This window comes from Bubalus bubalis, chromosome 14, assembly GCF_019923935.1.
Source record: "Bubalus bubalis isolate 160015118507 breed Murrah chromosome 14, NDDB_SH_1, whole genome shotgun sequence".
In the NCBI taxonomy this organism is placed as follows: domain Eukaryota; kingdom Metazoa; phylum Chordata; class Mammalia; order Artiodactyla; family Bovidae; genus Bubalus; species Bubalus bubalis.
Genome location: NC_059170.1, coordinates 57997294 through 58255653, shown reverse-complemented (window position 1 = coordinate 58255653; position 258360 = coordinate 57997294). Strand labels below are relative to the sequence as shown.

The 258360-nt window shown below is 41.1% G+C and overlaps 3 protein-coding genes, 2 long non-coding RNA genes and 1 other non-coding gene across 13 annotated transcripts; 2 read left to right on the top strand and 4 right to left on the bottom strand.

Annotated features, from left to right (window-relative positions):
• Window positions 1-38452: 38452 nt before the first annotated feature.
• LOC123329254 lies at window positions 38453-41416 on the bottom strand. The gene is made up of 3 exons (XR_006544630.2): window positions 39567-41416; window positions 39222-39309; window positions 38453-38901 (listed from the first exon to the last, which is right to left on the bottom strand). It is a non-coding gene; the product is annotated as an uncharacterized LOC123329254 (long non-coding RNA).
• Window positions 41417-61363: 19947 nt separating this feature from the next.
• Window positions 61364-63924, bottom strand: LOC102400955. The gene is made up of 3 exons (XR_329083.4): window positions 63864-63924; window positions 62242-62611; window positions 61364-61427 (listed from the first exon to the last, which is right to left on the bottom strand). It is a non-coding gene; the product is annotated as an uncharacterized LOC102400955 (long non-coding RNA).
• A 12817-nt stretch (window positions 63925-76741) lies between these two features.
• On the bottom strand, window positions 76742-179020 carry PRTFDC1 (phosphoribosyl transferase domain containing 1). The gene is given in 9 exon segments (XM_006075962.3): window positions 76742-78019; window positions 80491-80567; window positions 84665-84711; window positions 85196-85278; window positions 86640-86657; window positions 98202-98267; window positions 160158-160341; window positions 165674-165780; window positions 178852-179020. Coding segments are annotated over 9 exon segments (678 nt in total). The 5' UTR covers window positions 178900-179020; the 3' UTR covers window positions 76742-77971.
• Window positions 179021-180857: 1837 nt separating this feature from the next.
• On the bottom strand, window positions 180858-244810 carry ENKUR (enkurin, TRPC channel interacting protein). 6 transcript variants are annotated; one of them, XM_025264395.2, is made up of 6 exons: window positions 243405-244008; window positions 242356-242416; window positions 236916-237061; window positions 227470-227693; window positions 221589-221735; window positions 210910-211957 (listed from the first exon to the last, which is right to left on the bottom strand). In XM_025264395.2, exons 3-6 carry the CDS (start codon window positions 237022-237024, stop codon window positions 211781-211783), a joined length of 657 nt encoding a protein of 218 aa, XP_025120180.1. In that variant the 5' UTR covers window positions 237025-237061; window positions 242356-242416; window positions 243405-244008; the 3' UTR covers window positions 210910-211780. The 6 variants fall into 6 exon arrangements, with proteins under 6 accessions (XP_044784077.1, XP_025120180.1, XP_006076020.1 ...); XM_006075958.3 differs by having other exon boundaries at window positions 243413-244008; XM_044928142.2 differs by lacking the exons at window positions 210910-211957; window positions 242356-242416; window positions 243405-244008 and adding exons at window positions 180858-182437; window positions 244117-244810.
• Window positions 220185-220291, top strand: LOC112578980. The gene has a single exon (XR_003103416.2). It is a non-coding gene; the product is annotated as a U6 spliceosomal RNA (small nuclear RNA).
• Window positions 244038-257799, top strand: THNSL1 (threonine synthase like 1). 3 transcript variants are annotated; one of them, XM_006075961.4, is made up of 3 exons: window positions 244038-244119; window positions 250049-250215; window positions 251455-255654. In XM_006075961.4, exon 3 carries the CDS (start codon window positions 251503-251505, stop codon window positions 253732-253734), a length of 2232 nt encoding a protein of 743 aa, XP_006076023.3. In that variant the 5' UTR covers window positions 244038-244119; window positions 250049-250215; window positions 251455-251502; the 3' UTR covers window positions 253735-255654. The 3 variants fall into 3 exon arrangements, 2 of the variants coding, with proteins under 2 accessions (XP_006076023.3, XP_006076022.3); XM_006075960.4 differs by lacking the exon at window positions 244038-244119 and adding an exon at window positions 244223-244361; XR_003103266.2 differs by lacking the exons at window positions 244038-244119; window positions 251455-255654 and adding exons at window positions 244223-244361; window positions 257737-257799.
• The last annotated feature ends 561 nt before the right edge of the window (window positions 257800-258360 follow it).

Below are 258360 nucleotides of genomic sequence, written 5' to 3'. Positions count from 1 at the left end.
GGGCTTAGCCCCAGACCCCTGGCGGCTCGCTCCGCCCCGCCGCGCTTCACAACATCTCCCGCTGCAAATGGCCCAATCGGAGGACGCGATGATAGAACACCAGCCAATCAGGGGCTGCTGACTCAGGCTTCCCTCCACCCTTTGCCCCGCCCCCGCTAGGAAAGCCACTGCCCCTCGGTCTCCCCTTCCCACCCCGCCCCGCTCCGGGGTGGTGGCTCGCAGCTCCAGTCCTCGCCCGGCTGCAGTGGAGGAGCGGGCCGCGGCGGCGGGGTTTGTCACCTTGTCGCCCTCATCTTCGCCTCCTCCCAGACACGCCTCTCCTCCCTTTCCCAGTCCTCCTGCTGATGCTGTTGAGGGGCATTTTATCTTCACGCGGGCGGGGAACTACCAGCTTTTGTGTCTGATCAGCCGCCACCACCCTCCTGAGGGAGGAAAAAAAAGAACAAAACCAAGAAGCTTTGGGGTCTGCGTACCTTTTCCTTTTTTTTTTTTTTAACCACAGTCTCCCCATAAGATTTAGAGACAGTTCCCCGCTCCACCCACCCCGGCGTCCACACCCAGCTCGCAGTCCCGAGCCTCCGGTCCTGTTTTTTATGTTGAGAAAAAAATCCAAAACCACTCTCAGGAGCCTGAAAACCTGTGCTGTAGTTTCTTAGACCTTCCTAAGACTGGAAGGTGCCAAACATTAGAATATACAGCTAAGTCCTTCGCCTTAATTAGAGGAAGGATTCATTTTTATATGGCCATGAAATTTGCATGGTCTGGACAGCCCCTGACAAAACTAGTCAGCTAATAACAAAGGAAAAAAAGAAAAAGAATAAAACAGAAGGAATGCCTGCCAGTCAGTGAGTAATTTACTGAACAGCCCACTGGGCTATAGCAGTATCCAGTTCTGGATACTGTAGAGTAAATGAACTAGAAGTAACTAGAAAGACAGGGTTCAAGTAGTGTACCTCTAGTGGGCTTAGAGAATATGTCCAGAAAGAAAAAAACAATTTTAAGCACAAAACAGCTTCTTTACAAATGCAAATAGGCATGCATGGCATAACCTGAGTCTCTAACAGCTGAGGACATCTAGGGTTAAGGTTTTTGTCATGGAAATTTTTATAAACGTTGATTTTGGAAATAAAGGCTTTCAGTTTGCTAAAGGAGACTAAATGTTGGCCATGCAAGGAGATGTGAAAAGAACGTAAAACACATTTTTGGGGATTGAGGGAAAATACATAATCTAGGGGCTTTCCTAGGTGGCTGAGTGGTAAAGAATCCTCCTGCCAATTCAGGAGACGCAGGTTCAATCCCCAGGTTTAGAAGACCCCCTGGAGGAGGTAATGGCAACCCACCCCAGTATTCTTGCGTGGAAAATTCCATGGACAGAGAATCCAGGTGGGCTACAGTACATGGGTGGCAAAGAGCTGGACATGACTGAGCATGCATGCCCACAATGTAATCTAGAAAGCCATTTCTATAGGAGATAAGTGGAAGGATGGGGATTACAGTCTAGCTTCATCATTTACCATGTGACCTAGGGCACAGTTTTACTTCTGTAAAGTACTAGAGCTAACAAGTAACAGTGACTACTGTCTATGTAGCACTGCCAGCTGAGTATTCCTCCCAGAGCTTTCAGTTCAGTTCAGTCGCTCAGTTGTGTCCTCCCAGAGCTTTACACAAAACTTAACGAGACAGGTACACTGCGGAGCAAGAATTCAAGCCCAGGACATAGGGTCCAGAGTCCATGTTTTCCTCTACAACACTATCCTTACTTCTAACACAAGTTTTATTAATAACAACAACAGTAGCCAGCATTTACTTAGCTTATCCTGTACTGATCATTGTGTTTTGTGCATAACTGACTTAACCCTATATCTAGAATCAGTAGGATTCTGTGTTCTTGCTACCATATGTATCTTTTTTTAATTAATTCATTTATTTCGCTGCACTAGGTCTTGGTTGTGGCATGCAAGGTCTTCCATCTTTGTTGCAGCATATGGAATCCAGTTCCCTGAAAAGGGATTGAACCCAGACCCCGTGCATTGGGAGCTCGAAGTTCTAACCACTGGACCACTGGGGAAGTCCCTACCATATGTATCTTATGTGCATTAGGCTATCTGGATGCAAAAGAAAAAAAGCCCAGAGCTAAGATTTGGGAAACCTGAGTCCTAGTCCTCTCCTGGGATCTCCAGTATGACAGGACCTTCCCACTCTGGTTGGGCTGTTGAGAGCATCAAATGAGACAATAGACATAAAGGAGTTTTTAAAAGGTAAAAACATTATTCCAATTAAAATATTACTATTTTATTACTATTATAGTAATAAATATTACTATATTACTCTAATAAATACATATAAATATGTATTTATATTACATAGTAATATAAAATATTACTATCAAGGAGGGGTTTGTCCTGTTTTCCCAATAGGAACTCTGTACTTTTATCTCATTGGCATTTATTAGGAACATATTAAGCCAGCTTAAAAAATTAGGTCTATTCCTTTCTAAGGCATGAACAGTAACAATACTTTAATTACTGCTTGAGCTCTCATTTAGATGCATTCTGAGTAGACCTTGTGGATGCCCTCTAGGCATCTGGGAAGCAGCAGCCTTCTCCTTTCCAAAGGCTGACAGTATAATTGGTGGAGGATGCAAAAAAGGCTTGGCGTCGTTTTCAGCTGCCCATCCTGGGTGTTTCACTCATTAACACCTCCACCAGAGGGAGGGCAGGAGAAAGGAAAACCAGCCAAACCTAAATCCTGTGGCTACTTGTTAACTGTTCCAGTGAGAGATTTGGTGAAACAATAGGTTTGGGGATCTTTGGAACTGAGGAGACTTGGAATTAACCGTGGGTTTCGCACTTGGTACCTTGGTATTCTTTATCCCAAATATCATGGCTAAGCAAGAACTCACAGTAATTCTAGCTTTGTGTACTTTGAAAGACTGATATTTTCTTCTTTCAAGCATAACTAATAAATGTGTAAATTTCCTAGAATCTAACTTCTGAGAGTCTCCCTTGAAACAGTCCCAGAAATTCCTCACCCCTGCCCCTGCCCCTCTCATGTTCAACTCTATGTGACCCCATGGAGCCCTGCCAGGCTCCTCTGTCCATGGAATTTTCTAGGGAAGAATGCTGGAGTGGGTTGCCATTTCCTACTCCAGGGGATCTTCCCAACCCAGGGATCGAACCCGTGTCTATTCTGTCTGTATTGGGCAGATGGATTTTTTCTTTTCTTTTCTTTCTTTTCTTTTTTTTTTTACCACTGGTGCCACCTAGTTATATTAATAGCAACTCTAAGACAACCTTGTACACTGTAATTCTTGCAACGTAGGCAAGACATTCTTAAAGATGGGAACTATAACCTCAAAATGTTCAGCTTTGAATTTGTTAATGACACAATAATATTGTTTTGGTAAATCATTATCTGTCAAAGCCAAAAACAGAACTATTAATAAATTGTCCTAGCCCCTGATCTAATGTCATTCGGTGATAATCTATGGATTATTTCTACTCTCAATATGGAAGTTGGCAATTCTAAGAAGCACAAGTGTTTGCCAGCAAATTCCACAGATGAAATGTGTAATTGGGATGAAGCATTTGCAGAACTATGTGTCTGAGGCAGTTAAGACCAATGGCCCCCAGAGGATTAAGCCTTTTTTTGGTTTTAGGACTATACTGTATATATATTTATTACTCATACAATAGAAAAAGACACATTATCTACTAATATTTCTTTGAAAAAAGACTTTCTTGTTGAATTGAATAACTACAGAAAACTCACCTTTCTGGCAAGGCATTTAACTATTGTAATCAAGGAGAGGCAGTGATTTTCCACAATAAGTAATTTCTAGGGAATTCCCTGGTGGTCCAGTGTATAGGAATCAATACTTCCACTGCCAGGGGCCCAGGTTCAATCCCTGGTTGGGGGAACTAAGATCTCAAAAGCCATGCCACAGTCAATAATAAAATAGAAATAATAAATAATAATAAAATAAAATAGTGAAATAGATCGCCAATCCAGGTTTGATGAATAAGACAGGGTGCTCAGGGCTGGTGCACTGGGATGACCCTGAGGGATGGGATGGGGAGGGAGGTGGGAGTGAGGGTCAGGATGGGGAACACATGTACACCCATGGCTGATTCATGTGAATGTATGGCAAAGACCACCACAATATTGTAAAGTAATTAGCCTCCAATTAAAATTTTAAAAAATGAAAAATAATAATCATTTCTAAGACTCTCCTTCCTTCATCACCTCTTTTAAATAGCATAAATATTTACTAATTTAATGCTCTGCATCTGCTAAATATGTGATTTATTATTTCTGTCTGCAAGATCACTATCTATCTTCAATTATTAATTTCTAATCTATAAGGCGGAGAAGGCAATGGCACCCCACTCCAGTACTCTTGCCTGGAAAATCCATGAATGGAGGAGCCTGGTAGGCTGCAGTCCATGGGGTCGCTAAGAGTCGGACACTACTGAGTGACTTCACTTTCACTTTTCACTTCATGCATTGGAGAAGGAAATGGCAACCGACTCCAGTGTTCTTGCCTGGAGAATCCCAGGGATGGCGGAGCCTGGTGGGCTGCCGTCTATGGGGTCGCACAGAGTCGGACACGACTGAGCGACTTAGCAGCAGCAATCTATAAGGTATTGATGCTGTTTTATTCAAAGTATATAGTGTGTAGCAAGTGCCACACACAATAGACACACTTGAATAATTTCTCTGCCTTCAACTTAACCTGATCGTTCCTTTCTTTGGACCAGTACTCTGCCTGAATGTTTCTTTGTGGTTTATATGTTTATTTGTTGCTATTAATAAGTTACTTGATCATAAACAATCTTATATTATTATTTGGTGGTGGTTTGGTCAATAAGTCATATCCGAGTCTTTGCAACCCCATGGACTATAGCTGGTGACGCTTCTCTGTCCATGGGATTTTCCAGGCAAGAATACTGATCTGGGTTGCCATTTCCTTCTCCAAGGAACCTGATTATTATCTCCTTTTCTACCTAGACTATAAGCTTCTCTAGGGCCAATTCCTAGGGCATTTGGTTTCTTCAGACCTCCATAATACCTACCACAGCTTTTGCACATTTCACTACAAAATTATTCAAGAAAGGAATGATGATTGTGTGACTATTATTGATAAATATTTATACCTCAAGAAATTCCTGGCCATCCAACAATGCTCTGGGTTGCTGGAAGATATATATATGTGTGTCTGTGTGCACGTGCCTAAAAGGGAAAGTATAAATTATGAGAGGTGCCCACAAGAGGAACACTTGAGGTGGGCCTCGATTTCCAGAAGTACCACATTTTATCTCTTTACCTGACTCCACCTCTGGTGACCGAACTGATTTTTGACCACATTACCATGCCAAGAACTCACAAGGACTTGCACTTGGGCACTAATTATAAAGCCCATAGTTTAACTGTAATCATGTAGCAGACATTCTCTTCTGAATTCAAATATTTATTTCAGTACCTCCATAATTATAATTGAGTGGTATGGTATTTATATTCATCAGCATTATGAAGAGTTTATGTCTATATTTTGAGGAAAAAAGAATTAAAATGTCTACGTTTTTCTTTTACCCTGAGAATCGTGACTTCCATTTATAAGCATTCCAGTTTTCCTTAAAAATATGAGACCAGTTTTTTAAAGGTTTCCACCCACCCAACTAAATATGAGCTGGAACATCCTGTGAAAATACTGTGCAATCTGGGTAGCAATCCAGAGTCAAACTGGAGAACTGAAATATGTCTTCATCATCTTGGGGAAAAAAAACTAAATACCAACCATTCCAACTAAGAAACCGTGTTAGCAATTGATTTTGATATTGTAGGCCTGATCCAGAGCAATCACATCTTTTTCTTCAGAATGAAAACAATATCCTAGCCTTCCCGTTCACCTTCTCAGGGCAGAAGGAGGAGAGACATCTAAAGACCCCACCAATCCTTGACTCAGTGAAACTCACTATCTTTCAAAACTCCCTTGCACTGTAGATCCCACTCCTCTATTCCTATCACTGCCTGCATTCTCTTCTAATCCCAAGGTCAATTAACCAAGGATTCTACTTTCAGATAGGAAAGGTTTGCACGATGAGATAGGGCAATTCACATTTGGGCTTCAGTAGCGTAGCTGCATACTTGCATCACTTGTCTCCCCAAGGATTTTTCAATTATATTTTCATTTTCTAAAATTGCAACACAGAAAGAAAAAAAATAGATATTGCAACTAAGAGAGAGCCCAGTCTTGTGCCACTTTCTATGAACCGACTCTCTTGCCTTCTTCTAACCTCCTACTGTGGCTCTTTATTGGCTGAATCCATTCAAAAATAATTCAGCCACTGTCTCTCTCTTTTTCTCTCTCTCTCTCTATGTGTGTGTATAATAACTGAATTATAAGGAATAAGAAGAAACATTTGGGGAATTCCCTGATGTTCTAGTGGTTAGGACTCCATACTTCAGGGGAAGCAGGGGGCATAGGTTGAATCCCTGGTTGGGAGAACAGGGATTCTCCCAAGTTCATACCCATGTAAGATCTCACATGGGTACAGCAGGGACAAAAAAAGAGAAGAAACATCTGGCAGAAAATAACGGGAAGGATGACAGGCTTTTAAAAAACACTTTAAATATATAAGAAAAAAACAAAAAGGTTAAAATGATTAGATAGGAGATGAAAAATAAGGAGGACAAGTAACCAAAATCCAATTTGGAGAAACCAGTGCATCTAACAAAGAGTTTAAAAGTAATGGAACTAAGAAAATTATTAAAAGATGTAATATACCCTCCTGTATCTGTTCTCTCCTTTCATAAAAATAGCATTTTGGCTGGCCACATGGTCAGTAAGCTAGACCTGGCTTCTCAACCTTCCTTCTAACTAGGTGTGGCCCTAAGACTAAATTCAAGCCAATGAATGGTGGGCAGGAATGAGGGTCTGCCACTCTCAAGGTTTCCCTTAAAAGACTGAACCTGTGCCTTTCTAGCCCCTTGTCCTCTTCATGATGGCAGAAAAAAAGGGATTCCCAGATTTATCAAATAAAGATAAAGAATGCCCAGTTCAATTTGAATTTCAGGTAAAGGAACACATTTTCAGTATATCTCAATTACTGCATGAGACATACTTGTACTAAAGAATTATTTGTTGTTTATCTACAATTCAAAGTAAACAGGGTGACCTATGTTTTATCTGGGAATCTTACAGTAGGTACTGAGAATGTCAGCATCTCCTTTGACCCACAAATGGAAGTCACCTGTGGAAGATGCCAGAGACATGGCAGGCCTGAAGTGACTACTTCGGGATTGCTATTAATACCAGAAACAGACACAGCCTTCCATCTCGCCACTTCTATATATAAGGACCATTGTATTTCTAAGATCTTTTTGGTATAGGAGCTTAGCTTTTGTCTAAACTATATGCGAACTTTTTTTGTAATGCCAAAGATTAGAAGGACTCACCATGTTTCAGGAATTATTAAAAGAGAATATCTACTTGTGGGGAGGGGGAAGTTGTTAAACTTAGATTACTTTAAAAAATAAAAGAATCTTAAAAGTGAATTGGCTAAAGCAGGGGGTGATAAATTATAGCCCACAGATTTAATCCAGTCTGCTGCCTGTTTTGGGGGGAAAACAAAGAAAGAAAATAAAGCTTTATGGGAATACAACCGTGGTTATTTGTTTACTTGTCTGTGGCTGCTTCAGAACTTTAATTGCAAGAGACCATATTGCCTGCAAAGCCTAAAATATTTTCTATCTGGGTCTTTCCAGAAAAAGTTTGCTGACCTCTGATCCAAAGGAAAAACATTACTGACTGCAGAACTTTTCTCAGTATAAATTGATAGAAACAGAGTTTTGAAGAAAAAAAGAATGTGACAAAGATGACAATCATGTAGCCATCCACATTTAAAAGAAGCAGATGACTTCCCTGGTGGTCCAGTGAAGTGGACCCACTCCACTGAAAACTCCCCATTCCCAAGGCAGGGGGAATGGGTTTGATCCGAAATATCCCACATGCCACGTGGCTAGCACCACAGCCAAAAAAAAAAAAAGCTGCAGAAAGACACTCTCAACTATATAAAGATTTGGGAAATACATCACCTTTCCTCAAAACAATTCTCTGATATGATCGTGTCATTCACTAAGAGAGGACTTGGAGAAAATATAAAAGGAATGAAACAACTGATTATTCTCGTGATTATATAGCAGGTACACATTGTAAATCTTGAAAGAAAAGTACTAAAACGAAAAGTAACAATGCTGTCAGTATAATATACTAGAATAAAAATGAGGGTACAAAAAATTGAGAGGTGAAAGGACAAAGAAAGGTGAAAAAAGTGTTAATGGTAGTAATTTCCTCAATGGTTATAGGGAGTTATGGATAGTATTCTTATGGTATTTAATGTAGAAGTGTTGAGTGACTCAATAACATAAATAATGTGAAAAGACAAGCCATGAACTAGCAGACGATGTATGTTGCTGATATATAACTCACCAAGGATTTATATCGACAGTTTATAAAGAGCCCCTATAAACCAATAAATAAAATACAAAGAGATAAATAGGCAGTTCACAAAAGAGGAAACACATGTGGGCACTAACCATAAAAGATGCTCAGTATCACTGGAATCAGGATAATGCAAATTAAAATGATAATGAGACCATTTCAAATCCATCAGACTGGCAAAAATAAGTCTGATAACACCCAGTGTTGAAGTGTTGATGAAAACAGAAGCTCTTACACACTGCAGGTGGGAGACATAAATTCATCAAACCAGCAAGTAGCAACTCTGGTTGCTCAGGCCCTGCCCCCTGGATGGTCTGCAAAAGTTGTCATGACTGTTATCTCCACCTTGAGATTCAAAAGAGGTCTCAAGTGTAAGGTGCCTTCATCTCTTTTTCCCGTATTAACATCATCCTGTTGCTTGAGACCAAAAGCTTTGAGGCAGCCTTGATTGACTTTCTCTCACACCCCACATCTGACCATCAGTAAACTCTCAGCTCTAACGTCAAATCGTATCCAGCTTCTACTCACCTCCATAGTTCTTACTCAAATCCAAGCCAATCATCTGTCACCTGAATGAAGATGACAGTTTTACAGTGTTGGAGCTTCTGCCCACAACTTAGGTCTGCTCTCAACATGGGAGCCAGGGTCATCCCTTTTAGGACCTAAGTCAGATCACGTCACTTCTTTGCCTAAAACCATCTACTGGCTTCCCATTTCACTTGGAAAAAGAGTCCTAACTTAAAAAAAAAATTATTTTATCTATTTGGCTGTCCTGGATCTTCGCTGTGGAAAGTGAGATCTAGTTCCCTGACCAGGGATAGAACCCAGGCCCTCTGCATTGAGAGCACAGGGTCTTAGCCACTGGACCACCAGGGAAGTCCTCCAAATTCTTACAATGGTTTACCTTGGTTCTGTTTGATCCACCTCCTGGCTACCGGTTCTAGTGCAGCCACACCCATACCCTTGCTGTTCATCACACACACACACACACACACACACACACACACACACACACACGCACATGCTCCTGCAGCTCACCTACTGTTCCCACTTTACTAGACAGGTCTTCCCTGATCCCCTGCCCCCACTTAAAATAGTATAGTATCCACCCACCCTACCCCAAGCCAACTGCTTTCTCACCACCCTTTAGACTTTAATTTTTCAAAGCACTAATTGCCACCTGGTGTTTTATATTTTTATTTATTGCCTCTCTTCCCAGCTTCGAATGTAAACCTCAGAAGAACGGGAAATGTGTCTCTTGTTTATGGCTAAATCCTTGTGCCTTGAACAGACCTGGCTTATACTAGACACCCAATAAAATATGTGTTGAGTAAATGAAAACTATTTTGCCAAGCACATTTAAAAATATAATAGCTAGGAAAATTGAATAGCTACATATTCTATTCTAGAAAAAAATTTACTTCTATATGTCTCCCCCAGAGAAACTGCCCCTTTTGTATCCAAGTAGAAAGTATAAAGTACTCCTTTCTAAAAAATCAGATATAATATGTTCTTCAGTAGGTGAAAGATAAAATCAGTTTTATGTAAGCAACACAAGTCTATTTAGCGTGTAAAATGAATACATCAACAAATATCAATTTATATCAAGAGAATTATGTTGAGTGAAGAGGTAAGTTGTGAAGAGATGAGCAGTTTGAATAAATATTATATACCTATGTATCCATATTGGAGAAGGCAATGGCAACCCACTCCAGCACTGTTGCCTGGAAAATCCCATGGACAGAGGAGCCTGGTAGACTGCAGTCCATGGGGTCTCGAAGAGTCGGACATGACAGAGCGACTTCACTTTCATTTTTCACTTTCATGCATTGGAGAAGGAAATGGCAACCCACTCCAGTGTTCTTGCCTGAAGAACCCCAGGGACGGGGGAGCCTGGTGGGCTGCCATCTAAGGGGTCGCACAGAGTCAGACAGGACTGAAGCGATTTAGCAGCAGCAGCAGCAACAGCAGCAGCAGCATGTATCCATATGTGCAACATATATTGTTTATGATAAACACATCTGAATGAAAAGTATAAAAATCATAGAATAATACACATCAACTTCAGAAGGGAAGAAGGAAGGACAGAAAAGAGGGGTGGGGCAAGGGTTTAGCTGCAGTATTTTAGTTCTTTAAAAATAAGCTCTGGGTTTCCCTGTAGCTCAGCTGATAAAGAATCTGCCTGCAATGCAGGAGATTCCGGTTCAATTCCTGGGTCAGGAAGATCTCTTGGAGAAGGGATAGGCGACCCACTCCAGTATCCTTGGGCTTCCCTGGTGCCTCAGTTGATAAAGAATCTGCCTGCAATGCGGGAGACCTGGGTTCAATCCCTGGGTTGGAAAGATCCCCTGGAAGAGGGCATGGCAACCCACTCTAGTCCTTTCCTGGAGAATCCCCATGGACAGAGAAGCCTAGTGGGCTGTAGTTCACTGGATTGCAAAGAGTCGGACACGATACAACCGAGTGACTAAACACCCAAAATAAGCTCTGAAGACATATCAGAAACAGATTCTATAACATATACAATATATTTAGACATAATATATTATACAATACAACCTATTTGATCTATTTCCACAACACAATGAAAATCAGAAACTCTTAACAGCATTTGTCTTTGAGGTGTGGAATTGAGAATGGGGAATGAGAAGCAGCAGCACCTTGATCACCATTTGATCACCATCTTCCCCTAAAATTATTTATGAGAAAGCATTACTTCCATTTTGTAAATGACAAATTTAACATGCCTTTCTTCAGTCTTTGTCAGGGCAAACTGATAGGTGAATAAAAACACTGAGGACCTGAAAAACATAATTAACAAGCTCAAAATATGTATCTATCAAACTCCTCTGCCATCAGGGCTCCCAGGAAACAGTGATGAGAACTGACCATATACCAAGCCATAAAAAAGGCTTCAGTACATTCACAAGGTACTAACAGAAACAGCATATGATAGTTTTTCTATTTTCAGTTGGGAGGGTGTACACTCTGGGGCAAAGAAAGGATGAGAGTGAAGTCATAGGAAAAACAGAATGGTGATAAGGAGGTAGAGTTGGGAAAGAAGAGATACTTGCTACTTCTTTTGCTAAAATACACTATAGAAATATTAGGGTCTTGAGGGGACTTCCTTGGTAGTTCAGTGGCTAAGACTCTGTGTTCCCAATGCAGGAGGCCCAGGGTTAAACCTCTGATCAGGGAATTAGATCCCATATGCCATTACTAAGACCCAGAGCAGCCAAATATATAAATAGTGTTCAAAAGTGGCTCTTGAAAATGGTGGAGAATATGATTGCATATGTTGAGGGGGTGGAGCATGGGGGCAGGAAGGTAAATACATGAATTACAGAAACATGGAAATGGTTAACAGTGGAATGTTTTTGATGGATATCTTCACTTCAAAAGTGAACTGATCTTTTCACTTTCACCAACATTTTCTCCAGCCATTTCTAAAGGTGCGCATAAAGATGCCATACAGTGAGCCTAGCCATAACAATAGGAAAATTGCAAAATTGAATGGAAAATACCTGCCCCAGCTCTCCAGCCTGTGAAGCGTCTCATTCAAATTTGTGCTACAGCCAAATTACAACCTGCTACATGTCAGGGACCTCCAGTTTGTTCAAGGACACCCAAACTGCAAAATCTGATTCACTAAAGTTTTTTACTAGTAAAATTTAGGAGCATTTTATTTTACTGAGGAATAATTGATGAATAGAGCTGTATTTAAAGGGTACAACCTGATGATGTTATATACATAGATATAGAATGATTACCAAGATCAAGGTCACTAATTTACTAATTTAATTAATTGTTAAAAATTATTTCTTTTGTTTTTATTTATTTGTTTTTGGCTGCACTGGGTCTTATTGTCAGGCGGGCTTTTCTCCAGTTGCAGAGAGTGGGGGCTACTCTCCAGTTGTCTGCGTGGGCTTCTCACTGTGGCGGCTTCTCTTGCTATAGAACATGGGCTCCAGGGCTCGTGAGCCTCAGCAGTTGAGGCTGAGGGCTCAGTAGTCGCAGCTCCTGGGCTCTAGAGCACAGGCTCAATAGTTGTGGCTCACAGGCTTAGTAGCTTTGCGACATATGGGATCTCCCTGCACCAGGGATTGAACCCATGTTTCCTGCAATGACAGGCAGATTCTTTACGACTGAGCCACCAGGGAAGCCCTAATTTACTAATTTTAAAAATTGAGCTAATTACTGAAGAGGGAACTTAGAACCTTGATGTAAAATCTAATTTAGAATTCCAATTCCAATTTTGAAAATTGCAGCTTCATCAGGCTAGGAACTGAGTTGATAAAAACAGCAAATTAAATAGCACGTGGATTTGATCAAATGCATAAAGATTTGTGCTTCATAATCCAGACTAATTTCCAGGAGCTCTAAAAGACTTCCTGAACCCTCCTACACTGTTGGTGGGAATGTGAATTGGTACAACCACTATGGATAAAGTATGGAGGTTCCTTTAAAAACTAAAAATAGAACTATAATATGATCCAGCAATCCCACTCCTGGGCATATACCCTGAGAAAGTGAAAGTGAAGTGAAGTCGCTCAGTCGTGTCCGACTCTTTGCGACTCCATGGACTGTAGCCTACCAGGCTCCTCTGTCCATGGGATTTTCCAGGCAAGAGTGCTGGAGTGGATTGCCATTGCCTTCTCCAGGGGATCCTCCTGACCCAGGGATCGAACCAGGGTCTCCCGCATTGCAGGCAGACGCTTTACCGTCTGAGCCACCAGGGAAGCCATAATTCAAAAAGATACATGCACCCCTATGTTCATAGCAGCAGTAGTTACAATAGCCAAGGCATGGAAGCAAACTAAATGTCCATCAACAGAGGGATGGATAAAGAAGATGTGGTACATATATACAATGGGATATTACTCCGCCATTAAAAAGAATGAAATAGGGCTATTTGCAGCAAGATGGATGGACTTAGAGATTATCCTACTAAGTAAAGTCAGACAAATATATGATATCACTTATATGTGGAATTGAAAAAGGTGACACAAATGAACTTAATTACAAAATAGAAAGACTCACAGACTTCAAAAACAGACTTCTGGTTATCGAAGGGAAAATGTGGGGGGGGGGAGGAATAAGTTAGGAGCTTGGTATTAACATATACACACTACTATACATAAAAGAGATAATCAACAAGGACGTACTGTATAGCATAGGGAATTCTACTCAATATTGTGTGGGAAAAGAATCTGAAAGAGAATGTATATATGTATATGTATAACTGAACCACTTTACTGTACAGCCGAAACTAATATGACATGGAAAATCAACTGTACTCCAATATAAAATAAAAATTAAATTTAAAAAACTCCTGAGACTCAGGTCACAGTGGAAACCTATTAATACAGCCCTCTGGGGATGGGGCACAGGCATCAGTGTTTTTGAAAGCTGCTTAGGTGATTGCATCCTACAGCCAAGACTGGTACCCACTGCTCTGGTTGCAAGTAGAAGAAAAGAGAATGGTTACATCACAGAAGTCTGCAGAAGCTTGACTCTTCAAAAAGTGTATAAAGCTTCCCATCTCTGCGCTCTTTTATTCCAGAGCAGAAGGCATTTCAGAAGTTCTGATTTAGCCCAGAAATGTGAGACTTCATGAAAGCACTTGTGGGCGATGTCACCATGAAATCACTGGCCATCTGGCAATGCAACAGAAAGTTATTCTGGTTTCAAATTGAAGTGAAACAAGTAGGGTGAGGCGGCAATTAAAACTTATCAAAATAGCTTTGATTTTCTGAGTGGTATAGAAGAGTATTCATCCCTTCCAAAAGGATTTTTTTCCCTTCTTCCTTATTTCCATAGAAAAGATTTTTTAAGCTAAGATTTGATTCTATGATTTTAAGAAACAAAATAACCCCCAATACTTCAAAGACTTTAATAAAAACATAAAGCTTTACTTCTTAGTCTCCTGGAGAACAGTATATAAATCCAATTAATGGGAATTTGAAGTAAACATTGAAGCTTTAAAACTGAAACCGCTTTAAAATGTATGAAAGACTTGACAGGTACACGATCAAGGTGGGAACAGGAAGCATTAACGTAGGTAGGTGGGTGAGGGGAAAACGGTCTCTATGTTTTTACCATCACTTGGTGAGGAGAAAATGGTCTCCATAATATGTTTTTACCATCACTTAAGGGGATGTGGTGTCTTGAGGTAACCACCGTAACATCATCTGTTCTGCAACCAAGAATTGGCTGTCTTGTTCTGCAATCCACGTATCTCTCCCACTCCACACCTCTTCTTAACTCTTGGCAATTACAGTGTCCTCCATTTCTATAATTTTGTCATCTCAAGAATGTTGTATAAATGGAATCACACAGTCTGTAACCTATTGGGGTCACCTTTTTTCACTCAACATAATTCTCTGGTGATTCATCCATGTTGTCGTGTGTATCAGCAGTTCGTTCCTTGAGATTACTGAGTAGTTCTCCATGATGTGGCCATCTCTCAGTCTGTCTTACTATGCATGTGAGGAAGGACATCTGGGTTCTTTCCAGTTTGGGGCTGTTACACGGATCAAGCAGCAGTAAAAATATTTGTGTACAGGTTTTTGCATGAACGTAAGTTTTCATTTCTCTGGGATAAATACCCATGGGTGCAATTGCTGAGTCAAATGCTAATTACAGGGTTTTGGTTTTTCTTTAAGAAACTGCCAAAGTGTTTTCCAGGGTGACTCTACCACTTGGCATTCCCTCCAGCAATGTGTGAGTGATCAAGTTTCTCCACATCCTTGCCAGCATTTGGTGTTATCATTATTTTTTATTGTAGCCATTCTGATAAGCGTGTAGTAAGAGCTCATTGTGGTTTTAATTTGCATTTCCCTAATGTCTACTGACACAGAATATCTTGTCATGTAGTCTTCTTATGTTTGTTTTCTATATACTGTCCAGGTTTTCAGTTGTATTTAGCAGCAACAAGAAGGAAAGTACTCCATTATCTTTTATGGTGAGTCAAAATAGAACAGCAGTTAAGGCATCAACTTCTGCTCTCACATGGCCAAGGTCCAAATCCTAGCTAAACTGAATCCTGGCTTTGCAAACTTGGTCAACCACTCTTTCCTCAGTTTTCCAATCTGCAAAATGGGAATAACGCTCATCTTATTTTGAGGATTTAATTAAGGCAAAGCACTTCAAGTAATATGGTCAATTATTTCTATTAAATAGAACTCATAAGCCTTTTATGAGCCAACTCATTAGAAAAGACCCTGATGCTGGGAAAGATTGAAGGCAGGAGGAGAAGGTGACGACAGAGGACAGGATGGTTGGATGGCATCATTGACTCAAAGGACAGGAATTAGAGCAGGCTCCAGGAGATGATGAAGGACAAGGAAACCTGGCGTGCTGCAGTCCATGGGGTCACAAAGAGTTGGACACAACTGAGCGACTGAACAACAGCAAAATGCCTTTTATAAAACTGATTATATGATTTCACAAAATTTTAATATTTGCATCATGCTCATCTGGTTTTTTAATATTACAGAAAACTATTTTGATGACAAACTATTTTTCCTTTTTAAAATGACCTTTCCTGGGTGTATCAAGATTGCCTGACATGAAGACTAAGGGACATAAAATCTTAGTTGAATCACCTTCATAAATATCTGTTTAATTTATCTCCTTGTCTATGCCAATGGAATGAAATGGCTGAATAAGAAAAACTAGGTTTCTTTCTGTTCATTCTGAAAAGTCAAGAAATGAAAAAATTAGAGAAGGTTGAAAATATAAAGAAAGACTGATATTGTAAAAAACAAAAACATTCCTGGAAAACCACACAATGATCAAAAGCTATTAGTGTTTTAATGTTCTATTTCTAGAGTTTCTTGAATGGACAGCTCAGTATATGTCACTCATTTTCCTTTAACTAAATTCTTGTTGTGTTAGTCACTCAGAGAACCCATGGACTGTAGCTCACCAGGCTCCTCGGTCCATGGAATTCTCTAGGCACTAGAGTGGGTTGTGGTTCCCTTCTCCAGAGGATTGCCCCAACCCAGGGATCAAATTTGGGTCTCTCACATTGCAGACAAATTCTTTATCGTCTGAGTCACCAGGGAAAATACTTGTTAAGCTTTCAATTATTTGGGTCAATTGTAGGCATGTCCATGAATTAATGACTTCAACATTTAAAATGATCATTTACTCTTTGTCAGGAATTGTGATGGAGGCTATGAACACACACAGATGAATAAGCAATGTCCTGTAGGGAATTTATATTCTGGTAGAATAGATTAAAACTTTTCTAGAAATAATCATGCTTTGAGGTAGAACACGAGGTACCAAAGGACATACAGGAAAACCCCAAGGTCTAGGGAATCAATTAGAAGTGAAATGAGATTAAAAGGGGTAAAACTGGGACATGCAGAATTGGAAGAAAGGGCATTTTAGAATTAGTACAATCACAAAAATAGCAAAGTAGGGTGCATCCTCAGGGCCCAGTGAGCAGTTCAGATTGACTGGACCATAGTTGGCAGGAAGAAGGTTCATGAGAGAGAAAGCTGAGAAGACAGGTAAGGACTGAAAAGTCCAGAACCTTTAACGAAATTAATCTAAAGAGCAGAGAGTCTATATAGTAGATAAATGGTGGGGGCTGGGGCGGGGCAAGTTCACTAAAAGTTCTGAGGCATGGAACTGAGTGATATCACAGGAGCTAATCAAGTAGCACCAAGGTTGGCAGAGGAAATACTGGATGGAGCCCACATACAGAGAAGAGAATAGAGTCAGAAATCTGAGCAAGGACTGCGGCAGTAAGCCTAGGTATAGGGAGGTAAGAGCCTGATCAGGATAGTCATAGTGGAAACAGAAGTATTGGACAGTCTGAATCCACACGACTCAGATTCAATTGATAATTTGAGAGCTATTTTGGGAGGGGGGCTTTGGACGTGTTGACTTCCAAGTTCCCGCTAGATTTCAGGTGCACCAGCAGGCGGAAAGCTGAGCCAGGATGGCAGAACAAGATCAGAGCTGAAAACCCATTGTGTGCCTTGTTTACCATCATTTACCATTAGTGATAATCTGGTAAAGTAAGCCTCTTTCTTTAGTAATATTCTTCTAATTTGTTTCTTGGCTATTCTTGTTTGATGAGTCATCTCAAGAAATCCCATTAAGATTTTAATCAAATCTTATTAAATGGATACATTAATTTGGAAAGAATTCACTTTTAGTACATAAGAATAGAATACTGCATTTTCCTATTAATGAATATGGGTATTCTCTTCAGTTGTCTTCCTGTATTACTCTCAGTGAAGTTGTAGCTTTTTTTCATGTCATTCCTATTTCTTAATATGCTTGTGTGCATGTATGCACAGTCATATCTGACTCTTTGCGACCCCATGGACTGTAGCCCACCAGGCTCCTCCGTCCATGGGATTTTCCAGGCAAGTACACTGGAGTGGGTTGCCATTTCCTACTCCAGGGGATCTTCCCAACCCAGGGATGGAACTTGAGTCTCCTGTATTGACAGGCAGACTGTTTTCCACTGCGCCACCTGGGAAGCCCTTATTATGCTTATTCTTGGGTATTTTATACTTTATAGTGATTTATGCTTACAGATTTTCAAACCATTTATTGGTATACAGAAAAATAACCAATTTGCATATTTATTTTATAACCAACCAACTTACTGAACTTTCTCCATAGCTCTAAGAGCTTCTCTTTCCTCTTCTCCTGATATTTATATTGATTTAATTTTCTTATTTTACATGATGACTAGAACAACCAGAGCAATTCTGGATAGTAGCAACTACTAAGGGAAGAAACACTAGGTATTTCCTTAGCCCTTGCATATTCAGAAAAGTCAGTATGTTTTCCTCATAAATGAAAGCAATTTTATCTTACCTGTGCTGTCTTTTTTTTTTTTTTGAATTCTTATTTTACTCACTTTGCTTTTTAAACCTTACTTTGCCTTTTTATTTCATCCTGTCATCTTTCAGACTTTTTCTTCCCTCTTTGTCATTCTGCTTTCATTCACTGAGATAGCATTTTCCTGCACTTTGTGGAGGAAGGCAAAGAGATTCCTGAAATTCTTCAAAACTTTGTGGAGATTATTCTCTTCCTCTAGCTTTATACCATATTTTATAGACCCTTATTTTTCTTCTGCTCCTCATTCTTCAATAAGATCTGCTCGCACTTTTTGTCAACAGACAGAAATGTGGACTGTCCTGGTCCCTCTCTGTATATTTGTGGGAAGCTGAAATTCCCTTCTCAAATCTACCATTTGAGAGCAGGTTAAAATTCTACTTGTCCACTTTCCAGTTTTTAGGGTCTTTTCAGTGGTTGTGATTCTACTTGTGCCGTCTCACCCCTTGCACTTCAAAATGATGGAGTCACTGAAAAATTAATATCCTTACTAGGTACCTGGAATGGTTGATTTTTGTGTCAACTTGACTGGGCCAAAGGGTGCCCAGATATTTGATCAAACATAATTCTGGGTGTGTCTGTGAGGGTTTCTGGATAGGATTAATATGTAAATGAGTAGACTGAGTAACAGAAGGGGAGGACAAGATGCTTGGATGGCATCACTGACTCAATGGACGTGAGTTTGAGCAAGTTCTGGGAGATGGTGAAGGACAGGGAAGCCCAGCATGCTGCAGTCTATGGGGTGGCAAAGAACTGGACCTGACTTAGCGACTGAACAACAGCAGACTGAATAAAGCGGATTACCTGCCGCAATGTGGATGGGCCTTATCCAACCAGTTGAAGGCATAAAAGAGCAAAAAGGCTGAGGGAGAAGGAACTCCTTTTGCCTGACTGCCTTCCAGCTGGGGCATTGCTTTTTTTCTCTGCCTCTGAACTCAAGGTGAAATACTGGCTCTTCAAACCTGCCAGCTTTAGACTTGAACAACGTGATCAGTTCTCCTGAGTCTTCAGCTTGCCCACTGCAGCTCCTGGGGCTTCTCACTCTTCAAAATTGGGTGAGTCAATTCCTTATGAAAAAATCTCTTTCCATATAAATTTCATTGGTACTGTTTCTCTGGAGAACCCTAATATGGCACTCCTACTGGCATTCTCTGATCTTGCCCCTCTGCCTTTGGAACATGACACGTGGAGTCTACACCTGCAATTTACTACCATCAGTTCTCCTGAGCCCTGCATTCTGTGCCATCACTCTCTGGAACGGTACTCACCGCTGAGTCATAAAAATAAAAATGACAGTGACAATGGCTAATATTCATGGGAACTTATGAGGACTCAAGAGCTATGCTAAGGGCTCTATACACCTGTGTGCTTTGTGCTCAGTCGTGTCCGACTCTTTGTGACCCCATGACCTGTAGCCCTCCAGGCTCCTCTGTCCATGGGATTTTCCAGGCAAGAATACCAGAGTGGGTTGCCATTTTCTATTCCAGGGGATCTTCCCGACCCAGAGATTGAACCTGGCTCTTTTGCATCTCCTGAATTGGCAGGTGTAGTCTTTTACCACTGCACCACCTGGCAAGTGGTACTCTTTATATACCTACTTCTCAGTGAATGCAAAAATATAGAAAGACAGGGGGTAGGGAGGAATGGAGAGTGTCATGAAGAGCAAGAAGAATGAATCAGTGCTCTGGTATTGAGATAGATCAGGAACTGTAGACTAAGTACCATCTACCCAACATTCCAGTTGCTACAGATACAGGGTGTCTGAGTGCAAGAATCACTGGGATTGTAAAAAGCATATTCCTACCTCTTTTCAGGCAGTTGAGATACACTATGAATCTATGTCTGAGAGATTAGAGTCAGCAGAGCTAGACTGTGAACTCTGTAAGGGTGACTGCAATTGTATTTACTGAAAAATACATTCCCAGAACCTTGCACCATGCCTGGCACAAGACAAGTGTTTATTATATTTTCCAATAACATTTGTCAAATCTACTTTTCTGTTGGTCAAGATTTACCCCAGATTCTAATAAGTTGTATAACTATATTAATTTTCCTTTAGGATAACTTCTCTAATTCTGTAGTTTCATAGTTATTTTAATGGGCCATTGGGAGAAATTTTATATTTTTTTAAATCAGAAGTCACCTGAATGAATTTTATTTTAATTTTTTGAGACTTTTTTTTTATGTGAACCATTTTTAAAATATTCATTGAGTTTGTTACAATATTGCTTCTATTTCATGTTTTGAAAAACATTTATTTCATGTTTTCAAGGCAGAGGGGATCATAGCTCCCCAACCCTCTGCTTTGGAAGGCCAAGTCTTAATCACTGGACCACCGCCTTGATGAATTATATGATATTGTATCAAAGCTAAGAAATGGCTTTACTACAGGTCAATAAGACCACACACTTCATAAATGGAATCAGATGGTTAATGTATAGGAGTCAGAAATATGAAGGAGGAACGTGATTTTGTGACTAATACGTCCATTGCTCAGAGTCCATTTCTTATCTGTACAACGAACAAAATTACATCCACCCCCTTGGTTCAGGGTGTGTGTGTGTGTATGTGTTGGGGGAGGAGGGGCTATAATCTGTGTAAAACTGCTTTGCAGACTTACATCCTGTATATATTTTAGATATTTTGGCTGCTATCACTAGAATCATTTTCTGTCTCATATGCTAATCTATGTACAACAACTTTCTGTGACCAAGATTGCAATCACAAATTTTGTCCAGCGTCCCCAGACACCACAGTACAGTCTTATAGTCAATTTTTCCACCAGATTCAAGGGTCCTGCTCTCTTTGGCAGGGAGAGAGTTACTGTCAGGAAAATCTTACTGCTGGATTGAGGACAAGCCATTAAAAAGTTGCATGAGTCTTTGTCAGCTTCGAGTTGTCCCGCAGGTGTTTTGCTCTGTTGACACAGCTCATGTTTGCCTTGCTTTATTTATTGCTCTTTCTTTTGGAGGAAATCATAGAGAAAACAGGACTCATCCCACGGACGGAAACAGTTTCTCTATTTAGCTGCTGAGCTCCTTGGGAAAGAGGGAAGAAATCAATGAGATGCACGAATGAATAAAAAGTATTCAGCATCAAAACACACTAAAGAGAGCAATGAAGATGCAGACTAGAAGAACTTGTGCCTGAGGAACTCTGGAGTGCCTGGAAATGGAGAGGAAACGTGAAAGCCAATTTGCTTAATTTTAATTGAGAAAGCGTTGCTTAACCTCCAGTCATGTTCAAGGCTCTGAGAAAGATACAGAGAGAAGTAAAACAGTTCCTGACCTCCTGTTGTTTACAGCTGAACAGAGACAATGGAGTGAGCAAATCACAAGAAAGTGGCTGCCAGGACCTTCCTGGCAGGTCCAGTGGTTAGGACTCTGTGCTTCCAATGCAGGGGCACAGATTCGATCTCTGGTCGGGGAACTAAGATCCCACATGCTGCTCAGCCAAAAATAATAAAAAATAAACTTATGTGTCCTTGGCCTCATAACCCCAAAATTCTGTTTTAAAAAAAAAAGTGGCTGTCACCAGCATGCCACCCCCATTCTAGATCTTTACAATTATTAATTATATGAACATAATTTCTCAAACTATGTATTTTCTTGAAAACACATGTTAAAATCTCATTCTCAAATAAAGCACTTAATGAGTTCAGTGAATAAACTTTCAGAGAATAAGACTGAGTTGTCTGGGAAGAAATAAAGGTTTTAGGAAACCCAAGTAAGCTTCGGTACAAACATCTGTCCCTGGGCTTACTGACGGCCCTTGGAAAGGCTGAGCATATAGGAAAGAGTCTTCTTTCTAATATGAAAGGCATATTTGTGTCCCGTGGAATGAGAGGTATGTGTGGTATGAGAGCAGGACCAAGGTCACGGCAGGGCTCCCAGCTCCAATGCATGTTTACTGACTTAGGTTCCTCTACATGGATCCTGGTTTGTTGGTTACTCACACTCACGACTTCTACTACATTTGTCCTGTGGCACTTAATTATTCTTGTAATTTTTAATTGTTCTTCCCTTTCTTCATCATTCTCTATCTTTGTTATAGTGGAGTTTCATTTCTTGAAGTCCAATCTATCTCATCTCCGTTTCAGTAACACGTTTTACAGACATGGTTCAGGAGTTTTCTGTTTTTTTTTTTTTTTTTTTACTTCTTAAACATTTTAACTCTTTGAAAAAGTAAAGACTTGAAATTTTTATACAATTTGTAAAAACAGATGCATTTTCAGTCTGAATAGATGTCATATATTTGGTGACTTGACAGAGTAGAAATTTAAATCCTCCTTAAAAAAATTAAATATTCAGAAACACCAGCTTTATAAGCAATCACTCATCATCTACCTGCTAATTACCTGACAAGGTTAATATTTGTCTAATTTTTAAAGCAAGATGCATGTGAAGTACAGAAATCTGAAGCACACATTTTGATAAATTTTGACAAACATATAAGCCCATGAAACCACCACCCCAATCAAGACAACGAACATTTCCATCAGTCCAGAAAGTTCTCTCATCTCTTCCAGTTAAGCCTCAACACCCAGGGGCAATTACTGTTCTGACTCCAATCACCATGGATCCATTTTGCCTGTTCTTTAACTTCCTGTTTACATTTTTTGTGACTTTCTTTTTTTTTTTGTGGTTCTTACATTTTTGTGACTGTCTTCTTTCACTCCACATCCTGCTTTAGAGATTGGTCGGGATGGTTGAGTACGAATATACTGCATTCTATGAATATGCCACAATCTGTCCTTTCAACTGTTGACGGATCTTTGGGTTATTTCCAGTTTTCGACTGTTCTTAATTAACATTTACAACTAACCCAAGTTCACTTTCAAGTAGTTCCCTCACAGACACCCACTGATCAATTCTTGGCTGCATATGTGCTAGGGACCTTCTGCGGGCATCTGGATTTCTCTTTTTCCGCAAAATTTTCTTCTCTATTCCTCTGTCCTGAATATTCTAGTTCCCATGGGGTCTCTGGACCCTTAGTGCCATCTTCTCAGTTCAGGAAGTCAGCTGGGTTTTGCCTGGTTTTCTCTCTGTGTTGTGCTGAAGTCGAAAAGCTCTCAAACTCTCAAGCTCATACACCTTGGTCAGCAGCCATGGCACACCCCTCATTTACTTTTTGCTTCTGAGCAATCCCTGTCCTTTGCCTGTTGCTCAATGTCTTCACTCATTGCTTCCTCTGTTTTGTCTGGGCTGCTTTACTGATTTACTTATCAATTTTCTGGTTGTTGTTTGGTTGTTTCAGCTGGGAGTGTAAAACTGGGCTGGAAGCAGAAGTTTGTGTTTTATCATTTTTGATGCTATTTCAAATGGATTCTTACACATTAGTCTTCCATTTGCTTGTTTCTAATACCTGGACATGCAACTGATTTTTTCTGTCTTGATTTCCAAACAAGTACGGTTTTAACAAGATCATTGGATCATTGGATTAAGGGAACAAGAAATCACAGATGAATGGACAAATTACTAACAAAGCTACATGGAGGAGGTGGGACTTGAAAGACACATAGAATATACTGTAGATAAAAGCTTCAGCATGAACAAAGCACAGAAGAAGGCATAAGCAAGGATTCCAAGTTGTGCAATTTGAATGAAAGCTGGATTATGAGTAGAGGATTTGAAAAAACAAGTCTCTACATATATGATGGGCTTTCCAGGTGGTGCTAGTGGTAAAGAACTTGCCTGCCAACGCAGGAAATGCAGGAGACAAAGGTTTGATCCTTGGGTCTGGAAGATCCCTTGGAGGAGGAAATGGTAGCCCACTCCAGTATTCTTGCCTGAAAAATCCCACTGACAGAGGAGCTTGGTGGGTTATAGTCCACAAGGTCGAAAAGAGTCAGACATGAGTGAGGGACTGAACACACAACAACAACATATATGATGCGTGTGTGTATGCTCAGTTGCTTCTCTCCTTAGCTCTAAGAGCTTCTGTTTCCTCTTCTTCCTGATATTTGTATTGATTTCATTTTCTTATTTCACATGACAAGAATAACCAGAGCAATTCTGGATAGTAGCAATCACTAAGGGAAGAAACACTAGATATTTCCTTGCCTGCATGCTAAATCACTTCAGTCGTGTCTGACTCTTTTTGACCCTACAGACTGTAGACTCCCAGGCTCCTCTGTCCATGGGATTCCCCAGGCAAGAATACTGGAGTGGGTTGCCATGCCCTCCTCCAGGGGATCTTCCTGATCCAGGATTGAACCCATATTTCCTGTGTCTCCTGGATTGCAGGAGGATTGTTTATGCTGAGCCACTGGGAAAGCCCTACATATATGATATATAAACATAAAACTTCTGTGCGAGAGCCTTCATGGATCCTCCCAACCAGGTGAAGTCATTTGAAATAAGCTTAATTTCTCCTGCATCAAGTGCTAACAATTCTAATCAACTTTTTGTTTGCCTTTTCATGCAATGTTTGTCTTCCCTACGAGGCTGAAAATTCAGCAAGAACAGGAATCATGCTTGTTTTTCTCACTGTTGTATTTCCAGCATTTAACAATGAATATTCACTGAATGAATAAATGCAACCAGGATAAGAAGTCTGAATTTGACTTCATATCCAATCAGAGTCTTTAAAAGTATGTGGTTTAGAAGAATGATTTAGGGAGATTTTTCTGGCAGCATGTAGTGAACGAATTAGAAAGAGGCAAGGATGAAGAGAAGCTACTGGAATAGTTTAAACAGGAGTCAAGGTAAGCCTGAACCACAGTGATGTCACAGAATTTGGAAGGAAATACACACAAAGGATTTTGTAGAGGACAAACCAACAAAACATGAAAAGCAAGGAGGAGAAGGAAAAGGGGAGTTATTTATATACCTGATATTTTGAGAGTGGGGAATTAGGCACCATTTATAGAAATGGCAATCTAATAGGAAGAGCTGGTTTGAGGGGGTAGCTGTCAATCTTGAGTGTTAATTATCTATGAGCTGTTTAAGTGGATCTATTGATCATGCAATTGGAAACACTGTGGATCCCAGAAGAGAGCTGTGGATTAGGGACATAGACATAAGAATCATCTTCTAAAGGGGAAACTTAGCCCTAGGGAACAATGAAATTCTAAAAAAGAGAGAGGAGAAGGAGGAAGAGGAGAAGCCCAAAGAGATAATTTCTGGAGTATTAACTTTCACAGGCAGGAGAAAGTCAACAAAAGATATGGATATATAAAGTTTTCTAAACTTTAGAAACTAATGTAACATACTGTGTTACATTATGAAAGGAGTGAGTTTGAGGCCACCTAACTGAACATGTGGGGAGCTTGAGTAATGTAAAGACAGAAGGGGCCATTGGCTTTGATCATTAGATCATGAATAAACTTCAAGATAACAATACATGTATTCTAATGAACAATCCATCAAGGCAAGAATGGGGGCATTATTACCCCCACTGTGTAGATGAAGCAGCAGAATCTCAGAGGGTTCAAGTGGTTTTCTCAAGGCCACACAGACAGGAGGCCTCACAACTGGATTTTACCCCAATGTCATCCCTGACACCTCCTCTAACACCACACTGCAACCTATCCCTTCTAAGATTCTTCAGAAAAATGTATTTGTTCTCAGACCTATAGTCATTTTTATTCATCTCATTATTGCCTATTTCCCTAGGAAACCTGTAAAAACATTTGGATCCTGCTAATATAAAGATTGATTTTAGGATTTTGCTGATGATTCAGTGGTTAAAAATCTGCCTGTCAATGCAGGAGACATGGGTTCAGTCCCTGGTCCGGGAAGATCCCACATGCCTTGGGGGCAACTAAACCCATCCACCACCACTACTGAGCCTGTGCTCTTGAGCCTGTGCTCTAGAGCCTGTGTCCCTCAACAAAGAAGCCACTCCAATGAGGAGCCTGTGCACTGCAGCCAGAGAAAGCCCTTGCACAGCAATGAAGCCCCAGAGCAGCCAAAAATAAATTAAAAACATTTTTTAAAGATTGATATTAGCTTTTGTCAATAAGTTAGAAGGAGTGAAGGCTCAGAATCCTTATTTACCATCATAGGGTGTTGTCTCTTGAAATAACACAGGTGTATAAATATTAGGGGATTTCTTTTTCTGTTGGAGCAGAGAATACCAACTAAAGGGAAAGGTCAAATTTTTCTCATCAATTCTGTAAGTTTCCTTAGGTTTAAACCTGATGAAAGACTCAGGTAGGTATTTACTTACTTCATCTAATTAGTGACTTATAGTTATTATCTGAAAAATCATATAAGAACATAAAAACCCACTTTATTATAGTACCATAAGGCCCAGAGCAGCACTGAGCTTATTGTCTCAATGTTATTAAACATACATCCTGCAAGAGACAGGTGTGTGGCATGGGGTGGAGATAAGTCTCAAAGAATTCTGGTTTACTAAGTTACCTTTCATTTTTTTAACCTTAAGAAAGAAACTCATAGGAGATAGGTAAGGTGATAGGCTTGGTTTCTGTCTTAAGATGTTAACTTGGGGACTTCCCGGTGATACAGTGGCTAAGACTCAGCACTCCCAATGCAGGGGGCCTGGGTTCAATTCCTGGGTGGGGAACTAGATCCCGTATGTTGGAACTAAGAGTCTGCATACTGCAAGTAAAGATCCCTCGTGCCACAGTGAAGATCAAAGAGCCCATGTGTTGCAACTAAAGACCCTGCACAGCCAAATGAATAAAAAAATTTTTTTTTCAAAAAGAAGCTAATATGAGATGATAATATGTGCTGTTGTCTTCTTCCAAAATTTCTGAAACAGAAAAGCAGATAAACAAATAAGAAAATAACTATCCAACCTGCAGAATCTGTTGTTGGAATCTGTGAGTATAAGTTTGGATCTGCTGATTTCTATGATGGGCACTTACAGACAGGAAGAACTGACCCCATCACAATCAATAGTCATTAAGAGGCCGAAGGGGCTGGTTCATTTAGTTCATGCTTTAGAAAAGAGTTGCAGGTATTGTCCCAAAGGCTTGATATCATGGAAGGCAGCCAGTCTAAGCGAGACAGAGTTCTTTATCATGAGCTAATAAAGGTGTGGGCATGTTCTGAAAGATAGGTGTAAGCTGTCTAACTAGTGCCCCAGGGTGTAAAGCTCACACCAGAGTTTTGGGTAGTTTCATCCTTCTTTGAGAGGCTCCATTTGGTGGGTATGCTGACCCCTCTGACTAGCACTACAATTTCGTTATGAATTGGTATGATTTGTCAGAAGAAAATAAAGATAATTTTAAGAGCATCTCCGTGGACATTCACTTTTCCCTCTTTCAAAAAGTAATGAGACAAGCCTACAGGCTGGGTTCCATTTTGGTCAAACTGCAAATATGTGACATTTTAGGAATCTTGAGTTATTTTATTCTTCACACCCATTTAATCACGGTTTGGTGACTGGGGTTTGATGGAATAAAGCAGTGCTGTAGATTCAGGGCAGTTCTGTTTCTGGGATTTTGTAACAACTATGGTTTTAGGAGAGAATGGAAAAAATAAACACACTTAGTAACTCAAAGGCCAGCTGCTTGAAAACTGGCTTGGACATTCTGGACTCATCACCATGACTTTTTCTATTTTCTTCTTGTTGTTGTCCTAAATTGTAAACAGATTTGTGTGGATTCTTCTCTTGTATATTTATATTTGGGGAAGAAGCAGGCTGGGGCATTCCTCTTTTCTACATTTATATAAACTTCAGAAACCTAAAAATATAAGGTCCAGATTTTCTACTGACTAAAAACTAAGAGCAAAGAATTGAAAGAAATGTAATTGATTATGGGTAACTTTTCTTTCCCTTGTAAATGAACCTAGTATCCTTCACCCTAAATAACACCCTCTAGGGTGTCAAAGAGCTTTAGAAAATATTTAGATGCAGAAACCTCAACTGTGTGGACTTGTATTATAAGGAATACAAGAGAAATGTTTTTTAAAAATATATTTGTTTGACTGTGCCAGGTATCAGCTGGGGCATACAGGATCTTTTTAAGTTGTGGGATCTAGTTCTCTAACCAGGGATCAAACCAAGGCCCTCTGCATTGCGAACATGGAGTCTTAGCCACTGAACCAACGCATACATAATTTTGGAGAAGCAGTAAAAATGAAGGTACTGTGGATATTTGGGAAGCAACTCACCAAAATTTATTCTTTTCTTCTACTTAAAGTACTCTGAGATTTTTTTTTTTGGGGGGGGGGGGCAGGTAGTCTCTTTGTGAATCTGTTATAAATTAGTCATGAAATTATAGCAATTACAGTGGAATTAATCCAGGCATGGGCCTGATTGGCTTAAACCCAGAACATTCTATCCTTCTGGCCATAAGGATTACTTAGGGACAAAGATCATCAATTCTGGACCAGTGAGACATGTCTATACAGAGTGTAAATCTTTGGAGAAGTTATTTCCCTCACTCTTCTCACTACTCCCTCTCCTCTCACCAGATTCTTCCTCTGATGGAAGGTCTGGAATAACTAGAGCTATTGTTACAGTGAATGGATCTGGCCTTAAGACAAACTGAGTCACTGGGTGGAGGGGAGGGTAGACATAAGAAAGAAACAGATAACAGGAGTAGGTGTCTACCTGGTCTTAAGAACCCTGAGTCGAGTCGTGGATTATCCAGTTACATGAACCAATCAACTCCCCACTCACGCTCTTTGGTTAAGTCATTTTGGGCCGAGGTTTCTTCTACTTGCAACCAAAAGCATCCTGATAGCTACAAAGGGGTTGAATTACAATGTAGTCACTGGAAATTTCCAATAGAGATTTCTGTGACAATGAACATATTCCATAAACGTGCTGATCAATATGGTCGCTACATGTGTCTACTGAGTTGCAGGTGGTGACTGAGGAACTAAGCTTTCAATCTCATTAGTTAAAATTAAAATTTCAATACAGCTATCCCCCAGAGTAGGAAATGGCAACCCACTCCAGTATTCTTGCCTGGAGAATCCCACAGTCAGGAGCCTGGCAGGCTACAGTCCACAGGGTTGCAAGAGTCGGACACAACTTGGCGACTAAACCACCACAGTGGCTACTATTTTGGACACCACGTCACTAGATGTCTTTAAGACCTCTGATAGTTCTAACATTGTGTGATTTTATAAGTATACTCAGTGCACATAAATAACACCCACAAATAGATCCAAATGTTAACTAAACTAAAATCTGTTGCCAGTACACACAAGACATCTGATTTCCAGTAAAATTGGATATATTAGATTCATGTGTCCATTTAAAGCTGCTGCTACAGCAGCTAATTTATGAGCAGATGATAAAAAGATCAACGTGCATTACTTCTTTCCATATTAGACATTTTATAGCTGGGAAGACTTGGACAAAATACACAAACTCTCTAACAATATTTTGAGGATTGCGTGAGATAATACCTGTAAAGGATTTGGCATAGAACCTTGCCCAGAGTGCATGTCAGTGAATGGCCGCTGTATCTGCTATCACCACTACTGCTCAGGAGGGACACTGATGACCAAACGTCACTCCCACGCCCTCAGTATCTAGAAACACCTCTATCTGAGTACACTCGTGACAGGATACTGAGATACTGAAGTTGGAAAAGGCTTAGAGAACAAGTCATCCAACGCGATATATTAATAGTTGCAGAGGGTTAAATTAAGTATCAGTCATCAAAGTGACCAGGAAGTTAGTATAGGAGAGAAATTAAAACCAAGATGTCCTGGCTTGAAATTCAGGGCCATATGTATTTCCTTATTGTTGTTTAGTCACTAAATCATGTCCGACTCTTTTGCGACCCCATGGACTGTAGCCCATCTAGCTCCTCTGTCCATAGGATTTCTCAGGCAAGAATACTGGACTGAGTTGTCATTTCCCCCTCCAGGGGATCTTCCAGACCCAGAGATCGAACCTGCATCTCCTGCATTGGCAGGCGGATTCTTTACCGCTGAGCCACCAGGAAAGCCCTACAGTATACTTTGATTTCACAATTTTCTAGATTTTTCAAACTTCCTAGAATTCTCTATTCACCTTAGCAAACAAGTTAATACTGGTGATTTATGGAAAACTCCATCTTTAACAATAAGATAAGCTTCTCAAGACCTTTTAATCTCAAGGCTGTCTCTAGATTCACTCTTTAAGAAGTGATCAAAGACTTTGGCTGTCAAGGTTATTGAATGTTTGAAGCATAGTTGTTTGAAAGTGAAGTGAAAGTGAAAGTTGCTCAGTCATGTCCAACTCTTTGAGACCCCATGGACTGACTACACAGTCCGTGGAATTCTCTAGGCCAGAATACTGGATTGGGTAGCCTTTCCCTTCTCCTGGGGATCTTCCCAACCCAGGGATAGAACCCAGGTCTCCCACATTGAAGGTGGATTCTTTACCAGCTGAAGCCCAAGGATACTGGAGTGGGTAGCCTATCCCTTGGGGATCTTCCTGATCCAGGAATCAAACCAGGGTCTCCTGCATTGCAGGTGGATTCTTTGCCAACTGAGCTATCAAGGGAAATATTTCAAAATTCAACACTGTTCAGATCTCTTTCTCTATATCTTAAAAAAAAAAAAACTTTTTTGGAGTTTTTAGTACTGTATTATTGTGGTCAAAGGCAGAATTAGAACATAAATCCCTTACCGGATCTCAGATTTTCCTCTTCCCTCTCTTGTTGAAGGGCTACCCTTTTTTTGCTTTCAAAATAGAGCAAACAAAGTCTAAAACCAAAATCCCTGCTGATTTAATATTCAGCAATATTTAATAATAGCTCATCTATGGGTCAAGATGACAGAACAGAGCCTACCCACAATTTATTACTAAATAAGCCCCACATCTCCAAGCTTAGAAGGTTCAAAGTCATTCCAATTCTTCTCTCTGATTTTGCAGCTGAATTACCCCATTAAAAATTATTATTAGATTCCTATTCCTATCAGACTGTGATCAATATTTTATGGCAGGAAGATCTGAATGAGAAGGTGAGCGTTCCACATGAGTTAATTTTGCATTATATTGCTTCTATAGCTTTAAGATCAACATTCAGAAAACAAAGATCATGGCATCCGGTCCCACCACTTCATGGGAAATAAATAAGGAAACAGTGGAAACAGTGTCAGACTTTATTTTTCTGGGCTCCAAAATCACTACAGATGGTGACTGCAGCCATGAAATTAAAAGACGCTTACTCCTTGGAAGGAAGGTTATGACCAACCTAGATAGCATATTCAAAAGCAGAGACAGTACTTTGCCAACAAAGGTTCGTCTAGTCAAGGCTATGGTTTTTCCTGTGGTCATGTATGGACGTGAGAGTTGGACTGTGAAAAAGGCTGAGCACTGAAGAATTGATGCTTTTGAACTGTGGTGTTGGAGAAGACTCTTGAGAGTCCCTTGGACTGCAAGGAGATCCAACCAGTCCATTCTGAAAGAGATCAGCCCTGGGATTTCTTTGGAAGGAATGATGCTAAAGCTGAAACTCCAGCACTTTGGCCACCTCATGCGAAGAGTGGACTCATTGGAAAAGACTCTGATGCTGGGAGGGATTGGGGGCAGTAGGAGAAGGGGACGACAGAGGATGAGATGGCTGGATGGCATCACTGACTCGCTGGACGTGAGTCTGAGTGAACTCCGGGAGTTGGTGATGAACAGGGAGGCCTGGTGTGCTGCGATTTATGGGGTCGCAAAGAGTCGGACACGACTGAGCAAATGATCTGATCTGAGCTTTAAGATCTGTATCTTTTAAGCTACTGTATGAAATTAAGTACAAGTGTTTTGAAGGAAATACCTGATTTGCAAAGACTTTCTTATCCATGGCTGTAAAAAAAGGAAAAACGTGTTTCTAGGGCTGCCACATTTCTTCCCTTCTCATAAGAAAATTTAGGGGAGGGGCTTCCCTGGTGGTCCAGGGGCTAAGACACTGTGCTTCCAAAGTAGGAAGTCTGGGTTCGATCCCTGGTCAGGAAGTTAGATCCCACACGCCACAACTAAGAGTTCATGTTCTGCAACTAAAGATTCAGCATGCTGCAATTAAGACACGGTACAGCCAGATACATAAATAAATATTTTTAAAACAGAAAGTTTAGAGGAACAAACTTTTTCTCCAAATAAATGTGTACCTTTGTCAATTAGGGGCTAAATTGACTTTGAGTGACTAGAGTGGAAACTAGTGATGAATGTCAGAATAATCTCTGGGAAGTGTCATCCGAGCTCCAAAAAGGAGATTGTAAGTTTCTAGAATATAATCCAATGGGAAGTTGGGGACATTCGATATTTCAAACATATTTAAAATATTTATTTCTTGGCCGTGCCATGAAGCATGCAGGATCTTTGCTCTCCCGCCAGGGATCGAACCCATGCCTCTGGCAGTGGAAGCACAAAGTCTTGACCACTGGACTTTCAGGGAGGTCCCCTCGATCAAGCTTAAAGTGTGAATGATACTGGCTCAAACATTTTTTTTAAACACTATATGGGCAACAACATATGTTGCCCATAATTCAATTCATGGGCAACAGCACAAAATAAAATAACAGATTCTAGAAATATAATAATGAAGGTTATATGAAAAACTTTAAAATGTAAAGGACTAATGCACACGAAAGGCTACCAGGTATATTCAGGAGGATATCTGAATAGTGATAGCCAAAAAAATGTCCTATTGGAAAAATAAATGTGATGGTTGATATACACATATGAAGGATGCAATAGGTCAATGTTAATCACATCCTCCATTGCATTTTTTCACTTTGAAAGCACTGAGAGATCCAGTAGTGAGTCATAATGGTTACTTCCAAGCGAGATCAATTTTGAAGGAGTCCTATTCCTGAGACTAACTGATAAATGTCATTTGTAATGGGAAACATTTGCTTTCTGGCTAGTTAAGAGCATTTAGGTAGACAGTAATGCGTTGCAGCTGAAGGGTGGAGCTCCTCTAAAAAGAAGTATATTTTTTCTTTGCCAAATATAATGAAAAAAGTACAACTTCCAACTGCCCCACTATTGATACTCATTCAAGAAAGATTCTTGCAATATGACTCTTTCACAGGAAAGAAGAAACACTGGAAAATCAGAAGAGCAAATTATTACAGTTCAATAAACAGTGAGGAGTTCTAAGAAGAATAATCAAGATTTATCACTATAGAAACGAAGACACAAGTGAAAACAAAGAATAGATACAGTTTACAGGAAAGTAAGTGTATTTTTACACACATTAGAATGGGCTAGTTTTTGTTCCAGTTACTAATAAATCCTAAATCTCAGGTGCCCAAGACAATAACGGCTTATTTTTCACTCTGCTCCATGTCTGACGTGGGTTTGCAAGGCAGATGTGCTCATCCGTGTCACCAGACTTGCCTAATCAATGTGGGAAGGGGGTTAAAACTTGACACTACCTGCCCCAGCAATGAAATGCCTCCACCTACAAGTGACACATGTCCCTTTCATTTCATTGGCCAAAGCCAGTCACATGGTCATGACTAATTTCAATATAGTGAAGTGCAATTCTATCATATGCTTGCCTGGAGCAAGGAGATCATAATATTTGTGAACAGTTTTAGTGGCTATCACATCACTTTTTTGTGTAGTTTTTTTTTTTTTTTTACTCCTTTACTTTGTATTGGGGTATAGCTGATTAACAATGCTGTCAGGTCAACAGTGAAGATGCTCAGCCATACATATACGTGTATCCAGTCTCCTCCAAATTCCCCTTCCATCCAGGCTGCCACATAACATTGAGCAGAGTTCTCTGTGCTATAAGTAGGATACTGTGCTTATCCATTATAAATACAGCAGTGTGTACATGTCCATCCCAAACTCCCTAACTGTCCCCTCCCCCCAACCGTATCCCCTGGCAACCACAAATTCATTCTCTAAGTTTGTATCACATCATATTTGATGAAAGAAAAACTGGTTGTAGACAAGGACTGTTACATGCAAGGTGAGTCCGACAACCCGAATAACAACAGTCCAACATGTAAGGAGAATACCAAGAATAGGAAGGTATTTGCTGTCTTCGAAAGAGTAACTTTCACATTTACTGCTAATCAATATATTAACATTGGAATCTAGAAAACGTATCATGTAGGTAGACCAGAAGGATACAAGTAGTTGTGACAAATGGTCCCAACATGCATTTCAGGCAAAACTAGACTGGTCTGCTAGTACCATATATTCTCCATATGCTTAGTTAGCAAGTCAAAGACATCTTCTAATGAATTTATTAGGAAGCATGGTCTTTGTTTGACTTTTTAAATTTTTTAACCTAGAGGAAACCTTCACCCTCACTGGGAGCCCAGATAAAATCTCAGGCAGCACCATGGCATACAAAACAAACTGGATCTAAGCCTCTCGGACTGGGATTGGAGGCCCAGTATTCCCACAGTGGGCCTGAAATATTGCAGAAACCCTGGAAAATGCTAGACTGCTGCTTCAAGAACACTTTTCAAAGGAAAGTAGTTGTCTCTTTGTCAAACAATGCAAGTTTTCATTTCAAAAAGCCAAGAATTATGGATAGACATAGAGATTGTCATCAGTTCAGTTCAGTTGTTCAGTCGTGTCCAACTCTTTGCGACCCCATGGACTGCAGCACACCAGGCTTCCTGTCCATCACCAACTCCTGGAGCTTGCTCAAACTCATGTCTATCGAGTCAGTGATGCTATCCAACCATCTCATCCTCTGAAGTCCCCTTCTCCTCCCACCTTCAATCTTTCCCAGCATCAGAGTCTTTTCCAATGAGTCAGTTCTTTGCATCAGGTGGCCAAAGTATTGGAATTTGAGCTTCAGCATCAGTCCTTCCAATGAATATGCAGGACTCATTTCCTTTAGGATTGAGTGGTTGGATCTCCTTGCAGTCCAAGGGACTCTCAAGAGTCTTCTTCAACCTCACATTTCAAAAGCATCAATTCTTCGGTGCTTAGCTTTCCCCTTAGTCCAACTCTCACATCTATACATGACCACTGAAAAACCCATAGCTTTGACTAGATGGATCTTTGTCAGCAAAATAATGTCTCTGCTTTTTAATATGCTGTCTAGGAGACTGTCATACAGAGTGGAGTAAGTCAGAAAGAGGAAAACAAATATCATATATTATCACTTATATGTGGAATTTAGAAAAATGGTACAGATGAACCTATTTGCAAAGTAGCAATAGAGACACAGATGCTGAGAACAAATTTATGGATCCCAAGGTGGGGAGGGAGAGAGGAATGAACTGAAAGATTGGGATTGACATATATACACTACATATAAAATAGACAACTAATGAGAACCTGTTGTACAGGGAATTCTGCTCAGTTCTCTGCAGTGACCTAAATGGGAAAGAAATCTAAAAAAGAGGGAATATATGTATATGTATAACTGATTCACATTGCTACACAGCAGAAACTAACAACATTGCAAAGCAACTCTAATAAAAATTAAAATTTTTTTAAAAAGTCAAGAATTACAAGAGTGACAATGGGACTTTCAGTTCATTTCTATGTTAATCTATTTACTATGTTTTTGCAGCCATGAAATTAAAACACACTTACTCCTTGGAAAGAAAGTTATGACCAACCTAGATAGCATATTCAAAAGCAGTGACATTACTTTGCCAACAAAGGTCCGTCTAGTCAAGGCTATGGTTTTTCCAGTGGTCATGTATGGATGTGAGTGTTGGATTGTGAAGAAAGCTGTGTGCCGAAGAATTGATGCTTTTGAACTGTGGTGTTGGAGAAGACTCTTGAGAGTCCCTTGGACTGCAAGGAGATCCAACCAGTTCATTCTGAAGGAGATCAGCCCTGGGATTTCTTTGGAAGGACTGATGCTAAAGCTGAAACTCCAATACTTTGGCCACCTCATGCGAAGAGTTGACTCATTGGAAAAGACTCTGGTGCTGGGAGGGATTGGGGCAAAGAGGAGAAGGGGACGACAGAGGATGAGATGGCTGGATGGCATCACCGACTTGATGGACGTGAGTTTGGGTGATCTCTGGGAGTTGGTGATGGACAGGGAGGCCTGCTACTGCTAAGTCGCTTCAGTCGTGTCCGACTCTGTGCGACCCCATAGACGGCAGCCCACTAGGCTCCTCCTTTCCTGGGATCCTCCAGGCAAGAATACTGGAGTGGGTTGCCATTGCCTTCTCCAATGCATGAAAGTGAAAGTGAAGTCGCTCAGTCGTGTCCGACTCTTAGCGACCCCATGGACTGCAGCCTACCAGGCTCCTCCATCCATGGGATTTTCCAGGCAAGAGTACTGGAGTGGGGTGCCATTGCCTTCTCCGCAGGGAGGCCTGGCGTGCTGCAATCCATGGGGTCGAAAAGAGTTGGACACAACTGAGCGACTGAACTGAATTGAACTAAGAGATAGCACAGTATTTATCCTCCAATTTAATTATGTGATTCATGGGACAGTATTATTTGCATCTGTGACTGTGCTATAGAGACCTTAATATACTATATGTGTATATATGTATGACTGAGACACAGTTTCACAAAATCTAACTTGTCTTTACTCCATACATGGAAATTAAAATTACACAAAATTAAAAGATGCTTGCTCCTTGGAAGAAAAGCTATGACAAACCTAGATAGCATATTAAAAAGCAGAGACTTTACTTTGCCGATAAAGGTCCGTATAGTTAAAGCTATGGTTTTTCCAATAGTCATGTATGGGTTTGAGAGCTGGACCATAAAGAAGGCTGAGTACCGAAGAATAGGTGCTTTTGAATTGTGATGCTGGGGAAGACTCTTGAAAGTCCCTTGGACTGCAAGGAGATCCAACCATTAAATCCTAAAGGAAATCAATCCTGAATATTCACTGGACTGGTGCTGAAGCTGAAGCTCCAGTACTTTGGCCAACTGATGAGAATAACTGACTCATTAGAAAAGACCCTGATGCTGGGAAAGATTGAGGGCAGAAGGAGAAGGGGGCGACAGAGGATGAGATGGTTGGATGGCATCACCAACTGAATATACATGAGTCTGAGTAAACTCTGGGAGATAGTGAAGGACAGGGTAGCCTGTCTACCCTGACTACCCTGGGGTAGTCCATGGGGTCACATAGAATCGGACACGACTGAGAGACTGAACAACAACACGCAATAACTCTGACAGGTTCTTTTCTATACTTTTTTTAAAATGCTGATTTCAACCCACTACATTGTTTCATTAAAGGATCACGACCTCAGTCTGAAAATCCTGACTTGAGGGAAGTTTCTAGTTGGTATGCCCCAGGCATCTAGCCTGTGAAACATTTCTCCTGGTGGTTTGATTTAGGACATTGAACACCGATTGTCACCGATTGTGTTTGCAGACAGATGATATCAGACTGGAAGATGTAGCTAACATAGCCTTAGTAGGCTGCAACAGTGGATCCAAGAAAACAGGCTGTGTTTTCAAAAAGTTAAAGGTATAACCCTACACTACATTAAGCGATGTAAGTCATATATCCCAAATAGGGGCCATATTTTAAAATTTGTTTCATCTTTGTAGAAGGAGTTATGATTTGAAAATAGAACATATGGGAAAGATTTCAGGATTTTAATTTAGTACAAGCAGGATCCGAGTAATCAGGGTTAAGTGATTGCCAAAATAACCAGGTGAAAAGCAATCAGACGAAGAGTCCCTGAGAACCTTTCCTGAGGCCAGAGTTTACCTGGGCGTTTGCATTTACTTCTCAGAAGCACATTTTAACCAGAGGGACAATGACAAATGAGAACAAGGACACAGGAGGTAGGGGAAGAACCACATCACATGAAGGACAGTTGGAGGAGTGCAGGGTGTGGAACCTGAAAATGCAAGACTTAAAGGAATTTCCAGTGGTCGTGTATGGATGTGAGAGTTGGACCATAAAGAAAGCTGAGCACTGAAGAATTGATGCTTTTGAACTGTGGTGCTGGAGAAGACTCTTGAGAGTCCCTTGGACTGCAAGGAAATCCAACCAGTCAATTCTAAAGGAAATCAGTCCTGAATATTCATTGGAAGGACTGATGCTGAAACTAAAGCTCTAATACTTTGGCCACCTGATGCGAAGAACTGACTCATTGGAAAAGACCCTGATGCTGAGAAAGACTGAAGGCAGAAGGAGAAGGGGACGACAGAGGATGAGATGGTTGGATCACCGACTCGATGGACATGAGTTTGAGCAATTTCTGGGAGCTGGTGATAGACAGGGAATCCTGGTGTGCTCCATTCCATGGGGTCGCCAAGAGTCAGACACAACTGAGCAACTGAACTGACTGAAAGGAATAGTGGTCTTCAAGTATCAGAAAATCTGATATGAATCACATGAAAGAAAGATGACACTTGGTCCCTTGTCTCCCAGAAGGCAGAATCATTCATTCATTCATTCATTGAACAAACTTGTTGAGCACGTATTACTTTTTATTAAGCCAAGTTTTAGAAGTCCAGGAATAAAAGGAACTCAAAAACCACACAGTCTAGTGGGCACGAAGGACACATCCCAGCTTTCTGAAACTTGCATTTATGTCTCTTGTGGCAGCAGTGTTCCTTGGACAGGCATAGCCCCCTCGCAATGAGCCGCCTTCTGCGTGGGATCATTTATTGTCCGGACTCAAGGTCTGTACCGTGTCCCTGACCAGGATCATCCACAAAAATCTTTCAAAAGCTCCCAGTTACCTCTAGAATAAGATCTAAAATCCAAAGGGCACCCAAGGCTTGTTTTCAAAATCTCTTTTTTCATCAATGTCTCCTGCCACCGCCCACCCCAGCCATTTTAAATTAAGTTCAGTTCCCTAAATGCGCTGTGCGCTCCCTCTGTCTTCCCAATGCTGTATGCCTGTCATCATCGCCAGCCCCTGGCTGACTTCTGTGTTTCCACTATGACAATGCGGTTACCCGCCTACTTCAGGAGGCCCCTGTGACTCCTGCTGGCCGTGTTCCATGAACCCTCCTCTGTGCTCTGGGGTACACAGTCCCCCTTTGTTACTTATCCTAGTGAACTGTCACTTACCTAGAAGCTCTGTGAAGACTGGAATGTTTTCTCTTGGTATCTCAGCACCCGGTGCAGTGGGTGACACAGAGCTGGTCTTCAAAAATGCCTGTTAAATATATCAACGAATGAAGAGTTCCGATTGCACCAAGAGATTAAGTACTCCCTAAAACAACTTTTAATAGAGTATCATCTATAAAAATGTTGAGTCACTCTGTTGTACACCTGAAACTGATATTATAAATCAACGATACTTCAATTTAAAATAAAATGGTAAGCATTTCCAAAGATAGAACTGTTCACTGACTTTCAACTTTTGACAATGAATCTAAACAGAGGAAACATGAGAGCTCTTTAGAAACTCACTTCTAAGGTCAAGACCACCATTGACCTCTAGGCGACAGGAGCCTGAAGTGAGTCAGGTAATAGGAAGCACACCCTGAAACTTGCTCCCCAGGGACACGAAGAGAGGATGAGGAGGGATTGTTGACAGTCATCATCAGAAGGTGATCTCCATTTGCTGCTCTGTGAGTTGTCCTGGCATCGCAGGGGGCATCCAGCCTTTCTCTCCTACATGAAGGCTGGCACCGGGCAGTCCATGCGTCAGGGCAGTAAAACAATCCCGCATGAAGGGCAGCACGTTGTCCGTGGGCTGTGCCAGCCCGAAGAAACAGTGCTGCCTTTGAGAGACACAAAGAGCCACTGTCCTTGCCTCTTTTTTTCTTCTTCAAAAACTGTCAGAGTCCAAAACTCGCTGCGGAGATAACAAAGGCTCCTCGCAGACTGAGCAGAAGGCTGTAGCCGTTCCACCTGTAGAACCCCAGCCAAAACCAGCCCACAGGCCATAGCCCACAAGATTAAGGTAATCAAGCATCCTTCTCACCTAGTCCATAATCTGAAAGAAAAATAAGCTTTGCTGAAAAAAAAATAGAATGCCCCCCCCTTTTTTTCTCTGCCCCTATTGGTTCAGGACTGCTCTGTTCTCACCCATAGAGTGAATCAGCTTCTGCATGCCAGGATGTCTCCTTGGTAATATACACCCTACTTGCTGGTGTTTTTCATGATGCTGCCATTATATCTGTGTACTATAAAAGCCTGAGGAGTTATTTTATCAAAGACTGAAGAACCATCCATAGAGTAGCTCCTGTGCTAAATGGGAGGTTGGACTGATTGACCACCGAGATCCCTTCCTGGTTCTGTAATTAGAAGGCAGGGAGAGGGAACATGTAATTCATTCAAGTCTGTGGTCACCCGGTAGTCACATTAATAACGCAAATGGCTCAAATGTGGACAGTGCTGCCAAGGAGTCAAGTGCAGAGGGCAAGGGCAGTTGGGAGAGGACAGAGGGAAGAGGAAGGCTAAGAGACGGGCTGCAGTTAAGAAGAAAGTTGACATCAATCTACACTGGGCACGCGCTGTGTTTCAGGCAGGAGCTCATGACACAGGTGAAAAGCAAATTGCTTTGAGACGAGCAGTGAAAAAGAGACCTGTACTCAGGCTACTGCAATGCAATAGGCTGGGTGCCGTGGTGTGTCCGTGCAGGTAGCACAGCGTGTCTGGAGGCAGATAGAATAAAACTTCTTCAATTAGGCAACGAGTGAGCTTAAGCTTAAGAATGAACATCAGCTAATTTAATTTGGGAGGACGGGGTGGGCGGAGAGTCTACACAGAAAGGACAGCAAAAGCTAAGCTGTGAGATCATGGCAGACACAGCTGCAGGCAGTTCCTGGGCATGGCTGGTGTAGAGCACACCTGTGAAAAGACACCAGAAGTACTGGGAAACAGGGAGCTACCAGAACTGTGAAGGTCTCTCCTGCCATGCATAGCGGTGGAGGATTTACTGTCAGTGTTGGGAAGACATGGGTCCCAGAGCCCTAGGGAAGAACCGCTTCCTGGCAGGGACCTGTGGAGTGGACAAAACTTCAGAGAGGGCAAGAGACTATAGGCACTGGACTTCCCAGGCTAACAGAAACAGGAGAGAAGGGGGCTGGGCACAATCTTTAAGAGAATGACCTAGCCATTGACATTATGACAAAAGCTGGTTAGAACCAACTAAGTCCAAGATGGCAGAAGATTCAACTTTCAGTGGACCCTGAACTTCATTATATGCTCACTGTAATGTGTTAGCATTACAAATTGCCAACATCTGTTGGATCATCAAAAAAACTAGAGCGTTCCAGAAAAACATCTTCTTCTGCTTTATTGACTACACCAAAGCCTTTGATTGTGTGGATCACAACAAACTGTGGAAAATTCTTCAAGAGATGGAAATACCAGACCACCTGACCTGCCTCCTGAGAAATCTGTATGCAGGTCAAGAAGCAACAGTTAGAACTGGACATGGAACAACAGACTGGTTCCAAATTGGGAAAGGAGTACATCAAGGCTGTATATTGTCACCCTGCTTATTTAACTTACATGCAGAGTACATCATGCAAAATGTCACGCTGGATGAAGCACAAGCTGGAATCAAGATTGCCGGGAGAAATATCAATAACCTCAGATATGCAGATGACACCACCCTTATGGCAGAAATCGAAGAATTAAAGAGCCTCTTGATGAAAGTGAAAGAGGAGAGTGAAAAAGTGGTTTAAAAGTCAAATTCAGAAAACTAAGATCATGGCATCCAGTTCCATCACTTTATGGCAAATAGATGGGGAAACAATGGAAACTGTGAGAGACTTTATTTTTGGGGGCTCCAAAATCACTGCAGATGGTGACTGCAGTCATGAAATTAAAAGACACTTGCTTCTTGGAAGAAAAGCTGTGACCAACCTACACAGCGTATTAAAAAGCAGAGACATTACTTTGCCAACAAAGGTCCATCTAGTCAAAGCTATGGTTTTTCCAGCAGTCATGTATGGATGTAAGAGTTGGACTATAAAGAAAGCTGAGCAGCAAAGAATTGATGCTTTTGAACTGTGGTGTTGGAGAAGACTCTAGAGAGTCCCTTGTACTGCAAAGAGATCCAACCTGTCAATCCTAAAGGAAATCAGTCCTGAATATTCATTGGAAGGACTGATGCTAAAGCTGAAACTCCAATACTTTGGCCACCTGATGCAAAGAACTGACTCATTGGAAAAGACCCTGATGCTGGGAAAGATTGAAGGCAGGAAGAGAAGGGGACAACAGAGGATAAGATGGTTGGATGGCATCACCGACTCAATGGACATGAGTTTAAGCAATCTCTGGGAGTTGGTGATGGACAGGGAAGCCTGGTGTGCTGCAGTCCACGGAGTCGCAAAGAGTTGCACACGACTAAGTGACTGGAACTGAAATGAACTGTGTGCCTGGAAGTCCCTACCTGTGTTACTTGATTTAATTGTAGTGAGATTACTATGAGAAAGGAATTATTTTCATTTAACAGGGAAGAAAACTGAGGATCAAAGAACTTAGAGATCCTGCCAAAGTCAGGAATCAGAAGGGTGAGGTTCAAAACCAGGTATTTTCCCATTCCCCCAACCACTGGCTTCTGTTTTTCTTCCCCCGGTGCGACCCCTCATTTATTTCTAAATCACCCTCCCTTACTACATTTTTTTTTTCAGTTGTAAAATGAGCCCAGAAAAGGACTGCTAAAATGTCCCTCACCTTCCTTAAAACTGAGTGAACAAATGTGAAAGTATCTGCAATGAATAATATGTAAGATATATTGAAAGGATCCTTGCAGTAAAAAGATATGTGGCTTGCATTACCGAGGAGCCTCAGCTGAAGTCCCGACAGGTAGTGACAACACAAAGATCATTTTGATTCCAAGACTGGTACAGGAGAAGCAGGGAGAGGAGGAAGCGCACTGCACTTCCACGTGACTGTTTTTGGAGAATTAAAAAAAAAAAAGCTTTGGTGAGCTAATCTTGAACTTGAGGCACTGTTCCTTTGTTGTCCAGCTGCTGCCTTCGAATCCTGTGTTTGTGTTACCCACAATTGCCACGGAAGCGTTTCATTTCATTTATTTATTATTCATATCCCTCTAACTTCCAAAGATAAATGCAAAGCGGGGAAGTGAAGCTTTTTCATTTCCATGCACTAGATTCGTATCTCAGCCGCTTTGTTTTGCTGATATGTCAGTGTAAAAACCACGGAGCTCCTACAACCACCCGTGCAGAGGGCTGGGCGACAGCGATTACTCTAAAATTCAAATATTTGGATTCGATGCAGAGGTCCAGTGCCAAGGACATGCTGATCTGCGATTGAAGAGCTAAAACATGAAAGTCCCAATCTTCCTCTCCCCTGACTGTGTCGAAGGGACGCGCTGTGGATTTAATCTCTTTAATCTGCCTAGCTGCTTCCAAAGCCACAATTATTCTGAAACCAGGCAAGGGCCAGCAGCGCTGCTGGGTCCGCCCCTGAGTGCAAGGCGAGGCTGGGACCACAGATCCCCACGGACTCTTTGTTCTGTAGCAGAGGATTCTCTCGGTGGCCAGCTGAAGGACTTTTCTTTGTGTTGTGATTGACAGACATGAATTAAATATCACCCTACTGGGCTTTCTGATTGGTGAATGGCCATGGATTACAAGAATGTCTGGGGAAAATGGCGTTTCATGATAGGAAGACAAGACCAGAAAGGCAGGGCTTTTCCAGCTAATCCTGAACTTGACAACAGCAGAGACCTTGATTCTGGGCTCTGTGTGTGTGTGCGCGCGTGTGTGTTAGCTTGATATGCCTTGTTCAGGTCTGGGAAGGATGGATCCTAGAATGGTCTAAGAGAACAGGATGAAGCCAAAGGAAGTAAAATAACTTGGGGGGGCGGGGGTGGAGAGAAAAGTACTATTTTCTTTAAAAGACTGAAGTTTCTGGAGCTGTGCTTTAAGGATTCTATCCTTCAAAGGGTCTGGCATCGTCCTTGGGGCATTTTTTATTTCTCAGTTTTTCAGCAGGCAATTAGCGTTCCTTAGGGCAGCTGCGGGGACCTTCAGCGTCCACCCTGTTCCCAGCATACAATGCACAGCCTTGGGCATAAACAGCTCTGCACACTCAAGCCCCCGGTTCTGGGCAAATAGAGACGGTGCAATCAGAAAGTCCTAAGTGTGGAGAGGTGGGGGGGAAAGAAAAGCATCCCAGAATCCTAGGTGATTCAGCATGTAGATGGCTAACTAGGAAAAGAGGAAATGGGAACAAAAATGACCAAATGACAGAAGCACACCTATCGTCTAGCCTAAGAGCTGGTGAGAGGGTTACATGAGTGTCAGTTTCAAAGAAAGGCGATTACGCTGGTTCAACTGACCCCCAGCGACAGAAAGCAGTGATTCTCAACAGAGGTCAGAAGCAGCGTTCTTAGCCTTAAGTTTATATTTTGTGAATGATGTTTTCTGATGCTTGGAATGCTATGGTATAACATATATTCCAGTGTGAACATACGCTGGACTCAGGTTTGCTATCAGTGGCAGACAACATTAGGGAGGAATCTTTTGCCCAGCTTTCTTATTTTTAAGATTCTTTTTTTTTAAAGCCTGTATTGAAGTTTTTACAACAGTGCTTCTGTTTAATGTTTAGTTTTCTGGCCATGAGGCATGTGGGATTTTAGCTCTCTGACCAGGGATCGAACCTGCACTCCCTTCATTGGAAGGCAAAGTCTTAACCACTGGACCACCAGGGAAGTCTCCTGGCTTTCAATAAATATTAACATTTTGTAAAGTAATTATCCTCTAATAAAATAATTTAAAAAAATAAAGAAAAATGCAAAAAAAAAATCAAAATTGTTTTGCCACTGAGTTGGGCACAAAGATTCCTTTGGTAAGATGAGAAGGCAGAAGTATTCAAATGTTGGCCAGATTTGGGGCAGTTAAATTTTTTTTTTTTTAAAAAGGGGCAAAGAGTTTGTTTGGCCTAGGAGTTGTTACTGTGTCTTGAAAGGTAGTCTGTGTTTACCAGGGCACCTGTGACAGGCTTGTAACCCTCAGCTGGGAAAACTCCTGGGCACCACACAGGTGAGCAGATGAGAATTGGAAGCTAATATCCAAGTATCAGCAGAGCAGCCATGGACAAATCCAGAGCAGAGGGGCTGTAGCAGATGAAGCACATGGGGCACAGAGCTTAAGAAATCAGGGAAAAGCTGAGAAAACACTTCCCAATCCTGGCAAGAAAATTTGGGTGATAGGTAGGGTCCATGGCACCAGAATCATGCTTAAGCCAAAGATGCATACTCCAGGCATCTCAGCCTGGGAGCTGTAATGTTTCCCGAAGAAGCAGAAGTGAATCTTGGCATGGCCAGGGTTGAGGAGGCGGTGTGACCATATGGCTCCTCTACTGGGATGTGTTGAAGGTGGTTGTGAAGGGAAGAGAAATACAAGGCAGACGTTTTGGGAAAGCAGAACTCGAGCTAACCACCTACCCTCTCTGGCTGCTGGAAATGGCATCCTTGTTTTGGGATAGAAGTTTGGGAGTTTTCATGTTCATGTACATTCTAATCAAAGTGAGCTCCTTATTTAGAGGTTGCACAATCTCAGTGGACTGTTTGCAACAGTGGCGAATAGATGCCTGGCTCTTCAGCTTTCAGTGCAACAGTGCCAGCTCCGGGAAGCCTTCCTAAGTTGGAAGAGCTCTACTCCGGGAGGAAATATGAGTAATAACAAAGGTGCTTCTTTAATAGACTTGGTACATCCCCACCTCCTCCCACAATATTTTGTTGTTGGTTTTTTTTTTTCTTCCTAAGGTATGCTGTGTTGTTAGGAAGATTTATGAGCTGTGTGTTCCTTTGGCTCCTTCGTGAATCCAAGCAGTTTGGTCCTAAGGTCTTGGCTATGATGTCACGGAAGGGAATGGGATTACGAAGGCGTCAGAGGAGTGGACTGGCTGTGATGGAGGGTATGACTGCTAGGGCTGTCATTACAATATACTACAGTCTGGGTGGCTTAAGCAGCAGCAATTTAATTCTGTTAGGCCTAATAATTCTGAAGGCTTGAAATCTAAGATCAAGGTGTCAAAGACAGCTCTCCCTGGATTGTAGAGAGCCATCTTCTCCCTTTGCCCTCCTGTGGGCTTCCCTTGGTGGGTGTCTGTGTCCTAATCTCCTCTTCTCATAAGGACACTACGCAGATCAGATGAAGCCCACCTTAGTGACCTCATTTGACCTTAGTTATCTCCTTAAGGATCTTCTCTCTAAATAGATTCTGAGGTACTGGGGGTATGGAGTCCAACATATGAATTTGGGGGGAGGGGATACAATGTAGCCCATGGGATGCCCTTGTGGGCTCCCTGGATACCTGGGAGGTATAATTGCTTTGGGGTCTATAATATTGTGGTGAAACAGTATTCGTACAAAAGCAGAATGCTGGATTTCTGTGGTGGTCCAAGGAAGAAGAATCCTGTTAATGCTGGGGACATGGGCTCCATCCCCGATCCTGGAGGATCCCACATGCCTTGGGGCAACTGAGTTGTGCTGCAGCTCCTGAAGCCCTCGCACCCTTGAGCCTGTGCTCCACAACAAGAGAAACCACCACAATGAGAAGCCTGTGCACGGCAATTAGGAGTAGCCCCCGCTCCCTGCAACTAAAGAGAGCCTGTGTGCAGCGCAAAGACCCTGCACAGCCCAAAGTAAATAAATAAATATTTTTTTAAAAGCAGAATGTTTACGGACCTGTGACCAGTGGATTTCCACTCAATCACAGACTCATTATCATAACCCTATTATTATAACACACCATGTAATCATCCTATCGATATCAATAAATATTTACTGATTAGTAAATAACTCTTCTTTCCTGAAAAGACTCACCCTTCCTCGTAAGGATTCGACAGCTGAGAGGTAAGCCAAGGTCTCAGGTTATCTGCTGATGGCCTCCTATTGAGTGAATTGTGGGCAGTCTCTAGTGAACTGTAAAGCATCATAAATAAATAAATAATCATAAACTGTAAAGCCTCACGTTAAACAACTTTTGTCAACATAAATTAAGAGACTGCTCTTTACGACACTATCACTTCAGTTTCTTCAAGTCTGTTGGCTTGTCTCCTGAGTAGGTAACTCTGAGAAGGGTTCCTCTCCAGAAAATAGAGGGCGAGATGCTGGGCAAAGAGCCTCCTTCAAAATGAGTTTCTGTGGAAAATGCTAGATTGGCAGGGGTGGGGCAGAGACCCTTCACTTCAGGCTCAGGCCAGACCAAAGCCAAACATGCTCTTGGTTAACTGATGGGCTATTCCAGGCAGGTTTGTGGGCAGATGAGATCCCCACATGGCAAGAGAGTCTAGCCCTAGAAGATTCTAGCATGAGTTAGTTGGCTGTAGTCCCAGAAGACAAGTCCCTGCTCTGGGAACACACTGGTTAACAAGTGTTACTGTTGCAGCCGCCCTGAGGCAGGCCTGCATCGGGACTACCTCTAAGTTAACACAGGCCTTAGAAGGAAGAGCAAAGTTGTGGCTCAGAGTCGGGAAAAGGGATGAAGAATTGAATGCTGTAATATCTAAGGCCCAAGAAGACGCAGACACTTTTTTTATTGTAGTAAAATACACATAACATGAAGCTTACCATTTGGGGACTTCCCTGGTAGTCCAGTGGTTAGGAATCTGCCTGCCAATGCAGGGGACATGGGTTCGATCCCTAGTCTAGAAAGACCCCACAGGCCATGGAGCAACTAAGCCCGTGTCTGACAACTATTGAGCCCAGGCTCCAAACAAGAGAAGCCACCAGAACGAGAAGCCCAAGTAGAGCAACTCGAGAAAGCCCATGCACAGCAATGAAGATCCAGCACAGCCAAAATTAATAAATAAATAACATAAGTTACCAAAACAACCTTACCATCTTAATCATTTTAAGTGTCCAGTTTAGCAGCATCACATAAAGCCACGTTATTGTATAACCATCACCAACATCCACCTCCAGAACCTTTTTCATCCAGCAAAACTGACACTCTGCACTCACTGAACACCAACTCCCCATTCCCACCTTGCTCCACTGCCTGCCAACCATTCTGCTTTCTGTTTCAATGAACTGACTGCCATGGGGCACCTCATATAGGTGGAATCATACAGTATTCGTTCTTTTGTAACTGGCTCATTTCACTTAGCATAATATATTCAAGGCTCACCCATGTTTTAGCATGTGTCAGAATTACTTCCATTTTTAATTAAAAATTTTTTTCTATTATTTATTTTTAGTTTACTTTTTGGCATTCTGGGATCTTAGTTCCACAACCAGGGATGGAACCCATGCCCCATATAGTGGAAGCATGGAGTCTTAACCACTGGACCACCAGGGAAGTCCTTACTTTCTTTTTTAAGGCTGAAAAATATTCCGCATTTTGCTTATTCATCTATTCATTGATGGACACTTGGGTTGCCTCTACATTTTGGCCACTGTGAATAATGCTCCAATGAACATGGTTGTACAAGTTATCTGCTCGAGTTCCTGCTTTCAATATTTTTGGACATTTACCTAGAGATGAGTTCACTGGAAAGGCTCATTCTTAAACCCAAGCCTCTCAGACTATTTTCTAGCCTAGGAGGAAACAATAAGAATAAAAAGGGAATTATGGCTTTCCCTGGGTATATGCTCAGGAGTGGGATTTCTGGGTCACATGGTAGTTCTATTTTTAGTTTTTTTAAGACAACAAGGAGTTGGGGTGGGGTGGGGGGGGGGGGGCTTCCCTGGCAGTCCAGTGGTTAAGACTTTGCCTTCCAATGCAGGGATGCAAGTTCTATCCCTGGTTGAGGAGCTAAGATTCCATATGCCTCCTGTGGACAAAAAGCAAAACATAAAATAGAAACAATACTGTAACAAATTCAATAAAGACTTTAAAAAAAAGAGTAGCACTGAAATATAAATATTACCATATGTAAAATGGGAAGGGCAACCCATTCCAGTATTCTTGCCTGGAGAATTCCATGGACTGAGCAGCCTGGCAAGCTACAGTCCATGGGGTTGCAAAGAGTCAGACATGACTGAGTGACTAACATTTTCACTTTCCAGGGAGTTCAAACCTGGTGCTCTGTGACAACCTAGAGGAGTTGGATGGGGTGGGAGGTGGAAGGGAGGTTCAAGGGGGAGGGGACATATGTATACCTATGGCTGATTAATGTTGATATATGGCAGAAACCAATACAGTATTGTAAAGCCATTATCTTCCAAATAAAAAAACCCAAATTAAAAAAAAAAGACAGCAAGGGGGAAAATGGGTGGTGGGATGAATTGGAATATTGGGGTCGACACATATATACTACTATGTATAAAACAGATAACTAGTGAGAACCTACTGTATACCACAGGGGATGCTACTCAATGCTCTATAGTGACCTAAATAGGAAGGAAATCCAAAAAAGAGGGGATCTATGTATATCTACAGCTGATTCACTTCGCTGTACAGTAGAAACTAACACAACATTGTAAAGCAGCTATGCTCTAATAAGGGCTTCCCCGGTGGCTCAGTGGTAAAGAATCCACCTGCAGGAGACACAGGAAATGCAGGTTTGATAGCTGGGTGGGGAAGATCCACTGGAGGAGGGCATGGCAACCCACTCCAGTGTTCTTGCCTGGAGAATCCCATGGACAGAGGAGCCTAGTGGGCTACAATCCAGGAGGTCGCAAGGAGTAGGACACATCTGAGCACAAGCACAATATACTCCAATAAAAACTTTAAAAACAGAAAATGAATAACAAGGACCCCCTACCGAGGACTGAACTGAGTTTGTACCTGGAAGAAACCACAAGGCAAAGTCTGATCAAGGAACCTGGGCAATGAGAACTCTGCCCTCAGCTTCCTGAGATACATTTTTATCAGGAAAGATTTTTGTTTCTAGATTATATATCTCCTTTGGATCCCCTAGTTCCGTATCTGTCCTATTCCACCATTTCTTACACTTTCAACATTGGAGGTTATTTATACATGTGTCTTAAGTTTCCTACTAAACTGTATGCTTCCAGAGGGCAACTATGTGGCATTCATTCTTGAAATCCTAACAGCATCTAGTATAATCTCTGAAGCCAAACTTTTGGTTATTAAATATTTACTAGAGAAATCCAGATATTAAACATGAGAGAAACAGACCTACTTACTCATTTCCTGGAATTCTTCAAGGAAAGCACCATGCTCATGTCAGCTTAGATGTTATTAATAGCAGTTGAGTAACCAGAGGAAGTAATAATATTGCTGTGGGAAAATTAGGCCACATCTGAAACATCTTGTGCGACTCCAGACCTGATTTAAGTAGCCTCTATCCTAGGTATTGAGAATAATCAAGAGCAGGAGAAGAATATCTGGAAACTGTCAGATAAAAACAGTTGAATGAATTGACTGTTTTAGCTTGGAGACAACAAGACTAAAGAGACAGACATAATAAATGCTTGCAAATATTTGAAAGGCTTTCTTGCAGACGAAGAAGTCAATTTAGTTTTGCTCCAGAGGAGGACCTGGGACCAAAGGGTTTGAGAGCAAAGAGACAAGATTCAATTTAACAGAGAACTGCTCGGCTTTTAAATTTGAGCTCGCCTGCAATGGAATAGACTGTTTGATAAGATTAGCTCCCTGTCCATGAAGAGGCAGTCAGGAAATCAGTAGAAAGGAAGATATAGATGCCATCCTGCAGATTCTTGTTTTGACCATCATAGTTTTTATTTCCAAGCCTTCAATAATTTCCATTTTTAAAAAGTGCTGTTGGTTTCAGGGATGTTATATCCCGTCTCTCTCACAAGATTACCCTCAGAAGAAGGTCCCTGTCCTCCGAAGAGGACACTTTTCCAGTGGTACTTTGACTTTTTGAGTTTGGTACGACGATTCAGGATACTGCAGGATTGCTTTGTTTTCAAATGATTGACCTTTCTTAGCTGGAAGCTCATCATTGTAGCTGGAATCTCCTTGGATCTTGTCTATGAATGGTTTCTTTTATAATTTTTTACTTTTTGGCTGCACCATCGGGCATGTGGGATCTTAAGTTTCCCAACCAGGGATTGAACCCTCTTCCCGTGCAATGGAAGTGCAAAGTCTTGACCACTGGGCCACCAGGGGAGTCCCCCATGAATGCTTTCTTGCTTCCTACTATTCTCCAGCAGAAATGGGGCACACTGTGCCAGTAGTCAATGTTCTAGGCACAGAGATTCCCCATTCTGGATGTTTCCAAAGCATTCTTCCAAAGCTCTCATTCACTGTTCCTGCCTACAGGCAGGGAGGGGGTCAGGGCTAATCCCCTGTGACCACTCCTACTCTATTTCTGTAACCAGTTACCTCTCCATCAGCCTCTGGGCTCCCCTCTTGCTTCTCATAACTGCCACCTCCAAGCTTGGTGTTGGAGGCTGGGAACATTCCCCAATGACTTCTTCCTTCTACAACAGACTTTTGCTTTTTTAAAAACATCTTCCTCTATCATTCCAATCCTGCCTGCCTTCTCTTGTTTAGGAATTCCTTATTTCTAGTCCACTAAGAATATCTTGTCTTATTTTTCCGTTATATTGTGGGTTTGTTATTTTAAACATATCATCTCCTTTCTGTCATTTTTAGAAATCTGTGCTCAGCTTACCATCTTAATTTACTCTCCTGTCCCTTCCAATTCTAAATGTTGTAATTTTATAAATGCAAAAGGGAGAGTAAACAAAAAACACAATCTTTATAAAAAGAACTCATTTACAAACTGTTTTTTCCTAACTATACCAATAATAGCACATAGATGAAATTCCAGATCATTCACAATACCAGTATCAACACCATAATACCCATCCATCACTGTGAACATTCTGGAATATATGTAAAATATACATATATACATACACACACATCAGATCAGATCAGATCAGATCAGTCGCTCAGTCGTGTCCGACTCTTTGCGACCCCATGAATCGCAGCACGCCAGGCCTCCCTGTCCATCACCAACTCCTGGAGTTCACTGAGACTCACGTCCATTGAGTCAGTGATACCATCCAGCCATCTCATCCTCTGTCGTCCCCTTCTCCTCCTGCCCCCAATCCCTCCCAGCATCAGAGTCTTTTCCAATGAGTCAACTCTTTGCATGAGGTGGCCAAAGTACTGGAGTTTCAGCTTTAGCATCATTCCTTCCAAAGAAATCCCAGGGCTAATCTCCTTCAGAATGGACTGGTTGGATCTCCTTGCAGTCCAAGGGACTCTCAAGAGTCTTCTCCAACACCACACTTCAAAAGCATCAATTCTTCGGTGCTCAGCCTTCTTCACAGTCCAACTCTCACATCCATACATGACCACAGGAAAAACCATGGCCTTGACTAGATGAACCTTTGTTGGCAAAATAATGTCTCTGCTTTTGAATATGCTATCTAGGTTGGTCATAACTTTCCTTCCAAGGAGTAAGCGTCTTTTAATTTCATGGCTGCAGTCACCATCTGTAGTGATTTTGGAGCCCCCAAAAATAAAGTCTGACACTGTTTCCACTGTTTCCTCATCTATTTCCCATGAAGTGGTGGGACCGGATGCCATGTCTTTGTTTTCTGAATGTTGAGCTTTAAGCCAACTTTTTCACTCTCCACTTTCACTTTCATCAAGAGGCTTTTCAGTTCCTCTTCACTTTTTGCCATAAGGGTGGTGTCATCTGCATATCTGAGGTTATTGATATTTATCCCGGCAATCTTGATTCCAGCTTGTGTTTCTTCCAGTCCAACGTTTCTCATGATGTACTCTGCATATAAGTTAAATAACAGGGTGACAATATACAGCCTTGACGAACTCCTTTTCCTACTTGGAACCAGTCCATTGTTCCATGTCCAGTTCTAACTGTTGCTTCCTGACCTGCATACAAATTTCTCAAGAGGCAGATCAAGTGTTCTGGTATTCCCATCTCTTTCAAAATTTTCCACAGTTTATTGTGATCCACACAGTCAAAGGCTTTGGCATAGTCAATAAAGCAGAAATAGCTTATTATAAATATATATGCATATGTATACATATACAAGATGCTACCTTTATACATAGATATATTTAAATGGAATAAGAATAAACCCTCCAAATTACCTTAACTATCTCTTGAAATCCCTCATAGACTGTTATTATTTCAGTAATTAAGCCAAGTATAAACTGCAGGCTACCTTTTCTTGTCTTTGAACTGTTTTTGATTTTTATAATTTTTGTGCATTTTGTCTTGTAAGTGTTAGTCTTTCGCTTCATTCATTTTACTCTGTGTAGCAACCCCTGCAGAGATTAACAACACAAAAACATGGCACTTGCTACCCTCGATGTCTGGGATGACACATCCACACTGCTTTTTAAGGCAATTATCCTTAATTTCAACTTTTAGTAAAAGAACTTATGAGGACAATCTCTTATACTGAGTGAAATAAGGCAGAAAAAGAGAAATATTGTATGATATCCCTTATACATGGGATCTAAAAAGAAGTGATACAAATGAACTTACTTACAAAGCAGAAACAGACTCACAGACTTAGAGAAGGAACTTGTGGTTGCCAGGGGGAAGGACTGGGGGAAGGGATAGTTGGGGAGTTTGGGATGGACATGTATACACTGCTATATTTAAAATGGATAACCAGCAAGGACCTACTGTCTAGCACAGGGAACCCTGTTTAGTGTTGTGCAGCAGCCTGGATGGGAGGGGAGTTAGAGAGAGAATGGATACAGGTATAGGTATGGCTGAGTCCCTTTGCTGTTCACCTGAAATCATCACAACATTGCTAATCAGCTATGTCCCTGCTGCTGCTGCTGCTAAGTCGCTTCAGTCGTGTCCGACTCTGTGCGACCCCAGAGACGGCAGCCCGCCAGGCTTCCCCGTCCCTGGGATTCTCCAGGCAAGAACACTGGAGTGGGTTGCCATTTCCTTCTCCAATGCATGAAAGTGAAAAGGGAAAGTGAAGTCGCTCAGCCGTTCCCGACTCTTAGCGACCCCATGGACTGCAGCCCACCAGGCTCCTCTGTCCATGGATTTTCCAGGCAAGAGTGCTGGAGTGGGGTGCCATTGCCTTCTCCGAGCTATGTCCCAATACAACGTAAAAACTAAACAAAATTTTTAATAATAAAATTACTAAAACAAAAAAACTTATGAACCCAGTTTTAGAAATCTAATGGCGGTTCCCATTCTTCCTAATTTATAATGCAACTTATATCCGAATTATATCTTCCTATTTATGTTTTTAAGTAAATCAATATTTGGAGTTTGTTATTATGATTATGTAAATGTGGTTCTTTTTTGGCTGAGCTAAGTAGAATCGCATCATTATGTTCCCTTTCTTATTCAAATGTTTAAAATGTTCCTGGAGTTATTGACTATTTTCTTAATTCTTACGATCGTGAACTCTAACTACTCCATTAGCTCTGTAATATGCCTCTGGATTCTATTTTCCAAACAATCCAGTGCGGTCCTTGTGGTTTAAGTTCAGATCTTTTCCCTGGAGCCTTCCCTGCTTCCTATTCCTACCCACGTCACTTCTTTCTAGGTCTCTCCAGCTGTCATCCTCTGTTGGATCCTCCGGTTCCTATAATTTCTGTTGCTTGGTTTTCTCCCTTATTTTTCTGAAAAACAGAATTTAATTTAATTTTTCTGAGAAAGAACATACAAAAGGAAAAAACACTTGAGGATTTCAAGATCTAAAAAGACCCCGATAATTTGGATAGGGCTTAGTACTTCTTGATAAGAAGAAAAAAAAATGCCTATTTTTTTAAGGTAATGATCCATTGACCCCTTGTTTCTACTATCCTTATGAAGAAATTCAATGTAATTTTGATTCCTGATACTTGTTATGTGAATGCTTTTATTTTTCCTCTCTAGACATTTTAAGGAATTTCTCTTGGTTTTTGATGTTCAGAAAATTCTCAGGGATGATTCTGGTCTGGGTCCTTTTCGGGAGGTGCTGTGCTGTGTGCGTAGTAACTCAGTCGTGTCTGACTCTTGGCGACCCCATGGATTGTAACCCATCAGGCTCCTCTGTCCATGGAATTTTTCAGGAAAGAATATTGGAGTGGCTTGCCATTTTCTTTTCCAGGAGATCTTCCCAACCTAGGGGTTGAACCTGTGTCTCCTGTGTTGGCAAGCGAATTCTTTTACCACTGAGTCACCTGCGAAGCCCTAGGCCTTTTAAATCAAGAGACTCAGATTGAAGATATTTCTCGTTTCATGTGTGTGTGTGTGTGTGTGTGTGTGTGTGTGTGTGTGTGTATGGGGGGTAGACAGTCTGTCTGGTTATACAGAGAAAAGCAGAGCGGCTGCACTGTGTACGCAGTCTTTCATCCATGTTTTCAGTTCCTTGCCTCACCAACCTTCCACAATACTCGATGACCTCAAGACCAGGCTTTCTAGGGCTCCTGGGGGCAAACTGATGCTCTGTTCTTTGTCGTTTACTCTTGCAGGTAGGTGTTTAGGTGGCTGGGTCTCTATTCTGCATCACATTTTACCCATTTTTTTTTTTTTAATCTAAAGAGATGTTATATGATCCATTTGGTCTTTTGCACCATTGACATATTTATTCCTGACATTCTAGAACTAACATTTTATTAGGTGTATAGGCTTGTGTTAAACTCACTATATTTCACCAGAAGTCTAAAGAGCTTTTAGAGTGGGTCTTTGAAACAAAAATGGCCATAGTTTGCTATGGAAGGAGTTATTGGGGAAACATTTCCGAACAGAGCAAAGAATTAGGAATATCCTGTCTCTTTTCTTCAGTAAACCTAACTCCTTGCCTGCCGGCAGCAAGTGATATAAATGACAGCAATCAACTCCAGCCTTTCCCTCTTGCCTGAAGTCTTACCCACTGCTATCTTCACCAATGCCTCCTTGTTTGCCAACAATGAAATCATCTACTATTTTACATACTTTGATCAATGAGTACGGAGCCAGGAGTCACATTGAGTGTCAGTCTGCAAATCTGACCTAAATAGATTATTAGGATAGTTAACTGTAGAGACCAGATATTACTTCGTCTTAAGGGCACTAGATTCTGAATTCTTTTCTTTTCTTTCTTTCTTTACAATTTAAGCAAAGGCAAGAAAGATGGCTTCCCAGGTGGCTCAGTGGTAAAGAATCTGCCTCCCAATGCAAGAGATGCAGTAGAGGCAGGTTTGATCCCTGAGTCGGGAAGATGCTCTGGAGAAAGAAATGGCACCCTGCTCCAGTATTCTTGCCTGGGAAATCCCATGGACAGAGGAGACAGATGGGCTACAGTCCATGGGGTCACAAAGAGTCGGACACGAGTGAGCACAGGAAGAAATGCTGACATCATGACGCTAAGACAGCTGTGCTGTATTACTGATGAGGCATCTGATATTCTTTCCCTAATTAATAATTAGGGAAACCCTTATAATTCAGAGAAAAATCAACCCTCCATATCCCCAGGTTCTGCATCCGTGGATTCAACCAACCATGGATGAAAAATGCTTTGAAAAAATTTCCAGTAGCAAATATTTGCCACACACTGGCAACTATTTACATAGCATTTGCATTGTATTTACAACTATTTACATTGTATTATATATTGCAAGAAACCTAGAGATGATACCTAAGGTGTATGGGATGACGAGTGCAGGTTATATGCAAATACTAAGCCATTGTATATGAGGGACTTGAGCATCTACAAATTTTGGTATCTGCAGGGGCGGGGGTTGGGGGGTAGGTTGTCCTGGAACCAATTCCCATGGATACTGAAGGACAACTGTAGTATATCTCTTGTAGACTTGTTAGGTACCTACACTGGGGCCAAACTGCAGAGGTTTGAATCCTGGTTCTACTCCTGTGACTTTGGGCAAGATACTCATGTCTCAGTTTCCTCATCTATGAAATGCTGAAATGGGGATACATTGAAATGAGGGTACAACAGTGACCAGATCATAGGGTCATTGTGGGAATAAAATTAAAATAGTATCTCATGCATTGTAAGTACTATATAATTGTTGGTTATGATGATGGCCGTTATTTCACATGGCAGGATGTTGGGACTGTTACTTTGGTTTTAAAGAAATTCAGTAGTGTGTGTGTCCAGGCACTAAATTGTGTCTGACTCTTTCCAACCCCATGGACTGTAGCCCGCCAGGCTCCTCTGCCCGTGGGATTTCCCAGGCAGGAATACTGGAGTGGGTTGCCATTTCTTCCTCCAGGGGATCTTGCCCACTCAGAGATCAAACCCATGTCTCTTGTGTCACCTGCATTGGCAGGTGGGTTCTTTATCACTGAGCCACCAAGTAATTACTATATAATTTGCAGCTATGATTATGGCTTGTTGTTATTACAAATGGAAAGACGTTGGGATTGTTACTTTGGTTTTAAAGAGACTCAGTAGAGGAAAAACAAAACCGAACAGTGTGGAGTTGCAGCTGTTGGTCAAACACAAGATGTGGAACTGATTCCTTAGCAACCAAGCCTCAAATGACAAACGAGAGACTCATATTTGAAGACCCCACCTTGTTCCTTTTCTATGTAAATTGTTGTCAATATTTCCAAGGTGAAAGTTCGAGTTGGCCTGATGAAGCTAGTATTCCACACGTGAATAGAAAAGGTCCAGGGGACTCCTCGGGTGCCCACGTGACATCCCTAGGTTTCCTTTTTCCTTCTCTTCAGGAAATCCCCTTCCTTATCTGATTCTATAAATAGATGCAACATATTCATGATCAGCTCCAGGTCTGGACAAGGAGTTTTCATGAGAAATGAGTTTTCGCTGTGGCTTCTCTGCAGCCCCAAGCCCTTGCTCAAGGCTGGGGCTGGCAGGCAGGATGACCTGCACGTGGGAGCCAGAGACCAGCATATGGAACAGGGGACCTCCCCTTGACTCCTCTCCCTACGGAGGACTGCAATGGGTTGGAGAGCGCCCAGGAGCAAGAGTCTGTCAGATCCAAGTTCCAACTCTACCCCAATTCAATTTCTCACAGCTTTATAAACTTTGGTTTCTTCATCTGTAAAGTAAACACTTCTCAGTGTTGTAACGCAGAGCAGATGAGTACATTAGGACATACAAAATTGTTTTGCCGATCACAGAAGTCCTATACTCCCATTCCTCCCTCCTTCAGCTACCCATGATTATTAGTCCAAAACCCCCTCTCCCAGATTCCCCTCACCAGGCAGGCTCTGAGTGACACCAGGATGTGCGAGGCCCTGGCGATGATCCTGTAGTACCGGGGTCCCCCACCTCCGGGATCTGATGCCTGCTGATCTGAGGTGGAGCTGACGTAATAATAACAGAAATAAAGTGCACAGTAAGTGCTGTGGATGAGATGGTTGGATGGCATCACTGACTCAAGGGACATGAGTCTGAAGCAAGCTCTGGGAGTTGGTTGATGGACAGGGAAGGCTGGCGTCCTGCAGTCCATGGGGTCGCAAAGAGCCGGACACAACTGAGCAACTGAACTGAACTGAACTGAATGAAATGTGATGCACCTGAATCATCCTGAAACCATCCCACTGCCCTGGTACATGGAAAACTTATCTGCTGCAGAACTGGTCCCTGGTGCCAAAAAGGTTGGGGTCCGCTGGCATCGAGTCAAAGAATCTCCTTGTCCAGGCTCAGTGGGGTTGAGGGTGTCACCTGTCCATGGGGGGCAGAGTCTGGGGGCTTCTGGGAACGTGAACACACCCATGCTGACTTGTTTTCAGGAACCCGAATGCTTTCCCAGCCCAGAACCATTACAGTCCAAGGTTTTCTCAGCTTCTTGGGAAAAAAACCAAAGGGAGCTCAAGAGTGGATACAGCAAGTTCTCTTCAGAACACATTCTTGGCCAGGCTCAGCTGCTTACTGATTCTGAATCTCTGGTGATTTGCTAGAAGTAGGGCCTCAATCTTACAGCATGAAATCTTTCCTAGAGCACAAAGATTCTCTTCCTGCCCGCCCCCTGTATTTTGTGCAGAGAGGATGGAGACTTTGGCATTAGTAAGATACTTGGCACACCTCTATGACTTCTCATTCAGAGAACTTCAGACACTCCGAAAATAAAACTAAGCTCAGCTTAGTGCCCTTCCATTATGGTCATGGTTATTTTCCAGGCAGGATCTCTCTACTTCTAGTTGATTATCAACAAATGCCCCGTTCTTTTGTGTAAGATTTGGGAGGGATGCCTTAACAGGCTAACTTCTGTTTTTCTTTACTATTTTGTGTGGATTTGACCTACACTAACACCATTTTCCCTTAATTAGATCGGGTCATCGCCCATATTGGAAAAGTCCCTGTTTGTGTAAAGGCAAACCCTCATAGCTTGGAGGGCACTTTGGGTTGTACTCAGATGCCATCCTTATACCCTCCATCTCAGGATCTTCTATTTCCAAGCTGCTTCTCATCACATAACGATGGACAGGTCTACTGGAAGTTTTGGAGAAATTCTGTCAGTCCTCAGTCTGCCCAGGCCACAAGTATCTATAAGGCCAAAAGAGGGCTGTGTTGAGTGAAAAGCAGTACTTTTGTCTGGGACTCTTGAAAGTTCATACCAATGTTTTCGAGGGGGACCTGGATGGTATTTCACACGGGTTTGCAAACAAGTCTTTCCTGTGTTGGCCATCTGTGACATCGCCCACGAAGTTGCAGCAAAGCCCCTCAACCTCAGTTGAGCAGAAGACCTGATACTTGGTCGAGGGTGCTCCCATTAGCTGCCACTGACACAAGGCAGCCACTGAAGGCACTGCTGCTCTGGGGAAGCAGCGCCTGATGTTGGGGTGAGTCTGCCCTGTCAGGGCCGTCACTGTGGGCCTGCCAATGGGGCTGCTGACCACAGGTGATGTTGCCCTAGAGCTGCTTCCAGGGTGGGTTCTCCCACAGCCATGGGGCAGCCACCACCAAAATCGGGCTACAGAGGCTGGTATGCAGGCTGTTCCTAGGGCGCACTGCATCCATGATGCCCAGGACCGGCCTCACTAAAGCAGGTACAGACCTTTCCTCCCACTTTGAGGCCACACACTCACACTTCAGGCCAAACTAGTGCTGCTTTATATGCCTGAAGTCTGTTGTTTTAAGTTTTTGCCTGTGCTGGGTCTTTGTTGCTACGAGCAGGCTTTCCTTAGTTGCAGCAAGTGGGGGGCTACTCTCCAGTTGTGGCGCGTGGCCTTCTCATTGGGGTGGCTTTTCTTGTTGCAGAGCACCAGCTCTAGAGCAGAGTCTTCTGCAGTTGTGGTGCAGGGGCTAAGTCGCCCCACGGCATGTGGGATCTTCCCAGACCAGGGATTGAACCTGTGTCTCCTGCATTGGCAGGTGGATTCTTAACAACTGGACCACCAGGGAAGTCCATGTTCCTGAAGTCTCACAGAGAGTTTTGCGAGGTAACAGGCTGCAGTCTGTGGGGTCGCTAAGAGTCAGACACGACTGAGCGACTTCACTTTCCCTTTTCACTTTTATGCATTGGAGAAGGAAATGGCAACCCACTCCAGTGTTCTTGCCTGGAGAATCCCAGGGAGGGGGGAGCCTGGTGGGCTGCCGTCTCTGGGGTTGCACAGAGTCGGACACGACTGAAGCGACTTAGCAGCAGCAGCAGGACTTCCAAATTTTACTTGCCTCCTCCTCTCACCTGCTGAGAAGCTGCCGTGTGCTCACAGGGGATGGACTGGCGGGAACTCCTGGGTCCTGGGCACCATGCTGTTTGCTCCTCTCACACTGAGCATGATGCTGAAGCAACCTGGTGAGCACTTTCCTAGGGGTGCTTCACTCCCTTGGACCATAAATCTATCTCCAATCCTCCTCCCAAATTCCAGCCAGAAGCACAGTTTGTAAACCTACTTTCTTGCAGAGAAGCCTAACAGTGTGACTAATCAAAGACTTTCAAGGATAAAAGTACATTTCATTAGGACAAAATTATATGGCAGATGGAAAAAATTAAAACAGAGGACATACAATCTCCAGATATTACATAAGAATTTTCATGTATTTTTTTTTGTAACAGATGAAAATGAGTATCAAGTTGTCTACATGTTTAGATTCCATCAGACATATTTCAAAGTGATGTGTATTCTTCCTTTAAAACATTAACATTTGCAATCTGCTGGAAATTACACCCTTGGCAACCATGGATACTTACATGTAAAAACTGTGGAAGTTATCTTTAAAACAGGTGAGGGAGTGCAGAGCTTTTCAAAATTCTTTGGAAAGAAAGGTGAGCTGTGAGCAAAAATGTTTGAAGACCTCCACTTTAGAGTGTGGTTCTTTTTCTTTTTTTTGGCCACACCGCATGTGGGATCTTAATTCCTCGACCAGGAATTGTGTTCCTCTGCGTTGGAAGCCGGGAGTTTTAACCGCTGGACCACCAAGGAAGTCCCAAGTGTTTTGCAAAGATGCTCTCAACAAGTGACTCATTCCTATGAATTTTGTTTCACAGATTTCTTTTCATTGAAGGTTTTTATATCGTGTTTATTCAAATCTGTTTTTCACTGGATACCCTGAAGAACAATAATTGCATGAAAGCGTTAATGTTAGTTTGGTGCATCCTCCATCCTGAAGGGGCTGATCCATCTACTGCTATTAGACACTGGCCTTAAGCAAGTAGACCTCAGGTTGCCAATCACTAGATGAGAGAACACACCTTGCTGGGACCACGCTAACACGTTTGATTTAAGGCCTCATCTGTTTCCATTCTCTGCTGCCTTCTCCTCCTTCTGCTTTTTAATGTTTAAAAAAAAGTTGGCAAAACTCAAGATTGGCAAGAAGGATGAGTGGGAAGGGAACATAATTAGTGAGTAATCCTTAGTCTTCTCTGTGAAGTTATTTTTGTTGTCCTTCCAACCTCCAAATAACAGCTGGGAGGGAAGAGTGGAGAAGAAATGGGTAAGCTGATTATCAAGAGAATCTTTTCCTTGACTGGAAAAAGAATAAGTGTCCCAGGAGAAAGTGACAAGACTCCTATGAATGCTTCCCAGGGTAGCATTTTCCTTCAATATCTTAACACTCTGTTCTGTTGGTGAACGAGAGAAGCAGCATTCTGTGGCTGGAAGTGGGCAAGTTCACTTCCTTCTTTGTTCTGGGAATGAACCACAGGGTGACATCGAACAGTGAAAACTGGAAATGTAGCCAGTGCGGCACTGAACTGACATCTACGTATCTGTATTTATTTAACTCACGTTTTAAATTACATCCCACTTGGAAATTTGTTGGCAAAGACTGAGAAACTGCGTTTGTTAGTGATTGATACTGATAAGTCTATACACACAGTTTTACATACATATCCACACACATATGCTTTATGGGAATGTTTACCTTTTGGCTCCTTGTGCTAGATGTTCTGACGATCAGCACTGCAGTCCCAAGAACAGCCCAGATGGTTGGTTCATGTTATACAAGCAAGTCTTCAAGCACCAGTGTTTATCAACCAACAACGCAGGCGTTGTGACTAAGACGGAATGATCAAGTCTCCAGGGCTGCCCTTGTTGACCCCAGGCTCAATGTGAGGGCCAGCAGGCTGTCACGTCTACACACACAGAGGGGGTGGCTGCCGCTGCTGAGCCTGGATGTCTGTCTGGGAGCTCACTGCCCCAGTCTTCCTGGCTGCCCATGTTCAACCTGGGAGCCGGTATGTCTTGTTCCGATGACCCACACGGTGTCCTCTGATAGGTGGGCCCAAGGGAACCTGAAAGAACCACAGAGTTTTGTCGAGCCACACGCCAGGCTAAACTCACAGCCATCATGGTGCGAATGACCAGGCTGGATGCCCCTCCACTGCTGACCCAGAGCTTTGCAGTGATTAGACCCTCAGCTTGAGGGAAAGGCACCTCCAGTCACTGGGTATCATTGTCCCTACCCTGGGTCGGCAAGTTGTGAATGGAGATTCCACATGGAGGCTGGAAGTTGCTACCCAAAAGCCCCACCTCTGAAGAGCCCAGAAGGGTGTACATCCAAGCAGGCTTCAATCTGCTTCCTGTTTTTGGCCAAGCGGGAGGAGGAACGTGGGAGAGCCCAGGACGTTCCCAGAGACGAGGAGGGCCCTGACTCGGTGTGGCTCCTTTCTGAGTGAATTCTGCTGGCTCGGGCACAGACGCTCACAGCTGCGTGAAGGGCGCCGCAGGGGGCATAATGGCCGCTGTGTGCGCCGGAGTACAAACCGTCCCACACAGGCCTGGGCCGGAGAAACAATGGGGCAACAAACAGCCTTCAGAACAATACACTCATTTCCTGTCCTCACACTGGGCTGAATGAGGCTCGGTAGGCTGGTTCCACCTCAGCAAGAGCCATCATTTGAGCAGCCCGTTGATCATCAGGCACGACAGACACACAGACAAAGAAGAGAAATGACAAGCATTTGGGATGTTTCTTTTCTCCCCCCTGCAAAGCAAGATTTAAACTTTTTTTTTTTAGGCCCAGATAAAACAGTGTGATAAAAACATTGGAGAGATGTTAGAAGCTATTTCAGTGTTAAGTCTTTCTGACATGAAATGCTTGTGACTCACTATCTCTGATAAAAATGTGGGTGTGAAGCTCTCTGGGTTTTTCTGCTTGTCAGCAAGCCAACCAGCTCTGCCCTGACCTCACCTCTCTATGTCCTGCCCGAGCGCCCATTCTCCTGCAGGAGAAAGTCCCCTGGGAGTTGGTTTCAGATTGTTGTTTACGCACTAAGTCATGCCTTTTCATACTGTTCATGGGGTTCTCAAGGCAAGAATACTGAAGTGGTTTGCCATTCCCTTCTCCAGTGGACCACATTCTGTTAGACCTCTCCACTGTGACCCATCCATCTTGGGTGACCCCACACGGCATGGCTTAGTTTCATTGAGTTAGACAAGGCTATGGCCTGTGTGATCAGATTGGCCTGTTGTCTGTAATTGTGGTTTCAGTCTGTCTGCCCTCTGATGCCCTCTCTCAGGGCCTACCATCTTACTTTCTCTTACCTTGGATGTGGGGTAACTCTTCACAGCTGCTCCAGCAAAGCACAGCTCAGATATCTCAAATTTGCTGGCATATTGAGCGCAGCACTTTCACAGCATCATCTTTCAGGATTTGAAATAGCTCAACTGGAATTCCATCACCTTCACTAGCTTTGTTCGTAGTGATGCTTCCTAAGGCCCACTTGACTTCACATTCCAGGATGTCTGGCTCTAGGTGAGTGATCACACCATCGTGATTATCTGGGTCGTGAAGACCTTTTTTGTACAGTTCTTCTGTGTATTCTTGCCACCTCTTCTTAGTATCTTCTGCTTCTGTTAGGTCCATACCATTTCTGTCCTTTATTGAGCCCATCTTTGCATGAAATTTTGCCTTGGTATCTCTAATTTTCTTGATGAGATCTCTAGTCTTTCCCATTCTGTTGTTTTCCTCTATTTCTTTGCATTGATTGCTGAGGAAGGCTTTCTTATCTCTCCTTGCTATTCTTTGGAACTCTGCATTCAGATGCTTATATCTTTCTTTTTCTCCTTTGCTCTTTGCTTCCCTTCTTTTCACAGCTATTTGTAAGGCCTCCTCAGACAGTCATTTGCTTTTTTGCATTTCTTTTTCTTGGGGATGGTCTTGATCCCTGTCTCCTGTACAGTGTCACAAACCTCCGTCCATAGTTCATCAGGCACTCTGTCAGATCTAGTCCATTAAATCTATTTCTCACTTCCACTGTATAGTCATAAAGGATTTGATTTAGGTCATACCTGAATGGTCTAGTGGTTTTCCCTACTTTCTTCAATTTAAGTCTGAATTTGGCATTAAGGAGTTCATGATCTGAGCCACAGTCAGCTCCCGGTCTTGGTTTTGCTGACTGTATAGAGCTTCTCCATCTTTGGCTGCAAAGAATATAATCAATCTGATTTCAGTGTTAACCATCTGGTGATGTCCATGAGCTGTTGGAAGAGGGTGTTTGCTATGACCAGTGCATTCTCTTGACACAACTCTATTAGCCTTTGCCCTGCTTCATTCTGTACTCCAAGGCCAAATTTGCTTGTTACTCCAGGTGTTTTTTGACTTCTTACTTTTGCATTCCAGTCCCCTATAATGAAAAGGACATCTTTTTTGGGTGTTAGTTCTAGGACAACAGACTGGTTCCAAATAAGGAAAAGGAGTATGTCAAAGCTGTATATTGTCACCCTGCTTATTTAACTTATATGCAGACTGAACTGAACTGAGAGTACATCATGAGAAATGCTGGGCTGGAAGAAGCACAAACTGGAATCAAGATTGCCGGGAGAAATATCAATAACCTCAGATATGCAGATGACATCACCCTTATGGCAGAAAGTGAAGAACTAAAGAGCCTCTTGATGAAAGTGAAAGAGGAGAGTGAAAAAGTTGGCTTAAAGCTCAACATTCAGAAAATGAAGATCATGGCATCTGGTCCCATCACTTCATGGCAAATAGAGAGGGAAACAGTGGAAACAGTGTCAGACTTTATTTTTCTGGGCTCCAAAATCACTGCAGATGGTGACTTCAGCCATGAAATTAAAAGACGCTTACTCCTTGGAAGGAAAGTTATGACCAACCTAGACAGCATATTAAAAAGCAGAGACATTACTTTGCCAACAAAGTCCATCTATCTAGTCAAGGCTATGGTTTTTCCAGTGGTCATGTATGGATGTGAGAGTTGGAGATAAATAAAGCTGAGTGCTGAAGAATTGATGCTTTTGAATTGTAGTGTTGGAGAAGACTCTTGAGAGTCTCTTGGACTGCAAGGGGATCCAACCAGTCCATCCTAAAGGAGATCAGTCCTGGGTGTTCATTGGAAGGACTGATGTTGAAGCTGAAACTCCAATACTTTGGCCACCTGATGCAAAGATCTGACTCATTTGAAAAGACCCTGATGCTGGTAAAGATTGAGGGCAGGAGGAGAAGGAGACGACAGAGGAAAAGATGGTTGGATGGCATCATTGACTCAATGGACATGGGTTTGCATGGACTCCGGGAGCTGGTGATGGACAGGGAGGCCTGGCGTGCTGCGGTTCATGGGGTTGCAAAGAGTCGGACAAGACTGAGTGACTGAACTGAACTGAACACTAAGTCATGTCTGACTCTTTGCAACTTCATGGACTGTAGCCCTACAGGCTCCTCCGTCCATGGGATTTCCCAGGCAAGAATACTGGAGTGGGTTGCCACTTCCTTTTCCAGGGGCTCTTCCTGACCCAGGGATAGAACCCGAGTCTTCAGCACTGGCAGATGGATTCTTTACCTCTGAGCCACCATAGAAGCCTTAACTTGAATAGCTCCCAAATAATGACGATGATAATAACAACAGCCAACAGCTACTAAAGCACTTATTAAGTAGCAGGCCTAGTTCTACTTCCCTGAACCCTCACCAGAACCTTATGAGGTGAGTACCATTCTTGGTCTCATTTTACAGAAAAGGAAACTGAGGAATGGAGAGGGTGAACAACTTTCCTTTTGGCCATGCCACATGGCTTATGGAATGTTAGTTCCTTGACCAGGGATCAAACCAGCACCCCCTGCAGGGGAAATGAGAAGTCCTAACCACTGGACCACCAGGGAAGTCCGAGGTTCACCAACTTGCCCAAGTTCATAACTTGCCTTATCAGATACATACCCAGCATCTCCTGTGAAGCCACCTGTGCAGGTAATCTCCTCCTCCCCATGTCTGTGATGGAATGGCATCCATAGCTCTTGCATGGGACAGGCATGTCTCAAGGGGGCTTTGAGAGGCCTTCCAAGCCAGGCAGTGGTTTGACGAGATACAAGAGAGGAAGGGGGAAGAAGCCTTGTTAATCTGAGTAGGGAAGGCATTTGGAGCGGCAGTCCCAAAAGGCTGCTTATATTCATGTCTGCCAATTATTCAAACACAAGGAGACCCTCCATAGATCCGTTTAGAAGGCCATGCCCCACACGTAGAGTGCTCCTGAGTGTTGGGGCTGGCCAGGCTGACCGTGAGCATCCAATATGCCTCTAGACTGCTGATGACGGTGGGAGGGTTTCAGAAGGGTCAGATAGTGGCAGCAGGAAAGGAGAAGGCAGACTGGGGGACATCACTTAAGACAGAAATATTCCCGTGGGACTCTGGACCTGAAAGAGCCTTTAGACATGGTCCAGCCACTGCCTCATTTTGTAAGTGAAGGGCCGGGAGGCTCAAGGGTGAAACCCCAGCAAAACCAAGGTCCGCTATCTCCACCTGCAGAAAAGAACAGACCAGAAACTTCCCTGGCGGTCCAGTGGTTAAGACTTAGCCTTCCAAATCAGGGGATCTGGGTTTGATCTCTGGTCAGGCAGTGAAGATCCCACATGACTTGTGGCCTAAAAACCAAAACATTAAAAAAAAAAAAAAGAAGCAGTATTATAACAAATTCAATAAAGACTTTAAAAATAGTCCACCTCAAAAAATCTTAAAGAGAACAAAACAAGTTAGAACTATTTGTCAAATACTCACTGAAGCCCAAATGCTGTGCTAATTGATGTCCTGGCAAAAATATAACAGGAAGGAGACTGAAGACACGATTCCTCCCCTCTCAAGGCTTACAATTTCCCTGGGGATACACACGATCCATAAAATTGACCACTGGTCAAAAGAGACCACTTGACTCTTTCCTCAACTCTTTACTTGTGAATCCAGTCACAGTAAGAACAGAGGAGACATGAGTTCAAGGAAGGATCAGGTTAGAGCGGTGGAACCTGCAAAGGGCTTCTATTAATAGAAGTGCACCTGGCTTCCTACTGAGGTAGACAAGAGGGCTGTGAATTTGTAGAGAGAAAGTAAAAAACATGCAACGTGGAAATAAATACCTCTTATGCCGAAGGACAAAGGAGCCATCAGTGAGAGCCACCCACACAGGCAGCAAACAGGCTTGTCTGGCGGGCATAGAGAGTGCGTGTCTGCAAGTGGTGGGAAATGATGTCATGAAGTGAAACTGGCATTAAAAGCGTTTGTTACACCATGAGGCAGCTGGCCCTCAGGAACCTGCCCTGGTTTCATGGTGCTGAGGAACAAACCAGTCGTAGGCAATACCACGAGATGGGTCCATGCATCGTTTCCCAGCACATCACTACCGTAGCAACCAGGAAGTGACCTAATGGTGTCAGGAATAGTGATGGCGCTTCTCACTGTCATCCAGGCGTGATGCTGGGCTTACACGATACATTGAGTAAGACAGACACAGCCCTGATGGGGGTGTGTGCTTTTCACAGGTGTGTTGAGTCATAGGCGTTCAGCAGAAAGTCAGCACTTTTTATGTCATTCAAAAGTAAGGAGGTCTAGCAATACTCAGCTGCAGTAAATAATCAATGTATCTCATGGATGTTTAAATGCCCTGGGTTTATCCTGCCCTGTCACCGACTCCAGTGGAGAGACAGGCCTCCATGCATCACTCTTCCTGCTCTGTCAGCGGGGAGTGGGGTAGTGTGTGGTGGCCATCTTGTGTGGTACCCCCATTTCTAGATGTGCGGCCTCCTTGTAGAGGTTGTGGAAGAAAAACTTCGCCTGCCATACAGCACTGGTATACAGCAGGTGTATCAGGTGGCTGCTGTAACACACTGTTACACGTTCAGTGACTTAAAACAATATGAATGTGTTATTTTGCAGTTCTGGAAGCCAGAAGTTCAAAACAACTCTGACCAGACTAAGTCAAGAGGCTTCTTTTAAAAAAAAAAACAAAAAAAAACAACATGTATTTATTTGGCAGATTCGGGTCTTAGCTGTGGCACTTGGGATCTTCATTGTGTCCTGTGGGCCCTTACATCGTGGTACACAGACTCTCTCATTGCGGCACGCACGGGCCCAGTTGCTCGTCACACGTGGGACCCTAGTTCCCTGACCAAGGATCGAGCCCAAGTCCCTTGCATTGCAAGGTGGATTCTTAGCCACTGGACCACCAGGGAAATCCCCAAGGTGTTTCTAGAAGCTCTAGGGGACAATCCATTTCCTCGCTGGTTCCAGTTTCTAGAGACATCCTCCATTTCTCGGCTCATGGCCTCTTCCTCCACTTTCAGGGCCCTCAGTGGAGCATCTCCAAATTTCTCTGCCTCTGACCTCTTCTTCTGCCATCATATCCTTCTCTGAGTCTGACTCTTCTGCTCTTCTCTAATGAAGACCCTTATGATTACAATGGGTCCACCTGAACAATCCAGGATAATCTTCCTGTCTTAACATCCTTAATTTAAAATCAGCTGCAAAGTCCCTTTTGCCACGTGTGGCAATGTACTCACGTGAGGGTGTGGATATCTTTGGGGGACCATCGTTCTGTTGATGGCACTACGAACAGATGGACTGCACATCGCACAGACATCAGCACTTCCTTCTAGAGCCCTTGCTCACCATGTGACCTTGCCTAGATTGTCTTTCTACTGAACACCTCTGCCCTGAACCTTCTATACATTCAATGACATTTGACTTCACCAAGCGGCCTCTCTGTATGGGAGCAGCTTTAGCAGCCTGGACCCAGAGAGAAGCCCAGTGTTTGATGCAAGTAAACATCTCAAGCCATCTCTTCTTCTCAAGTTAATTATAAGCATCTTGATGTTTGCTGTTGCCTATAGGTTTACCAGTTTCCTATTAATGAATTTTTCCTCATAGCTACACAATGAGGAGGCCTATCTGTCTCTTCTGGGTTTATAGATGAATAAAAGCAAGGCCTGGAAAGGACCGGCTGGGCCTGGAAGTAGAGCTCAGTGATATAGAAGTCAGAATTACTTGGGTTTGGAATTTTGGCTTCAGCATTTCATGCCTTTGCCTCTAACTGAAAGAGTGGAACCTCTCAGGTCTATCTTGTTTAAGTTACAGCTTAGATATGAGATCAAAATTCTTTTATTCGTCCTCTGTTGGCACAAGCCCTTTTTATGGGCTTTGAACAAAGCTGTGTGACCCTGGCTAAGAGAGATTTAATCTCTCTGATACTCATTCCCTTATCTCTGAAGTGGAGATGCCAATTCCTACCTCTGAGTTTTGTGCTAAATAATTACACTGAGTTACTGTTAAGTTCTCGCACAGGCCTTGATCACAGTGTGTGTGTGTGAGCGTGCTTAGTCACGTCCAACTCTTTGTTACCGCATGGACTCCTCTGTTCGTGGGATTTCCCAGGCAAGAACACTGGAGTGGGTAGCCATTTCCTCCTCCAGATCTTCGTGGCCCAGGGATCGAACCTGAGTCTCCTGCATCTCCTGCACTGGCAGGTGAATTCTTTTTTTTTTTTTTTTAATTTTTTATATTTTATTTTATTTTTAAACTTTACAATATTGTATTAGTTTTGCCAAATATCGAAATGAATCCACCACAGGTATATCTGTGTTCCCCATCCTGAACCCTCCTCCCACCTCCCTCCTCCCTCCCCATTACCCTCCCTCTGGGTCGTCCCAGTGCACCAGCTCCAAGCATCCAGTATGGTGCATCGAGCCTGGACTGGCGACTCGTTTCGTACATGATATTATACATGTTTCAATGCCATTCTCCCATTTCTCCCCACCCTCTCCCTCTCCCACAGAGTCCATAAGACTGATCTATACATCAGTGTCTCTTTTGCTGTCTCATATACAGGGTTTTTGTTACCATCTTTCTAAATTCCACATATATGCGTTAGTATACTGTATTGGTGTTTTTCTTTCTGGCTTACTTCACTCTGTATAATAGGCTCCAGTTTCATCCACCTCATTAGAACTGATTCAAATGTATTCTTTTTAATGGCTGAGTAATACTCCATTGTGTATATGTACCACAGCTTTCTTATCCATTCATCTGCTGATGGACATCTAGGTTGCTTCCATGTCCTGGCTATTATAAACAGTGCTGCGATGAACATTGGGGTACACGTGTCTCTTTCCCTTCTGGTTTCCTCGGTGTGTATGCCCAGCAGTGGGATTGCTGGATCATAAGGCAGTTCTATTTCCAGTTTTTTAAGGAATCTCCACACTGTTCTCCATAGTGGCTGTACTAGTTTGCATTCCCACCAACAGTGGAAGAGGGTTCCCTTTTCTCCACACCCTCTCCAGCATTTATTACTTGTAGACTTTTGGATCGCAGCCATTCTGACTGGCGTGAAATGGTACCTCATAGTGGTTTTGATTTGCATTTCTCTGATAATGAGGGATGTTGAGCATCTTTTCATGTGTTTGTTAGCCATCTGTATGTCTTCTTTGGAGAAATGTCTATTTAGTTCTTTGGCCCATTTTTTGATTGGGTCATTTATTTTTCTGGAGTTGAGCTGTAGGAGTTGCTTGTATATTTTTGAGATTAGTTGTTTGTCAGTTGCTTCATTTGCTATTATCTTCTCCCATTCTGAAGGCTGTCTTTTCACCTTGCTAATAGTTTCCTTTAATGTACAGAAGCTTTTAAGTTTAATTAGGTCCCATTTGTTTATTTTTGCTTTTATTTCCAATATTCTGGGACATGGGTCATAGAGGATCCTGCTGTGATGTATGTCGGAGAGTGTTTTGCCTATGTTCTCCTCTAGGAGTTTTATAGTTTCTGGTCTTACATTTAGATCTTTAATCCATTTTGAGTTTATTTTTGTGTATGGTGTTAGGAAGTGTTCTAGTTTCATTCTTTTACAAGTGGTTGACCAGTTTTCCTAGCACCACTTGTTAAAGAGATTGTCTTTAATCCATTGTATATTCTTGCCTCCTTTGTCAAAGATAAGGTGTCCATATGTGCATGGATTTATCTCTGGGCTTTCTATTTTGTTCCATTGATCAATATTTCTGTCTTTGTGGCAGGTGAATTCTTTACCCCTTTGCCACCTGGGAAGCCCCACGATAGTTGCAGCCAAATCTTTCATGAAATGTCAACACTCTCAACGTCTGGGCTTGAATCTTTCATGAGATGCTTTGTTATGCTCATGACTGATCTCTTTTGAATTCAATTATAAGGATTTGTGCAATCACTCAGTAGCTATATACTATTAGTCATTTTCTCAGGCTATTGATGATATTCTTCACATAACAGAGCCAAAATTCTTACTAAAGATAAGAAAAATTACATTGATTTCTTTTTCCAGTCAACCAGTTCTGTCTTTCAATATTAGGAAATTAGATAAATCAGAGCAGTTTTCATTGAAAAATCTTATAGATTAGTACTGAGTTATCTGCTGTTTTGTAATTTATTTGGTGAGTATTGTTTCTAGTATAATATATGTAATATATATATGTAACTGTTTTATATATATATATATAAAACTACATATATATATGTGTGTAACTGGATATCTTGTTACACTTAAATCTTATTGTTTTTAAGGGCTCCATCCTTAATCATTTTCTTGGCCAAATTATTATGCAATTTTTTCATATAAAAATGGAAATACTAAAATGAATTTACATCTATCTATAGGATGCTTGTCAAGAAAAAATTAATTTACTGTTTTTTATGTTTCAAACTTAAAGCACCTTAACAGAAATAAAACTGCTCTTTCAAAGTCTTCTTAATTTATTCCAGATACTGTCAGTGGGAAGACATGTATTTCTATCTCTGTAATCAAGGTGTGCTACTGCCTGCTGCTCTTTTCAGCATCTCGTATTTTCCCACGTGGCTAGCTAGTACTTCGTAATCTTTAAGAATCTGTGCAAGCAGGCATATATTCAATTATGTATCATGACGACTGAATAGTCAACTCCTTCACTAACCTTATTAGTAAGGAAATGAGGGCACATCGTCTTTCTGTGGCAGATCTCATCTTCTGGTTTCTGAAAGTGGCCACAGCAACACATATGCCATCTCACTTGATTTTCTCTTTTTTTGGCAGCACCGTGTGGCATGGGGGATCTAGTTCCCTGACCAGGGATCGAATCTATGCCTCCTGCATCAGAAGTGAGGAGTCTTACCCACTGGACTGGACAGGAAGTCCCTCAGTTGATTTTCTTACAATATGATGTTGCTATTCTTTTCCTTTTTTAAAGAAAGAAATCACATTTTATTTATTTATTTGGCCGTATCTCATGGCTTGTGGGATATTAGTACCCCCAACAGGGATCAAACCCAGAACTCCTGCAGTAAAAGCAGGAAATCCTGCTATTTGTCCCGAGTGGTGGCAATCTGTGTTCCCTCCCCTTGAATGCAGGAAAATCCCTGTATCTGCTTTGACTCACAGAACGTGATAGTAGCGAGCCTGTCACATAAGCAGCGATACAGCATTCACCTGCTTCTGTCTCTGCACTTGCCTTGGGGACCTGGCCGCCATGTTGTGAGGAAGCCCACACCACATGGAGACACCACACAAAATTCCAGCCTTAGCTGGGCTTCAGGCTAAAGGCCTACATCAACCACCAGACAGGCCTTCAGATCACAGCCACCCACAGAACTTTCTGAAATTATGGATATTTTCTGTTTGTGCTTACTATCATATGAGGCCATGGAGCAACTACAATGTAGTTGGTGCGAATGAAAAGTAAATTTTAAATTTAACTTCATTTAAATTCAAGTAACTGCATGTGGCTAATGGCTGCCACACTGGACAGATTAGCCCTCAGCCTTTGCATCTTCTTGCAGAAGCAACCACCATCATGGAGCAGAAACGAGCCATCCCTACTGGGCTCTCTCCACACTCCTAGCTCTTGGAAGCATGCAAGATAAGAAATAATTATTGTTGGTTTAAGCCACTCAGTTTTGGGGTGATTTGTTATACAGCTGTTGATAGTGAATACACTCTATTTTGCTTGATTTTTTTGTTCTCTATAGCAAATAAAGATATGCAAGCCTCTTCCATCTTGTGTGCGTCCGTGCGTGTGTGTGTGTGTGTGGCTATGCTGGGTCTTTGTTGCTGTGAGTGGACTTTCTCTAGTTGCAGCAAGTGAGGGCTACTCTCTGGTTGTGGTTCGAGGGCTTCTCATTGCAGTGGCTTCTCTTGTTGCAAAGCATTGGCTCTAGGGCTCAGGCTTCAGTGGTTGCGGCAGAAGTAAGAAGTCTTAACCACTGGACTGGCCAGGCTTAGCTGCTCTGCGGCATGTAGGATCTTCCCAGACCAGGGATCCAACTGGTGTCCCCTGCACTGGCAGGAGGATTCTTACCCACTGGACCCCCAGGGAAGTCCCCACAAGCCTCTTCCACCTTTCAAAAGCCTTCTAGCTATGGTTTCTCTTCAGAGCCAGATTTCTTGAACAAGTTGCCTACACTTCATGATCCTTACTCATAGCTTACTCATCGCTTACTCATCAGTCAACACCCACTAGGATCTAGATATGGATGAGGTCACAGTAACATTAGTTCAGGCTTACTCCTCTCACTTGGAAAATGTGGTACTCCAGCACCCATCCCATCTTTTTCCCTACCTATTTCTGAGTAAATCTCACTCTGGCAGAAAAAGCCACCTCAGGCTTGCCTGGTAGCTCAGCTGGTAAAGAATCTGCCTGCAATGCAGGAGACCCCAGTTCAATTGCTGGATCGGGAAGATCCTCTGGAGAAGGGATAGGCTACCCACTCCAGTATTCTTGGGCTTCCTTGGTGGCTCAGATGGTAAAGAATCCACCACAATACGGGAGACCTGGGCTCGATCCCTGGGTTGAGAAGATCCCCTGGAGGGCATGGCAACCCACTCCGGTATTCTTGCCTGGTGAATCCCCATGGACAGAAGAGCCTGGCGGGCCTCAGCCCTTTGGGTTGCAAAGAGTCAGACATGACTGAACAACTAAGCACAGCACTCAGCACTCCTGGATGAGAAATTGCTAAAAACAAACAAACAAAAAATGCACCATTTTCTGGTAGACTAGTAAAAGATACCCCTTTAAGACACCCTTACCTGAAGCCTGACACAGTCCGAGGCTGAACAAGTGGAGTGTGGGTGGATTTCAGCCCCTCCTCCCCCCACCCCCTGCCCCAGGGCCAGCCATCCTTACCCAGGGCACCAGCATCGTGGACGGCATGATTCAGGTGACTGCTATGTTTCTGGGGCACCCAGAGCTTTCTCACACGTGGTCATCAACACTCATCTCATGGGGGTGCTCTGGCCCCTTGTGGACACCTGTGGCCCATGAAGTCTCTTGAGGGGACATCTCATGAAGCACCCTGGATGTGGACCCCCTTCCCAGCCCAAGAGCTTCCCCAACTCTTCCCATCCCAAGATCAAAATCCTTGGGCTCTTCAAAGGGAGATGTCTTCCTAGGACTCCTCCCGGTGGTAAAGCTGCACCAGGATCCTCGGTGAAATGCAGGGACCCACCCGGCTGCCCCACTGTGTAGCATGAAGACTACTAGGAAAACAGCTCTTCCTGCTGGTGTCAGATCCACTCACGGGGTATGACTGGGGCCACAGGCCACACAGCCCTCCCTACCGCATCCTCCTTCCTTACTCTGTACACATCCCAGCATCAACTCCCAGAGTCCCTGCTGTGATTCTCTTTTCCATTCACAAAGCTCGCTGGCCCACCAGGCCTCAGATGTCATCAGGGGACCCAAAGGAACTTTATGATGGTAAACTCCCAAATGCTATTTTTTTCCCAAATTAGCCAGACATCTGGGTGGAGAGTGTGGTTTAGGGTTTCAGTTTCCTAGAACACAGTAACTCGATTACAAAAATGGGGCGATATTTCCATGACAGCAGGTCTTCAGAAGTGGGATGGGTTACCTTCTGTCTCCGCTGGGCAGATCGAAGTTCATGGCACAGGAGGCTGAGGAGGTGACTGTGTTCACAGTTTCCGCAGGCCTGAGACACGGCAAAACAAGTGATACCCAAAGATATCCAAAGGTTAAAAACAATAAAATTCTGTAAAGCAATTATCCTTCAATAAAAAAATGAATAAAAAAGACACATTAGGATATGACCCTCACATAGTTCAGCTTGGGGGTACCTGGTTCAGTATGTGAAATGTTCCAGCTCAGTAAGGGCCAGTTTATACCAAGGGGTTCTGATCTGTTTCAAAGATTCCGAAGTATTAGTAATATGTTGATTGTAACCAAATGCAAATTTTTCTAGGGAAACATGCCACACACTTTTCCCCCTTATTACTCAGCTTTGGGACACTAAATTAATAAATGCAATGGTTGTTAATCAGATGATAAGCTTTTACATTTTTGGTCTAGGTTGAATAAACTCAGTGGTACTAAACAGATTAGAGTTTTCAAGAGAAAAGAAAATAATATTCTTCCCAAGATGATGTTCTTGGATATCACTGTCAAAATGTTGTCTGACTGGAAAACATTTCAGGAATGATTACCTTTCTTGTGTGTTTAATGAATTTTTCTTTTTCACTATTAACTCTCATAATTCCTTCTCAAAATCTTGTGATGTAGATCAATTTCCTTTCTAATCTGAATAAACTTACAGTCCTCAAATATGATACTGATGTTTACTAAAATTCAACATTTTCAAGAAAATCTTTCAATCATACATACTTTCTGGCTAATTTTATATTTAAAATCAAATGTCTTTAGATTTTCCTAGGTCCTCTGATATAAATGTGACATAGTGGGAAATTATATGTAGAAGATTCATGTTGATAGTTCAAGAAACTGGCCAGTTAGACCAAATTTTCAACCTATAACTTGGATACCGATTCTTCTGTAGAACAAAGCTAGAAAGAATTCCCTCTGCCTGCTGGCCCCTTGGGATAGCTGGGTGTGGTTTATTTTCTTCTCTGACTGGAACAAAGATATGCAGGAAAATCTTCTTTCTACAACTCAAATTCCTTGTTCTTACAAACAAGCTTAAGGAGAGAGAGAGAGAGAGAAAAAAAGCAGCAGATCAAGCCTGGCTTAATCGTTTGCTTATATTGGTGCATATACTGGATTTTTTCCAGGTTAACAAAAATAAAGCCACAGGGAAGACATATGCAGACGTATATTTAAGCTACTGGCTCACACACAGTTTACTGGCTGCAAGTATATAAAAGATATGAAGGCGGAAGAAAAACAGTAAGCAGTTAGGAGACATAACAAGTTTTCTTATTCTTTATTACTTTAAAGGAAGCTGGAACCTGATAACAATACACCACATACAGTTCAGAACCAAACAAAGGCTGCTTCGTTATTTATTTTGCATTTGCTCCTTTTAGGAAGTGAGGAAAAAACAGCTCTACTGGCACTCAAATTTATTTTCAATTAAAATCCCCATAAATTAGAAAACCTCTCATAAAACAGTGGAAATGGAAAAAAATGTTATTCAGAAAAAAACTTTTAAGTATCCTAGTTTTCTGTAGCGCGCTGGGTTATGTGATCAGCCTCATAAGGCCACTTAAAAAAGTATTCAGCCTCTGTATTCTTCTTTAGGATAATACATAATAGTGCCTGGCCTTCTGACGGAAATACAAGCACAGTTTATACTTGCCCACTTTCAAGCACTGAAAACACCTTCCCCTCCCCCCGCAATTTTGCTATTTGCTCACGTCTCAAGCGCATAAACGACTGCTGCTGAGAGACCAGGGTCCTTGCTGCCATTGTGTTTTTTCTATTTAAAATTCAGAGTATTAAACACAGTTGAGTACATCCACGCGGACATGACAAACCGTTATCACATACCGGAAGCTCCAATCAAGAGCACTGGGCAAAGGCCCATTTCATAACATCATTAAGATGCACTGAACGCTGCTGTTCAGAGAGGCTTTGTCAAAGCAGATCATAATGGCCTGCCAGAAGTCTGCAAACAGAAATTTATATTAAATTGTCCTTTTCCTTCTTTATTAGTATGGAATCCAGTTGCATTTCTAGTATATGGGCTCAGAGGTTCACTGAAAAGGCTTCCAGGTTTTAAGATTGTGAAATATCACCAAAATGAAGTACTAAAAAAAAAAAAACAAAAAAAACACAAAAACTTAACTGAAAAATATTTGAGTAAGTAGGTGCGGGTATAGTAATCAACCATAATGACTTTATCAAAACAAAAGGAGTTTCTCAGGGGTGTGAAGGTGGACTGAACTTGTGAGTCACAAGGTGGAGTGTTTAATTTGGAACAAGTCAAATAAAAGCATTGCTTTCTTTTCCTTAAAAACCTCTGAGACTCTTTATGTTATGTTATAATCTCAGAAAAGAAAGCTCATTCATTAAAAAATTTTTTTTTCCATTTTAAGTCCTGCTGAGTGAAGATGCCTGGGGGACATATTTTACATGCTGGCTTCCTGAGTGTTAAGTAGGATGTTATCTGGAGATGCGATGGTAAAATTTTACTTCTTTAGACTCGATATTTTTCTTTGTCGTGTTCATTGATCACACATATGTGCTGAAACAATAAAGGATTTAAATGCATCAGCCTCTTAACAAAATAAGAAGTTCAGAAAATGGGATGCAGTAATATCATCTCCTACTTCATTACTCTTCATTTAAATACATATGAATTGGGCTGGCCAAAAAGTTCCTTTGGTTTTTAAGTAAAAATCAAAGATACAGTTTTCACCAAGAACTTTATTGAACGACATATTTGTTGTTTTGTTCCACTACTTTCTGCCATTTTTCAGGCAACTTCATAACTCCATCTTCTCAAAACTTTTTATCTTTCTGAGCAAAGGACTGTTGCTGGTGCCTTTTTCAGCCTTCCAAGGAATTGTAATTTTTTTTTTCCCACGAAGAGAATTTTGTAAAGACCAAAATAAAAGGGCATCAAAGATGCAATGTCTGGTGAATACAGTGGATGAATCAGAACTTCTCAGCTAAGCTGTAACAGCTTTTGCCTGGTCATCAAAGAAACATGCGATCTTGCGTTATCCTGACAGAAGATTATGCATTTTCTGTTTGAGAGCTGCTTTCAGTTGGTCTAACTGGGTACAGTACTTGTTGGAATGAATCGTTTGGTTTTCCAGAAAAAGCTCATAATAGAGGATTCCCTGCAAATCCCACCATATATACACATCACCTTCTTTGGATGAAGACTGGCATTTGGTGTGGTTGGTGATGATTCACTTTGGTTGCCCCAAAATCACTTCCATTCGACATTATTGTACAGTATCCACTTTTCATCACCCCTCACAATTTGGTTTAAAGGCAACATTTTCATTATGTTTCAATAGAGAATCACATGTGGAAATATGGTCAAGAAGGTTTTTTGTTTTGCTAAACTTATGTGGAACCCAAACACCAAAGTGATTAGCATAACCAAGCTGGTACAAATGGTTTTCAATGCTTGATTTGGATATTTTGAGTATGTTGGCTATCTCCCACATGGTATAACATTGATTATTCTCAATTAATGTCTTGATTTGATCGCTATCAACTTCAACTGGTCTAACTGACCATGGAGCACTGTCCAGCGAGAAATTTCTAGCACGAAACTTTGCAAACTGCGCTAGAGACATTTCATCAGTCACAGCACCTTCTCCATACACTGCACAAGTCTTTTTTTGCATTTCGGTTGTGTCTTTACCTTTCTTGAAGTAATAAAACATAACATGTCAACAATGTTGCTTTTCTCTTCCATCTTCAATATTAAAATGGCCACACAAAAATTCACCAATTTTGATTTTTTTAAAAAAAGATGCACATTGATGTGACAGCTGTCACAATACAATCTAACAAAACTGCTTTGAGTGAAGTTAAAGACAACCAAGCGCTACTAAGGCCATCTTATGGAAAAAGATGAACAAACTTTTTGGCCAACCCAATATGTATTTATTTATATGTGTATGTATTTGTATGTGAATGTATTATGTGTACATGTACGTATTATGTATATGCACATACACATGCACATATATGTATACACATGCAGATATCTGTAAAATCTAAAGAGACCCACTAAGACAAAAATTTCTTCACTGTTTGAGTTTTGAGCTCTTTTCTGTATCTGGCTTTGTAGGTCTGTAACAACAAGATATATGCTGAGGGTTGTGGAATATAGGTAGTGGTGGACATAGATGTATCCTACTGGTGATGTTACAGCTTCTACAGTGAATAGAGAAACAGTTGTAGTACACACAGATACTGACTTTCCTTTGATCCTTTTTGGGTAGCCAGAAATGTGTCAGAAAGTATTTTGATGGCAAGCAACAGAAATGGCGCTGGGTTAACGTAAGCAAAGCGGTGGGGGGTACAGGGGGCTATTACTGGTAGGAGCCTGGGGTAGCTCGCAAAGGCAGAGGAAGAGCAGAGTAGTGCAGCAACTGGAAGCCAGTAACAGGCTCCAGAAACCAGCCCAGGCCTAGGCCCCAAACCCCTTGGTCTCTGTGGCTCTTGGTTTAAGTTTCTAAATCCTAGGGGAGAGAGACAGACTGGTCCACTTTGGGTTAGATGTTTATCTCCAGATCATTCCGCAGTGGTCAGGGTCACACACCTGAGGGTCCATGTCTATAGCCATTCCCCCAAGGGGAAAGAGTTATGAGCTACAAGCCAGTGTAATCGGAGGCTTCTAGATCTCAAGCACTGACGCTAAACAGTTTATTGAGTATTGACTGTTAGTATGGTCAATGGAGAGACAGTTGATGACGACGGAGAAAACTCAGCAGCAAGCTGTCTTTCTGCTTATTTCCTTCGTACAAAATAGAAACAATCATAACTGCTTCCATCATCCTAATACCAACCTTGCTGGGCAGTGGTGGGAATTCACTGAGACTAAGAATGCCAAGTGCCCGGAACATTCCTGACACAGAAGACACTCAATAAATGGCAGTCATCATTATGGCTATTTTTAAAATCTGTTAAATTGGTATCATTGCAATGTTCTTGTGAAAACGGGGTTACGGATTTGCATGCAAGACTTACATTTAGATCTCTGAAGTATTCATTGTAATCTAAGGCATAACCCACTACAAATAAGTCTGGAATCTCAAATCCAGCATCTGAACAGAGAGAGGGAGGGGAAAAAAAGAACACAATTTAAATAACATAAATATAAAGCCACCATAAGCTGTTGTTGGCACTTAATGTATGAGGACCTTCCATTAGGCAGAAGTAAGTGAGAAAAGTGACAGACAACGCATAAGATGAACCCAGCAGGACCTGGGCCAGAGTGACTACTTAGGGAGACAAGACAAACCAATAAACAGACAGTGAAAAATGACTGCAATCCTTGTAGACAGAGTTGAAAAGAGGGCTCAGGAAGCCCCGTGGATAATAAGTATGCCTGAGTCAGGCATATAGCGCTGCTTTTTCAAAGCAAGCAGTATCCAACGATATCATGCCAAAGGAAACACTGCAAAAAGCATGAAGTGCAGTTCATTCAGAAGGCATCCCAATGCTGTAATATGTGAATAGGGGCACAGGCTGTTGCAATAGGAAGCCATCCTCCCCACTGCACTCAGTGTCCTCGGCTGGATAAATGGCTAGAAAGCAAAACCTGAGAGACAAGGTGAAAGGAGACGGGACCGTTCAGCTTGAGGAAGACATGCTGAGGGTTGCTCCAACGCTAGTCTTTGAATCCACATGCAGATGATAGCAATTAACTCTGTCTCCACCGCAGGCAGGATGAGACTGTGCATGTGTGCTCAGTCGCTCAGTTGTATCGGATTCTTTGGGACCCCGTGGACTGTAGCCTGCCAGGCTCCTCTGTTCATGGAATTTTCCAGGCAAGAATACTGGAGTGGGTTTGCCATTTCCTTCTCCAGGGGGTCTTTCCAACCCAGGGCTCGAACCCACGTCTCCTGCATTTGCAGGAAGATTCTTTTCCACTGAGCCACAGCCCATTAAGGTACTCAGGTTAAGTAAAAAAATGAATATATTGAAAGATGATTTTTATTGAAAAGGAATTTTTAAAAAGATTTTTAATGTGGACCATTTTAAAAGTCTTTACTGAATTTGTTTCAGTATTGCTTCTGTTTTATGTTTTGGTTTTTTGCCCGTGAGGCATGTGGGAATCTCAGATTCCCAACCAGAGATCTAACCTGGCAAAGTCTTAATCACTAGACCGAGGGAAGTTCCTGAAAAGGATTCTTAAGGAGCATGAAATAGTTCTTCTTCCTCAGATTTTAAAACTGAATAAATGTGCCTATAGCCCAGTGATTTTTCAAATTCTTTCCAGTGTTGGGGAATCTTCTGTTAGTTTATTATAGTATTACAAATGAGAGATGTACTTGCTTACTTTTACAAAACAGTACTTTGGCATAGCCAGTGGACTTACAGCACAGAGAAAGTTACCTCTGTGGTTGACTACTCACCTCCTCATTGGTCCTTCTGATCAAGGATGCTTTCACATGGAGAAACCAACTGGTTACTGCTCGCAGAAAGTGCTAGAGGGGGGGGACTTGTTTTTCTAAGGATTGCATTGTGTATCACTGTTAGAAAGCCCTTTTGATCCCTCCAAACTGTAGGTTTCTTGAGAAAAATAATCAGAGGAGAAGCAGAGCAGAAGAAAAGGTGTCAGAAGATACAAGTGTCATTGAGCACAGAGGAGAAAGTCAACTATGAAAAAGGACCAAAGAGTACAAAGCCTCAGAAATCCGGGAAGAAAGACAAAAAAACAAAGATTCTGAGCTAGCTAAAAGAATATTAGCAAATCCCAGGAACCCCTGGTTGTAAAGATAATGATGACTTTACAGTGAGTAACGCAATCTCTACAATGGGCATGGGCAACTCAGACTGGGAAAAGTTGGTTCCAAAGGTCAAGCCTTCAAAGCTGTCATGGAGTAAAAGAATCTTGAACCAGCAGGTCAGGAGAACAGCCAGGAAAGAGTTGACTGGTCTCTAGCCAGTAAGTGAGTGCAGTTCCTACCCTTATATTTGCGATTGCAGATGCTACTTACAGATGGAGTACAAGAGTAAGAGCCATGATAGTAATCAGATTGCCTGCACTCAACAGTGACTGTACACGTACAGCTTAGTGACCCAGCAAGCTCTTTAACCTGGCTGGGTTCAGTTTCATCATCTGTAAAATGGGCACAGCAATAGCACCTACTTTAGAGAAAGCTGTGAGGATTAAACATGTTCATCTCTTTGCAGCTCTTAAAACGGAGTCAGACACACCAAAATCTCTATGTCTCTGAGTCTTCTTCCATTTTGTAAATAAGTTCATCTGCAACTTATTTTTTAGATTCCATATATAAGGACCTACTGTATAGCACAGGGAACTATATTCATTACTTTGTAATAACCTATAAGGGACAAGAATCTAAAACAGAATATATATGTATACAAATGGGTTTCCCAGGTAGCTCACTGGTAGAAGCCGCTTGTCAACACAGGAGAGGTGGGTTCGATCCCTGAGTCTGGAAGATTTCCTGAAGTAGGAAATGGCAATCCAGTATTCTTGCCTGGGAAATCCCATAGACAGAGGAGCTTCGTGGGCTACAGTCCATGGGGTGGCAAAGAGTTGGACATGACCAAGCATGCATGCATGTATCCAAATATATATGTATAACTGAAGCACTGTGCTGCACACCAGGAAATTAACATGACATTGTAAATCAATTACACTTTAATTTTTTAATTAAAAAAATTAATCTCTTACTGCTGCTGCTGCTGCTGCTAAGTTGCTTCAGTCATGTCTGACTCTGTGCAACCCCATAGATGGCAACCCACCAGGCTCCGCCGTCCCTGGGACTCTCCAGGCAAGAACACTGGAGTGGGTTGCCATTTCCTTCTCCAATGCATGAAAGTGAAAAGTGAAAGTGAAGTCGCTCAGTCATGTCCGACTCTTAGTGACCCCATGGAGTACAGCCTACCAGGCTCCTCTGTCCATGGGATTTTCCAGGCAAGAGTACTGGAGTGGGGTGCCATCACCTTCTCCGAATCTCTTACTAGTGCTAGCTATTATTTTATTAATACTGTTGCTGTGATACAAGAAATTTGTAACTAGTTGGATATCTCTGAAGTGCATGTCTTTCAACTTCAGTTGAAATTTTCTCTATATAATATTTTAGATTATTTCCTTAGAAGATTTCTGTTTATTAACCTTGTCCAACCCTAACTATATTCAGATTATATTCCCCAAACCAATAACTAAACAGGAACATATTATTGGGTCTATCTGGCCAGAGCTAACATTGTCTAGATTTAAGACATCCACCCAGGAATGCAACTTGTTTTCAGAATAAAGAATCACTGGTTCAATGTCATTGGCACATTACCCATCCATAGCATGCTTCTTGTGCTAATGTTTGTTCAGCTTGCTGATGAGAACTGTAGCCAAATTATCCCAGTGCAATTGTAAGTTATAAAAATCCAGCCGAAGTCTGCCTATGCAAGTGAAAAAAAAATCGCCTCTAGTGTTAGAATAATAAATAATCAAGCAGCTTGTTTACCCTTTCTGGCATTACAACTATTCGTATCCTGGGGAGGATGGAGGAAACTGCTTTAGATGAGAAAACTCCTTGAGAACACATGTCTGAACTGAAGTGTGAAGATGGTATCTAGAGATGTTTGCTCTAATTCTCTGTGTGGTTATATTTGTGTTTGGAGGTGGTGGGGCAGAGTCTCGGATTTCCCTTTGTGTGCTAAAATTCCGATTTGCTGAAGGTCAGCACTGTGCATTGTCTGCTCACAGTTCCTGGAGATGGTAGAACCCCTCAACCTTCCCAGTGCCTCTTTGCGTCCAACAGAGACACAGAGAGGACAGACAGGTGGGGACAGAGGCCAAGGCTGGAATCCCATGCATCCAAGTCAGTCCAGGGTTGGGGGGTCACATCTCCCTCCAATCCCCAAACCCCATTTTAGCTGAGTTCTTAGGAATGAAGGTGCAAAGATTTTAGAAAAACCTAAAAACAAAAACATCCAGTGTACACAACAGAATTCCTGGGAAAGGTGTAATTAGAAAATGAAAACCCCTGGTTGTAGAGGGTTCTATTGCTGGAGACACAGAGCATTTATGGAACCATCAAATCTTTTATAGCTTCCGTTTCACATGGAATGCTGACAACCAGGAAAGGAAAGAGTCTTAAACACAAAACACCACCACTAGCCAATAAACAATGGACAACCACCCCGCCCCGCCTCAAACACTTACAGTCAGGTCTCAAGCCATCACTTCTAGGTGTTCTCTTCACCAACAAACTACCATTAAAAGAAAAAAAAAATGTTTCAGTGATCCAGATAAAATGTTTGTGAATTACAAATAGAATTGAACATCATTAAAATATATATTTGAAACGTGCATTTTTTTCCCCCCTCAAGCATGTGGGGCATCAGCACAGCCTTGAATTCCCTCCTATGTCTCCTTATCAGTGAGATTCTGGATAAAAGGGAGGGAGAGGGGCGTGGGCACTGGGGCTCAGCCAGCTGCTCCTGGAAACAGCTAACAGAGGCATTGGAAAAAGGGGCTCAGATACACAGCAAAGCATGTCCTCTCCCCCTTCCTCTCTCTCAGGCTAGCTGTCAAATGGGCTGTTTGTTCAGTGTGGTCAAACCCTAATGCCCCAGGGCAAAGGGTTAGTGGTTTGGAATGGACTGCATTCTTTGGAACCAGCATCCTGTGTTAGCATCCCTGTTGGGCAAATTTGGAAAGACAGAGCAATGATGACGTGAATGTGGTACTCACCTGGCTACCTTGATCATGTTGGGCTTGTACTTCTCTATGCTACTGAGCAAGGCTTTCATGGTTCTCCCGGTTCCAACAACATCCTTAGAAGAGGACAGACAAATTCAACCAGATGCCTTTGGGCTGCATTAAAAGGCTTTTCATCCAGACAGATGAGTCTAGTCCTTATTAATAATGCATCACAATTAGAATTGCCATCAAATTAGGAGTCCAAGTAGGAGGCAGAGCTGGTTATATTTTTTAGACAGGTGCATCTTTCTGGAAACTGGGTTTGGGGGGAATATGTTGGTGACTGTTTCCTCCTAGAATCCTTGAGCTGTGTCAAAAGGCTACATTCAGCGTTTGGAGAGCATGTGGGGCTCTTTATCGAGTGCATTTGGTCTCGTGCATGCGCATTCAAGGACTAAATTTGGCCCTGAGGTAATGTAACACAACGCGGGGCGCATGAATTTTCATGGACATGGGATGCACATCTGAGTATGCTGAATGGACAGATAAACGCTTCCCCCGCTCCCCCTTCACGTACTCCCCCCACTTAATAGGAGATTCGATGGCTGGGAAGTGAGATGTATGTGGACAGCAGCTGGTGACAGCCTGTGAGCTCTGAGGGCACAAGGCTACCGTGAGCAGAGGCTCACCCTGGCTGATGAGCTGCTGCACAATTAGAGCACAATGGGCAGGCGAAATTGATTGTCCGTGGGACAGAAATCAGCTGTCTGGAGCTGATTATCAAAACAACAGGTCTGAATTTAGCCAGGGTCGGGCAGTGCCTTTCGCTGGAGGGTCTACTTCAAGGGTTTTGTCTGAGCCAGAACGGCACATACATATGGCACACCCAGGCAACTGTAACAAAAGCGCGACAAAAACAGCTCCCCTGAATTTTTGCCAGCTGATAAGACAGGCCTGCTGGGCTAAAGGACCCATTATTTCTTTCTCTTTTCTTTTCTTCTTTAAAAAAAAAAATAGAAAAACAAATTAAATTAAATTATAGCTTTCCCCTGGATAGCAAATTTTTACACTGATTCTATTTATGATTTAGATGCTGAAGGGAGGATTGTTTCAAGTCATTAGAGGTCATTAGCAAGAACACGGAATTAAGGGTGAGAGGCCAATCTTGGTTTCTCTATTAAAAAAATTTGGTTCTGTGGGCTAGTTTTCTCTTCTGTGAAAATGTCTGATTTACAAATACATCTAAGAACCAATTTAGACATGGGTGGCATTAGATACAAAAGGATAAAATACCACACAACTATTATTGCAAAGCTTCCATTCTAAGTTATTTCAAGTCAAATTCTAGTTAACTCCTATTCTGTAAATTTGGAGAAGCCTGCATGCAGTGGGCATTCAATAAATCCTTGGCCAATTTGATAACAAGGTCTATATTTGGAAACTCAACATTAGATTCTTTCAACTTCTAAGTATGGATAAAGAAAAGTCAGCTTACCTCAACAATGAGGACATTCTGAAATTAAAAAAAAAAACTAGAATATGATGCAAATCTGGCTCATAAGATAAACACATATTTTGCTTGGAGTTAGAATTTCACAGTTAACTTAGCTGGTCGTCCACTATCCATCTAACCCAAATGCTTGGAGATAATCCAGGACTTCCAGATTTATTTTTCCAGTTTTGCTGGAATCACGGATGCTGCAATATTGGTATCTATATTCAGGTTAGTGCTGTCCCGTGCTTAGTCCCTCAGTCATGTGCGACTCTTTGCAACCTCATGGACTGTAGCCCACCAGGCTCCTCCATTCACGGGGACTGTCCAGGCAAAAATACTGGGGTGGGTTGCCATGCCCTCCTCCAGGGGATCTTCCCAACCCAGGGATCGAATCCAGGTCTCCCGCATTGCAGGCAGATTCTTTACTATCTGAGCTATCAGGGAAGCCCAAGAATACCGGAGTGGGTAGCCTAACCCTTCTCCAGGGGATCTTCCCCATCCAGGAATCGAACCAGGATCTCCTGCATAGAAGGCAGATTCACCAGGGAATTCTGGTGAATTCCCAGATTCACCAGGGAAGCAGGCTGATTTTAGATCCTTTACCTGTCTGAAGAACTATCCATAATGTCATCCCACCGCCATCATCCTGGCAAGTGACCCCCTGAGTCCTTTGGGATACAAAGCTCGCCAAATTTCCCAGATAAACAGCATTGTTAATGGAGACAGCACTGGGCAGAAGGATCCTATATTCAGCGGGGCCACCCCTACACCAGTGTACCACCACAATCACCAGGGATCTGGTATTTACTCTTGGATTTTCAACTCCAAGGAAGGGGAGGTGCTTGGTTTATATTTTTAGTGACGTGCTTACACTCCTTACCCTGCGCTTTTAAGGCATCCCTCTGCTTCTCCCCTAGGAACACAGATTATGTTTCATTTTAACTTCCTGAATGATACCTATTATTAGACTATCAACTCTGCAAGGGATGGAAGGAATCACATTTTTCTTGCTTACTTCCATAGTCTCAGCCACTAGCACAAATACTGCAAACAGACGCTAAGTAATTATTTGTGAAAGAAGGAACAATAACTAATTATACTTACTAATGACAAAATTAACCAATAAGTGGATTTGTAGTCACATGTCAATATTGCCCCATCAAATTAAAATACCACTGTGTTAACATGCTATATATTCTCCTCAATGTAATGATGTCTTTCTTTAGATAACTTTTCATTTATCCCTATGATTCATATACTACTTTAAAAATTCTATCGAACCATACACTTTGGCTATCTTCTCTCTCATGCAAGAGATCTAAATAATGAAACGTGAACCAACCAACCACTCTGTTAAATCTGTACTATACTACCTTATGTGTCAACTGCATTCTTAGGTGGAATATCTTTCTCGAAGTGTTTTTCTTTCTAGTATTTTTATTCATTAAATTCATGAAAGAATCTTAATTTACCATTAAAATATAAGATTATTTTGTCTGTTTTAAAAATAGGTCATGCCCACAGTATACCCCATGGATCACACTGACGGAGAAGTCCCCTTGGTATCCTCAATGCGTTTGCTATATTATTAACCATCAATCCATCACAACTAGTTAGGATGTGCATTTTTAGTTTGATTGAGGCCTATTAGCCAACCAGAACACTGGAAGAATACTTGGTTAATTTAACGTCCTAGTTCACAATCTCTTTTTGTTTCAATCTTACAATGAAAAACCTTTTAAAACTGTTAGTCCGCATTCTTGCCTAATTAAATGAAGTGCACTGAACATAATTAAATCTGGTTTTTGAAAGTTCAGGGCCTTGCAAAACAAGAGTCATTCTTGAGGAGATTAGCTTCAACTACAAGATATAGTGATATCTGGGAATTAGAATTCAGAGAGACATAAATCCAGAGATAGAGTGTCAAACTTAATTAAACACATTTTAAAATCAAGGTAATGTATACACGTTTAAAATAAAATAGAGAAGTCTAAAGTTTTCTAGATATTGATGTGTTTCTAACTGGTAAAAGTATTTCAAAATGCTTATATGTTTATACTAAAGTTATGGCATTTTATACTATGCATATCCAAAATATTATTTCATCTAGCAAAACTATTAGTGCATCTAACAAAAACAGTGGTTTTTCCAGTAGTCATGTATGGATATGAGAGCTGGACTATAAAGGCTGAGTGCCAAAGAACTGATGCCTTTGAAATGTGATACTGGTGAAGACTCTTGAAAGTACCTTGGACAGCATGGAGATCAAACCAGTCAATCCTAAAGGAAATCAACCCTGTATATTCATTAGAAGGACTGATGCTGAAGTTGAAGCTCCAATACTTTGGCCACCTGATGTGAAGAGCCAACTCATTGGAAAAGGCCCTGATGCTGGGAAAGACTGAAGGCAGGAGGAGAAGGGGATGACGGAGGATGAGATGGTTGGATGGTATCATCGACTCAACGGGCATGAGTTTGACCAAACTCTGGGAGATAAAGAAGGACAGGGAAGCCTGGCATGCTGCAGTTCATGGTGTCACAAAGAGTCGGATATGACTTAGCAACAACGACAACACACAAAAATGACAACAATCCATTTCATTTTTTTTTTTTCATTTTCTCCTAGTTTTATCGAGATATAACCGATATACTTCACTATGTTAGTTTAAGGGGTTCAGCATGATGCTCTGACTCAGATACACTGTGACATGATTACTGCGATGTTTAGTCAGTATCCATCCTCTCATGTAGACACAATACAAAGAAAAAGGAAAAGGGGCAAAAACTTTTTTTCTTTTTGATAAGAACTCTTAGGGTTTACTCTTTTTTAAAATATCAATTTATTTTTAATTGGAGGATAACTGCTTTATAATATTGTGTTGGTTTCTGCCGTATCTTAGGGTTTACTCTTTTAATACCTTTTACCTATATTACTCAGGAGTGTTAACTAGTTATCATGTTATACATTACATCTGTAGTATTTATTTTTATTATAGCTGAAAATTTGTACCTAGGACCAGCTCCCATTCCCTGCCTCTGGTAACCACAAAACTAGTCTTTTTTCCTGTGAGTTTGGTTTTTGTTTAGTTTTATCATGTTTTAGATTCCACATATGGGTAAGACAACACAGAATTTGTTTTTCTCTGTCTAACTTATTTCACTTAGCATAATGCTTTCAAGGTCCATTCATGTTGTTGAAAATGGCAGGATTTCCTTGGTTTATTTTTTTAATGGCTTAATAAAATTCCATTGTGTTTGTATACCACATTTCTGTATTTATTTTTTTACTTTTTTGCTGCACCAGGCAGCATGCAGGATCTTAGCTCCCCAACCAGGGATCCAACCCGTGCCCCCTGTAATGGAAGCTGGGGTCTTAACCACTGACTGTGAGGGAAGTTCCCCAAATTTCTTAATATCATATAAACTTATTACACATTCACTAGGTTTCCCAGGACAATTTCCCCAGTTGTCGTTCAAATGGCTTTTTTTTTTTTTAATTGGAGAATAACTGCTTAACCATATTGTGTTGGTTTCTGCTGTATAACAACATGAATCAGCCATAAGTATATATGTATTTCAAATGGCTTTTGTTGTAGCTGGCTTGTCTAAAAACATGCAATGATCTTTAATGTCCTTTAATTTAGAAGAGTCTCTTTTTCTGTGCTTCTGTTTCTCACTCTCACAACTTTATACATCATCTATTTACTATATTCTTTCACACTATCTCCCTTCCTTTCCCCATGCCCCAATGTTACCTTGTTATGACTGTATCTTCTCATACAGGTTACATTTTTTCCCACTAAAAAGTCTAGTAGTATACTATATCTCTTTTTAGAGCTTGTTTACTTTTCTTGAAGTTCTTAATTGTTTTTCCTATCATAGTCCATTGTCTTATAATACTGTAATAACCCTTACTTTTTCCTGCCCTTTCCTTCCCACCCCCTGGAAGCTCATCTTTTTAAAAATATTTATTTGGCTGCACTGGTTGTTAGTTGTGGTATACAGGATCTTCAATTTTCAGTGTGGTATCTTCTTCTTCTTTTTTTTTTTTTAAGTCAAGGCATACAGACTCTTAGTTGGGGCATGTGAGATCTAGTTCCCTGACCAGGGATTGAACTTCGGCCCCCTGGATTGAGAGCATGGAGTCTTAGCCACTGGATCACCAGGGAAGTCCCATTCTAGGCTCTTCTTTCTTAGAAGGATTATAATGAGGAAAACATTGACTAGTTATGGTCTAATTGTCTTTCTTAAAGGATTTTTGGAGGATCAAGAAAGCAAACAGGTTGATAAAATCTGTAACAACAAAAAGAATTTCCTGTGTTATGAACAGTACTAAAAAAGTAAAATTATTTAGGAGGATCAAAAATGATGAGCAAGAGAATACTAATACAGAAAAACCATCTGCTATTGAAAGGGGATTAAGCAGAAAATTAGAGTTTTTTATTGGCTTTACAGAGCAACCATCAGATATATATTTATTTTTCTTTATAGAACATCAGCTACGTTTTCAAATTCTTTCATCAGTGGTACATGAATTGACTCCTGGATCTTTAGTGGCCTGCCTGTTGTGTGGAAAGCTTACCCTGAACGAGAGCAATGACTTTAATACCTTTGGAAGACTGGCTCTGCCTTGCAAAACAAGAAGTAGCCCAAGCGTAGAGAGAAAGTGACTACCCCAACTGTGGAAGCATTTTTCAATACTGTCTAAGAAAACTCATCTCTTCACGCTTTAGTGGACCAAGATTAGCAACACAAGCTGAGAGAGGAAGACTAACCCGTCTTTATACTATCAGTATATAACATGGAAACTGTTATGTAGTAGGTGCTTAGGAAATGCCTGTGGAACAATGCAACAATTCTGACCTCCTTTCTGTCTCTAGCTCATCATATACCCCCTCTATATTTCTCCTTAATGATATACAGTTCCTCCTTAACTGAGCTAGTATTAAATGTCTTTTGCTTTTAATTTTGCATTTAGAAATCTTCTAAAGTTCCCATTTTCTTGAGTGGGCTGCCTTGGGAATTTTTTTTTCCCAGAACACACTGTGCCTCTTTAAACACTTCCAATCTGCTGACTCCCATCACTGAATCTGAGATGCTCGCCAGTTACTGTCATGGTCATCTCATCACACCTAGCTCATTTCCTCCCAGAAAGCCAATGAAATCTGCAGCCTGGGAGCTGCAGGCAAGAATCCTATGGGGAACCTCCACGGCGTGTCCTATCTCTGCTATTTCATGATCCTGATGGAAGCTCATCCCTCTGGGTTTCCTAAAGAAAAAGCAAGGAAGGAAGAAAGAGAAAAAGAAAAGAAAGGACAGACTGATGAAAATCAGAATGGTTTTCTTAAATAGGTTATTTCTTTTAGTCTTTTAAAATGTAAAGCGACCAGCACACCACAGTCTAATCTGCAGCAATGTATTTTGGTGGCTGTGGCTGCACCCCACTGAGGGACGATGGCAGGAGTGATGGTGAGCTGAGCATGGATCCTGAGCCTGCGTGGGAGTGTGACTATAAACCCCATGGAGAAAGGCATGCAGTCCAGCATTTCATTTTATGTGATAATTCACAAAACTGCCAGAATCATCAGTCGCTGGGCATTTCCATGACTGTTCTCAACCTAGTCAGATGCAATAGAAAGGAATGATTTAAATAGTTCAGGCAGGCAAGGAGGAAATTTCGGCAGGTTCTGATGCTTGATTTCTGGCATTTGATTAGAAACTTCTTGGAGGTGGGGGGCGGGTGCAGTGGTAGGTCTCCTGAAATCTCGCACGTAACCTGCACAACTATGTTTGCCCATTGCTGGATTTGGGCCTTTTTCTGTGCTTTTGGGTTTTATTCCACCCTTTCAGAGATTTCTCTTGAACATGAATAAAATCGCCTTGCTTTAATGGATACACCCATTTTATGAAGTGCTAGGATTAAATCAACTTTGAAAGAAAAAATCAGCCAGAGAGCGCGTTGTGCAGGCAGCTTAAACACCCGAACGAAACGCTTTTAACGCTGGGAGCTGAAGGAGCCATTGAATCACTGTGGGCTCTCTTTATTCAGCCACCTTGACCTATTTAGATCCATGATTCAGCCAGCCTTTCTGGGGAGCTTTCTTCCCTTTGCTTTTAAGAAAGAAAGAGGCAGGAAGGAAGGAGGGAAGGAAGGATGGAGAGAGAAAGAGAGAGAGGCCGGAAGGAAGGAAGTGACAAAGGAAGGAAGAAGAGGTAATAAAAGAAGCCCAGAAACAGAAAGGAGAATGTGGGCTGTCTAGAGTCTCCGTTTCCTAAATATTTTAACTTGAGCATCTACAGAGGGCTTTGGCACCCCACTCCAGTACTCTTGCCTGGAAAATCCCATGGACGGAGGAGGCTGGTAGGCTGCAGTCCATGGGGACGCGAAGAGTCAGACACGACTGAGTGACTTCACTTTCACTTTTCACTTTCATGCACCGGGGAAGGAAACGGCAACCCACTCCAGTGTTCTCGCCTGGAGAATCCCAGGGACGGGGAAGCCTGGTGGGCTGCCGTCTATGGGGTTGCACAGGGTCAGACATGACCGAAGTGACTTAGCAGCAGCAGCAGCAGAGGACTTAAGTGACACAGTAAATCTATGGGATTTCTAACACATGGGAAATTAGACAGGTGATTCTCTAACCTTCCCTCCTTCAGGAATCACTGACTTCATCCTGCTCCTTCGGAGACAGCTACTCCTTCTGCTTCACGCCACTTCACTCCTGAAGTTCAAGTGCTCAAACCACGCCATCTCCTCCCTGGTTTCTCTCCCTGGAGTCTCTCTCTTCTCTCAGTTACCTCTGCCCTCCTGTCAGGTGATTTCCCCAAAACACAGCTTCTTGATTTCACCTCAGCTCAACAACTTCTGTGGCTCCTCTTTGCTTTTCTGAGCAAGTTACACTCATTAGTCAATGTATTCTTTTTTTTTTTTTGGGGGGGGTTTTGCTTTTTTAGCTACACCGTGTGGCATGTGGGATCTTAGTTCCCCAACCAGGGATCAAACCTGCATCCCTTGCAGTGAAAGTGAGGTGTCTTAACCACTGGACTGCCAAGGAAGTCCCCGATATAGTCTATAAACCAAATCCAATTTCAGTTCTTTAAATTATTATTTTGCTACTTTTTGATGAATTTCCTTCAGTCACACGGGGCACTCCTGTTCTCTGGCTCTGCTGTTTTCTTCTCTTCCTCCCCGATTCCACATGCTATTTATTCTCTCTCCCTCTTCTGCGCTATTCCCTGACCTTCTGGTCCCAAATAAAACCTCACCTTCTTCTAAGACAATTATAATCCAAAGAAATCATTCCTTCTTTGGATTTCTTTAAGCTCAAGGAACAGTCTCATGTGGAAAGGCCCCCTACTCCCTAAATGTTCTTCCCTGGATGCTGAGCATTAAAAAAGAGAACACAAGAACAAGTTCATGGTAGAGTAGTAATATAATGATAAATGTAACTTCAGTGTGAATTTTTTAATTGAGAAATCGTGTGATTACTCTATGAGAAGGGAAAAGTTAAATGATGACCTGTACCAAACCTTCCAATGCCGATATTCATCCAACACATCTTCCATCCCAGGCAGATATTTATTGCAGTTTCAGACTTTCTTCTACCACCATTTAAAAAAGGACCTGCCCATTGCTATGTGCCATTCAAGTTTTTTCCCAGCTGGTATAAATTCTACGTGATGGGAAGATGCTAGAGGGCCTCTGAAGTTTTTATCTGGCAGCACTGCACAGCATGGGGGATCCTAATCCCCAACCAATGATCGAACCCACACCCCCTGCAGCAGAAGCGCGAAGTCTTAACCACTGGGCTGCCAGGGAAATTCTTGAAATTTGTTTTTATAGTTCTCTCAAACTTCTAATGGACAGCCTATTTCTGAAAAGCTAAAGAAGGGGTAGGGAGGGCAAGCTATATTAAAGCCTTTATTCTTTTAAGGAGAAGGAAAGTTAAGTGAATTTTTTTTTTCACTCCTCCACTCCTTTCACATCCTGGTGGGGAAATAGGCAAATGAAAAATAAGCCCCAAATAAACATCAGAAATTATGGAAAGGGCTTCAGTGGAAAGAGGGTGCTGATACAGAGGCTAATGGAGAATAGGGGGACGGGGGCTTAGAGGGGAGGAGTTTGTGCTCATTTTAGAGACTCAGGGAAGGCCTCTCTCTGACACAAAAGTCTTTAGGCTGAAATTTGAAGGATGGGAGGAAAGTGAATTCCAGGCAGAGGTCACAGCTTGTCCAGGGTCTCGGCAGGAAGGAGCTTAGCCGGTGTGGTGATGGCCAGAGAGGAGGTGGTGAACGGTGTGCCATGACGTCGGGAAGGAGACAGGGCCAGATCATCGGGGTCTTCTAGGCTGTGATAAAGAGTTTGGATTATAATCTCAGAGCACTGGGTTGCCAGGCACAATATAGGACATCCAGATACATTTGAATTTCAGATAAAGAACAACATTTTAGTCCAAGTGTGTTCCAAATACTGCATGGGACATACTTATACTGAAAATTTATTCATTGTTTATTTGAAATTCAAATTTAACTTGGCATCTTGTTTTTTTTTTTTTAAACTAAGTCTGACAACCCTAATTGACAGGCTGCTGAAAGGTTTTCAGTAGGCAAGTGATGGGATCCAATTTGTATTTTAAGAAAATCCCTTTGCTTCTTGGAGACTGGTTTGAGAGGTGGCAACAGTTAAGTTGATGCTTTTGAACTGTGGTGTTGGAAAAGACTCTTGAGAGTGCCATGGACTGCAAGGAAATCAAACCAGTCAATACTAAAGGAAATCAATCCTGAATGTTCATTGGAAGGACTGATGCTGAAGCTGAAGCTCTAATATTTTGGCCACCTGATGCAAAGAGCAAACTCATTTGAAAAGACCCTGATGCTGGGAAAGACTGAAGGCAGAAGAAGAGGACGACAGAGAATGAGATGGTTGGACGGCATCACTGACTCAATGGACGTGAGTTTGAGCAAGTTCCGGGAAATGGCGAAGGACAAGGAAGCCTGGTCCATGGGGTTGCAGAGAGTCGGACAAAACTGAGCATCTTAACAAGAGTTAAGTGAAGGCAGAAGTTCAGGGAGACTAGTTAGGCATGGCTCATGCTGCCCAGAAAAGGGATAGAGGTTGTCTCGCCTTAGAGACCAGTCTTCTCAAACTTTAATGTGCATAGAATCATCAGGGCACCTTGTTAACACGAAGACTTAATTCAGCAAATCTGGGGTGGGATCTGAGGTACTGCATTTTCAATAAGTCTCCAGGAGTTGCCGACCTTGCTGGTTCCTAGACCAAAGGTCAGCAAACTATGGCTGATTGGCCAAATCTGGCCTGCCGCTTGTTTCTTGTAAATAAAATTTTATTGAAACACAGCCATGTCCATTTGTTTGCACTTCATCTATTGCAAATAGCCGCTTTTGTGCTATGATGGCAAGGTGAAATAGCTGCAGCAGAAGACTGTATGGGCCACAAAACTGAAAAAATATTTACTACCTGCCCCGACCTGGAAAGTTTATCTGACACCTGCCCTAGAACACACTTTGAGTAGCAAGGTCTAGACTTGGAATGTTACCATGGAGATAGAGAGACATGGACAGATTCAAGATGTATTTGAGAGAACAGAGTGTGGTCTATACTGGTTCATTAAACATTGACTTCTGATGTGAGCCTAGGAACCCTAAACTGCAGAATCCTAAGCTGTCATGACAGTTGAGAACCTGGCTAATCGATGTTGATACATCTCAGAAATATTTACTCAAGAAGCCCAGGGGGTTCTACTTGACATGAATTTGAATGCATATATCTCTGCACACACAGCGACTGGAAAGATACCACGTAATATTACCTGGTGACCTGGACGAATCATTTGTCGTGCTAGCAAAAAACTGAAGCCAACCTCTGCTCAGACTTACTGTTTGGCTGGTTTGCTGTTTCTCCTAACCTGAACTTCCACGATGTCTATTTTCTCATGAGGGGATGGTCTTTGCAGTAATTGCAGAAGGGGAAACTGAGGCACAGCCTTATCACCCCTTCTTGCTCATTTCACCCCCAGGAAGAAACTCCCCTTTCTTCAATATCTTCTCAAGTCTCTCTTTCTTGAAAAAATTAGAACCATTATCCTCTCTCTACCTCCTAAAGGAAGGGACTATCCAGTGCTCACATAAGAGGAAAAATGACTTTCAAACAAAATACAAGATGATTTTAGAAGGCAGGAGAGAAACACTGCACTTTTTCTGTGCAATTTTTTTTTTTTTTTTTGGCATTCCTCTGGGCTTCTTAGAGCTGCCACTTTGACAGATTCCATGGTAAATGCACAAGGCACACCATTTCTCCTACGTGATAAACTTCCAAGGCAATGTCATACAACAAAGTACTACAATGACATCATTTAAAGACAACCCCAGGGTTGTTAAAAGTTATGAATTTCTGGAAATAGCTTTGATTTTTTTTTAATCTTTCCAGGATTATACAGTGATGTAGTAACATCAAATGGTGGCCTCGTGATACATACATTAACACCAACGAATGAATTCCAGTTTCTGTAGGACGCAGTTTACTACTAGGTAGCAATTTAACACTCAGATGCTAAGCTATCTTCTGAGGAGAGGAAGGAAGCTGTTCTGCAGTTAGTTCTTGTGGCTCTTCAATGTTCCTAGTGTTATTATACACATTTTTATTAAATATGGCTACTATCCCTTCCCCAGGTGGGCACTGCAAACCAGTAACAACTGCAGATACGAGATTAAGCTTGTGTAACAGACTGCTTCGTTTCACTTAGAAAGCTTAAGTTGCTCAGGGATAATGAATACAAGATAATGTCAGCAGAGCTGAAGAAAAACAAATTCTGTGTTGCTTTCATTCATGGCAAAACTCGCGTTTCAGGTCACACTTGCACAGACCATCTGCTTGATGAAACACTCTTCCTTCCCAATGCATGGATTTCTGTCAGAATCCAGAGTTTTTCATGTAATTACTAAGCTTTGGCAGATTTGGATCTCCAAGTTAATATCGGAGGTGCCTGCCTCAAAATCTCATGGGATACATTTTTTTAATGGGGGACAGCACAGGGGGGGGAGGCAAAGTGTTGAAAAATGAAAAAGTCTTTAGATATTCTTTTTTTTAATTCCCTGCCTAAATTTTAAACACTTCAACAAACATGTTTAAATGTCTTACTAAAGTGCTTTGGTGCCCAGGAGGAGATGAAGGGTGAAAATCAGACAAATAAAGGAAAAGAATTCCCTTTCAGGAGGTACCTGAAAGTGTGAGCAGGAAAAAAAAAAAAATGGGAAAGAGAAGAAGGAGTGCTAAGGGGGGGTTGTAATGTGAGGTTGTCTGAAATAAGATTGGAAGGAAGCTTGGAGACGAAAGATTTGGTCTGAGTCAGGCCTTGGAAGCATTATAAAAGGAGTGTTTTATAAAAGGAGGAATCATTAAAAGGATCCACACATTCATTTGCATGAATTAGCAAACCCAGGAGAGTGTCTGAAATGGACTGCAGCGCTGACCTGAAATGGAGGTTACTGTTTTCCCTGCAACACCCAGGCCTCAGTGGGCACAAAGCAGTCACATAAACAAACCTTTCCAGCCAGAGTCCAAAGATCATCGCCTCCAATGATCTGCATCTCGTCCATGGACTGGTCATTCTAAATGGAAAGGGGGAGATAATATTTTACTATACAATAAAAGCTGTATACAGCATGTTTCCCCATCTACCCAGCCAGGAGCTGGATTGTGCCTTGCAAATATAGCACAAATAGCTGGTCCTGATTCATGGTTGCCTATGGTTACCAAGAGCCAGTCTCCTGCCACCGTGTTTGAGACAAAGCATCCTAATGGCTGATAGCCGAGCCTGTGTGGAGAGGGGAAGGAGGGAGTGGGGAGAGGACAAGCAAATCTAATTTTGGAACAAAATAAAACCATGGAAGGTGCCCGAGCCTATTCTGAGGCAGATGGAATTGGAGAAGACAGTCATGCTCCCGGACTTCCCTGGGGTGGTTAGGGCTACGGCGGGGGGAGCTGGGGAGGGGGCCTAGCGTTTGTCAGCTGTGCCCCAGTTACAGCCCTGCAATGGGGAACAATTAGACTGTGGTTCCCACAGAGGTTAGAGACCCCCTCTCCTCACTACCAATGTGGGTCCAATCCCTTATCTGTATCAAGGGCAATTCTAAAAGGCTACAGATCAACAACTATTACACTTAGATCATGACACAAGGATGATAAAGCCTCAGGAACTTTCTGGAATTCAGGAATATGAGACTAGAATCCCGTTTAGAAGACTTTTCACAGTACCTTGTAATAACCTATAATGGAAAAGACTCTGAAAAAGAATATTTCATATATATATATAGGCTTCCCTTGTGGCTCAGATGGTAAAAGAACCTGCCTGCAATGCAGGAGACCTGGGCTTGATTCCTGCATTGGTTGGGAAGATCCCCTGGAAAAGGGAATGCCTACCCACTCCAGTATTCTTGGCTGGAGAATCCTGGACAGAGGAGCCTGGCAGGTTACAGTCTGTGGGTCACAATGAGTCAGACACAACTGAGCAACTAACACACACACGTATATGTATACATATAGCTGAATCACTTTGCTGTACACCAGAAACTAACACAACATTGTCAATCAACTATACTTCAGTTTAAAAAAAGACTTTTCACTTAAGTCCTATTAGAGATTATAAGCATTCCTTTTCACAGTATTTATATACGGGACATCATTCTGCCTCAATTAAACCTCACACACACACACACACACACAGTAAAATATGGGTTGTTTCTTAGTAAATATCACAATAGAATAACATGGGGGCAGAACAGGTAACAGAAGGCAAGCAGCTTACCTTCTGGTTTCCTTGTAAAGATGCATTAGAGGAACTGAAGGGGACGTCCTACATGCAAATGGTTTCATGATCAAGCAAGACTGCGGCGACATTGCAGCCCCTTCATCCGAATGATAACCTAGGTGAGAAGACACCAAGAGAGGGGATAGACATACGATGTGCTGAGCCAGGAAGTATCTTCTGGAAGTTACTGCTGTTGCTTTGGCCAGTTCAGTGCTTTTCTCCCTTATTCTGGCAAGAAGGCCCTGCCTCTTTTGGGGAGGGAGTTCATTCCCCTAAAGGAATTTTCTTGGGTTAGTTTGAATTGGATTCTGTCACTTGCAATTCAGGGTCTAGACCTAGAAGTACATTGTCACAGCGCTGGTCATCAGAAAGGAAAAAAGAAAAAAGCCAATCAACCAATATAATAGTTTTACCAATGAAGCAGCATTATGTTTTTCACCTTACTGCTCAAGAGGAAAAAAAAAATGACCTTAAAATGTTCTTACTTCCAGTCTGAAAGCATTTATTCCTAACTGCAGAGGCGCGGTGACAGCGCTTGAAATGTCTGAAAGTGCCCCATCAGTTAGACAAAACCAGTGATCTTCTTCTTATGGGAACTGATAGCCAAAGGAGAAAATCAAAGACTATCCAGAATCCACTAATCTTTTGCCGTTTTGGCTTTTTTTTTTTTTTTTAAACACCTCTGCTTGAGTCAAGTTTCTACTGTCCCATTAGCAAAGCAAGTCACACGAACAAGCCCAGCATTAACCTGAGAAGCAATCATCAAGTAACAGAGCACAGTACATAGACGCAGAGAAGCCCTTTAATCAGGGTCACTGATGCACTCACTCTGCACGGCGGTTCACAGACATCCCGATATTCCTAGGATTGGTGTTTCCTTTCTTTTTTTCAACATCATTGATTTTGATTTGAAGATATTTTACTTGGGATTGTTCATCTGATCTTCATAAGTAAGACTGACCTGTACTTTCCTTTCCTTTGCTACCTCTGTGGATTTTTAAAGCAAGTTATACAAGCCTCATGAGTTGGGTGGGTCTTTGTCTTTTTTCTGTAGGCTAGAAGTTTGTATATGAATGAATTTATCTATTTTGCTAAGGTTCAGAATAGAGCTAGAGCTCAGGATAGGTATTATTTAATCCCCAGTTTACAAATGAGGAACTGGAGGCAGTAAGAGTCTGAGTAGCTTGCCCAAAAAAGGCACTACTAGTAAGTGAGGGAAACCAGTTCAGTTCTAGGATTGTCTGGCTTGGCATTATTCTTGTGTTAACAAGCCCCATCCCCCACAACATTCCTAGAAGGTAGAAATAACAGTGTACCTTTGAGAGTACCACGGAGAAGAACTGGGTCCTGGTTGTACAAAGGAAGTAAAATATATAAGCTGAAATGGCTAGGAGAAATACACATCTTGGCAGAAATGCTGGTAACGGTTGTGTGGATTTATTTAAATGGCAAAAGAAGGGTGGGAGGGAGGCTCAAGAGGGAAGGGATATATGTATACATATAGCTGATTCATGCTGTTGTACAGGAGAAACTAATACAACATTGTAAAGCAATTATACTCCAATTAAAAACATTAAAACAAATGAATAAAGAGCAAAGGAAGTCTTCAACATTTAGTCCAGGCACCCTCAGAAAGAAACATATTGGAAATTACTAGTTTTGGTGACCTGGTCTCCAGGTACAAAAAAGAGCTCAGCATATATAGTGACTGCTGGCACAAAAGAGAATTTGGACTGTTTAGATAATGTTCAGGAAAAAACATAGCCAAGTAAGAATAATATCCTGAATTCCTTTGAGGAACGGGAAGGGGACGAGTAAAGAAAACAAATAAACAAAAGAATCACTCTCTCAGCCACTCATTTCCAAAGTCAGAGAGACTTGCTTCAGAATCCATACATGCACAGACTTTCTCTACATTCTCAACCGCCACAGATGCCTTAACTTTGCTTTTTTCCCTCTTCTTTTCAGCCTCATCCTTCCTCTCAGCTATTCTCCTGTGCTCAGTAAGGTCAACAGCACTATATCAAATAAAGGCAAACCCCCAACCAAAACAGTTCATTATAGCACTTCCCTGATGATCAGTGGTTGAGAATCTGCCGTCAATGCAGGGGACACACGTTCGATCCCTCCTCTGGGGAGATTCCACATGTTGCTGGGCAAATAAGCCCGTGTATCAAAACTACTGAGCCTGGGCTCTAGAGCCCGCTCTTTGCAACAAGAGAAGCCACGACAGCGAGAAGCCTGCACACCGCAACTCAAAAGTAGCCCTTGCTCACCTCGACTACAGAAAGCCCACGTGCAGCAACAAAGACCCAGCACAGCCAAAAATAACAAAATAAGTAAGGAAATAGTTTTTAAAAAACACAAACAGTTCATTATAAGAAGTTTTAATGATCAAAGTGGAGAGCTTCTTATGAAAATGTTGCAGGGTTGAAAAATTTTTCAAAAACTCTTAACATGTGGTACAAAGTCAGATAACAAGGAGAGATGAATCAGTTCCAGTGTTTCCTTTTCAACCAGTGGTGGATATAGGACATGACCCTTAACTCGGTCCCTGAGTCCTTTAAGCCACCTAGGGTCAAAGTGGAGGTCACAGGGCAGTGGCTTGTATGTCTGCCCTTTGCTTCACCCAGAGAAACTCCACTTATCTCTGTTGTATTAACTGGGTTCAAGGTAAGATGTGCCAAGTTACTTCAATCATGTCCAACTCTGTGTGATCCCATGGACTGTAGCCCCCCAGGCTCCTCTGTCCATGGGATTCTCCAGGCAAGAATACTAGATTGAGTTGCCATACCCTCCTCCAGGGAATCTTCCCTCAAGGTAAGATGGTGGGAACCAAAAAGTTTGAAAACTCCTATGTCAATATTTTTGCTTCCTTTTAAACAGACTTGCCATCTTTTTGGTTCTTGCTCATTTAAATATCCATTTGTTTCTGAGGTCATTTTTGTTTAGAATCTCATTCTTACAATATGTGGATGAGCTGTGAAAAAGGAAAACATGGTGACTGGTAAACAGGCAGCTGGGGGGTCCCTACATGCCCTTGGGGACCAGACTGCCTGGGTTCCAGTCCCAGCCCCACCTTCTATGAGCTGTCCAACCTCAAGGAAGCGACTTAACCTTTCAGTACTCTAGTGTCCTCATCTATAAAAAGAGTGTCAATCAATGTTAATAGTTCCTACCTCCTAGGATTATTGGGAGGAGTAAATGAATTAATATGAATTGAGCACGGAATACCTGGTGCATAACAAGAAGCAATTCCTAAAGCCTTGGCTTACCCCAGGATCATCATCTACTTGTAGTCTAAGAAACTTGCATGTCTACCCAAGTTTCTCAACTTGGACCTCGTGATGATTCTTTGCACAGTTCACTGAGTCCATCATTGATACATGAATGTCTCGTGCTCTGGGGTTAAGGTTTCTGAGGCTGACGGCCACCCATGAGGCATGTGGTTAAGGAGGACTCCTGTCCTGTGGCAACTGTGCATCAGGGCTACAGTCTTGGTTAAAAACAAGCTCCACTGTATGTTCCTTCAGGGTTTCTCAGTGATCCCCCAGCTCCCAAGCGGTGGTGTCTGAATCTTTAGAGTGGACCATTTTGTGGGTATAATTACCCACATCAGTCCACTCTGCTGTTTTCATCTTTCTCCCGATGGACAGAAGCCACCTGGAAATCATGCTTGGACCCTCTTTTGCCCTTATCACCTCTCATCTATTCTTTGTAGGCGCCGTTTACAGTCAGCAGAGCAAAGAGTTAACCTTGAAATTGCTTCACAAGATGGCAGGCGACAATCTGTAGAACAGGAGACTGGATGGCCGGGCTCCTGATAATTTTCCCAACCCTGGCTGCATTTTTGCTTGGGGATCGTGAGCTGCTTCAATTCTTCCCTTTGATTCACCATCTTCGCTTAAGGTAATTTAAAATAGATTTACACTACTTGTCAACGACAGAACCTTGACTAAGATTTCATACCAATTTACAGGAGAACTCAATATTTGCAAATATTGATAAGCATGATTAGTGACAACTTACTCATGACCCGTCATCACGCATCACCGTGCCGCATGAGATCCTAGGCGTCCCCAGCACACGATGTACTTCTTCCTCCATGTCTTAGCTTGTGGCTGCTCCTGGCAGTAATTCTTACTCTTTCCTCAAGACTCAGTTCACACGTGATCTCTTCTAGGAAGCTTTCCTGGAGTCCTGTGGACTTGATCTGTGTCTGATAACACTCTCTAAATGTCAACAGGTCACATCCAACTAGAATTTTCTGAGAATGCAGCAACTGCCAGTGGCGTGAACACTTGAGCACAAACAGCCTGATTTTCATCCTAATTACACCCCCTGTGGCAGACACACTGTGGCATCCAGTGTTGTTGAGCTACACTGAAGTATCTGCATACATGTGTTCGCTGTATTTTTAATACCTCTTCCACTACCCACATTACAGTACTAAGTGTTCTCAGGCAGCACTTGGCTTCCCTTGCTCTAAGTTCTTCTTCCAGCTGTCTAGGAACTGGAAGGAGCTTACTGCCCAGTGGAGACAGAGAAAAAATAAAAACGACAGATAAACAAACACGTGAGAAAATATCTGTAAAGTTCGATTGAAAGTGGACACAAAGGAAGTTGACTTGAGCAACCTGGAAAATGCTAAGACTGAAAGAATACAGACCTTCCTCTGTGATGTCTGAGTGATTCCCACCAGTAAAGAAACTGTTTATTTACTCTTATTACTACTATTCTATTACACTGGTATCCAAAGAGCCTTCTCAGTACTTTGAAAAAAATATAAATGCAAAAATTCATGTGAATTCTGAACATGAAAAATAAAACAGGAATTATTAAGATGCATCAGGAATTATTAAGATCAGTCATTCATGATGAGTAAAGGATGTATTTTAAAGGCAAACTAGCATTAACCAGGAAAAAAAATATGTATATATCAGCATGTACAATTTAGCTCAGTTGAAGGGACACATACATTTTGCATTTTCTAAATTTGGTGTGTAGCTTTTGCAAGCACGGTTGAAGACTTTATTCAAGGACAAAACAGCTTTCTGTTTAATGACAATGATTTATTGCTCTATTGTGACTGGTATTCCATGCCACCCATTCTCCAAGAGAGGTACTGGTTAGCTAAGAGTAATCCCTACCCAACAGAGAAAGGCTCTTTTCTTTATGAGAAATAAAGCAATTTTGGGACAGAAGAAGCGACCACAATAATAAGAAGAAGCTACAGGCTGGTAGGAATAAGGGTCACCAAGAAAAAGGAAAAAGGGAGGGAAAAGGAGAAAAATGGACCTTTACTTCAATTTAGTTATCAAAGACCCCAGAAAGGAGGAAACTAAGTTTAAAAACAGATTCAGTGACATTGCTTTACATGGACTCTGAAACCTTGAAGCAGGATATCCTTCTGTTTTGAAACCTGGTATGGATTTGTTGCTTTGGTTTAAATTACGTTTTTAAATTATGGATCAGTAGGAAAAAACAAATTGAGCCCTTGACACATGTCAGCGACCCCAAAGGACTTCAGTAAAATCTATGTGTTCAAATATGGATGACCATATCCCAGTGGTAACTTTTTTTCTTATAAACTTCATCATTTCTTTCTTTTTTTTTTTTTTAATATTTATTTATTTGGTTGCATTAGGTCTTAGTTGCTGCACCCAAGATCTTCACTGTGTCATGTGGCTCTTCCCTTGAGGCAGGAGGACTCTTTAGTTGCAGAGCATGGACTTAGTTGATCCTCAGCATGTAGGATCTTAGTTCCCCCACTAGGAATCGAACCAGCATTCCCTGCATTGCAGGGTGGATTCTTAGGCACTGGACCACCAGGGAAGTCCTAACTATCTCTTGAAAGGTCATTTTCACCACACAGTTTTTTCCCCCTAGATAACCCAAGGCAGATTTATAACTATAATTCTAAATAAAAGAATTCAAATGGAAATTGTTGTTTAACACTAAAGAAATCTTAAAGCAGCTCTTATAGACCCATTTTAAGATCACCAGGGGCTGGGATGGTAAACACAAAGGGTGGAGGGCGAGGGCTGCTAGGATACCCTGAGCTGAGCAGACCTCCAGAACACACACTGCTTTCTGGCATTAGACCGAATCCACCTTTGTTCCCACCTGGTTGTACTCTGGGACCACAAGATTCTGCTTCCTTGTGTGACCTCTCAGCTCAAAATATTTTTGCAGTTGCCCATGCCTATAGAAAGGAGTCTCATTTTGTCATTGTGTTGGGCAGGGCCATCCTTAGAGTCAGGCAAGAGAAGTCTTGCACATCACAAATACCAAAACACAAAGACATTTGTTTTCTTTTTGGTCTTAAAAGGCAGTTTTGGGGGAAACTCTGGGGCAGTTTGAGCTAATGGGAATTATGCAACAGGGAAATGTGTGCTGAACTGGGCTTTGTGCCTCACCCCCGACCCTTGCAGGGTCAAGTTAAGTTGTTGTAGGGAAGGTGGCAGTGGCCTACCTTGGGAAACCAGACAAGGAGGGGTTGGTCTGTTTTCAAGTTGGCTGCCCTAAATCACCCAAAGCAGTGCCTCAGAGACTGGAGTCCCCGGATAACTGTGTTCCCTCTGTGCTCAGGGATAGGGTCTTTGGAGGCATCTGAGTTAGCAAAGAGAGGCATGAAGAATCTAGCTGCCCCAACCCCCTGGAGAGCTTAACCTTGCCAGTCCCATGCGGGGTTCAGGCAGGCTTGGTCACCACCCAGGTGCTGGGCCCAGCTGGTGCCCCGCCCTGCCCAGAAGGCACTTGGCTCTGCCCAGGCTTGTCCACTGCCCAGACGAGCACAGCTCCTACGGCTTCCAGTTCAGGTGATCTGGCTGGAAACATGAGCCTGGCCATGGACAAATCTATAAAGTTTCAAAACCTTAACTATTTAGGTATATGATAGGTGAATCTCCATTTGTTCTCTTGCCCTGAACCCCATACATACAAGGGACAAGTCTGACTTTGAGAACCATTTACTGAATGCTAGGCACTATAATGCTAAGGCCACTGCTTACATGAGTCCAAACAAAATCCTGTAAGACGTGATCCAGCAATCATGCTCCTTGTTATTTACCCACAGAGTTGAACACTTGGGTTCATACCAAAATTCACACCCTAGCCACTGTGAAGCAGTATAGAGGTTCCTCAGGAAACAAAAAATAGAATTAGCATATGATCCAGCAATCCCACTCCTGGGCATATATTCAGACAAAACTCTAATCCAACAAGAGACCAAAACCCAATGTTAATAGCAGCACTATTCACAATAGCCAAGACATGGAAACAACCTAAATGGCCATCGATAGATGAATGAATAAATAAGACATGATATGTACACACACACACACACACACACACACTGGAATACTGCTGCTGCTACTGCTGCTAAGTTGCTTCAGTCGTGTCTGACTCTGTGCGACCCCATAGACGGCAGCCCACCAGGCTCCCCCGTCCCTGGGATTCTCCAGGCAAGAACACTGGAGTGGGTTGCCATTTCCTTCTCCACTGGAATACTACTCAGCCATAAAAAAGTAAAAATGCCATTTGCAGCAACATGGATTCGACTAGAGATTACCATATTAAGTGAAGTAAGTCAGACAGAGAAAGACAAATATATATCACTTACATGTAGAATCTAAACTACAACACAAATGAACCTATTGAAACAGAAGTAGAATCATGGACAGAGCAAATAGACTGGTGGCTGCCAAGGGCGAGGGGGTTGGAGGAGGGATGGAGTAGAAGGTTCAGGTTTGCAGATATAAGCTTTTATATACCGAATGGATAAACAACAAGGACCTACTGTATAGCACAGAGTCAATATCCTATGATAAATCATAATGGAAAAGAAATTTAAAACAAGAATGTATATATGTGTAACTGAATCACTCTGCTGTACAGCAGAAATTAACACAACAATGTAAATCAACTATACTTCTATAAAAAATATTAAAACTGAAAAAATACTTAAGGAAAACTTGTACTTGGATATTTAAAGCAGTTTTATTCACAACTGCTAGACTTGGAAACAACCGAGATACCTTTCAGTGGGTGAAGGTATAAACAGACTGTGATACGTTCAGACAATGGAATATTATTCAGCACTAAAATGAAATGAGCTGTCAAGCCATGAAAGGAAGCTTAAATGCATATTACTAAGTAAAAGAAGCCAATCTGACAAGGGTACATATTATATGATTCCAACTATATGACTTTCTGGAAAAGGCAAAACTATGAAAACAGTAAAAAAATCAGTAGTTATCCGGAATTTGGGGGAGGAAGAGATGAAAAGATGGGGCACATTTTTAAAGTGATTTTTAGGGTTGTGAGAATACTCTATGACACCATGGTGATGGATACATATTATTATACATTTATCTAAACCCATTGGAGTGTACAACACCAAGAATGAACCCTACTGTAAACTATGGACTTTGGGTGATGATGAATCAATGTAGGTTCATCAGCTGTAACACAGGTTACCAATCTGGTCGGAGATGTTGATAATGGGGCAGGCTGAGGGTGTGTGAGGGCAGTGGGTATATAGGAATTCTTTGTCCTTTCCCCTAGATTTTGATGTGAACCTGAAATTGCTCTAAAAAAATAAAGTCCATTTAAAACAATCTTGAGGCAACAGGTAACTTAAAAAAATTTTTTTAATAACTTTGCCGAGAGCTTCCCAGGTGGCTCAGTGGTAAAGAATCTGCCTGCCAATGCAGGAGTCATGGGTTTGATCCTTGGGTCAGGAAGATCCCCTGGAGAAGGAAAGGGCAACCCACTCCAGTATTCTTGCCTGGGAAATCCCACGGACGTAGGAGCCTGGCGGGTTACAGTCCATGAGGTCACAAAGAGTCGACTTAGTGACTCAACAACAATAACAACAAACTTTGCCAAAGGTCCCATAGCTGAAAAGTGATGGAGCTGAAGACAGAGCAGGACTGACCCTCTGTCTTGCTCCATCTAATCCATAAGTCCTATACTTCTCTCTTGGGTCTGATCAGAAGCTACCTTTCCGTGTGACTTGACCCTTTACCCCTTCTGCACATGACTCATCTGTGCAGACTGTGATCTCCTCTGCAATGGGACCTGACAGTCTGCATTTCCAACAAGCTTCTGGGCGACAAGGATGGAGCAGGCCCTGAGGGGACACACTTGCCTGGGTCTGTGCTCTGCCCATACCAACCTGCTGATTGAGTCATCACTGTGTCTTACTGATGCTTCCTCCACCCAGAATGTCTTTCTGCCACATCTCTGCTTGTAAAAAATATAGATATACAAATTAAAGTCTACGCTCATGACAGGTCAGCACCTGACCCTCTTCAACCCCCAGACCCCCACCAACAGCCAGAATCAACTGGTCCTTCTGATGGGCTTCCCTGGCCTTCAGCACCATTTAGGCAGTGCTTGCTTCTTTCTCCGTAACTGGCACCTCTCTGCTCACCGGCTGTGCATCTGTTCACTTCTGCTATTTTGAAAGCACGCTGAGAGGGACTCTATCCCTTTCATCTTTACAGGCTCCTTAACACCCAGTGGGGCTTTGTATGCAGAAAGGAACATGACCCCACCTTGCCCCCTTCTTTAGCCCCCTGATGTTGGTCCTCTCTTCTATAAAATAGGACAATAACACCTACCCGTTTGGATGGTTGTGAGGTTTAAATTAAATGTCGTCATGTGTAAGGACTTCTTAACCACTGGTGGCCAGTGGTTAAGAATCCACCTTTCAATGCAGGGGATGGGGGTCTGACCCTGGACCTAAGATCCTAAACGCTGCAGGGAAACTCAGCCCATGCGCTGAAACAAAGACTCCGTGCAGCCAAAAGTTAAAAAAAAAGTCATATGTAAAATACCTCACCCACAGTAAGCCACTGATAAATATGTACTGAATTGGATTTTCCTCTTTTATTATCTAAATAAGGAAAGGACAGGGATCTTAACCTTTATTCCAGTCATTTTTTCCACTCTGTCAAGTTCTACTGTACTTTATGTGAGTAACATTCCCAGTCATTCATATGACTAAAATTCATCAGTGTTTACAGAAGAAACCCAGAATATTGCTTCCTGGTTCACATTTCCTGTACAAATCGCTGGCTAAAATTCAGACAGGGCTTACAAATAAAAGGCACTGATGTATCCTTACATCTTGGTAAATAATGAAGTAACATAATATATTTCATATCCATCTATAATGTAATGGCATGTCTATGAAACTCAACACAACCAAATTTAAAAATAGGAAATGGTTCCAGATTAAACATGATTGTTCAAAAGAAAATAAATGATTATGATCAACCAGAATGATTGCCTTTATGGATTACTCACTGGGACACCTTGGCAAACTCACCTGATTTCTCATTTACTTATCTCAAAAACACAGAGACTACCAACCACCTTACCTGTGTCAGAGTTCATGGAGTGAGCAAAAAAAAAAAAGCCAATTTATGCAAACACCATAAAAATCCAGCAAACTTTCTATGTGTAAAAAATCATTAGCAGTATCTTTAGATATAATCCAGAGCTGAGGGGAAAGGCAATTTATGTGAAACCTACAGAAAATGGAAGACTTGGGAAGGTCCAACTATTAAGTGTTTCATCTACTATTATTATTTTTTAGATTTATGGTCTTGGCTTCCAACTGCTCCAGGTACCTAAATGAGCCATGAGCCATGTGAGGAGGTCAGAGAGCAGAATGCTTCTAGAGCCACCTTCCCTTCTTCAGAATAAGAGATGGTTTATTTGATGTAGGCATGTTGATTGGCAGTGCAGGCTTGCAGATTCCTTCAGTATGAAGTCATGTCTTCAAAACTGGGTGGGGCGCTGAGTTATTAAATTTTTTCTTTTCCTCTGGAAGCCAGGGTTTGGAAGTAGCTGAAGATGACATGCAAACTGAGTTGGGTGGTCTTGGGAAAATTCTGTGTAAACAGCATTGCTCATCGAAAAGTAGCACAAAACACTGCACATCTGTCTGTCCATATAAGACAAATGGAATCTGGACTCCATTAATGGGCCTGAGGAATAAATTATTCTCTAATAAATGTTTGTATAATCGCAGTGGAAAGGAAGGTCCAGGACACCAAAGGAAATGAGACTCTGCTGGACCGATCTGTCAGCGGAAGCCTGGAGGAGGAGTGGGAGGAGGAAGAAGTCCACAGCTGTGCCTGATGCAGGAGAGGTCGTGCCTTCCAGGAGGGTACCTTATTCTAGACTGCCAAGGAGAATGCCAGATCACTCCGGGAGGGTGGCTTTCGCCCTCAGCTTTTTCTGGATGATCCAAGAGCAACTCAATGAGACATTCAACTGAGGCTTCAGACCCGATGACCTCTATGTCCTGAAGGTCACAATGTCCACATGACGTGGGCTAATGAGCTCCAGCAACTATGGAACAGGGCACCTGGGTTATGTGGTTTTTGCATCCAGATACTGCTAACGCATGAAATACCTACTCTTCTCCCCCTCTGCCGCATCAAATATTTGCTGTCTTTGCCTGATGAGCACAAGGGCCTTTGTTTTGTCAGGGGCGGAACAGAGGAAGTTTGACTGACGCAGACATGGTGGGGAGAGAAGAGGAGGCTGGAGTGTGATGTGGTCTCTGTTCCCTGTCTGGCTCGCTGGTTTACATTTGAGCCCCAATGTTGGAGGATTGAACTGCTTTCCTTACAGGGGTGATAGGTCTGAAGCATGGTATGCTCAGAATTGCCTGGAGCCCCTGCCTCTGTGAGAAACCTGGTCCGGCCTGGAGAGCCGGAGGGCTGGCTCTCTCATAATAAAGCCCATTAGGGAAGGCTTCCTTAATGATGCTAGCAAGAGGCTTCTCAGGCAGATGGAGTGGGGGCTGGCCAGGGAGGACGCAGATGCGCTATGCTAACTGTGGCTGACAGACTGATCTATAGACACACGTGAGGACCCATTTGGGGACCCTCAGAAATAACTGAAGAATACTTTTTTGACTGGCTAGAGGGGAACTGTCCAACCCCAATTCAATGCACTTTGGGCCCTCTCATAAATGGATCCAATTTTGTATTTACCAACTGGTAATGCCAAAGGTCAAAGCTACACAGAAAATGGCATATAGTTTTGGAAATTTCTGGTACTCATTTGGCATTTAGGTAATCTTCCTCTGCCTACACCAAATTCATTTGTAGTGGAAGTCACAATGTCTTTAACATAATGGAGCTCGTGAAACTATTTTCTCATACACCTTGCTTTTTAATTTAAAAAATGTTAAGGCAATGATTTTTATTATTGTGGTAGTTTCAAAATTTCATTATACTTTGGATAAGTCTCTGTGACTTGTTAACAAAGACCATATTTACCCTCTTGCAAGTCACACAGACTTTTTGGTTTCCCAGTGCATATAAAAGTTGTGTTTGCACTATATGTAGTCCGAGAAGTGTGCAATACCATTATACCTAAAAAATGTATGTTTCTTAATTTAAAAATACTTTGTTGGTGGTCCAATGGTTGAGAATCTGCATGTCAATGCAGGGGACACGGGTTTCATCCCTGGTCCAGGAGGATACCACATGTCATAGGGCAACTAAACCTGTGAGCTCCAACTACTGAGCCCTCAAGCTGCAACCACTGAAGCCCGCTCACGCTCTGCAATGAGAAGCCACCACGATGAGAAGCCTTGACACTGCAACTAGAGAGTAGCCCCTACTCACTGACAGGAGAGAAAGTCCACACGGAGCAATGAAGACCCGGTGCAGCCAAAAAGGAATGAATGAGTGAATTAAAGAAACAACTATTGATACTTGTAGGGCTTCTCTAGTGGCTCAGATGGTAAAGAATCTACCTGCAGTGCAGAAGACCTGGGTTCAATTCCTGCGTTGGGAAGATCCCCTGGAGGAGCGAATGGCTCCCCACTCCAGAATTCTTGCCTAGAGAATTCCATGGACAGAAAAGCCTGGTAGGCTACAGTCTATGGGGTTGCAGAGACAGACATGACTGAGTAACTAACACTGAAACAATGAATTGATACTTTTAACAACAGCAATAAAAAATACTTCATTGCTAAAATATGTTAGCCATCATCTGAGCCTTCAGTGAGTTGAATCTCTTTGCTGGTAGAGGGTTTTATTGTAATGTTGATGGATTGGGGTGATATTTCCTGAAGGCTGATGTGGCTGTGGCAACTTCTTCAAATAAGACAACAATGACGTTTGCTGCATTGCTTGACTCTCCTTCAAGAACAATTTCTCTGGGGCATGCAATGTTGATTGGTAGCATTTTACCCACAGTAGAATGAGAACTTCTTTCAAAATTGGAGACAATCCTCTCAAACGCTTGCTGCTCCTTTATCAGCTAATTTTATGGGGTAGTCTAAATCCTTTGTTGTCATTTCAACAACTGATTAATTTTGCCATCTTACATGGGCATGATTCATGGTGCCTCAATACAATTACAATAGTAACATCAAAGATCACAGATCATCATAACAAGTATAATAATATAAAAAAAGCTTTAAATACTGTGAGAATTATCAAAATGTGACACAGACACAAGGGAGCAAATGCTCTTGGGAAAATGGCGACAACAGACTTGCTTGAAAATGGCATGATATAAACTTCAACTTGCAAAAAAATGGTATGAAACTATGTATGAAAAAAATACATGAAACTAAATAAAGTGAAACAGAGTAAAATGAGGTATGCTCATGTGTTGTTTTAATCTGTTAAATTTGTAGTAATATGTCATGCAGCAACAGAGAAGTCATACAATGAAAAGGAGTTAATGGCAGACGGGACATTGCAGAAGAAAGGATTAGTGAACTTGATGGCAGCAATAGAGAGTATCCAAAATGGAACAGAGAAAAAAGAACTTAATAAAAAGTAAAAAGATCATTAATTAGCTGTCGGCCAATTTTAAGACATTACCGAATAGATGTGTAATTAGAGTACCTGAAACTGAAGAGTGGAGAAAAGACAGTTAGTAGAAATAATGACTGAAAAACTTCCATGTTTGACGAGAAGTATAAATCCACAAACCTCAGAAGCTCAATGAAATCCAAGTACAAGCAACATAAAGAAAAATACACCAAAGCATAAAAATAATGATGATATACTTCTGATTAGAAACTCATCAAGTAAGGAACTAACTGACTCAATGGACATGAGTTTGAACAAACTCTGGGAGATAGTGAAGCACAGGAAAGCCTGGTGTGCTGAAGTCCATGGGTCACAAAGAGTCAGACACAACTTAGCGACTGAACAACAACAAGGAAATAATGGAAGTATACATTTAAATTACTGAAAAAAGACTGTCAACCTAGAATTCTATATTCCGAAAAACTATCATTCAAAAACTGAGGGTGACATAGAGATGGTTTCAGACAAACAAAAGCTGAAATAATTCATCACCAGCAGAGCTGTACTATAGAAAACATTAAAGGAAGAACTTCAGAGAAGAGGAAAATGATATGAGAAGGGAGTGTGGATCTTCATGAAGAAATGAACAGCACAGGAAATGGTGACTACATGAGTAAACATAAAATATTTTTTTCTTAGTATAACTCTTTTTTAAAACATAAACTTTTAATTTTGGAATAATGTCAGACTTACAGAACAGTTACAGATTAGTATGATGGTATTTGGATATATGCTGCCTTCAGACACCAACTTTGCATGTTCAGGAACAAATTGGTTAAAAGTAAAAGGAAAGAGAAATATATAACATCACCATTCATTAAAGAAATACAAGTTAAAATACAATAAGATGGTTTTATTCCTTTGAATAGCTGAAATTAACAACCATACCAAATGCTGGTGAGGATGTAGAGCAAGTGGAACTCACACTGCGGGGAATATAAGAAGGTGCAGCCATTCTGGGAAACAGCTGAGCAGTTTCTAAGAAAATTAAATATGCATCTACTACAAAGTCCAGGTATTTATTCACCATTAGGTATTTACCAAGAGAAAAGAAAGCTTATCTCCATACAAAGATCTGTTACAGATGTTCGTAACAGCTGTACTTGCAATAGCCCCAAACTGAGAACTTCTATGTCCACCAACAGGTACCAAGTGGGCAGCAGGGTGCTGTGCACTAGAAAACAGAAATGCCTCACACTGGCAAGTGAATAAGTGGGTGAGTGGATGTTTATATAGGCTCCCATGCTAAGCGTGCTGTGACCACATGTGCCTCTAACAATGCTTGTGGACTGGCCATTTTCAAAGAGAACTTCATATCTGGCTGAAGTATAAATTAACCCAGAATATTCACTGGAAGGACTGATGGTGAAGCTGAAGCTCCAATACTCTGGCCACCTGATGCGAATAGCCACCTCATTGGAAAAGACTCTGATGCTGGGAAAGATTGAAGGCAAAAGGAGAACAGGGCGACAGAGGATGAGATGGTTGGATGGCATTCAATTCAATGGGCATGAACTTGGGCAAACTCCAGGAGATGGTAAGCCTGGTGTACTACAGTCCATGGCGTCAAAAAGAGTCAGACCCAACTTGGTGGCTGAACAACAACATTTGAAAATTTTAAACTCAAAACTAAAAACTCAGTTTAAAAAATATCAATAAACAGATTTGATTAATGTTACATAATTTACACTCTACTGTGGCCAAAAGTTCTCGAAACTTGTTCCAAGGGCTCTCACTCCATTTCTACCACAGAGACCAGTAAAGCAAACTTCTTTCAGATGTGCTTTTAAATCACATTCAAGTTGCCAGGGTTCTGATTAGGTCACACTTCTTATGTAAAACTCCTGGCCTCCTGCTTCCCTTTACTCACCACCATCTGTTTCTTCTGCATGCTCACCCCTGATCCTCATCTGCTCAGATTGGCTCTTACACTATGATTTTTACCCTTACAGTCAAAATAGATTCTCTTCTTCTCCCACTTATCTGATGATGAGTGCCGCCAGGGCCAATTAGGTAGTGTAGCCGTGGTTTTGTGCTCACATACCCTTCCAGCACATCTAACTCAGCAGCTGAAATGTAATAACAAATTGTGGGTACTATAAATACACTCGTCCGCAGTAGAAAGGGACTGAGGTATTTCAGGAGGCAAGTGGCAATGAAAACCATATTCTTCTTCACTAGAAAACTGACAATTCAGATTCTAGTAAAGCTTTAGCTATTTCTGAAGCATTAAAGACCTAAAAGTAGACGTTGCTACCACTGTTAACATGGTGAGATATGAAGGATGTATTCATGATTCCCAAACCTGCCACACAGGATGTTTGACTTTTATAAAACTGTTTTTTATTTGGTTGAGAAGAACTGGAAGAAGTTTCCAAATTCTCTTAAAACCCTGGGATTTAGCTAATCAATAGATAATAAAAATCTCCCAAACTCTGATCATATAACATCTGTGTTTCTAAGGGCACCTCTAACTGAAGTGCCATGAAATGGAAGTAGTACTATCTATATTACACAATGAGAGAAAACTCACTTAAAATTCAAATGCAACTCTGAAATACACAATACTGTTATAATTGGTATTATTAACTACAGTCAACAGGCTGTATCTTACATCATGCTAAGAGAGTAGATCTTAAAAGTTCTCATAAGAAGAAAAAAGTTTTGTAACTATATGTGGCAATGGATATTAACTAGACTTACTGTGGAAATCATTAAAAGATATTCAAATGCAGTTCAGAAGGGAAGTATCCAAACTAAAAAAAAAAAAAAAGTTTTCATGGGTCCATCTCTTAAAAATTATATATGTATTAATAAAGTTTTTTAAAACACTGACTTTTCATATAACTAGAAACATATCTCTTGTTAACTTACAATATTATTAATAGCTAACCTTTATTGTGGTAGATGCTGTGCTGGGTTTTACTTGCTTTATCTCATTTTCTTTCTTTTTTTAAAAAATGTATTTATTGTCTGTAGGGCACGTGGCATCTTAGTTCCCCAACCAGGGGTTGCACCCTCACTCCCTGCATCAGAAGCGTGAAGTCTTAACCACTGGGCCCCCAGGGAAGTCCCTTTATCTCATTTTTCAGATGAGAAAATGGCATCTTAATTAAAAAGCTGATCCAAGACCACTCACTGGCAGGGCCAGAATGGGAACCCAGGTCCACCCATGGCAGAGTTCTTACACTTGACCATTATGGTGAACCTCATGAAAATAATACAAATTTGGGAATTTCCTGGTGGTCCAGTGGTTAGGGCTTGGTGCTTTCGCTGCTGGGGACAGGGTTCAATTTCTGGTCAGGGATCCTGCAAGCCACAAGATGTGGCCAAAAAAAAAAAAAAAAAGATACAAATGACCATTAATCACCTTGGCAATGCTACTGGCAGCTGTACTCCAAAATGAAGGCCCGAGGGCGCCTCCCTTGTCATATCTACTGGAAATGTGAGGCGGGATCAAGGCAGAGGAAGTGCAGATGCCGCCTGTCTCCTGATAATGTTTCTGTGGCTCTCAAAGGAAGTATGAAAATAGGGCAGCTCTGCGGGCCCTCTGGCTGTTGGCGCTGCTGCTCAAGCTGTGAGTCACGCACTGGCCTCTGCCTCTGCGGACCCTGACTGCTTGGTCTTCACCCAGAGACTCTGGACAGGAGGCAAGGTGGGTGTCGCTCCATCCATCGTGGTCACGTGTAGTCATGAGAGTGTAGTGGTTTCTTTCGCACTTCCGGCCACTCAGAGTTCTGTGGCAGCACCATGGGGCCCACCTGACTTTGTAGATGAGGCCAAGCGGCTGAGACCTCGGTTCCCACTGACCCAGAGCAGCCCCAATTTTGAGGTTTTATGGAAGATATCACTTAAAAAGTTTCAGTGCTGAAAAAAAGTTGGCGAACCATCAGGCTGCTGGAGATGGCATAATTCAGTGCTTAAGCTCATGGCTCTGGAGCTTGATAACATAGGTTCAACTCCAAGTTCAACCGCTCCTGGTTTATGTGCCTCACAGGGCAAGTTAATCCAACCTCTGAAGCTCAAACTTATTCTGACAACTGAGTAAGAAGCAATGGTGGTTATTAACCCTACGGACTGGCCTTATTAGCAGGTGAAGAGCTAGAGGGGAATTGCGCTAAAATTTAGGAGGAAGAAGAGGGAGGGAAAGAGCTGATGGCTTGTGAAAGACTCGGGGCCTGGCTCCCCAGACAGGTCTGAGGTAAAGAGAGGCGTTTACTTGTGTTACCTCTTCTAATGATAAAACTCTCCTTACATAATGCAAAAACTGAGGCCCAGAGAAGATGTGACTTACACCAAGGCTGAATTAGAAATGTATATTCTATATTCTGTTTCTATATCCATGCACCTTTTCTCCTTTATTCTGCAAATCTCTAAATTTTTCTTATTTAAATACACAAAGTAGTTTTCTATATATGAGGGGACCTGCTATAAGCTTAGGGAAAAGATGCAGTTCTAGAACAAGTGAAAGAAAGCCTTAAAACCTAGCAGGGGTGTAAAGATGAAGCTGGCTAAATATATACCTCTGTGCTTAGTCGTTCAGTCGTTTCTGACTCTTTGCAACACTATGGACTGTAGACTGCCAGGCTCCTCTGTCCATGGGGATGCTCCAGGCAAGAATACTGGAGTCGGTTGCCACTTCCTTCTCCAGGGGATCTTCCCAACCCAGGGATCGAACCCAGGTCTCCCACACTGCAGGTGGATTCTTTACCGTCTAAGCCACCAGGGAAGCCCAAGATTACTGAAGGCAGGTAGCTTATCCTTTCTCCAGTGGATCTTCCAGACCTAGGAATCGAACTGGGATCTCCTGCATTAAAGGTGTATTCTTTACTGGCTGAGCTACCAGGGAAACCCAAATATATACATACACATCTGTATTTAAATATGTAAACTGTATTTAATATTTAACATATTAAGTTGGCAAAAAAGTCCATTCAGTTTCTTCTATAGCATCTTATGGAAAACCCCAAACAAACTGTTTGGTCAATCCACTATATATACTGCATATAATAGACTGATAAAAATGAAAATCAATATGATTCAATGCAATCTTTTTAACCCATTACATCAATAATAATGATACATTAGTACAAACTTCCCTGGTGGCTCAGATAATAAAGAATCTGCCTGCAATGCGGGAGATCTGGGTTTGATCACCGGATGGGAAGATCCCTTGGAGGAGGACATGGCAATCCACTCCAGTATTCTTGTCTGGAGAATACCCATGGACAGAGGAGCCTGGCAGACTACAGTCCATGGGGTTGCAAAGAGTTGGACACAACTGAATGACTAAGCACAGCACAGTACAAACTTTATTAAAATTTTTTTCATATAGTAATTCTCAGACCAATGGAATTTAAAAGTCAACATCAACTTAACCTAAAAATGAAATGAATATAGTGTCTCCCCCTTCTCTCGTATCCTGCACTGTCACAGAGAAAAAAGTCTCAAGCATCCACTCTGGCCACGTCACACTCACACCGCAGCACGCAGAGAAGGGGCTCTGGCTGGACAAGGTCCAGAAGCCACTGGCATGTGCCCAAAAGGATGCTCCCCGAAGCCTTTAATTATGAGACCTGGCCTTTCTCCACTCAGGCCTCTTCATGAGAATCCCAGAGTTCACTAAGTTCAACTTCTGAGAGTGTAACGGCAGATTTAGTCTGTTTCTAATGGAAGGGGAGAAAAAGACAAGAGCAAACGCACCCTGTTTGGAACGGAGACAGAGGAAGGATAGAGCATGAGTCATTCAGTCTGCAATGAGAGGCACTGCGCCTCTGTGAAATCCAAGGTCATTCCAACTCCATACCAGAAGGAGAAACTATTGTGGGTGCATTAAAAAATCAAGAGCTGGCTCAAAGAAAGTCTCCTTAAGGTTGGTTTCAGTCAGTTCAGTTCAGTCGCTCAGTCGTGTCTGACTCTTTGTGACCCCATGAACTGCAGCACGCCAGGCTTCCCTGTCCATCACCAACTCCTGGAACCTGCTCAAACTCATGTCCATTGAGTTGGTGATGCCATCCAAACATCTCATCCTCTGTCATCCCCTGCTCCTCCCGCCTTCAGTCTTTCTCAGCATCAGGGTCTTTTGCAATCAGCTAGTTCTTTGCATCAGATGGCCAAAGTATTGGAGCTTCAGCTTCAGCATCAGTCCTTCCACTGAATATTCAGGACTAATTTCCTTTAAGATAGACTGGTTTGATCTCCTTGCAGTCCAACGACTCTCAAGAGTCTTCTCCAGTATCACAGTTCAAAAGCATCAATTCTTCAGTGCTCAGCTTTCCCTGCCCACGGTTTGGGAAAGATCGGTTTCCCTGTCCATGAAAGGGCTTTCCTACCTGTTCTTCAGTCACTACATCCAAACAAATCCAGACAAATGAAAGCAGAAATGCTCCTACCACCTGCTATCATCTCTCAGGATGTGTATTTGATGCTTTCTCTTCCCTGTCCCTAAGAATGAAGGATGTTGTTAGTATTTTGGATCAAAATCAGTCAATGTGATGTTCTGACAGAACCCTCTGATGGCAGGAAACTGTGTCAGCATTTTGATAGAGTGAGTGAGGTGGCCACAGAGGCCCAGTGGAGTGATGATGGTGATGACGCTCTAAAATGTGAAGGAAATTCCGGGCTTCTTTGTAAGAATGACGCGTTTTTCCCAAGAAGTGCAAACTGAAGAAAACAATGAGTTGGGGAGAAGGAAATGGCAACCCACTCCAGTATTCTTGCCTGGAAAAGTCCATGGACAGAGGAGCCTGGCTGGCTGCAGTCCATGGGGTTACATGACTGAGCATGTGTGCATGAGGGTGGAGGGTCACGGGTTGGTAGCAATAAACTGGTAGAACTATAAAAAAAAAACAAAAAACAAAAAACAATGAGTTGGCACTTTTTGCCTGTATAATTGAGAAACATATTAAAGAAATAGAATGACGATATCCTGAGGTGGTGACAGTGTGGGGGGAAAAAAAAACCCAACACTTCTTGAACCACTATTGGGGATACAGTACATAATAAATGCAATTGTTTGGCAGGGAAATCTGGCGATAATGTATCAGAAGCTTTCAAAGTACCACATTTTCTTTATTCATTCATTTGTCCCTGGACTTCTAGGTTGCTTCCATGTCCTGGCTATCGTTTAGCAGTGTTGTGGTGAACACTGCCACACATATGTCTTTTTGAGTTCATTTTTCACAGGCTATATTCTAGGCTGCAGTCCATGGGGTCGTGAAGAGTCGGACACGACTGAGCGACTTCACTTTCACTTTTCACTTTCATGCACTGGGGAAGGAAATGGCAACCCACTCCAGTGTTCTTGCCTGGAGATTCCCAGGGACGGGGGAGCCTGGTGGGCTGCCGTCTATGGGGTTGCACAGAGTTGGACACGACTGAAGCGACTTAGCAGCAGCAGCATGCTGTTCGTTGTAGTGGTTGCACCAACTTACATTTCCACCAACAGTGTAAGAGCATTTCCTTTTCTCCACACCCTCTCCAGCATTTATTGCTTGTAGATTTTTTTTTGATGATGGCCATTCTGGCCAGTGTGAATGGAATATTACTCAGCCATAAGAAGGAACAAAATTGAATCAACTGAAGCGATGTGGATGAATCTAGAGCCTGTCATACAGAGTGAAGTCAGAAAGAGAAAAACAAGTAACAAAAAAATGTACTGATGAACCTATTTTCAGGGCAGGAATAGAGGCAGAGACATGCAGAATGGACTTGTGGACACAGCAGGGGGAAGTGACCGGCAGACCAACCAAGAGAGTAGCACTGACACACACACATACACTGCTGCTGCTGCTGCTGCGTCGCTTCAGTCGTGTCCGACTCTGTGCGGCCCCATAGACAGAAGCCCACCAGGCTCCCCCGTCCCTGGGATTCTCCAGGCAAGAACACTGGAGTGGGTTGCCATTTCCTTCTCCAAGGCATAAAAGTGAAAAGTGAAAGTGAAGTTGCTCAGTCGTGTCCGACTCTTCGCGACCCCATGGACTACCTCCCAGGCTCCTCCGTCCATGGGATTTTCCAGGCAAGAGTACTGAAATGGGGTGCCACTGCCTTCTCTGATACATACACTACTGTGTGTAAAATAAGAGAGCAAGTGGGAAGCTGCTGTACAGCACAGGGAGCTCAGCTCTCAGATCGGAGATGACCTAGGGGGTGGGTGGGAAGAAGGCTCAAGAGGGTGGGGATATATGTATACTTATGGATGATTCACGATGTTGCACAGCAGAAACCAACATAACACTGTAAAGCAATTATATTCTAATGAAAAAAATAAGCTTTCAAAGTACACATGGTTTTAGTAGCAAGCCTACTGAAACAATCAGAGATGGGCACAATACATTGTGAATAAGGATGTGTATCAAAGCCTTATTTATAATGCAGGAACACTTTAAGAGATCTAAGTATCCAATCATAGTGGGCTGCCTTAAAAGTCTGTAAACATATGCATATGATGCATTGCTTCAGTTCAGTTCAGTCGCTCAGTCATGTCCAACTCTTTGTGACCCCATGAATTACACCACGCCAGGCCTCCCTGTCCATCACCAACTCCTGGAGTTCACTCAAACTCATGTCCATCGAGTCGGTGATGCCATCCAGCCATCTCATCCTCTGTCGTCCCCTTCTCCTCCTGCCCCCAATCCCTCCCAGCATCAGGGTCTTTTCCAATGAGTCAACTCTTCGCATCAGGTGGCCAAAGTATTGGAGTTTCCGCTTTAACATCAGTCCTTCCAATGAACACCCAGGACTGATCTCCTTTAGGATGGACCGGTTGGATCTCTTTGCAGTCCAAGGAACTCTCAAGAGTCTTCTCCAACACCACAGTTCAAAAGCAGCAATTCTTCAGCACTCAGCTTTCTTCACAGTCCAACTTTCACATCCATACATGACCACAGGAAAAACCGTAGCCTTGACTAGATGGACCTTTGTTGGCAAAGTAATGTCTCTGCTTTTGAATATGGTATCTAGGTTGGTCATAACTTTCCTTCCAAGGAGTAAGCGTCTTTTAATTTCATGGCTGCAGTCACCATCTGCAGTGATTTTGGAGCCCCCAAAAATAAAGTCTGACACTGTTTCCACTGTTTCCCCATCTATTTCCCATGAAGTGATGGGACCAGATGCCATGATCTTCGTTTTCTGAATGTTGAGCTTTAAGCCAACTTTTTCACTCTCCTCTTTCACTTTCATCAAGAGGCTCTTTAGTTCCTCTTCACTTTCTGCCATAAGGGTGGTGTCATCTGCTTATCTGAGGTTATTGATATTTCTCCTGGCAATCTTGATTCCAGCTTGTACTTCATCCAGCCCAGTGTTTCTCATGATGTACTCTGTATATAAGTTAAAAAAGCAGGGTGCCTATATATAGCCTTGACGAACTCCTTTTCCTATTTGGAACCAGTCTGTTGTTCCATGTCCAGTTCTAACTGTTGCTTCCTGACCTGCATACAGGTTTCTCAAGAGGCAGGTCAGGTGGTCTGGTATTCTCATCTCTTTCAGAATTTTCCACAGTTTATTGTGATCCACACAGTCAAAGGCTTTGGCATAGTCAATAAAGCAAAAACAGATGTTTTTCTGGAACTCTCTTGCTTTTTCCATGATCCAGAGGATGTTGGCAATTTGATCTCTGGTTCCTCTGCCTTTTTGAAAACCAGCTTGAACATCTGGAAGTTCACGGTTTACATATTGCTGAAGCATGGCTTGGAGAATTTTGAGCATTACTTTACTAGCATGTGAGATGAGTGCAATTGTGTAGTAGTTTGAGCATTCTTTGGCATTGCCTTTCTTTGGGATTGGAATGAAAACTGACCTTTTCCAGTCCTGTGGCCACTGCTGAGTTTTCCAGATTTGCTGGCATATTGAGTGCAGCATTTTCACAGCATCATCTTTCAGGATTTGAAATAGCTCAACTGGAATTCCATCATCTCCAGTAGCTTTGTTCGTAATGATGCTTTCTAAGGCTCACTTGACTTCACATTCCAGGATGTCTGGCTCTAGGTGAATGATCACACCATCATGATTATCATTGCTTACTAGTGGTTAAAACTGGTATCATAAATTGCTCTTCCAAAAAATATTTCATTATTTTTTCTTCTAATTTTATTGAAATTGACACATAGCACTGTATAAGTTTAGGGTGTTCAGCATAATGATTTGACTTACATGCATCATAAAGTGATTACCAAAATAAGTTTAGTGAACACTCATCATATTAAATAGATGTAAGATTCAAGAAATAAACAAAAACCTTTTTTCATCTGATGAGAACTCCCAGGATTTAGTCTCTTAACAAGTTTCATATACAACAGACAGTGGTGTCAATTATATTCATCATGTTGTGCATTACTAGTACCTTTTTATTCTGCAATTGAAAGTTTGTACCTATTCACCACCTTCATCCAGTTACCCACCTTCCCCCAACCTCCCAACTTCTGCCTCTGGTAACCACAGACCCAGCCTCTTTTTCTATGAGTTTGAAATTATTCTTTTTGGTACATGTGCAACTCAGGATTTTCTGAAGTGCAAGTGATAGGAAGCTCATTTGAACTAATTTAAACAGAAAGGTGACTGTCAAGGAAGAGCTGAATGGCTAAGCTTAGGAAAGTAGGATGAATACAGGGCATCCTGAACCGGAGACTCAGATGGTCTCAGGACCCTCTCCTTCTCATATGTCTGCTTCCACTCCATCTCTGGGCTCATCCTAATAACCTCATGGCCCAAGAGAAAATAGTTTCTCCCTGTGATAAACTCCAAGGAAGACTTGGCTGGTCTGGTTTGGATCGCATCTCTACTCCAATCATTGTATTTGTGACCTGGAAGGATTTGTCTGCTTTGTGTCAAATAACCACTTGAGATCAACCACTGTGATCAATAGGGTGATTTGGATTCCCTGTGAGAGGCACAGAGCATGGAACAGCATGGTCAGGGACACCTGGGCAACTTCAGTTGCTGATATTATTTGTTACTGCTTCCTTTCCAATAGCTGGACCGAATTGTGTGTGTGTGTGTGAGATTAAAGAGGAAATATGTCTTATTCTATTTCATGTAGAGGAATTCCCTTGGTGGTTGGGAAGTGGTCTGGGATAAAGGGCACTAGACAGGGGTTATCCTGAGCATGACTGTCCCCATTCTCATTGTCTGAATGGGACCAGAGATGAGCTGCCACCACTGATGAAAGACTTCGAATCTTTCACAAAAGATTTGTAAGAAATTCGTACCCACTTCCACAAAAGTGGGTAAGAACTGGTTATGGGAAACAGCAACTTATCTATTCCATTGAAATCTAGCCTTTCTAAAACATACTGATTTCTAACTAACCAGAAAGTGTACTCTATCATGCTATCATTAGAGATGTCATGCTGAAACCCATAGCTTAGAAAGAGAGAGAAAAATCCAGCATGAGTCTTTAAAAATCCAAGATTTCAAGACAATAGAGACAGATGACATGACAAATGATGGTCATTTTAAACATGCTACCACAACAGTGAAATGCTCTAATTCTGTTAGAGAACAGCCAACAATGTTGCAGGAAGTATTTCAAATTAAATAATATTGCTGCCTGTTATGGATTTTCTTTATTGTTCAGATGTGGATATCCGTGGATTCTTACCCACTAAAATTGGGAGATTTAGAAAGCGGATTGAAGATGAATTGGAAATGAGTGCACAGATTTTATTTATGAAGAGAAAAAAATCTACTTAGTTTGCTAGCTGGTGAAGGTTTGAAAATCAATTAAAAAAAAAAAACTTTAATTGCTGCCTACTGCCCATCAACAGGCAGAATTTCAGACCTCACCTAATTTCCTGATGCAACCTAATCCTCCCTTTTGAAAAGCATACAATTTATTTGATCATTTCTTATATTGCTAAACTGAGAGAACTTAAAAACATTTGACTCTTCAGAGTTTCTTTCCAAATACAAATTCTTATGAGAAGCTGAACAAGTATTGAGAAGACATGAGAGAGATGGTGGTGGTATTGGGCCAGACTCCCTTGAAGCCCTGGATCAGTAGGTTACACACCATTTCATGCCTCAGCTCAAACAGGAAAGTAAACCAGAAAAAACAGAAACTCTGAAACTGCATCTCTGCAGCTGACTTTTTATATAATTTTAGGGAACTCAGTATTTTTGCAACTGAATTTTCCCCACCAACTTCTACAGCTCCTAAGAAGCTGTCCCCTTACTCTGGCTAATTAACACAGGCAACACCTCAGAATCTTCTAGAACTTTGAGTGAGGATAAAGAAAGAAGAAGGTGCTAACTGGGTGACCAAAAGAAAATGCTCTTTGGGATATATAGCTCTTTATTTTAGGCAGTTTCCTCAAATCCATTCACTGATTTTTTTTTTTTAATCAGTCATTTCTCCTACAAACCAAATCATCGAATCTATATAACATCACTTTGCAAGCCCAATGAGTCTGGATTTTTAGTTACCACATTTTGTACATTTGCTTTCAGAATTAAAAAAAAAAAAATAACTGGGCTGAACACTATTTACAAAGACTCGGGATGCACATTTTATATAAATAAAATCTATGCATAAAGGGTGCATTAAAAAGGAAGAACCTTGCTTCCTGTGCACATCCTTAAGAAAGGAAATTACTTCATGGTCACCTGTCAAGAATGGGTGTTTGAAATTTCTAATCTGAAAACTGAACTTCAAGCTATCATAGTACAAAGTACTTACAACCTGGAAATCATAATTTAGCATTGGAAATGAGTTTCATCCTCTAAAATTCTTCAAAATCATATGCCTCAAATATCATCACACAATTGAACAGGAAATTGTATCGCCATTCCTTTATGCACACGTGGTGGCTTGCAGGCCGCAATTAAGATCTCTATTGTCAGGCTCTTGTTTCTTGAATGGCTGAGCAGGGTAACATCAAGTCAATAAGAAAAAGGGAACCTGTGACTGTGTGAGAAGAAACCAAGTGGGTGTTTCTTTTCTGGCAGAATGTCAGCAATCAGAAGCATCAAGAAACCGGCAAGGGTCAGAGCGTGTGCACGCTGTCACAGTGCGGCAAAAATAGATGTTACCAAAGGAAAGTTGCTTTTAAACAGAGATGACTCCCCACTGCCTAACCTCACTAATACACACGAAAGTGTGTTTTTAAAAAGGCTGCCACAGAACATTTCTAATCGTTCCCATGTCGTGGAACTAGTCACACCAAGAACAGCTTCCTGTTGTGTTAAACCACTGCACTTCAGTGAATTTCTCTTCCTGAACATCCATGAATATCCAACTCCCCCAAATGAGACAATCCAAAGCCCAGATGACTTGTTACAGGCTATCTATCCACAGGGTCCAAAGCCTCAGAATCTCCCCCAATTGAGTATCACTGCAATTCTTGCACCGTTCGGACGGCGTGAGCCTGCACACTCGGAGTCGCTTTTGGCAGTCAAAATTCTGCTGCAGCAAATCTGGATGAAAGAAGGCTGATGGTTTAGAGTGATCGATGGATTACTCATCAAAGCTGCCCGTCAGGCTAAATGGGAGAGGGATAAGATTGCCCGGGATTTTTTCTTTTCTCCCCCTTAATCTTTAAATTGCTCTTTTGCAGAGTGATAGTTCACATCCTAGTTAGGCACGGATCTCTCTCTGCCTGGTTAGTATGACTGACCAACTCACAGAGCCATGTCAATGGCTCACTACTGGCGAGGCCCAGTTCGTTTTTATCTCCTCTGTGGCCAGAGGCTGCACCCTGAACTACATACAGCTAGTCTTTGTGAAAAAAGTGGGTGTCGTTAGAATTTTAGTAGTGGTGCATGCGTGCTCAGTTGTGTCTGACTCTTTGTGACTCTTTGGATTGTAGCCTGCCAGGCTACTCTGTCTGTGGAGTTTTCCTGGCAAAAATACTGGAGTGAGTTGCCATTTCCTCTTCTGGAGGATCTTCCCGACCCAGGGATTGAACCTGTGTCTCCTGCACCACAGAAAGATTTTTTTCTACCTCTGAGCCACCAGGGAAGCCCTCAGAATCTTAGAGTAGGAATAATTTCTAGCAATTGTCTACTTCTGTCTTTTCACAGATGAGAGACCCACTCAGCTTTTGCCTGAGACTGTGTGATTCAGTAGGTCACATCAGAACCAGGGTGAGGATCTAGTCTTCGTAAATGCAATCCAGTGCAAACGGCCTCTGTGGCTCTTTCTAGAAGTCCTGGAGGAAGTTACTTTTTACAGTTTCCTTCACACTTGAGACCAAAGAGAGTGATACTGAAACTTAGAGAGCTTTTTCCTCCCGCCACACAGTGACGAGGTCTTAGGAAGAGAGCTAGGAGCAAAAGCAAGCAAATGTCATCTATCAAAATTACAGCTTCCCTGGTGGCTCAGCTGGTAAAGAATCCACCTGCAAGGCAGGAGACCTGGGTTTGATCCCTGGGCTGGGAAGATCCCCTGGAGAGGGGAAAGGCTACCCACTCCAGTATTTTGGCCTGGAGAACTCCATGGACTATACAGTCCATGGGGTTGCAAAGAGTCGGACACAATTGAGCAACTTTCACTTTCACTTTTCCCTGGTGCTCTAAATGGCTAAGACTCCATGCTCGCAATGCAGAGGGCCCAGGTTTGATACCTGGTCAGGGAATTAGATCCCACATGCTGCAACTAAGACCCAGGGCAGACAAATAAATAAATAAATAAATAAATAAATATATATTAAAAGAGTCTAGCTAACTTTCTTTCTCCTTCATTTTTTTGGTGTTCTACTATAATGGTTGGTTTAGATAGTCATTCATTTATTCTTTCAACAAATACCTACTGATTTCCCTAAGACGATAAAAGACTGAGTAGATTGTTTGGCACAAATTCCCCACTATGAATGGAATAACACAGGACAGAGACTTCTGTGAGAAAAGACGACTGGATCATCTTCACCAACTAAGTAAATTGTTATTTACTGAGCATCGCTTAAAAGTTGAAAACTAAAACAAGGACCTACTGTATAGCACAGGTATCCCATATCTTGTAATACTCTATAATGGAAAAGTCTTTAAAAGAACAGATATTTATAACTGAATCACTGCTGTACACCTGAAACACTATAAATCAACTATACTCCAATTAAAAAGTTGAAAACTAGTTAAGAAGCCATCGGTAATGTTCTATTTGTAGTTAACTGGTAATGATCACACAAGTGTATTCATATTTACTTGGCGAAAGATTCACTGAGTTGTACACTCACAATTTGAGCACATTTCTGTATGTAATTACACTCGTGGTCTAGTTGATCTAGCGGGCTTCCCTGGTGGTTTAGACAGTAAAGAATCTGCCTACAATGTAGGAGACCTGGGTTCAATCCCTGGGTCAGGAAGATCCCCTGGAGAAGGGAATGGCAACCTACTCCAGTATTCTTGCCTGGAGAATTCCATGGAGAGAGGAGCCTGGCAGGCTACAATCCATGGGATCTCAAAAGAGTTGGACACAACTGAGCAACTAAAATTTTCATAGTTGATCTACAATATTATGCACATTTCAGATGTAAAACATAGTGATTCAAAAATTTTAAAGATTATACTCCATTCATGGTTATTAAAAAAATCTTGGCTAAATTCTTTATGTTTTGCAGTATAACCTCTCAATCCCCTACCCCTGTCTTGCCCTTCCCAACCCTCTTCCCACTGGTAACCACTAGTTTGTTCTCTGTGACTCTGCTTCATTTTGTAATATTCATTCGTTTGTTTTTTAGATTCCCCATTAGGTGACATCACACAGTATTTGTCTTTCTCTACCCGACTCATTTCACTCATCCTCTAGGCCCAGAGGGTCAGGGGCAACTTCTCAGAGGTGACCAGGCCCATCTTTGCAGACCTGCTTCCTATCACACCCTGAGCGCATGGGCCTCCATCCATCCCAGATCAAGTTTCTTCTTGTTCCTCTGGAGTGGGAGGTGCCACTTCCTCAGCCTGACTCCCATCTCCCCTTATCTTCAGAGGGAGCCCTCTTCTGCATTCATGACTTGACTGAGGAGGCTCTCCACGGTCTCTCTGCTCCCAGGCTTTGTGTACAACATGCGTGCATGCCAAGTCATTATAGTCGTGCCCGACTCTTTGCCACCCTATGGACTATAGCCTACCAGGCTCCTCTGTCCATGGATTTCCCAGACAAGAATACTGGAGTGGGTTGCCATTTCCTTCTCCAGGGATCTTCCTGACTCAGGGATGGAACCCGCATCTCTTACTGTATGCCTCTCTGTGCTATATGCCTCATTGCAGTTCTCATGACACTGTGGCTGCCAGGTCCCCTCTGAAGTCAAGAGAGGCCTGGGTCACCCATCATATGAGGATCCTTAGATGCTGCATATGAAGAAATACTAAGAATAAACATAATGTGGTATAATTTGAATGCTAACATAATACTAGCTTATGTGTACATGTGTGCACACACACTTACTAATTCCTAGATGCTGATGGGCCTCGCTGATACCTGGAAGTAATGACTCGTAAGGATGAATAAATGAGTTTACCTGATTATGTGGAACAAACAGAATAATATCTCCCTTGATACATGGCCAGAATATAGACCACACAGAAGGAACACGAAAGCCTGTCTTTGATTCTTTTTTTTTTTTCCTTTGATTCTTTGGTATCCTTGGCATTTCTGCTAAGAGGCCAGTGAACTGGAACATTTTTATTTATCAAAGAAATAAAAGTGAGATTGCTACAAGACCTCATTTTACGGGAGCAACACACATAAGAGGTTTGCCTCGGCTGCTCCTCAGAGATCTCTTGAGGCTACTGGCTGCTTGCTCCTACTCAAGCATCACAGGCCCTGGTTCTGAGAGGCACAGGTCCGAGAAATAGAGAAATGGACAAGATGTCAGGCAATTCTGGCACTTTTCCTGATTTTGCTGCTAGCTGATCTTTCCTTTAATGGGTTTCTTTGGAATACGGGCATACAGTTTTGTCATAGTTCTATCCTTTCATAACAGAAAGCAGCTCACATTTTAACTTTCTTGAATATAAAAGTCACATGAACACATTATGGAAAAATGGGACAGTGTAGATATGAATAAAAATGGAAAATGACTCAGGAGATGGAGATGGAGAGATGGTGAGCTTATGAGTTAGAATTCCCACAGGATAAAAGTATCTGACTTGAATCACTTCTAGGCAAATTCTTGAAAAGAGAAAAAAAAATCATTTCTATGAAAAAAGCAACATGATCATTTTTGGGGCTAATTAAAATTCACTTGAGTCTGAAAATCTATAACAGCTTCATCCACACTACTGAAGAAATTCTACTCTTCCAAATGTAATGTCTTAACAATAAAAAAATATTTTGAATGATTGTTTTTTTCCTTTTTCTTTCTGTCCTTTCTCATTTTAAAACTATATCCAACTTCATTTCAAAGGGAAGTATTCTAACCCAGTGTAAATAGAGAATACAGAATAAAAGGCTATTTCATTCTGAAGCCAGGCAACAAAATGTCATAACCTTTGCCCTCAGAGTTTGATTTTCAGTAAAATTTCTTTACAGAGTTTTCTAGCAACCAACTGTTTTGAGCATTAAATGTGGGAAAATTTTACTTGAGGGCAACACTGCTTTCTAGGATATGGTCCAAGACATTTAACATGAATGTTGAATAGAGCCTTTTAGAGTCAAGTTTCACTGACCGTGGCTTCATCTGTAACAAAGTCTCCCAAGGCCCAGGGCTACATCACATGTTTACATGCCCACTCCTGTCGTAACAGAAGACCCTCAATGCATTTTTTAAAATATAAAAGTGTTTTATTTTTTTACCTCTGAACTTTTCATTTTGTACTGGAGTATAGCTGATTAACAATGTGGTGACAGTTTCAGGTGAACAGCGAAGGGACTCAAGTCAGCCATACCTATGCATATATGCATTCTCCCCCAGCCCCTCTCCCACCCAAGCTGCCACATAACATACCCTCAATGCATTTTTGATGAGTTGAATTTAATTGAACATGCCTTCTATCCTTTAATGAATAAAGGACTGGAAGATTCCAAGCTGTATTTTAAGGCAACATTTTTTAATGCCTAAACAGTGTTTCTTTACATATTTTGTTATTTTTCACAGTCTCCGGCAGGAAGAAATATACTAAGTGACAAAGTGTCTGGTTTTTTTTCTCTAAGGACTGCCAGCATAGCCAGGGCTGGAAGGAGCTGGGAAGGGCTGAATGCTAGAACTTTCCATGTGCAACTGTACTCCTTCACTGGATCTGAGACCTATTTCCACTCGGGCCCTAGTAACCGAGGTGGGGTGTGGAGGCAAGAGATGAACATTAGGAGTTAATCTCTCTTCCAAATAGTCCCTTTGATTCCATCTACCTCAAGGAAAACAGATCTCTGGCTGGACTGAGAATGCAGGAAAGAGGGCGGCTGTTGGAAACATCAACTCCCACCCTGGGAAGATCAATCTCAAACAGGGTGCCTAAACTTCCTGAGCCTTGGTGACCTCATATGTTAAGTGGGGATGAGAACATTTGCCTCAGGGACTTCCATGGTGGTCCAGTGGCTAAGACTCTGAGCTCCCAGTTCAAGGGGCCTGGGTTTGATCCCTGGTCAGGGAACTAGATCCCACATGTTGCAACTAAGACCCAGCGGGACCAACTAAATAAATAAATAAAATAAATAAATATTAAATAAAAGAACATCTATCTGAAAGATTAGAGAGATATTGCAGGACTTTTAAATAAGTAGCTGGTATGCACTCTTTTTATTATAAAAATATCCATTATCTGTGATCACACTGTTTACCCTTTGGGCTGTGGTCTCTTCAAGGACAGGGATTATGTGGGGCTTATGTTTTCGCAAACTGACGGGATCTAGCAGAATCACTGATGCACAGACTTTCACTGAATGTTAGCTGAATGGATGAATTTAAAAATATTGTGTATATTTCTTCTTAATTTTGACAGCTTTGTGTAGGGGTAGAATGTCCCTTTCTTCCAGTGCTTTAGTCTTAGTCACTCAGTCATGTCCGAATTTTCATGATCCCATAGACTGTCAGTTCAGTTCAGTTCAGTCGCTCAGTTCTGTCCGACTCTGCAACCCCATGAATCGAAGCATGGCAGGCCTCCCTGTCCATCACCAACTCCCGGAGTTCACTCAGACTCACGTCCATCGAGTCAGTGATGCCATCCAGGCATCTCATCCTTTGTCGTCCCCTTCTCCTGCCCCCAATCCCTCCCAGCATCAGAGGCTTTTCCAATGAGTCAACTCTTCACATGAGGTGGCCAAAGTACTGGAGTTTCAGCTTTAGCATCATTCCTTCCAAAGAAATCCCAGGGCTGATCTTCAGAATGGACTGATTGGATCTCCTTGCAGTCCAAGGGACTCTCAAGAGTCTTCTCCAACACCACAGTTCAAAAGCATCAATTTGGCGCTCAGCTTTCTTCACAGTCCAACTCTTACATCCATACATGACCACTGGAAAAACCATAGCTTTGACTAGACGGACCTTGTTGGCAAAGTAATGTCTCTGCTTTCTAGGCTGCTATCTATGTCTATGCTATCTAGGTTGGTTATAACTTTCCTTCCAAGGAGTAAGCATCTTTTAATTTTTATGGCTGCAGTCACCATCTGCAGTGATTTTGGAGCCCCCAAAAATAAAGTCTGACATTGTTTCCACTGTTTCCACATCTATTTCCCATGAAGCGATGGGACCAGATGCCATGATCTTCGTTTTCTGAATGTTGAGTTTTAAGCCAACTTTTTCACTCTCCTCTTTCACCTTCATCAAGAGGCTTTTTAGCTCCTCTTCACTTCCTGCCATAAGGGTGGTGTCATCTGCATGTCTAAGGTTATTGATATTTCTCCCAGCAATCTTGATTCCAGCTTGTGCTTCTTCCAGCCCAGTGTTTCTCATGATGTACTCTGCATAGAAGTTAAATAAGCAGGGTGACAATATACAGCCTTGACGGACTCCTTTTCCTACTTGGAACCAGTCTGTTGTTCCATGTCCAGTTCTAACTGTTGCTTCCTGATCTGCATACAGGTTTCTCAAGAGGCAGGTCAGGTGGTCTGGTATTCCCATCTCCTTCAGAATTTTCCACAGTTTATTGTGATCCACACAGTCAAAGGCTTTGGCATAGTCAATAAAGCAGAAATAGATGTTTTTCTGGAACTCTCTTGCTTTTTCCGTGATCCAGCGGATGTTGGCAATTTGATCTCTGCTTCCTCTGCCTTTTCTAAAGCCAGCTTGAACATCTGGAAGTTCACAGTTCACATATTGCTGAAGCCTGGCTTGGAGAATTTTGAGCATTACTTTACTAGCGTGTGAGATGAGTGCAATTATGCGGTAGTTTGAGCATTCTTTGGTATTGCCTTTCTTTGGAATTGGAATGAAAACTGACCTTTTCCAGTCCTGTGGCCACTGCTGAGTTTTCCAGATTTGCTGGCATATTGAGTGCAACACTTTCACAGCATCATCTTTCAGGATTTGAAATAGCTCAACTGGAATTCCATCACCTCCACTAGCTTTGTTCGTAGTGATGCTTTCTAAGGCCCATTTGACTTCACATTCCAGGATGTCTGGCTCTAGGTGAGTGATCACACCACAGTGATTATCTGGGTCATGAAGATCTTCTTTGTACAGTTCTCCTGTGTATTCTTGCCACCTCTTCTTAGTATCTTCTGCTTCTGTTAGGCCCATACCATTTCTGTCTTTTATTGAGCCCATCTTTGCATGAAATGTTCCCTTGGTATCTCTAATTTTCTTGAAGAGATCTCTATTCTTTCCCATTCTGTTGTTTTCCTCTGTTTCCTTGCATTGATCCCTGAGGAAGGCTTTCTTATCTTTCCTTGCTATTCTTTGGAACTCTGCATTCAGATGCTTATATCTTTCCTTTTCTCCTTTGCTTTTTGCTTTTCTTCTTTTCACAGCTATTTGTTATGCCTCCTCAGACAGCCATTTTGCTTTTTTGCATTTCTTTTCCATGGGATGGTCTTGATCCCTGTCTCTTGTACAATGTAACGAACCTCTGTCCATGGTTCATCAGGCATTCTGTCTATCAGATCTAGTGCCTTAAATCTATTTCTCACTTCCACTGTATAGTCATAAGGGATGTGATTTAGGTCATACCTGAATGGTCTAGTGGTTTTCTCCACTTTCTTCAATTTCAGTCTGAATTTGGCAATAAGGATTCATGATCTGAGCCACAGTCAGCTCCTGGTCTTGTTTTTGCTGACTGTATAGACCTTCTCCATCTTTGGCTGCAAAGAATATAATCATTCTGATTTCAGTGTTGACCATCTGGTGCTGTCCATGTGTAGAGTCTTCTCCTGTGTTGTTGGAAGAGGGTGTTTGCTATGACCAGTGCATTCTCTTGGCAAAAGTCTATTATAGTCTTTGCCCTGCTTCATTCCGTATTTGAAGGCCAAATTTGCCTGTTACTCCAGGTGTTTCTTGACTTCCTACTTTTGCTTTCCAGTCCCCTATAATGAAAAGGACATCTTTTTTGGGTGTTAATTCTAAAAGGTCTTGTAGGTCTTCATAGAACCGTTCAACTTCAGCTTCTTCAGCGTTACTGGTTGAGGCATAGGCTTGGATCACCGTGATACTGAATGGTTTGCCTTGGAAATGAACAGAGATCATTGTGTCGTTTTTGAGATTGCATCCAAGTACTGCATTTCAGACTGTTTTGTTGACCATGATGGCTACTCCATTTCTTCTAAGGGATTCCTGCCCACAGTAGTAGATATAATGGTCATGTGAATTAAATTCACCCATTCCAGTCCATTTTAGTTCGCTGATTCCTAGAATGTCAACGTTCACTCTTGCCATCTCCTGTTTGACCACTTCCAATTTGCCTTGATTCATGGACCTGTCATTCCAGCTTCCTATGCGATATTGCTCTTTACATTTTGTTTCATCTCACCTCCTACAGAAAGTCCACGAAACCCTTAGCACCTCAGTGAAATTAGGTAGGGGACTAGTTGAGCAGTGGCCGGACTCTGTCAACAACGCCATGTTCCCATGCAGATTTAGTCCATAAAAATGGAAACAAAACAAACCTATCCAATGAGCTGAACAATGGCAGAAGATGGCGTATCAGCAAATTAAGGACCATTATTAGCTTGACACCTCACGTGTATTTTAAGGACTAGGCGAAGAATGCAGCTTTGGTTGAGGAATGGGCATAAAGCCAGAAAGCCTAAGATTTAATTCTGGTTTTACCAATCACAAGCTGGGTGACCACGAGCACGTCATCTAGCAACTCATAGCTTTTTCTTTTTATCTTGCAGTGTATATCATAGCTATGGAAGATGAAGATAATGTATGTCAAACTGTAATGGACGGTCACAGTCAATCCCATAATCAATGTTAATTCAGTGAGAATCAACTAAAATCCTAGCATTTCTGGTTGTCGGTGTGAGAGCAAGCCTTCTTCTCACCTCAGAAATATGTTTATAGATCTATCTGGCTTCAATAAATCAAATATTCAAAAATGCAAGTCTACAAAATTCAAGCCCACTTCTTTTACTGCCAAAGGATACTTGACCACATGAATCACTATTGGATTCCATTAAATGAAAACTGAACTTGAGGCAATTAAAATTCAACACAATTTACAAAAATGGTTATTACATGTGACTTTTTAGGTTTAAAAAAAACTAAATCGGGAACAATGGGCTTCATTTTACAGGTAAAGAGACAGATGGCCAGAGAGTTCAGTAGCTTTTTCAATCTTGCTTAGGCACTTTCCACCTGTGCATTTAGTTACTGAATCTCAAACAATTAAAAGACACTAACTTCAAAAATAAAGACAGTGATACTAATAACTACTTTAAAAAAAAAATCGACTCTTTGGAAGCTTAATTTGTATATGCCAATTTTGAGCATGTAATTCAATGAGTTTTGACAAATGTAAACAGCGATGCTCCCATCACCACAAACACAATCAAGAATCACCCCCAGAGCTCACTGTGCCCCTTGTGTTTCTCTCCTCTCTACCTTCAGCCTTTGGCAAATGTTGTTCCACTTGCTCTTATGATAGTTTGGGTGTTTGGGGTTTTTTTTGTTTGTTTTAGAATTTCACTGAAATGGAATCACAATGTGTAGCTCTTCTAGGCTGGCTCTTTTACTGGGCATAATGCACTGAGATTCATCCATGTTGCCATGGATTGCTCTTTACATGTTGTTCATTCTTTTTTATTGCTGACTAGGATTCTATTCAGGGATGTACCACCATGTGTCCCTTCTGTGGTTCATGGACACTTGAATTATTTCTAGTTTGAGTTATTATAAATAAAGTTGCCATTAATATTTGTATACAAGTCTCTGTGTAAAACATGTTTTAATTTCACTTGAAAAGTTCTTGGGAGCAGAACTGTTTTTCACATGGCAAGTGCATGTTTAACTTTCTAAGAAACTACCAAAGAGTTTTAAAAAGTGGTTAAACCTTTTTACATTCTGACCAGTTTGAGGGTTTCAGTTTCTCAACATCATCTTCTGACTCTTTGATTATACATACCCTAGTGGATAGGAAGTCCTATCTCACTGGGGTTTTGATGTGTATTTCTTTGACGGTTAATGATGCTGGGAATTTTCACGTGTTCTCATTTGTAACTTATATATCTCTCTTGGTGGATGGCCTCTTCAAATCTTTTGCTTATTTTTATTTTTTTTAATTTTTAATTTTTTTTGCTGCACTGGATCTTTGCTGCAGACTGCAGACTTAGTTGCCCTGAGGCATGTGAGATTTTGGTTCCCCCGGAGAAGGCAATGGCACCCCACTCCAGTACTCTTGCTTGGAAAATCCCATGGACGGAGGAGCCTGGTAGGCTGTAGTCCATGGGGTCGCTAAGAGTTGGACACGACTGAGCGACTTCACTTTCATTTTTCACTTTCATGCATTGGAGAAGGAAATGGCAGCCCACTCCAGTGTTCTTGCCTGGAGAATCCCAGGGACGGGGGAGCCCGGTGGGCTGCTGTCTATGGGGTCGCACAGAGTCTGACACGACTGAAGCTACTTAGCATAACCAGGGACTGAACCCATGTCACCTGCATTGGAAGGTGGATTCTTAACCACTGGACCACCAGGGAAGTCTCTCTTTTGCTTATTTTTAAAAGTTGGGTGTGTGTCCTCCTATTAATGAGTTGTGGGGCTTCCCAGGTGGTGCTAGTGGTAAAGAACCCACCTGCCAATGCAAGAGACATAAGAGACATGGGTTTGATCCCTGGGTCAGGAAGATCTCCTGGAGCAGGAAATGGCAACCCACTTCAGTATTCTTGCCTGGAGAATCCCATGGACAGAGGAGCCTGGCGGGCTGCAGTTTATGGGGTCGCACAGAGTCAGACACTAGCAACCACACACGCATTAATGAGTTGTAAGAATTCTTTATACGTTTGCACGCAAGACCTTTATCAGATACATTTTGCAAATATTTTCCTCCAATTTGTGCCTAAGCACCAAACCTTAGAGTCAGCCTCGACACCTCTCATTCTCTTTCCTTTCATAATCCGACGCTCTTGCCTCTGTCTTAACATGTATCCAGAATCTGACACTTCTTATCACCTCCACTGCTCCCACTCTGCTCCACCATCTCTCACTGGTATTACTGCAGTAGCCTCTTAACTGGTCCCTTTTGCCCCTTCATTCTATTCCAAACATAGCATCCTGAGTGATCCCTTCAGACCAAAAGTCAGATCCTGTCATTTTCCCACTTGAAACCTTTCAAAGTCTTCCCTTTACTAAGTCAAAACTACACTTATAAAAACAGACAAAATGTTTACATTTTCATTTCAGAAAATATTTCCCATTTACATTTTTTAAAAGTAGACTTGGCAATTCAATATAATAAAATCTTTTCACTAAACCAAATACAAAAGATTTCAAGCATGGCCTCTTGGATGGTTCTAGTACCATTTACTGTTGAAATTTCAGCCACTTTATAGTAAACACTACCTTTTCTAGGCCTGTCCAGCTTTGAAGGCAGAGTCACCCAGTAGAGGAACTCTATGCTGAGCTCATGTTCATGCTCAGTCACGTCCAACTCTTTGCAACCCTTTGGACTGTAACCCTCCAGGCTCCCCTGTTCATGGGATGCACCAGGCAAGAATACTGAGGTGGGTTGCCAGGCCTTCCTCCAGGGGATCTTCTTGACTCAGGGATCAAACCCACATCTCCTGTGCCTCCTGCACTGGAGGCAAATTCTTTACCTGAGCCATGGGGGAAGCCCTCATGTAGAAAAAAAACCTTGTAACTGGCTTCCTCTTGTTAGTTCAAAGTTAGGTTAGCAACGAGAGGGAAGTGTTATGTTATCAGGCAATGACATCAAGCAATCTTTGTTGTTGTTCAGTAATTCTGCTGCTGCTGCTGCTGCTAAGTCACTTCAGTCGTGTCCGACTCTGTGCGACCCCATAGGGGGCAGCCCACCAGGCTCTGTCATCCCTGGGATTCTCCAGGCAAGAATACTGGAGTGGGTTGCCATTTCCTTCTCAGTTGTATCCAACTCTTTTAAGACTCCATGGACAGAAGCATGCCAGGCTTCCCTGTCCTTCACCATCTGCCTGAGTTTGCTCAAACTCAGGTCCATTGAGTCGGTGATGTCATCCAACCATCTTGTCCTCTGTTGTCCCCTTCTCCTTCTGCCTTCAATCTTTCCCAGCATCAGGGTCTTTTCCAATGAGTTAGCTCTTCACATTAGGTGGCCAAAGTACTGGAGCTTCAGCTTCAGCATCAATCTTGCTGTTCCTTTAAGCTTGACCCATTAAGTAACTTCATGAGTATGGTAAGTTTATGAGATGCTTAATGAAAGTTTTAATTATAATAAACTTGTGTCATTTCTGTCAGAAATGACCCTTTCGAGTTAGCCTAAATGATTTCTAATGCCCCATTAGAATGTATTTTCATTCAGATTACAGTCAGATGCTAATAAGGATAAAGCTCACTCAGGCAATGTCTTTAAAGCAAGTTTTAGAATTTATTTAGGGCTTCCCCAATGGTTCAGTGGGTAAAGAATCCACCTGCAATGCAAGAGACGTGGGTTTGATCCCTGGGTCAGGAAGATCCCCTGGAGAAGGAAATGGCAACCCACTCCAGTATTCTTGCCTGAAAAATCCCATAGACGGGGGGCCTGGCGGGCTACAGTCCATGGGGTAGCAAGAGAGTCAGACACAACTGAGTGCATACAATAAAAACATTGGGGTTAGCATACAAAGCAGCTGTGCATTCAAGATGCACAAAAAAATCTTTCTCTGAGTCACATGTGAAGAAATAGGATTTCCATGGTTATTATTAAAGGGAGTTAGAAGATTTTAAACTTAAGGAACTAATGACATTTTATTTGCCCTCTGGGGAAATTACTTGACTTCTGGGAATATCTGTTTGAATTTTTCTGTTGATAAATTAAATGACCACGAACTGTAATACAAAAACAAAATCCAAAACCAACACTGTCCTGTGAACCTCTTGGCTCAACTGTTTCAATGCCATAAAGTTTCAGAGTCAAAGTCAGTTAGAAAAAACAAATCAAAAAGCCTGGACTCAAAATTACATATTTAAATAAGAAAACGAAGTCAGTAATAGCTGCAAGTAAACATTGTTTTAGGACACAGAACCCATTTGCTAAATTTCTAAATATTTTACTCAAGTGTGAGGAATGTGACACTTTCTACTATAAAGATGCCAGTTTGGTCTGAGTTACTGTGAAAATAAAAAGAAAGTCATAACATGCTTTCACAAAATTATTTCCTCGGTTTTGCGATCTGCTTTCTGTTTTGTGAACCAGCGAGAAGAGAACCAACACCCATGAGTACATATTGTAAAAATACATAAGGGAGAGTGGAAACAAGAGAATGAAGCTGAGTTTATGGCCACTGAGTGCCTCACAGAAATGTACTTCTTGGCCTGGCAACATCCTTAGGCAGAAAGGTGTTCTCTCCTGCTCAAGGTTTCTGCCCTCAGCATCCCAGGGGTGTGGTATTATCTTAACCTCAACACAGGCTATGATCTGGTTTAAAGAGTAGAGTTTAAGAGAAGTCAGTGAAATTTGTTTTGGAAGATATCGTGAAAATATGGCCTTGAGCCCTGCTCTGCTTCGTACAAGGTCTGCTGCTGCTGCTAAGTTGCATGAGTCGTGTCCAACTCTGTGTGACCCCATAGACAGCAGCCCACCAGGCTGGGATTCTCCTGGCAAGAACACTGGAGTGGGTTGCCATTTCCTTCTCCAATGCATGAAAGTGAAAAGGGAAAGTGAAGTCGCTCAGTCATGTCCGACCCTCAGCGACCCCATGGACTGCAGCCTTCCAGGCTCCTCCGTCCATGGGATTTTCCAGGCAAGAGTACTGGAGTGGAGTGCCATTTCCTTCTCCATATACAAGGTCTAGGCTATGAGAAATGCCTTTCAGAGAATTTCACTGAAACTGCAGGCATAGCCAACTAGGTTCATGTCAAGAAATGCTTCATTTTTTTCCACATTAAAGCAAAGGGCCTCTACCTCAGACCTAACTAGGATATAATAATAATAATAACAATAATGATAATAATAAATCATGGTTGCTATTTATTGATCATCAATTTGCATAAATCTGTACTCTAGGGGTGTTCTATGGGCCAATCTAAGTTACTCCTCATAAAATCATCCCATAAGATAGACGTGAACAGCCTTTTTTTAATAGATGAGAACACTCAGATTCAGAAAGATTTAGTAGCTTGGTACCAAAAATTAGTATGGAATATTGGAATTTGTATCAGATGCATCTTTATTCTAAAGTTTATGCTTATTGCTTCCATTTTCTTCTCTTCATATTCTTTTTTATTATGCTTGCCTTTTCAGAGACCTCTGACATTTGGACAGGGGAATCGGTCTTCTAGCTTCCAAATGAATAAGAGCTTCAGAGGGAATTTACTACTCAAATGGTGTTTTACCAGAGCCTCTTATTTTCTTCTTAACGACTGTCCAAATTTGACTTCTGTTTCTTTACAGGCTTAGAACTGTACCCGCCTCCTAGACGAGGAGTCACTTTCCATGTTGCAGCCTACTTCCAATGACTGGCTGTCTAGGTTAGGTGCTATTGCTGACAGCATCATTTGCTGAACCTGTCCTCTCTTTGTTCCTAAAGACACCTGGCTCTTGTCAAGGCCACCGACAAGTTTCACCTTGCTAAAGCTAGAGGTCAATTTTCAATCTTCTTACTTGATCCATCAACTGAATTTTTGATCAGCCCCACCTTCACTTGGCTTCCAGGACATGATTCTTTGGCGGCTTCTCCTCTGACTCCTGTGCTAGTTTCTTCTTGTTCTCCTAGTTTCTAAATAATAGGATGCCCTGGGGCTCAGTCTTTGGATCTCTTCTCTACCTACTCCCTGGGTGACCTCATCCTTTATTATGGCTTCAAATCCCTTCCATACATTGACCTCTTCATCCTCAAGCTTCTCTCTGAATTCTAGACTGGCACATCCAGCTGCTGCTTATTTTAGATATACAAGAGGAAAAACAGCTCAAAATCAAACTTCTGGTTTTCTTTCCAAACCTCCTCTTTTCATACTCTTCCTCATTTGAGGCAAATGGCAGTTCAGTTCTTACTGTTGCACAGGCCCAAAACTTGGGAGTCACTCTTGAAACACAATGTCAAATCCATCGACAGTAAATCCGGTGCTTTGGCTTTACTTTAAGACACATATGTAAAGTTTAAAAATAAAATAAAATTAAAAAAATAAATAAATAAAAAATAAATTAAAAACAAAACAAAACAAAACAAAACAAAACAAAAAGACACATACAGAATCCAAACACTTCTCACCGGGTTTCCTGCTCAGGAAACATGGTTCAGCCTGGTTCAGCCTATTGTTATCTCTCAGATTACCACAATGGTCTTCCAAATGTCTCCCTGCTTCAATCTTTACCCCATTCATTCTGTTCTCAACATAACAGACTTATCCTTTAAAACAGAAGTAAGATCGTGTCACTCTGCTCAAAACCGAACGAAGCCTAGAGCTTACTTCCCTTATCCATATAGTGTGCTCTCTGGTTTCCTTCTAGTCTTTGCTTCACACACCCATCAGAACCCATCTTCTCTAACTACTTCTCCCTTGGCCCTCCTCAACTCACCCTCTCTCTCTGACCCAGCTTTATTTGTCCCTGCAGTATCTCTCACTACTTGAAATATTTCATATCTGTGTTTTGAAGTTTTCTGTCTGTTGAACCTAGAAGGTAAGCTGGAGAATGGCAAGGAATTTGTTTTGTTCAGTCCTGTCTCCCTAGTACCTATAACAGGTTTGACCCATAGTATAATTATTTGTTGAATGACTAGCCTATGGAAATTTTGTGTTCAAATGACCCCCCTTTGGCATTATCACCTACTTCCTGACAAGGCAGTCTCCACCTAATCTGTAGTCCTTCCCTCTTAGGGCCCAATTGCCACACCTTCCTGTCTTGCCATCGTTAAGTATTTCCATGCCTACAATTCAACAACAGTTAGAAGTGATCTAAAGAACTGAACAACAGAGGCATAATTAACACCTTCCTGAGTGACTCGGGCTCAGAAAGTAGTAGAATAAAAGAAAAATCCTATTTTCATCTTTAAGAACTTATCTTCATGGGAGGGGCATCATAGGAGTAGGGGATTAAGAGGCACAAACTACTAGGTATAAAATAAGCTACAAGGATATATTGTATGATAAGAGGAAGACAGCCAACATTGTACAATAGCTATAAATGGAGTGTAATCTTTAAAAATTGTGAAATCACTGTGTTGTACACATGCAACATATAACACTGCACAGCAACTATGCTGTTGTTTAGTCACTAAGTCGTGTCTTACTCTTTGCAACCCCAGGGACTGTAGCCCGCTAGGCTTCTCTGTTCATGGGATTCTCCAGGCAAGAATATTGGAGTGGATTGCCATTTCCTTCTCCAGGGCATCTTCCCATCCCAGGGATCGAACCCGTGTCTCCTGCACTGGCAGGCATTGGCAGGCGGATTCTTTACCTGCTGAGCCACCAGGGAAGCCCAGAGCACCTATGCTTCAATGTGAAAAGTTCTTAAATTATCTTCATAGGAGGAAGGAAGCTAAAATGGTACATTTTCACTTCTCAGATTTCTGAAAACACAGGCCATGATGAACTTCAGACGTGTGCCCTTACCAGAATTCTAACTGGGGCAGATTCTGGAAGCCATTTCTTCCAGCTGCCTTTCCTAATTAGTAGAGACTTTACAACCAAAACAACACGCAGAGGTTAGCAGGGCACTGAGCCCATGCCCGCACTTCTGCAGGGGCCCATGAGAGAGGAAAGAGGAATTCCTGGCTTCCGCGCGTCACATGCCTGCCTGTGCTTCCCACTGCTGTATTAGATCAGTGTCTGTAGCCAAAGCACTGCTGATTCATCGCGACTACTGCTCTACAGTGACTGCTGAGTCTCTTCCGGAGGCGCTTCTGACCAGTCATTTCTGTCTCTGGCGTGAGTTTCGGGGCCCTTGACGTATTGCTGTGCCCTTTCCCCCCGGAGAGTCATCCTGTTTTCATGGAAGACTCTCATTTGTCAATGTCTGTTCGAATTCCATGTCTATTCTCCAGGAGAAAATAGTGCTAGGCAAACAAAAAAAGAAGTATTTTCAAAACTAGCCTCTAGAAGAATGCCTAATTAACAAAAACAGAGTGAAATCATTCTTGTCCTTTAAAGCTATGGATCTCAAGCATTTTAATATGTCAAAATTATATTAATATACATTGAAATTACCTAATTGGAGTATTGTGCTTAGTAACAGCAAACTCATGCCATAAAAGTAACCCATATTATAATCCAAAATTGAAACCAAAACATTAAACTCAAACCATGTTATACCACAATGATCATCATAAAGGATTTTTAAAGAGACTAATTTCCCCCAAGTCATTTTATTATATCCAACTATTTTTCCCATCTAAATCCAAATTATTCCTTGGTAACTTCCCTAGCACATAAAGCCCATGTGGTTTATAAAATATCTATGGAATATATAATTTCTTAAAGGCTTTATGGTCCTGATGCTAGGTTTTATATTCTACATCAGTTACAAAATATTGATTAAATAACATCACTTGAAAATAAGGACAAGGATTTTTGCTGCCAGCAATTATTTTTGTGCCAAAAATTAGAAATTGTCTGAACATAATTAATAAAATACCACATTGCATACTTTTGGGAAAAGGTCAGGTACAAATGGATTTAAATGATTTTCAGCATATTTACACATACTATTAACACATGGCAACCCACTCCAGTACTCTTGCCTGGAAAATCCCATGGACAAAGGAGCCTGGTAGGCTGTGGTCCATGGGGTTGCTAAGAGTCAGACATGACTGAGTGACTTCACTTTCACTTTTCCTTTCATGCATTGGAGAAGGAAATGGCAACCCACTCCAGTGTTCTTGCCTGGAGAATCCCAGGGATGGGGGAGCCCGGTGGGCTGCCGTCTATGGGATCGCACAGAGTCGGACACGACTGAAGCGATTTAGCAGCAGTAGCAGCAGCAGCATTAACACATAAGTGTGCTGAAATGCAGTACACTTGAATTTCATGGGTCCAGCATGCATGTGAAGACTACATGGGGTGACATGGGAACATGAAATACAACTGGAAGCCTGGGGCATGTGCTGCCATCAATACTCCTAGGACACACACGTTGTGGAGGCCAGGCCCTGCGTCATCGGCAGGTGCCTCTAATAGCTCAGTCACTTGATCCCCACTCCCACTTCATCGCATCTCTAGGAACAACTCCAATGTCAGATGGGACTGGAACTCTTTGGAACTGTTGGGCAGGCAATCAGAACATAATACCCCATGACTCAGTAGTACACTTTTCCTGCTGGCTTTGGCAATCCGCCTCGTTCTCAAGATCAGAACCCACTGTACTCTGCATCTGTGTCTTGTTCTGTTTCCTTGCCCAAGTCTCCTCCTAGAAACCTGCCCAGCATTCGTGAAGAACTGGGGTGCTCCCTTCTTCTGCCCGTCTACCTCTTAAGCACTGGGGTCCTTTGTCCCCTCCACAGCTCCAAGAGGCAGCTGTGGTACTATGGTTAAAAATTCTAGTTTGGTGGACTTGTGGACACAGTGGGGGTGGGAGAAGGCGGGATGAGTTGAGAATAGCACTGACACATACACACTGCCATGTGTAAAACAGACAGCTGCTGGATGACACAGGGAGCTCAGTTCGATGTTCAGTGATGATGTGGGGCAGGGAGTGGGTAGGAGGAAGGCTTAAGAGGGAGGAGATATAGGTTATACTTACAGCTCATTCACGTTGTTGCACAGCAGAAACCAACACAACATTGTAAAGCAATTTTCCTTGGGAAAAAAAAGCTCTAGTATCTCTCCTACTAGACAGATCTTTATTTCCTGGCCACGTGTCCTTGGGGGTCTAACTAACCTCTCTGGCCTCTGTGTCCTCATATGTGAAAAGGGAGTATTAGTAGTGTCCAATTCACAGGCATCTTGTGAGAGTTTAGAGAGTTCGCACATATAAAGCACTTAGAAGGAGAGTTGGCCATAAATGAGTATTCAGGGTATATCAGGCTTTATTAATAATAGAACCAATAGTACAACACGAGCCAGCAGAAACTACCAGCCTAGTGCTTGGAGCTCTACAGGCCGTGGGCCTTCAGTCCATCTTTCAACTACCTCTTATGCCTGCTGTACTGGACTTCACCTTGTGCTGGAGCAGAGTCCTTCCCCAGTACGCCCTGCTCTGCATGGGTAAAATAGATACCCCCCTCTGTGTGCTTCCTTATCCCGGATCCAAACGCAGCCTGAGGCAGACACTGAATTAAGCACAGCTCTGACCCCACAGTGTTCTCTGAAAACTTGGTTGCCTCTACAATCTAACCATTGCTTCTGCATTATTCCCTTATTTGCCCTCTCAGTGTTCTACGGGAAAGTAAACCTGAATACAAAGAATGTATACTTTAATAAAATGCACAGACACAAGATAAAGACTAGGAATGATAGCTAAAAATGTATGCTATAATCCCTGTGTGTGTGTTAGTCGCTCAGTTGTGTCCGACTCTTTGCAACCCCATGGACTATAGCCCACCAGGCTCCTCTGTCCATGGAATTCTCCATGCAAGAATACTGGAGCGAGTTGCCATTCCTTCGCTAACTTATTATGGGCTTCCCAGATGGCACTAGTGGTAAAGAACTTGCCTGCCAATGCAGGAGATGCAGGAGACAAAGGTTCAATCCCTGGGTCCAGAAGATCCCTTGAAGAAGGAAATGGTAACCCACTTCAGTATTCTTGCCTGGAAAATCCCATGGACAGAGAAGTTTGGTGCGCTATAGTCCATGGGGTGGCAAAGAATCGGACACAATTGAGTGACTGAACACAATGCAACCTTATTACATTACATAATGGTTTGGTTTCACATTTTTCTTTAATGTATTTTACTTGATGAACTGGAATCTCAAAGTAAACCTCCCCAGAGCAATGGTAAATAATCTCTTTTAAAATCAAACTAGATATTTGCTTCATGCCAAGTTTGTTGGCATTCATGCATCCTGAAAGCCAACAGTAAATATATCTTAAGAGCCAAAGGTCAAAGACAAAACAAGTAATGTCAACACTCCTTGTTTCGGTAAACATATAAACATGACAGATGTTTCAGCATCTCTATCCAGAGGTCACAGAGAAATTATGTTCTGGTTTTCATAAGCGCTTTTGATTTCGTTTAAGGATTTATGTGGATTGAATCAAACCACCCAGGCTTCCCCCTGATTTATTCTTTGGTAAATAACTCTCCCTTTGAAGTCTACAAAAATGTTTTGAGGATATTAAAAATATTTTAGATACTAAGGTGGAAAAAATCTGTAGCCTCAAAGGAATATCCCACCATTTGCAAAATAATTTTGGAATAATATCACAAGACCTGAGATTTAAGAATAACCAAAGGATAAAGACAGTGTTTTCTGTCACATATTAGCTACTCAAACACTCAGAACTGCCCAAAACCAGCATGCGTGCTCTCAGTTGCTTCTGTTGTGTCCAACTCTTTGTGACCCTATGGACTGTAGCCCGCCAGGCTCCTCTGTCCATGGGATTCTCCAGGCAAGAGTACTGGAGTGGGTTGCTCTCCTCCAGGTGATCTTCCCAACCCAGGGATCAAACCCATGTCTCTTCTCTCTTCTGCACTGGCAGGCAGGCTCTTCACCACTGAGCCTCCAGGGAAGCCCTTATTGGTAGGTAAAGTAACAGTGTTCTTTACAATCAATGATATCTTGAATTTAACAAAATATGGTTAAGTTCTGGAGTTTTTTTTTTGTTTTAACTTCCCTCTTTTATTCCTTTATTTTCTTCTATTTTTCTAGTCCTTTTGTTTTTCCTCCCTTTCTTACTTGAAAAAGCACAAAAATATAATATATATATGTAAAATGTATATATATATATATATAAAATGTATATAGTATGTGTGTGTGTATATATATATGAATATATATACACTATAGATACAAACACACACACACACACACACACACACACACACGCCTGTCTTGGATCCAACCAGCATCTCCAAGAAATGAGGACCTCTTTTCTGCACCTGTCTACCTCTAAAGAATCAAACTGGGGTCCTTTTTATCACCCTGAGCCCAAGATGGGACTCTACTAATGGTGGACTTCCTGCCTCAAAAAGAAAGGGAGGATTCATCAGTGAAGCTGTCACGTCTTAGGACTTTTGTTTGTTAGGAGGATTTTGATTACTGATTCAATCACCTTAATAGTAACTGGTCTGTTAAGATTTTCTATTCCAAATAGCAAGTGTTGGTGAGGATATGGAGAAAAGAAAACCCTTGTGCACTGATAGTAGGAAAGTAAATTGATGCAGTCACTATGGAAAAAAGAATGGAAATTCCTCAAATAATTAAAAATAGAACTATCCTATGATTCAGAAATTCTACTTCTGGGCATTTATCTGAAAAAACCAAAACCACTAATTTGAAAAGATTTCTGCATATTTACTGCAGTATTATTCACAATAATCAGTACAGAAACAACCTATGTCCCCACTGATAAAAATGGATAAAGAAGAGGATGTGGTACACACGCACACACACACACACATACACTGAAATATTATTCAGCCATAAAAAAGAATGAAACCTTGCCATTCGCAACAATGTATATGGAATTCGAAGGCATTATGCTAAGTGAAATAAATCAGAAAAATATAAATATTACATGATCACTTATGCGTGGAAACTAAAAAAACCTCGGTGATACAGAGAACAGGTTGGTGGTTACTAGAGGTGCGGACTGGTGGGTGGGCAGTAAGAGGTGGAAGAAATGAGTGAACAGTTCTTATCTTTGTTTTTATTAAAATACACTGAAAAAAAAAAGAAAGGAGGCATTCAGGCCCCCTTACTATGTGGAAAACTTACAGTGAAAGGCTTTGCAAGGTGAAGTGAAAACATGAACTCTTGGGATGCTGGGTCTGGTTTATCTATCTCTTACCCATTCCTCACTAGCCTGGATGACAAAGGATGACTTAAAGCCTTTGTTCTGAACTCTGGGAATGAGAGAGAAGAAACTCCTCTTATGGGAATAGGTCTGTGGCCAACTCTTTGCTCTAATGAGCCTCTTTCATAAAGGTGCCAGCATCCCCAGGGGCCCACATACCCTGCATGGCAAACGTCTCAGTCCCATTGCAGCCCACTCTGCATTCTATTTTATGTCCAGAAAGCTTCCTCTCAGTGCTGCCAACACACAGGAATTATGGATGAATACAAGCAGGGCATGTACAAGTAGCACAGGGAAGGGATCCAGGGCAACTACAATGCCTCAAATTAAATTCTCGGTTTGTAAAGATTTGAAGTTCGATGAAGATTTTACTTTGCTCACAGGTTAGTTATCGAAATGGTGGAACATGAAGAAATCAGAGTATAGTTCCCTGAATCACACTTTATCCTCACATTGGATTGTACACAGATTGAAGAATCTTTAAATCAAGGCAGCATTTCAGAGGGAATAAAAGGAAAAGGCTTGCAAATAATGCGTCCACATACAAAAGAGCTGGCCCTTATTCAGATTAGATCAGATCAGCCGCTCAGTCGTGTCCAACTCTTTGCGACCCCATGAATCGCAGCACACCAGGCCTCCCTGTCCATCACCAACTCCCGGAGTTCACTCAGACTCACGTCCATTGAGTCGGTGATGCCATCCAGCCATCTCATCCTCTGTCGTCCCCTTCTCCTCCTGCCCCCAATCCCTCCCAGCATCAGAGTCTTTTCCAATGAGTCAACTCTTCGCATGAGGTGGCCAAAGTACTGGAGTTTCAGCTTTAGCATCATTCCTTCCAAAGAACATCCAGGGCTGATCTCCTTTAGAATGGAACTGGTTGGATCTCCTTGCAGCCCAAGGGACTCTCAAGAGTCTTCTCCAACACCACAGTTCAAAAGCATCAATTCTTCAGTGATCAGCCTTCTTCACAGTCCAACTCTCACATCCATACATGACCACAGGAAAAACCATAGCCTTGACTAGACGGACCTTTGCTGGCAAAGTAATGTCTCTGCTTTTGAATATGCTATCTAGGTTGGTCATAACTTTCCTTTCAAGGAGTAAGCGTCTTTTAATTTCACGGCTGCAGTCACCATCTGTAGTGATTTTGGAGCCCCCAAAAATAAAGTCTGACACTGTTTCCACTGTTTCCCCATCTATTTCCCATAAAGTGGTGGGACTGGATGCCATGATCTTCGTTTTCTGAATGTTGAGCTTTAAGCCAACTTTTCACTCTCCACTTTCACTTTCAAGAGGCTTTTGAGTTCCTCTTCACTTTCTGCCATAAGGGTGGTGTCATCTGCATATCTGAGGTTATTGATATTTCTCCCGGCAATCTTGATTCCAGTTTGCGTTTCTTCCAGTCCAGCGTTTCTCATGAGGTACTCTGCATATAAGTTAAATAAAGAGGGTGACAATATACAGCCTTGACGAACTCCTTTTCCTATTTGGAACCAGTCTGTTGTTCCATGTCCAGTTCTAACTGTTGCTTCCTGACCTACATACAAATTTCTCAAGAGGCCCTTATTAGCACCTACCAATATTCCATCTGACTTCTCTCATATCCTCCCATTTCTTTACCCCCAAGCCCCTTAGAATAGATGTTTTGAAAGGCTTCCCACCCTCACCCCAAAAGAGCTTCTTCAGAACACACTAAGGTGGGGAGTTCAACTGCCAGCTGAATGATGCCCGTTTCTCTTTGATTCAAGCCTCTACAGCCTCCAGAGTTGGCAAGGAGCTTGGAGTTCAAGGTTTCTGGGAGATTCTTCTAGGTTTGCCTTCCCAAGAGCAGCAGCTCTAACTGAATCCAGAGAGGAAGCAGGTGGAATGAATGTTCTAAGCTTTTGGAAAATCTCCATGGCATAGGGGGCAAAGATGAAAAAAAAATCATAATTTCCCATCATTTATTAAAAAACCCCTATGAATATTTATTATTCATTTTCCTGGAGGGCATTTCATAGTTTATTAATATCAAACATAACACATGTCAGAAAAATAAGCAGTTGTCTATTTATAGATTTTGCCGTTCTTCCAGCAGTTACAGGAGTTGGCTTAACCTAGGTATGTAAATATCAAAATAAACCTTGGGAAAAAATTAAGCTGATTCATTTGGTGAAATTTCCCTCCTTTTAGCCTAATAATTCTCAATACATCAACACATCTCTAGATTCACAGTATGTTTCAGTGGTCACAATCTTGGGCTCTGGAGTTGAACTTGGGTTTGAATATTAGTTCTATTACAAGCTGTTTGACCTTTGGCATGTTACCTCACAGCCCAGGTCTCACTTTCCTCATCTGCAAAATGGGTATAACAATGTTACCAACTGTTATTCATTTTCCCTCTCCTACTGAATCAATTAAGTTTGGAGTCTTCTTCGTTCCATTTCATCCTTTCTATTTGCTGGGAAGGTATACATAATATACACTGTATTCTTATTCTTTCAGTGGTTACACCTAAACTTTAACAGGCATACCTAACTGAAATTCTGTAAATCATAAACCTCTCTATACTTCTCCTAAACCATAGAAAACCTTAGAATGCTTTTACTCTGGTCTTTTAAAACTGAATATGAGCTGGTATTTAATTCCATCTTGATTGTTTTCCCATAAAATGGGTCATAGTCAGTACTATTATTTCACCAATTATTATTTGAACCTATCTTTGCTGATTTACCTACATGCCTGTCAATTCATTTGCATTATGTTTATTTACCTGGCTTCAATTTCCTTTTTACTAAAATGTACCCTAAATATACTAAAATAAACTAGGAGGTGTTTTCAGCCAGCATCTATTATCAAGAAACTCTTCTGGAAGGTGACCCCTGATGTCTATAGCTGGCCCTCACACTTGAGTTCAAGATCAGCTTAAATGAAAATCTAAGTTACCAGGTATTTTCTCTCAGAATGACGATGTTACTACACCATGTCTTCTGATTTCTGCTGTTGCTTTTGAGAAGTCTGTTGATAGGATAGAGGGGAATTTTTAATTTTTTTCCAGTTACTTTCATGATCTGTTCTTTGACTCTGGGGTTTTGCCTTTCAGTTTCACCAGATTGTGTCTACGTGTGGTCTCACTGGATATGTGCTTCCTGGATATTCATGTCTCTCATCAGCTCTGGAATATGATTAGGCATTATCTTATCAAAAATTACCTCTCCTCAATGTCTCTAGTCTTTCCTTACGGAATTCCTAGGTACCATCTTTTGTATCCTCTCACTCAACTTTTCATGTCTCCTATCCTCTCCTATATTTCATCTCTATCCATGCTACTTCCTGGATAGTTTTTTCAGATCTATCTTCCAGTTAAAAATTCATACCCATAAGAACTTCAATCTGCTGTTTATCCTATTATGTGAGTCACTTTCTTATCCATTCAATCGGTATCTTTCTCACTGCTAGACATTCTGTTCTTTCCCATCCAAAAGTTCTCATTTATTTTTTCTTCTTGTGTTGTCTTATCTTTTATTTAAATCTTTTTGTTTATGTCTTTAGTCAAATTAACTATAATTATTTTATATTGTCTTTCACATAGCTTGCTTACCTATTTTTTGCTATTTACTTTGCCAGCCGCTGATCTTGCCTGTGAAAGATTGCTTCTATGCATCTTTTGTGCTTTGGGTTTTTGAGCTCAGGTTAAGTGAGGTATATCTGTAGGAATCTGGCCAAAGTTAAGGTATTTCCTCCACAGAGGTTTTCCACTTGCTTGTATCAGGTGTCTTGAGGATTTTGTGGTCTGAGACCAATTTTAGTATTAAGTTTTCTGGTTGGAGTTTCCCAGATGATACAGGTAAAGTAAATGAAAACCTCAGACTCACATGTGGTACAGATTCATGTTTAAAAGTTCTCACAGGATATTTACTTTCCCCTCTAGGGCAGGCCAAGAATGACAAACTAGCTTCTTAGGGTCTCCCATTACTAGAGGATGGATTTTTTTTTTTTTTTTTTTTCAGCAAGGGCATATATTTTTGAAGGCAATGGCTTTGCATGAGGGTCTCATCTAATGTCCCATCTGATACAAGTCCAAGGCTTTGCCATCTGTCTCTGCATGGGGGTTAAAGTCAGATTACTAAAACAACTCCCAACCCCTCTCCTAGGAGCCCTGGTACACATTTACGCTTAGATTCTCAGACTCGTCATTTCTGCCTTGGATATCCCCTACCTTCTGTGAACTCCAGTAAGCATTTAAAAGGCTTTTTAGGGACTTCCCTAGCAATCCAGTGGTTAAGACTCCACGTTTTCACTGCAGGAGGTTGCGGGTTCAACCCTCTGTCTGGGAACTAAGATCCCATGTGCCACGATCAGTAAATGAATGACTAAAAATTTATTATTATATTCACCTAGTATTATTAGATGTTTGTAGCAAGAGAATTTTCCAGTTGTTTATTCCATAAAACTGCCACAATTAAATTTTTGTCTGGGTTGTTAACCTATTTGAATGTATTATTTTGAGAAAAAGAAAATATTTTTTTAATGTGTAATGTAATGGTGTAACACAAATAAGTGCTCACATAATGCAGTGTTATCTTTGGGTTATTAGATCAGCTGAAAAATTAGGCCCCTCAGATAAATAAATTCTTTTGAGAAATAACTGAAATTAGATTCTTTGCTAAATAAAATAAACACTGAATACTCTCACAAGTTTTGCTGATCTTTTAAGAGAAGCTACAAAGTATAGCCTCCTGCGGGCACATGGAATGTAATACATGCAATAAGTTCTCTCTCTCATGCAACTTCTGGATTTTCTCAAGTAATGTCACCATTTCTTAAAGGCAAATTATTGCATAATGACAATAATAACTATATATGAACTTAATATTTGTCTTATATATTGTTTAGAAGAAAAATACAACCAACTCCTTTAATAAATGTTAGCAAACATATTAATATCTCATGAAACAGTAAAATTTTGTGGAAAATGTGATACGTTGCAAAGGGCACATGCTTGAGAAATAGATGGGTCTGGCCTCTGGTGCCTTCGCTACTATTTACTGGCTGTGTGACCTTATGAGTTAATTAAACTTTCTGAGCCTCTTTTTCTTCACCAGTTAAAAAAAAAAAAAGCTGAGAGATACTTGGCAGAGTTACAGTCAGGATTAAATGAGATTAAATTAATTAATCTAGCAAGAGCTAAGTGAAAACTACTGAAAAGAGGGACAGAGGAAAAACGAAAGAAGGGAAGGAGGAAGGAAACCTCGAAACGTTAAGGAACCCGGGCTACCAGCGCCTCTCATTTCATTTAAAAAACAGGAGCCTGTGGGCTATGTTCTCCAATGAATGAGCCTAATGGTAAGTTCTAAGTAATCTTTGTCTAGATGGGGATCATTCAGCAAATTCATTTCATGTCTCATGGGAAGTGTAATACAACACAAAGAGAAGTCAAATTGCCTTGAGACGTCTGACCCATCCATACCCCAGGAAGGTCCCTTAGTAAACTTTAGTGGAGGGCGTAAAACAACTGGGACCCCTCCTAGAAAAAGAGCCCCTCGAGTGACCTCCGAATGCCTACGGCTGTGACAAGGAGACACAGCCTCTCAGTAAACAGAACTTCCAACGTTTTCCTCAAACAAATAAAAGAATCACAGAGTAGAAGCACAGGAGGGAGTAAACCTACATGATGCTTTTGCCCAGCACCCACAACAGCCTACAGAGTCCCGACTGCCCTCCAGGAACTTCTGAAGGAATGAAAAGAATACCTCAGTGGCCACTGTTTCTGCCAAGCTGTTTTCGAGGTGTCTGCTTGGGATGAGTCGGTTTGGAGGTATGTGGGAGCACCAGACATCCTCAGAGGAAAATGAGTTAGTCCTGTTTCTCTTCCTTGGTGGTGTTATTAGCTTGGGCTTTTAATAGGTCTCTGTCCTCAGGACTGTGGAAAGAGCTCAAGTGTGTAAAGGGGTGGTCAGCTCAAGACTAATCTGAAGGCATTGAATCCATCTCCGGATGAGGACAAGCTTACGTGCTGTGAGCAGAGAAAGCTGGGCTGTTTGCCTCAGAGCCTGGTTTATGAGTATGGTTTTCTATCCATTTCTGAGAGGGTATTTAATCAGGGGCAAAGCTTGCTCTAAGTGAGCAGGCAGGCTTTTATGTGAGGTGATTGATCAGGAGATGATCTGCGTCACCTTGGTGATGGACAAGAGGAAGGACATTTTGTAAGAAGGGAAGAGGAGAGATGCCACAGTTATGCTTGGTTGCTACATGATTTAAAGGTGCTGCTGCTACTGCTAAGTCACTTAAGTCGTGTCCGACTCTGTGTGACCCCATAGACGGCAGCCCACCAGGCTCCCCCGTCCCTGGGATTTAAAGGTGGGACAAACACTAAAACGTGCTGTGTGTAAGAACCGATGCTGGTGGTAAACATTTAAAGTCTATTCTAGCCTTCCTCCTTCATCAGAACCCTGGGTAGGAGCCTCCACAGCCTGATCCCCAGGAAAAATAATGTTGATTTGAATATATCTGTTCATTGCTTTAAAAAAATTTTTTTTGGCTGTGCCACACAGCATGTGGGATCTTAGTTCCCTGAAAAGGGATCAAACCTGCACCCCCTACATTATAATCGAGAAGTCTTAATTACTGGACCAGCAGGGAAGTTTCGGCAAGATTATTAGTTTCAGCAAGATTGACTGTATTCTGGACTGTAAAACAAGACTTAAAAAATTTAAAAGAACTGAAATCATACAAAGTACTCTTTCTGCAACAGTATTAAACTAGAAATCATACACAGCTATCTCTGGAAAATCCCCAAATATTTGGAAATTAAACAGTAAGAAATAATCCATGAATGAAAGAGGAAGTCACAAAGGAAATTTGAAAATAGTTTGAGTTGAATGAAAATGAAAACAATACAACAAAAATTTGATGATGTAACAGTTAATATCACATGACTGATAACAAGGCAAGAATATTTTCTTTCACTATTTCTATTCAGAATTGTATAGGAAGTCCTAGCCAGTACAATAAAGCAATAAAAAGAAATACACAAATTAGAAAGAAAGAAGGAAAACCATTATCTTCATAGAAAAACCCAAAAGCATCTACAAAAGAGCTATTTAAACTAATGAGAGTTTTGAAAAGTCAAGTATTCAATACACAAAATTTCTATGTGTACCTGCAACAGACAATTTGAAACTCAAGGAAAAGTTTACCATATATAATAGTGAAACCAAGGGCAGTCATCAGTTGGATCCCTTAAACTATAACTTGCTTCATAAATAACATCCTGTAACTGCCTTTCCTGACTAAGCTCTCTTTAATTGTTTTGAAAATTGCACACCCTCCAAGGTTCACATCGCTTAGACAATATATCACAAGACTCCTTTCAGCACCCCCTACAGATAACACCTCTGACACATGGATTGCTACAGTACAGCTGTTCTTTCATGGGCAGAGAGTTAGTCTTACCCAAGTCAAACCAGCCAAGATCCCCAACCCTTAACCTGGTCTAGTGGAAATACCTGATGGATGAGCTTTTGACATCATAGGACCAAAACCCCCACTCTCAGATCACCCTAACACACCATTCTCTGAGCATGCATTCCAGAAGGAACATGTAACTCCAACACTCCAGTACAGGACACCAATTACAGGTTATTCTGTAGATATCAACAACATGATTTTTAAACTTACATAGAAAGATAAACTTTCATAAACAGTTATGAAAAAGAACAAAGTTGAAGGACACATGCTCTCTGACTTCCAGACTTCTATGCAGATACAGTACAAAACAGTGTGATACTGACCAAAGAATAAGCATAGCGATGAGCTGAACTCAATAGAGTGCTCAGAAATAGACCCACGAATATACAGTGAATTGATTTTCAATAAAAGATCAGAGGCAATTCAATAGAAAAGAATAGTCTTTTCATCAAATGATCTTGGAAAAACTGGACATTCACTTGTAAAAACAAAAAAAAAGAAATCTTGATCTGTACCACATTAATAAATTAATGGCAACCCACTCCAGTATTCTTGCCTGGAGAATCCCATGAACAGAGGAGCCTGGCTGGCCATGGTCCATGGGGTCGCAGAGAGTCGGACACAACTAAAGTGACTAAGCACACATGCAAAAAATGAATTATACACCTAGATACACCTAGAAACCTAAAACTAGGAAACTTCTCAAAGAAAATAGAGGCTAAATCTTCATGACCCTGAATTAGACAAAGATTACTCATATACACAAAGATTTAAGCAAGATTGCTTACAGACACAAAAATTATGATCTACAAAAGAAAAAATGATAAAGTAGAATTTACAAAAATGTTTAAATTATACCCTTTGGGAAAAAAAGTACTCTAATGAAAACAAAAATAACAACCCACTGAAAGGAAAATATATTCAAAAACATATTAATAAAGGATTGGTAACAAAAATATGTAAGAAACTTAAAACTCAATAATAGAAACAACCCAATTTTTTAAATGAGCAAGATATTTGAATAAACATTTCATCAAAGAAACTGTATAAACAACAAAAAAGCAAATAAAAGGATGCTCAACATCATTATTCACTGGGGAAATGCAAATTAAAACCATGATGAGATACTATTGGTTATCTAAATCAGTAAAACAAAAAAAAGGAAAAAATAAAGAAATATTGACAATAACAAGTGTTGTCAAAAGTGTAGAGCAACTGGAACTCTCATATAGTCCTGGTAGGGGAGCAAAATTATTCAATCACTTTGGAAAATAGTTTGGTAATTTCTTATAAATACTCCCCATATAACCTAGCAATCTCAAGACAAATTTGCTCAAGAGAAACAAAGACATAAGTACATACAAAAACCTGCATGTGAATATTTTGTTGTGCTGCTGCTAAGCTATGTCTGGCTCTTTGTGATCCCTATAGACTTCAGGATGCCAGGCTCCCCTGTACTTCACTGTCTCCCAGAGTTTGCTCAAACTCATGTCCATTGAGTCAGGGATGCCATCTAACCATCTCATCTTCTGCCACCCCCCCTTACTAGCTTTATTCATAATCACCCCAGAAAGGAAACAAACCAAATATCCTTCAGCTGATGAATGATTTTAAAACTGGCGTATCCATACAATGAAATCCTACCTGACAATAGGAAATGCATTACTGGGACATATAACAACATCGATGAATTTCAAATGAAAGATGCTAAGCTTTACAGATTTACTAAGGCCACATGGTATCTGATTACATTATATGACATTCGATTACATTATATGACATTCTAAAAAGAGCAGAACTCCAGGGAAAGAAACCGAATCAGCGCTTGCCAGAGCTTGGGGGTTGGAGAAAGGATTAACTACCAAGGGACACAAGGACATTTCTTGTGATAAGGGCTGTTCTGTGTGTTGACTGTGGTGATTTACAAGACTATGCATTTGTTAAAACTCATAGAACGCCAAAGTGACACAGGTAAATTCTATTGCATGTAAATTAGGCTCAAATAAACCTGACTTTAATTTTTTTTAAGATTTTAGAAGATTTTACAATAAGGATCAGAGCCAAGCGGGGAAAAAAATCTTGTAAGAAGGAAGCACTGCTACTTAAACTAGGATGAGAGACAATTAAAGAGAGGAAAGATTTTCAAGAGATGAAACGAATAAATTAGAGTTAAGATGGCCACATGCCCCCTCCCACACACACACACCCCAAAACAAAACCAAAAGACAATTTTATCCTGACCTCAGAGATCATCAGGAAAAGAGTATTTTAAGAAATGAAAAATTTACTAGCCGCTTGAAAGCTGAGGCAACTGAGTCAAAGAAGGAGAACAGTAGGGTCAGTTCAGTTCAGTCGCTCAGTCGTGTCCGACTCTTTGCGACCCCATGAATCGCAGCACGCCAGGCCTCCCTGTCCATCACCAACTCCCAGAGTTCACTCAGACTCACGTCCATCGAGTTGGTGATGCCATCCAGCCATCTCGTCCTCTGTCGTCCCCTTCTCCTGGTACCCCCAATCCCTCCCAGCATCAGAGTCTTTTCCAATGAGTCAACTCTTCGCATGAGGTGGCCAAAGTACTGGAGTTTCAGCTTTAGCATCATTCCTTCCAAAGAACACCCAGGACTGATCTCCTTTAGAATGGACTGGTTGGACCTCCTTGCAGTCCAAGGGACTCTCAAGAGTCTTCTCCAACACCACAGTTCAAAAGCATCAATTCTTCGGTGGTTTTAAGATGCCCTCCCATCCCTGTCCCCAGGCACACACCTTTTGTGTATAATCTCCTCCACTTACCTGTGGGCAAGACTTGTAAATATGATAGGAATTTACTCTCATGATTAGGTGATTAGTCAACTGACTTTGAGTTCATCAAAGAGAGTTTATCCTGTGTAGACCTGACCTAATCAGGGGAGTCCTTTAGAAAGGAGCAGGGCCCCACTGGAGGGAGCAGCTCTCCTGCCCTGCAATGAACAGCCTATGCTGTTGTCCACGAGGCAGGGACCCCAGGGCAGCCTCTCAGAGCTGACAGTGAATCCAGTCTAGAGTCAGCAGGGAATCAGGGGTTGAAATCTGCTAATGACCAGTGATCTTGGAGAAGGACCCCAAATCCTAGAAGTGATCAAAGCCCCAACTAACACCTTTATTTCGGTCTGGAAAGATTCTGAGCAGAGAACTTCTGACCTAAAGAAACTGTAGGATGATAAACATATGTTGGTTTAAGCCACTAAGTTTGTGGTTATTTTGTCCCAAAGCAAAGCAAACACAATTCAAAGCTAGTGATTTGGGCTTCCCTGGTGGCTCAGATGGTAAAGAATCTGCCTGCAATGCAGGAGACCCGGGTTCGATTCTTGGGTCGCGAAGATCCCCTGGAGAAGGGAATGGCAACCCACTCCAGTATTCTTGCCTGGAAAATCCCAAGGACAGAGGGACCTGGCGGGCTACAGTCCATTGGGTCGCCAAGCGTCAGACACAACTGAGTAGCCATGAAAACCCAGCACAGACTGGTAGAAGAGCGTTCTGTTGGAGATTCCCTGGTCTTCTGTCTCACTGCTCTTGATAACTCATTGTCCCTACAGGTTTTAGTTCTTCATATCTGGGCCCTGACTGCAGTCACCCAAGTACTAACGCTGGGGGGACATCCTCACACAGATCTTTGGGGCCAAGAGCAATATCCAGAGCAGAAGTACATCTGTATTCACTGGACTTCCTTAATACTCTTTCTCCTCACATTTATTCATTGAGACTAGGCACCAGGAAATAACCACTCAACTTTATAGCCATAAAAGAAAGCATGAATCATTCCTGAAGCTTCTTTCCCTATATGAACAATAGATAGGAGGGTCTCCCCGCCCCATCAAGAACATTATTTGAATGATAGGCTATAGTATCTTGCAAATTAAAATAAAATACATCCTTCATTTTCATCACATTATTAGCTCTTTGCTTTTATAACACTGTTCATTCTAAACATCACATAATGAAAATGGAGTAAATCATAACTTACCCTGTAACTTTTTAGTCGGATGAAATCAACCTTCATAAAGACACATCTTTCAGAGTTTCAACTGACGTTCTTCAGGTGTTCTACCAGGTCTGCACAGAACTTGTAGCCTTCTTTGAGTACACACAGGACCATAATGTCACAGCATCCTATGTCTTTCATAATATCCTTAGCCAGCCGTTCAATTCTGAAAGAAGGGATTAAAAGACATATTAAAGTATAGCCATCTCTGAGCATATTTGTTCCTTTCAAAAAAAAAACTGCATGATGTACTCTACATATGTGATTATGCAGGAGAAAAGTGGAAAAGGTCTTGGGAGACCAAAGCCTCCAGATAAAGAAGCTTTGTTAACGTCAGACAAAGAGAGAGTGTTCAAAACATATTTCTGATAACCATATCATCAGTGGTACATTTTTTTCCTCTGTGTCACAAAAAAAATGATTAAGGTGTAAAACATGATGTCAAAGATCATGAAGGCACTTATTTGATCACTACAGAGCCTGGTTGTTAGCTTTAACAAGGCTATGATGGTATGTGGTGATATTATATTCACTTTAAAAAGCAAAGAAAGAGGAAATGGAGAATGACTCACCCACCTGACCACGTTAGACAAGACTAGAGGAAAAGTCAAGCCTGCAGTAACTATCAAAAGAATAATATTTGTCTTTTATTTACTGAAGATAGCATGTTACCTATGTGAAAGGTGCCCCAGACACAAGAAAGCTCTGTGAAAAGTAAAAATCCAGGGAAGACTTGGAAAAGGCTGGAAATAACTGGGAGATTGGGGTGGACATATATACACTATTGATACTATGTATAAAATAGATAACTAATGAGAACCTACTGTATAACTCAGGGAACTCTACTCAGTGCTCTGTGTGACCTAAATGGGAAGGAAATCCAAAAGAGAAGGGATACACACACACACACACACACACACAGAGTCGATTCACTTTATTCTACAGTAGAAATAATACAACATTGCAAAGCAACTATACTCCAGTAAAAATTAATTAAAAAGATATGGCTCTTTATCTGGAGGCAATATGAATGTGTTTGCCAGGCCCCCACACACATTCATCAGCAGAGAGTGGAAGCCTCACTATCTCAAGGTGTTTGAGAACAATCTCTAATCAATATTACGCCGAAGACTAGGCTATTCAGATACAGGTGTGAACCCCAGTGAGCAAAACTTAAAAGGAAAAACAAGAAAAACAGACAGCTATGCACTGCTGGGGAGACACTCTTCACAGACTGGCAAAGACAAAAAAGGAAACAAACAACAAGAGTGATGAGTAATAAATAGAGACAAATATGGTAGAGATTAAACCAAGAATATCAATCATGACTTTAAACGTGAATGATCTAAAAATAGGCTTCCCAGGTGGTGCTAGAGGTAAAGAACCTGCCTGCCAATGCAGGAGATGTAAGAGAGGCAGGTTTGATACCTGTGTCAGCAAGATCTCCTAGAGGAGGGCAACCTACTCCAGTATTCTTGCCTGGAGAATCCCCATGGACAGAGGAGCCTGGCTGGCTATAGTTCATAGATCACAAAGAGTCAGACACAACTGAAGCAACTTAGCATGCACAGCATGCACACATGGTCTGAAAACATCAATTAAAGGCAGAGACTGTCAGAGTGGACCAAAAAATACCCTAAGGTATGTTGTCCACAAGAAATTCATCTTAAACACAAAGATCCAGATAAAAGACCCAGATTAAACAGATGGAGAAAGATGCACCATGCAAACATAATCAACAGAAACCTGGAAAAGCTACATCGATTTCAGACAAAGCAGACTTCAGAGCAAGGAAATTGTCAGGAATAAAGAGTGACATTACTGTAATAAAAAGAGGTCAGCTCTCCAGGAAAACATAATAGTCCTTCATGTGTCTGCACCTAGCAACAGAGTGTCAAAAAACTGACAGAACTAGAAGTAGATGAATCCACTGATGTAGTTGGAAACTTCGATACCCCTCTCTTAGTACATGACAGATTCAACAAGGCAGAAAACCAGTAAGGATATAAAGGAACAGTACCATATAACAGCTGGACCTGGTTGACATTTACAGAATACTTCACCCAATGTTCTCCTTAAAATATATCAATAATGAAAAGACAAGCCACATACTAGTGGGAAATATTTGCAAAGCATATGTCTGATAAAGGGCTGTGTCCAGAATATACGAAGAACTCTTACAACTCATTTAGAAGACAAACAACCCAACAGCAAAATTGGCAAAAAACTTAAATAGGCACCTCTCCAAAGAAGATGTATGAACAGCTAGAAAGCACACTAATCATTAGGAAAATTTTAAACCACAACGAAACACCTTTATATATCCACGTTTTTGTTTTGTTGTCTTAGTCACTAGGTCATGTCCAACTCTTTGGCAATCCCATGAACTGTAGCTTGCCAGGCTCCTCTGTCCGTGGGATTTCCCAGGCAAGAATACTGGAGTGGGTTGCCATTTCCTTCTCCAGGAGATCTTTTCGATCTAGGAATCAAACCTCTGTCTCCTGCATCGGCAGGCAGATTCTTTATCACTGAGCCTGGGAAGACCTAGAATGGCTAGAGTTAAAAGGACAAACAATATGAAATGTTGCCAAGTATGTGGAGAAACTAGGGAGAAGGGCATGGCAACCCACTCCAGTATTCTTGCCTGGAGAATTCCATGGACAGAGGAGCCTGGTGGGCTATAGTCCATGGGGTCACAAAGAGTTGGACATGACTGAGCAACTAAAACAACAATGTGGAGAAACTGGAACCTTCAAACGTTGCTGGTGGGAATGGAAAATGGTGCAGCCATCTGGAAAATAATTGGCAGTTTCTTACGCTTACCATAAAACTCAGAATTCCTCTCCAAAAACCCATCCAAGAGAAATGAAAAGATGTGTCCACACAAAGACTTACATGCAAATGTTCCTGGAAGCATTATTCGCAGTAGCCCCAAACAAGAAATCTAAGTGTCCATCAATCGATGAATCAATAATCAGATATTGATTTAATTTATATTTAAAGCTCAGAAAACACAAGTTTATAGAGGAAGAAATTAGATTAGTGATTGCCTGATAGTGTGGGTAGGAGCAGAGATTGACAACAAACTTTTGATTGACAACAAAATATTGTAAAACGATGCTGGTAATTGTTGCCTAGCCATAAAAATGTACTAAAAATCACTGAGTCATTTACCTACAATGGGTGAGTTTTGTTGTATGTAAATTATACCTCAATAAATTCATTTTAAAGGTGGGGTCAGGCATTCTTCACGCCCCACCCCAGACCCCCTAATCAGAATTTCTTGACATAAAGCCTCCTGTAGAGGCAACTGGTAACCTTGCCAGGATTCAATCCTATAATAGATCAGGATGCAATTAACTTAAGTCATAATTAATTTTCAGATGAGAAAAGCCAGAATTTGTTTAAACCAGGGGGTTCCCAAACTTATGTGAAGACAAAATACTTCTGAGAGCTATTAAGAAGCGAATCGAGTACAAAGATGCCCACTGCACAAGAGAAGTTGGTTTAACTATCAAAGTTAAGCATATTTCTTCCCCATCCCTCCCCTTTCCTTTGCAAGAATCTGTATCCTTCTTCTTTGGTAGGAGAAATCCAGTAGACTGATTCTTAGGAAGCTGAATATATTTTACAAAATTTACCCCTTTTACAAAATTAGGTATTTTTATTGTTTTCTAACCTTCCACCATATTTTATGTGTAATGCATTCATCATAATGGCTGAGGTTGGACTAAACAAAATATTGAGTTAATGCAGCCACTGAATCAAATTAATTTGGGAGAAATTTCTTTCCAAGCATGTGTAAAAAGAAATGGATAAATATTCTATTCAACAGTGGAGACCACTTTTCCCCTACCGTATCAATAACAGGAGTTTTGCATTCATATTTGTCTACATTTGGAAAAGGAAAAATTTATTGAGCAGCTGTTTTCCTTGGTGCCATACAGTAAGTATCACTGGGCTCAGAAATCTGTCTCCCAATCTAGTGAAACAGAACAATAGCAAGTACCGGGCGTTCTCTAATGAAATGATTTAGGAATCTGCATCTTTAATATGAATTGCCAACTGGGAGGTTTGACAAGTTGGGAGATGCCAAATTTTTCACATTTATTTCTTCTCAGAACCTTTTTTCCCTTTAAGGATCAAAACTTGTACTCCGTGGAAAGCCACCTGAGGCCGTGAGAAATCCCAAAATAGATCTTATTTTAATAATATTTTATAGTTTGAGAGAACACACAATATGCAGATCTTAACCAATGGGAAATCTTAGAATTTGAGTGAAAGAATGACATTTCCTTTTGCTTACAGACAGGCATTGATGGAAAGATAACATCCTGGGAATAGTGACCAGCTGGTGCTTTTCAAACTTTCCTTTGGCTGAGGGTCTATTTCATAAGTTAAATTTCAACTCAGAAGAAAGTCACAGTTTAAGAAAATAGAGGCAGAAGTACAAAGGCTGAAGGAAAAGGGGAGAGTGGGAGCCCCAAGTCTCAGCTTGCCCTTGTTTCTCAGAGCTTCTCCCACCCCGATTTCTGAGTGTGAAATACAGGAAGCTTGCTTTTCATATAAATGTGAAGGCTTACGTATTTGATCTTGTGCTAGAAATCAAAAGTCCAAGGAAAGGCAAGAGTCAGGGCATTAAGGCAGCTTTGTTGAAGGGATAAGACCTGTTAAGTGCTGACGCCTGTGGTAGGCTGAATTGGAAGAGGCTCTTACCCATTCCAGCATTCTCGCCTGGAGAATTCCATGGACAGAGGAGCCTGGCAGGCAGCTACAGTCCATAGGGTCACAAAGAGTCAGACACAACTGAGTGACTAACTTTCTATTACTTTCTTTTCTCTGAAAACCAAGAAACAAATGAGGGTGACTTAGGGGCTTAGAAGAGGAGAGTCAAGTGACTAGGAAGGAGCCAGAGGACATCTGTGTCAAGGGGTTCAGAAGAACGAGAAACAGTAGTGGAGAAACAGTTCCATGCTGCTATTTTTAAGCTGTACATATTCTTATTTCCAAAACATTACCGCTGAAAACATCCACAGATTGGCCAACCTGTGAGACGGGACTTATTCGAGATAAATGCAAATTGCAGGAAAAGCCAGGGTTTCCAGGGTATGGCCTGTGAAGGCAAATGAAGGTAAAGGTCACCTCTTCACTCTCCCCGGTAAGAGTCTGTGAAAAACGGGAGACAAATGCTTTCCCGGCCCTCATTTTTATCAGCCTGTATAGGACGCGGTTATTTTGAGGCTATCTATCTTGTATGTACAGCCGTTACCACCTTACTATCTATCTGTAGTCCTTACTATCTTTTGCATGTACAACCCTCTGTTTCCCCTGAACAAATATCCAAGGAAATCACAGATTTATTTTACTCCAATTTTTCTGTCCTATAAACATTCTATCCACCACTCTATAGAAGAGACTCCAGAATAGGGTCCCTGAGCCTATTGTTTGACTCACACAAGAGAGGACTAGAGAAAACGGACTCAGCAAAGAGCGCTCACCTGTCCACAATGATGCCATGAGGGATGAGCACGTATTCCAAGTCTCCATAGTAGTGCTGTGGGTACGTGAATAAGCTCAAATCATACCCTGGCCAGTCATCTGTAATCTGCAAACCAACTGATTTTGGTTACAATATTTTTCATTGGAAATTTATTTTTAAAAACATAAAGAAACAAGAGCATGCTTTGTAAAAATGAATACCATTGAAAATAAGAGACTGCCATCCATAATGGCATTAAATTGTCTTCCATCAACCTGTGAGAAGCCAGGCGGAACAAGGTAAAGACCTACTGAAGTGAACAGAGAATGCCATCCTGACTTCTGGTATCATAAGATAAAACCCCGACCTACGGCTAACCTGACAGCACTGTTTGTAAGAGTGCACAAATGTAAAGATACAATGTATATTTACATTATAAATATTATCATGAATATAAGTAACATTATTTTTGTAATTACAGGCATACCTCATTTTATTGGGCTTTGCAGATAGTTTTTTTTTTTTTTCCACAAATTGAAGGTTTATGGCAACCTTGCGTTGTCAGAGGATGCTTAGCACTTTTAGCAATAAAGCATTTTTAAATTAAGGTATGTATATTTTTTTTAGACATAATGGTGAAAAGTGAAAGTGAAGTCGCTCAGTCGTGTCCGACTCTTTGCAACCCCGTGGACTGTAGCCCCCAGGCTCCTCCGTCCATGGGATTCTTCAGGCAAGAATACTGGAGTGGGTTGCTATTTCCTTCTCCAGGGGATCTTCCCAACCCAGGGATCAAACCCAGGTCTCCTGCATTGCCGGCAGACGCTTTAACCTCTGAGCCACCAGGGAAGCCAAAGACATAATGGTATTGCACACTTAATCAACCACAGTATAGGGTAAACCTAACTTTTATATGTCCTGGAAAACCAAAATAGTAATAATTTGTGACTTGCATTATTGAGATATTTGCTTTAATTTGGTGGTCTGGAACTGAACCCACACTATCTCTGAGGTCTGGCCACTGACACAGACAGTATCACTCCACATTATTATAATATATGATTATATATACTATTACATGTCTATGCATTGTAATCATCTCACCTGCCTAGGAAAGGTTACCTACTAAAAGTACATGCGCACCCAAACTTCTGAGTGGTTGGGTCGTTTTAGTAAAGACTTTAAAAGGATGTGCTGTGGTGGGAACGTCAGTCAGTCCTGTTGGGAACCGATTGCTCCAGAAAACTGTTGTATTCAGATAGTGGACAGACTGCTAGCAAGCCTCCCTCTTGCTTAGGACTGGATGTGCAAGTCTGATGGTTAAGACAATAAAGAGGCAGGAGAGAAAATGCCAGTGAAGACCATATTCCCTTTACCGTCAGATCATCCAGAAAGGCACTCAAGCTAAACCATAGCTGAACTGCAGTCTCCGGTTTTCTGCTTACTCCCACACACCTCCATCAGATTTCTCCATGCAGCTGTATGCTTTCAAGGTCTCTCCTAATGCAGACCTATCCTAAATTCCCAGTACAACTCCCCATACCCTGTCCTCCTGTTCTCAGATTGGTCTGTGGTCGAATCAGGATCCTCCCCAGTTCTGTGTTCTGTTCATTTGTTGTCTCTCACCTACACCCTCTCCCTGTCTAATCCACTCCCCCACCTGTATCCCAAACTCCACATCATCCGCAGAAACTCAGGACAAGCCCCAGTAATTGCTGACTGTTCCCACCTCTGTGTGATCTTGTCGCCCAAACTCCTTGTATCCCTCAGAGCTCTCTGCTCCTTGAGAAGACTCCTGTCTCTTCCTGCCTCTGGCTCCCTCATCTCATCTGTTTTCTATTGTTTTAAAACCCATCTGTACTTCATCGAACACTGGGATATCCCCTTGCTTTTCCCCTGCCTCCTTACCCGGAACTCAAAACTAGTTCTCCTCCACCCAGGTTTTGGAAGGGCCACATAGGGTCCAGACTCCACTGACTCCCATCCTGGTTCCAGGCTCTGGAACGCTGGCCAGATCAAACCCACTGCAGATGAACCCCTTCCCTCTCAGTAAAGGGCAACTCTTCTCAGCTGCTGAGGTCAAAGCCACAGAGTTGTAACTGACCCCTTTCTATCATCCCCCTCTTGCAACCCAGCAGCGAATCCTATCATCAGAATTTAACCAGGACCACCTCTCAGCAGACTTCCCAGGTGGCACTAGAGATAAAGAATCCACCTGCCAATGCAGGAGACATAAAAGACGAGTTGGATCCCTGGGTTGAGAAGATCCCCTGGAAGAGGGCATGGCAACTCACTCCAGTATTCTTGCCTGGAGAATCCCATGGACAGAGGAGCCTGGTGGGCTACAGTCCATGGGGTCGCAAAGAGTTGGACATGACTGAAATGACTTAGCACGCACACACACCTCTCAGCATCTCCACTGCCCCACTTCCAGTCCCTGCCACCACCATTTCTTCCAGGACCATTGCCATGGCTACCAATTTTGCCTCCCTGCTTCCACTGTGCTGGCATCCCACCCATCCTCCACCCCCACATGGCAGCTGGAGTCCTCCTTTGAAAAATGTACCTCATATACATCATAGCAGGCTTCTGCTCAGATTTTTTCAAGGGCTTCCCATTTCACTAAGAGTACAACTGGAGTTGCCACCATGGCCTGCAGGGGTGGGGGCCTCTGACTCATCCCTGGAGCTGTCTAACCCCATCCTGCTTCAGCCACCATTCTCCTTCCTGATGCTTGAATGTCCCAAGCATCTTCTGCCCCAAGAGCTTTACACTTGCTTTTCTTTTGCCTACAACGCTCATCCCCTGGAAGCCCACATGGCTTACCCTTCACTTCCTTCAAGGCTCCACTCAAACATCACCTCCACAGCGAGACCTTCTGGACACCTATGTAAAAAAACACCCCTTCCTTGCCACGCATCTTTGTATTTCTCTTACTCAGCCTCACTGTCCTTCACAGCATGTATTTCCACTGGGTGTGACATGCGTACATGTGTTTGTGTGTTTTATCTCCTCGCACTGGAATGTTAGCTCCTTCTGCTAGAGACTTTGTCTGTCTCATGCATTGTTGAAATTCCAGCGTTCACAACACTGACCCAGAATACCACAGGTGCTCAAAAATGCTGAGTGAATAAATGACAGTCTCCACCCACGTGCTACCCAACCCTCAGTCTATCTCCTCGTGATAAAGAGCACCACTGTTCACGGCTCTGTAAATGCTTACCTGACCAAGGGCAGACGGGTGGTCAAACAATGTGTCATCTGCGTATTTGCAGAGTGTCACACGGGCTATGCCTTGACCAGCAAATCGGCTAGGGGCACAATTGAATCTGTTCACTTTCAACACCGCTGGTTAGTGCCTGGAAGCAACAGCTGAACATGAGGAGCTTCCAGAAGACTCGCTGGCAGGCCATGATAGAGACCAGAAGAGACGCCTGAGCAGCACCCGGCCTCAGGAAGATCACCCAGAGACACAGCACCTTCTGGCTCCCCTGCCAGAACACATACACCACCTCTTGGAGCCCTTGCAGCAGTGGCAGCATGAACTAGGGGTTATTTCTCCCACCGTGAAATCCTGCAGTAGCCCCTGCCCAGCTGAATCTGAGACCACTCTCTAGTTCATGTTCTGGGGCACAGCTCTGACACTTACTATGGATGTGAGGAAAATTCTGAGACTCATTTCCCCCTCCTTTAAATAGAACATAATAAAAACCCAAAGACAGGGTTGTTTTCAGGATAAAAAGAATAAATAATGTACTTAGATTCCTAGTACATTTCCATTTCCATATATGATAAATGCTTAATAAATGATGCCTCCCAAAAAGAAAAGAATGATAAAATGACAAATAAAATAAACCTATAGTGACTTCCCTAGTGGTCCAGTGGTTAAGACTCCGTGCTCCCAATGCAGAGGGCCCAGGTTCCATCCCTAGTTAGGGGACTAGATCCCACATGCTGCAACCAAGACCTGGTGCAGCCAAATAAAAAACAACAACAATCAAACTACAGACAAAAACTATACTGGAAATCTGTGGCTCAAAGGCAGCATGGAGTAACAGTACAGAGCATGGATCAGAACCTTAACACACCTGGGGGTGCATTTACTAGTTATGGGACCTCAGGAGTTAACCTCTCTGGGTTGGGGTTTTCGTCTATAAAACAGTCAATGCCTACCACATATGGCTAACTTGAGGATTAAATAAGATCAGTTCAGTTCAGTCACTCAGTTGTGTCCAACTGTTTGCAACCCCATGAATCGCCAGGCCTCCCTGTCCATCACCAACTCCTGGAGTTCACTCAGACTCACGTCCATCGAGTCAGTGATGTCATCCAGTCATCTCATCCTGTCGTCCCCTTCTCCTCCTGCCCCCGATCCCTCCCAGCATCAGAGTCTTTTCCAATGAGTCAACTCTTCGCATGAGGTGGCCAAAGTACTGGAGTTTCACCTTCAGCATCATTCCCTCCAAAGAAATCCCAGGGCTGATCTCCTTCAGAATGGACTGGTTGGATCTCCTTGCAGTCCAAGGGACTCTCAAGAGTCTTCTCCAACACCACAGTTCAAAAGCATCAATTCTTCAGTGCTCACCTTTCTTCACAGTCCAACTCTCACATCCATACATGACCACTGGAAAAACCATAGCCTTGACTAGACGGACCTTTGTTGGCAAAGTAATGTCTCTGCTTTTGAATATGGTATCTAGGTTGGTCATAACTTTCCTTCCAAGGAGTAAGCGTCTTTTACTTTCATGGCTGCAGTCACCATCTGCAGTGATTTTGGAGCCCCCCAAAATAAAGTCTGACACTGTTTCCACTGTTTCCCCATCTATTTCCCATGAAGTGATGGGACCAGATGCCATGATCTTCGTTTTCTGAATGTTGAGCTTTAAGCCAACTTTTTCACTCTCCACTTTCACTTTCATTAAGAGGCTCTTTAGTTCCTCTTCACTTTCTGCCATAAGGGTGGTGTCATCTGCATATCTGAGGTTATTGATATTTCTCCCAGCAATCTTGATTCCAGCTTGTGCTTCTTCCAGCCCAGTGTTTCTCATGATGTACTCTGCACATAAGTTAAATAAGCAGAGTGACAATACACAGCCTTGACGTACTCCTTTTCCTATTTGGAACCAGTCTGTTGTTCCATGTCCAGTTTTAACTGTTGCTTACTGACCTGCATATAGGTTTCTCAAGAGGCAGGTCAAGTGGTCTGGTATTTCCATCTCTTTCAGAATTTTCCACAGTTTATTGTGATCCACACAGGCAAAGGCTTTGGCATAGTCAATAAAGCAGAACTAGCTGTTTTTCTGGAACTCTCTTGCTTTATTGATGATCCAGCGGATGTTGGCAATTTGATCTCTGCTTCCTCTTCCTTTTCTAAAACCAGCTTGAACATCTGGAAGTTCATGGTTCACGTATTGCTGAAGCCTGGCTTGGAGAATTTTGAGCATCACTTTACTAGCGTGTGAGATGAGTGCATTTGTGCGGTAGTTTGAGCATTCTTTGGCATTGCCTTTCTTTGGAATTGGAATGAAAACGGACCTTTTCCAGTCCTGTGGCCACTGCTGAGTTTTCCAAATTTGCTGGCATATTGAGTGCAGCACTTTCACAGCATCATCTTTCAGGACCTGGAACAGCTCAACTGGAATTCCATCACCTCCCACTAGCTTTGTTCGTAGTGATGCTTTCTAAGGCCCACTTGACTTCACATTCCAGGATGTCTGGCTCTAGGTCAGTGATCACACCATCATGATTATCTGGGTCATGAAGATCTTTTTTGTACAGTTCTTCTGTGTATTCTTGCCACCTCTTCTTAATATCTTCTGTTTCTGTTAGGTCCATACCATTTCTGCCCTTTATCGAGCCCATCTCTGCATGAAATGTTCCCTTGGTATCCCTGATTTTCTTGAAGAGATCTCTAGTCTTTCCCATTCTGTTGTTTTCCTCTATTTCTTTGCATTGATCACTGAAGAAGGCTTTCTTATCTCTTCTTGCTATTCTTTGGAACTCTGCATTCAGATGCTTATATCTTTCCTTTTCTCCTTTGCTTTTCGCTTCTCTTCTTTTCACAGCTATTTGTAAGGCCTCCCCAGACAGCCATTTTGCTTCTTTTGCATTTCTTTTCCATGGGGATGGTCTTGATCCCTGTCTCCTGTACAATGTCATGAACCTCATTCCATAGTTCATCACGCACTCTATCTATCAGATCTAGGCCCTTAAATCTATTTCTCACTTCCACTGTATAATCAGAAGAGATTTGATTTAGGTCATACCTGAATGGTCTAGTGGTTTTCCCTACTTTCTTCAATTTCAGTCTGAATTTGGCAATAAGGCGTTCATGATCTGAGCCACAGTCAGCTCCCGGTCTTGTTTTTGTTGACTGTATAGAGCTTCTCCATCTTTGGCTGCAAAGAATATAATCAATCTGATTTCAGTGTTGACCATCTGGTGCTGTCCATGTGTAGAGTCTTCTCTTGTGTTGTTGGAAGAGGGTGTTTGCTATGACCAGTGCATTTTCTTGGCAAAACTCTATCAGTCTTTGCCCTGCTTCATTCCGTATTCCAAGGCCAAATTTGTCTGTTACTCCAGGTGTTTCTTGACTTCCTACTTTTGTCTTCCAGTCCCCTATAATGAAAAGGACATCTTTTTTGGGTGTTAGTTCTAAAAGGTCTTGTAGGTCTTCATAGAACCGTTCAACTTCAGCTTCTTCAGCGTTACTGGTTGGGGCATAGACTTGGATTACTGTGATATTGAATGGTTTGCCTTAGAAATGAACAGAGATCATTCTGTTGTTTCTGAGATTGCATCCAAGTACTGCATTTCGGACTCTTCTGTTGACCATGATGGATACTCCATTTCTTCTAAAGGATTCCTGCCCACAGTAGTAGATATAATAGTCATCTGAGTTAAATTCACCCATTCTAGTCCATTGTAGTTCGCTGATTTCTAAAATGTCAACGTTCACTCTTGCCATCTCCTGTTTGACCACTTCCAATTTGCCTTGATTCATAGACCTGACATTCCAGGTTCCTACGTAATATTGCTCTTTACAGCATCGGACCTTGCTTCTATCACCAGTCACGTCCACAACTGGGTATTGTTTTTGCTTTGGCTCAATCCCTTCATTCTTTCTGGAGTTATTTCTCCATTGATCTCCAGTAGCATATTGGGCACCTACTGACCTGGGGAGTTCCTCTTTCAGTATCTTGTCATTTTGCCTTTATCATACTGTGCATGGGGTTCTCAAGGCAAGAATACTGAAGTATTAAATAAGATAGATAATGGATATAAAACTCTTACATCAGTATCTGGTCTACGCTGTCCCTGAAGTCGCTCAGTCGTGTCCGACTCTTTGCGACCCTCATGGACTGTAGCCTACCAGGTTCCACCATCCATGGGATTTTCCAGGCAAGAATACTGGAGTGGGTTGCCATTTCCTTCTCCAGGAGATCTTCCTAACCCAGGGATTGAACCTGGGTCTCCCACATGGCCCTGCAATAAATGCTAACCAGTAAGACATACTGAAACATCAATAGTTTACTTAAAAATTATGTTTTGATTAACTTAAAAAAGTGCCTCAAACCTCTTTGCTAAAGTCTTATGGCCTGAGTTAAAGCTGCAAATTTAAAAGTAGAAGAAACGTGTTTCTCTAAACACTATTCTATAAGCCAAACCAGTCTATTTCCAAATGAGTCTGAAATAGTTCATTTTCACTGTTGAGATTAAAGACAATTAGAGATGAGCGAACTGCTGGTTTATCCTTAATAGTGCATGCAAAATTGCACTGTTAATGTGTCCCAAACCTGAGGGAATGGAGGCTGTTGGGAACTGCAGATAATTATGTTATCCATCTACTTTTTGAAAAATCAAAACAAGTCTTTAAATAGTTTCAGTATCACAGATAATACGCTCTAAGTTTTTTCAGAACAATGCTTTCTCTGTTCAAAGACGCAAAATACGGCCAAGCTGGGGAAGTGACAAACACATTCACCAAGCCATTTTACATCACATCCAAGCCTCTGAACTCCCTCGGACCCTCTGTTCCCCATTTGAAGATATACTAAAGACCTTCTTTCTAAGTCATTAAAACTTAATTTTTTGCTTAGAATATTTCCTGCTTTATTTTTCAAGTTGGCTGCTCTGGGGATAAAAACAGTTTGGAAACACATACAATAGGCTAATCTCGGCACCTCTCTGCTGCTAAGCCCCAGACCACGGGCCCCACTCTCTCCTTCAGGCAGTGACCATCAGTTCAGTTCAGTTCAGTCGCTCAGTCATGTCCGACTCTTTGCGACCCCATGAATCGCAGCATGCCAGGCCTCCCTGTCCATCACCAACTCCTGAAGTTCACTCAGACTCATGTCCAGCGAGTCAGTGATGCCATCCAGCCATCTCATCCTCTGTCGTCCCCTTCTCCTCCTGCCCCCAATCCCTCCCAGCATCAGAGTCTTTTCCAATGAGTCAACTCTTTGCATCAGGTGGCCAAAGTATTGGAGTTTCAGCTTTAGCATCATTCCTTCCAAAGAAATCTCAGGGCTGATCTCTTTCAGAATGGACTGGTTGGATCTCCTTGCAGTCCAAGGGACTCTCAAGAGTCTTCTCCAACACCACAGTTCAAAAGCATCAATTCTTCGGTGCTCAGCTTTCTTCACAGTCCAACTCTCACATCCACACATGACCACAGGAAGAACCATAGCCTTGACTAGATGGACCTTTGTTGGCAGTGACCATGGCGGCTGCCGATTTCAGGTTCACATCGACCCATCCATTGCAGGAGAGGAAGGGAGTCTCTGCTTCCAGGAACCCCAGACAAGAACAGGAGTTGGCCCAGCTGGGGTCACTAGTCCAGGCCCAGAACCACGGAGGGAGGCACACTGCGACGGACGCCTCAGAGCCACATGTTGAGAAACTGAGTCTAAACAGAGTCTGAAAAGAAGGGCCCCGGAGATCTACCACCAGGAGAACTAAGGGGGAACCACACAGGCCAAATAACACCTTGTGTCCTGCATGCCTTCCTCTCCCATGGAAGGTTCTACACCCGAAAGGTGAAACTCATCACCCCTAGGAAAGTTGTGATTCCGATGGATTTTCTGATTCCCGCCACATTTCCATGGACGGATGGGGAGGGAGACAACAGAAGCAGAATTATTTTATATTTTCCTCTTCTCCTTATTTTCCTACCAAATGCACATGTGTAGGTACCAAATATGGTTCTTCTGATAATGGTTCTGTAAAAGTAAAATATATCTAATAAACCTGATGCCCAAAGGGCAGACAGGTAAAGATCTTTTCTATCCCTGAGAAGTAACAAAGATACACCAGTGGAGGAGTCGGGTGAGGGGTAGTGGGGGGACACTGGTGACCAGCTATCCTAAGCAGAGTATCTGAACCCAGGGCCACATCTCTAGCTTGGCCATCCCATGTACTGTTAATAACCTACTAATGTCTCATCTCTCCAATTCAACTGAAAGCCATCTGCACCCAATAGCCAGTTTCCATTTCTTCATTTTCCCTTCTCTTGCACAAACTGTACTCATTTTAGGCTTCAGTCATCTAGGCCCCTTGCCATCTTCATCACCAAGTTTCTACAAACTCAGAGTTCTCTTCACCACCTCATTTCTGGATACTCCAATACACACCGCGATGATCATTCTAGCTACTCCATCTTGAGGCAACTTCACCCACCTTAGCTCAAACGACTTTGCCTCCCCTCCACCTTGGCCACAGCCCATCCGCCACAGCAGCCCCAGCTCTGAACGAACCTTTTGGCCAACCCAATGTTATTACCTATCCCTTTTCCCACACATACTGAAATTTCCCTTTGGCTTTTTGCAACCCCTTCTTGAGGGGCTCTCAAGAAGTATATACTTTCCCAGTACACCGTTCCTCCTGAGCTTTCTTTATCCTCCTGACCCTTGATGCCATTAGCTCGCCTTGAATTCACTCTGAATTTGTCTTGCCTGCCCATAGGCAACTTGATGTGAATCTAATTATCCCAAGCTCTACTGGAGAGAATGACACGAATGCAGGGAATATCTCCACAATACCTTTATTATTTCCAACCTCAGTGAACCCTCACACTGCCTTCCTTTATCTTTCACCAAATTACCTTGTTTTCAAGAGGGCTTCTTTTGACACCAACAGATTGGGCTATTCACTGTTCCACCATTTGCTTTTTAGACTTTAAAAATCTACCTTTCCAATTAGTCACATTGATTGGCCTCATCCCTTATTAAGAGTATCTATTATTAAATAACAGAGAAGGCAATGGCACCCGACTCCAGTACTCTTGCCTGGAAAATCCCATGGACAGAGGAGCCTGGTGGGCTGCAGTCCATGGGGTCGCTAGGAGTCGGACAGGACTGATCGACTTCACTTTCACTTTTCACTTTCATGCATTGGAGAAGGAAATGGCAACCCACTCCAGTGTTCTTGCCTGGAGAATCCCAGGGATGGGGAAGCCTGGTGGGCATAATAGTACTTACTGTATTTAACCATTCTACTGATGGCATAGTTGTTTGAAAGACTCTCACTACTGCTGGCTTCATAACTGGCTTTGCCATCTTGATGCTACCTGCTCTTTCTGCAGCATGTGACCCTCCTGCTCAATCTTAACCCCCTCATGAACATGCGTGTGTGCTCAATTGTGTCCAGTGCTTTGTTATCCCTTGGACTGTAGTCTGCCAGGTTCCTCTGTCCATGGGATTCTCCAGGCAAGGATACTAGAGTGGGTTGCCAGCTCCTTCTTCAGGGAATCTTCCCGATCCAGGGATCGAACCTGGGTCTCCCACATTGCAGGCAGATTCTTTACTATCTGAGCCATGAGGAAAGCCCCTGCTTTTGCCCCCTTACCTCCATAAAACTCTGTTCCTTAGGCACCGATCACCCTATCTGCTTTCTCCTACTTTCCCACTCCTTCTTGGTCTCCTTATCTGGCTTCTCCCACTAAGTCTCTTTCATCCGGGGATTTCCAGGTTTCTACCCTTAACAAGTTTTATTTCCGCACCATGTTCACCAGGTATCCCCATCCACTGCCAAGTGAAAGTCACTCAGTCATGTCCGACTCTTTGTGATGCCATGGACTATACAGTCCATGGAATTCTCCAGGCCAGATTCCTGGAGTGGGTAGCCTTTCCCTTCTCCAGGGGATCTTCCCAACCCAGGGATCGAACCCAGGTCTCCCGCATTGCAGGTGGATTCTTTACCAGCTGAGCCACATGGGAAGCCCAAGAATACTGGAGTGGGTAGCCTATTCCCGAGCCAGGACTCGAACCAGGATCTCCTGCATTGCAGGCAGATTTTTTACCAACTGAGCTATCAGGGAAGCCCACTGATAAGCATCAGATATTTCTGTTTGCTGATGATTTCCAGTCTATCCAGTCACCCTCCTAAATTCCAAACAGGAATTTCAAACTGCCTCCCGTGCATCCTGACCCATAGGCTTTACAGGCATTAGAGATTCAACTTGTCCAGAACTGAACTGAATGACTTCCTCTTTTCACACATGTTCACCCCAAATCTAGGCCTGACCATCGTCTGCATGGCAAGTGGAGTGATCGTTTTTTCAAAAAGCATAAACTGGATGTTACGATTCCTTCTCAGACTATAACAATTTCTTTGCCCTTGGCAGGTGCTGTCTTGGAGAATAAGTCCCCTACAGTATACCAACTGTTGTATTGGACTACTGTACTCTTCAAGGTACTGTACTGTAAGATTTAAAATGTTTTATTTTTTGTTTTAATATATTATTTGTGAAAAATATTATAAACATTATAGTACAGTACTATACAACCAATTATGTTAGTTGGGTACCTAGGCTTATTGTTGGACATACAAACCAATTGGACTTGTGAACTTGCTCTCTGAACGGAACTTGTTCGTATGTAGGGGACTTGCTACAGGTACCCTTCTTCAATCTTCAGCCTCCCCCTCAGCTACCTCCCCCTCAGCCTTCTCTCTTGGCTTAGATGTCACTCAGGGGGCCAACCTGACCATCTGAGCTAAATCAGCAGCCCCAGCCCTCCTCCAATCACTATCTCAAGACTCTCTTTTCTCTTCCCTGCACATATCACTGAGAGCATATTCTTCGTGTAGACGCTTTCACACTGCTTGCCTGTGTGTTCCTCTCTAAAATGTAAGGTCCACGAACACAGGGGTCTGTCTGGTTTTCCCAGAGACTAGAACACTGCCTGGAGGTACCCAGCAGTAGAATAAACAGGAGCCCAATGAACAAATAAATGAACTCCTTTAAGACTAACAGGCCTGGCTGTGAAATTAACGCTGGGCAACAGAGTTCAACCCGAACAGATCAGTTACAATGAGATGTTTCTTAATCCAACCCTCCCACTCCTGCAGGCCTCAGTCACAGACAGGATTATCTGTACATTACAGGCTGATTTCTGAACAAAGAATCTTAAAAAGTAGGAAGTTGGCCCCACCCACCCACCACCCTCGCCACAGTTTCACTTTAAACCTGACACGTTAAAACCACTACCTTCCAAAGAACCCAGCAGCCCTATGGCAAGAACAGATTTGATTCCAGAATATTGATCCTTGGGTACCCACCGGGCGATGGCTGACTTTGTGGGGCTCCCAGGGATAAAGAGGATCTGGTCTGCGAACCCAGCCTCCCACACCTTCTGGTACTCCATACACATGCTCTCGAGTTCGCTCAGCGGGTCCTTTTGCAGACACGGATGCTCTCTCGAGGGGCACTCTTGTGTCCGTAGCTCGTGCAGAGGCCCCACAATAAGAGCCCTGGTCGGCGTTTCAAATCTCAAACTTTATGTCCTAGCTGCCCTGGCCAACTCTCGGTATCTTTTTTGAAAACAACACGTGAAGCCCGCGCTGGGGGGAGTCGGGAGGGAGCACGTAAGTCCTCGCAGCCCCCGCCCCTCCCCCGGCGCCCAAGTGGCCAGCGGGAGTGGGACCCGGAACCACGCGGGCTCAACCCTGGGGAGGAGCGGATGGCTGTCGGGGGGCGGTGGGGACACCGAGGACCCGGGGGAAGGGTTGTTAATCGCGGGGTCAGTCGGGGGAGGGGGAGGATGGAAGCGACCCGCTGGGAGGGAAGAACAAAGCCATGGCCAGCTCGCTCCCGAATGCGTTTCGGGCGTTTAATCTAAAAAGGAGGTGGGGGAGGGGGGTGCCAACGAAGGAGGGGCGGGGAGCGCGCGCCTCAGCCCCGAAATCGGAGTTTGCATTTACCACGACGCCTCGCCCGTAGTCTGGCGCCTCCTCACGGTTCCCTGCCATGTTTCTCCGGGGAAAAGCGGGAAGGAAAGGAGCGAGAGGGGAGGGTGATGGGCCGGGAGAGGGTGGGTAGGGGTGAGAGGGGGGACCGCTCCGCCCCTGGCCTTAGGGCGGGAGAGCCGCTGCTCACCCAGTACCCCAGGCCTGTCGGGACTCCAGCGCTTCGGCCCGCGCCCGCATCCCGGGCGGGTCCTCGGGCGCGGGGCGGGGCGGGGCGGGGTCGGGGGGAGGGGAAGGGCCCGGGGCGTCGGTGGGGGTGGGGAGGGGGTTGGGGCGCAGCTGCCGCGAGGCCGGCTCCACCTGAGCGCGGGTCCCCTGCGGCCACCGCCCGTCTGCGAGCTCGGGGACCCGGGGGACCCAGGCTGCACGCAGCTCGCCCATGCTGCAACAGAAGGCGTGCCCAGGTCCCCCGCCTCCCTAAGTCTGTCGTCCCCGCTTTCTGGCTAACAAGGTCCTGGAATCCTGCCTGCTGACTTTTGGGTGCTCTTGACCGCAAGTAAATCCGCGAAAGAGCCTGCGGTATGGGATGTTCTCGAAGTGCGGCTGTGAACCAAACTATGATGTGTTTTTAAAACCCTCTAACTGCCCAGCCAGGAGTTGGAAAGAGCTGTGCGGCGGTTTACCCTTGAACCAAACCCGCGGTTACAGGGTCTGGACTTGGAAAGAAGGCCCTTCCTTTACTGCTTTCAGGGCGGGGAGGGGGACGGGGGAGAGCTTTTTTACACGTCCTTCACTTCACCACTTTTTAAAGAACATGGTCAGAGTTTAATTGTTTCAGGTTGCAGCTTAAAGCCATAGCTCTTGTCAGATTCACGAGCCTTCTTTTATGAATCTTGTGTTAATTCAAACCCTGATCTCAGCCTTCCCCCTTAGAGGGTCCTGGTTCTTTGTCCCTTCCTCCAGGGCCCGGCTCTCCCTTTAAAAGTATTCACTGCCCTCGTCTCTGCTATCTCGCTTCATCCTTTGCAGCCGGCTCTGGTCTGAAGCCCCGAGCTGGACTCAGGCCTCTCCGAAAGACTATTTTGTTCATCTTCAAGTTCTGGCGCAAAGCTGGGAAGGACTGCTGATTTTGCTTGGTTTGAGGGGAAAATAGTTACCAATCCGTGAATGTCGCTCCGGGTGGGGAAAATATTAGTCATTTCGACGTGGCCCGACTCAGCCCTATGTGCCTTCAGCCTCTTGTGTGTGTACAGCCCGCACGTGCATCGCTGAGATTAGGCGCTGTCCTGGGGCGGGGGGGGGGGGGGGGGGGGGGTGCTGCGGAGGGGCAGGGGAAAGGCGGCGGGGAGGCCCCTGTTAACTAGCGCTTAGATGCTTCTTGCACAGATAAACGAGTCAGACGTCCTTGTTTGGGGCGATTTTTATAGTCTGACCCACCTCTTTTCTCAAAAGTGAGGCACCATCTTCTATTTTCATTGTCGAAGACCAAGCCCAGGAAGCATCTTCACAACCAAAGTCACTAAAATTTCCAGGAACTGAAGGTGATCATCAGACTGAAGTGTCCAGAAGACTCTGCTGGGAAGCCAGCCACCTCACGTCGGGGCAGGTTACGGTGGAGAAGCTGTGTGCTCCGATTCAGACACCTGAACTGCTGAGACGCTCGGAGGTTGGAACGCAGTGGTTTGCCTTAAGGAATCCCACTGTTACTGCGGTGAAGTCAGGTTTACCCGTGGGTACATGCGCCTTGGGAACAAGAAACTTCAGTATCAGTTACAGATGTAGCTGCTCTAAAGATATAAAAAAGCTACTACTGTGTGCTCAGCCCAGGCACTGTGAAAGATGTAAAGGAAATGGCAGATAAATCTTTTCCTTAAAAAGGCCATTAATTTAAATGTAAAATCCAGTAGGTTCACAATGAAAAAAAAAAAAAAGTCACTTACTTGAATGATCACAGAATCTCAAGAAGATCCTATAGAGACCCACAGGACATCCTGTGAAGAATACGGAATGTGCACAAATGGTTTGTTAAAATTGAATTCATTTTATTTATTACCTTTGTATATTTTGATAACATTTTGGGTGATCTAATTATGCTTCTCTACTTTGGACTACATTAATGTAATACAGTATACATTTGACATCACAAATCGCATTTGCCAAAACCAATACCCAAGAATAACATCATCCATCCTGACTTTATTCTTAATCCTAATATGAGGACCAAGAGGCAAAAATTCTTTTTAAATCTCAGATTTCTGTTATGCATCTACTGCAATGGCTTTAGACAACGATTCTGATTTTTTTTAGTAATAATCCATATGAAGTTAGATAATAAGGCTAAGCCAATTACATCCAACAATATGCCTCAATTTTCTCATCAGTAAGAAGGACAATACTGCATATGAAGTTTGTTTTTTTGTTTTTTTTTTTTTGCTCTACTGGATGTGAAGATGAGATTAACGTGAGGTGACATGCGAGAGAATCCTTTGAAAAATGCTATAAAACTGTAAGGTGTTACTTTGAGATGCTGTGACAGTGTGTGACCAAATGTTTATAATGTTATCTGATGGGAAAATGACACAGTAACTGCCTTTTTAAGATGGGTGTAGGGTGACCAATCAGGGACAGTTATAATCTAGGGACAAGGTGGAACTGGTATGAGAGTGGATACAGTAAAAAAAAAAAAAAAAGAAAATCATTAAAATAATGGAATTTTTCACACAAAAAATGGTATTTTAGCTTAGATTGTCCATTTTCTGATACTCCTTTGAAGAAGCTATAAGGATAAGGACTACATCTTTGCAAAGTTAATAACCAGTAAATATACTTGCATTTTTCAGTCCTTCTCTTGATCCACTTTTTAGTTGGAGGTTCCTCCATTTTCAATTCTGAAATTGTCTAGTTTCACTACCATGGTGAAAATGCAAATATTTATGGTTACCTGAATTCTCTACCAGGCTAAAGGCTTTTGTCCTGAAAGTGTTGCAGGAAGGGGAACTGATTCCCGGGCCTGAAAATGGGCTCTTGTCTATCACTTAGAAATGAATTGTCCAAAGACACACATGTGCTGACAAACCAAGAGACCTTATTGGGAAGGGGCACCTGGGTGGAGAGCAGGAGGGTGAGGGAACCCAGGAGAACTGCTCTGCAACGTGGCACATAGTCTCAGGTTTTATGGTGATGGGATTAGTTTCCGGGTTTTCTCTGGGTAATCATTCCTTGGTGGCACACACATGGCTCAGTCAAGGTGGATGCCAGCAAGAATTCTGGGAGGTGGTAGGACATGGAGTCTTCTTTTGACATTTCCCCAGTTCTTCCAGTTGGTGGTGGCTTGTTAGTTACATGTTCCTCACCAGGACCTCCTGTCATAAAATAACTCACAGATATGGTAATTGTGCCTGGCCAGGGTAGGCGGTTTCATTTAATGTGTTTCCCCCAACAAAAGAATATACTAATCTTCTGACAGTTGGTAGTTCTTGAACTTGTGCCAATATTAATTTTTATTGAAGGAGTGATTCAGTCTATGTGCTGAGTTGTTCTGAGCAGTCACTCAGTGACACCAGATTTGAAATCCAGAAGGGCATTTACTTTTTTCTGAGTCCTGAAACATGAAAATAAACAAAAAACTCTCAGCCTGGGAATTGTGTTGAAATTCATAAACATGTGAAACTTAGTGACTCAGATTGTTAGTCATAGAGTCACTGGTTAGAGTCTGGATGAAGTCCATTGTGAACAAAGGCCAGTAATAATGATGATGATATTTTGCTTTTTCTTAGTGCAGAACAAAACCCTTTACAAATGTTACAAGTACCAAAAAAAAAAAGTGGCAAGATACTTTATTCCAGATATTCAGGTTAAGTAAGAATCTTGCTACCTTTGAGGTATTCTTTTCCCCTTGACATAAATACAGAAAAAAATGTAGTTGCAAATGACTGTAACACAAAACAACTTAAGCAAAAGCCTAATTAGTATTCAATTAGCATAGTAAGCCCTCTTTCCTGGACTCTTGTCTGAAGCAGACTGGATCCAATGTGTAGTCTTAGAGTAAGCAAAAAATAATGACTCTGTAGCAGTTCTTACAAAACAACCCAGGAGCTAAATTCAGAATTTATGTTTTGCATTATGACACTTTCACTGGTAATTAACCTTACCCTGAAGAACACACGGAGGGTAAAATTTAAGTCTGTTCTTTTGCAATAATGTCAGACACGAATAATACCATCAGCAGTAAGTGCTGGGCTGCTTCAGAGATATCCTCCCACCATCTCCCCCATCTGACCGGAATAGGAATTGGAAAGGTTCAGAGAAGAATAATGCGTCCATGTGTTCCTCCAGATCTCAGAGTCCTGGCAGCCGCCCTCAACTCTCTTGGCCACCATAAAGCAGTCATTGAAAGGACACAGCTGCAGGAACTAGAGGCTAAGGACTAAATAAATCCCAGGGCTGGAGGCACAAGTCATGTACATGACTCTAGCACAATACCTTGTGGTTATGAATGAGCGGATTAGCATCTAAGGGTGCAGTGGCAGCTTATGCAAAATTAATTGGCACCTCAGCCAGTGCCCAGTTCCTAATGGAAAGATGTCTACTTCAAATATGCACACATACACACAGAACAAGGAAACCTTAGTTGGTGAGAACTTTTGCTGGTGGTGTAGGAATTGTAAGGACCAACTGGACTGGGAGCTGAATATTCTCTTGGCTGAACATGGATTCTCTTCAGATGAGAGTTGATGTATGACATCCACTGGCAACATCCCAGGAATGAATCCAGTTCTTGTCAGGTTCTGCATTGTACTGTAGGGTTATATTTTAGCTTGGGGAAGAGACTGAGAAGTGGTTTGAGGTCGAGGTCATCTCACATGGGAAAAGAGACTGAGAAAGAAAAAGAGATTTGGACACTGATCTACCTAGAGGAACATTTCCCAAAGTGTGTTTCAATTCATTTTTCTTTATGTTTGAAAAAGATGAAGTTGTGATTCATTATGTTTGAGAAACAATGAGATAAGCAAAGCTAAACATTTCTATCTTGTGGAATGTCTGGGAGTCTTAAATATGCCAACATGTACTGTCAATAGTCAAGAAGACTATAGCAAAATGCAGTGTTTCCCAAACTTTTTTTTTTTTTTTTTACCGTGCAAATCTTCTTAGAGGGTGTTTTATAAAAGGTTTTTTAAATTGCATTATTATAAGATATTTATATTTATACTTATCTGGAAGTAGGCAATTTTATATGAACTTAAAGGCTATATTTGAGAGGACTAAATATTTAAAATATAGTTTTCTGACTATGCATTTTGTTTTTCTTTTCAAAAATATGCAGTAAACTTAAATGGACATGGCTAAGGCCTTTCTCAACCTCTGAAAGGCCATGGCTTTGCAATTTGTGCCATCCTTCAAGTAGACGTGAAACTTGATTATTTTAGAAGACAAGGATTTACTCTCACACCCACTCCCTCTCCCTCTGCCATTCATACTTTATTTCCCCTCTACAAACAAGATCAGCCTCCAGAGTAGCAAGATAGATGCAAGCTATCTCACTGTGGCAATCTCCTTTGGTCTCTCTCAGTAACTGTGGTGGCTGCGGTGGCTTCCAAGGCCATTGTTTTTAGACACTGCCAGCATATAGAATATCCAGATGAGCCAAGAGGCAAAGCTGGGATGTGATATAGCAAGTCATGCGTTGTCATAGCCAGGGCAATGAGATTCTATTGCAGTGGCCAGGTTAATAGTCCGGTGGGGTTTGTACTTGAAGGAACTGAGTTCCCTGTGTTTTCTAACTCGGGACCTTTAACTCTACTGACTACCTCAGCTGCACCAGTGGGATTCATGGCAAGTCAAACCTGATTCACAGAGGGTGAAAATTGCTAAGTTTTAATAATTCTGTTCATAACTTTTCATTTTAAGTTTTTGGTCTTGTTCCAGCTTTTTTGAGTATAATTGACAAATAAAAACTGTATGTATTTAAGATATAAAAAGGGGCTTCCCAGGTGGCTCAGTGGTAAAGAATTCGCCTACAAATGCAGGAGACACAGGTGACACAGGTTCAGTCCCTGGGTTGGAAAGATACCCTGGAGAAGGAAATGGCAACTCACTCCAGTATTCTTACCTGGAAAATTCCATGGACAGAGGAGCCTGGTGGGCTACAATCCACAGTCACAAAGAGTCTGACATGACTGAGCGCGCACACACATACACACACGCATGCATGCGTGCGCACACACACACAAACACACACACACACACGGTATAAAATGTAGTAACTTAAGATATACCTATACATTGTAAAATAATTAACCATAATCATGCTAATTAACATATCCACATAGTAATCACACAGTTGTCTTTGTGTGTGTGTGTGTGATGAGAACACTTAAGGTCTATTCTGTTGGCAAATATAAAATGTACCAGATAGTATTATTAACTGTAGTCACCATGCCATACATTAGATGGCCAGAACTTATTTATCTTATAACTGAAAGTTGCTACATTTTTATCATCTCCAAAATTCCACCTCACCCTGAGTCCTCAGAAATTACCACTCTTTTCTCTACTTCTAAGTGAGAGTATACAGTATTTGTCTTGTCTCATTTCATTTAGCATACTGTCCTCCAGATGCATCCATGTTATCATAAAAAGGAGGAATTCCTTCTTTTTTATGGTGAGTAATAAGTCACTATATATATGAAGTAAAATATAATTTATAAAATAAGATAATGTATATAATATATAATGGAATATATAGTATAAATATAATGGATAATATATAACATTACATTATATATATTATATTACAATAGATATAGGTATTTCACATTTTGATAAAGATTGAATTAAATCTGTAGGTTACCTTGTGCAGTATGGACATTTTAACAATGTTAATACCTTTTGATGTTATGTGTAAAATAAACATATAACACAAGTGTTTTTCCACGGGATAGTAAACTCTTTATAAATATCGCTTGAAATGGCAATGCCAACCATTCCTCAATATATTTTTATTACTTCCAAATTTTGATTTTATAAAAATATATAAATATGTTTTTAATAAAATATTTATGTATATTTTAACTATTTCTGGTGGATAAATTCTCTAGAAATGGAATTTCTAAGTTATAGGGTATAAATATTTTTAAGACTCTTGATATATAGTTCTAAATTTAGCTTGCAATATTAATGTCTTTCTTCAATGGAAAATTATAGTAAATCTCATGGGATTTTTAACTGAACATGAATAAAACTTTATTACAAAAATACTTTGAGGTTTGAGGGTAGAGTATTAGCTAACATATGTTAAAAGCTTAGTAATTGGAACTAATAAGAAAAAGTCAATTTGAATTTATGGTAAATTCTTAACTATAGACTACTTTAAAACAATGTGCTTTTATTGCTGTAGTCCATAAAGTAATACCTAGACTAATGAAAAGTTTATGGTACTCTGTGTTAGGCCTTTGGCTCCAAGTCAGGCAGACTCAGCTTTAAAATCAGACTCTGCCACTTCGTGCCTGACCTTGGGCAAATTTCTTAATTTCTTTGCCTTATTTTTTGCATTTGTTCAATGAAGATAATGTTAGTTCCTACTTCTTGGGGCTATTGTGAGGCTTAAATAATGTGTCCAGATAACCTAAGGAGCTCACAATACATTTTATCTATTATTTAAGAAGAATAATTTTAAATAGAATCCCTAATTAGAATTTCTGGATTAATAAACAGATCAATTGAAAAGTTTTAAGTAAATAAACCTACACTATATCACTTATGGTTTCTTCATGTAAATGAGCCAGTATTTTCCATAAAACTATATTTGTTGTGTTATCAGCTTGATATATATATGTGCATGCTGCATGCAAAGTCGCTTCAGTCATGTCCAACTCTTTGCAACCCTCTGCATCAGACCGTAGCCCACCAAGCTCCTCTGTCTGTGGGGATTCTCCAGGCAAGAATACTAGAGTGAGTTGCCATGCCCTCCTCCAGGGAATCTTCCCAACCCAGGGATTGAACCTGTGTCTGCATCTCTTGCATTCCAGGTGGATTCTTTACCACTAGCACCATCTGTGAAGATATATATATATATATACATATATATATAATTTATATCATAAAATTTACATATAAATTTAACAAAAGTAAGCTACAAGAAAAGCCTCTGTAAAATCAATACAAATAGTGATGGATTCTAACAGTAATGGAGATCTATTTTTTATTTACTGATATGTTATTTTTTTATATTAGAAAAAATTAGCTTGATTTAATGCTCTTCATGTTTATGAAGAGACAATATGAAGGACAATAACATAAGTTAACTTCAAGATTAATGACTATTCTTCCGATAGATTTCCATCAAACATAAATGCATTTATAACTTACAGCTAAGGAACAGAATGACTGGATCAAATTAAAAGTCACTTAGCATTTTTCTAAGTGTCTCTGTAAGGAGCAGTTGCGGAAAGTCTTTTTTGTTTTTTTGAAAGCTCTCCGTGGCATATGGGATCCCGTCCCCTGACCAGTGATCCAACCCCCGGCCCCTGCATTGGAAGTGCAGAGTCCTAAATGCTGGACCACTAGGGAAGGCCCAGGGAAAGTCTTTTAGTCGATAGTTGTCCCTCAGTGAAGGAGTGGGTGCTGCATGAGGATCTGGGTGAAGCCATGCTCTGTTTCTATAGACCATTTTAGATGCTATTTTGTTACCGTGGTCAGCGGTTTTCTTGCTTTAGCACTCACATTACCTTAAATTCCCTACTATTTCTTAGTTCAGCAAAACTATCATGATCCTTGTGAACTCAAAGCTCAGGCCAACTTTGTGATTATCTGACTTTGTCTCTTGGGTTGACAAATAACCTTCAGATTCTCGTTGATTCATACCAAACCCACACAGAGCAAACAACGCTAAAAGTTGCACAGATGAGAAATTTTCAACATATCTCTAAGTTTAGAACATTTGAAGGAACATAAGACCAGAAAAATCTAGTTTGTATGATAAGGCCAAATGCATTACAAGGAAATAATATGTTTCTCACTCTAGGATTGATGTCATTGGCTTTTCACTCTCAGATTTTTCAGCATGTTCAGCATAGTCAGTCACAGAATATACACCCAGGTCACCTTTTACAGAGAATAAAGGAATGAGAGATGACTCAGGCTTCTCTGTGGGTCTGGGGATTTTGCCAAAGCTTAAGTGATAGAGACAGACTGTCTCAAAAATCATAAATGGCATACCTGGACTTTATACTCATTACCTTTTCACCTTCTTAGTCAAGTTCTATCACCTTTTATGATTTTTTTGTTGTTATCTGTGACCTTTTTGCACTTTTTCAACATTTCTTTTTAAGTCTTAAAACTACTTTATGTTACCAAGCTCTTGTTTTGGCATACTTCTTGGATTCAGTCCAGTTGTTGAATCAATAAGATTGAATTATTTTAAGTACCAAACTTTTAAAAATGATAAATATTGAGAATGTTACTGAAATAGTCATTTGAGTAGTTGTTCAGAAACCATTTTGTGTTAATTCAGAAAACCTGAGACATAAGTTTCCAATAATTGTTCTTATTCTTAGAGAGATTAGACATTTTAAGAGTTTTTTTTTTTTTTAACCAAATCTTCCACATTTTCTTCTTGTAAAAAAATAAAATTCAGTAAAAAGGAAAAGTCTGGCCTAAAAATCAAACCATGAAAAATCATGTAAAGAAACAGATAAGCAAAAATTCTCAAAATATGGCTGGCCTTTGCATAATGAGAAAAAAATAGAGAAAGAAGACAGTGGAAATAATTATCTAAGCTCAGTTTACGAACTTGTAAAAATTAATGGAGAATACAGGCAAGATGTTCTCTTTCCACAGAGCTCTAGGCAGCTCTGCTGTGTTGAGATTCCCTAGGTTTGGAGGGCTAGAAGATTTTGCAAATGAGGGTGCCCAGGTATGTAAACTCCCAAGCATTTTACCAGGTCTTAGACCAGGGTTTCTCAGCCCTAGCAATATTGACAATTTGGGCCAAATAAGTGTTTGTCGTTGGGCTGTTCAGTGGATTGTAGGAAGTTTAGCTGCATCCTTGACTTTTACCTGCTAGAAGCCAGTATCATTCCCAGCTGTGGCAATAAAAATATCTCTAGAAAGTGTCAGATGTCCTCCTGGAGTGGAGGAAGGGACAGAATCATTTCCAGTTAGGAATTAGTGTCCTGGAGTAACAGATCTTATGCTGGTCTCAAATGTCTCTACTCTGTTTTGAAGAGAGAAAGGAAAAGGTTTGTCTGATAGCCAGTATACCCATATTTAATTAGCCTGTAGCCCTCTCTGTATGGAATAACGTGAGAAAAGTTTGTGAGAGGGTTTTCTTTATTTCATGCTTTCTACAATAGAGAAACATAACCAAATACAAAGAAAACATTGATTATGTTTTGAACATAGAGAAACATATATCAAAGCTTGAGTCAAAAACAAAATCAAAACTTGATTTCCACACTTTCTTTTTATTATGGATTCAATCATTTCTATTCTCTCTCAGTCTCAAAATAGGAGTTTGAGTTTATAATATTAATAGATATAGGGAATTCCTTGGCTGTCCAGTGGTTAGGACTCTGCACTTTCACTGCTGTGGCCCAGGTTCAGTCCCTGGTTGGGGGACTAAGATCTAACAAGCTATGTGGTATGGCAAAAAGAAATTAATTAATTAATTAAGGCACTTATAGGACTCATTAATATTATTTCCATCTCATATAAAGAAAGGTGAGTTTCAGTCAAGGCTGAGCAATATACTTCCCAAAATACTGATATTTTAAATTCATGAGACTTATGGCAGGATTCAGAAATGAGCTTCTCTTCTTAGACCCATCTTTAATACACAGCCACCCATGCTAAACTGACCAAGCCGCTGCACAGGTGAGTCCACCTTACATAGGGGCAAACTAAATCAGGAGTCACAGCAGTGCAGTCTGTGCCCTGTCTCTGCCACTTACTGATGGCCTTGGAGCTCATGACCTTGAGATTCAGTTCCTCCAAGTAAAAAATGAGAATCATCATGATTCTCTGATAAGGTTATTCTGATGATTGCATTAGTATCAGGACTACTGTCACTTGTGTTATTCCACTTTTCCTCCTTCCCTGTCCTTCCTCTTCAGTGTATCTATTCCTTGCAAATGCCCAGGCCCTCATGGGCCACAACTCTCACACACCTGTTCAGCCATGATTCTGAGTCCCAGCACTGCAGAGGGTTTGCCAACTTATCCAGAGTATTTAGAAAACTAAAATTGCATTATTCATAAGATTAACTAAGAGCTCTGCCTTTCAATTTCTTACTACTAAAAATGGTTCTGTTAAATTTCCAAATGCTTAGATGTCTGTGAACATAAAAAAAGAATCAAGTTCTCTGTGACATTAGTCACCAGTCTTAGCACTGGGATGGGAGGAATATTAGAAGTCATTTGGTCTAGGAAGGACTCCTGCCCTATGGTCAGATTGCTTTTACTGACAGTTAGTCAGCCCTTCACAGGCACTTCATCTCATTTTTGAGTTTTAATTACTGGAAAGTTTTGATCTTGCCTGAACCTGTCCCTTTTGGGTTTTCTTCTGGAACAACAATGATTGCATCACCTTCTTCATCCACTAATGAGCCATCAGATCAGATCAGTCGCTCAGTCGAGTCTGGCTCTTTGCGACCCCATGAATCACAGCACGCCAGGCCTCCGTGTCCATCACCAACTCCCGGAGTTCACTCAGACTCACGTCCATCGAGTCAGTGATGCCATCCAGCCATCTCATCCTCTGTCGTCCCCTTCTCCTACTGCCCCCAATCCCTCCCAGCATCAGAGTCTTTTCCAATGAGTCAACTCTTTGCATGAGGTGACCAAAGTACTGGAGTTTCAGCTTTAGCATCATTCCTTCCAAAGAAATCCCAGGGCTGATCTCCTTCAAAATGGACAGGTTGGATCTCCTTGCAGTCCAAGGGACTCTCAAGAGTCTTCTCCAACACCACAGTTCAAAAGCATCAATTCTTCAGTGATCAGCCTTCTTCACAGTCCAACTCTCACATCCATACATGACCACAGGAAAAACCATAGCCTTGACTAGACGGACCTTTGTTGGCAAAGTAATGTCTCTGCTTTTGAATATGCTATCTAGGTTGGTCATAACTTTCCTTCCAAAGAGTAAGCGTCTTTTACTTTCATTGCTGCAGTCACCATCTGCAGTGATTTTGGAGCCCCCAAAAATAAAGTCTGACACTGTTTCCACATCTATTTCCCATGAAGTGATGGGACTGGATGCCATGATCTTCGTTTTCTGAATGTTGAGCTGTAAGCCAACTTTTTCACTCTCCTCTTTCACTTTCATCAAGAGGCTTTTGAGTTCCTCTTCACTTTCTGCCATAAGGGTGGTGTCATCTGCATATCTGAGGTTATTGAGATTTCTCCTGGCAATCTTGATTCCAGCTTGTGTTTCTTCCTGCCCAGCGTTTCTCATGATGTACTCTGCATATAAGTTAAATAAACAGGGTGACAATATACAGCCTTGATGTACTCCCTTTCCTATTTGGAACCAGTCTGTTGTTCCATGTCCAGGTCTAACTGTTGCTTCCTGACCTGCATACAAATTTCTCAAGAGGCAGATCAGGTGGTCTGGTATTCCTATCTCTTTCAGAATTTTCCACAGTTTGTTGTGATCCACACAGGCAAAGGCTTTGGTATAGTCAATACAGCAGAAATAGATGTTTTTCTGGAACTCTTGCTTTTTCCATGATCCAGCGGATGTTGGCAATTTGATCTCTGCTTCCTCTGCCTTTTCTAAAACCAGCTTGAACATCACAAAGTTCACGGTTCACATATTGCTGAAGCCTGGCTTGGAGAATTTTAAGCATTACCTTACTAGCGTGTGAGATGAGTGCAATTGTGCGGTAGTTTGAGCATTCTTTGGCATTGCCTTTCTTTGGGATTGGAACGAAAACTGACCTTCTCCAGTCCTGTGGCCACTGCTGAGTTTTCCAAATTTGCTGGCATATTGAGTGCAGCACTTTCACAGCATCATCTTTCAGGACCTGGAACAGCTCAACTGGAATTCCATCACCTTCACTAGCTTTGCTCGTAGTGATGCTTTCTAAGGCCCACTTGACTTCACATTCCAGGATGTCTGGCTCTAGGTCAGTGATCACACCACCATGATTAACTTGGTTGTGAAGATCTTTTTTGTACAGTTCTTCTGTGTATTCTTGCCATCTCTTCTTAATATCTTCTGTTTCTGTTAGGTCCATACTATTTCTGTCCTTTATCGAGCTCATCTTTGCATGAAATGTTCCTTTGGTATCTCTGATTTTCTTGAAGAGATCTCTAGTCTTTCCTGTTCTGTTGTTTTCCTCTATTTCTTTGCATTGATCGCTGAAGAAGGCTTTCTTCAGCCATACAACCATCAACTGTATGGGTCTATACATTTACTACATTTAAAGACTTGATATGTGAATGTATCCAATACAAAGCAAGTAAACTAACTCTATAGGCACACGGCCACCTGAAGCAGTCTACACCTTGCATTTAGTGGGGGTTGTGTAACTTGGAAGACTGCAGAACTCCCAAAGATTGGGATCTTCAGACAAAAAGTTTCAGTGAGTCTGCTCATCAAAACTTCAGAATAAGAGAGTTAACTGGCAGAGAAAATTAGTTACATTTGTTTTTGACTGCAGTGGTGCTCGGATACTGACTTGTTACATGCATGTAAGAATGCTTTGCCCAGAGTACATTCAGATTTGCAGCTTTCCTCGAGAAAAATTGTGTCAAACACACTCCCATGAGGGGTATGAACTGGAAACTCCATCATACGTCCAGAAAACAGCATATGAAACTTGATCATGGCTCTTATGCAAATTTGCATCTTGGTGCTTACACTACCTTTGTAAAGGAAAACAAGCCAAACATGCAAAAATCCTTAGAACTGAAGTGGCTAATAAAGGAGAGACCCCATTGCGTGTGGTATGTGCAACTTACTAACTTCGAAGGCTGTGTCAGCTTTCTCAAAGATGGTAACGCCCTCCAGTTTCCTTCCATCTTTTCTCTCAGTGCCTTGGGGCTATTCTGGACACCACTTTCTGAGGACACTTTCCGGCATCCACTGAGCAGCCTGAGCAGCCAGCCTGGTTTCCCAGTGCCTTTTCCATGAGGCAACCTCTAACATTCTGTTAGAATGTGCCACTTCACTTACACAGGCACTAAAGTGGATGGAAAAAGCTATGAAAAGCTATGACCAACCTAGACAGCATATTAAAAAACAGAGACGTTACTTTGCCAACAAAGGTCCATCTAGTCAAAGCTATGGTTTTTCCAGTAGTCATGTATGAATGTGAGAGTTGGACTATAAAGAAAGCTGAGCACTAAAGAATTGATGCTTTTGAACTGTGGTGGTGAAGAAGACTCTTCAGAGTCACTTGGACTGCAAGGAGATCCAACCAGTCCATCCTAAAGGAAATCAGTCCTGAATATTCACTGGAAGGACTGATGCAGAAGCTGAAACTCCAATACTGTAGCCACCTGATGTGAAAAACTGACTTACTGGAAAAGATCCTGATACTGGAAAAGACTGAAGGCGGGAGGAGAAGGGGACAACAGAGAATGAGATGGTTGGATGGCATCACCAACTCAATGGACATGAGTTTGAGCAAGCTCCGGGAACTGGTGATGGACAGGGAAGCCTGGCGTGCTGCAGTCCATGGGGTCGCAAGGAGTCAGATGCGACTGAGCAACTGACTGAACTGAAAGTGGATGGACTGTGGGATAAAAAAGATGCTAAAGATTAAGTGAAATCTTGGTGAGGTGTACATCATTTACTCTTCAGGTGTCTAAGTGTATGCCTCTCTTTATGACATCCACACTGTCCCTTGTCAACTCTTCTGCTGCCAGTCAGTAGTGGTGAGATCTTGGACAATTATCTAAACTTTCTGTGCCTCAATTCCCCTATTTCTAGAAAGGAGGAAAATCATGCTGAGCTATAATCAAAAGATTTTTATGAGCATTGTGTGTGAGTGTGTGTGTTAGTTATTCAGTCATGTCTGACTCTGCAACCCCATAGACTGTAGCCCACCAGGATCCTCTGCCATTCCCTTCTTCAGGGGATCTTTCCTACCCAGGGATCAAACTGGGTCTCCTGCATTGCAGGTGGATTCTTTACCATTATGAACATGAAGTGAGTTTATTTACATTAAGCACTTAGAACAATGCACACCTTAGTAGCTGCTATATATATATATATATATATATATATATGTTTACTATTACTACTATTTTAGAGAAGAAAATGTGGCAATACTTCTGTTTCTTTCTTTTTTTTTTTTTTGCTTCTCATGGCTTTGAGGAGTCATGTAATAATTTAGCTTTGTTTTGGCTAATTTTATAAACAAATTTACTGTTTACTATGAGCAAGACCTGCTGCTTTGCTTACCATAACAGACCCAGAAGATATTAGACCTTTGGGTAGCAGGTCAATACCTGCCTCTACAAATTCAGAGTCTTCTTTTTCTGCTCTGCGTGTGTATGTGTGTGTGCATGCACACTTGAAAGAGTGAAACGGATCCAGCTGGTCTGGACTGCCCATTCCTCTGTCATTACTCTACACAATGAAAGCGTGGGATTTCTTTCATCATGTGCAGCTGGTACCACCTGGTCTGCCTCTGAGGGTTGCTATGCCCAGAAATGATGAAAGACTTTGGCTCTTACAAAGGGGAATAAACCTCCAAATGAGCTGAATACTCACCATGGAGGTAAGGCATGAAAGATCATGAATTCTGTGTCTTTTCTTTCTTTTGGTTAAACCCTAGTATTTCTCATTGTGTTACTCTTTGCTTAATTCTACATTTAGATTGTTGAACAAAAATTTTACAAGAGACTTTTCTCAGTCTCACTATGATCCTGACCCTCCTTTATGCCTTTATTTGGATAGTAGTGACATCTATATATATACACTTTTGTGTGAAATATCTATTTTTATATATGTATATATATATATTTATATATATACATCTATCTCTATATATATACACATAGATATATATAGTTAATATATATAAAGATATACAGAGAGATATAGATAGATGTATATATATAACACATATACATATATAGAAATAGATGTATATATATATATATATATATATATGTATACACCTCCCAGTTGACCCAATAATCATGGCTTCACATGCCCAAGACTGAAATAAATTAGCTGCAGCCTAAAAATATAAGAGGGACTTACCTGGTGGTCCAGTAGTTAAGAACCCTCCGTGCAATGCAGGGGACCCAGGTTTGATCCCTGGTCAGGGAAGTAAGATCCCACATGCCATGGAGCAACTAAGCTGTGTGCCACAACTACTTAGCCCACACTTTGGAGTTTGAGCACCATAGCTAGAAAGTCTGTGTACCAAAAGGAAAGACCCTGCATAATGCAATGAAGATCCTGTGTGTGGCAGCTAAGACACAACACAGCCAAATAAATTAACAAATTAAATGTAAAGTGATACATTAATTAATTAAATGTAAATAAAATGTAATTAACTGTAATTAACTGTAATTAATTACATTAAATAAATGTAAATAAAATGTATATATCACTTATATATATATAAGTGATAAAGTAATTTTTTAAAAATATTTTAACCAGAGACCTGGCTTCTGGTATTTCTGGTCATCAGTTACATCATCACTGGGACACCAAAAGCATGGAAAATATTGGTGGAAAATGTTTCTTGGTAGATTTTTAAATCAACATGCTATTAAGATCTCAGGCTCCCATTCCTTCTTCCTTCTTATCCAGATATAGGGAGCAAGGTTTTCCCAGGCCCATGAAGAAGAAGAACTCTGTTTTCTTTCTCTCTGACAATGATCCTTTTCTGGCTGGGGCTGATGAACAAGGAAAACAAAGCATTAAATGGGTTTTTCTGAGGTGCTCCTGTCCATGAGATCTGAGATGGCACAAAAATGAGGATTTGAGAGCCAGCATGGCAACCCACTCCAGTGTTCTTGCCTGGAGAATTCCAGGGATGGTGGAGCCTGGTAGGCTGCCGTCTATGGGGTCGCACAGAGTCGGACACGACTGAAGCAACTTAGCAGCAGCAGCAGCATGGCAAACTCAGAAGCAGGAAACACCTTCTGTGTCCTCTGCCGACCTCTTTACACAGATGCTGACACCTCCTCACTCATCAAGCAGCTAAGATCCTTCATAAACTCCTCTGCTGTCCAGGCTCCCCCTGGACCTGCTGTGAATGGTGTAACTGCACACCCACCTTTTTTTAATCAATCCCCTATGCTGCCCTACCAACTTAGGTGCCTTCTACCTGCTTCAGTTGGGCCCCCTACATTGGGAGTGTGGAGTCTTAGCCATCGGACCACCAGGGAAGTCCCTGTAGCAGAGAGGCTAATTAATTTTTTTTGGAGGGGGGGGCTCCATCATGAGCCATGCAGGATCTTAGTTCTCCATCCAGGGATTGAACCTGCACCCCCTGCAGTGGAAGAGTGGATTCTTTACCACTGGACCACCAGGGAAGTCCTAAGGCTAATGAATTTGAAGAAAAAAGATGGAGAAAGTCTCCTGCTTGCAAAAATGCAAATACAAAACCTTCTTAACATTGTGGCTTAAGCAATACCAATAGTTACAGAAACCCTGGAACTGATTAACTACCATGTGGAATGACATTTCAGGCCGTTATCAACATTTATTCTTTCTTATCGTGAACATTCTTAGATCATTCCTCAAGGAATTCTAAACTTTTTCTGAGAAACTTTTGCATCATTCTAAGCTTGCATTTGCTGAGCTTGATTGCCTTAGGAAAAAAAAAAAAAACCCACTCTTCTATATCATTTTACATAGCAACATCTCAAACACAGAAAACATGATGATACATGGAAAACAGAGTCTAGGAGAAATACAGCCTTAGAGGGATTGGGTACATGTTCCCAGAACCCACTCGAGGACTGTGTTGCTCTCGTGACAGCTGCAGGGGCCCGAATCATCCATGGTTCTCATCTCCTCAAACTATTCCTTAGCAATTCTTACAAAGTTTTATTTTGAAATCAGGTGAAAATGTGTGTGTGTGTGGGCGGAGGGGTGGGGCGGGAATCAATGTTTATTGCAGGGGGAAAATCCTTTCAAGATGATGTGTATTCCCATAAGGATGGCTGCATATTTTAGAGGTATAGTAAGTATGCACTGTTCAACAACAGTTACCATAGGAACAGAACTCTTTCTCCGTTAGATGGTAGAGTAATCATGGTAGGAAATTTCCACAGAAATATCTAAGCTACACAAATTAAACATTGGTCGGAAGTCAAACCCAACAGATTGTGGATTTAATAGGTAGGTGTTACAGGGTGAGGATAAGAGCTATAATATAAGGGAAAATGTTTGCACATTCAATGATCAAACTGTAAGTTTGCTAAACTAACCATCAAAGTGGGTACTTTTATGTCCACTGCTTTTTTATGCTCCTTGAATTTCCCAGGAGGGCATCACCCCAGGTCTTAGCTGAAAGCCATGTTAAGCAATATCAAAGAGGATTCTTACAGCCTGGTTCCTAAGAGTTTATTTTGAAAAAGAGAGCAAATGTGACATACCACTGTGGAAGTGGATATATAGGGTTCTGTGAGCAGTGTGATGTGTTGAGTGGTGTAATATTTGTGGGTGCTTCTACAATGAGCTGGATTTGAGCTAGGTTTTAAAAGAAAGGTACCATCAAGGAAATAGGGGATGTTTTAGTAGAAGGACTACTACTATATTACATCTATTTTAAGATATATATTTTCAGGACTTCCCTGGCAGTCCAATGGTTAAGACTCCATATTTCCAATGCAGGGGATGTGGGTTCAATCCTGGATCAGGGAATGAAGATATCACATGTTGCACGGTGCAGCCAGAAAGTAAAATAATAATAATAAGATGCATAGTTTTCACATCTGAACATCTCCGAAATGAGGCTGCCTTAGAACTCATGCTATCTCATAGTCATTGTCAACCAGGTGCAGTTCTAATGTTTCATTATACACACATAAGCAAACTTGGTCATTACTTCAACTGAGTTCTGTCTGTTGTTGACTATATATTTGTTGAGTTTAACTGATGTTTACAATTGCACAATTGCACTCATCTCACACACTAGTAAAGTAATGCTCAAAATTCTCCAAGCCAGGCTTCAGCAATACGTGAACCGTGAACTTTCAGATGTTCAAGCTGGTTTTAGAAAAGGCAGAGGAACCAGAGATCAAATTGCCAACATCTGCTGGACTATCAAAAAAGCAAGAGAGTTCCAGAAAAACATCTAGTTCTGCTTTATTGACTATGCCAAAGCCTTTGCCTGTGTGGATCACAATAAACTGTGGAAAATTTTGAAAGAGATGGGAATACCAGACCACCTGACCTGCCTCTTGAGAAACCTATATGCAGGTCAGGAAGCAACAGTTAGACCTGGACATGGAACAACAAACTGGTTCCAAATAGGAAAAGGAGTACATCAAGGCTGTATATTGTCACCCTGCTTATTTAACTTATATGCAGAGTACATCATGAGAAACGCCAGGCTGGATGAAGCACAAGCTGGAATCAAGATTGCCAGGAGAAATCTCAATAACCTCAGATATGCAGATGACACCACCCTTATGGCAGAAAGTGAAGAGGAACTCAAAAGCCTCTTGATGAAAGTGCAAGAGGAGAATGAAAAAGTTGGCTTAAAGCTCAACATTCAGAAAACGAAGATCATGGCATCCGGTCCCATCACTTAGTGGCAAATAGATGGGGAAACAGTGGAAACAGTGTCAGACTTTATTTGGGGGGGCTCCAAAATCACTGCAGATGGTGATTGCAGCCATAAAATTAAAAGACGCTTGCTCCTTGGAAGGAAAGTTATGACCAATCTAGATAGGATATTAAAAAGCAGAGACATTACTTTGTCAACAAAGGTCCATCTAGTCAAGGCTATGGTTTTTCCAGTAGTCATGTATAGTTTTGAGAGTTGGACTATAAGGAAGGCTGAGCACAGAAGAATTGATGCTTTTGAACTGTGGTGGTGAAGAAGACTCTTGAGAGTCCCTTGCCTTCAAGGAGATCCAACCAGTCCATCCTAAAGGAGATCAGTTCTGGGTGTTCATTGGAAGGACTGATGTTGAAGCTGAAAACTCCAATACTTTGGCCACCTGATGGGAAGAGCTGACTCATTTGAAAAGACCCTGATGCTAGGAAAGATTGAAGGCAGGAGGAGAAGGGGACGACAGAGGATGAGATGGTTGGATGGCATCACTGAATCAATGGACATGAGTTTGGGTGAACTCCGGGAGTTGGTGATGGACAGGGAGGCCTGGCGTGCTACAGTTCATGGAGTCAAAAAGAGTCGGACATGACTGAGCAACTGAACTGAACTGATACTACTATTCGTCCTGGACATGAAAAACTTTTGTGTATGCAGAAAAGCATGGGAATAGCAGAGTGGCAAATTTTGATATTAGTTGAAGGACATGCTTGCCATTGGAGGAAAAACCATTATCATGAGCTCTTGCAGAAGAAGGGTCAGTAGCTTGAAATAAAATCTCAAAGACAATGTTGGGGTCCTCTCATATGGAATGTATCACCAACACTACTGACAGCACATAAGATGGTAAAAATCCTTAACCTTAGTCTTTTTATGTCACATGTGAATACATAGGAAAAAAATTCCATCTTGAGGTGAAAAGAGCTATTTCACCAAGTGTGAAATAAAAATTCTAAGTAATAAGAAAGCATTGTGACAGTTTAATTTTTAGGGTTTTTTCCTTCCTTAGTGGTACATAAAAGTATACATATATACATATATCCTCCCTTTTTAAAATTTCCTTCCCATTTAGGTTACCACAGAGCACTGAGTAGAGTTCCCTGTTCTATACAGTATGTTCTCATTAGTTATCTATTTTACACATAGTATCAATAGTGTGTATCTAACATTTAAACTTTTTTAAGACAATTAACCTCAATATTTGTATTAAAGGGATTATAATAATATCAATTGGAACATTTAATATAATTAAATTCCTTTTATATGAAAAATACCTCAGTCTTAAAAAATACCCAAAGTGTCATGTGATGAATCTCTGCCAGATAATTGCTTAAAATAAACTACTGAGATACTACTAGAAACACAAGATGAATGCATTTTTCACAAAAAGGATTATTCACTTTAAGGCCCTTGGCTTAGATTTCTTACTGTATGAAAAGTTTCCATTTTATTCAACTTTTAAAAGTAATGGGTCAATTGTCATCAACTTGTTTGGCTAATATCAAAATAGCTAGAAATTTCTAAAACCTGGAACCTTGGCACATTCTTCATTTTTTATGTTATAAAATACCCTTAGAAGAAAGAGACTCTTTTAAGCTTTACTACTGTATTTTAAATCCCCAAAGGGTGTGTCACAGTGATTTCTGGAAAGGCTTTGGTGTACATTACAAAAGAACTACAGCAGTTTAATGATATAGTAAGATAGTGTTCCAAATTCTAAGATAAAGTTATAATTTGAAGCCTAAATCACCAGTCTCACTCTTTCTACCACCCATATCCTATAAGGCTTTTGTGTTGATGCTGGACACCATCTTCCCACATGGGTGGCAAGTTGCCTGTCATCTCAATAATTCTGAAGAGAAGCCAGGGAATTTGTTGTAAAGCGTTTGTCCAGATGGAACCACATGTGACCTCCAGGGTGCTCTGGGCCTGAAGCCTAGCCTCTTGGCTGTATACAGCCATAGAGCTTACCCAGGAGAAAATTTGTCTCCTCAAAGCCAATAAAGATAAAAGAAACCTGTACGAGTCCAAAAAGCACAGCTCATACATGTGGGAATTGCACAAGATTAAGGTTCATCCTTTGTAGGTTCCTCAAAAAGGCCAGGAGACAGAAAAGAAAGTAGACAGCTTCTAGGTCCTTCTGGTCCAGAACAGCTTCTCTGTTCTGTTGTTTCTCTTGCTAAAAAGAAACTTTGAACTCTATTGGTGAATAGGGGGCCTTGAGCATGTAATACTAAACTGGTTATTGTTGTTGTTCAGTCGCCAAGTTGTATCCAGCTCTTTGCAACCCCATGGGCTGTAGAACGCCAGGCCTCCCTGTTCCTCCCCAACTCCCAGAGTTTGCCCAAGTTCATGTCCATTGAAATCAGTGATGCTGTCCAACCATCTCATCCTCTGTCACCCTCTTCTCCTCCTACCTTCAATCTTTCCCAGAATCAGGGTCTTTTCCAATGACTTGGGTCCTCACATCAGGTGACCAAAATATTGGAGCTTCAGCTTCAACATTAGTCCTTCCAAGAAGTGTTCAAGATTGATTTCCTTTAGGATTGACAGGTTTGATCTCCTTGCTGCCCAAGGGACTCCCAAGGCTCTTCTCCAGCACCACAATCCAAAACCATCAATTCTTCAGGGCACTGCCTTCTTTATGGTCCAACTCTCACATCCAAACATGACTACTGGAAAGACCATAGCCTTGACTATATGGACGTTTATCAGCAAAGTGGTGTCTTTGCTTTTTAATACACTATGTTTGTCACAGCTTTCCTTCCAAGAAGCAATCATCTACTAATTTCTTGGCTCCAGTCACCATCTGCAGTGATTTTAGAGCCCAAGAAGAGGAAAGTTGCTTCCACATTTTCCCTTCTATTTGCCATGAAATAATGGGACTGGATGCCATTGAATAGTTTTAAGCTGGCTTTTTCACTGCCCTCTTTCACCCTCATCAAGAGGCTCTTTAATTCCTCTTTGTTTTCTGCCATTAGAGTGGTATCTGGTTATTATGTCCACTTAAAAGATACAAGAGTCATTATTGGAATGGAATCCTATGAAAGGTAAGACTTGACAGGTTTCTGAGCCCTAGAAAGGCCCAATTCCTTCTAACAGTCATGAACAGGGTGGCATAGAGATGACAGAAAAAATTCTCTGGCAGGCTGGGAAGCTGTTTACCCTCATTATTCCATGGGAAAACATCTGGTAAAATTGTCTCTTGTAACAGAAGAGAAACCACATGACTTAGCTACATTCTGAAAGGGGACTGCTTGTAAAATCTTAGAATATTTTGGTAGGTTGACTGTTCCCTGTTGCTTTTAACAAGATACTAGGAGAGAGAAGAACTCAGGCCAGGGGAGTACAGTTTGCACAGAAAGATGGGAGTGAATAGTGTTAAGGAAGGTTCTCCGAACATGGCCTGCAATCTAAAGTTATAAATGTGTAGGCTTCCGGTGTTTTTCTAAGAAAAAGAAAAAACATAAAACACAGGAGTCAGTAGACAACACACACCCCCACCAATAGGAAGATGAAAGCAAATGTCAGGTGGTTGCAATGAATCGAGATTGGGAGTTCAGCATGGTGTGGCTGAGGACAGGACAAGTTCCTTTGTCTGTGGCCTCTCTTCCATTCAAAATGAACACACAATAAAAGAAAACAGAGGTTTTCTTGATGGAATCTACAGTATTGATGGCATGTGGCTGGTAATGAATGACGGGACAATAAAAAAGCTATTCCTTACTTACAAAGTGTTTCCACTGACTATATGATATCTCTCTTGGAAAGAGTTTCTTTTTAAAAAAATTTTATTTCTGGCTGTGCTGGGTCTTCATTGCTTTGTGTGGGCTTTGTCTAGTTGCAAACAGTTGGGGCTACTGTTCATCCTGGGGGATGGGCTTCTCGTTGCAGTGGCTTCTCTTGTCATGGAACACATGCTCCAGGTGCGTGGACTTCAGTAGATGCAGCTCTTGGGCTCAATAGTGGTGGTGCACAGGTTCAGTTGCTGTGGCATGTGGAATACTCCTGGACCAGGGATCGAACCCATGTCCCCTGCACTGGCAGGTGGATTCTTATCCACTGTGCCATCAGGGAATTCCTTTTTTAAAATTTTATTTATTTATTTGGCTGCACCAGGTCTTAGTTGCGGCACATGGGATCTTTAATCTTCGTTTCAGCCTGCGGAGATATCTTTAGTTGCAGCTTGTGGGATCTAGTTTCTTGATAAGGGATCGAACCCAGGCCCCCTGCATTGGGAATGAGGAGTCTTAGCCACTGGACCACCAGGGAAGTCCTGGCAAGAATCTTCTGATCCCCATAGACTTGACAGAAAAAAAACAAAAACAAACACATATCTGTCAAATTGGACTAATTCTCCTATAGATACATATATCGTTACTTGTATTTTATACACATATGCCTAGAATACTATTTGAAAAGCACACAAGTGTCTGGTTACAGTGGTTGCTCCTGGGGACGGGATTCAGAGGCTGTAGGAATGGGGCATGAAGGAGACTTAATTCTTGGCTGCACACCTTTGGGTAGTTATGAATTTTGAATTTCGGACCATGTATATACATCACCTATTTTCTCTCTCACACACACACAGAGCAAAATTAAAAATAGTTTCTAATAAAATTAGAAATTTTATTACCTTTTGACCTAATTGTTTCACTCCTGGGAATGATTTTCTGTAAGTATAGCCAAATGTGTAAAATGGTGTATGTTCATGCTCAGTTACGTAGGCATTCCTTTTAATAGGAAATATTGAAAACAACTCAAGTGAAAAAAACTTAAATATGCATCAAAAGGGTGCTGATAAAAATATATACAATCATGCAATTTAATGCCATATATCTACAAAAAGGAATGAAGACTGTTTTTGTTGTTGTTTAGTTGCTAAGTTGTGTCTGACTCTTTTGCGACCCCATGGACGGTAGCCCGCCACGTTCCTCTATCCATGGGATTTCCCAGGCAAGAATATTGAAATGTGTTGCCATTTCCTTCTCCAGGGGATCTTCCTGACCCAGGGATCAAACCCACCTCTCCTGCTTGGCAGGTAGATTCTTTACCACTGAGCCACCAGGGAAGCCCCGTGAAGAACATTATGTTGATAAAAATGAGCTTATTAACTGAAAAAGGCAAGTGTTATTGTGTGCTCTTAAGTTTTTAAAAAGTGAGAGAAAGATATATGTATATATACTATATAAAATTAGGTGTGATATACATATATACATCTATATATATTTGTATGTACATCACATATATACACACATCGGTATATATCCATTCATATATACATACATATATTCATTTGCTTTCATAAAATGTTTCTGAAAAGGTACATAAAAAACTGAAAGCACTGGCTGTCTCAGCAAAGAAGTTGGTGGTAGAGGTTCAGGGGTGAGAGGAATGCGTTTTATAACAAAAGAATTCCACAGATGTTTTCCACATCAGCAGGATCATTTAGATATGTGTATATTCTTGCTTCACAGGCAACACTCATCTGATTGCCTAAGTGAAGGCAGATTTAAAAAAAAAAAAAAAAAACAACTCCCATCTAGTCTCATTTCCTATAGATGCAGCATCCTTTAGAATAAAAAGTCTTCATCTGAAGGCCATATCTGCATGTACTGCTTAAAAATTAATATATGCATGGCCTTTTTACACCGATCTTGTGAAGCAGTATTTTTAATTTTCAAGGATAATTAGCATTAACTTAGTCTGTGGCTAATTTCAGTTCTTTGTCATCAAGCACATTATGTGTGAAGAAAAAATGACCTCACTCAGTATGTTTTTATTATGACAAGAAGATGTTTTTTTGGGGGAAGGGTACTCTTTTTTTTTTTTTGGCTTCCTTCCTTCTTCTGACCTCTCAGGCCACTCAGTGGCCCTTGTGTCTTCCTGTTCTCCCATCTGACTTCTAAATGCAAGAGTTGCTGAGACCACATTCACTACTTTGTCCCAGGTGATCTCATACATGCTGTTAAACTTCCAGATTTATTATTCTACCCCAGATCTCTTTTCTGACTCAAATATCTGTCTCAACTTCTAACTAGATGTTACAAGATTATCAAAAATACATGCCAAAAATTATATTCTTTTTTGTGTGTATGTGTTTTTGTCTGGTTTTGGTGTCAGGGTGATGGTGGCCTTGTAGAATGAGGTTGGAAGTATTGCTTCCTCTGTGATTTTTTTTTTAAAGAGTTTAAGAAGGATAGTCAATAGTTCTCTAAATGTTTGATAGAATTCTCCTGTGATGCCATCTGGTCCTGGGCTTTGGCTTTTTGGGAGATTTTGATCACAGCTTCAATTTCAGTGCTTGTAATTGGGTTGTTCATAATTTCTATTTCTTCCTGGTTCAGTCTTGGAAGATTAAACTTTTCTAAGAATCTGTCCCTTTCTTCCAGGTTATCCATTTTATTGCCATATAGTTGTTCATAATAGTCTCTTATAATCCTTTGTATTTCTGCAGTCTGTTGTAACCTCTCCTTTTTCATTTCTAATTTTGTTGATTTGTTGATTTTATCTATTTATTTCTCGATGAGTCTGGCTAAAGGTTTGTCAATTTTGTTTATCTTCTCAAAGAACCAGCTTTTATTTTTATTCTAAATAACCAATAGGTTACAGAAAAAATCAAAAGGGAAATCAAAAAATTTCTAGAAACAAGTAACAATGAACACACAACTCAAAACCTATAGAATGCAGCAAAAGCAGTTCTAAGAGGGAAGTTTATAGCAATACAATCCTACCTCAAGAAACAAGAAAAACATCAAACAACCTAACTTTACACCTAAAACAACTGGAAAAAGAACACCAACCAAAAACAAACAAACAAACCAAAAAACCCAAAATTAGTAAAAGGAAAGAAATCATAAAGATCCAAGCAGAAATAAATGAAAAAGAAATGAAAGAAACAATAGTAAAGATTCTTCTTGATTCTTTACCATAGCGTCCTCCAATCTACTACCCCTCTAGATTTTTCCAACTCAGAAAGCGGCACCCTCACTGCCCGGTTGCTCAAATCAGAAATGTGACTGTCATTCTTAAAACTGCTCTCTTCTTCCTCTTTGAATCTGTTATCAGGTTACATATTTATTTTTTAAATATTTCCCTTCTCCAGGAGATCTTCCTGACCCAGGGGTCAAACCTGGGTCTCCTGCATTGCAGGTAGACTGTTTACTGTATGAGCCACCAGGGAAACTCAGTATTTCTGGAAGCCAACAACTACTCTTTGTCTTCACTACTCAAGTCTTGATCTATGTCACCATCTTCCTTACTTGTAAGACTATGATAGTCTCCCCAGATTCAGTCATTCTTCCACTTCAATGCACATAGCAAGTGATCATTGAAAAATACTTCTTGCATTGTGCCACTGCCCTACTTAAAAAACATCGGTGGCCTGTTTGTCCCTTCATCTTCACCTTGCACATTCCTCCCTTTTCAGGACTTTCCTGGTGGTACAGTGATTAAGACTGTGCTTCCAATGCAGGAGGAACAGGTTCAATCCCTGGTCGGGGAACTAAGGTCCCACATGCTGAGTGAAAGTGAAAGTGAAAGTTGCTCAGTCGTGTCTGACTCTTTGGGACCCCATGGAATTCTCTAAGCCAGGCTACTCGAGTGGGTAGCCTTTCCCTTCTCCAGGGGAGTAGAGGCACAACCAAAAAAAAAAAAAAAAAAGGTACCAAAAAAAATTCCCAAATCTTTCTCCCTTCTCTAAGTACACTCCAGCCCTAATGACTGCCTTCCTCCTATGGGTTGAGGGTTTCCTATCCAAGATCCTTTACACATTTTATTCTCTCCATGTGCATTCTTTTTCCCTCCACAGTATTTCTCTTCTCCATCTCTCCCAACTTTTACTCATTCTTTAGTTTATTTTTAAATGTTAGATCCTCAGAAGTGTAGCCTCTTAACTACAAAATCTAATTTAGGGCCCCCTTTTTATTCCTTTGCAAAATAGCCTCCTGTTATTTTTTTTCTTTCAATTAGTTTCAATTTCAATATAAATAAATGCATTTATATTTATTGTCTTCCAACATAGTCATTTTTCTACCCAGCAAACCAGAACCGTTTCTGATTTATCAGTTCAGTTCAGTTCAGTCGCTCAGTCTTGTCCGACTCTTTGTGACCCCATGAATCGCAGCACGCCAGGCCTCCCTGTCCATCACCAACTCCCGGAGTTCACTCAAGTTCACATCGAGTCCATCGAGTCAGTGATGCCATCCAGCCATCTCATCCTCTGTCGTCCCCTTCTCCTCCTGCCCCCAATCCCTCCCAGCATCAGAGTCTTTTCCAATGAGTCAACTCTTCGCATGAGGTGACCAAAGTACTGGAGTTTCAGCTTTAGCATCATTCCTTCCAAAGAAATCCCAGGGCTGATCTCCTTCAAAATGGACTGGTTGGATCTCCTTGAAGTCCAAGGGACTCTCAAGAGTCTTCTCCAACATCACAGTTCAAAAGCATCAATTCTTCAGCACTCAGCCTCCTTCACAGTCCAACTCTCACATCCATACATGACCACAGGAAAAACCATAGCCTTGACTAGATGAACCTTTGTTGGCAAAGTAATGTCTCTGCTTTTGAATATGCTATCTAGGTTGGTCATAACTTTCCTTCCAAGGAGTAAGCGTCTTTTAGTTTCATGGCTGCAGTCACCATCTGTAGCAGACAGTATTTGTTGAATGAGAATGAATGAGCTTTGTTAACTGAAGAGATTTTTGTATTTTTTTTTTTTTTTGCTCTGTTCTAGCCAAGATACCTTTTTGATTATGATTTTTCTTCCCACATAGCTTGTAACTAGGATAGAATGCACTGATCATTTGAGAGATATCACTTAGTTTAAAAAGTGATCCTCACAACACCTTTTCAGGATAAACACACACACACACACACACAAACTAGGAATAGAAGGAACTTGTCTCAACATAATGGAAGCTGTATACTAAAAACAGGGTTTCCCAGGTGGTGCTAGTGGTAAAGAATCCACCTGTCAATGCAGGAGACTGAAGAAACAAGGGTTTGACCCGAGTCGGGAAGATGGTCTGGAGGAGAGCATGGCAACCCACTCCAGTATTCTTGCCTGGAGAATCCCATGGACAGAGGAGCCTGGTGGGCTATGGTCCATAGGGTAACAAGGAGTCTGAGTGACTTAGCACACACAATGAACATCATCATGAAAACCTGAAAGCTTTTCCCTTAAGATCCAGAACCAGGTAGAATTTGACTAGAATTAGGAAGTTCTGTTGTTGTTTATTTGCCAAGTCATGTCCGACTCTTTTGTGACCCTATGAGCTGTAGCCTGCCAGGCTCCTCTGTCCATGGGATTTCCCAGGCAAGAATACTGGAGTGGGTTGCCATTTCCTACTCCGGGGGATCTTCCTGACCCAGGGATCTAACCTGCGTTTCCTGCATCTCCTGCACTGCAGGTGAATTCTTTACCACTGAGCCACCAGGAAAGCCCAGGAAGTTCTAGTCAGAGTAATTAGGCAAGAAAAAGACATAAAGACATCCAAATTGGAAAGGAAAAAGTAAAATTATCTGCAGATTGACAGTCCATGTAGAAAACTCTAAAGATTTAATACACAGAAGAAAAAACTATTATAATTAATAAATGCACTCAGCAAAGCAACAAAATATAAGATCAACGCACAAAAGTGAATTGTATTCTATGGACCAAAACTAACAATCTGAAAAGGAAATTACAAAAACAATTCTGTTTACAATAGCATACAGTAGATTTAGGAATGAACTTAACCAAGGAGGTGAAAGGCTTGTGCAATGAAAATTATTGCTGAAATATGTTGCTGAAAGAAATTAAAATAGATGGAAACACATCCCATGTTCATGAATTGGAAGGCTTAATTAAAAAGTCAATACTACGCAAACCAATCTACAGATTCAATCACTATCAAAATCCCTTTGACCTTTTTGCAGAAATAGAAGCAACTATCCTAAATTCACATGGAATCTCATGGCATTCTGACTAACCAAAACCATCTCACAAAAGAACAAAACTGGAAGATTCAACACTTTCCAGTTTCAAGAACTTACTACAAAGCTACAGTAATAAAAATAGTGTGATACCATATAAAACAGACATATAGACCAATGGAATAGAATAGAGAACCCAGAAATAAACCATTACATATACGGTGATATTGTTTTGGACAAGGGGTCCAAGACCACTCAATGGAGAAAGGACAGACTTTTCAATAAATGGTGTTAGGAACACTGGATATCCACATACCAAAGAATGAAGCTGGATCCCATCTAACATCATATATAAACCTTAGCTCAAAATGAATCAAAGACCTAAATGTAAGACCTAAAACAATAAAACTCTTGGGAGAAAAAAGTGTAGGATAAAATGTTTACAACTTTGGATTTGGCAGTGATACCATCTTGGATATGATACCAAATGCACAGGTAACAAAGGAAAAAACAGACACATTTGACTTCATGAAAACGGAAAATTTCTGTATATCAAAAGATCTATCAATAAAGTAAAAAGGTAACCCATAGAAGAAAATATTTGCAAATCTTATATCTGACCCAGGATTAATACCCAGAATATACAGAAAACTCATAAAACTCAACAGCAGAGAACCAAACAACCCAATTTACAAAATGGGCAAAGGGCTTGAATAGACATTTCTCCACAGAAGATATACAAATGGCTCAGCAGTAAACAATCCACCTGCAAGGCAGGAGACACAGGTTTGTTTCCTGTGATCAAGAAGATCCCCTGGAGAAGGAAATGGCAACCCACTCCAGTGTTCTTGCCTGGGAAATCCCATGGACAGAGGAGCCTGGTGAGCTATAGTCCGTGAGGTCCCAAAAGAGTCAGACACGACTGAACACACACACAAAACACACACAACAATAAGCACAAGAAAAGACACTTAACATCACTAATCAGTAGAGAAATACAAATCAAAACTAAAATAAGGTAACACCTCCCAACTATTAGTGGGAGTGGTAGTATGACGACTACCAAAAAACAGAAAAGACAAGTGTTGGCAAGAATGTGGAAAAATTGGGACCCTTGTACAGCATTGGTGGGAAGGTAAAATGAATATTCACTGTAAGGACTGATGCTGAAGCTCCAGTGTTTGGTCATCTGATGCGAACAGACAACTCATTGGAAAAGTCCCTGATGCTGGACAAGATTGAGGGTAGAAGGAGAAGAGGGCATCAGAGGATGAGATGGCTGGACAGCATCACTGATGCAATGAACATGAACTTTGGCAAACTACAGGAGATGGTGAGGGACAGGGAGGCCTGGTGTGCTGCAGTTCATGGGGTTGCAAAGAGTTGGTTATGACTGGGCGGCTAAAAACAACAAAATGGTATAGCAACAATGAAAAAGAGTATGATAGGTTCTCAAATACTTAAAAATATAATAACCATATGATTCAGCAAATCTACTTTCGGACTTATGCTCAAAAGAATTAAAAGCAGGGTTTTGAAGAGATATTTGTACACTCGTGTTCATAGCAGCATTATTTACAACAGCTAAAACATGGAAGCAAATCAAGTGTCCATCTACAGAAGGATAGATAAGCAAAATGTGGCATATACAGAGAATGGAGTTCTCTCTCTCTCTCTTTTTTCTTTTTGGCTGCACTATACAGCATGCAGAACTTCCCCAACCAGGGACTGAACCCACGACCCCTGCAGTGAGTCTTAACCACTGGATGGCCAGGGAAGTCCCCAGACAATGGTGTATTATTGTTTTACAAAGGAAGAAAATTCTAGATAAGTGAGAATTTATCATATACAGTTGACCATTGAATGACATGAGTTTGAACTGTGTGGGTCCACTTACATGTGGATTCTTTTCAATAGTAATCACTACGGTACTACATGATCTGTGGTTGGTTGACTCTGAAGGTACAAAACCATGAACATGGAGGAACCAAGTAGACAAAAAGCTGACTATAAGTTATATGCAGATTTTCAACTGGGTGGAGGATCAGTGCCCCTAGCCCCTGTATGGTTAAAGGGTCAGCTATATATATTTTTTACATCTGTCCTAAGGTAATAAAGGAATAAAGAAATGATGCCTATACACAGATGTGACAAAAAGTTTACAGTGTTTTCAAAAATATTTGTATATAAAAATTTTTAACTAAAGTAAGCTTTTCTACAATGCTCCCAAATTCTGTGCTTGTGAAAAAGCTTGAAAAAAATTGTCATTTTTTCCCCCTGGTGTTGTCTGTAGAATAAAAATCGGTGTAAGTAGTAGAAATTGTTATTGCTCTGATATTTTGTAATTTCATATATTTTATCAAATTTCTATAATTTAAGATTTCATAAAATAATCTTTTTCCTTCTCGGATACTTATAGGCTCATTTATTTTGAGTTGAAGACAGCTCTACTTACATAAACTTATTGCTTAATAAATTATGTAACCTTACAAATAGAAATATTAAAATTCACAAAATAGAGAAAGCCAGAAAGTAAAAGTAATATCCCATATTAGTGAAATACATATAGTAAATTATGGAATATAAGGCACCTAGAATAACAGGTTTTGAAAGTCGAATGTCAGAAAGAAGGTGATTCTCTTTAACAATCCTCAGTGATGCAATTTATAAGTTTTCTCCTTGATTTTATGTTATTTTCTTAATTTTTCTTCCTTCAAATGTAAGCCTCTCAGCCTATATAACATTATGGATATTGAAAATATTAATTTGTGTGAACAGCTGCAAATGACACAGGCTACCAGAGAATACATGTAATTTGTGGATCTTTGGAACAACATGTCGAAAACACTTCAGAGTAGTAAAAGTACACCGAGTACACAGTTATTTCTAATTCAAAATAGTTTACAGTTTTTAACCTTGTGTTTCTTGCATTAACACAGTGAAGAAAAAAATGTGAAGTTCTAAGTGCTGACTTTTTCAGGGCCCAGAAATGAATGTTTATCTGAAACAATTCATAATTATAATGAATTATGCTATAGAACTGGAAAATCTAAAATCAAACTTTAATCAGGTTACAAGGAAACCCTGATGCTAGTAAAAAAAAAATTTTTGTTCTCTATGTAAGTAAATAATCCAATTATTCTTTAAAAACTGCCTAAGCATTTTGGTAAAGACTTTTTCTTCATAGTCTTTTCCTCCTTGAAAAAACTTATGGTTTCATTTTTATGTTTTCTGTGTTTTTTTTCCATGTGCTAAAATGATTTTATTTTTAAAAATCCACTATTTCTTATTAGCAATATAAATGACTTTGTGCTTTTCAAGGACACCAATGTCGTGCTCCAGCTGCTTCATCTCTTCTTCCAGCTTCTGCTTGCGAATCTTCTTTGGTATAGAGTCAATGAAGACTGAGAGGGACTGAAACTCCTTATGCACCTCTTCCCAGTTCTTTTTCAGCCCCTGCAAATCATAAAGAAAACTGTATATACCAAAGCAAACCACAGGAGCAGAGTAAATCACAAAGAAAATTGCACTGAGAGGAAAAATGTAAACAGGTAAAGAAAACTGACAAAAATAACTAAAAAATGATATGTGTTTATCAAGTTCTTGGCCATAGTAACAAGACAGACTGTATAGAGGCCAAACCCTATCCTTGATTGTGTGCTCATTTCCCATTGGGAGTATTTATTTTCTTTGTTTTTAATCTTACTGCACTTGTTTTTACCATCAAATACATGTATGTGGAATTATGCGTAGTATGAAACTAAGCTTTTAGCAAATGCTTTGGTAAAAACAACTTAGAACTGATATCCCCAAGCAAAAAAAAAATTTTTTTGAACAGGAAATTATTTCTTAAAAAAATTTTAGTTCAACAGAGAAATCATCAAAACACTAGATTCTGACATACATGAACATGTTTTCTTGTATTCGACTAAATGGAATGGTATAAAATGATGAAATTCAAATTAACAAGAGATGATCTTTTATGTGTTTTCAATATCAGGAAGAATTCTTCCTCCACATAGTTAAGAGATCTATACTTTCCATTAATCTCTTCTACAAATGACTGAAATGTCATGCTAATTCAATAAGGTATGTGTGTGCACTTAGTCGCTCAGTCAAACCCAACTCTTTACGACCCCATGGACTGCAGCCCGCCAGGCTCCTCTGTTCATGGGGATTCTCCAGGCAAAAATACTGGAGTGGGTTGCCATACCCTCCTCCAGGGGATCTTCCCAACTTGGGATTGAACCCAGGTCTCCTGCATTGCAGGCAGATTCTTTACCATCTGAGCCACCAATTCAATAAGGTAGTTAATGTTTAATGTTCTCAGAAACCAACAAATTCAAAATTAGGAATCTCTTTAGGAACAATAATGGTTATTTCCATCTCTGCTTAGTTATTATTTCTTATCACAATGCACTAGAAGCCCCACTGACAAAATGATCAAACTAATTGAACTCATGCAATGAAATTTTATAAATTAATGCTTTCTATTGTTCACAATGGGTACACCAATCATGTTATTTACACAAAAATGGAAAGTAAAAACAAAATGGAATATTGCCCTGAAATTATGATCCCTGACACACAGATGGAAAAAGATATCTCATTCAAATGTAAACCAAAAGGAGGTTGCGGTAGATATACTTATGTCAGAAAAATCTGACTTTAAAAGTAAGACTGTAATAAGAGAAAAAGGACATTACATAATGATAAAGCGGTTGATACAACAAAAGTATATAACATCTGTAAATATTTATGTGCCCAACATGTGAAGTGAGTGAAGTGAAAATCATTCAGTTGTGTCTGACTCTTTGTGACGCCATGGACTATACTGTCCATGGATTTTTCCAGGCCAGAATACTGGAGTGGGTAGCCTTTCCCTTCTCCAGGCGATCTTCCCAACCCAGGGACTGAACCCAGATTTCCCACATTGCAGGTAGGTTCTTTACCAGCTGAGCTACAAGGGAAGCCCAACGTAGGAGCATCATAATATACAAAGCAAATATTACAAATTTAAAGCAAAAAACAGACAGCCCTATGATTATAGAAGGAGAATTTTAATACCCTACTTCCATTAATGAAAAGATCATCCAGACAGAAAATCAGTAAGGAAGGACTTTAAATAACAGGTTCTATCAGATGGATTTTACAGAAATGTAAAGAATTTTCCATTCAAATGACTAAAAAAGCATACTCTTCTCAAGTGTACATAGAATATTCTCCAGAATATATCATATATTATGCCACAAAGAAAGTCTTAATAAATTTAAGAGGACTGAATCATATCAAATATATTTTCTGATCACAGTGGTATGAAACTAGAAACCAACCATATGAAAAAAATCAGAAAATTCATGAATAGGTGGAGATTAAACAACATGATACTGAACAATCAATGGGTCAAAGAAGAAATCAAAAGAGAAGTTTAAAAATACCTTGAATGCAACTAAAACGGAAATATACTAATATTTATAAGATTCAGCAAAAGCAGTTCAAAAATGGAAGTTCATAGTAATAAATGCCTACCTCGAGAAACAAGAACAATCCCAAATAAACAACCTAACATTACACCTCTAGGAACCAGAAAAAGAAGAACAAAGCCCGAAGTTAGTAGAAGGCAATAACAAAGATTAGAGCATAAATAAATAAAATAGAGACTAAAAAGACAATAGAAAAGATCAGTGAAATAATGACTGGTTCTTTGAAAGGATGAACAAATTTACACAGCTCTAGCTAGATTCACCAAGAAAAAAAAAGGACTCAATAAATAAAATCAAAAATGAAAGTGGAGATATTATAATTGATACCACAGAAATACAAAGAATCATGTTGTCTACTATGAACAATTATATGCCAACATAATGGAAAGCTTAGGAGAAACAGATAAATTGCCAGAAGCATACAACCTACCAAGGCTGAATCATGAAGAAAGAGAAAATCTGGACAGACCAATTACTAGTAAGAAGATTAAATTAGTAACCAAAAACCTCCCAACAAATAAAAAGTTCAAGACCAGACAGTGGATTCTACCAAACACTCAAAGAAGAATTTTACCAATCCTTCTCAAACTCTTCAAAAAACAGAAGAGAAGGGAACTCTTTCATACTCATTTTATGAGGCTAGCATGATCCTTGTACCAACATCAGACCATGGTGCCACAAGAAAAGAAAATTACAGGCCAATATCCCTTGGAAAATAAATGCAAAAGTCCTCAACAAAATATTAGCAAACTGAATTTAACAATCCATTAAAAGAACCATATACAAACATACTTTGGAGATATATCAGACTTGGTTCCAGACCACTTCAATAAAACAAACAACCCACCCTGGGTCGGAATCTAGGGAGGAGGAAATGACAACCCATTCCAGTATTCTTGCCTGGAGAATTCCATGGACAGAGGAGCCTGATGGGCTATATAGTCCATGGGGCCACAAAGAGTCGGACATGACTGAACGACTGAGCACACACATGCACACTATATCATAGTCTATTAAGTGTGCAATAGCATTATGTCTTAAAAAACAAATACTTTAATAAAAAAATACTATATTGCTAAAAAATGCTAACCATCATATGATAGTGCAGGGTTATGACAAACTTTCAATTTGTAAAAATCTCAATGTCTGTGAAGCACAATAAAATGAAGTACAATAAGACAAGGTATGCTGGTACTGTAATCAAGTGGGGTTTATTCTAGGGGTGCAACAGCCACAAATCAGTCCATGTGATATGCTACATTAGTAAAATAAATGATAAAAATCATATGAGCACCTCAACTGATATAGAAAAAGCATGATAAAATTCAGCTTCCATTTATGATTAAAAAACTCTCAACAAGGTACACATAGAGGAAACATACCTCAACATAATAAAGGTCAAATATGACAACACCATAGCTAACATCATACTCAATGGTAAAAAGCTAAAAGTTTTTCTTCTAAGATCAGGAATAAAACAAAGATGTCCACTGTCGCCACTTTTATTTAACATGGTATTGGAAGTCCTAGAAGAACTGTATAAAAAAGATCTTCATGACCAAGATAATCACGATGGTGTGATCACTCACCTAGAGCCAGACATCCTGGAATGTGAAGTCAAGTGGGCCTTAGAAAGCATCACTACGAACAAAGATAGTGGAGGTGATGGAATTCCAGTTGAGCTATTCCAAATCCTGAAAGATGATGCTGTGAAAGTGCTGCACTCAATATGCCAGCAAATTTGGAAAACTCAGCAGTGGCCACAGGACTGGAAAAGGTCAGTTTTCATTCCAATCCCAAAGAAAGGCAATGCCAAAGAATGCTCAAACTACCACACAATTGCATTCATCTCACACGCTGGCAAAGTAATGCTCAAAATTCTCCAAGCCAGGCTTCAACAATACGTGAGCCGTGAACTTCCAGATGTTCAAGCTGGTTTTAGAAAAGGCAGAGGAACCACAGATCAAATTGCCAACATCCGCTGGATCATGGTAAAAGCAAGAGAGTTCCAGAAAAACATCTATTTCTGCTTTATTGACCATGCCAAGGCCTTTGACTGTGTGGATCACAATAAACTGTGGGAAATTCTGAAAGAAATGGGAATACCAGACCACTTGACCTGCCTCTTGAGAAACCTATATGCAGGTCAGGAAGCAACAGTTAGAACTGGATGTGGAACAACAGACTGGTTCCAAATAGGAAAAGGAGTAGGTCCAGGCTGTATATTGTCACCCTGCTTATTTAACTTCTATGCAGAGTACATCATGAGAAACGCTGGGCTAGAAGAAGCACAAACTGGAATCAAGATTGCCGGGAGAAATATCAATAACCTCAGATATGCAGATGACACCACCCTTATGGCAGAAAGTGAAGAGGAACTCAAAAGCCTCTTGATGAAAGTGAAAGAGGAGAGTGAAAAGTTGGCTTAAAGCTCAACATTCAGAAAATTAATATCATGGCATCTGGGGAAACAGTGGAAACAGTGTCAGACTTTATTTTTTTGGGCTCCAAAATCACTGCAGATGGTGACTGCAGCCATGAGATTAAAAGACGCTTACTCCTTGGAAGGAAAGTTATGACCAACCTAGATAGCATATTCAAAAGCAGAGACATTACTTTGCCAACAAAGGTTCGTCTAGCCAAGGCTGTGGTTTTCCCAGTGGTCATGTATGGATGTGAGAGTTGGACTGTGAAGAAAGCTGAGTACTGGAGAATTGATGCTTTTGAACTGTGGTGTTGGAGAAGACTCTTGAGAGTCCCTTGGACTGCAAGGAGATCCAACCAGTCCATTCTGAAGGAGATCAGCCCTGGGATTTCTTTGAAAGGTCTGATGCTAAAGCTGAAACTCCAGTACTTTGGTCACCTCATGTGAAGAGTTGACTCATTGGAAAAGACTCTGATGCTGGGATGGGTTGGGGGCAGGAGAAGAAGGGGACGACAGAGGATGAGATGGCTGGATGGCATCACTGACTCAATGGACATGAGTTTGAGTGAACTCCGGGAGTTGATGATGGACAGGGAGGCCTGCGATTCATGGGGTCGCAAAGAGCTGGACACGACCGAGCGACTGAGCTGAGCTGAGCTGAGCCAGAGATCAAGAGTGGCATAATTTAAAATTATTGATTATAAAAAAGAAAGAAAATGTAGTCCTTAAAAAGCATGGCTATACATTTAGATTTATGAGGAAATTAGAACTGTCTTATATAACGATGCCTTAATAATAAGCCTTCAAAGTACAATCTTGTAAACTTTTCAGGGGACAAAGTGGTTTGTTTCCATGTTAAGATAAAAATGACTACAGGATTGGACACAGTTTATAGAGAAGATTTGTTGAGAAAAAATGCTACAGATGTTGAACATTTCTTGAGAGAGATTACATCAAGAAAAAAGACAGAAGGAAAAATATCTTTTAAATTTTAAAAAGAGGGGGATGAGTTAAACACAGTTCTTAATAGTGTTTGAGAAGTATTCCAAAAAGAAGTCTTCGAAAGAGTTCTATTTTTCCATAGCCTTTCATTATGAAATGGGAAATGTGTTTCCAGAGTGCTCTACAGGGGTACCCACTACAGAGGTGAAATCTATGTATTTATACACTTTGAAACATCAAAGGTTTTTTTCAAAGCTCCTTGGGTGATATTTCCCTACTACTTGTGGTCACAGCAGCTATACGTTTCACAGTATTTCTTTTTAAAGGAGAGTTTGCTTTATATTCTAGTTTGTACAATAACATTTGGTTCAAAGTCAACTGCTAGGTATGGGAACTAAATGTGATTAATATTTCAGATTATATTGAAATAACCTCTTTGCTGTTTTTTAGTTATTTCATCTAAAAAAAAATCTTTTATGCACTGCAGCAATACTGATTTTCCCTTATTTTTATATCTTAATTTTCCTTCCTTCTGGTCTGATACTGAAGCAATGTTAATTTTGGGGAAACTTCATATAGGGAGAAGCTGTCACAAAATAGTAAAAAGTGTCTTCAGCTCCAGGCTCCTCTGCTGCCACCCCACCCCCATCCATTTTTTACCTTCTAGCTCTGCTCTGTAACTAGGTAGTCGGCATTAGGGGAGACAGTATTAATCCCTGTGGGCTGCTCTTTTCCCAGTGTTTGCCCCCAGCCGCTGCCTGAGTTCAGCCACGGAGGGCACTGGGTGGGAGGAAAGTGAGCTTGGGGCATTTCTTCCCCCTCCTCGATGTCACCTGGACACGACTGGCCCTTCCATTTGTGACTACAGTGCCCATCAGGGACCCCTCTTCCAGGCTCCAGCTCCCACCTGGCTCTGGTAATGCTGTTTTCAGCCCCTGTCTTTCCAGCCTAGGGTGGTGGTGATTCCCACTGTCCCTAGTCCTGGGTGCCTCAATGTTCCCCACTGGTTCCCTTAGCGCTGCTTCACCTCTGTAAGTAGCTCCTTTGTAAATTCTCTTCAGAATCCCTGTCCAGCATGTTTTCTGAATCCCTGGTGGATAGAGCTTCCCTCTGTTATACTCTGTGCGCGTGTGTGCTATGTGGTGAGAAAACACCTCCCCGGGGACTGGTGGATGTGCCTTTCGTCCCTCTTTGTTGCTGTCGTTTAGTTGCTCAGTCCTGTCCGACTCTTTGTAAGCCCACGGACTGTAGCCTGTCAGGCTCCTCTGTCCATGGGATTCTCCAGGCAAGATTTCTGGAGTGGGTTGCCATTTCCTCCTCTAGGGTGTCTTACCGACTTAGGGATCAAACCTGCATCTCCTACATTGACAGGTGGATTCTTTACCACTGAGCCACCAGGGAAGCTGTCCCTCTTTAGCTAGTTGTTAATTTTGTGAACCAGGGCAAATGTAAGCCAAACTCCAAGCTCCCTGAAAGTAAGGACCACATTTATTTTGCTCATAATGGTATCTTTTGGGCTGGGTAGAAGGCCTGGAACATGGTAGATGTTCAGGAGATGAATGGATGGATGGATGAACAAAAGAGCCCATTTAATATATTTGCATTTTATATCCTCCCCTGGGAAATGAGAAGTTTGGAATCTTTAGGCCAGATGATTCCTTCCTGGATAATGGGACTGTAATTCTAAAGAACAAGCAGAATGAATCCTACTCGGGGACATGTGAACATATTGTCACAGAGCTACACACAGCTCAACCAGGGGAGGGAGCAGTGTTCAGGGCTTGTTAGAAACAGAGCCAGTGGCTTTGTTACCATGGCAGCTACACTACTCAGGCTAATAAGGCATCCAAGGTGGGGTCAGCTACTGTCCATCAGAGTGTATGCAAAGCAACGGCATGACCACATTAGGAAGCCAAGGCTTGCTGATCTACTATGGAGGTGCCTTAGCAAAGAGCCTTTTCCTTCCCAGGGAAGTTCTTCCTCTCTTTCCCTATCTTTCAGCATTATTTAGATACAAAATGGCTTTCACAAAAGCACGTAAGTTTTAAGACTGGCAGAGTCAGAAAGAAGGAGGGAAGAAAGGAGAGTAAGAGGGAGGGACAGAACCAAGAGCAGAGCTCTTCCTGAAAGTGACAGGCAGCCACGTCTGCCAGCCTTCTTGCCTGCCTGTCCTCCCTTCTTCTTTCCAGCGCACTCTTATTAATCATCCGTGTTTACACCGGGCACCAGGTTAGACAGTGCAGAGACTGCTGACCACAGAGAGGCTTGGTTCCTGCCCGCAGGCCACTCCTGTCCAGTGGGATACTCTCTTACTTTGTAGTTTAAGGCCCAGCTAAAGACCTACCTACATCTTGCAGTGGATGTTCATGCCTGGGAACCTTATAAAACATGATCTATACATAGACACATATCTCTGTATGTACACATATACAGAGCACCTCTCATCAACTAAATCACAACATTATTCAGAGCAGAAATTTTCTTATGACTCTTGGGGCTTAGCATGATACTCTATGCTGCTGCTACTGCTGCTAAGTCGCTTCAGTCATGTCCAACTCTGTGCAACCCCACAGACAGCAGCCCACCAGGCTCCTCCATCCCTGGGATTCTCCAGGCAAGAACACTGGAGTGGGTTGCCATTTCCTTCTCCAATGCATGAAAGTGAAAAGTGAAAGTGAAGTCTCTCAGTCATGTCCGACTCTTCGCAATCCCATGACTGCAGCCTACCAGGCTCCTCCATCCATGGGATTTTCCAGGCAAGAGTACTTGAGTGGGGTGCCATTGCCCTCTCCGGATACTCTATGCAGAACAGGTATTTAATAAATGTTTATTGGTGCTCGCTTCGGCAGCACATATACTAAAATTGGAATGATACAGAGAAGATTAGCATGGCCCCTGTGCGAGGATGACACGCAGATTTGTGAAGCATTCCATATTTTTAAAAATAAATAAATAAATAAAAAATAAATATTTATTGGTGATTATGATGACAGATAAAATGTTAAGAATTTATAACAGCATATGAATCCATTTTTTGATAGAAACTAATGTAAAAATTTTTTTTTGTTTGTTTTAAAAAGGTCACTAGAAATTGTTTTGTAGAAAGTTTTCACAGTAACAAAACAAGGAATAAAGTACTATTTTTACCTCTATAAGAGACAGGATGACTCTAGAAGAATATAAGTAGATGCTTACTAAATACTCTCTAAAGATGATTGAGCAACTGTGTTCATATCCCCCAAATATTTTAAATGCTTCAGATAAAAGTCTTGCATTAAAAACTCCAACATAAGTGCCTTTAAGTCTATTTTAGTCAAAATAAAGAAAATATAGGTAAAACCTAACACTTGGTTATTTTAAAATCTAGACATTTGCTTATAAGAAAGAAAAAAAAAAGTTGGTCTAGGGACAGGACAGTTTCAATTATTCTAGAGCTCCACCTAGTGAAAAATATCTATTTTATGAATATTATTTTTGAAAAATTCAGGGCCATGGGAATGGAAATAAAAATGCTTTTTTGCTTTATTTATGCATATTCATGTAACAGTTGGACTATAAAGAAAGTTGAGCACCGAAGAATTGATGCTTTTGAACTGTGGTGTTGGAGAAGACTCTTGAGAGTCCCTTAGACTGCAAGGAGATCCAACCAGTCCATCCTAAAGGAGATCGGTCCTGGGTGTACATTTGAAGGGCTGATGTTGAAGCTGAAACTCCAGTACTTTGGCCACCTGATGCAAAGAGCTGACTCACTGGAAAAGACCCTGATGCTGGGAAAGATTGAGGGCATGAGGAGAAAGGGACGACAGAGGATGAGATGGTTGGATAGCATCATTGACTCGATGGATGTGGGTTTGGGTGGACTCTGGGAGTTGGTGATGGACAGGGAGGCCTGGCGTGCTGCCATTCATGGGGTTGCAAAGAGTCAGACACGACTGAGCAACTGAACTGAACTGATGCGTATTCACTGAAGGAGAAAGTGAACTTTCTTATGACACTACTCAGAAAAAAAAAGAAGCTCACTCAGTCAGAAAAGAATTATTATTCAACAATCCCTATATTACAACATTTTGCTCTTCCCAAAGAAACAGCTTTGCTGCATGTAATTGTCACTGTAACCAAAAGACCGTGTTCTGATTTCAAAAATCAAAGTGCTGGCCTTAATGGTCATTGATGTTAGGCCCTCCTTTCAGAAATGTTCCAAAGAATTCCACACAGACGTGAATTACAGAACGCTTACCTGCAGAACCGCTTCCCTTTCTTCATCAGATAGCCTTTTCATAGCTGCTTTCCTGAGGTTTTCCTGGATATAGTTATCGTATTCTTCTTGGGCTTTCTTTACTTCCTCATTTCGCTTACATATATATTCAGGTGTGACACCATAATCCTTACAAAGATTTTTCAGAAAAAAAAAAAAAATCCTGAAAGTTATCTTGTATATGTGTACATACCAAGCAAAGATTAGGAGCAAAAGAAATGTTACAGACTTAAAGCCTTTGCTCAAAACACTGCAAATTGACAAGTCAGTGATTTTTTTATCTTGAGGTCTCTTTTGCATAATTTTGTTTTTTTTAAAAAAAGAAGATAAATGCTTCTAATGCATTGTAAAAACAGATTCTTAAAACTACTACGCACATCTGCTTTAAGAAAAAAAAATGACTTGGGCCCCTAAGGTTGTTTTTGGAAATACAAAATACAATTTTAGGCTCCTGGGCTGCTTATAAGGACTGACAGTGAAGCAATCAGCTGTGATTCTTTCAAGTTAGTGAATGTGTTGATACCACTGTGCAGAGACACAGTACTACTCCCCTGTTCATTCTCCAAAAAAACTGTTTGAGGATGTACTTGGTGGCAGCTACACTAGTGAATAAGAAAGGCAGTTTCTGTCCTCACCGAATGTGTTTTCTGTGGGGAGAAAAGCTCATCAAAAAGACATTATAAAATAACATTTATAAATACAGGAAGGAGAAAGAGAGTCATGAGAACTAATTGAGATAAAATGTCAGGGAAGATCTCTCTGAGGAAGCAGCTGTTGAGAGATATGAGTCATTGAAACTATGCACAAATATCCTGGTTCTTCTCCTTGGAGGCAATACTCCCCTGCTCCCCTTTCAAGTAAGATGTAGCCATGTGACCAGCATTATCCCGTGCGAGTTCAAGTAACTTCTGTCCTTTTTGAATCTTATGAACTAATGGATGACTTGCCATGTTCTTTTTCTCTCTGGTATGATGTTCTTTTTCTCTCTGGTATGCTTTGGGTTGCTGGGTCCTGGAATGAGGACTGGAAGTAGAGCTCCCAGCAACCCTCAAAAGGACATGCAGCACAAGGAAGCACTAAAACTTAAGTTACTTTTAGTTACTTAAGTTTGGGGGTTGTTAGCCACAGCATAACCCAACCTAATCCTGACTGAACAAGGGATAGAAACCTTAGCTATTAATATAAATGTGCTCTGCAAAGTTGCAAAGCACTATACAGATAAACACTAAGAGCTCAGTACTCTGAGCATTTAGTTATTAGTACTCTGGGTAAATTAGTTCAATGGTAACCAGTTCAGTCCACTTCAGGAAACACTGAGAGCAACACCTCTTTTCAGCTCAGGACAATTAGTGAGGTTCATAATGATGATTCTGTGTCATCACAAGAGATTATATGTGGCATATTCTGTTTAAGAAAAAGAACTGCCTCACAGATGAGGAAAAGCTGCAGTGATCTGAAATATTCTCATGTGCTGGATCACTGAGAGCTAATGCATACTATTGATATTAATAATTGCATATATTATAATATCCACTCATCATTGAATTTTTACTAGGTGCCAGGTATTGTGTCAAGTGCTTAATATATTTTACATCATTTAATCCTCACAATGCTGTGATAAATGTAATAACTTGTTAAAAAAAACCATGGAGTTAAGTAAGTGGCAAGAGTTAGAATTTGAAATGCTGTCTTACTATTATCTCTGTATAACTCAGGCCAACATCCATGCTTCACTGTGCTAACACAAATTGCCCTCATGGCACAAATGGGCACACAATACTTTACTTGAAACTAAAACATGAGGTTCGCTCATTTTTAAAAAATGGCATCACCCTAAAAAGGACCTACTGTCTCACTTAACAATAATAGATTTTAAAACTTAACTCTGGTAAGTGTAAAGTAAGTTGAGTTAGTCCTTCCTGAGCTCTGACTGCTTAGCCACCAAGAGTATTACTACTACTACTACTAAGTCACTTCAGTCGTGTCCGACTGTGCGACCCCATAGACGGCAGCCCACCAGGCTCCCCTGTCCCTGGGATTCTCCAGGCAAGAACACTGGAGTGGGTTGCCATTTCCTTCTCCAATGCATGAAAGTGAAAAGTGAAAGTGAAGTCGCTCAGTCGTGTCTGACCCTCAGCGACCCCATGGACTGCAGCCTTCCAGGCTCCTCCGTCCATGGGATTTTCCAGGCAAGAGTACTGGAGTGGGGTGCCATTGGAGCAGAGAATCTGCATTGCTTGGTAGACAAGCTCAGGTAGACTAACCTAGCATTTTTCTGTCTCTGTGATGGAGACTCAATTTCCTGTTCAAGGCAGAAAATGTATCGAAGTGGGCGGCTTACACAGAATGCAGCCATGAGGAGGGGGACACACAGCATGATCGTCAAAGGAGAAGGGGTGTTTTGTGTGTGTGTGTGTGAGATGATGGAGAAATAATGGTGGAGATGGTTTTAAAAAGCCAGGAGAATGAAATTTCTGCTTTTCAACACCCTATGGGGCAGGAAGTCTGAGCAGCCTCCAGGGGCCATAGGAGGAGGAAGTATCAAAGAGAAGCTTGAAATCGTTGGCGTGTGCTGCCAACTCCCAGACTCCTACTGAGGTGTCTTAGCCAACTGAGCATCAGGGGTTTTTCAGGGACTAAGTAGTTTTTCTCTAACAACGGCCTTGAGGCTCCTGTTTTGATTGTGAACAGGCATTGGACTCATCATGGTGGATCACCGGATGACCTTAATGCAAGCCCCTCAACCATCACTATTACAATTTCTTTTTTCCTCTTCCTTTCCTTTCTTTTTTGCCACAAGTTATTATTAAGCATAGGCTTCCCCAGTGGTTCAGAGGTAAAGAATCTGCCTGCAAGGCTGGAGCCACAGGAGATGTGGGTTCAATCCATGGCTTGGGAAGATCCCCTGAAGGAGGGCATGGCAACCCACTCCAGTATTCTTGCCTGAAGAATCCCATGGACAGAGAGGAGGCTGGTGGGTTATAGTCCACAAGGTCACAAAGAGTTGGACACTACTGAAGCGACTGAGCATGCACACATTATATTATGTACTGGAGAAGAAATGGCAACCTACTCCAGTATTCTTCCCTGGAGAATCCCATGGACAGAGGGGATTCTGTAGCCCTGGCAGGCTACAGTCCATGGAGTCACAAAGACTCAGACACAACCGAGTGACTGAGCACGCTCATTATTATGCATTACTATTCTTTAGAATTTTGTACTCATACTATGTGTGTTTCCAGCATTTTTGTGTTTCATAAACATGCAAAGTAAAATAGGTTTCATGTAAGGTACTTTTCATAAGCTTTTTAAGCTTTAAACTTCTACATTTAAACAGCTAAACCCATGCTTCTGTAATTTTCAGTAATGAAATCATATGCTTATCTGATAAGCACCTTTTCAGATAGAAATGAAGGTCCTGAAAAGACTAGATTATTGTTCAGTACTTTCAAGATTTGTTTTACTCCAAACCAAACACAAGTGAATATATTCAAACTGAAATAGTACTCTGAATTATTTACACTACACTGATAGGATGGACAGTTCTAAAGTTGTTTTCCTCTTCATTTCTCTCATTCTGTTACAAAGATAATGTAAAGTGAAAGTGAAAGCCACTCAGTTGTGTCCGACTCTTTGCGACCCCATGGACTATACAGTCCATGGGATTTCCCAGGCAAGAATACTGGAGTGAGTTGCCTTGCCATCCTCCAGGGGATCTTGCTAACCCAGGGATTGAATCCAGGTCTCCCATATTGTGGGCAGATTTTTTACCAGCTGAGCCACCACAGACGCCCAAGATAATGTAAACTAATAACTAAATCCTAGAATCTTCTGAAAGGTTATTCCTTTCAGATTTACAGTAATGACTGTGCTTCTAGCGACAATTCCACCTCACCAAAAATGAGTATCTTTTAGAGATGGGCTCCAAAATCACTACAGATGGTGACTGCAGCCATGAAATTAAAAGACGCTTACTCCTTGGAAGGAAAGTTATGACCAACCTAGATAGCATATTCAAAAGCAGAGACATTACTTTGCCAACAAAGGTTTGTCTAGTCAAGGCTATGGTTTTTCCTGCGGTCATGTATGGATGTGAGAGTTGGACTGTGAAGAAGGCTGAGCGCCGAAGAATTGATGCTTTTGAACTGTGGTGTTGGAGAAGACTCTTGAGAGTCCCTTGGACTGCAAGGAGATCCAACCAGTCCATTCTGAAAGAGATCAGCCCTGGGATTTCTTTGGAAGGAATGATGCTAAAGCTGAAACTCCAGTACTTTGGTCACCTCATGCTAAGAGTTGACTCATTGGAAAAGACTCTGATGCTGGGAGGGATTGGGGGCAAGAGGAGAAGGGGATGACAGAGGATGAGATGGCTGGATGGCATCACTGACTCGATGGACGTGAGTCTGAGTGAACTCCGGGAGTTGGTGATGGACAGGGAGGCCCGGTGTGCTACGATTCATGGGGTCGCAAAGAGTTGGACATGAGTGAACGACTGATCTGATCTGATCTGATCTAATTCTTAAATATACTAATAACTGAAATTAAGGAAAACAACTGTAGTTTTCCTTTACTAAACTACATGTTGCTGTTCATTCCAAATTCTCTGTTACTTTCACCATACTAGATTTGGACCAAACACAGACTTCAGGGGAATGAGCATTGACAATCTAGAGAATTTGTTCAGTGAGAGCACTGTTTTTTAATTGAAGTAAAGGTGATTTACAATAGTATATCAGTTTTAGGTGTACAACATAATGGTTCAAAATTTTTATAAATTATAGACTATACACACCATTTAAAGCTGTTTAAAAATGTTGGCTATATTTCCCTTGTAGCTTACTTGTTTAATATATCCTAGAGCTTATTTATTTTATCCATACTAATTTGTACCTCTTAATCCCCTCTACTTTTCCACTCCCCACTAACCATGGGTTTGTCAGAAAGCACCGTTAGTAATAATAGAATCTTTATGAATAATTTGAATATCAGGTCTTTCTAAAAATTACAGTAGTCAATTATATTAACACTTTATTACTTGAAAATTTTCCCCATTCTGGTTTTAGCACTGAAAGCCCTGCATGTTGGGGAAACCTTAGTCCCGGGCAACTGGACAGCTGGTCATCCTATCAAAAGATCTTCTCTTTTGGAAGCTAAGATGAACTATTGCAGTAATAGGAGAAAAAGGTGAAATTACTGAACCATAACTTTGAAGAGGTTTTTAATGTGAAGAAGCATTATCATCTTGAAATACTGCTAATACTTGAAATTATAGGCAACACTATGTGAAATGCTGAGTCTGGGTCTCTGTAGACAAAGTCAGTAAAATATATACATGAAATTGCCATCTTAATTGATAGGGATATGTGACAAGTAAAGATATAAACAAATGATAATTATCTTATAAATAACCAAGTTTAGTGAATTTGTTCATTGTTTTTCATGTACATTAGCTGTCAGCTTGCTAAAAGCTTACTATTAAGAGCTAACTAGCTAGTTGAGTGATATAGATCAATCTATGCCAAATCTTCACCTTGAATTTTTTAAAAAAAATTCTATTTTCTTTCTCTATTATTTTTATAATTTTTAATTAGAAGGTAATTGCTTTATAATACTGTGCTGATATCCACAATACTACTTAATTTTAAAACAAATTTTTATTGGAGTATAGTTGCTTGCAATGTTGTGTTTCTGTCTTACAGCAAAGTGAATCAGCTATGTGATTACAAATATCCCCTCTTTTGGGGATTTCCTTCCCATTAGGTCACCACAGAGCATCAAGTCAAGTTCTCTGTGCTATACAGTAGGTTCTCATTAGTTATCTATTTTATACATATCAGATTTTATTAATATATCATAAGGCTACCTTTTTATTTATGTACTTTGGAACCAGTCCTGAAGTTTCAAGATCATGCTTGTCTCCAGTTCTTTTGTCAACATAAATTGGTTTAGGCTTTTTAGCCACTCCCATAATGACATCAGCTGCATTTGTATTTATAAAATTTTTTTCACTCTGTATTCCCATGACTGGATGGTCAGTCCTCAATGGCACAGGTGGCTTTCTGCGCTCATTCCATTCAAACTTTTTTTCTGTTAGACATAACGTTTCCATTGTTAATGTTAAACCATAAACATGTCTACTCAGTACTATTTATAACATCCAGATATTTTACCATTAGTATATTAGAGTTGTATTAAAAATATATTCAAATATTTAAGGTAAAAATCAGTAATCACAAATGCAAAATATTAAATGTGAAATAATCAATATGTTGAAGAACAATATAAAAATCTAAGGGAAGAAAATAAACTCCCTAAATCATATGTGAGCTAATACATTTTTATTAGCTATTATGAAAATATTTTCTTATAAAGATTTCAACAAATATTTAGTTTGCCCATTGAAAAAGTTCAAAGAAACATGAAAACATTTTTCTGAGTACTTTCAATATTATGAATAATCATTTTCAGAGGAAAGTTACTATAAAATCACAAAGTAAAGAAATCAAACTTGATGTATTGAAAGTCCAAGAATCTGTGAAATTTTTTGCAGATTATCATTACAGTGATTATCATTGATTATTATTACAAGGCATAAAAATCACGTAATAGCTGTGCCTCTAACATGCATCTTAAGAAATAAAGATTACCAATACTGTTGAGGTTTCCTGTTCACTCCTCGCTGATTACATTTCACCTCCTTAAATAACTACTATCCAGAGTTTACCTTATTTCCCTATTTCACATTCTCTTAATTAGCAGATGAAACTGGCTGTTTCTAGACAGTCTCTTTGACTTGACCATTCTGATTCACCTGTTTTGATACAGCCACATAGAAGTGGTTTGTCAAAAAGCTAAAATGTAAAATAATTACATTTTATTTCCTAGAACCAAAGGCAACAACTATCTTGACAAAACCTTACGCAAATCTTAACCCCAAACACAACTACTAGGTACTTTGTCTTTATTCATTTCTGTACTGTTTGAACTTTTAAATCATTTTATATAACCTTTATTATAAGGAAAAAAACAATATTTTATTATTAAAGGTCTATGAAATGGATTGATCTCTTGTTATGGGCTGAATTGTGTCCTGACCCCCATATTCATATGTTGAAGCCCTAAAGCCCAGTACCTCAGAATGGTACTGTAGTTGAACATAGTTTTAAAGAGGGATTTAAGTTAAAATGAAGTCATTAGGGTGCTACTGCTGCTGCTGCTAAGCCGCTTCAGTCGTGTCTGACTCTGTGCGAGCCCATAGACGTCAGCCCACTAGGCTCCTCCTTTCCTGGGATCCTCCAGGCAAGAATACTGGAGTGGGTTGCCATTTCCTTCTCCAATGCATGAAAGTGAAAAGTGAAAGTGAAGTCGCTCAGTTGTGCCCGACTCTTAGTGACCCCATGGACTGCAGCCTACCAGGCTCCTCCATCCATGGGATTTTCCAGGCAAGATGCTGGAGTGGGGTGCCATTGCCTTCTCCATGAATGATCTCCTTATAAAAGGAGGAAATTCGGACACAGACACAGAAGGAAGACCATGTGAAGACACAGGGAGAAGATAGCTATCTATAAGCCAAGAAGAGAGGTCTCAGAAGAAATGAACCCTGGAAATATCCTGATGGTGTTTTTGTTTGTTATTGGCTGCACCTTGAGGCATGTGGGATTTGTTTCTCTGACCAGGGATTGAACCCATAATCCCTACAATGGAAGTACAGAGTCCTAACCACTGGACTGTCACATAATTCCAGGAAACACCCTGATCTTCGATGCTAGCTCTCAGAATTGTGACAAAATAAATTTCTACTTAAGTTACTCCATGGGGCTTTCCAAGTTGCAGTAGTGGTAAACAATCCACCTGCTAATGCCAGAGACAGTAAGAGATATAGGTTCGATCTGGGTTGGGAAGATCCCCTGGAGAAGGAAATCGCAACCCACTCCAGTATTCTTGCCTGGAGAGTCCCAGGCACAGAGGTGCCTGGAGGGCTACAGTCCATAGGGTCTCAAAGAGTCAGACATTACTGAAGCAACTTAGCACGCACATACTCGTTAGGGTAGCAGCCTGCTGCTGCTGCTGCTAAGTCACATCAGTCGTGTCCGACTCTGTGCTACCCCATAGACGGCAGCCAACCAGGCTCCCCTGTCCCTGGGATTCTCCAGGCAAGAACACTGGAGTGGGTTGCCATTTCCTTCTCAAATGCATGAAAGTGAAAAGTGAAAGTGAACTCGCTCAGTCGTGTCTGACTCTTAGTGACCCCATGGACTGCAGCCCACCAGGCTCCTCCATCCATGGGATTTCCCAGGCAAGAGTACTGGAGTAGGGTGCCATTGCCTTCTCCTAGCAAACCAATATACCCCTGATAATTCTATACCCCCCACAAATACTATAAAGGAAGCTTTCAATATTCACTTAGTCATTAATTCATGCAATATGTTTTTGCTGAATACTTACTATGTTCCCAGGTAGTGCTCTAGGAACTGTGGGTACAGCAGTGAACAAATGACACAAAGTCCCCTTTCTGATGGAGTTTACATGATAGTGGGGGATGAAAAAAATGTAATATGTAGACTATGATGTATGTATTTGCTTGAACAATATGTAAAATTGTTTCTTGTTCTTGACCTACAAAAATAGTTATCTTCTTCTTATTTAACATACTACTGAGATGTTGTGAACATTGTCATAAATTGAATTGTGGAGTTCTTACAAAGCCTGGAGCAGAGAATAAACCTGTTATAACCCAAATATTTCCCATCTACTAAAAGAGACTCATTGGAAAAGATTCTGATGCTGGGAGGGATTGGGGGCAGGAGGAGAAGGGGACAACAGAGGATGAGATGGCTGGATGGCATCACTGATTCAATGGACGTGAGTCTGAGTAAACTCCAGGAGTTGGTGATGGACAGGGAGGCCTGGCGTGCTGCGATTCATGGGGTTGCAAAGAGTCGGACACGACTGAGCGACTGAACTGAATGGAACTGAAACATACCTAAGTAAGGATGGTATAACCAGTTTGCCTAAAAAGCCAGAGGCTTAAAAAAATTAATTTATCTGTTTTAATTGGAGGCTAATTACTTTATAATATTGTAGTGGTTTTTGCCATACATTGACATGAATCAGCCACGGGTGTACATGTGTTCCCCATCCTGAACCCCCCTCCCACCTCCCTCCCCATCCCATCCCTCCAGGTCATCCCAGTGCACCAGCCCTGAGCACCCTGTCTCATGCATCGAACCTGGACTGGCGATCTTTTTCACATATGATAATATACATGTTTCAATTCTATTCTCTCAAATCATCCCACCCTTGCCTTCTCCCACAGAGTCCAAAAATCTGTTCTTTACATCTGTGTCTCTTTTGCTGTCTCACATATAGGGTCATCGTTATCATCTTTCTAAATTCCAAATGTATGTGTTAATATACTGTATTGGTGTTTTTCTGACTTACTTCACTCTGTATAATAGGCTCCAGTTTCATCCACCTCATTAGAACTGATTCAAATACATTCTTTTTAATAGCTGAGTAATTAGTCCATTGTGTATATGTACCACACTTCTTTATCCATTCATCTGCCAGTGGACATCTAGGTTGCTTCCATCTCCTGGCTATTGTAAACAGTACTGTGATGAACACTGGGGTACATGTGTCTCTTTCAACTCAAAACCAGAGGCTTTAATAAGTTCACATGAGAAATATTTAGAAGCCAAATTTAATTATGAGTTGAAAGTGCATGCAGATGACTTCCTTAACTAAAGCTTTAGAAATGCATTTAAGAGGCAAAAGTGAATTCTCAGAAAATAAAGCAACAGTTTAGGAAGACTGATAACTCATTCCTAGTTGAGTAAGTCGGATAAGGCAATGGCACCCCACTACAGTACTCTCGCCTGGAAAATCCCATTGGATGGAGGAGCCTGGTAGGCTGCAGTCCATGGGGTCGCTAAGAGTCGGGCAAGATTGAGCGACTTCACTTTGACTTTTCACTTTCATGGCTTGGAGAAGGAAATGGCAACCCACTCCAGTGTTCTTGCCTGGAGAATCCCAGGGACGGGGGAGCCTGGTGGGCTGTGTCTATGGGGTCGCACAGAGTCGGACACAACTGAAGTGACTTAGCAGCAGCAGCAGTTGAGTAAGTAAATTATAAATCTTCCTTTGTGGTTGTGCGCTGGATGAAGCCTAAAGCCTACCCCCATCTTACTGTATGGTGTATCTACCTAAGCATCATCTTGTCTATCAACCCAAGAGTGGAGGATGGCAATCGGGCTGCTGCTTCATTGCTCAGGCATGTCTGACTCTTTGCAGACAATGTGGGGAGGTTTGGAAAAAGGGGTGAGGATGTCTAGTCACAAATTATTCCCCCTGATATCTATATTCTCTATGACCACAATTGACTGCCAAATCTGAAAGCCAAATGATTTGGTTTCTTTCTAGGCTTCCCTGATAGCTCAGCTGGTAAAGAATTTGCCTACAATGCAGGAGACCCCGGTTCGAATCCTGGGTCAGGAAGAGCTGCTGGAGAACAGATAGGCTACCCACTCCAGTATTTTTGGGCTCCCCCGGTGGCTCAAATGGTAAAGAATCCACCTGCAGTGTGGGAGATTCGATCCCTGGGTTGGGAAGATCCATGGAGAAGGGAACGGCTACTCGCTCCAGTGTTCTGGCCTGGAGAATTCCAGGGACTGTATAGTCCATAGGGTGGCAAAGAGTCAGACACGACTGAGTAATTCTGACTTTCACTTTTCACTTTAGGCTATAACAAAATTGCAATATCAACAGGGTCTCATAGTCATGCAGATGTTCCACTACTTGAATTCAGAGAAATGTTCATATACCTTGTAGGTATTTTTCAGTGTGTCTAGCAAGTTACTGTGTTCAAAATGGCAGTATGTGCACAAAGAGACTGGTAGCTGTTTGGCCTATGTTACCTAAAACGTTGTTTCACTGCATGGGCTTTTATTTTATCTTATTTTGATGGACCTTTAAAGCTCTTGTAAAACCCCCAATTTTTTATTCTTAAGGCCAATGAATTTTTGTGTTTGTTTTACCTTATAACATTTCATGCAAAGATGAAATGGTATGGGCCTAACAGAAGCAGAAGATATTAAGAAAAGGTGGCAAGAATACACAGAAGAACTGAACAAAAAAGATCCTCATGACCCAGATGATGATGATGTGATGACTCACCTAGAGCCAGACATACTGGAATGTGAAGTCAAGTAGGCCTTAGGAAGTATCACTAAGAACAAAGCTAGTGGAGGTGATGGAATTCCAGTTGAGCTCTTTCAAATGCTAAAAGATGATGCTGTGAAAGTGCTGCATTCAATATGTCAGCAAATCTGGAAAACTCAGCAGTGGCCACAGGACTGGAAAAGGTCAGTTTTCATTCCAATCCCAAAGAAAGGCAATGCCAAAGAATGCTCAAACTACCGCACAATTGCACTCATCTCACACGCTAGTAAAGTAATCCTCAAAATTCTCCAAGCCAGGCTTCAGCAATCGTGAACCGTGAACTTCCAGAGGTTCAACCTGGTTTTAGAAAAGGCAAAGGAACCAGAGATCAAGTTGCCAACATCTGCTGGATCATCGAAAAAGCAAGCGAGTTCCAGAAAAACATCTACTTCTGCGTTATTGACTATGCCAAAGCTTTTGACTGTGTGGATCACAATAAACTGTGGAAAATTCTTAGAGATAGGAATACCAGACCACCTGACCTGCCTCTTGAGAAACCTGTATGCAGGTCAGGAAGCAACAGTTAGAACTGGACATGGAACAACAGACTGGTTCCAAATAGACAAGGAGTACATCAAGGCTGTACATTGTCACCCTGCTTATTTAACTTATATGCAGAGTACATCATGAGAAACGCTGGGCTGGAAGAAGCACAAGCTGGAATCAAGATTGCTGGGAGAAATATCAATAACCTCCGATATGCAGATGATGACACCCTTATGGCAGAATGTGAAGAGGAACTAAAAAGCCTCTTGATGAAAGTGAAAAGGGAGAGTGAAAAAAGTTGGCTTAAAGCTCAACATTCAGAAAACTAAGGTCATGGCATCCAGTCCCATCACTTCATAGCAAATAGATGGGGAAACAGTGGAAACAGTGTCAGACTTTATTTTTCTGGGCTCCAAAATCACTGCAGATGGTGACTGCAGCCATGAAATTAAAAGACGCTTACTCCTTGGAAGGAAAGTTATGACCAACCTAGACAGCATATTAAAAAGCAGAGACATTACTTTGTCAACAAAGGTCCGTCTAGTCAAGGCTAAGGTTTTTCCAGTGGTCATGTATGGATGTGAGAGTTGGACTGTGAAGAAAGCTGAGCACCGAAGAATTGATGCTTTTGAACTGTGGTGTCAGAGAAGACTCTTGAGAGTCCCTTGGACTGCAAAGAGATCCAACCAGTCCATCCTAAAGGAGATCAGTCCTGGATGTTCATTGGAAGGACTGATGTTGAAGCTGAAACTCCAATACTTTGGCCACCTGATGCTAAGCGCTGACTCATTTGAAAAGACCCTGATGTTGGAAAAGATTGAAGGCAGGAGGAGAAGGGGACGACAGAGGATGAGATGGTTGGATGGCATCACCGACTCAATGGACGTGAGTTGGGGTGAACTCCAGGAGTTGGCAATGGACAGGGAGGCCTGGTGTGCTGCAGTTCATGGGGTCGCAAAGAGTCGGACACAACTGAGTAACTGAACTGAACTGAACTACCTTATAATGTTTATAAGAAGAGAGACAGACTTCATCTCTTTTTTCTTATTTGAAACTTAGGATTTACAGTTTGGTAGTTGTGCTATGTAATATGCTTAACTTTGGTGAGTATTCATAAGGACTCAAGTAATATCACTGGTCCTAAGGCACTTAAGGAATTAAATTCTATTTTAAGATTTTCCAGTATTCTTGAGTGGCTGTACATTGCAAAATAACACTCGAGGAAAAGACAAGAGACTTTCAAAGACCTGAATTTAAACATTAATATTGTATTTTCATACTTGCTTCTTCCATCTTTCCTAATAATGCCCTCATCCTTTATCATGGCATATGGATTATGAGAGGATTGTGGGACACAACCATTGCCATAGGGAGAAGGAGCTACATTTTTGTCAAAAGGTGATACCCTCACTGGGCTTGACATACTGTGTTAGTTCTTTGATCCAAGAAGATGGGAAGAGGCTAACTTTTTAAAAGACATAGACTCATTGCCCTCTTGTTTATTATCCAAAACCAGCAGGGAAGACATACTCAAGATGGGAAGAAGCTGCTGCATGCATACTTGTCACAAATCCTTTTTCATCTATTCTCCACTTTTCTAATGGCCTTTCCCCCAATATCCATATGCTTTATGATCACAACTGACTACATCATTTGTGAGGCCCAGCACAAGATGAAAATGTGGGACTCCTTGATAAAAAGTTATTAGGAATTTCAAGATGACAAAAGCAGAGCATTAAACCAAGTGTGGGATCCTTTGAAGCCTGGGGCCCAGTGTGGCTGCACAGGTAGCATGCCCAAGAAACTGATTCTCATTCAGGAAGCCTCTTCCATTACATCCAATTCTTTCATTGTCCTAATGGTCTTCGAGATCTGAGAAATTTAAAGCCCCATACTCAAAGCTAAAATGAGACTGGTCATTGCTTTGACAACAGATAGCAATGGTTGTATTTTCATTTCCTGGAAAAAAAGACTAGATAAGGTTCAGAGGCCAAGCAATTTTGCCCATTTGGGGTTTAGAACTCTTGTAATTGTTGCTTGTTATTGATGTCATATGGCTAGATCTGAAGATGGTGGGTGGTGCTCGAGGTGGAGCTTTATCATATAGTCCAAGATATAGTTCAAGATGCTTGCACCTTCAAAAGGAAAGTCTTCGGGGGAGGAAATTTAGCATTCTCTACTCCCTTTTTCTGGGAAATAGATGGGGAAACAGTGGAAACAGTGTCAGACTTTATTTTTTTGGGCTCCAAAATCACTGCAGATGGTGACTGCAGCCATGAAATTAAAAGACACTTACTCCTTGGAAGGAAAGTTATGACCAACCTAGATAGCATATTCAAAAGCAGAGACATTACTTTGCCAACAAAGGTTCGTCTAGTCGAGGCTATGGTTTTTCCTGTGGTCATGTATGGATGTGAGAGTTGGACTGTGAAGAAGGTTGAGCGCTGGAGAATTGATGCTTTTGAACTGTGGTGTTGGAGAAGACTCTTGAGAGTCCCTTGGACTGCAAGGAGATCCAACCAGTCCATTCTGAAGGAGATCAGCCCTAGGATTTCTTTGGAAGGAATGATGCTAAAGCTGAAACTCCAGTTCTTTGGCCACCTCATGTGAAGAGTTGACTCACTGGAAGACTCTGATGCTGGGAGGGATTGGGGGCAGGAGGAGAAGGGGATGACAGAGGATGAGATGGCTGGATGGCATCACTGACTCGATGGACATGAGTCTGGGTGAACTCCGGGAGTTGGTGATGGACAGGGAGGCCTGGCATGCTGCGATTCATGGGGTCGCAAAGAGTAGGACACGACTGAGCAACTGAACTGAACTGACTCTCTTTTTCTACTACATAGTGGGGTTTTTGAGAATTTTTTAAAATACATTTTTTCATTGTAGTGGATTTGTAATATTATATAAGTAACAGGTGTACAATATAGTGATTCAGAATTTTTAAAGGTCATACTCCATTTATAATTACTATAAAATTTGACTATATCACTTGTTATACAATGTATCATTATATCTTATTTTATACATAATAATTTGAACCTCTTAATTCCCTATTTTATTGCCTCTCTTTTCCCTCTCCTCACTGGTAACCACTAGTTTACTCTGTGTTTGCTTCTTTTTTGTTATATTTACCAGTTTGTTTTCTTTTATATTCCACATGTAAGTGATATCAAAAAGTTTACATCTTTGACTTATTTCCCTTAGTATAATACCCTCCAAGTCCATCCATGTTGCTGCAAATGGCAATAGTTCATTCTTTTTTTATGGTTGAGTGGGCTGCCGTCTATGGGGTCACACACGACTGAAGCCACTTAGCAGCAGCAGCAGCAGTATTCCATTGTATACATATACCACAACTTCTTTATCCATTAATCTGCTGATGGGCACTTAGGTTGCTTCCATGTCTTGACTAAATAATGCTGCTAGGAATACTACGGTGGACGTACTATATTCCTGATTTCTGCTTTCTCCTAGCCTCTAAAATTCTGTTTAATATGAGCTAAAGTTGTTATTACTGTGAACATTTAATATTCACAGACAAGATAATTTTAGTTAAATTACCCATAAACACTTTTAAAATTAAAAAGTGATAAAACCTACTGGGTGGTAGAATTTTTTCCTTTGAGTGTTTCTTCAGGAAATCCTTTGGAGAAGGTACTTCAAGTTTTGCTGGTCCCATAGTTTTCATCGCAGTTTTAAATTTTTGCATGTCATCTTTTACAGTTGCTTTAAAAATTGATACATACCTAAAAATAAAAAAAAAACTGTAGCATTTATATCTTTAATAAAAACCATATAAAGTTTTCAAAAGGATATACATTTCTAACTTACATATAGCTATATTCTATATTCTATAATATATATCTATATTCAATTGGAGACAGCCATTAAGCATAATTATCTGAGCCCTGTCCATCAGGCTTAGGCAAGCTATATTAAAGTTTTACTCTAATAAAACAGTGCCAGGATAAAGATGATCATAGTATTTACTTACTACTCTTTGACCATCTGTAGCATTTATAATGATGTAACCTCTCCCATTTCTGATATTGGTAGTGTGTCTCTCCTCTCTCTCTTTTTTTCTTTTTCTTTTGCTTATAAGTCTTCTCTAATGTTCACATTTGCCATTTCAATGATTTCTGCACTGATCATCATTATATCTCATTATTTGGAGTTTTTTTCTCTTTAAGTTTCTTAAGGTACAATTTTAGCTATTTGACTTTGAACATTTATACTTATGTGTTTCCTGAGAAATCTGTATGCAGGTCAAGAAGCAACAGTTAGAACCAGACATGGAACAACAGACTGGTTCCAAATTGGGAAAAGAGTATGTCAAGGTTGTATATTGTCACCCTGCTTATTTAACTTATATGCAGAGTACATCATGCAAAATGCTGGGCTGGATGAAGCACAAGCTGGAATCAAGATTGCCAGGAGAAATATCAGCAATCTCAGATGCAGATGGCAGAAAGCAAAGAAGAACTAAAGAGCCTCTTAATGAAAGTGAAAGAGAAGAGTAAAAAAGCTGGCTTAAAACTCAACATTCAAAAAACCATGGCATCTGGTCCCATCACTTCATAGCAAGCAGATGGGGAAACAATGGAAACAGTGAGAGACTTTATTTTGGGGGGGCTCCAAAATCACTGCAGATGGTGACTGCAGCCATGAAATTAAAAGACGCTTGCTCCTTGGAAGAAAAGCTATGACCAACCTAGACAGCATATTAGAAAGGAATGCATTTGAGTCAGTTCTAATGAGGTGAATGAACCTAGAGCCTATTATACAAAGTGAAGTAAGTCAGAAAGAGAGATAAATATTATACTGTAATACATATATACAGAATCTAGAAAAATGGTAATGAAGAATTTATTTACTGGGCAGCAATGGAGAAACAAACATAGAAAATAGACTTATGGACATGGGGAGAGGGGAGGAGAGGGTGAGATGTATGGAAAGTGTAACATGGAAACTTACATTACCATATGTAAAATAGATAGCCAACAGGAATTTGCTGTATGACTCAGGAAACTCAAACAGGGACTCTGTATCAATCTAGAGGGGTGAGATGGGAGGAAGGTTCAAAAGGGAGGGGATATATGTATACTTATGGCTGATTCATGTTGAGATTTGACAGAAAACAACAAAATTCTGTAAAGCAATTATCCTTCAATAAAAAAATCAATAAATTAAAAAAAAAAGCAGAGATATTATTTCACCAACAAAGTCTGTCTAGTCAAAGCTATGGTTTTTCCAGTAGTCATGTATGGATGAGAGAGTTGGACTATAAAGAAAGCTGAGTGCCAAAGAATTGATACTTTTGAACTGTGGTGTTAGAGAAGACTTTTGAGAGTCCCTTGGACTGCATGGAGATCCAATCACTCCATCCTAAAGGAAATCAGTTCTGAATATTCATTGGAAGGACTGATGCTGAAGCTGAAACTCCAATACTGCGGCCACCTGATGCGAAGAACCATCTCATCAGAAAAGACCCTGATGCTGAGAAAGATTGAAGGTGGGGAGAAGGGGATAACAGAGGATGAGATGGTTGGATGGCATCACGGACTCAATGGACGTGAGTTTAAGCAAGATCTGGGAGTTGGTGACGGACAGGGAAGCCTGGTGTGCTGGAGTCTATGGGGTTGCAGAGCTGGACACAACTGAGTGACTGAAATGACTTATCTAAGAGAAGCCAAAAATTCCCTCTAGGCATTGCTTCATAGCTGCATAGCACAAATTTTGATATGATATGCTTCCATTTTCATTCAGCTCAAAAACCTTTTAAATCCCCTTCTGATGTCTTCTTTGTGTTGGAAGTTTGTTTAGATGTGTTATGTTTGATCTCCAAATGTTTGGGGACTTTCCAGATATCTCTCTGATTTCTAATTAATTTCTATCATGGTTAAAAAAATATAGTTTGTAAAATTTCAATCCTTTAAAGTTTTTTGACACTTACTTTATGACACAAAGCACAGTCTATCTTGGTAAATGTTCTATATACACTGGAAAAGGAAGTGTACAACTGCCGCTATTGGCTGGAGTGTTCTATAACTGACAGGACAAAACAGGTTGGATACTATTTTCAAGTGTTCTAATAATCATTGAAAGAGATGTTGAAATCTCTGATTACAATTGTGGATTTATTTCTTCTTTTAGTTCTGTCAGCTTTTGCTTCATGTATTTTGAAGCTCCATTAGTAGGTGCACAGCCTTTAGAATTAGCATACCTTCTTGAAAAACTGATCACTTCATTATTAGAAAGTAATACTCTTTATCCCTCTTAAAATTCTATAGTCTAAAATCTACTGTTTGATATTAATATAACCAATACAGTATTCCTTTATGATAATACAGTATTTGTCTATTCTTCAAGTTTTTTCTGTGTCTTTATTTTTTAAGGGGGTTTTCAATAGCACTCCACTCCAGTACTCTTGCCTGGAAAATCCTATGGACAGAGGAGCCTGGTGGGCTGCAGTCCATGGGGTCGCTGAGGGTTGGACACGACTGAGCGACTTCACTTTCACTTTTCACTTTCATGCATTGGAGAAGGAAATGGCAACCCACTCCAGTGTTCTTGCCTGGAGAATCCCAGGGACAATGGAGCCTGGTGGGCTGCCATCTGTGGGGTAGCACAGAGTTGGACACGACTGAAGTGACTTAGCAGCAGCTTATGGAGAGCATAGAATTTTTATCCTTTCTAACAGTTTCGTAATTGTTTGGACTATTGACATTTAATGTGATTTTTTTAAATGTATTTGTATTTAAAATTTCCATCTTGCTATTGTTTTCTACATATCCCATTGCTGGTTCTTCCTTATTTTGTGCTGTCTTATCTTTTGTTTTTATTTTGTAGAAGTTCTAAGGTTTACAATATATGTTTACCTCATCATAGTCTACCTTCAAGTATTATTATACTACAAGTATTATTATATTACAGGATATAAGAACCTCACAAAAGCTTCTACCCCTCCCCCATCTTTATCCTAGGGTTCTATGAGTGTTATAAAACCTGTAATTCGTTGTGGTTATTTTCCCCTTAAAAACCTAAGTATATTGTAACGAAATTTAAAAAGAAAAAAAAAAACTAACATTTACCCATCTGTGTGTGTGTGTGTATGCTCAGTTGGGTTCGACTCTTTGTGACCCTATGGGCTATAGCCCACCAGGCTCCTCTGTCCATGGGATTCTCCAGGCAAGAATACTGGAGTGGGTTGCCCTTTCCTCCTACAGGGGATTTTCCTGACCCAGGGATCAAACTCTTGTCTCCTGTGACACCTGCATTGGCAGGTGGATTCTTTTACCATCGAGTCACCTGGGAAGCCATATTTACCATTTTATGTAATCTTTATGTCATTGTGTAAATCCAAATTTCCAGCTCATACCACTTTCTTGTGCATTATGGACTTTTAAAACTTCTGCTTCCTGTGTTTTCTGATGAAATATTTGCTCACCTTCCTTCTTCCTCCGTATGCAATGTTTCTTTTTTCCTTGGCTGTTTTTAGTATTTTTCTCTTTATTACTGGCTTTAGGAAATTTTATGTTAATTCCCCTTGGAATGGTTTCCCTCTTCTCTTCTTACAACTCCTCCTTTTCCCTCTTGGGGTTCATAATGATTCTTTGATTTGTGGATTTAAAGATCTCATTAATTTTATAAAAATTTTGACCACCATCCAAATATTTCTTCTTTATCTGTCTCCTCTCCTTCTGGGATCCTAATTACACTTGTGTTAGGTTGCTTGATGTGGTCAACAGCTCACTGATTCTGTTTTCCTTTTCAGTTTTTTTCCCCTCTCATTTTCATTTTGTGTTGTTTTATGTCTTTAAATCCAAAAATATTTTTTTCTTCAGTGTCTTAGCTATTATCACCATTCAGTATACTATTTTCATTTTAGACATAGTATTATTTATGTATTCAACTTAGATTTTTTTTTATCCTTCTATTTCTATGTCTTGCTCATGTTTTCATCTGCATTTGGAACACATGAAAATATTTTAAATAGTGGTTTTAATGTTCTTGTCTACTAATTCTCTCACTGATATCGTTTCTTTGTCTGTTTGTATTGACTGATTTTAATTCTCTCATTAGGGTTTTCAATGATGTATGGTTTTATTGTTAACCAACACTTTAATGTTTATCTTTCAGTTCCCCAAGGAGACTGGAATCTCTGAGGTATGGGAGATCAGGTACCATCAACTGTGGTTTTCCCAAGGAATCTGCCTCTTTGTGAAAGCTGAACAATCATCTTCAAGACTTGCAAAGAGCTGCAGTGAACTTTCTTGAAACTGGGTATATAACTCAGTGATGCAAAGACTCATAGCTTAATATATTTCTTTCTTAGCACAAATTCTTACTACTAATAAGGGGATTGGGTAAGGGTGATTGTGTTACTGTGAGGGCAATTTGTGTTACAGTGGGGAGAGAGAATTGGTTAAAAGTTTTATTATGCTCTGTTTTTTATGAATTAGTGTCTTGCAAGCACGACATCTTATCGAATTAAAAACTCCTCTTGGTTGTTGCTGGCAGTGTAGGTTGACTTCACCCTAACACAAAGAGTTCTCTGGCATCACATTTGGATGCCTTCTATTCTTTTCACCATAAGTTAGTTTTTCCTACTTATTTCTTCAGAGTAAACCAAGGAGTTTGAGCTGTCACTGCAACATTACCCAAGGGTGATATTACACATTTGCCAACTAAATAAAGATTTTTCCTATAAAATTTCTTGAAAAAGCCACCTAAACACAGTAAAGCTTTTTAAATTTACTAATAAACAAAACACCTATTTAATAAACTATCTTAACATTCAAATTCAGGATTCTATGAAAAATATAATCTGCCAGCGGGTTACAGAGGAGGAGCTTTTATCTTGTACAATACACAGGAATTTTCGATTAAAACTCCATTCAGTAATAGTTAATTTGAACACTTCTCATAAACTCTGAAACTGTACCAAATCTTACTTTGAATTCCTATTTCCAATCTCTACTAGATTTTGAGAAGTTAATGGAAAACAAAATAGGTATTGGTCTGGTTAAAAAAAAGATACCCAGGCGTAAAGATGAAGGATCTGTCCACTTGTTGAAGATGTTAGGCACTCCAAGTAATTACTAAAAAAGAAAAGTGACAATTAAGATCTGAAAGACCTTAAAGATTATCCAGTTCATGTAATTTGTTTTACAGATCAGAAAACAAATTTTAATAATATATTCGAGATCACAAAACCAATCAGTTGCAGAGCCTAATTTTTTGTTTTTAGCCCAGTGTGCTTTCAATGTAGTTTTGACTTGGAACAAGAAAAAGGAGAAAGATAAAGCTGCAAAATCCTAGAAGGAATGAGATTTTCCCTATTCTTTACCTTCTTTTGTCCCCAGATTTAAGTAAGTGCTAAGTCCCAGGTGAGTAACTGACACGTTTACTGTCTGGTACCTTTTTGAAAATGTGGGGAACCTAACACCTATATAAAAAGGGGTCCTAACACCTATATAAAAATCTTAACTCTATCACATATTTTTGGGTCTCTGTCAATCCATTCTTTTTTATATCAACTATCAGATCAAAAGAAGACCTTAGGCACTATCTTGTGCATTTGTTTCATCAATCAAAAAAAAAAAAAAGAGAGAGAGGCTCAGAGACAGAAATTTATATTTGACAATACTCGGGGAAAAATGGGTATTATCTTTCTTTAGAGAAAGCAGTGGTGTAGTCAGAAACAAAAGTGAATTCCTGAAAACAAGATATCAAGTATCCTAATGCAGGATAATAAAATTGTGACTTCTCTTTTTTCAACACTAAGATATTTCAGGCTATGTTGCATACCATATCACACACGTACAATTAACTTACAAACAATTACACACGTATGAACAAGAGGCTGACATAAGAAAATGGCCCTCTCACAGCACTGGTCCACCCTCTCTTATGAATTATGAAGAGCTAAATACTTATATTTCGCAACTTCTTCTTTAAGAAGCTATCACCCAAGTCTACTTCACTGAGATAAAAATAATCTCGTTTTGAAAGTCATACGACTTTTACTTAATCCTGAAATGGGACAATTCTTCTCCATTCTTGTTTCAAGTGATAATCATTGCTTACCCACATACCTAGGAGGCTGTGGAGGCTCCTTCCAGTCACTGGGTATGAGGTTATAAATGCTCTCAGAAGGGCCCGCTGGATCCATGGCCACCATACGAGTCCTGAAAACTACTTAGCTTTTTTCTCACTATAGCAATATCTCCATCCCTTTCTTCACAGCTTGTCCTTTCCTCTCCTACCCTCTTGCCTTCTCAAGGAATGAACGTTTCTTTCACGCAATACCCCCGCGACCTCTTCTTCGAGTCCTCTCTTCGCAAGAAAGTAAAACACCTCTTCTTCGACTCTTGGGCTCGCTTAGCGTTGTTGACGGCACGACTGCCGTGGAAACAGTAACTAGGCAACGAGGAAGGTGGCTTCGCAATCTAGTTTTCCAAACTTTCCTTTCGCAACGGCTCCTTTTCTGTCAGAGAAGCTCAACGTGAAAACCACAATTTTTATGTACCTTTGGGAGTAAAGGGGTGGAAAATGGCGTCCCCTTGAAAATGTTGCTCTTTTCTCTGTGTATTTGGTTAAAAAAAGATAAATTCTACCACAGACAAACGGGAAACTGTGCCGCTGTGCAGGCGTCACACAATACTCTCGTTCACATGCGTGACCCTGTGGGGCGGGGCGAGCGACTGAGGCCACGCTGACGCACGTCCGACGTGAAGAACAGGACGAGGGAGGGAGGGGCCTAGGATCGAGTGGGTGAGGCGCAGGACGAGTCGCTTACCAGGTACTGGGCAGCTCGGGGGTGGGCGTGGCGCGCGAACGCGGAGGCCAGCCCCTGCGCAGGCGCAGAGGCCGCTGCGCGGGTTCGGGCGAGGTGGACCTCACGAGGCCTGGGTCCTGGGCTGTGGGCCATCTGGGGCAGGAGTCCGAGGTGCGGGAGTGTGTCCCGAGGCGGCGCTGGCGGCTCCCGGAAGCTCTTTCCCATTTCCTTTCCTTTCCCCCCGTCTTCTCAGTGTGATTTCCTTGGTGAGTTATTTGAGGAGAAAGGGAAACTGTAGAATCAGTCCGTTCCCATCGCATGCCCTTTTCCGGTCCGAGTCTTCCCCTGTGCGCTACTGGGCGGTGATCCCAGCAATCTGGACGCGCCCGCCTTCCCGGCCGCTTGCGTCCCGCGCTCAGCCGTGCGGCCACCGGTGCGAGCGCTCAGGACAGCTCCCCTCCTCCTCCCCTCGGCCACCTGTCTCCCTTACTCTCGCTCCTCGCTGCTTCTCCCCCTGTTTACCTCTTTATCTGGCCCCTCCTCTTAGGGCTTGACTTTGTTTTCTAAGCAAACAGCCTAAACCAGAAGAATCCTTTTAAACGGGCCTTTGAATTTTATGCTCGTCCCTTTTTGAAAATAGTCTTGGGAGCGGTTTTATTCCGTTTTATCCGTGTGGTCTTCCATGAACCTACCGATTCCCATATTGACTGCTGAAAGACTCTCATTGAGCAATCCAGAGGCTCTGAAAGACATTTTGGCAATATGGTTCTGACCAACCTTATAGAAGCCAGTCTGCCCAAAGGGAGTAAGGATGCTTGAAGATAAGAGGCCAGTTTTGGCCCTGTCACTCCCAGGGTGCCCGGTGGTGGAGACAAAGCAGCATGGTAGCTTGGTTGACTTAAAAGAGTTTATTGGCTCTGCCTTCTGAGATGGTCCATGCTCTGTCTGTGGAGTTTTGTTTCTCACTAAATAAATCCAGTTCTTACTTAAAACAAAGTTTGCTGAATGTGTAGGTGCTTATCATCTTGGGCTCTTGGTGAATTTCAGTAGATAAGAATAAACTTAGTTTTTTCTTATCCAGTTGGTCAGGTTTCTATTTTTTTATCCCAGGCGTGTAACAAACATTTTATTTCCGATGAATGGCACCTTGGGGTTGATGGTTCTGTTCTTCACATCAGACTTTCTGTTTACAAAATATTTGTATGTATATGCCACTTTGCCCTTTTCCTTTCCATTTTTGAGTATTTCATGTTTTTGGTTATTTTTGCTTAGCTTGTGTAGAGAATAATTCTGTTCTCTATATGTGCTAAGATTTGAACCGAGGACTTGGAATGATAATAGTTAGCCAAATGGACAGTCCTTGGCCAAAGTTTGTAACATTTTTAATTAGAAGGAACACATAAGGACTCTCTATGTTTATCAGTTCCTGAAAGAGCCAATAAGGGCAAAGCATGATTTCTCTAGGTAGTAAGTACCCACTGGCCTCAGTTAGTCTTGACTTCCTGTTGTTACTGAATACAGAAATTTCACTGATGTCAGTATATTTATTATGGTTTTAAAAATACTGAACAGAATTTAACGTCTCACTGTAGTATATTTAGTATACCGTCTTAGGGAAGTTGTTAAATCATTTGGAAAGGAACTTTTTTCCGCTTTAGGTATTGGTCTGTAATTCTTGGCTTTTGAAAGCATGTTTACAAAGAATATGTTCCTGATTTTTCTAATTCACTCAAAATGGCAGTCCTGTTCAAGGAAATGCCTATGTTCAGTATGTCCACATAGAATTAGTGTTGGTGTGCCATCAGAGGTAGTGAACCTTTTCTGTAAACGGCTCTATAATAAATATTTCAGGGATTTGCAGGCCAGATGTATTCTTTTGAAACTACTTAAGCCCTACCATTATAGCTCCAAAACAACCAAAGACAGTACTTAAGAAATGGAAAAAAAAAAAAAAAAATGAATGAGCAAAGTTTTTTTCCCGTGAAACATAATTTACAAAAACAGGGGTGAGCTACATTTGGCCTGTGGGTTATAGTTTGCACGGACACCTTATATGAATGGTTGTACGTACAAATTAGTTTTTTTTTTTTTTACTAAGGATTATTTCAGTCTACTTAGATGAATAAAATGGTCAGAGGTGGGAGTAGAAATAGGACAGCTGGGAGAAAAACCCTTTCTAAAGACATAGTCTTCACAATATTTTTCTAAGTTATAGAATTACAAAGAGTACTTAATCATTTGAATAAGATATTCAAAACCTTTAGGAGAATATTTAATAGCAAAAGACTAACAACAGAAAAGGCTTAGTTGGCTTTGATTCTAAAAGGCAAAGATGAGTGGTGAATTTGGAAAATGATTGTAAGATCCCTGTGATTACCACGTGGCACTGAAGTGTGGGCCTTCCACCGCGCTGTTTCAGTCAGCTAATTAACTGGAGGGGTTGTTTAGAGGATTTTTACGTATTACAAGCAAAGCTTCTAACCTTCTGCTGGTTAGTTTATATACTAGTACATTTGCATTTTTTCTTATTACTTATGGGAAAACAACATTGCTGTAAAAATGCAGCAATTTTTAAGAATATTTTAAAACCTTAGAATATCTTTCTTCATAAAATAGTGGACTAGATTTAGTCATTCTTAGAAATTTAAATAGAGATTGTATTAAAACAGGATGACAGGTATAATCATTGCACAAATATTTTCGAAAGTTCATTGAACTGTAGCCAGTTCTTATCATGAAACGAAATATTTTAAATGGGTGACAAATGCTAAATCATTTTCACTAAATAGATTTTGAAAGTTTACCAGAAGTATTGAAAACTAGGTAATTTTATAATGGAATTGAAATTTTCTGGACTATTTTGGAAGTAAAAATTGATGTACTTATAATTTCGATTATCAATCATCTAGTGTAAGCATAGGAAAATATCACTGTAAATACTTTGCTAAAAGGTAATATGTATTTCTTGTATCTACATTTAAAAATGTAACTTTGTTAGCATTCTTAGAAAATAATTTTAAAATGTGTTAAAAGTGGTTTCTGTACTTTCTTTCCCTTGAAGTCTATATTCAGTTTTGATCAGCTTGCCACAGTAAAATTGTTAAAGTTCATACCTCGAGGTCACACAGTATTTAATATGTACATGTGGACATTCTGTTTTTTAAAGTTCTTGCTGTGATACTGACACATCACTACCTTTTCATTTGTCTCTGATAAGGTCTTTTATGTCTAAGAAGTATCTACTGGAACTAGTGGATCAAAAAACTACACTATAAGCGACTAGTAAGAAAACCTGTTTAAAAATTATTAATGTGTAATGGAGTGGTATACATCGTCCATCCCCTGAAGAATTAGAGAGTTTACTAAAATACTTTTGTATAGAACTTGGCTCTACACCAATTATTTGCAAACATCAATAATTCAGTAAAACCTGAGTACTTTACGGTCAAGAGATTTGGTCTTTAAGTACTGGTTTTGTTTCTTGACTCTTATGTGATTGACTCCCATTTTAATTTGAAATAGTTCTGTTCTTTGGCTGAAGAAAAATTGCCTGTTCATGACCCCTTTACTGAAAAACATATTAAAATATAAGTAAATGAAAAACACCTTATAATATGGCTTTGAATCATAAAGGAACATGATTTGCAGTCGGTCCTCACTTTTCACAAGTTCTCTATTTGTAAATTCTACTTGCTAAAATTTATTTATAACCCCAAATTAATGCTTACAGCACTTCTGCAGTCACTCATGGCCACATGCATGAGTGGTGAAAAATCTGAGTCATGAGGTATGCATGTTTCAAATTGGGGTCAAGTAAGGTGATGCTTTGCCTTCTTGTTTCAGCTCCTACTGTAAACAAGGGTCTTTTTTGAATTCTATTTAAGGGCCACATATTTTGCATTTTTGTGCTTCTGGTTGCTGGTTTTGTTGTTTAAAATGGCCCCCAAGCAGAGGGCTGAAGTGCTGCCTTGTGTTCCTAAGGCAGTGAGGCCACCATGTGCCTTACAGAGGAAATGTGTGCGTTAGATAAGTTTCCTTCAGGCATGTATTAAAGTCTGAGTTCACTGGTAGTGAATCATTATGTATATATTAAATAAGATGTCTTTAAGCAGAAACACACATAAAACATTATGTATTGATCAGTTGGAAAAAATATTGTAACCAGAGGCTCACAAGAACCTAGGAACAGTGTGTTTCCCCCAGAAGCAGTGGTTCAGTGTTCACTAATTCATATTCATGGTGACCTGATAGACTTAACTACCATGAATAATGAGTACTGACTCTATTACCTCTTAAGTAAAAATTCAGTTTCCAGATAAAAGTTAGATGCCATGGGCATTATTCCATCTTCTCTTGCAGTTTGGTTGGCCTATAGTGGATGTTGAAACCCTAAAATTAGTTTGTGGCTGGATGTTACAAAGTAAAATTTAGTATGTAATTTCTTAAATTTTCTTTAAAATGATAATATTTGTTACATGTTAGAGCACTTTATAAGCTAGTGTCAGGAAGATTTTTATGGTGAAATAATATTGATACTGAATTGATAAATTGAACTGTCACAATTTTCTACTTTCAATTCGTATAAAACAAAGGAAGAGTAAGGTTACAAAGGATAAGGTGAAGTTAACATGCATTAACGCTTGTATTAGTCTTTTGCTTTTAATGGAGTTGATGTTAAGCATTATAGCAACCAACCTAAAGTGGAAAAGATCAGATAAAAAATTTAGTGTCCATAAAAACAAACCAGCTACTCCGGTAATACACAATTATTAGCAATACAGATGTCAGAAATTTCTGCATTGGGAACTAAAAAAGATGATACTCTGTGATATAAGCAAAAGCTACCTGAATAGGAGGTTAAGCAGGCTGCTTAATATAGTGTCCTCAAAATAATTAGTGTTAAAGAATAGTACCAGAATAAAAGTAGTTTAATAAAAGAAATTGCTGATGGGGTTCAAATGTACAGTTCTCTGACCCTTTGTTTACTTCAGGGAAAGGATTAACCTGTGCCCAACATGGATGAGTGCCCCTTGTTTTCTCTGAAGGTTTATAAACAAGAGCTTCCCTGGTGGCTCAGATGGTAAAGAATCCGCCTCCAATGCAAGAGGCCTGGGTTCAATCCCTGGGTCAGGAAGTTCCCCTGGAGAAGGGAATGGCTGCCCACTCCAATATTCTTCCCTAAAGAATTCCACGGACAGAGGAGCCTGGCGGGCTACAGTCCATAGAGTCGCAAAGAGCCAGACACAACTGAGTGACTAACACAGACTAACACTAGCCCCTTGTTTTCTCTGAAGGTTTATAAACAAACCAAACTATGAAAAAAAAAAGCCTAGTTCTGTGTCTAGATATTCTGATTCAATTTATGTTTTTAGTCTTTTATCACTGAGTGACAGTGGTTAATATTACTATATAAATGAATATTCTTATGTGCCTATCACCATGCTATATGCTTTGAATTTATTATAAATCATTTAAATAGCCAAGAGGTACCCATGTGTGGCAGACACTTTATCTGCACTCTTTATAGTCGATATTAACAGCCAAATCATGATTCAGATGGATAAATAATCTAAAAGAGTAATTCAGATACTTACTTCACACTTTTTAGTCCACTGATTTCTTTCCATCTGATCACTGAACATACAGTTAAATCATTAAAATTTTAGATGTCATTGTGTAAACTTACATTTATCATTTCATTATAGTATCTTGTATATTGCTTGATGGCAGAAATTCAGTACTGTTAGTAAAATTCTTTCTTATAGTAAGATACACATATTGGAAAATAGTATCTTAATCTTTCAATAATAGCTTTAGGGAACCATGCAAAGGGTCAGTTTATTATTTTTCTGTACTTAAAAAATGCCAATTAGACATTTTAACAATAGACTATCTGTGGAATTTAATGATACAGTATGCAGTTATGATTAATTTCAAATTTTTTCCATTATAGACTCCACTTTTTGCAAAGACTGAGTTTGCTTCAGCATCCACAAACTCTTCACCTCAGATTGGTTCCTGTGTGTTTTCTGTTTGCAAGTCAGCAGGAGTTAAGCATATACCAGCTGAAAAGCCAAATAAGGAAATGCATCCCTTCTTCCAGCAGTTCTAAGTTAACTTGTAAGTTAAATTCAGTGTAAGCTGAAAATGGTTTAAATGTTTTATTAGAGAACACAGTTTGAGTAGCATGAATGATCAGAGTAGTAAAGAACAAAAAGTTTTCAGAACGTGTCTAAACACACCATCTAACGTTTAATAGTTGCCTATTGGTTGTACCACGGAATATGTGGAAAGTCTCACTACATGCCTGTAAAGTTACTCTAATCACTTTAAATAAATATCGTAGCAGTTATTAAATTGTACTTTACATATGACTAAACATCTCACCTGTCTGGCACACATCTGGTGTTTTAACGGTGAGTGTATTTCCAAAGACAGGGATCTGATCAGTATGGGGAATTACAGAGCTTCTCCAGATACCAGCATGAATTTATCCTCTTATCAATGGAAACATTCCTGAGGGGTTTTTTTGCTATCATTCTGGAGTCTGGGATTTGAGTTGTGTCTCCACTGGTGATGTTTATAGGAAAGAAATGAAAGTGATGGTCCGAGTCAGAGAAAGTTATAAATCTGTAGCCTTTGAGTTTGTTGTCGATTATCCATTTTTCTTAAGTATTTACATAATGTTATATCTTTCACTAGCTTTTTTTATAAGCTAGTGAAAAACATGAAAAAATGTAAGAATGATTTTTAACAGTATGCATGTAAAAGGCATGTAAGAAAGAAAAGGTCATACCTTTGTTCTATATATAATTGTTCTTTGGAAAATTCTTTAAGCATCGTATAAGCAAATATTTTATTCTGGTTTCTTGTTGTGAATTCTTTGACTAAGAAATTTATGAGTAACACGATAGTCTATCAACATGTTCATATAACTAACGAGAAATACAGAGACTATTCAGCTTTTTGAATTGCAAGTATATAGCATCCCAACTCCAAGTAATCCTTATTTACTTGGGTTACAAACCATGAGACAATTTTCATTATAGGAAAAGAAATAGTAATTTGATTTAGTATCTTTTTTAAAAAAGTATCTATGATACAACATTCTCAGAATAAAGTTTCTGTTGCTCATAGTTACAAATGATTACTCACTCTCTTGAGACTTGAAAAGATTACTAAAAAGATAATATGTAATATATGAGAATTTAGGTTTGGATAATTTTTTAATGCCATATAAAATTCAGAAGAATTTTAAGTTTATGTACTGTGGGCATGATTCTGCTTAATCCTATTGGTATGTTAAGCCTATTGAAATTAGTAACCAAATGTCTTTCCTTGTCTTTATGTTTTGAAAAGGGCCAAAGCCAGTTTTTCTGTTAGCTTGGGCAGCAAAGTGAAAAGAGAATGCTCCACTTTAAGCGATGTCAGCTTCTGAAACAGATAGCTCAGAAATGCTTGTCTCGCATCCATGTGAAAACAGATAAACATCCACAGCTATTTCTTTCAAGAACCTTTGCGCTTACAGAATTAAGGAAATCATGGCATTCCATCTATTCTCTTGTTGGAGACAAAAATATTATCCTGATGGGACCTCCTGGTGCTGGGAAAACAACAGTAGGCAGGATAATAGGCCAGAAACTGGGTTGTTGTGTCATCGATGTGGATGATGATATCCTTGAAAAAACCTGGAATATGAGTGTGTCTGAAAAATTGCAGGATGTTGGTAATGAGCAATTTTTAGAAGAGGAAGGAAAAGCCGTGTTAAACTTCTCTGCATCTGGAAGTGTGATTTCCCTTACTGGGTCCAACCCAATGCATGATGCTAGCATGTGGCATCTAAAGAAAAACGGGATAATTGTTTATCTGGATGTACCTCTACTAGATATAGTCAGTCGTCTAAAATTAATGAAAACAGATAGGATTGTAGGTCAGAATTCTGGAACCTCTATGAAGGACTTACTTAAGTTTAGAAGACAGTACTATAAGAAGTGGTACGATACTCGTGTTTTTTGTGAAAGTGGGGCTTCCCCGGAGGAGGTAGCCAACAAAGTGCTGAGTGCAGTTAAAAGATACCAAGATGTGGATTCAGAAACATTCATTTCCACAAGACACATTTGGCCTAAAGACTGTGAACAGAAAATTCCAGCGAAATTCTTTAGTGAAGCTGTGATTGAGGGGTTAGCTTCTGACGGTGGACTTTTTGTTCCTGAGAAGGAGTTTCCAAAGTTAAACTGTGGGGAGTGGAAAAGCCTGGTAGGAGCAACATACATAGAAAGAGCACAGATACTTCTGGAAAAATGTATACATCCTGCTGACATACCTGCTGCCAAGCTGGGAGAAATGATTGAAACTGCTTATGGGGAAAACTTTGCCTGCTCAAAAATCGCCCCTGTCAGGCACCTGTCAGGCAACCAGTTCATCCTGGAGTTGTTTCATGGACCAACAGGATCATTTAAAGATCTGTCTTTACAGCTCATGCCCCATCTTTTTGCACACTGTATTCCACCAAGTTGCAATTTTATGATACTTGTAGCCACCTCAGGAGACACCGGAAGTGCAGTCTTAAATGGCTTTAGTCGTCTTAATAAGAATGACAAGCAGAGAATAGCCGTGGCCACATTTTTTCCTGAAGACGGAGTCAGTGATTTTCAAAAAGCACAAATAATTGGCAGTCAGAATGAAAATGGATGGGCGCTAGGTGTCAAGTCAGATTTTGATTTCTGCCAGACATCTATAAAAAGAATTTTTCAAGATTCTGATTTTACTGGCTTTCTTGCTGTGGAATATGGAACTGTCTTAAGTTCAGCTAATTCCATAAACTGGGGCCGACTGCTTCCCCAAGTAGTTTATCATGCTTCTGCATACCTTGATCTTGTTAGCCAAGGATTTATTTCTTTTGGAAGCCCAGTTGATGTGTGTATTCCCACAGGAAACTTTGGTAACATTTTAGCAGCAGTGTATGCCAAAACCATGGGAGTCCCTATTCGAAAATTTATCTGTGCTTCTAATCAGAACCATGTTTTGACTGATTTTATAAAAACAGGACATTATGATATAAGGGAAAGAAAACTAGCACGGACCTTTTCACCAGCAATTGATATCCTCAAATCTTCAAACCTGGAACGACATTTACACCTGATGGCTAATAAAGATGGACAGTTAATGAGAAGACTGTTTAATCAGTTAGAAGAGGAGCATCACTTCCAGATAGAGAAGATCCTAGTTGAGAAACTTCAGCAGGATTTCGTGGCCGACTGGTGCTCCGAGGGAGAGTGCCTGGCAGCTATTCACTCTACCTACAACACTTCGGGGTACATTCTGGACCCACACACTGCAATTGCTAAAGTAGTTGCAGACAGAATGCAAGACAAAACTTGCCCAGTGATTGTATCCTCTACAGCTCATTACTCCAAGTTTGCACCTGCTATCATGCAGGCTTTAAAGATCAGAGAAATCAATCAGACTTCATCAAGTCAGGTTTACTTACTAAGTTCATACAATGCCTTACCTCCACCACATGAGGCTTTATTAGAGAGAACAAAACAGCCAGAGAAGATGGAGCACCAGGTCTGTGCAGCTGATGTGAATGTCCTGAAGAATTATGTGGAAAAACTTGCACAAAATCAATTCATATGAAAGTTTTCTGAGTAAAAGAAAAAAAAAAATATTCTGGTGAAAAGCATGCAGTAATAAATCACAAAAGTTGATTTTGAGTACAAATAACATTTTGTTTTTTATGCAAATATGTATGTCTGTATATAGATCTGTTATCTTTTGGAATTTCAGTAGCCTCATCTCTAGGTCTGTCCATTGTCCCTACACATGCTTCTTGGATCCTTAATCTAGAAGTGACAGAAAGTAGCGTAATGCATGGACCCTTGTGCTGTGTTCTGCACCCATGCGGGATATATCAGTTTCTCTTCCCTCATCCCCACTTTTGAATGGACCAAAATGTCTGGTACTCTATCTGACACTTAAAATATTTCAGCATAGTTGTTACATAGTATATCTGTAACCATTATTAGTTCTTTATTGACTAGAAAGATAATGTACACTCTAATGGTTAACTTATTTAGAAGAAGTAGTAAGCACATTTATTAAGAAATGGCTGGCATTTTTGACTCTCCTCAAATTCCATTTTGGACTATAATTAATTAAATGGATCCTAAACCATCCGGATTAGATAAGTGTTCCAGCCTTCACTCCCCTTAGGATGTGTATAGTTAAGGTGATGTAGTTTGAAAATCAAGACACAAGATTTAAATCTAGGATGTGATCAACAGAACTACCTAGTAGTAGATACAGAAATAAAATTGCATATCTGTTTCAAGAGAAAAGCTTTCCAAAATTCAGAGTATTTGAATAGTCTTAAGTATGGTTATAGTTATAGCAGTTTTCTTGTATTATTTGGACTCTATTCCTATATAATTTGTCTATTGTCTTTTTTTTCAGTGAACATTGTCTTTTTTGGCAGCTAAAACCACATGCAATTGATGCACATATTTGGTGTTTCCTTCTTTGTAGTAACAATACATTATAATCATGATTTACATTTGTGAATTTCTTGAATGTTTTATTTCTGAATTAAAAGATTTGTTACTGAAAGGACCTGTTAGTGTAATGGACTACTCTCAACCACAAGATGGCATTCCTAACATAATTTGTCTTTGCTGATAATATTCTGTTTCATTTTCTGGGAGAACTACCTCCATAAAGAAACATATTGCAGGTTGTCAAGGAAAAAATTGTAAAAGTTTAATGAGCAGAAATGATTTGTTTAAAAATTAAAAAAATTAAACCAACTATGGTAACTTTGGCTCTCCAGCTTCTAAAAAGTACATTCTAAAACCAAAACTTGAAAACCAAGAGCAGTTACAAGAAAATAATGGAGGATTCAAAGTTCACTTATTCATGTATGTCTTAGTTATTTTATCATTTGCTTTTAAGGATAAGTGTTTCAGTAACCGATATGTTTAGAAAATACATGTAAATTTTCCTGTGTGTATGAGAATGCACTATTTTTCTGAAAGTGGGAGGGACAATTTTGTTTGTTTTTAAAAGACATGATTTTTGCCCACGAGACTGTAGTGAAGGAGACAATATGTAAAATTGAATCAGGTTCAACATAGAAGAGTTATTGCAAGACAGTTCATGAGTAAGTAAAAAGTAAGGGTTACAGTCAAGAGCTGTCGGATTACCATGGGCCAATTAGAAAAGATGTCACAGAAGACACAGAAGCTTCTGTGAGTCCTGAAGGGTAGCAAGATTTTCTAGGTGAAAAGGAAGGGGAAGTACATTCTAGGTAGACAAGGGAAATAGGTACAGTGAGTTGCTCAAGAGAGCACATTCCTTTATCTCCAGTTCATTTGTTCTCTTATTTCATGCTTTCACTTTTTCTCAATACCAAGTCCAGCCCTTCCCTCTCAGCTAATGACCTTGCCTCAGTCAAGAGGAAATAAGCCATCAGTGAAGACATGGCTTCCTCTCACCAAGTGTCTAAATCTGCTGGACTGTTTGTCTCCTCACCTGCTCCCCCTGGATTGAATTGGGTGGTATTCCTTCCCCTGTGTCTTAGCTTCTGTTCCTGTTGGAATACTCCCATCATGTGCTTCATCCACTGTCTCCTCAAGTGCTGCTTCAGCTTCTCCCCTCTGACGGGACCTTCCTTTCTATACCATTCAGATGCTGTCTTTTCACATCTTAAAAAGCATAAGAGCAAAACAAGTCAACATCCACATTCCCCCACCATCCACTCTTTTATTTATGTTCCATTCAAGACCAAGCCTCTTCGAAAAGAGTTGTCTACGTGTGTGGTCTCCACTTTCTTGCCTCTCATGTTCTCCAGAATGTGTAAAGTACGTGTACTGTTCGGGGAGGAATAATAAAACAGAAACACATGCGCTGCTCCCCACTTTGCTTTAAGAGTAGAACATGCCTCGTGTTTGACACCTGTTGTAGCTCCTATTTGATTGCATTTGCTTCTCTCCCTCAGAAGTAACCACTATCCTAAATTTTCTCTTTATCATTTCCTTGTTTATATGTACAGTTTTGCCTCTTTTTAAATTTTATGTAAATGGAATCATACTATACATATTCTTCCATGACTTTGTTTTATTCAGTAATTTTAAAATTTAACCATGCAGATGACAGAAGGCAGAGTTCATTAATTTTAATTACTGTATAATATTCTATAGAATGAATGCCACAATCTATCCATTTATGTTAGTGGACATTTAAATGGTCTAATATTTATCTGTACTTGTGTCCAATAGGTATACTGTTTCATAAAATTTGTATTGAAGGCAAGTGAAAATGAACTTACAAACATCTGTGATTCTTTCTAATGGTATATAAAAATATATTTCATATCTTAGCTGTGTTAAAATAAAAATGTGTGGTTTGTTTATAATATGAAAAATTATCAGTTCTTGAGCAATGGTTGTAATTTCTTCCTTCTCCAATCTTTGAAATTATTTTACAATGTCAAAAATGTGGTGAATTTGTAAGATTTTTGAGAAAAAAGAAATGAGATTTTTAATTGGATATCAATGAAAATAGTAAAATATTTTTTCATCAAAATAGAGTTTAGAAGGTAATAAATTGTTCTGTTTGAAGTTTCTGTTAGATTTTAATAGCAATTCACTTCCAAAAACAATCACAGCAAATATTGTTTCTCTTAATCCATTAGATCATTTAAAACATTTTCTAATTCAAACTACTTAAAGCATTAAGAAAAAAAAGTAGCTGTTTTCATATGAGCTGTTTTCACATGAGCCTCAAACTCATGGGAACATAAGTAATGGAGTTTTGTGCAGGAAGATGATTAAAGCCTGATGATCAAAGCCTGTGTATGAAATAGTTATTGGTATGGGCCCTGTCTGTGTACTCCAGCCACTCTTTGAAACTTTAAAAACTTCAAAAACAAATAGCCTCCTTTAAAATCAGAGGTAGAATAAGCTCCTCTGGTTCAAAGAAAGCAAAGCCAAGCGAACTGTCAGTGTCATGGAGAAGGGACCTGTCAAACCCAAGAAACCAAACCAACATCATGTACAGCAGTTCTCTGCTCAGTTGGCAAGATTTAGAACAGAGGCCTGTATCAAAAAGTTGTTTGCTCCCTACAGAAGGTGTATTTCTCAGTTCAGCTATTTTTCTATCTAAACTCTTTATTGCTGTCTGAGTTCTTGGGTCTCTCTTTATTTCAGTGGTGGTAACAATTGTCTTGAACTGAGGTTTCATGTTCAGACGTGGCACTACTTGTTCAGTTATTATCATAGACTTTATTGGGATTGTAATGGCCTATACAATGCATGGTTGCTAATGGCAGGTTTAGTTTCACTTACAAATATTAGGAGGGTTTGTAATTTTAAATTACTTAAATCCACAAGGGGCTATCTTAAATCAATTCTTATATTTGGTGATGGAGCCCTGAAATTATTTGTTTTGAATTTTATTTACAAGGCTCAAATCAAATAGCTGAAGTTTTCAGAAAATAATTTTACTTGCTCTTGATGCTACCTTTTTTTCTGGGACTCTCTCCAATCTTTTTGAGGCTTTAAATATAATTGGCTGACATAATATTAGGAAAAGGAGTACATCAAGGCTGTATATTGTCACCCTCCTTATTTAACTTATATGCAGAGTACATCATGAGAAATGCTGGGCTGGATGAAGCACAAGCAGGAATCAAGATTGCTGGGAGAAATATCAATCACCTCAGATATGCAGATGACACCACCCTTATGGCAGAAAGTGAAGAGGAACTAAAGAGCCTCTTGATGAAAGTGAAAGAGGAGAGTGAAAAAGTTGGCTTAAAGCTCAACATTCAGAAAACTAAGATCATGGCATCCAGTTCCATCACTTCATGGCAAATAGATGGGGAAACAGTGGCTGACTTTATTTTTTGGGGCTCCAAAATCACTGCAGACGGTGATTGCAGCCATGAGATTAAAAGATGCTACTCCTTGGAAGGAAAGCTATGACCAACCTAGATAGCATATTAAAAAGCGGAGACATTACTTGGTCAACAAAGGTCCATCTAGTCAAGGCTATGGTTTTTCCAGTAGTCATGTATGGTTGTGAGAGTTGGACTATAAAGAAAGCTGAGTGCCGAAGAATTGATTCTTTTGAACTGTGGTGTTGGAGAAGACTCTTGCGAGTCCCTTGGACTGCAAGGAGATCCAACCAGTCCATCCTAAAGGAGGTCAGTCCTGGGTGTTCATTGGAAAGATTGATGTTGAAGCTGAAGCTCCAATACTTTGGCCA

Bases quoted from the DNA above. Each gene is read 5' to 3' on its own strand.
- ENKUR (XM_044928141.2), bottom strand. From the start codon at position 244,415: ATGCGATGGGAACGGACTGATTCTACAGTTTCCCTTTCTCCTCAAATA. The intron at 237,062-244,116 runs GTAAGCGACTCG...TTTTATTTTTAG, and splicing joins CCCGAGCTGCCCAGTACCTG to GTATGTATCAATTTTTAAAG. The intron at 211,958-221,588 runs GTAAGCGTTCTG...TATGATTTGCAG, and splicing joins AAAGGGAAGCGGTTCTGCAG to GGGCTGAAAAAGAACTGGGA.
- THNSL1 (XM_006075961.4), top strand. From the start codon at position 251,503: ATGCTCCACTTTAAGCGATGTCAGCTTCTGAAACAGATAGCTCAGAAA.